Source organism: Rhineura floridana, chromosome 19, assembly GCF_030035675.1.
Source record: "Rhineura floridana isolate rRhiFlo1 chromosome 19, rRhiFlo1.hap2, whole genome shotgun sequence".
NCBI lineage: Eukaryota > Metazoa > Chordata > Lepidosauria > Squamata > Rhineuridae > Rhineura > Rhineura floridana.
The window spans coordinates 19,854,796-20,143,153 of NC_084498.1; the positions used below are offsets into that span (position 1 = coordinate 19,854,796).

Consider the following 288,358-nt stretch of genomic DNA (forward strand, 5'->3'; position numbering starts at 1 on the left):
TTTAAGACCCACTGCAAGATTTGTAAGGCCAGCTTCCCTCAAAAATGATGGGGAGGAAGAATTTGAGGGCTCTTCATCTAAAGGATGGGCTCAAAGATAGACCCAAAGTCCTTCCTATAGATAGGCTTGTAGGATATGGTAGGAACACATCCATCCTCCAGCTTTTTCTCTCAAGAAGGCAGAACAAAATGATTTTTAAAAAATAGTTCTGGTAACTTCATGCCTCCCGCTCTTGCCCCCCCCCTCAAATGATCTGAAAAAGGCACAGCCAGACTTTGGAATCCCTAACCCAGAGATTTCCCCCTTTCTCCTTCTCTGATAGTCTTCTGTTGTAAAGACAATCCTTTTTAGGAAGGCCTTTGGTGGTGGCTAGTTATTTTAGTGAACTTTGGTGGTCGTGTTTTTAGAGGTTGTTAAGCAGCTTTCCCTCCAGGCAGGCTCCTGGACCCTTGCAAGCTGTGACAGTCTGGTGAAGATGTTCTTACCATGGAGCTAGAAGCACAGGGGACACAATACTTGCCATTATGATGTTGTTGTCCAAGGCACAGGATTCAAGTAACGGGTTAGCAGCACCACGCCGCTTTCTTTTAGGATCTCTTCCACTTGATAAAGGCTTTAATTTTACCACATATTTTTGTTGCTAGGATGTGGGAGACAGAGATTCCCCCCCCCCCACTAGTTTGATCTGGCTTGAGCTGCCCTATGGCTGGGAGGGGAGCAGGAAGCTTGATGGGCTTTCAGGGTGGACAAGTTGAATGGCTGCTGCTATAGCAGGGCAGGGTTCGGGGGGGATGGATAATGAGGTCTGCAGGGATGTTACCCAGCAAGGCAAAACCGCAATGGGGGAGGGAGGTTAGTCATGTGGGTTGTCAGGGGGAAAGGGAACTATGGACATGTTTCATTGTTTGGGCTGTCCTTTCTTGGTGTATTACGTTCCAAAATGATACTATAAAGGGATTCAATCCTCTACTTGATAATTCGCAGTAATAGGGGCACTGCTGGTTGTGCCACTAGATTGTGTACTGGGGGTACTCACTGGCATGTGTTTCTCAGCTTGCTCTGTGGGCACTGTCACTGACACAATCCTAACATGGTGGGTGCTGACAATATTTCCATGGATGTTGAGAGGATGTTTGGTGTTACGGGATTTTCCAAGAGACGTTAGCCCGGGAGGAGAGGGAAAGAGTGCACAGGATATGGTGGCTGTTCCACCAGCATGAAAGCAGCATATTTCCTTCTCCCTTAACATAAATGGAGCATAGGGTTATCTGGTACATGGCTTAAAACTGAACTTCACAGGTAGTGGACCATAGCATTTCCATGATGCAGAAAGAGAGAGCAGTAGTTTATTATTTAGCATAGAATGGATTTGGGTCGATTAAGAGATCAAATTTCAACTTGCGTCTTGAAAAACCCTAATAGATATCCTGCCATGTAATGTCTAACATGTAATGAGCAACTTTTTTTCAAATATGAGAACTTCCCCATTCATTCTATATACGCACAGTACTATCTTACTTTGGTAATTCAGGACCACAATTTAATGATTTCTTCACATTTGTTTTTACAAGAATCAGATGGCATATACTAACAGGACACTGAATTTAAAAAATTATATATGTTTACATCAACTGAAGACGAAATATAAACCTTTTCTACTTACAATCATTTTATACATATTATAATAAACGAATCACAAATCTGTCGCACAATATAAATGTTTAGTTGTTATAACGTAACAACATACAGAAAACCTTTATAAAATTCTGGTTTTGTTTTAGGTTTTAAAATTTACCATTAACTAAAATTAGCTGTGCAGGATGTCTGGGGTACATGACTAAGGCACCAACAGTACAAAGCAAATACAAAAGCAAAAGGATTTTCTTGGGAGTGCTCTACACTGAAATACCACAAGAAAAGGCAACAATAGTAAGTAAACCTGCTGCAGCCTTATAACCGTCTTTTCTGGGATCACAAGGTTAGTCCTATTGTTAAATTTCTTCCACTTCAGTTCTGATCACAGCACATGCTACAACACTGATTGCAAGGATGGACTTCACTAAAGTGCACTTTTCATTAGTGTCAAATCATTCAGCCAAAGCATAAACATATTTTAGACATGTCAAAAAGATTTCTTGGACTTAAACTGCAACATTTACAAAAATAGTTTCCCTTAAACTTGGGACTGGTTCAAAACATTACTTTATAAATATAGAAGTACTATGCAAAGGACTAAAATTAAAACCATGTGTATGTTTTCCCCCTATCTGAGCTACTTTAAACATTGATTTTTTAAGCATTGGGACTGTATACTGAACTTACAGAAACCAAGGTACTCTTTTAAGAATTTAAAATCCTCACTACAGCTTCTTGGCTGACATATTTCTGACAAGTTATGAACATATCACAGTACAGCACACAGTATACCCACGTTAGGCTCAGTGGTAGAAGCATAAGGTTTGCATGGCCCATAAGTCCAAGTTTCAATCCTGGCATCTCTAGTTTAAAAGGATCTCACATAGCAGAGCTGGGGAAGGCTCCCTGTTAAAGAACTTTGACAGCCACTGCCAGCTGGGGGAAAGGGGGACAACAATACTGTAATAGATGGACCAATGGTCTGACTCTGTATAAGGCAGCTTCATATTTAAATATTTTACAATGGAAATAAAATAGGTTCCCTTCAGTGACCAAAGTCCTTCTGCAGCTCTCAAATCTAACCTGTGTAATAATGTACTCTTGAAAGCATGCATTACAAGACTTTCCATGTCTGGCATACATATATGGCTTTAGGAAAAAAATAGGCATTGGAAAGCGAAGTTCAATCACTCACAGCCAGGAAACAGAAAGTCTTTGCATTACACCACTGGGAATTGCAGGGTCTTGTTAGATGAAGACTGGAATGTTTGGCAGCTCGCATGTGTTGTGGCCGATAGAGCTGAACAGAGAATGTGCACAAATTGATAGAATGAAATCTAGATTGCCTGATCAATATGCATAGTCTCCAAGTTAATATGAAGTCATCCAAATGATTTCGTATAGTGACCAGTAAATATGCACATTCTGCACTCAACTTGCATCAAACCCAAAATATGCATTCCTTATACCAAAGATGTCTGAATAAACTTCAATATAATTGCATACTATATTGGTAACATAACCTCAGGTTCTCTATCATTCTTACAGGAATTTCTAGAATAGTCATGCAGAAATAGGCAGGCAATAAAAATACACTGAAATAAGCATTTATCTGAAAAAAATATTTTCTGCTGAAAATCCTGTTATGCTCAAGGTGGAAACTCACGCCCCAAAACATTTGATGTCTGCAAATAGTGGTTTCAAGTCAATCTATTTTGTCAGACAGAAATAATGCCTCAAAGCACCTGATATTAGTGAACTGTGCCCACAGCTTCTTTTGTAGACTTGTAAATCACATTTATACTACAAAAGTTAAATCTCCAAAATGTAAGTGCAAAGAGCTGAATGAAAAGCTAACAAACCTCTTAATAAAACTGTGGTGTTATTTCACTAGAGTTTTTGTAACAGTCAAAACGTACCAGGTTAATTTAGCAACATCATGCAGGCAGAGCTGTAGCACAACTCAACTAGGTGCAGGCAATTTGTGAAGATATGAAGTGTAGAAAGACCAAAAAAAGTTTCCACAGAAGTAAAAGCAGTCAAGTGGAGAATTGTAATGAAGTTGACATCAGTTTTCCCAACTATGTTTCCAACTTGTAGTTTACACAGAAGTAGTACTATAAACCATAGGAGTTCATAATAAATGCCCCTTGAAGAACTTTTGTTTAGTAAGAGTTAGCCTACTTAAGCTAACTCCTAAAATATTTCTGAAGAAAAAGTTATCACTAAATTGTAGTCAATAGGGCCTTGGGACCATCATCCTATCTATGTTTATTTGGGAGTTAAATCCTACTGATCTCAGCAAATATGCATAATGATAAGGCTGCCAAGAGTCTAGGTTAATGGATTTCTAAATTATATTGAAGATAAAAACAGCCCTATCACCAGCAAGCATACTCAGATAACTACAGAAACCAGATTCCCATCTAAATGCTTTATCAAAGAGCGAATAAAATTATTTGAAAGGTTAATGCAAAGATACAAGATTAAAATGTATTTTTAATTACAAGTGCGTTTTTGTTCATATTAGTAAGCAATCTTCATAACAATCTATTCTTCACTGCTGCCAAAATACAACAGAGCAGAGAAATAAAGAGCTAAAGCAAAACTTTTTTCTAAGTTATTTGCTGGATAATTTAACACAAATCAGAGGTAACTTTTTTTGATTGTAGGCATGTGGCACTTAGACAATCATCTTTGCACAGAAAGCTTTTAACAGTCATGCGAGGGCACAGTAATTATCTTAAACAAGGCAAATTTCTCACCACAGAGCAGTGGGGAAAGTAAAGGAGGCACTACACTGGAACATAACACCTAGTAAACTTCACATTATACAGTTTCAGAAACAAATACTTGAAGTTATCATAAAAAAGGTAGAGTATTTGATGAAACATGATTCGGTGATAGCTTTGTTTGGTGGCCCTAAGTCAGCATTACCAAAAAAGTTGTTTAATTGTTTGACTGAGCAGCAGTTCAATGTCACAAATTCAGAGGATTTGAGAGCACATCACCACAGTGAAAGTTACAACAAAGTAAATACTACATTTCTCATTTAAAGAAGCAGTGTTCCTTTATCAGAACCCTCCACATAAATTCAAAGATTGTAAAGATACTTGAAGTGTTTTATTGGTATCCAATATGTAGACTGAGTTTACATATTCATATATCTCTATTAACCAATGCACGCCATATGGGTGCCTTTCAACAACAGGAAACTATTGAGTATGAGATTGTTACCCAAATTATTCTCTCACCACTGTGTCAGTTACTGAGCTGCTGCTTTCTGTTTGCACGGCTATCATCCTAAGAATACTTACTGATTCTGCTGAACTCACTTCTGATTGGGATTGCACTATGTATCTTGCAAATATGACAGGAGCTTTGAGAGTACCATCCAAATTTAAAATTGCAGAAGTACCTAGGACTGCTTAAAGAGGCAAGATAATGTATCTCCCAATCCTACCAAATTTGGCTAACAAAGCAAGATTTCTAGGTGACCTAACAAAATGCCCTGCATTAATTTATATATATAGAACAAGAAATTAGAACAAGTGTATAAACAAGATCCAATATTAATATGGCTATGCTGTCAATCTGTCCATCTGCATTTTGCATGTTATTAAACTACTACTGTTTAAAGATGTGCAAAAGAGTGGAGGATGCCACTGACTTAAAGTGCCCTAAACTGTAGCTTTTTCTTTAAAAAATAAAAAAATGCCACTAATAAAACCTAGAAAATAAAATAGCTCATGGTGTAAAAATATTTGTCTGCCATCTTCTTGGTTAAAACCAGAAATGAAACACTGCATCTTTCAAATCAGAAAGGAAACAGTATTGTCAGCAGTAAAGGTATATGGAAAGACAGTACTGCAAAAATGTCAGTCATGGACATGATAGGAATATCAATAACAATTTTTCGGGCATAAATAAAGAATCCATTGAAAGCATAAAAGCCAGGACTACCAGAAATGGCTCTCCTGAATGGCTTGGTTAGTGGATAAGCTGAAATAGGCAAAAGGCATGACCACAGATAAAGAACCAGAAAGATAACATCTATGTGGAGTATGCCCAGCCCTTGAACTCCTTTATCCTAGAACAAAAATACAAAGAGGAAACAAGTTTTAATGAATAACCTCATGCATATTTATTGATAGTAGAAAATATTAGAAATGACACCCCCATACAACTGCACCACTAAAAAAGCAAACCAAAATTCTTGAAACATATTCATCACCTGCCTTCACCCAAATACCCTGAAACATCTTTCATAACATCTTTAAGAAGGGTAAAGCAGGTAAATTATCCCAGCAGTACTCTACTAACATATCCAACTGAATCCATTATTTACTAATTAAGTGTAAATTATGCTTTACTAAATGTATCCAGAGCACACTTGACTAACATTTGTAGGAGATAGGCTACCACTAAGGTTCTTTAAAGGAAAAAAAGTTTTTAAAGATTTAAAGCTATCCAGTTTATAAATATCCGAGTGAAGATTGAACTGTTTTATCATCCTCTCTACACCCTAAATATGCTACTGTTCTAGTTAGTTAAATGCTTGTTAGGTATCCTTTAAATCTAGATGACATTCAGACATATGGAGAACCCTCTATCAAGGGATATTTTCTCAGTAGATAAAGAACAAACAACTATGCAGTGTCTAGTAATGTCATCAAACATCATAATTTGGAGACAAATCATAGTTCAGTGGCAAGAGTGAATGCTTTGCATTGCAGAAGGTCCCAGGTTCAATTCCCAGCAACTCCAGGTAAAGCTGGGAAAGACTCCAGTCTGAAACGCTGCAAAGCTGCTGCTAATCAGTGAAGACAATCCTAATGCTTTCTGTTCTACAAGTATTTTCTTTCTTAGATCAAACCGGCATGTTCTTGTATTTTTGATTTTGCAGTATGCATGTTTTTAACACAGTATATATTATGCATTTCAGCTGCTTCATATATGATTCTTTCTTCATGAGCAGAATCCTCTTTCAATGCAGAAAAGGAAAAAATATTCACAAGGCATTTTAGGAAAACCGTCATAGTCACTGGTATATTTGGATTATTTTTCCTTTTATTTGCTTATTTTAAACACAAAGACCATATGCAGGTCATTGAGCCATTTTCTAAATTACTTGTGAATACTTCCTTCAGATTACTGCTTTTGTTGGAACAAATGCAAAGGGTTTTATCCAAAAAAGCAGCAATTATCTTTAGAAAGATTTGCTGATTTTTTAAAAAAGAGTGAAATCCAGTAACTCAATATGTATCAAATAATTACTTCAGAAAAATATCATCATCTATTTTGTTTCTGTTGTTTTTTTGTCCTTGTTTTACACAGACTGTGAGACTTAATGTACCTGTATGTCATTTAGGATCTGTATCCTGGCTGGAATCTGGCAGTTTCCTCAAAAATCAGTTCTTTCAGTTTCTCTTTTGGCAAGTCATCCAGCTCCATGTCAAACTTGAAGGGTGCTTCAGCTATAGGCTTTAAAAATAAAACAAAATCCCTGAAACATGAAATCCCTTAGTAGCCCTGTTAACAAATTTGTTCTAAGAGATCATAGAATACCTGGAGGGAAATTATGAACAGGGCTATGGTTAGAGGTACTCTGTCACATGTTAACCATCTAAAACAAAGCAGCTGAACCCCACTCCCTTTACATAACATAAAGATTCTAGAGTTAAAAGTAAAACTTTTGGTCATAGAATGATATTCAAAAGAGTATACATTTGGTTAATGCAGAAGCAGCCATTCAGATATTGAAGGACCATTCCAAGACATCTTGTTGTCTCCTGTAAAAAAGACATCTTTCCATGTACAGAAGCCGACTGAACTGGCAACTGAATTTTATCACAATACTGGCAATGGGAGTATCCTCTACTGTGCCTGAGGGCTACAAACTAGTTATGGGAGCAGAACAGGTAACATAACACACATAGCTTTGACCTTCAGCAGAAGCTTACAGCTGGGGGAAGGGTTAAGAAGAAATGGGCAGGGGAGTGCCCCCAGTATCTGCTGACAGAGGTGTCTCATTCTGCCCAATGGTAGGGCCAGCCCACCCTTTGACATCTTTGCTTGGAAGTGAGCTCTACTGTATTCTCTGGGTGTGAGAGATATTGTGGCCTAATTCGTAATATTCATATACCACCCAATAACAACCAAATAAGACTGCAGTCCTGGTGCACATTTGCTTAGGAGTCGATCCCATTGTGTTTGGTGGGCTTGCCTCTGTATAAAGTTCAAATGGTGATAAAGATTTCAGTAATTATATGTAAGGAGATATGGTCTATAGCAGAACCTTGTCCTATATAAAACCACTAAGGAAACTGGAAACAAACCACTTTGAGGACCTCACCTGATAATCAAAGAGCAGAATCTAAATCTAAAAAATAAAATGCTGCATAGCAAAATTAATTTTAAAATAATTACTTTAGTAAGCAAACAGGAAGTAGAAGCCAACTGTATGTTACTTTTGATATTTTTGCCAGAAATTTCTCGCATGCAATACTCTGCTCAGATAAGGCCTGAAAGACATTGAAGTGTCTAACAAATGTGTCAAGTTAGAACAGATTGAAACTTCAGAAGTCATATTCCCACGCTGCAAATACAGTAAGTAATCAAAAATAACACTATGAGATTATGGTTCCTGTACAATGGGACTCAAGTGCATTGGTGCTTCCCAGCAAACACACAGCATGGACATATACATGGCTTTAAACAGTTGTATACATACATCTGGGGGCCCTGAGGGGGCATGAGTTCTCAATCATCTGTTCCAGCTGTGTTGATAGACACATGCCATGGGAAATGTTGGTGTAACCCCAAGTAGATGGAGCAAATGTGCTTGATACATAACATGTGACACTGCTCTCAAATATAATTTAAAACCTAAGGAATCTCATAGTCACATGACTATCTCATACTAACTGGTCTAGAAATATATTAATTTTATTTGCAATCTACTTGTTAGTCTCCCCCACTCCTCAAACAATTCAAAGTATCAGTTTAAAGAATGATTTCAAACAAATTAAAATAAAAAGGTCCCCATACCTCATCACTTGGATCATAATACTGCTCTAGATATGGATGGGCCAAAGCTTCTTCCACTTCAATTCTTTTATGAGGGTTGAAGGTCAACATTTTATCCAACAAATCAAGAGCTATAGAGAAGATTTTAGAATTAGTTTGTTGTAATGCATCCATTGTAATACAGTGCTCTTGCCTTCATGCACAGATCAGAATGGCATAAAGTTAATAAAGTTTATCCAGTGGATAAAGTTTATCCAGACATTATATCCTGTTTCAGAACACAGAAACTAGAAGGGGTTGGGAAGAAAAATAGAGTACAGGAAAACAAAACAAATCCTTCAGCCTCCCTAATTAATGCCAAGGCATCACTGAACGTCTTATGGGAGTTTGGATTGTGCTTAGTGCTCATTTAGTTTTCTGGTCCTAAGAAAATTATTAGCACGTGTGCTTGGCTTGGGTACACACCAGCCCCTCCTCTTCTGATCTTTCTTGATAGTGCCAGTGTGCGTGTGCGTCCCTCCCTCTGCCCCAGAGAAGGCAAAGATCACCATACATGTGGGAAGTATAGCATAGATGCATTGTGCACATGTTCAGAGTGCCAGTGTCCCATTTTCAAGCTTGGTTAATCTGCAGTCAAACAAAACAGACCTCTCTGTTCACTATCCCAAATCCAAAAAACATAAGGGCCAGCTAGGAAGACTTTGATGGGCATTTGGCCAAGTGACCACTAGGATGAGCTGCCAGGGCTTTCATGGTCCCATCTTCTCAGTGCCAATGGCCACCAGATGGTGAAAATAAGAAAAGGGCAGACAGGTGTGTTTATGTCTATACTGAGGGCGGGGGAGAAACACATACATGCAAGGGAGGGCATTACTCCAGCACAGCTTGGAGCAGTGAACGGGCTTTTTCGTACCACATTTGCAAAATATGTTTAAACTTTTCAATGTTTTGAGGAAGTAGGACATCAGTCACAGATAATAGTCAATAATAACACATATCAAGGGATCCATCAGTGGTTTCTAAATGCTGAATCAAAGTCAAATATGCTACTGAGGTTAACAATATATTTTGAGATGTTACACACTGTGACACAAAAATGAAGAAAATCAATACAAACAGGCAAAATAAGTTGTTAGCCATAGCTAATTGCATAATAGTTTTGTTTCACACATTAGGACCGCCAAACTCTACTATTGGTGTCCTCCAAAATATTTAGACTCTGGACAAACTGCAAAATAATTCTCAATTCACATTTCTACACTCTTTCATCATACCAAGTGAAAAACTAATCCCTTGCTGATTAACCCTTGAGTAAATGCTCTGTGACTGCTACCAAACTCAGCCCCAAGGAATATGAACTGGGAACAGAGATTAGCAAATTACAACTCTCTATTTTTTTTATTATTTAGAATACTAGTTAACAAAGAACTCCTTACAAGTTGCAGTGAATTTGAGATTGAACACAAATATGTTAGTTTATATAGTTATGTTCTGTGAAGTGAGGTTTAATGAAGAGAGAACAAGATTTCATAAGATTCCAGCCCTTGTTACATTTTACGGTCCCTAATCTTCTATCGCTATACTCCATTTGTTATCTCATCTTTCTAGGTTACCTTTGGGGTCAGCATTTGGAAACAGCCTATTCCATGGCACCTTGTTTTTGTATGGTAGAGAAAGCAAATAGTTTCTGGCTTTCAAATTGATTATACAGTTCAAGTCTTCTTGAGAAGGAGATCCAAGTATTCCTAAAATTCAATAATATAGAGAAAAGAGTATTATTGTGGGAACAAAGCAAGTGCATGCATTTGCTAAACATGATGATTAAGTTTTTTACATCTGTTATCATTTAGCGGATTGGGTGTACTAACAGATCCAGTTTCATCACAAAGTCCAAGTGTCATTTGTGGCACAGAACATCTTCCACCAATTACGGTGGTCAGGAATGTCTTTTACCTGGTAAGGCAGCTGTGGCCATTTCTGGACCAGAATAGCCTGACCACTGTTGCCCTGGTAACCTCCAGGCTGGATTACTGTCATGCGTTCTATGGGGGGCTGCCCTTGAGGTTGGTCTGGAAGCTGCAGCTTGTGCAAAATGCACAAGTGGCATGACTGCTCACTGGGGCAGAGTATCACCAACATGTCACCCCACTGCTGAAAGAACTGCACTGGCTGTCCATTAGCTACCGGACCAAGTTCAAAGTTCTAGATTTGGTATACAAAACCCTATGCAGCTTGGGACCAGGATACCTGAAATATCGTCTTATCTCTTATATATACCCAGTTGATCGCTGCGCTCTGCAGGTGAGGGCCTCTTGCAGATACCATCTTATCAGGATGTGTTCAGCACAACACAGGAAGCGGACCTTTAGTGTTGTGGCACCAACACTTTGAATTCCCTCTTCTTAAATATCAGACAGGCACCATCTCTCTTATCTTTTTGGCCCCTACTGAAGACCTTCCTCTTTCAACAAGCCTTTTAAGTAGAGATCGGAAAGTTGGACTTACCGTGAAGTGTCCTTCTGGTCAGTGGGTCGTGGAGCATACAGGAATGGGTTAACTCCTCCTGCAGGCAGGGTCAAACTGAAACAAAGTGTCAGTTGGCGGTCATCCATAAGGGGGAGGGAACCACCCTCTAACTGCTAGTCATGATAAAGCTGACTCGGTGAGGTTGACCACCTGTAAATCTTGAAAAAACTACGCAACATGCGAAACAGACAGTAAAAGACCGTGGAACATTAGGAGACAGTGCATGTTGTCATGGGAGGCCCTCTCTGCACTATCCAGGTTTCTGCACAAACGTGAATTGCCTATGGACCTCGGAGAGGAGATCCGTCCCACCCCTGGCCTAGCCACCCCTGCAGGGTGGGGCTGTTTGCTCCACTCCCCACTGACCAGAAGGACACTTCATGGTAAGTCCAACTTTCCGTTCTCAGTCAGTGGGTCGTGGAGCATACAGGAATGGGATGTACCAAAGTAGTGAACCCCACATTCCTGGGGGGGATGCAGGGCTAGGCCACTACTCTCTGAAGGACCCTCCTGCTGAAAGCTGCAACAGCGGAGGCGAACTTATCCACCTTATAATGCCTTATGAAGGTGGATGGCTGTGCCCATGTAGCTGCCTTACAGATCTCTTCCAGGGAAGCCTCCCTGTGGAGCGCAGCCGGGGCAGCTGCTCCCCAGACTGAGTGAGCAGTGATGTCACTGGGAGGAGACCTGTCGGTCGCCCGATAGGCCATAGCCACACACTCCTTTACCCATCTGCTGATCGTGGAACATGACAACTTCTGTCCCTGTGCCCCCTTTTTGAAGGAAACAAAGAGGGACTCCGTTCTCCGGATGGATTCAGTCCTGTCTAGATAGATCCTGAGGATCCGCTTGACGTCTAGTTTATGCCATTCCTTTTCTCTGGGATGAACAGGGTGTGGACAGAAGTTGAGCAAGGAAATCTCCTGCCTTCTATGAAACACAGAATTCACCTTAGGAAAAAAGGTGGGATCTGGGCGAAGCACCACTCTGTCTTTGTGAAACGTGCAAAGCTCCTCCTGGGCTGATAGAGCTCCGATCTACCCGTCGGGCAGACGTCACAGCCACCAAGAACACTGTCTTAAGGGTGAGCAGCTTGACAGACGAAGTACGAACTGGTTCAAATGGTGGAGAGCAGAGAGCTCTAAGGACCAATGGCAGGTCCCAAGAGGGAAACCTATGCAGAGTGGGGGGAGAAAGTGCCGACGCTCCCCTCAAAAAATGTTTTACTCTGGGGTGAGATGATAAAGGGCCACCCCCTGGTTGGGAGAACACGGTACTGAGCGCCACCGCCTGGCGTTTCAGCGTGCTAGCGGCCAACCCCTGATCCAGACTCTCTTGTAAGGAATCTAGGATAATCCCAAGGTGGCATTCACTGTGCAATAGTTGCTTATGTCTGCGCCACCGATTGAAAGACCTCCATGTGGTCTCATAGATTCTCTGCGTGGAGGGCCTGTGTGAGACCAGAATGGTGAGGTGCGTGTTTGCGGCGCAGAAGCAGCAGGGGGCTCTCCAAGTCAGGCAAGGCCTGTACTATCCCGACCCCCCTTGGAAAGGGACTGAAAATATTCACCAGCACCGTGAGGCGACGGAAGGACCTGGGAGCCCTCCCGGCTACTTCCCACATCTGCACGCGAACGTCTGCTGCCCTGAGACCAAGGAGGAGCCTGGGACGGCTCCCGGCTACCTCCGGCCTCTGAGGGAAGGCGAAGGGCTGGCGTGTGCGATCCACCACCGCCCGAGGCAAAGGAGGGGCCTGGGACGGTTCCCGGCTACCTCCAGCCTCTGAGTGTGTCGTCCACCGCTTCCACTGTCCCTCTCTGTTTGGATGACGACGGAGGGTCTTGGGACAGATCCCAGCTACCTCCTTCTCCTCTAAGAAGCAATGGAGAGCCTCAAGGACTCTCAGTGAACTTCCTCCTCAAATTAAGAGAAGGAAAAAACTTTTCTCCTCCCCCCGTCTGACTAAACACTGACAGTCGGGGTAAGTAATAGAGAAAAAATTTTAGAAGAAGAAAAAAGAACTCTTTAGAACAACACTTTGTCACCCCCGCGGCCCTGAAGGACACGGGAGCATACAGGATGACTCTGTTAACTTGCCAGAGGCAGAGTCAAGACTGGCAGTTAGAGGGTGGTTCCCTCCCCCTTACGGATGACCGCCAACTGACACTTTGTTTCAGTTTGACCTTGCCTGCAGCAGGAGTTAACCCATTCCTGTATGCTCCACAACCCACTACCCGAGAACTTATTCCAGTCTGTGTCTGAGCTGGAATTGCTTTTTAATATGTTTATAAAGTTGTTTTTTAAAGTTGTTTTTAAGATGTTTTGTTTTAATGTGTTTTTCAAGATGTTTTAATATGTTTTAAAGTCTTTTGTTTTTAAAATGTTTTAAAGTGCGTTCAGGGTTTTTGTTTGCCGCCCTGAGCTCCTACTGGGAGGAATGGCAGGATATAAAATAAATAAATAAATAAGTAAACTATTTCACCAGCTGATGCCCTTCCTGGAGACAGGCTAGCCACAGTTATCAATGCTCTGGTTACTTCCAGATTTAACTGCACCATGTGTTGCACATAGGACTGCCTTTGGAAATTGCTGTTAGTAATCTAGAAGTTATATTTTCAACTGGGAGTGATACTAAAGGGAAAGGTAGAAATTTGCTAATATCAAGCCAAATTTAATAAATAAATGAGATTTCATTTTATGAGTAAATGAATAACCATATCTCCATTCCAACACTTACATTTCACATTCAACTTTTAATAGCTTTATCTGCTCTTCCCCTGTTGCCCCCCCACCTCAAGTCAGCCTCATCTAGCCCCTTCCTTGCTTGATGTTGCAGAAAAATGAAAGCCTTAAGATCAAATTAAGTAAATTAAAAATTCATTAGAATTCTTCCCAAGGAATACAAAAAATGAATGTATCTATGAAGAGTACTTGAGTGTTTCTACTACCGTTATATGACATTTAATTGCACAATTTTTACTGTACAGTTTTTCTATAGGAAAACAAAAATTAGACAGTACCTAGGTCTATACAGATGCCAACCACTTATGAAAATAATTATTGGCCATTGTGGAGTGACAAATGCCCTTGTGAGGATGAGCTATTACCATTAATGAGCTTTTGATGTTTTAGTAGTGCAGGTACAGATTCAAACAAAAGGACCATATGCATGCCATTCTCATCTGCTCCACCTCTCTTAGAGTTCTGGTGAACCCAGTTCATCTGCCCCAGCTTAACAAAATACTAACTTTGAAGAGATGTTTAATTTGCAAATTGCCATGAAGAAGTACACAAAAAGAGTATTCTGGAGGGATAGGGTTGGATCAAAACTTAGTCATGAGCAGACCCATTGAAATCAATAGGACTTGTTAGCCATGATAGAATTAAGTCCCGTTGATTTCAATAAGTCTACTCTGAGTAAGTCTGGCTTGAATCCATGGTTCTTGCTCTGACTGCCAGGGATCACCGGGATATGTATTTTTCACTCCTGTTATCTATGATCCTTCGTGTTCTGAAATGGGGAGAATCTTATGTGCCTAAGAATGTGCACCTACTGAGAATAAATCCCATTTAAAAAGTGGAACTTATGTCTGAGTAAACATGTGCATGGTAAAGATTTAAGGGTGGTCATCATTTGATAAAGAACTTGCTAATGCCATTCCCACCAGCTTCTTATTTCTGCCACCTCCATCTTAAGCAGGCCAATAACGCATTTATTTTATGGCTGGTAAATATTTTTATTTTATTTTCAAGGCTACTTTAACCCACTTTGATTGCAATGAGAAAATTAAACTGCAGCTTAACTCCTTCCCATAGAAATTCCTGAGACATAAAAAACCTATCGTGGCTAGATGGTATCCTTTATAACAGTTGACAATTTAGTGTTGTCACTTCTTGGTATGTAATTATCTGGTAATGTATAAATCTATCTCAAACTAGTTAACAGCAGATTTGTATCAAAGGATGATAATGAAAATGAAAGTTGCTTGTTTCAGTGGACCTTACACCAGAGAGAGTTCTGATGGATTGCACCCTTGTCTGCTGGAGGAGTGCAGAGTGCTGCAGAGCAGGAGAAGTGAACACAGGAGAGAGGGTCGGCATGAGTTTCAAATAAAAATATGAATAGATGGCCACAGCTGGTACTATCAATCAAATCAGCAGTCTGGAGAGAAATGGCAATTAGTAGACAAAAGGAGCATTTGCCTATAGTTATATATAGAAACCTTACCAAGGATATGGTTCAGCTGATCAAGATAGTGTTTTCCTGGAAAGATGGGTCTGTTTGATAGCATCTCTGCCAAAATACAGCCTACAGACCAGATATCAATAGATTTAGTATAACCCTGCAAGTAGGAAGGAGAAATTACTTGTTAATGGAATTTGCTACATTGTTAAACATACTACAGTTTAAGACTGCTGAAATATGGTAATTTTGAAATACAGAATTCCAATCCTAGCACTTGAGATGAATCAGAACTTTATACAGTATAACTGTTCTTGAACAAAGCAAGCATTATGCCTTATAAACATGAAAGGGAAGCAAAAAGTTTCAGAGAACACCTACAGAACAACCTAGGCACGTTTACTCAAAAATCAGTCATTTTTGGCGTGAACTGACGGGAGGGTGGTGATGTCTGGACCCTCTGCTAGTGTCCCTGCTAAGTGCTTGGACTTCTTGAGTCTTACGAGGCGCTGACTGAGATAATCTGCCATCTGCTATAGTGCGTGCTGGTAACGCTGTCTCATGAACGGCCGAGATGCCTACAGAAGGCTCGGGCTCTTTACTCTGAGGCGAGATGTCACTAGCTGCCATTGCTCACTCTCCTGCGCTCTCTCACACATGGAAGACTTGCTGGGGTGCAGAGGGAGCCTCTTTACAGAGGAGCTCACATGCACACACACCTTGCTGGGGTGGGTGTAATGGGTGGCTCTGATTTGGCTAGGCTATGCCCTTGAGACAAGCCCCTATTTCCTGCTCCGACCGGCTCGAGCAGAGAAGGAACAAAAGGGGGGGGGGAGAACCAGAACAGACGGAACAACTTCCGAGACACTGATGAACTTTAAAAAAAAAAAAAAAAGGTACTGACAATGACAAACACACTTACCAAATGGGAAACCAAAGAGAGGGGAAAAGAACAGAGTAAAGATCAAAAGGTAAGATTAACTAAGAATGGAGAGAGAAGGAAATTCAACTGCCTAGGACGATGAGGCAGGAAAAGACTGGGGAGGTCACATGTGTGAGCTGACCTACTCCCAGCAATTCCGCTGTTTTTCCTGCCTATGGATGCTAGGTGGAGCCCATAACCCACTTGATGGACTATCATCCAGGGAGAATTTCCAGGAGCCAGTGAGATGGGAAACCCAAGCACATCAGTAAAAGGGGCTGTTCAGTACAACCACTTGTATTTGATCAAAAAGGACTGCAACACAGAATACACAAAATATCTCAACCATCACATGAAGCACTCTTTCACATAGCAGTTACCTTAGAATTCAACATAATTTCAGGAGCTCTGTACCAACGCGTGGCAACATATTCTGTTAGGAATCCAGTATGATCATGATCTGGATCTGCAACGCGAGCCAATCCAAAGTCACAGACCTAACAAAAAATAAAACAAAAATGTAGGAGGAGGAACAGCTTTGTCTTATTTTCAGTCACATCAATATTGCTAACCAACAACCCTCTCAGATTTGCAAGTTTAACTGTATACATTGGTTTTCTGTTTTAGAATCTGTAGAATGGCTGCCCAATGACAATAAGCACAAACATTTACAGGTTCCATTCTAACATCTGAACAAAAAGTGAGCAAAACTTCAATCTATGCATAGACAACTTTTTGTGTGTGTGTTTAAAGCCTCACTTGCCAGATACCACAATGTGGCAAAATGGCGCACAGGCCTTGCTAAGAGTCTTGGCTACAGTGTAGTTCTGGGGGTGTCTTTCTTGGCACAGAAATTCGTTTATTTAAAATACAGACATGGATAATCTATGCCCCAGTGTGGGGAAAAAGGATTTATGGTTCTACGATTGAAAGGCACTTGACTTGCAAAAAAAAAAGATACTAACCTTGAGATCACAAGTGGTGTTTAGCAGCAAGTTGGAAGGTTTGAGGTCACGATGCAGCACATTGGCTGAATGGATATATTTTAATCCTCTCAGGATCTGGTAAAGGAAATAACAGATGTGGTCGTTGCTGAGATGTTGAGTCTTTAAGAGCTTGTAAAGGTCTGTCTCCATTAGATCTTGCACAATGTATCTGTATGTCATATTAAGGCAAACAAACCAACATTTTACTCCAGATGCTGGAGTTGCTCAGCAACCAAGTTCCTTAAGAGTTCATTTCTACATTTGTAAGAGAAATCCAAGCAACATTGCTGGACAGTCTATCAATAAAGTATATCATCCATAGCTAATGTCATAGTAGTCCGAATTAAAAGTAACCCTAGATTATATCATTTTCATGGTACGACTGCTTAGCTATTGAGAACGGCATGATTCCATAGCCTATTAAAATTTGCTAAGTAGCCAGACTCTTGGGAGAACTCTTACGGCTGTCTCAAACAATTCTCTCCAGCATGACAGACATGTGTAACCTTTCTTCCTCCCTCTAGGATGCACACTTTAACATGATGAGGGGGTTTGAGAGTGTTGAAGAAGCTGAGAGCAATGCCGCAGGAGTATAGAACAAGAGGCTACACTCCTAGCCAGAGCTTGGAAAAGTTACTTTTTTAAACTACAACTCCCATCAGCCCCAGCCACCTTGGCCACTGGATTGGGCTGATGGGAGCTGTAGTTCAAAAAAGTAACTTTTCCAAGCTCTGCTCCTAGCAGGGTTACCCAAGGCGGAATGGTCAAAAATGAGACACCAGACTAAGATGCATCCAGACTCAGAGGAAGGCAATGATAAACCACCTCTGAATACCTCTTACCATGAAAACCCTATGAACAGACTATCACTAGAAACTAAAATGATGAAATTGAGGTTATACTTTGGACACATAATGAGAAGACATGATTCACTAGAAAAGACAATAATGCTGGGAAAAAACAGAAGGGAGTGGAAAAAGAGGAAGACCAAACAAGAGATGGATTGATTCCGTAAAGAAAGCCACAGACACGAACTTACAAGATCTGAATAGGGTGGTTCATAACAGATGCTGCTGGAGGTCGCTGATTCATAGGGTCACCATAAGTTGTAATCAACTGTAAGGCACACACACACAACCTTTTCTCATGTTATATTACAGTGGGGAGGAATCTGCAGCCGCTTGCCTAATTCCATGCAGCCCTGCAGATACTGTGGGCCCACTCTTACTCTCTGAGCCACCCTCTGAGAATCACTTCATGTACTGCATTGTGCGCATGTGAGCAAGGCAGAGAATGAGAAGTGGCTGTTAAATAGCGAGCCCTGGAAACAAACAAACAAAAAGGCTTGCAGTGAACTGTGGGGTGGGCCCAGAAGGGGAAAAGCCGGATATGGGTAGAACAAATGGAGCAATGGAAGAGGAGGCGGCCTCTGCAAGTTATCAGTTCTAACCAGCATTAATGGAGGGGGGCCAAAACAGACAAGAGATGGAGGGAGGGAAGTATGGAGCTATAGAGGTGCAGCGGTACAGAAAAAGAGAGATGGCATGTCACAAAAAGTGAGCTATGCAATGCTACTAACTCAGCCCACTTTTAGCTCTGGCCTCACCCACTGCTGCCATACAGCCCTTTCCCCAGCAGATTATCCATGAGGGAAGGCAGTCCTCAATAGAAAAAGATTCTGGTAAATTAAATACAAGACAGACTTTGGCTTAGTCCAACTAATAAGAGAACAAGCATCACTGGGTGACTAAATCAAGGAAATAAAGTCTTTAATGTATAGTTTAGGATAATGCCAAGATAAACAATCAACATTAGTTCAACACAGTCCAGAAAGCTGAAACAATGAGAGCACAAGGACATATATCTTTAAAGGATACACATCTTTCATTTGTTCAATTGTTGGAGCTCTGATAATGTCATTGATCCCAATAATATTTTCATGCTTGAAGCGCAATAGGATTTTGATCTCTCTCAGAGTTCTCTGGCAGTAAGTCTGGTGTTCAAAAGGACTGATTTTCTTTATGGCCACCCGAACTTTGTTGACATTGTCATAAGCAGAACTGAAAGAGGAATTGTCATTATTATTTTTTTAAGTCCATCATCTACAGAATAAGATTCAGGAAGCCTAGAGCTGACACCGCCTTTTTACATTTGCGATAATATGCATTTTGTTATTGGAAAAAATACTAATGAAGTTTCAGCACTGTAAGATTTTACTTTGTATTGATGGCTACAAGAAGCTTACACTGCACCACAAGTGCTGCAAGTTAGCAGCAATATAGTAGATATAGCTTTAACCAGTACGTCAGAGAACATCATTTAAGACATAGAAGCTTGCATTGCATTAGCTGCAAGTCCCATTAAATAACTTTGAACTCAGATATATTGCCAAAGATATTCTCTATTCCCATAAACCTACTGAATCAACTTTTCCATTGTCTTAGCAAAGCGCTGCTATCACTGAATACTATCATTAAAGAAGATGGGACAATCTACGAAACTAAAAATAGTACACATGACAAACATGTTGACTTTTTTCAGTAGGTTTAGATATATCAGTCCAGCCCTATAAATGCTTTGATTGTTGTCCAGGTAACAATTAGTCACATCCTGTTTTAACTCTTTCAAAGATATTTATGTGAAAAGCTGTAGTCTGGAAATTTGTCAAAATATTCACAAGATTTAATTAAAAGTCTCCTCTGAATATAAGCAAGACAACTGGCATTTGCTTGGCAGTCAGTTTTCCACTTTCAAAAATGTCAAATTTCATCCCAGATTTCAGACCTAATTAAAGTGCCGATATCTGCTCTAATCAGGAAGAATCATGTCTGTGAGAGAAACGCAGCCAAATGAACTGCAGGAATTAAAATAGTCTTATGTCTGAGATTGCCAATACCACCAAACCTTATTACAGATAGTGCTGTCCTCTGGTGTGACCAGGGAGAAATAAGGTTCTTCAAAAGATGTTGTTGACATTGCTTTTTAATGTTTTTAAACCTTTTTAATATATATATATATATATATATATGTGTGTGTGTGTGTGTGTGTGTGTGTGTGTGTGTTTTTAACCTTTTTTTAAAAAGATGTCTTGGAAGCTTTTAAAAAAATGTTTTTAAAGATGTTTTGTTTTAATGTATTGTAATGTCTGTTTTTAAGATGTTTTAAAGTGTTTTTAGTGCTTTTGTTTGTTGCCCTGGGCTCCTGCTGGGACGAAGGGCGGGATATAAACCAAATAATAAATAAATAAGGTGTGGTCAGTGGGTTTTCAGATACTTGCATGCTGTCCCCTGCCCTGGCCGCCCTTTCATCCTTGATATCAAGGTTCATGCACTGTGCCCAAAAGCCTGGTGGTGGTGTTAGCAAACACAAAGTCTGTTCATATGAACAGATTGATCTGACATCCATTACCAAGATCTGGGTGGGGAAGCTTGGCAGCTGGACCTGACACAGCTTTGGCTGCCTGAGTACATCACCAACCCAGACTAAAGGGTGTTTTTTTTTGGGGGGGGGGGGCTGCCATAGTTTACAGAAGCTCATTCTCTCACACCAGGAAACCTGTCCACTTAGGAGCTAGCCTGGCAAGAGGCTGGGGTGCTTTTGGTTTACTGCTTACCTTGCTCCCCAAAAGCCTCCCTGAGAAAGATAGTTTCCAGTGTTATGTTGGAAGAACCCAGGACTGTGATCCTGGGTGACCTCAACATCCATTACAAGCTGCATCAGCGCCAGCATGAGATCTTGTGACCTCCATGGCAACCATGGGTCTATCCCAGATAGTCACCAGCCCAATGCACAGAGTGGGTTGTAAACCCATTGTCATGGTCAGAACACTTTCTGTGAAGCTTGGAATTTTGGCTGTAGATGAGGAACTGATTTGAATAGTCCTCTGCCGGAGACTAATGGAACTTGGCAGATTCCTCAGTGCTTGGGGGGGGGGGGTTTCCCAGTGGATAGGGCTGACGATCCTGTTGAGGCCCTGTTCTCGTTGTGGGATGAGGACTGTTGACAGGATTGCTCTTGAGGATCCTGTGCGATGCTGCAGGGCCCACACTGTGCCTTGGTTTACTGAGGAGTTGTGGGCAATGAAGCAGGCAAGGAGACGACTGGAGCACAGATGGCAGAAAGCTCACTCCGAAACTGACCAAACACTTGTTGGGCCACACAGTTCTGCCTACCAAGTCCCAGTCAAGGCAGCAAAGAATTTATTTTGCTCGAAGCACTGACTCCTCTATGTGCCATCCAAAAGGGTTATTTTGGGTGGTCTGGAGGCTAACCATACCAGAAGTGGTATTTATTTATTTATTTAATTAATTAATTACGCTTTTAAACCGCCCTATAGCAGCAAGCTCTCAGGGCGGTGTACAGCAAGATAAAACCACATTTAAAAACGAACAAGTGTGGAGTACAACATACAATATAAAACATATTTAAAAACAAAATGAAATACAAATAGAATAAAAATACAATTACAGTTAAATTTAAAATAAAATAAAATTTAAGCTTAAAATGCCTGGGCGAAGAGGTAGGTTTTTACCTGGCGCCGAAAAGATAACAAGGAAGGCGCCAGGCGTATCTCATCTGGGAGGGCATTCCATAATTCGGGGGCTCAAGATAACCTCAAGACTTGATCACTGCAATGTGCTTCTATTTGGGGCTACCCTAGTGCCTGGTCCAGAAGCTCCAGCTGGTGCAAAATGCTGTGGCTAGACATTTGATGGGAACAGACTACCGCTAGCAACTCTGGTGCTTAAAAGCTTGCAGTGGCTGCCCATATGTTATCAGGCCAGGTTCAACGTTCCTGTTTAACAGCTTGGGTCCAGGATATCTTAAGGACTGCCTGATCCCTTATCCGAGCCCAAATGAGATATTTGGGGAGTCTCTGTTGGTGGTCTCTCATGGCTCAGATGCATGGCTTATAATGACCATGCATTCTGTGTAGTGGGCCCAAGCCTGTGGAATTCCCTCTCAACTAAATAGGTACACTCCTTGTTGAACTTCAGGCACATGACCAAGACTTTCTTGTTCCAGCAAGCATTTTAAGGTAGTATTTGGTTTTATGATTTTTATTTTGTTTCATTTTATGTATGGCTTTTTTAAATGTATACTGCTTAAAAATGTGAATGATTTAAGTAGTATCTAAATGTCTTAAATAAATAAAAAAATCATAATGCACGGTTTCACTTTGAAATCTAGCTGTTGCGTTCTGAGCTAACTGTAGTATCAGAACTGCTTCCAAAAGCAGTCCATGTGAAGCTCATTGTCAATATTATTTATTAAATGTATGTCCCATCCTTCCTCCCAGAAGGAGCCTAGGACAGCAAACAAAAACACTAAAAACACTCTAAAACATCTTAAACACAATAGATTTTAAAATGTAATAAAATAAAACAGCTTTAAAAATATCTTAAACAGCAATACAGACACAGACTGGGATAAGGTCTCTACTTAAAAGGCTTGCTGTGAAAGAGGAAGGTCTTCCGTAGGTACTGAAAAGATAACATAGATGGTTCCTGTCTAATATTTAAGGGGAGGGAATTCCAAAATGTCAGTGCTACAACACTAAAAGTCCGCTTCTTAAGTTGTGCAGAAAGGACCTCCTGATAAGATGGTATCGGCAGGAGGTCCTCACCTGCAAAGCGCAGTGATCTATTGGATATATAATATACCTGTATATATAATCACAGTAGTTTATACAAATAACTTAACATGTCAATAGCACCTGCATTCAAGTTAATTTATGCAGTTAGTTCTTCATGCATTGAAACTGGAAGGATGAAATATCTTGGCCTAAGTAGTGTCATATATGAATGCACTGCTTAATGGCAAGTGATTTCTAAGCACTTGGAAGAGCAGTACATCTTGATACTAGTTTTTCTGTGGGCTCTGTCCCTAAGTACATGGGCACAGCCCCTTTACTGCTAGGCTATGCCCCCCCAGTTGCACTGAAGTGGATTCCATGCTGCAGCCTGGGGTTCTAGAAGGATTCCAACTGTTGACAACTTAAAAACCACTGATTTTAAGTCTAACTACTCTGAGCTGTGGGGAGGGACAGAGTGTGAGAAGCAACCAACTTTATTATTGGAGAAAAGCTCATGAGCAAAAAGCTAGAAGGGAGGTGGCAGAAGTTCAGGCTTTAGCAGAGCAAAGATAAAGAAGCATCTAGGATTCATTAGAGTGAACTTCAGAAGGTGCAAGAAGGTGTTTGGTTAAGCAGATAACAGAGAAAAAATAGAACATTAATTTAAGATGGGCAAAGTTAGCCAAGTCTTGATGCTAAGCAGCCAAGAATGATCTGAGCTATCAAATAAAAGGAGTAAGCCAGAACAGGGGATTAGTGGGGCAAATAAGTTTAGAAATGAGAATAGGGAGGAGCTGAAGGTAGATATTTAGACCATACTGAGCTAGATGGACCAATAACTTGACTCACTGTAATGTAACTTATGTTCTAAGGTTACAGAGTTTAAGGTGTAGGCAGAAGCAACAGGGGAGAGAACACTTTCAAGATGACCATGGCTATCTCTGAGTTCAGATCACAGAAACAGCAAGGCACAGAAGAGGAAAGGAAGTGAGTGGTAATGCTAAAAGACAAGGTTATGGTAAGACAGAATTCTGCAGCAAAAGGGACAGACAGAAGTTCTTAGAAAATAAGATCAAGTGTGTGGTTGTAGCACAGAAATCAGTGTAGAAGAGAAAGAGGAAAGCAGCTGGGTCAGAGAGGGTATTAGCATGAATGCTGAATTGTCAAGAAGCAAGGCAAAAAAATCATCAGAGGGTGAAAGCCATATGAGATCTGGCATGAAAGCTGAAAGGAGGTAGAGTGAGAAAATGACAACACACCACAGCAACCCAGAAATGCAAAGGAAATACAGAGAATGAATTTGGAAGGTTGAGAAGCCGAGAGAAGAGTGAGCAACCAGAAGCTGAAATGGCAGGATTTTGCAAAGTCAATTCTGCTATCATATCAGCCAAGGCAGGGTGAGTGGGAGAAGAAACTTCAAAAGATGAAAACAGCACTAGTGATAGTGTTAGGGAGGAGGAGGAAGATTTTGGTGAGGGTAAGGAGCTAGACAGCAAGACAGTAATGTTGCTAATGACAACGATCCACAGGGAAAGCGCACCTAGAATATTTCAACTTCAAATCATTTTTGTTATGGGGGTTTACTGGTTAAAGCAAATTGCAAAGAAAGCCCAACACTCTGATCCTAAACATGTATACATGGAACATAAGTATCTTCCAACAATGTTTTTGATTTAGAGTCTGTGTGCACATGCTTTGGATATCTTTAAATTTAATCTGCTAGACATTTCCACTTCTGTAACCTTTACAGCAATCTCATTACCACTGAACCAATTTTCTTCAACCTTGGGTCCTCAAATGTTGCTGAACTACAGTTCCCATCATCCTTGACCAATGGCTAAGCTGGCTGGATGATAGAAGCTGTAGTCCAAAAACATCTGGGAACCCAAGGTTCAAGAACATTAAGAAAAGCCTTAAGTATGGCTTAATGTAAGTACTCATGTTAGTGTCAGTTACTGACAGCAGTTGAATGGCTTATGCCTATACTTTAGTTTTTAAACTAAACTACAGACCATCTTCTGTATTTCCCATCAGTTGAGTACATTCACCTATACACAATTTTTACAGAGATAACCCATTTGGCTTTTTATTACTTCAGTAAACATTCATCAAATATACAAGAAATATTTCAACAAAATGCATTCAATATGATTTAAATCAGTGTTATTTATCAGTTGATAAAGGTTAGCAAGTGTGCAATTGTTAATTTTTTTTAAAAAAATCCCCAATCTGGCTGGAATGTAAGCATTTAAATTCTTTGTCAATTGACTAGTCAAGAAACAGACAAGTATTTTTTTTTTTAAAAAGAACACAAAGTATTACAAGAATTATACATTGAGAACCCACCCAAATCTAGTCCCACCCAGAAACTTTACAGAGCATATGCCAGGTCACACAGAAGTCTCTCCTCCCAACATGAAATGCAACTGTCGCAGTGGTAGTCCTAACTGCTGGACATCTGTGCCCCGTATAGGTCTGACACATTTTGTTGACAAGAAGTCACCCCAGCACCATGTAATGTTCCTTTCCAGGGGGAAAACAGTTTTCTAAAAAGGACCTGATGCAAAGTGCTGCTGAGTATGCATTGTGAACAGAATTATTCCTTACATGTCTATCTGGATTGACCCACAGACACTACACTGTCTGAAAAGTGGCTTATTCAAACAGACATTTGAATAAGCGAAAGAAACGACAACTCTGGGCTGGCTGGTCTGCACAACACCTGGAAGACCAAAGCAGTGCCAGTCACCTCTTGTTAAGGAACAGAGCTATGTGGAGCAGAAGTCTGAAACTCAGCACAAGGCCTTCATAAAACACACATGTGCACTGTACTGCACGTGTACTATACTGCCAATGCAGTCACTGTACCCATGTGAAGTTCCATCTGGCTAGTGGCCTTAAACCTGTGCCACCATGATGTGTTCGCTTTCTCCTGAGTTTCTAGTCAATGATTCATGCAATAATTGCAATTGGGAGACGCTAACCTACACAGAAAAACTAGAGGGCAGAAGTTAGCTGAGGAAAGCTCTAAAGCAGGGGTTGCCTAATCATAAATGGGTTAGAGAGAAGTGTGTATATGTGAGAGATGCACTTGGACTCTTGCGGATAATATCTGATGTCAATTTTTGTTGTTGCAATTTTAAATATTTATTAATTTTCACCGATACCTGCTTCATTGAAAATGCCCGTTCACTTGCAAACTTGACATGAAGCTGCACTGAAGTATATAAAATGTAAACACATTTGAATTACTTTAACAGTAAGTAAGCACACTAAAATTGATTCATAATTTAGCAGTTACTACACGCAGTTCAAGCAAAAATGCAGTTGTATTAGCAATTAGTTCTGATATTTTTATGCACAATGAGACCTTGCCTACATAAGCATCACTACCTTCTCATCCTTCGTTATTCTAGATATGCTTTAGCTTGTCCCATTACAACATAGGGATATTCAAATGTGGTATATTCAATTATTCTGGCAATTTCACAAATACCACCACCTAGTTCTTGTAAACGAAGAGTTATTTTGCACGTTACAATACATTTACACAGCAAAAATGGGAAATGCCAGTGATGGAGAGCAAGTATTAATCAAACAGCAATACAGCTTAGAAATTACTACCTTGCACCTTACAGCCACAGCTTCTCATAGCCACGTTTTGACAGGTATATGAGAATATAAACTAGCCACCAATACACTTGCAAGAACAGATCGTTTTCTTCATACGTTGCCTGACTGCGATAATGGACTGGATGAGAGCTAATAAACTGAAACTCAATCCAGACAAGACTGAGACACTATTGGTGAGCTCTTTCCCTGCCCAGATGGTGGATGTTCAGCCTGTTCTAGATGGGGTTACACTCCCCTTGAAGGAACAGGTTCGTAGTTTGGGGGTCCTTTTTGACCCTTCCTTGTCGCTTGAGGCTCAAGTGGCCTCGGTGGCGCGGAATGCGTTTTACCATCTTCGCTTAGTAGCCCAACTACACCCCTATCTGGACAGTGACGATCTCGCCTCTGTTGTTCACGCTCTGGTAACTTCTAGATTGGACTACTGTAATGCGCTCTACGTAGGGCTGCCCTTGAAGACCGTTCAAACTTCAGCTAGTGCAAAATGCGGCAGCCAGGTTGTTGACGGGGACCCATTGGTCCGCGCATATAACACCTGTCCTGGCCCGTTTGCACTGGCTACCTATTCGTTTCCGAGCCAGATTCAAGGTGCTGGTTTTGACCTATAAAGCCTTACACGGTGTGGGACCGCAATATCTGATGGAACGCCTCTCCCGCTATGAACCTACCCGTTCACTTCGTTCAGTATCTAAGGCCTTCCTCCGGGTACCAACCCATCAGGATGCCCGGAGGATTGTTATTAGATCCAGGGCCTTTTCTGTGGTGGCCCCCGAACTATGGAACAGCTTACCTGAGGAGATACGCCTGGCACCTACGGTACTTTCTTTTAGGCGCCAGGTTAAGACCTGGTTATACTCCCAGGCATTTTAACGTTTATGTTTTATATTTAATGTTTTTATTCTACTTTGTTGTGATTTTGTATATTTTATTGTAACTTTGTATTTTAACTCTGCTGTCCACCGCCCAGAGAGCTATTCGTTATGGGCGGTCTATAAATAAAATAAATAAATAAATAAATAATACACCCTATATGATAGTGCCAACTAAATGCAACACTTGATGGTATTTGGTCCACCATTTCCTTCCAGTTTTTTTATCTTACTTCCCCTTTCCTTGCGTCAACATCTTTTCTTGTTCATGACAGCATACAGTTAGTGGCAATGCACCACTAGTAATTAATGTTAATTAAATCCGACGATCTCTTTCTTTCTTCCCTATAAGCAAATAATAAAGTGGGAAAAGAGACATCTCCTTGCTTCCACTCTTGGCCTTTTTTTCAGCAATAAGAGATCGTACCCTTCTGAAGTCATTCCACCTCTCTCCCAGAAAGCTCTCACACAACATACACAATCATGGCAAACATATTAACTAATTCACAACACACAAACACTGTCCCCTTGACCTCATGTTCACAATAATATGGTTACTGAACTTCTGGATTAGCATTTTATATTTATGTTTATATTGGTTTGTTTAAGTGTTACGTTGCCTAGAGTGCTGTTAGTTGAGAAAGAACTCATGAATATTAAAAACTAAATAAGTAGCACAAAGATAACTTCCACTTTGCACAGCAGCAAATACTGATTAAATAACCAGGCAAAGAAGAGATGATGACAAAGACGTACAGTCCTTTCAAGTTCCTTTATACAAGGGAGCATATTTAGGATGTGTGTTATTATCACATTGCTTACTTGGGGGCAAAATTCTATTGAAGTCACTGAGATTTACTTCCAACTAAACTTGAATAGGCCTGAGTTGAAAGGCTGCAAATCCTAAAAGCACACTTACCTGTGAGCAGGATTCATCTACTTATGACTATCCCACTCCCAACAAGTATAGTCTCCATAAGCAGCTCGCCACAGTTAAAATACAATACACCAATACTGGTGGCAGGTGCTGTACAATAGGATTTCAGAATAAAGGGGCAGTGCAGATGGGCTGCAATCGGTCATCTTTACAAGCAACAGAGGCCTTTGAAAAAGTAGGAGGCAGGACAAAAAGGAAAGTGAGAAGAAAATAAATTAATTAACAGGTCTAACTGGCAGGTCAGTGTGCATATATTTTTATTCTTCTGGATTACACTGCAAGCTGTCTTCAGTGCCATATACTGAATCAGAAAAACAGAACAGGAATAGGTCATAAATAAGGCTGTAATCCTCTTTTTCCATATCACAGTGGGGGCTTACTTCCGAGTAAAACGCACGCAGAATGGCACTGCAGATGTTGGACTTTGCGACCTCCTATGCGCGCTTAAACAGAAAAAACAGCGCCTTCTCCGTTGCAGCGCGGGCGCACAGCGCCCTGCCATAGCAGGCTTACTGTGGGACTGGATCCAACTAAGGCTGCAATCCAGTACATGTCTACACAGAAGTAAGGTCCATTGGGTTCAATGGGACTTACTCCCAAGTAAAGTAAGTGTGCATTGGATTGCAGCCTTAGTCCTACTCAGAGTATGATCTACTGAAATCATTGGCCCTAAATTAGCCATGTCCATTAATTTCAATGGGTCTACTCTAGGCTACTATCGGATATATAACCCTGTGCTTATGACATTTTTTAAAAAATAAATGCTGAGGAGAGACGAGGTTCGCTGGGAAAGCGGCATATTAAAACAAACACCAGAAGCAGCAGTAGCCAGAGGGGAAAGGAGGAAAAAGGATTGGAAAGGAGAGACGGAACGGGGGTGCCTTCTTACCAGACCATCCCGTAAGCCCCCTCCCCGATATAGGAGAGGTTGGTGTAGCGAGGCCCCACGTCGAAAACTTGCCCTCGCACCATCTCCGGGCCACCGGCTGGGTTGGCACAGCTGCCCGCCGCTGCCCCCGACACCGCCGCCATGTTGTTGTCCGTGAGGGGAGGAGAGGAAAGAGGGGGCGAAGAAAGGAAAAAGGAAGGGAGAGAAGGAGAGACGACAGAGGCTGGACTCCGCCCTCCCCAGCCCCGCTCCGACCGTGTGCGGAGACAGAGGACCGGCCCGTCGCTACCACACGAACCGCCAGCCGCTCTCTGAGGGAAATGGGGCGTGGCCTAGTGCGCGCGCGCCTCATAAATAAATAAGCACGGGAGGGTGGCCTGAGAAGTGGGCGGGGCCTGCTCAATAACCGTTGTGAGCCTCGCGGCAAAGGTGGGGCGTGGCTACAGCGGGGGGAGCGCTTCGCGCCTGGAGGGCGGGGCGAAAGGGAAAGGATGACGAGCAAGGCCAAATGGGAGGGGGTTTCTCTCGCGCCTGGGGACAAGAACGGAGATGAACGGGGGTAGGAGCAGCAGCAGCTAAAGGGGCGTGGCCTCTGCTAGGGACTTCAAAGGGACAAGCGGCTTGGAAGCGAGGGAAAGGCGTGGCCTCTGCGAAGATGGTGGTGGCAGCGGTGGGCGGGGCGTGGAGGCGCGAAGGAGCGTGGCTTCTGAGGGGACTGCGGTAACTTCAGAGCCGCAGAGGACGGCGGAGGAGGAAAGAAGCGGAGGGTCACGTGGTTGTACCTGAGCCCCTTTTTAAATGGCTCCGTACTGTTTCAGGGTGGAGTGGGCTACTGCCCCAAGGCGGCTACAATCTTAGGCGTAGCTCCCTAAGAGTGTAAATTACATTGCATTAGAACTTGCTTCTGAGTAAACTGAGAGGGAAAGATGCATTTGTCACCCACTGTTTTGAATTAAAGCTTATGTTGCCTAAAACCCATAGGGCGATGTACACCTAACGCTTTTCTTCACAGGTTTTCCTCAGAAGAGGGTGGGTCAAGGGATTTGACACGGGTTTGCTCTGCACGTGCGTGCGTGCGAGAGAAGGGAGGGTGGAATAACTGGATTTTAAAAAAGGCAACCACATAGCCTTTGTCTAAACCACTGGTTCCCAACCTTTAAAAAAACTTTTTTAAAAAAGTGTTAATCGTATAACATCTTATCTTATCGTTACTGTTTTCAGATTTTTAATGCCTATTATATTTGTATGCCTATTTTGTACGTCGCCCAGAGTGGCTGGATAGCCAGCCAGATGGGCGACTAAGAAATTCAATAAATAAGAAAATCAATCAATCAATCATCAAATAAAGAACAATAAATAATTAACAAATCATATCCCCCCATGATCAACTGCATGCATCGATCTTTTTATAGATGAAGAAAAACAGTCTCAAAATATATTAAGAAAATATGATTAACCTTGTCTAGACAGCTTTACGTAAAGAGAAAAACAATTTTACTGCTTATCCCATAAACGTAAGAATGTACTGGATAAATGTATCTTGTGCCTACTAGTACTGAACCCCCCCCCAATCTGAAAATTTGATCTCCTTGGTGGACCACTTAGCCATTTTTCTGTCTGATGCAGCAATTGCAACCAGAGCTTGGAAAAGTTACTCTTTTGAACTACAACTCCCCATCAGCTCCAGCCAGCATGGCCACTGGATTGTGCTGATGGAATTGTAGTTCAAAAAAGTAACTTTTCCAAGCTCCGATTGCAATGCACTGATCTAGGTGCTGTATGATTATTATTTTTTTGCCACCCTGGGCTCCTTCTAGGAATCAGGGTGGGATATAAATTTAATTAATTAAACAAAGAAATAATTTTTCATTCCTTATTTCTCATTTTGTATTTTATTGCCCGCTCAAAGGAGTGCAGTCTTTAGTCCAAACCTAAGGACAATGTAGCCTCCTCTGTCCCTTCCTTCACTGGTTCCCAAGTGAGAGGGTTGTTGTACTTTGCATGCACTTTCATTACTCTGGCATCAAAACTGAACTATCCATGCCACAGAAAACCATGATGAATTTATCAGTTGTGAATTTTGGATTTAACTTTTGACCAGCTTTCTTTATTACCATTTTTATCCTGTCGTTCCTCCCAAAGCCCAGGGCGGCAAACACATCTGTGATGAAACAATGCCATTTGCAATAAAATAAAAAAAATTCAGAAGCAATGGGTTGTATGCCATGGTAGTTCTACTGAGGAGACGCACTGGAATTAATGGACATGACTAACACAGGCCCTTTACATTTCAATGGGCATTCCCCAAGTAGGATTTGGTTGGATACAACCTATTTAAAAGCACCTGAAAACAAACACAATAAAGCATTAAAATGAATTTAAAAACAGCTGTAACCAATTCATGTCTGGATAGGCCTGATGAAACAGGCGTCTAAAATAGGGCAGCGAAGGGTGCCTGCCTAATGTCAATAGGCAGGGAGTTCCAGAGAGTAGATGCTGCCACACTAAAGGCAGTTATAAGACTGCAACTTCTGTCCATCGAAGTGATTGAATAGGCACCTATGGGGGAAGGAGATGCCTAAGTAAACTGGTCCGAAGGTGTTGAGGGCTTTGTATACCAACAGAAATATCTTGAACTTTGTGCAGACTGGTAGCAAACTGGTAGGCAGTGCACATCTTTGAGCACAAGGGTGACATACTGACAGACTCAGTCTTGTTAGCAATTGCACTGATTTTATGTTGTGAACTGCTTTAAGAGGGCTGCTTGGGCCCCGAAAAATGATTTTAACAAAGATATTAAATTAATAAAATTAACATAAATAAAACGGAGTTTAAAATACAAGCTACTGGTAGTCAGATATAAGCTAGTTTATAAATCGATCCTTCCCAAGCACCTGTTTGCTATGACACGGATGCAGCAGAACAGCATGAAACAGTTCTTTTTTCTCATCAGTGATTTCTTTTTTTAAATTTGGTCAGGAACATGAAAGGTGGGGGGAGAGATCACAGATGACAATGTTACTTGGTACAAAAATATTTTTCATCTACTTATTACATAATCCGAGCAGCTTTCACGATGAGGGGGAGGACCAGATGGCAAAAGCTGCGGTCCTGTTCATTGTTAAGCCCTTGTGAGCCCTACAAAAGCAAATAGGACTTATGCACATCTAAGGACCTGCAAGACAGCAGTCACAGTCTTCGTGGGATTTTATTTACATTTATGGACCACCTCATCTGGAAAACTCCAGGCTACATAAGCAACACCCTCCACCCCCAAGCAAAACATAAGAGCCCTGCTGGGTCAGGCCAAAGGCCCATCTAGTCCAGTGTCCTGGGTTGTATCCAGCATACTCTGTCCACCAGCACAAAGGCTCTTGCGCTAGCAGATGGGTGAGGTTTAATGTTGTGCAACAGAGGAATCCAACACAACAGTCGCACGAGCAGAAACTCATCATACAACAGATTGTGCCATTTATTGCACAGCAAAGTTTCCAGCAACCTGCTGGTGCCTTCTCTTGCGTAACAACATTCTGCTGGTGCACTAGAACAAGTATACTGCTAAGAGATTTTAATGGGAGCGCTACATTGGCTAACAACCCCTTGTTCTCACAGTGGCCAACCAAATGTGTCTGGAAAGCCCATATGCAGGCCACGAATGCAAGAACACTCTCCCCACTTGTGATTCAGAGGCATACTGCTTCCAGCAAGTGGAGGCAGAATGTAGCCATCATGGCTAGTAGTTACTGATATCCTCCATCAATTTGTCTAATCCTCTTTTAAAGCCACCCATCACTACCTCTTGTAAGAGCAAGTTCCATAGACTTAACCATGCTCTGCGTGAAGAAGTGTCTCCTTTTGTCTGTCCTGAAGCTTCCAACATGCAGCTTAATTGGATTACCCCGAGTTCTAGGACTTTGAGGAGGAAAAAATACCTTCTTCTATATACCATGCATCATTTTTATACATTTCATCTAACGCATTAACATTTGCCAGTAATTTTCTGACTTAAGTCATAATGGCTAACACGGTTCTGAAAGGTGCAAGGTTTGGACCTTGACACATCGACGGAGGGCAGAAGTTCTATAACTGAGGGATAGCTGTGTGGTGTAGTGGTTAAGGTGTTGGACTACGACCTGGGAGACCAGGGTTCAAATCCCCACATAGCCATGAAGCTCACTGGGTGACCTTGGGCCAGTCACTGCCTCTCAGTCTCATGAAAACCCTATTCATAGGGTCGCCATAAGTCGGAATTGACTTGAAGGCAGTACTTTTACATTTTTAGCTACTGAGAATCCTTGTCTCTTTATCTGCTCGATGGTCTGAACCTAACAGCAGATGAAGGTTCAGGACAGACAAGGGGAAGGACTTCTCCACCCAGTGCATAGTTGAACAATGAAATTTGCTCCCACAACATGTGAGGGCCAACGACTCAGGTGGCTTTAACAGTAGATTAGGCAAATTCATGGAGAATAAGGCTATCAATGGCTATCAGTAGGGATGGAAATATCTGTCAATTTCAGTTCTCTTGGCTTCTCATTTTTCCAATCATAAATGCAGTTTTGCAGCAACTTGCACTTAAAAAAAAAAGTTCACGAAAATTCTTCAGTGTTGTAGTGCTGGTTTTTGTATGCAGTTTTGACTAATGTACACAGAAATTCTGCAGTTTTAGGGATGGAAAGATCTGTCAATTTCAGCTCTCACTGTTTCTCATTGTTCCAGTCTCAAATTCATTTCTCCATATTCCTGCAGCAATTTATGATTTTTTAAAAAATTCCTCATGGAAAATTTCCAGCATATTTGTGCCAATTTCTCCTAATAAACACATTTTTGTAGGCAGTTTCAACAAAACACATTTTTACAAGCAATTCCACCTAATATAATGCAATTTTGTATGTTATTTTCACTCATATATTCATTTTTATGCACACATTCCCCTAATATATGTGTTTTTGTACACATTGGTTGGCTGAAGACTGCATTGCTTTTATGGATTACAGTCCTCTTCATCAGATGCATGAAATATCCTCGACAGACAGACATGTACATATGAAAGGAATTAAAAGCAGAGGTACAAGGCCATGAAATAGAAGAGGAGGTACCTCTTTGGGGAAGGGCCTTAGCTCAGGGATAGAGCTCTGCATGCAGAAGGTCCCAGGTTCAATCCCTGGCATCTCCAGGTAGGGCTGGGAAAGATTCCCTTGGAAGTCACTGCCAGTCAGTGTAGACGATACTGAGCTAGATGAACCAATGGCCTGACTCAGTATATGTCAGCTTCCTATGTACCTCGGTCATTTCTATGGAAAGCTCAGTGTCAATACAGCTGCCACGTGCATCTGCAGTAGTAAGATGGCAGAAGACTAATTTGTGTTTTTTTCTTATTGACAAAAAAGTGTAGAAACCAAGTACAATACTTTCTTTAAACACACACGTAAGATTTCAATTTCCACAGCATCAGAGTCCATCATCTTCATTTGTAAAGCACTTGGAACTTGTCAACAATCTTCTCTTCCAGCCTCTAACCATTTCATCTCACTTTACACATCCTGACTGTTTTGCAAATTCCAGTGGTCTATAATATAGCAGTTATAAAGAAAACATGCCTGATTTTTCTAATGTGCCTGACAAGTCTTGCATTTGGGTTGATCATGGTTACCCCATTCGTATCTTTGTACATCCCTGTAAGAAGGTCCAGTAATAACACAGACATTTATCAGAGGATATGAATTATCTTGCTTTGACTGGATTAAAGTTTTGGACATTTGACAGAAAGGCCTTTTATTTTTCTGAAAGAGAAATAAGGTTGCTTACTGCCCATTCTGCTTTGATAATCTCTACCTTGTGTTTTTCCCCTTCAAAGCACCATTCTTTCAGGTCATATCAGTAACTGTCTCTCCGTGAGCAAGATCACTTGCGCAATGGTTCAGTACTTAACACTTACGAAAACAAATCAGGGAGAAGATAGTCTCTTGTTTGGAACTTAAAGCGGTCTTTCTTCTCAGTGGCTTTGGAGGAAAAATACTAGCAGCAATTCTAGACTTTGAACAGTAGTTCAAAGTGGTGTCACTGTGTTTCTTCTACAATAATACTTTTTTTGAGCCAGTTTATGGATAGCACTGCATGGGTAAAGCAAACAGGTTAAATTGTTTTTGCAAATAAATCATCTGCTGTGATGTATGATGGCAGTTTCAACTGTGTTTGGTTTCTTCACCTTGTGCCAAAAGATCTCTGCGAACCTTAAAACAGGCACAGATGGGTATATAAGCACCTTTGTTGCTGCATTGGGTGCTATGGATATTACTAAATCTCTCTTATTGTAACAGTGTCTGTGAGTGGAACAGCATGTGAATGGTAGATCTAGATAAAAAAAACCCAACAAGCTTAAGCGTGCTGTCTAGTCAAGGCTAGAGATGGGGGAGAAATTCGATTCAGTTCACATCTAAAGCCGAATTTATCAAATTTGCACTTTCTGAAACAATCTTTAGAACTGAAACGCAGCAATCCTTCAAAATGTGCACTTATGCAAATTTTGTGATGCAGTTCTCCAGCCACACAATGTTGACCAAAAATGTGTATGTTAGTGGGAAATGTGCCCAAAGATGAATACATTAGTGAAAAACACAAAAATGCAATACATTAGGAGAAACAGCTTGCAAAAATGTGTACATTAGTGAAAACTGCATACAAAAATTCACACTACAATGCTGAGGAATTTTCATTAGGATTAAAAAAACACAAGTTCCTGCAGAACTGAATTTAAGACTGAGCTGAAATTAACAGATCTATCCATCCCTATTCTAGGCCACAGTGCCCTCCAGCTATTGCTGGACTACGACTCCCATTATCCCTGCCTATTGGCCATGCTGTCTGGGCATGATGGGAGTTGGACTCCAATATCACCTGGGAACCCAAGGTTAGTTCTATGGCTTGATCTTCATATGCAGCGGAGGTCATAGAGGTGACTGTACCAAATCAGACTGCAAACTCTGCGAATAGAAAGCCAGTACAGCAGGTAAAGGGCTGGACTAGAACTCCATCTGCCTCTTGGTTGCTAGTCTTTGCTTGACAAATTCACCCTGCCCTGCCAAAGGGGAACATTAAAAAGAAATAATCATTGGTGCTATCCAAATGCCTGGGAAAACAAAAACGCCTTCACCTGCCACCCAAATGATGATGAAGTTGGAGCCAGGCGGGCCTCCCAGGGGATGGACTCAGAGGCAGTTTGAGGAGGAGCCGTGTGACCGTTGTCCCCAGCTGAGCCAATGGAGGGAGACTAGCTGTTGCCTCGCTCTCTGTTCTCGGCCGGTGGGATGGCAGAGGATGGAATGTTTTGCAAAAACCCCTGTACAACATCGCACCTTCTTTTAGGGGAGATCTACTGCATCTGGCACATTTAGTTTCGAGCACGAAAATGCTGAGCTGATAGCATGGAAAAAACAACCCTCTACGTGGGGCTACCTGTGAAGACGGTTCGGAAACTTCAGCTAGTGCAAAATGCTGCGGCCAGAGTTCTCACTGGGACAAAGAAATTTGACCATATAACACCTGTCCTGGCGCAGCTGCACTGGCTACCGATATGTTTCCGGGCCAGATTCAAAGTGTTGGTTCTTACCTATAAAGCCCTAAACGGCATCGGACCGCAATACCTGGTGGAACGCCTCTCTCGCTATGTACCTACCCGTTCACTACGCTCGACATCGAAGGCCCTTCTCCGGGTCCCAACTCATAAAGAGGCCCGGAGATCAACAACTAGATCTAGGGCCTTCTCGGTGGTGGCCCCCGAACTATGGAATGCCCTCCCAGACGAGATACGCCTGGCGCCTTCTTTGTTATCTTTTCGGCGCCAGGTAAAAACCTACCTTTTCGCCCAGGCTTTTTAAACATTTTAAATTTAATTTTAAACCTAATATGGATTTTAATTTATAAACTCATGGCAATTCTATTTCGGATTTTTATCATGTTATATTTTTCACACTTGCTCATATTTTAATTGTGATTTTATTTGTTGTACACCACCCTGAGAGCTTTCTGCTATAGGGCGGTCCAGAAATGTAATTAAATAAATAAATAAATAAACCCCACAACTCCTATGCAATTGTTTCTCTATGGTAAACTGTACTTCAAAATATGAGAGTTCCATCCTTTCCAGAATCATCATCAGATTACTGTGCAGTGGCTTAATTCTCTCTCTCCTCCCACCACTCACTTTCTCTCTCCCGCCAAAAAATATCTTATTGGAAAACAAAGTAGCTGCAATCCAGTTGTGTGGTAGCAACAGCACAAATCCTCTTTCCCAAAGTTGTTGTTATTGCCAGGGCTGTGGAGTCGGTATGCCAAACCTTCGACTCCGACTCCAACTACTTCATAAATGGAAAATGTATATTAACTAGTAATAACAAATTTACTGTAGTAAAATGGTAGCACAAGGCATTTCATCACCACCACGTGAATGATCAGGCTAGATTGACAGAACATGGGGGGAATGGACTGCCTTCAAGTTGATTCCGACTTATGGCGACCCTATGAATAGGGTTTTCATGGTAATCGGTATTCAGAGGGGGTTTACCATTGCCTTCCTCTGAGGCTAAGAGGCAGTGACTGGCCCAAGGTCACCCAGTGAGCTTTATGGCTGTGTGGGGATTCAAACTCTGGTCTCTCAGGTCGTAGTCCAACACCTTAACCACTACACCACACTGGCTCTCTGATAGAACATAAGATATATTTATTTGATTAAAATTTTTGAACAAGAAAACTTTCCTAAATTCCTATGAAAGTTTTTATTTTGAAGCCGGAGTCGGTACATTTCTACCGACTCCGACTCCACCCAAAATTGCTTCCGACTCCACAGCCCTGGTTATTGCTTTGATAGTTTGGCAAGGAGGAAAGGCTGATAAGGTGGCAACTGGAGAGGGAAAAATCTGAAGTAAACATGCATCTGGGGTTCATGAATTTGGAAATAGCAGTTGTCATATTTTAAATTATTAGTTATTATTATTATTTATTAAATTTATATCCCATCCTTCCTCCCAGACGGCGCAAGGGCAGTAAACAAAACACTAAAAACACTCTAAAACATCTTAAAAACAGACTTTAAAATATGTTCATATATATATTAGTATATAAAATATATTAAAACTCACATTCCAGCCGTGTAAATGAAGCACAGAAAACTACAGTGAAATATTTTAGTTGTTTATTAACACTCCAAGCCATCACTTCCTACAGCCAGTGATTTCCCCCTATGTTCTCAACGTTTCCTTCCTTATACGCAAATACTGGGGAAAATTTTATATATTCTCTCTTTCACACACACACCCTATCAACCTCATGCGAAATAAATAACAGGAAATATTGCAGAATGTACACAAGCACCATTAGGAATATCGATGTGCATAAAGAAGATACAATCACAATAAGTCTATAATCATGATTAACAACAGGGTAACAGTTCATGCACATACCAAAACTTTGGGGCGGGGGTGGTGGTGGAGGAAATCCCTGGCTAAAGCACCAGAGCAACAGGTTATAAAAGCCCAGCGTACTTCAGTCTTGTTATGTGCAGACTGCCTTTACAATATAAATAGGATTACATTTAAAAATGACACACAGATAACATAATCACCACTGGGTTTCTTTTCAAGGTTGATTAGACAACAGGGCCGAACGAGGGAATGTTGCCAAGATAAAGCAGCAGTTAAGTACTCTGAAAGAAATTAATACTGACAACTTGGGGAAAAGAAATTTCAACAGGAGTGGTTACAGAAGGGAAGCATTACTGGCTGTACTTCTGTAGTTATATAACATGACAAATGCAGGAGAAATGGCTCGGTGGAAAGCATGTTGCATTATTCATTGCAGCAATTTGATTGCCTCCAGTTTGGCTGAAGCCTGGATGGCCAACTGGCTACCCAGAGAGAGAGAGCTCTTTATATATTTTATGCAATCCACATGCTGCAAAATGCAGACTTGTGTTGTCTGAGGATCTGCTCTTTTAAAAAAATAAAAATGTAGTTTCTAGTTCTCATTATTAAAAAGAGTTAATGTTATTATTAAAGATGGGCAGTCAAGTGTATTTCAACGGATTAATGCTTCCAAGGGTTAAGACATGTTGCTTTTGTACCCTGCATGATTCCCTATCTACTTCATGGCTCCTGGTCCCTCAATCCTACTGATCTGTGCACTGCAATTTAAAGAATGCAAGTGAGCATTTATTCAGAGTTGCAGAATTTTAAGTGATATGGCATACAGAGGGTAGGTGAAAAATACTTTTCACCTTGCAGGAGGTGGCACTATCCACAGTGCTCTGCAGTAGGAAGGCTTAAGAACATCTACTTGCCAAACCAATGTGCTTGGTGATTTAAGACTTGAAGGCCCCTGTGCCAAGGAGCTTACAGTCTAAAATTCAACAGGGGAAGACAACAGAAGAAGGGGCAGGAAACAGAGGAAGAATATGCCTTTTTAAATTGTTACATCCTGAGGCTTACATTAGTTATATTACGACATGAGAACGAAAAGGCGTCAAAGAGTTCACAGAAAAAGCAGGTCTTGAGAAGGGATCTGAAGCAAAGGTTTCCTTGTGGCAGACTTTTTCCAGCCTGCATCAAGCCCGTGGAGGGCCAATGCAGTGGGGCTGATTTGTGGAAATGCCCTCTCTTTCACAAGGCTCTTCCTTCTCCCACAGGAAATCTGGTGTTAGTGGCTTGGCGTCACCTTGTAGTGCTGAATGGGCTTGCGTGTTCCAATGAACCCTGTGAGCGATGCTGTCGGGAGTCATGTACTCCCAGCAGGGTCACCCATGGGGGTAAGATCAAGGGAGAGGAACCAGACCCTCCCAATTTTGTATAATAATAATAATTATTATTATAATCTGCAAATCTGATAAGCATTCCCTGCACCTCCTCATCCAAGTCATTAATTAAAATGTTAAGAGCACTAGGCCCAGGACTAAGCCCTGCTCGTTCCCCCCCCCCAGTTTGAGAAACAGCCATTGATAAGCACTCTTTGATCCAACTGTGGATCTACCTGATCGTTGTTCCATCCAGCCCACATTTAGCTAGTTTGTTAATCAGAATTTCATGGGGCATTTTGTCAAACGTTTTGCTGAAGTTGAGATATATTATGTCCACAGCATTCCCATAGTCTACCAGGGAGGTTACCCAATCAAAAAATGAGATAAGATTAGTCTGGCAGGATTTGTTCTTGATAAATTCACTTTGCTGGTCTACGACCGAAATAAATAAATTCATTCATGCTGGCTTCTAGTAATCACTGCATTGTTTTCAGGTCCATCTAGCTCAGTGTTATTCACACTACCTCAGTATTGTTTACACTGATTGGCAGTGGTTCTTTGGGTTTTTAGGCAGGAGTTTCTCCCAGCCCTACCTGGAGATGCCGGGGATTGAACCTGGGACCTCCTGCATGCAAAGCAGATGCTCTACCCCTGACTTAGGGCCCTTCCCCACAGAAACTAGTGTGTAGAAACTTAGCCAACTGCACAACAGTAAAATTTACACTCGTTGCTCCACTCACACACAGGCATATGGCCCTCAGAAGTCTGCCCAGAAAGGAATGTGGCCCTCAGACTGAAAAAGGCTTCCCATCTTTTCTGAAGAACTGGGCTTTAAGCAGGATAATTATGGGTAAGCCATTCCCTGCCACCCAGCATCTAGCAAAGTGAGGTTTTCAGAACAGCGCCCATCTCGCCCCAAACATGACCACTTTGGCTACTTCATGAGCTCATTCTTGTCTAAGAAAAAACCGCATTCTCTAATGAAGTAAAAGCAGTTACTGCCAGAACATAAAGAGCAAAGCCCATTTCAAGCAACGGTAACTTTCTTTCTGCAAGTTTTAGAGCTTTTACGATAAAGTTTCTAATTGCTTTGGGAGCACATAAAAAAAAGCGAACAAGCTGGAGTGGGGGGGGAAGCAATGTATCAGCCCACTCTCGAGTTCCACTAAGTGTCAACTATTAAAGCCACTACTGTGATTAACACTATTCAGCTGTCAAATCTGCCAAAACAACCTAGTTATTCACCCTATCAGATACAGTCTGAGGTATCAAGCCATCAGCAGCCTTCAGGAAATTTACTTACAGCAGCAGGTGTTTGTGTGGCAGTACTTGCATGTGCAGAAATGGTTATTTTCTTCTTCTGTTGGCTTGTTTTCTTGCATGTTTTATTTGGGGAATGCCCTAGGATTTACACATCCTGGGCTGCTGACTGTTTGAAGAACCCCCCTACCCGACCTGCCTGGAGAAATCCATTTGCTACTTCTCTCTGCCAGCCACCCTACATCATCCAATCAGCAGCGGCTAGTGGTGACCATTGGGACTTGGCGGGGCAGAAGGCAGGGAGCCCAACAGCAGGTGGAGCCAGAACCAATGACAGGCAGAGCCAATGCATTCTAAATGTGTCCCCATCCTCTTCCCTACTGAGTTCTGCAATAGCAACACTGAGGGTAAGGAGGAGGAAGGTGATAGCTAGTGCCACCACCTCCTGGACTGGTTGGAAGTAGGAAGGAAGGTGCAGACTGAGGGTGGTGGGGCAATGCCCCATTCGCCCTAATAGACTAGCCTTCGCTGCATCCAATCTCTCTTCACAGTATGCTAACTGTATTTGTCAGATGCACCTTCTAAGCATGGATTTCTCCAGTGCTTCACATCCCTCTGTAAGAAGCAAGATATATGTAGCTCTATTTTCCAGCCCACCTCGTTTCAAATAATAGGCAATAATAATTCTTAAATGCTTTGCTATTTTTCCCTTTCACTCCATCACCACTATTAGAGGGTGGATTTACTTAAAAAATCCCCCTCCTCCATTGTTCTAAAAATTGTTCTGCACGTTCTCTTGCTCTCACTGCAAAGGTTCTGCAAAACACTGCATGTCAAACAGATTAACACACTGTGACAGGAAGCCTTTTTCCCCTTTACTAGTTTATTGTCTGGTAAAGGTAGTTCTCTCTCTCTCTCTCATATATATATATACAGATTCCCTCCTCCTGTTTATTTCTGTGGAGGAAATATTATCAAGCCAGATATGGCTTGATAATATTTCCTCCACAGAAATAAACAGGAGGAGGGAATCTGTAAGTGGCTGGGAATCTTTCAGATACACAGAAGTTTTGTCATTCAATTTCAGTGGAAACACTGTTTGCCACTTTTAAAGGAAGTCAATCCTATCTTGTGCCTGACCATTTTTTGAAGTTGAGGATTTAAATTAAAAAAAGAATGCACTTTGGTGCAGAGTTCTATCAAGTAACTTCTTAAAAAACAGATTCTAAACAAAAAGAACCCAAACGTTTTAACTAACAAGGTAATAGTGGTTCTGCACCATACTTTCACCCCATAACAATATCTGCCTCTGGAATGGCAGGGAGAGCGCAGACGCACGTGCATGTGTCTGTAAGGTAGCATGCTCAGAGATTGGGGAAGTATGTGTTTGTTCTTGGCTGCAACTTGTGGTTAGTGAGGAGGAGAAAGTTCAGTGTGGCGCGGGAGCAAAATGGACTAGAGAGGAATGAAGTAGCTCTAAGCTCCTCTCCAGGAGCCCAAACATTTGTGTGGTCCTGCCAAGTCAGTGGTGGGGAACCTCTGGCCCATGAGCCAAATTTGGCCTGGCAAGGGTCGCAATTTGGCCTGCGAGTCCGTTTTCCCAAAACCACATCCACCTGCCCCACACCTGATGTCCGAGAGGTGGCTGGATCGGCTGTGCGACTGACTTTCCCATGCAGAAAACAGCCTTGCCAACCCTTTGCCAGTATGGCTTACTGTGTGGTTGGTGCAAAAATCACAGAGGCATTGTCCAAGAGACTTTATGGTAAGATATTTCAAATACTGCAAGTTCCTTCCTCCCGACACACACACCCTTTCAAAAGCCATCAATCAGCCTCATTGATTTGCAGTGTTTATGGTTAACTGGCAAGCTTCCCAAATCCCTTCAGAAACCTAATGCTCTATTGGCTGGCTACTATTCAAGCACAAATGACACAGAGAAGTTTCTGCCCCTAACGCATGCTCTTTCATATGATTTTTTGAAACAGTGATTCAAAACATAGAACACACATTTAATCCAAGAGGCACAATGCACACACTGGAACAAGGCAAGATCAAGCCTGGGCCTACTGGTCACCACCAGCCACCAAGTGGTTTTCTATGTTAAATAACACTGGCATTAACAATATGCAGTGCAACCTTCAGATCCCAAACTCAGTCTCAAAGTACACGTGACAGTGGCAGCCTTGTTTGTTTACAATCTAAGTCAGCCTCAGTCACATATGTGGGGTGGTGGTGGTAGTGGAGGGGTGTATTTTAAGAGCAAAGGGGATCCGCAGATGAGGGACATGGAACACAAAACACAGAAAGCTACTTTATACTGAGTCAGACCATTGGTCCATCTGGCTCAGTATTGTCCACACTGATTCGCAGCAGCTCTCCAGGGTTTTGGGCAGGAATCTCTCCCAGCCCTATCTAGAGATGCCAGGGATTGAACCTGGGGCCTTCTGCATGCAAGGCAGATGCTCTGCCTCTGAGATACTTTTCTTCCACCTGTGCTCATTTCTGGAATCAGAGTGGGATGTGAGGAAAAAGGAATTTGGGAGATGGGCTATGGGAGGGGGTTCAATCTATGTTCCCTTTTGCTCTTAAAAAAAGGTTGACCTTTTGGAATAGAGCCACATTTAAACAAATGAACGGGTCTGCAGGGATCATGTGTGGCTTGAGTCTCAAGCAGCTGTTCTTTGTTTGATAGTATCTTGATAAAGGCACAGCTGATCATTTCATATGGCTTAAAACACACCTTTTTTTGAACACTTTTAAAACAGCATGTCCCACCCCAAATTAGAATGAAGTGTTCCTGAACACACCGATTTCTGTATACATCAAAAAAACCTATGTACTTTACAAGTGTTTAAATGAATGTAATAGATCACTTCTTTAAAAATAATATAAAAACACTCACTCCACAGAGTATGAAAAAGCAGCCCTTTCCATCTTTGTCAGAATGGCATATGGCACTTGAGTGTGGACAGTTTCAAATACCAGTGGCAAATATAATCACTATACATATCTAAATCCTAATTTAAATAAAGCTTCAAACATTTCCAAAAACAGAAGCCAACAACAGAATATAATAATAATAAAATACTTAATTCCATATATATTCACCATGAGAGAAACATAGAATATTCAAACCAGTCCATTGTTCCTAACACCAAGACATGGTTTGTTTAGCTTAGCTGTGGTTTGTTAACCCACCCCAGCCAACTACTATGGTTTGTTTGTCACCACCAAACCAAAATATGAAACTATGGTTTGAAGTAGGGTTACAAACCTTGGCTTCTGCTAACCATAGTTTCTCACTATGCTTGAACCCACTACCCTGGCTTAATCCTGGTTTATTTCAACACCCCTCCCCATATGGGATGTGAGGCAAGAGCAGTTAGAAACAAAATCAACATTAGAACAAACAAGCCATGCTCGTCAGTGAGACTTATCACCTGGTTTCTTCCAACAAGGCATGGATAAAACAAGCCACTGTTTAGCAATACACATGAACATGGCCAATGTCTTTTCAACCTGGATGACACAATTATCTTATACATAGTACTGAATAAGCCCCTGTAGAATGAAATAGTAAAGCCATGAAACCACTCAATGCTGTCCCCTTGCATGCTCCCTGAATGGATGAGGCTCATGCAAGAGTTATGTTTGTGAGCTGGCTGCAACCCTTCACATTTAAATTGCCTCCATGAAGCTAATGGTGTTTACAAGTAATGGCATGTTCCTGTAGAAATTTTCTGTGCTGTTAGTTTGCTACCTTAGCAGATTAGTTTTTTGGAAATAGATTTTTCATTTCAGCATCTAATCTTTCTTTTCTCTTAAGTCGCATTGACATGTTAATGGCATTCCTTATTAGTATTTTCTGTAGTATATAATGGAGAAGGGGCCTCAGGTCTTATGCAAGACAAGACTGTAATGTTCCAATATCAGATACTTCATTTAATACTGAGTCTGTCCACAGCAGTTCACTCATCTGGTGATGGTGTGGTAGCTTATTCACACTTATCATTAAGTAATATCTAAATGCAGCCCTCTTTAAATGCTGTTTAGAATTACTCCGGAGAGTTCCAAGTATTGATCTTTAACTTTCATATTCTTTACCATCTCCCCAAGAGACAGGGATATGAATGGGCAGGCTTAAAACTGCTTCCAAAAAGTAAACCCACAATTGCTAGACTTTCGGCCTAGTTTTTACCAAAGCAGTAAACATGTGTCTGAGTTGTTCATTGCAGACTTTAGGTGGGGACTTGCATGATTAAAGTCTCCTCTGTTAAAATCCCTCCACACAGAAAACTAACATGTCAGAGACCTGGTTCACGCTCAACATTAAATCATAGTTTAAAAATAAACAAACTATGGTTTCTTTACAGTGCATGAGCCTTTATTTCTTTTCCCACTCCTGACTATGCAATGCACCAGAGGAAACAAGCCTGAAGCCACCTTGTGATGTGTGAATCCAGGCTTGTGGCTTGTTTCCTCCAAACAAACCATGAGCAGTGAGTCAGCATTGGTTCTTGTCTGGCCACTCATGAACCACATCACAACAAGGCAGACTCTGGTTTGTTTCCTTCTCTGCACAGCACAGTCAGGAGCCAGGGAGGAGCAATGCACTCACGCATGTTGAATAGGAATGTCGGAGAATTCAACCAGAAATGGAAATGGGACAGGAAATTGCCACAATTTGCATGTTTGTCCGAGGTCAGGAATGGAAACCATGCAAGCAAGTAAGAGCTGTATTCATGACTGTTGTTTTTTTTAGATCTGCAAATGTTATATAAATAATTGTGGGTTTTCTTCATTGTTGTTGATGTTTCCCTTCCATTGACATGAATTACGTAATTAATTATAGTTTAGGACGCTGCTGATAGCAAGACGACTAATATAGGTTTTGTCAGAAGATGGCCTATATTGGAATGGAAACAGTGCTGACTGCGATGAAAAAAGAATGGGACAGAAATTGCTGCCTCCTTACAGCTGTACTGTTAAGCCATAGCTTAGTGATCAAAGGCAGCCAGAGAGAAGTTAGAACCCTTCTGTCAGATATAATTTGTCTGCATCAGAAAAGGGCTGGGTTGTTGTTTTTTTGCATGGAGGGACATTCAGTTATGTGATCCCTAAACCTGGAATCTAAACAATCTAGACACAGGTCTGAGTTAAGGAAGAATCTATGGGTTGTATCCAGTGGCAGTCACACTCAGAGTAGACCCATTTAAATTAATAGGCATGACTAACTTAGGTCCATTAATTTCCATGAATCTTCTCCAAGCAGAATTTAGTTGGATAAAACCCTAGGCTTTGAATTTTTTCTGGCATTCTGCCCACCACACAATAACTTTTGTTTTCCAGTGGTAAAAGAAGTTTTGTGTTTTTTAAAGCTTGCTTACATTTGGATGTTGTGCTTTAAACAGATTCGATAGTCCCCCTTTTGACTGCCATTTCAATTGTTCATTTCAGAGCTGAAAAAGTTAAAGAGAGGATTTGTTGCACAGTCGTCAGCAGAGCAGCTTTGGGGGTCTCTGAGGCAGTCAGACATGACATCTTTGGGCTCCCTTAGAAACACCACCAGGACAGTGATGTTGTCAGTGGATCCACTTTCCTTTGCTGCAGCCACCAGCCTCTCTGCAGTCTTAAGTCCCTCCCCTTTGTTTTGCATTAAGTGCTCGAGAACATGGTCCACCACCTCAAAAGGTTGGATAGCATCGAAGAATCCATCACAGGCTAGGAGCACGTAATCTTCAGCACCGGTCAGTTCAAATGAAGCACTATCTGCACAGCCAGAGATATAAGGCTTTTGAAGAAGGTCACCTAAAAAAAGGAAGCAAGAGAAAAGTGAGGCAGATATTCATACCTGATACAAATTCCCACCTACCCCCATCCCTTTCCTTGATTTAAGGTGAAGCTCTAAACCAGGGGTGGGAGACCTACAAGTGGCCCTTGGCTGCTCTCCTGGTGACCTGCCAAGTCCGACCCATTTGTACTCACAGCCCAGCTGATCAGCTATCAGATGAGCAGAGGGGAAAAGACAGCTCTTCCACCACTGCTAACAACAGTACAGGGACAGTGATTTTGTGTACATTAGGAGCACCGGGTGAGGTGGGGAGGGGGTTTAATCTCTCCCCACCACCAGCAGCATCTCTGATCCTATTTAGATCACTGCCCTGATCTTTTGTATTTTTAATGGGAAGATAGACACCTGAGAATGACTCTCCCCATGTGACACTCTCCCTTCAGCCTACCAAACAGCTAGCACAAGATGCACACTCTCTCCCAGCTAGGATGGTAAGAAGTCTTCTCTTCTCTGTCCTGGTAGAGAAACACTTTTGAAAACAAGTACTGGGCTAACTATCACAAGCACAATTCCTGCTTTCAAAAGGGCTCCCCCTCTGCCCCTAATGCTAGAGTGGAGCACAGTCTGCTCTTGTCACTGTCGCAGCAGGGAAACGTCGTTGAAAGCAAGGATTCAGTTGGCTATCACAAATGCAATCCCAGCTTTCAAAAGGGCTTGGAAAGCCGGTGTGGCGTAGCAGCCTTTCCAAACCTTTAGGTCCCCAGATGGTGCTGAACTACCCCAGCCAGCATGGCAGATGGTCAGGAATTATGGGAACTATAGTCCAGCAACATCTGGGGACCCAACAGATGGGAAAGGCTGGTGCTTAAGAGAATTGGACTGGAACCTGGGAAGCCAAGGTTCCAATCCCCGTTTGGCCATGAAGCTCACTGGGTGACCTTGGGCCAATCACTGCCTCTCAGCCTACCTCACAGGGCTGTTGTGAGGATAAAACCATCTTGTATGCCACCTTGAGCTCTTTGGAGGAAAGGTGGGATATAAATGTAGTAGTAACAACAACAACAATGCAAGAACCAACATGATTCCTACTTTCAAAAGGTAGGGTGTGTGCACATCTGAGCATGGTGCACGCGAAAGAGAGAGCACATGCAAGCAACCAGGCCATGTCACTGGCACTCACCCACCATTAGGGATGGCTCTCAAGAGCAGAAGGATTGCTCGAAAGAGGCCTTTCAAAGATCTCTTTGGAGGCAGAAGGTGAACTGGGGCTACAGAGCTAGCACTGAAAGTCTTTTATGAATATGCGATGACATCCACCCCGCTGAAAAAATCTTGATCTTCTTGAAGTTTTTTTTTTTTTTTAAGTTTCCCTTGAAATTCTTCATGTTTTGCCTGAGCAGGAACCTGCAGATTTTGCTTTGGCCAACCTTTGTTTTTAATGTGTAACTTCTTTTAGGAGAAGCTTCGAGCGAGTTCCTGCAATGAGGCACAGGTCAGCAGTCTCCTAGCTGATCTGGTGGGGGGTGGACAGGGGAGGAGGCATATAGGGAAAAGACAACCAACAGTTTTGTGCTGTTTTCTTTAAATATTTGTTGTTGTCATTGTTTTTAAACAGAGGCCCCAGACGCCTCTGAAGGAAAAAAAGCCTGTTGTCTTGTGTCAGGCAGTAAGACAGATGGGAACTTCTGACCAATCCCCAGTCTATCAGGAAGAGACTTCATGCCCCGCTTTCCCAGTTCCAAAGGCAGGACCTAGCCCAATGTCAAATGCCCTCCTATCTACAAAGGCAGGACCATAGTTTGTGCTAACTATAGTTTAGAATCCCAGCCGTTGCCTCAAGCTTCCAAAGATACAACAGGCAAACCACGGATTAGAGCTGCTTGTCTTGAATTTGCTTCCCCTCCTCTCTCTCAGCATGCCGCTTCATAGGTTCCTAAGTTCTTTCCTGTCTCCATGGTGCAGCAGGCTTCGGAGGCAGAATAACAGCAGTAACTATGCAGTCTTAATTCGGAAATCGCACCAAGCCAAGCTCAGCACAAACCATAGTTTGCAAACCCGTATCAAGCCGCAGGTTCCAATTTGGGTATACTGGTTTTCAGTGCAGGCATCACACTGAACCACTATAAGCTTTCTTGGCCGTGGCTTGGCAAGGTGCCTGAACTGAGCCCCTCCAGCTCATTATTTGCTTTCCCAATGCACTTCTCAATGCAATGATATGAAGGATCCAGCAAAAGGTTCTTCCTCTTCACACACAGTTGGGGGTATGAAAACTCTGAGCACTGCTTTGCCGTAAACAGCATCTCATGTAAGAACTGGAATACTGGCAAGGAAGTAGACTTATGCCAGTGAACTACTGATGGAATGAATACACTCACGTACATACAGAATGATCTTAAATGTTAAAGCTTATTATTTTGCCTTTCTGTCCCTGCCCCCCACAAAAGGTTAAACACATAAAATATACAGTCAACCACTTGTAAAAGCAGTTCATCAAAACTAAAGACACAGCCTACAATTAAAGACTTTAAAAAAAAAAAAAGCAGTCCTGTCCCAAGGCTTAGAGAAAGAAGTGTCAGCAGCATGACAAAAAGCTCAGTGTGGTATAGTGGTTATCGCGTCAGACTAAGACCTGGGAGACCAGGGTTCAAATCCCTAATAAGTCATGAAGGGCTGTTGAGAGGATAAAATGGGGCGAGGTGGAGAACCATGAATGCTACCTTGAGCTCCTTGGAGGGAAGGTGGGATAGAAATGCAGTTGTAATGTAGTAAACCTGGTGGGTCATTTTGGGACACTGCTGCAAAATTGTGGCACCACCATCTCGCATAACATCCAATCTTACCTCCAAGAGCACAGGGCAGGGCATTTTCAGATGACCCAGATGAGGAAATAAGCAAGACAACTAATATTTATCAAGAACTGGCCTATGATATATTTCATACCACCTTTTGGCCCTAACAAGGCCCCACAAAGCATTTTACCAAAAGAAGGGGGGGAAATGATCAAAAATCTATTCAAAGAGTAACAGAATTAACATAAAACATTCAAAGCCAAGAGAAGCAAAAATATTCATTGTCAAATAAAAGCCATTATTAAATAAAAGGCAGAATAAAAATGTTTGTGCTGCCTGGCTGGCTAATCTAACCCTTCTAAGGAAGAAATGTAATACTTAGAGTGCTAAGAACATAAGAACATAAGAAGAGCCTGCTGGATCAGGCCAGTGGCCCATCTAGTCCAGCATCCTGTTCTCACAGTGGCCAACCAGGTGCCTGGGGGAAGCCCGCAAGCAGGACCCGAGTGCAAGAACACTCTCCCCTCCTGAGGCTTCCAGCAACTGGTTTTCAGAAGCATGCTGCCTCTGACTAGGGTGGCACAGCACAGCCATCATGGCTAGTAGCCATTGATAGCCCTGTCCTCCATGAATTTGTCTCATCTTCTTTTAAAGCCATCCAAGCTGGTGGCCATTACTGCATCTTGTGGGAGCAAATTCCATAGTTTAACTATGTGCTGAGTAAAGAAGTACTTCCTTTTGTCTGTCCTGAATCTTCCAACATTCAGCTTCTTTGAATGTCCACGACTTCTAGTATTATGAGAGAGGGAGAAGAACTTTTCTCTATCCACTTTCTCAAGGCCATGCATAATTTTATACACTTCTATCATGTCTCCTCTGACCCGCCTTTTCTCTAAACTAAAAAGCCCCAAATGCTGCAACCTTTCCTCGTAAGGGAGTCGCTCCATCCCCTTGATCATTCTGGTTGCCCTCTTCTGAACCTTTTCCAACTCTATAATATACTTTTTGAGATGAGGCGACCATAACTGTACACAGTATTCCAAATGCGGCCGCACCATAGATTTATACAACGGCATTATGATATCGGCTGTTTTATTTTCAATACCTTTCCTAATTATTGCTAGCATGGAATTTGCCTTTTTCACAGCTGCTGCACACTGGGTCGACATTTTCATCGTGCTGTCCACTACAACCCCCAGGTCTCTCTCCTGGTCGGTCACCGCCAGTTCAGACCCCATGAGCGTATGTGTGAAATTAAGATTTTTTGCTCCAATATGCATAATTTTACACTTGTTTATATTGAATTGCATTTGCCATTTTTCCGCCCATTCACTCAGTTTGGAGAGGTCTTTTTGGAGCTCTTCGCAATCCCTTTTTGTTTTAACAACCCTGAACAATTTAGTGTCGTCAGCAAACTTGGCCACTTCACTGCTCACTCCTAATTCTAGGTCATTAATGAACAAGTTGAAAAGTACAGGTCCCAATACCGATCCTTGAGGGACTCCACTTTCTACAGCCCTCCATTGGGAGAACTGTCCGTTTATTCCTACTCTCTGCTTTCTGCTTCTTAACCAATTCCTTATCCACAAGAGGACCTCTCCTCTTATTCCATGACTGCTAAGCTTCCTCAGAAGCCTTTGGTGAGGTACCTTGTCAAACGCTTTTTGAAAGTCTAAGTACACTATGTCCACTGGATCACCTCTATCTATATGCTTGTTGACACTCTCAAAGAATTCTAATAGGTTACTCAGACAGGACTTTCCCTTGCAGAAGCCATGCTGGCTCTGCTTCAGCAAGGCTTGTTCTTCTATGTGCTTGGTTAATCTAGCTTTAATCATACTTTCTACCAGTTTTCCAGGGACAGAAGTTAAGCTAACTGGCCTGTAATTTCCGGGATCCCCTCTGGATCCCTTTTTGAAGATTGGTGTTACATTGGCCACTTTCCAGTCCTCAGGCACGGAGGAGGACCCGAGGGACAAGTTACATATTTTAGTTAGCAGATCAGCAATTTCACCTTTGAGTTCTTTGAGAACTCTCGGGTGGATGCCATCCGGGCCCGGTGATTTGTCAGTTTTTATATTGTCCATTAAGCTTAGAACTTCCTCTCTCGTTACCACTATTTGTCTTAGTTCCTCAGAATCCCTTCCTGCAAATGTTAGTTCAGGTTCAGGGATCTGCCCTATATCTTCCACTGTGAAGACAGATGCAAAGAATTCATTTAGCTTCTCTGCAATCTCCTTATCGTTCTTTAGTACACCTTTGACTCCCTTATCATCCAAGGGTCCAATTGTCTCCCTAGATGGTCTCCTGCTTTGAATGTATTATAGAATTTTTTGTTGTTGGTTTTTATGTTCTTAGCAATGTGCTCCTCAAATTCTTTTTTAGCATCCCTTATTGTCTTCTTGCATTTCTTTTGCCAGAGTTTGTGTTCTTTTTTATTTTCTTCATTCAGACAAGACTTCCATTTTCTGAAGGAAGACTTTTTACCTCTAAGAGCTTCCTTGACTTTGCTCGTTAACCATGCTGGCATCTTCTTGGCCTTGGCGGTACCTTTTCTGATCTGCGGTATGCACTCCAGTTGAGCTTCTAATAGAGTGTTTTTAAACAACTTCCAAGCATTTTTGAGTGATGTGAGCCTCTGGACTTTGTTTTTCAGCTTTCTTTTTACCAATCCCCTCATTTTTGTGAAGTTTCCTCTTTTGAAGTCAAATGTGACCGTGTTGGATTTTCTTGGCAATTGGCCAGTTACATGTATGTTTAATTTAATAGCACTGTGGTCACTGTTCCCAATCGGTTCAACAACACTTACATCTTGCACCAGGTCCCGGTCCCCACTGAGGATTAAGTCCAGGGTTGCCGTCCCTCTGGTCGGTTCCATGACCAACTGATCTAGGGAATAGTCATTTAGAATATCTAGAAACTTTGCTTCTTTGTCATGACTGGAACACATATGCAGCCAGTCTATGTCCGGGTAGTTGAAGTCACCCATTACTACCACATTTCCTAGTTTGGATGCTTCCTCAATTTCATATCTCATCTCAAGGTCTCCCTGAGCATTTTGATCAGGGGGACGATAGATCGTTCCCAGTATTAAGTCCCTCCTGGGGCACGGTATCACCACCCACAACGATTCTGTGGAGGAGTCTGCCTCTTTTGGGGTTTCGAGCTTGCTGGATTCAATGCCTTCTTTCACGTATAGAGCGACTCCGCCACCAATATGTCCTTCCCTGTCCTTCCGATATAGTTTATATCCAGGGATAACCGTATCCCACTGGTTTTCTCCATTCCACCAGGTCTCGGTTATGCTCACTATATCAATGCTCTTCTCTAAGACCAAGCACTCCAGTTCTCCCATCTTGGTTCGGAGGCTCCTAGCATTAGCGTACAGGCACTTGTAAGCAGTGTCTCTCTTCAAGTGTCTTTGGCACTTGTGGTTAGGCCTGTGGTAATTTTGCTCTTCTGAATTTATATCCTGTGCCCCTGCTCTCACAATGCCTACTTCTAGGCCTACCCCTTTTAAAATTTCATCATTTCTTTGGTTTTTATCCCAGGGGGAAGGTTTATTGCGAACCGGACCTTTCTCAGCTCCTGTCGGGTTTCCCCCCTCAGTCAGTTTAAAAGCTGCTCTGCTACCTTTTTAATTTTAAGTGCCAGCAGTCTGGTTCCATTCTGGTTCAAGTGGAGCCCGCCCCTTTTGTACAGGCCCGGCTTGTCCCAAAATGTTCCCCAGTGCCTAACAAATCCGAACCCTTCCACCCGACACCATCGTCTCATCCACGCATTGAGACACTGAGTGCTGCCACAAAAAAGGCTCTGTCTCACATTCCCACCAACCAAACGTCTTTGGTGATGGGGCATACAACAGGGCTTAGAAGATGATCTCAACCTATGGGCATAATGGAGGAGACAGCCTTTCAGATATCTTGACTGTAGGCCATTTAGGGCTTCATAGGTAAGCACCAGCATCTTGCATTGGGCCCAGAAACAAGTAAGAAGACAATGTAATTGATAAAAAGACTGGTGTAATATGCTCTTTAAAATGTACACTGGAAAGCAATCTGGTTTTTGCACTGGATTGTAGAATCCAAACACTCTTCAAAAGCGGCCTCATGTGGAGTATGTTGGAGTAATCTGAGAGGTGACCAAGGTATGTATTCCTGTGGTAATAATGGATAACAACAGACCTCAATAGAGGTATATAGCCAATTATAAATACAGGACAAGAAAAGGGCTGAAAAGTGAATGTTGCAGACAGGATGACATAGTGCTCTCTGGCAGTCCATCTCCTGTCAGTTGGACTGCAGCAGGCTTACCCAGTGGGTGAGTGGCGGCGGCGGCAGCAGCAGCGGCGGCAGCAGCAGCAAACTCTGCTCAGTACGGGGTGACTATGAGCTGCCATTTAAAATTTCCCACAATGCTTTGGAGCAATGCTACATTGGTGGCATTGCGGGGAGTCAAAACAGCATCTTGCTGATTGCCTTTAAACGGTGGGTCCAGGGTAAGTGTCAGCTCTGGGCCCTGTTTGGGTGCTGGAGTCGAGGATGATGGTACTGGGATGCAGATGACGGATGGAAACCACCGAGTATAGCTACTATGCAATGGCTACTCATTTCAGTGGAGCTTTTGTCTTTTCCTGCTTTACTTCACAGCAAGGCCTCAGAGCAAGTCATTTCCTTCTGTTGTCCTAAACAAGGACCTACTCATCAATTATCACACAACTATCACACAGAACAGCAAAACGTTAATGAATTTAATAGGAAAACCAAAGCATCATGAAAACATAACAGGGACCAGGAGAGATGTGAAGAAGTTCTTTCTCCTTTTTGAACCTACCAATAGAACCTCTTTCACTATTGACTTTCAGGAGGAATTTGAAAACATTCCTGTTTATCCAGGCATTTGATGGCTGAAGGGGATTGTTCCTGGCAACCTGGAGGTAACTGGATGGAAAAATGTTTTTAACTGTAATTGTGTTTTTGAAATTTAGAATGCTTTTTGTTCTGTTGTTAAACTGTTGTTGATGTGTTTTTTTGCCCTAGGATGCTTTGGGAGGAAGGGTAAGATACAAATTATATATACCCACACTTATATACTGAAATCAATGGGTGAGGCCTTGCTCTGTGTGTTACCCACCTAGGGTGAAGTGGGACAAGAAGGGGACATTTTCAAGTAGTGGTACCCAGGCTTCATAATCAATTGCCCTGGGGAATATGCCTGGTCCCTTCTCTGCTTATTTTTATTCCTTTATAGAAACATTTATTACTGTTGGTGGGGAACCATTTCTCTATCACAGGCCATTGGCCCATGGGGTGGATGGGGATCAGATGTGGACCTCATAGTCAACTTGATTTGTGCTTTAAAAAGTGTACCCCCTCAAGAGAGAAGCTGACCAGTGCTGAGCAGCTCTCCGCCTGAGGAATGTTCTGAAGATGGGGATCGGGCTGGCTGAAAGCTGATCTCATCCAAATTTTCAAAACCATCCCTGCTTTCCAGTCCAAATAGGCTGCCAAGGCAGCTCACAGTCATAAACCAATGTATTCCGTTTACAATATAATAATATTTTTAGGTACCAAGTTGAGATGTTGCAATGGCTAGATGCTCTTGGTGGCAGTATCTATTTTTTTAAAGGTTTTATTTTTGCTTCTACTGATATGTTACTTTGTACTTCACACTCTTACATATACTGAGTACTCACTTATGAAAAGGAAGGTGGGCTAAACATGCTTGCAACACATAAACAAAAGATTTCATATACCGATTATGTATTCAAATGGCTTATATACCCATTTGAAAAATATTCAGACGAACAATTTTCAGTTGGGATGAAGAGGGAAAACTGTTAGCGACAGCTTGATAGCAACATACATTTGGGTCATCTTGGGTGGCACAACTATAATATAAAAATAGTATTACAGATGCTTCAAGGAAGAAGCTGAAAGAGCGGTATTCTTCAGTGCGCACTGTCAGGTCTGTGTTGCTATGGCAATGTACCACACAGAACAATTATTAATGTAGGTGCAATCACGGCAGCAACCGAGTCCAAGGTTATCAAATGCTGCACCATCTGTTGGCAGGGATAAACAAATGGCCTTTTGCATTTAGGATTTGGCTGTTTTTTGTCTCATGCATTAGGGATTTCCACAAAAGCCATTCAACACCAAACAACTATTTTTCTAGATACAGAGATATAAACAGGCTAATTGTGAAGTTTCTCATTGTCAATGCAGTGATTTGAAGTAAGTTCCCGTCTGATCAGAAACCCAAAGTTGTGAATGGTGGTAGAACAAACAGCTGCCTCTCACCCCACTTACATGCTGGCAATATTTTATTAGAGTTAAATATGTTAAGTGAACATATCAGCACTAACGATCTTTGAGAACTTTGCTTACCAACAGCTCTGGAAACCGCCAAGGTTCCATTGACACGCCAGCAGTCCATGTAGGTTACGCAGCCTCCTAAGGCTTCTATGCGTTGTCTCTCATCCTACAGAAACAAAAAAAGCCTCACTAAGCCTTTGTTGTGGAAAGCGCAAGAACCACAGATGGTTCCTTGCAAGTGAAAGTGTCTCTTTGTTTTCTCCCTCCTGAAACAGCCCCATACAGCGTAGGGAGGAGGGTTTTTTTAATGTCATGGTGCACATCTCACTGATTTCTCCTGTTACGAGACACTTTCTTAACTTGGACACACTCGGTTTCAGTGTGGTGTGAAACCTCAGAATCCAGAGATCTGCAGAAAGGCAATACTACTATCACATTAGATGAAGAACTTGCTCTGCCCCTGTGTGTGTAGCTTAAGAGTCTCTAACAGACCATCTCCTGTTTTTACATGTGAATAAGGCAATTATGTGGCTCTTTTCCAATCTCCCTGTCCCTGGAGTCTATAGCTATGGGTGTGACAGGCACAGGCAGCACAGAACCAGCCAGTGAGAGAAAAACTGCACCCAGCCTAGGGATGTAAGGGGGCAGTGATTTCCTCCCTGTCCTGTGTTAGTTGCAGCATCTGCTGTTTTTGTTCCACAACAGTTTGGCTTCTGCTAAAACCTATGATATTCATCTCGCTATTTGCTACGGTCGAAGCTAACGTAATTAATTAGGGAAACGATTTCAGTGCATTTCAATGGAAGGGAAACGTCAAAAACAATGCAGAAAATAATGTCATTATTTACATAACATTTGAGGACTAAAAAAAAAAAAAGCAAATACTGCTCTTACTTGCTTGTCCTATTTCCATTCTTGACCTCAGACAAACATGCAAATTGTGCCAATTTCCACACCCATCTCTGTTTCCAATGAAATTCTCCAACATCCCTAACTCAGCTTAATAGTATTTCCACTTAAGGTCCTATTGTCATACTCAACAGCTGTCCAGATACTTGTTTAGCATTTCCCTCCTCTTACTCCTAGCAATAGCAATATTTGTACAAAGTTTGTACTTCACCTCTTTTCTTACTTGTATGCTACATACCAACCTTACCTCCAAGACACTTCCTATAAAGGTTGAGCAGATCCATTTCCTCTCATCCTTGGCCTTGATTCACCATTAAACTACAGGAGGAGGAGGAGGAGGAATTCCTCACAATTTTCCTCTCCCCCCCCCCTTCAACTGACACCCACAATATTCCATAGCTCAACTGCTCTCAATATTATACAGGCCCTAGAAGCTAACAAGTTCTTATCAGACTACTTTTTGGTGGCCTGTAAGCATCTTTTTCATTTAATCTGAGAACCAATATGCTTCTGCATACTTTAGTAGTCCCTCCGAGTATGTAGACCACTTTTTCTTACTCTTGGGTGGCTCTGATCCGCTTACGAACTAACAGGCATGGGGCCACCCACATTCAGGTTTAGAGGGTAAAAAAAAATAAGAGGCCTAGAGCTTTGTGGGAAAAACTTAACAGAGCAGTAGTTACCTCTCTCTCTGGTTTGTGAGGTTCCATCAGGGTTACAGCTTTTCCTCGCTGGACCAGCATTACCTGCGAATCCCCAAGCCAAGCTATATATAACTTGCTTCCAACAATCAAGGCAGAAACACCTGTGCTACCACTGCGCAGCTTCTGCAGAGTTTAAAAAGGGGGGGGGGGAGAGAAGTGTTAGAAAGCGTCTTTTAAAGGATGAAACATAACTGTAGGGATAATTGGTGCTCATTATTTAACGATGCAGCAATCTGGTGTGAAAGATATTCTGCTAGATATGTGAAAAGCATTAGAGTGAATTCACGCCAGCCATTTGTTGTTGTTGTTGTGACGAGTTCTATCTACGTGTTCAAAACATGTCAAGAATTAAAACACAACTAGTTACTGTGTACGTGGATGACTCCGGGTGACTTCTTCTGGTATAATGGGGGCGTATTGTATACTCCGGAGGACTTCTCCTAGCGGTTTCATGTAGCTGTTAACAAGCACAGGGAGACAGAATAGAAATCCGAGACACTCCATAGGACAATAGCCGGGGGGGGGGGACAGGAATCCCACAGTACCACCTTCTGAGATGGGTTATCCAAGGAGGACTGGGGCCACCGTAATACCGTGCCATTCAGTCCCAACTTAGGAACACTCAGACTATTGGTTCATCTAGTTCAGTATTGTCTACACTGACTAGCAGTGGCTCTCCAGGGTTTCAGGCAGAAGTCTCTCCCAGTTTTAACTGGGGATTGAACCTGGGACCTTCTACATGCAAGACAGATGCTCTACCACTGAACTTCAGCCCTTCCCTAACCCAGACGACTGATCGAGAAGGATACCGTGGTCAATAATATCAAAAGCTGCCAAGAGGTCCAAGAGTACCACCTACCCATTCTTCCAGCGACCAAGGCTGCTTCTGTGCCAAAACTGGGCCAAAAGCCAGAGTGGAAAGGATCCAAATAATCTGTATAATCCAACACTGCCTATGTGTTCAAAAACTATTCAACCGAAGAAGCCCTAGAGGCCTTGGTTTGTTGTTATTCAATATAGTTTTGGCAGTAATACCCTTTTCAATATTTCTGAAAAGTGCTTTCAAACATCCATTACAATTAACCACTGCAGTGGTCGAAGCAAGAGGGTACAATCAGATACAGAGATCAACAGCATAAGGTCTAGCACTTGCATCAATGTAAATGGCAAGCATTAAATATTAAAACAAACAAAAGGGTTTGTAGTAGCCAGGGGGTTATGATTCAGGTAGCTTAATACGTTTCAAGTTATTTAATATTTTATAAAGTATTAATATAATACTTTTATATTCCCAGTGAACAGAAAAATTCAAGAATCACGCTACAAGGGAAAAAAGCCATCCTTAAGAAAACGGCAAATATAACTTTTTGTTAAGGACCATTTCAGATGAAGACCCTTTCCCTTGGGGAGTAACATTAATGGGAATTGAAGAGGGAGGGACAGAACTGGCACCACACAGATGTTCTCAGAGGGAATTCTAAGCATAGGGGGAACAAAGGAGAACGGGGAGCGTAACTGTGCAGAACAGGAGCTGTTTGGTGGCTAAACATGGTAGTGTTAGAGGACAGTCTGACAGTCATGGGCAGGCATACAACCCACACATGCGCACACTATACAGATTATACTGTTTTAACTTAGTTGATCTATTTGAATTTTGTTTTAACCAGCCCTGTGACCTTATGGTGAAGGGCAGGTAAGAAATAAATAATCCATTAAGTTCCATGATTGCCCACCTTTGCCTCTAAACGGATGAATTAAAGTTCTGGATTATGCTCCTACATTCTATAAAATGCTCTGTTTAGCTGCAAAAGCCCAATATGGCTTAATGTTTATAGATGCAAAACACTGATAAATGTGAACCAAACAACATGTAAATACAAAGCAGATACATGAAAAGTGAAACAGAACTGCAAAGTGTATCAGTAACGAGCTCTCCAGGATTGCTAGCTCGTTTTGCACATTCTCAGCAGCTTTCAAACATGCATTCTAACTGGTCCAGGGGTTACTTTGACTGGTGGATTATAGCAATTGGAGAGATTAACTATCCTACTGCAACTAACCACACTGATTTGATTTAATCCACCAAGGAGCAGAGCAGAATATCCTCTGCATTAAAATGAAATTGAGGCACTGAGGGATTGATAGCTGCCATTTGATAAATTCCCTGTACTTGACATCCTCCAGTGTTTGACAAAGTGCAAAACAAGTTAGCATCTTGGAGAACCCATTACTGATATAGTTCGGAGTTCTGTTTCACTGTTCATTTATCTGTTTTGTATTTACTTAACGTTTATCGTAAACAGTTAGCATACACGCTTGTTCAGAACATATATGAATTACATCACTGGAAAATTGATTTAAGTAATTTTTTTAAATCACAATATTTAAATCAGTTTGATTTAAATCAGTCCATTCCAAGATTATTTTCAAACAGTTGGCCAAACTACATCACCTTGCTAGCTACCTTACTACACTGTATTAGCTGCCTTGCTTACTATTTTCCTATGCTACCACCCAAACAAGAATAACCATTCTGCTAATCCAGTGTTCTTCAACCTTGGGTCCCCCGATGTGGTTGGACTACAACTCCCATCATCCCTGACCATTGGCTAAGTTGGCTGTGGATGATGGAAGTTGTAGTCCATGAACATCTGGGGACTTAAGGTTGAAGAACACTGGAACTCTGTGCTAGTCCCTTGGGTTTCTAATCTACCTGAATAAGAGAGAAGGAATCAGCTATAGCAGCCCAATCCCAGAAGCAGTTTGCCCTAGTTTTTGGTCTATGTTAGGGCTGGGGAACCTGCAGCCCTCCAGATGTTGCTGAACTACAATGCCCATCATACCTGATCACTGCCAATTCTGGCTGGGGCTGATGGGAGTTGTAATTCAGCAATATGTGGAGGGCTGCAGGTTCCCTATCCCAGAAATATAGGGATATAGGAAGCTGCCTGACACCGAGTTCAGACCATTGGTCCATCTATTGTAACTCATCACTCCCCAGATCCTTGCATGACTGGCAGTGAAGAGAAAAGAAACTAGATGAACCTACTGGGCTTAAAACGTATGTCTATCCCTTCTGGAAAGATCCAGATATTGATCAACACTGGCCTAAATTAAATATTTCATTTCCTCAGATTTGTGGACAAGGATTCTCAGGCTCAAGTCTATTAAGTGAAGCAATAAATTATTTATTTGGGATTCTCTGTGATCTAATAGACCTTAAGATGCTACAGAGAAGTCAATTATCTGGAGAACACATTTCTCAGCACTCAGCTTCCCTGCACCCCCACATCCCCGGCAGGCCAACAATTTACCAGCACTGCAGTCCTGGCCTCTCCTCACTCACCTCCCTTCTGGCTTTCGAAAGGAACATTTCATCTGTTTTCTGGAAAGAGTCTCTCAAGGCCTCCATTGGGTTCTTCAGAAGTTCTTTGTGATGTGCCACATTTACATGCAAATGAGTAGCCGCATAGTCAGCTGCATCAATTCCACCATGACCATCAAACACAGCAAAGTATGCTCTGTCCACATCATCCTTTTGGTGGAAACATGTAAAGAGATGACAAAGAAGCTCAGGCTTTATTATGTGCAAAAGCATCTGCAACTGTGAATGTACCAGAATGGCCCTACTATCTTGCAGAAGGGCAGAAGAGCTGCAACAAGACGATGCACCCACTTGATCAGTTCTCAGTTACTCTTACCCAGAGTTACCTTCATATCTCTAAGCAGTTTTTCCATCCCACCCCAAACTACAATAGCTTAGAAAACCAGAGTCTTAAAACACAACCATAAAAAACCCAGCCCCAAGCAGGGATAATAACCAGATTATTACCTTTATTATGTTAGAACACATTTTGCTAATTTTGCAATTTGTGTGCTCAGCCTATGCCTATTCTACAGCAAATTTCTCAAAGAACATAGCACAAACTCTGCCATGAATAATCCTTACCCAACCACTAGCAATAGGGATGGAGAACTCCAACTCCCATCAGCCCCAGCCAGCATGGCCAATGGCCAGGGATGATAGGAGTAGCAGTCCAACAACATCTGGAGGGCCACAGGTTTTCCATATCCCTGCTGCAGCAGAATTTGCCTGTTCTGCTCCCCTCTACACCTTCCAACCAAGAAAGTAATCACAAAGTTGGTCCCAGGCTACGGTCTGAAGGCACATGAGACCACCACTTTGCTGAAGCTAAACAGGTCGAAGTCTGGTCAGTGCCTGGATAGGAGACTACTTGGGAACCACATGTATGCCACCTTGGGTTCTATGATGAAAGAAAGGAAGGGTGCAAGTGTAATAAAGAAAGAAAGACTGTCCCAAAGCCCTGCCCTGATGGCACCACTGTTCTCTCATTTGAGCCGCGGAAATGTACCGTCATGCCAAACAGCTGATTAAATTCTGGGAGGGAAACGTGTCTGTCCTCCTTTTTTGCACTGTGCATTTGATTTAAAAAGGGAGTGGCTTAGCAAGGAAGGACCAGAGCTGAAAGCAGAGAACTTTTCTTTATTTATTATTTCAATTTATATACCGCCCTTAGCAGAATAGCTCTCAGGGCAGTGAACAAACAAGATAAAATACAATATATCATCTGCCAGTTTGAAACTGTAACATGGCCAGCAGGAAGGGAAATTCGCCTTCACAGATGAATGATTTCCTTCCTTGTGTGAATACTTAAAATTCTCTTGGAGGGGGATGGTGGCTTCTGTAGGTAGGGATGGGCAAATCTGCCCATTCTGTTTCCTCTCCGTCTCTCATTTTTCCAATCTTAAGTTCAGTTCTCCACATTTCCACATCAGTCTGTGGTTGGTTGGTTTTTTAAAAAAAAGAAATCCTCATGAAAATCACTCATTAGGAGAAATCATGAAAATGTCTCCCAATATACAAATCTTTGCAAACAACTATCCCCATATTGCACATTTTTACATGTTATCAAAGGCATTGCACAATTCAGAGGAGAGTGAATTTTCTAAGGATGGTTGAGTTTCGTCCTTGTCTTGTTTCGAAATATGTGACTTGGGTAGGTTGGCCTTTAAAGGTCTACTGAACCAAATTTCTCCCCGCTCTCTATCTGTAGGCTCCTGTTCTCTCACAAAGTAGTGCAGTGAAAGCTAAGATTCTAGATGTAATGGCCTTATGGGGGCACCACCTTTAGGTGGCAAGATGTATTAACTCACTTACTTCAAAATGTGGTAAGCCAGTCCTGTTGCGTTTGAGCACACAAAGACACACAGAGAGAGGGACAGAAAGAGAGACAGACACAGACACACACAGAGTTCATTCTGATGAGTGAAACCCTGGACTTCTGTCCCAAAGCCCTGCCCTGATGGCACCACTGTTCTCTCATTTGAGCCGCGGAAACGTACCGTCATGCCAAACAGCTGATTAAATTCTGGGAGGGAAACGTGTCTGTCCTCCATTTTCCGGCGGGTATTACGAGTTGCATGGATGGAAACTTGGAGGTAGCGCTCAAGAGGCTTCAGTGGTGGTAGCTGCTTCTGCCATTTGCAGCAAATATCCCAGAGTTTGTTAAAGAAACAATGCTGCAAAGGACCTCCATCCAGCACTGCCATTAAAAAAAAAAGAAGAAACAAAAATGATAGAAAAGTAATCTTTTGGGGGTTACGTTGCATCATTTACCTTTCTCCTTCCCACCATCTCTCCCACTGCTTGACTTTTTTCTCACCTGTTTATTTACCTAAGATGGTGTGGTGTAGTAGTAGTAGTAGTAGAAGAAGAAGTAATAAATAATAATAACAACAACAATAACTATTATTATTATTAACAACAACAAAGGACAGGTTGAGCATACATTATGACAATAAAGATGCAGAACCTACTTTTCATCTTCAACTCAACATGCAGGAAGGGTGGTAATTCAATAGGGGAAGGATGGTATTTCAGGGGCAGAGCATCTGCTTTGCATGCAGAAAGTCCCAGGTTCAATCCCTGGCATCTCCAGGTAGGGCTGGGAGAGACTCTTGCCTGAAACCCTGGAGAGCCACTGCCAGTCAGTGTTGACAATACTGAGGGAGATGGTCCAATGGTCTGACTCAGTTTAAGGCAGCTTCCTACATTTCCAAAAGCTAAACCCCGTGAACTGCTGTTTACCAGGGGTTGTATCCAGCTAGGTTCTACTCAGAGTAGACCCACTGAAATTAATGGATGTGACTCACCTAGGCCCATTAATGTCAATGGGTCTACTCTGAACAAAACTACCTATCCACACATACACACAGTCCACCAGCAGAGATGGAGCCCGGATGGAGAGAATGCTTTGCATAACCATGTAGCTAACAACGGTATCCTATGGCAACTGAGGCACAACCCATCAAAAGCTAAATATTTTAGGTAATTCCCCCTGGTTTTAATAAACAAGTATAAAGTCATGCTTGACTTGTACGGATTTGTTTTACTGTACATCACTTCAGGTATTTCACAGAAGTGACTGACATGCTCTATTAAAATGAAATCTACTTATTACTTATCTCCTACTGTAAATAGATTCTATTTCTGGAAAGGTGTTATGTGGCATAGCAAGTCAACATGAAATTTGCTTTTCTGCTGCTTATTTGTGCACAGTTCTCGGTGAGAACCACGGCTTTGTCGGTTGCGCTGACTCCTATACCGAGAGGGAGTATTTTGAAGATTTTCCACGTTAACGATGCAATTTTATGCACATTTATGTGAGAATATGCCACACTGAACTCAGTGGGGTTTTCTTTTGAGAATAAATATGCTTAGATTACATTGCATAACTGGAAAGCGAGAAATGCAGCAATGCGCACCTTACATAAAACCATATATTCACACTGACAGTAAATGGCAGTGCATTTTTTATGTGGTTCAGTCCTCGTGCAAGGAATATACTAATTCAGATTCATGTGGGGAACAATGTGTCTGAAATGGCCCTCACATGAAAATCATGGAATGCACCATATCAACAAGAAGGCTTGACAACTAGCCTTTTCTTTGGCACAAGCTCTGAGTTTCATCTGGGCACACAAACTTCTCACCATATGCAGTTGAGCTGCCACATGAGTAGGACCAGAGAACGTAATGGAAAACCCTTTTCTTGCAACAATATGCCATAATCGTTCGATCCAGCCCAACTCCCTGGTTGCCATAGTTCAGTGGTAGAGCATCAGCCTTGCACGCACAAAGTCCCTGGTTCAATCCCCAGCATCTCCAGGTAAAACTGGGGGAGACCCGTCGGAAACCCTGCCTGAAACCCTGGAGCCGCTGCCAGTCACTGTTGACAATACTAAACTAGATGGACCAATGGTCTGGCCCGGTATAAGGCAGCTTTCCATGTTCCAGATTGATCACACGTTTGTAAATATGCTCTGTTCAGTGACAGGCTTTGGGGGTGTGGATTTCAAAACTATTTCCAACTTTCTTTTAGTCTCGTCTTTGTCACTTGTTTGAGGATCCCCAACAGCTGTTTGTCAAATGTAAAAAAATGTATCTTGACAAAACAATCACACCTTCTTTTGGCTTGTATCCAAGGTAGTGCTAAGGAATCTGTTCCATTAGCGCAAGGATTTACGTTTGTTAAATGGAACTTGAACCGTTGGACATGGCCACGGTGACACATGCCTTAGTTACATCCCACTTAGATTACTGTAACGTGCTCTACGTGGGGCTGCCTCTGAAGACTGTTCGGAAACTTCAGCCGGTTCAACGTGCTGCAGCCAGGTTGTTAACTGGGGCTGGTTACAGGGACCATGCAACTCCCCTGTTGAAAAAGCTCCACTGGTTGCCAGTCTGTTTCCGAACGCAATTCAAAGTGCTGGTGATGACCTATAAAGCCCTATACGGCTTAGGTCCAGGCTATTTATCAGACCGTATCTCCCTGTATGAACCTGCCCGGGCCCTGAGATCTTCAGGAGAGGCCCTTCTCTCCATACCCACTTCCTCTCAAGTTCAACTGGTGGGGACACGGGATAGGGCCTTCTCGGTGGCGGCCCCTAGGCTGTGGAATTCTCTCCCTAGGGATATAAGAATGACCCCCTCCCTGCAGTCCTTCTGGTGTCAAGCAAAGACTTTCCTATTTCAACAAGCTTTTGGTACTGATGGATGCTAAAGTTAGGACTGCCGGGACCTGCACTGCTAATGCCAAATATCATTATTTTAAACTGGCTTTGATCCTCTTTTAGCTATCAGTTTGAATGGTTTTAATATTGGATATAGTTTAATTCTATTTTAATGTAGATTTTTTATGTTTTAATTATATGTGTTTTTATCTGGAAGCCGCCGCGAGTTCCAGTGTTGGAAGGATGGGAGGATATAAATAAATAAATAAATAAATAAATAAATAAATAATAACTTTCTCCTCCACTTCTGTTCTGGGTTTCCCCCCAACCCTTTGGAGCAGATTTGGGGTGGGCACCGGATGCATGCAGGAGGAGCAGACGTGGGGAACAAGTGCATGGGATACCCCTTATTTATAATCCATCCCTTTGAAGTTTCAACCAAATTCTCACTTTAATCTCTCAGGGCGGGGGGACTCTTATTTGCCAGCAGACATTCAATATTCAATTTTAGATGGAAGAAGTGGTGCATCCCACCTGACCACTGATATCTGCTTAACCATGGCTGCTCACAAATTGACATGCGGCACTGAGCCTTGGGAGCTAATTGGGTCAGCGCCCCAGAAACTGAACTCCTACCTCTCTAGCATCTCTTTTAAAAATAGAAGATTCTTCTCTGTGGGTCCTGTCAGATCCACCCCATTCAGGAGAGTCTGTCCAACTGTCACCTGCAGATGTGAGTATGATAGCCTAGTTAAGTCTGTAGGGCCAGTTTGCAATTAATATTTGACTGCTCAGGGAGATACAGTCCAAACCTCCGTGCTGGTGACTCACCACATGGAGTAGATATACAGAGAGACCAAAGTTCCTAATTCTAGCCTCAGTGGTTCCAGATACAAATCTAGGCAGAGGGGAAATAATAGGAGAGGGAAAGAGTGATTCTGCGGTCTGATCTTGAACCCTTAGGTTGGGTAACATTGCATATATATAGGACATAAGTTGGTCTATGTTGGTATAGATTTTTTTGTAACTTTCAAATATAATGTCCTTACATATAGTGTTGAATACGTCAAAGTCAGGATATTATGTAAATTCCATTTGTACTATACAGCCACAAGAGTGGCTATATACTATAGCCAGCATGGATTTTTTGCATTCCGCAATGTTACATTGAAAATACCCCCCATGCCATTCTGCTGCTTCCCATAAGCACATTTCAAAACAAAACTTTACAAAGCTTACAGTCCTGAACTCAGAAACGCTTGCTTAACAACCCTCTAAGTTTTCATGGTGATACACACAACAGTCAGAGAGAATCGAAAGTTCAAAGTGTAAAAGAAAAGAATTTAGTGAATTAGTGAATTTATTCTAGTGTGTCTAAAATTGTCATGTTTTCTTAAATAAACCTGTTGTGTTAATATTTTTACTCCTGGCCAAACACGGCTCCCACAGTGGCTATTTAATAGTCCTTTGTTGTTCCTGAGTTGACTAAATCTTTTTCCAACTCTCAAGCCTTGCTTTTAAGGACATGCTCTGTTTAATACAATACAAGGGAAGACAAAGGGCAACTACATTACTACATAGCAAGAGAAGTCAATAAACTCCTGTCACTTTCTGGATACACAGAGACCCCTCTTGCTCAGGTATAAAGAACAATGTGGAACAGTCGCAGAATATGCATTTTCAAGACCAGAGTGAAATCTGAAGGCATGGACATATTTGTGAGCATTAAAGTCAGAACCCAAGACATGGCGCAGAATAAGAAACTTTAACAAACAAAAAACACTAGCCTTTTTTAGGGATACCTGCCTACCTTGGGCGGTAAATTAAATTTAATGCCTTGGAGCACTGCTAAAAGACACAGTAAATTTAGTACGTTGCTCTCTATGCAGTTAAAGGACATGCAGTTTTCATAATCCCCAACAGATGGAGCCAACATACTACTTCACTTTGATTCAAAGAGAAATGTGACCCAACAGATTGCTGAAGAGGAGCTGAATTATATCTAGGATCTGGCAAGATCACTACATTATATATTACTTTTATATCCCATACTTTCCCAAGAAGCTCAGAGTGGTGCACATGGTCCCTCACTCCTTATTTTAAAATCACAGCAACCCTGTGGGGTAGACTAGTGTGAGAGATGATGAGGCTGAATTACTGTAATGTGCTCTATGTGGGGCTGCCATTAAGGTTGGTCCAGAAGCAGCAGCTGGTGCAAAATGCGGCAGCGAGACTGCTCACTGGGGCAGAGTATCACCAACATGTCACCCTGCTGCTGAAAGAATTGCACTGGTTACCTATCACCTACCGGGCTACGTTCAAGGTTCTAGTTTTGGTATACAAAGCCCCATACAGCTTGGGACCAAGATACCTGAAAGACTGTCTTCCCTCTTATATACCTAGTTGATCACTGTGATTTGCAGGTGAGGGCCTCCTGCAGATACCATCTTATCAGGAGGTCCGTTCTGCACAAGACAGGAAGCGGACCTTTAGTATAGTGGCACCTACCCTTTGGAATTCCCTCCCCTTAAATATTAGACAGGCACCATGTCTGTTATTTTCTCGGTGCCTACTGAAGACCTTCCTCTTTCATTAAGCCTTTTAAGTAGAGACCTTATCCCAATCTGCATCTGTGTTGGAATTGCTTTTTAGTATGTTTTTAAAGCTTTTTTTTAAAGAGATGTTTTTAAAGCTTTTAAAAAAATGTTTTTAAAGATGTTTTGTTTTAATATGTTTTTAAGGATGTTTTGTCTATTTTAAAATCTGTTTTTATGATGTTGTAAAGTGTTTTTAGTGTTTTTGTTTGCCACCCTGGGCTCCTACGCCTACAGGGAGGAAGGGCGGGATATACGTTTAATAAATAAATAATAAATAAAATAAATAGTAAACTTTGTGGCTAAGTGGGGATTTGAACCCAGATAACCCCAAACCTAGTCCTCTGTATGTTTTAACCACTATACCATGCTGTCTCTCTGCATATAATAGCAACACAATAATACCTCAAAAACAATTTAAAATGCAAGCAACGATAAAATCAAACTGAAAACCATCAGCAGGTTTTTGGATTGATGCTAGAGGAGCGAGGTGTGAGTAACAGTGGCAAGTCAGAGAAAAGAAAGTTCAGAGTGAGAGAAAACCAGAGCAGGATCTAGAATTTTCAGCCAAGGAAGGTGTTGTATGCATTAAGGGAGGGAAGGGGAAGTCTGACTTGGAGATGCCTCCATCATTAAAGAACACACCCCAGGTTTGATGCTTTGCACCTTTAACAAACAGGTGTGGACAAATAAGACTCTGCAGTCCAATGTGAGAGCTGTGGTGCCCCTCTAGGAACAGAGGAGGATTCTGCTCCTAGATTGCTTTCCCCATCTGAGGCCCTTGTTACTCCACAAGACCTTTGTGCCTCTTCTTTAGGCAGAGGTCTTCCTAGGCCCCTTTGCCAATGGGCCACTTCTTCCTGTACAGCTCAGGAAAGATTCCGCTGGAGCCACTGTCCCACTCCTTGATTCAGCTCCTTCACCTCCCTGCTTCTCCTGGGGCTTCTTAGGTTCCTCCACTTTCCTGGCATGTCCCCCTGACACCTTCCCCACGTTTGGGCCCTTCTTGTGCGGGTTGGGACCTTCCTGCTGCTGATCAACCCGCTCAGGCACTCATTGTTCTGGGTGCTGTCTGCCATAGGCTGGCCACCCTCTCAAATGGCAAATACCCAACCCACCCATATTAGTGGAAGATTTTTGCAAGAACCCTGCAAAGACTGCAGAAATTCTCAACCAACCTTTGCTGGAGGATGAACACCCAGCGGCGGCAGAGAGAGCTGGGGTCATGTGCAGTTGTAGTTCAACCCTCCTGCTCAACCAGGAAGCTCTTTGGGCAATTTCATTATCTCACAGGGTTGTTCTGAGGATAAAATATGATTCAGGGCACAGGGGGAGGAGGAATGAACCATATACGTGCCTTGAGCTCCTTGGGAGAAAAGGCGGGATATAAATGCTGAATGCCATAAAACAAGAACTGAAATGAACTTGAAAAGAGATTGAATAAGGGAGTACACAAAGAGGAGGAAGAAGGGGCAGGGATCAAAGGTGAAGCTAAGGCTTTGTGTTCCGTTCTCAGAACAGATGGCAATGTTGGAAACAGATACAAAGGGTAGGGACACTTTTACGGTTCTGCCAGTTCCAGTGCGTCTCCACCTCTTTTCTGAAAACGGGGGCAAACGACGCTGGTCAACTCCCACTCCCTTTTACTGCAAAACCTGGTGGGATCAGCTCAAGTGTGGTTAAAAAAAAAAGAAAGAATTCGCTACGAAGAGATTTCATCAACTCGTTCCCCCTCCAGGTATGGCCAACGGAAACACTTTGCTGTAGGCGACTAGTACGCTCACAGCCAAAGAGCAGTTGGAAAGAGGAAGGGTTAGATGGGAAAATGAGCGGCTCAATTACGACAGCACTGTGAATAATAATAGTAATTTAAAAAGAGGCGATGACTGCTTCAAGACAGTTTAGGCGTAAGCAGGCTTCTGTTTGCAAGACTGTCTTACCCTCATTGTTGTCGGTTTCATCCACCACCCACCACATTCTAGCGAAGAAAAGGAGGAAGGGCAATGGCGCTTTTTCATTCAAGCTTGCCTGACATAAAGCCACATCCTTCCTCATAGTAAGCAACACTCTGTTTAATCGCCCAAAACTACAATACCAGCTAGGAAGATAAAATCTTAAGGGTATATTACAGGAAATGTACCATTAACACAAATGTTTGTAACATTTTAGTTTGCCATGTGATTCTCAATTTTTCACTTAATGAACCACAAACTGCTGGCTTGGTTCCAAAAGTGCCTCTCCGCTCAGCTGCTTTCCGCTCACAGAAAGTCTGCAATTCAATTGTGCTTTGCATGGGGAAAGTCCCAGGTTGAATCCTTGACATCTCCAGGTAGGGCTAGGAAAGATCCCTGTCTGGAACCTTGGAGAGCCCCTGCCAATCAGTGTCAACAATGCTGAGCTTGATGGACCAATGGCCTGACTTAGGAGAAGGCAACTTCCAGTGTTTGTCCTAAGGGCTGTTTTACACCACCACTAGAGTACTGTGCATGAAAAGTGAAATTAAATCTAAAGAGGTTGCTCTGTTTGTGAAACAGTTTTTTGCACCTTTGCGCATAAGCAGAACTGATTACAGCACCGTGCTAACTCTAAAAACATTTGCCGAAGAGCATGACTGGCTTTCTCCCCTTCCATTTGTAAGGGTTTTTCTTAGAATCAGTCCTTACATTAAAAATATAAGCCTCTCTTTTTTCCCTCTCTCCAGGTACCTATTTAAACTTGTGCCTGGCAAGGGCACGAGCCAAGGGGCGAGAGCAAAAAACACCGTCATCACTCTTTGCGCATTATCCTCAGGATGATGGTATTACCCCATTGTTATGGGTGTTGTGTAGGGGTGGAGTGACTGTGGGTGCTCTCTGGTGAGAGGAGGGAGTTCCAGGGGTGGGGAGTGTGTAGTGTTGCCCTACCTTCTGGTGACAGCATAGGTTGGGGTGGTAGCTGTAGAAGTGAGAATAATGCTGTTACTTGCTCGTGTGTTTGGTGGATGAGGTTGTTTGTCTTTGTGATATATTCGTGTTTTAATATGTTAGTAGGGATTATGATTTAGTATGTTAGTTATTTTAGGTTATATAGATGTTTAAGATATTTTTAAATGCTTTGTATTGTCTTAAATGTGCAATTTGGTTTTTATAATGTTTAATGTTAATGTTTAAGATTATTTTTTTCTAATGTTTTGTATTGTTTTAAATGTGTAATTTTTTTTCACACAGCAAACTACTTACAGGGCTTGTTTTGAAGCATGAAGTGGTATACTAAATAAATAAATAAATAAAAGCCCAAAATGAATATTTAATGTGATGGGCGTGCTGTCCTCGACCACACATCTACAGACATACCATGGACCAGCTGTCTGAAGCTTGTGACCACTATTTGGGAACCCCTGCCCTAAGGTAATCTACCAGTGTCCTTCTCTGGGTGCCTCTTCCCTTTGAAGTCAACGACAGGCAAGACCTTTTTGGTTGTGGTGCTCCAATACTGTAATGCACTTGGGGTGCCAACACTGTTAGCTTTTAGGTCCCAGGATAAAGACGTGTCAATGGTGATGTTTGTGCCCATTGTAATTTTACCGGTATTTGTTAAACTATTGTAAACAACCTTGGAATCAATTTTGAAGGACAGTATATCATTTTTCAAAAATGAATTAAATCAGAAGTTCAGCAACAACTATCAAATAGTAACAAAGTTTAGTTCAGGCTCCAAATATTACAAATGTTTCTTTGGGAGGGGAAATATACTCACAGGGCGGCGGTACGTGGTCTCCAGCTTCCTCCCCTTCTATATTCTTTTTAAACTCACTAAGATCGGTCTGTAGCATATCACTGATGGCAGCACGAATCAGAGATGCTGCAAGAAGAGGTGGCGCATTCCTGATAAGAAAGAAAAGAAACTGAAAATGGCCTGCAGAGGAAAGTAACGGCAGTCTTTGGACAATTAAAGTCTAACTTTTGTATGTTTAAAATAGGGATGGGTGAGAAATTCAATTCAGTTCACATTTCAAGCCGAATCTTATCGAATTCACACTTTCCGATGCAATGTGAGAACTGAAACACACCCCTCCTTTGAAACTTGCACTAATTCAAGTTTTGCAATGCAGTTCACCAACTAAATATTTACAAAAACACAAATGTTAGGTGAAAGTGTGCATGAAAATGAATATATGAGTGAAGAACCACTTTAAGTTCCAAACAAAAGACTATCTTCACTCTGATTTGTTCTCAAAAGTGTTAAGTACTGAGCACAAGTGATCATGCTCACAGAGAGACAGTAATTGATATGACCTGAAAGGATGGTGCTTTGAAGGGGAAAAACACAAGGTAGGGATTATCAAAGCAGAATGGGCAGTAAGTGACCTTATTTCTCTTTCAGAAATATAAAAGGCCTTTCTGTCAAATGTTCAAAACTTTTAAAATAAAATCCAGTCAAAACAAGATAATTCATGTCCTCTGATACATGTCTGTGTTATTACTGGACCTTCTTACAGGGGTGAATGACTCTTGGGATCACACTCTCCCTTGCACATTGCAGTCTCCCTCCTGTTTTTGTCAGTGAACAATATTTTGTTGATGCATGCAAACCAGGCAAGCTTTGGTTTGTCAAAAAACCAGAACTGCAAGCTACACTATGAGTCTCCAAGCAAGGGTAGAATTTGGACTTCTTCTCCAAGCCAAAGAAATTGGCCATCACTGGAATATAGGATAAAAGACCCCAACAGCTTAGTAAAAACCAACACATCTGCCTAACATCAGGTAAAGAAAGTTTTCACTATGAACTGGTGGAGTTGTCTGTTTAAAAATGTCATGCACACCCTCATACGGCAATATTTAAGGTAGCTCTGCTCATTGTCAACAATAGTTAGCTTGTATTTCCCAATCTGGTTGTGCTTAGTTTGACAGGTGCTCTATCATCAGCTTTGAATTACTGGCATTTTGTCACTACTGAACATAATGTCTGTTAAAATTGAACTATCAGCACAATTCTAACCACGTCTACACAGAAGTAAGCCCTATTGAATTCAGTAAAAGAAGATTAGACAAATTCATGGAGGACAGGGCTATCAATGGCTACTAGCCATGATGGCTGTGCTCTGCCACCCTAGTCAGAGGCAGCATGCTTCTGAAAACCAGTTGCCGGAAGCCTCAGGAGGGGAGAGTGTTCTTGCACTCGGGTCCTGCTTGCGGGCTTCCCCCAGGCACCTGGTTGGCCACTGTGAGAACAGGATGCTGGACTAGATGGGCCACTGGCCTGATCCAGCAGGCTCTTCTTATGTTCTTATGTTCAGTGGGGCTTACTCCCAGGTAAGTGGTGTTAGGATTGTAGCCTAAGCTGTGGAAGTCAGCAATTTTAAAGCTGAAGGTGTTAAGAGAACTTCAGTCCCTGTCAGTGCCAGTAATGCAACTTTACTGAGACTCTAGAGAATAAGATCCAGGAACTATGCTATGTGTATACTTGTATGCACAGGCTTTTACTGAGCCAAACTTCCCGCCAGAATGCTATGAACAGCTCCATTGGGTTCAAATGCCACTCTGGCATGGAAAGCTTATCACGAACCCAGATAGCTGAGCCCTTCTATGCCAACATACATGCAGGAACTTGCTCATTAAGCAAATAACTTAAAACAGTGTTTCCCAAACTTTTTTTTCCCATGGACCACTTGAAAATTGGCAGACCACTTAATGATTTTTCTGCCTGTTTTAGCAATTATAATGGGCTGTGCTAGATGTTGTATGATTTTTAATTGTATTTTTATTGCTACTTTTATTTCTTAGATGTTGTAATGCAAAAACAATATTAGAAATAAAAGAGGCAATAAAAATACAATTAGAAATAAATATATTTAATACCATCTCTTGTCTTCAACCAGAAATCCACAGACATGCCATGGACCACTTGAATGAAGCTCGTGGACCACAATTTTCGAAGCCCTGATTTAAAGCACTCACAGAATCTCTTAAGAGTCAAGTAGACTGCAAATGCTGATCTGATCTCAACTCAGGGATATAGTACATAATGACACCTTCCACCTCTTACTCCCTGCAATCCTCTGCAAGGCAGAGGTTCTGACTGTGACAAATGTGCAGGAGTTCCTTAGCAACTGGGAAAGGGTTCTATCAAGGAACGGTAGAGATTTTGAGAACTATATGAACACACTCTTCTATGAACACTCTTATAAACACTGAGCTTTCACAATGAAACTTGCATATATATGTTTGTTTATATGTTTGGTTATTTATAAGGTTTCTTACTCGCCCTTCGCCATAAGGTCCCAGGGCATGTTACAGCAATATACAATGATATAAAAACAAATACAAGCATCACAATTATAAAACACATAAGCTTGTTCCAAATGGAACAGTATGTTGACAGCATTATTCTCCAATGTAAGTCCAGACACAAACCTGGACTTAACATGCATTTTGCAGGATAGGGAAGAGAGAGGCAATTTACAGTAAGATACCTGGAGTACTAGGGTTACAGAGAGGTTCCAAAGGCTCCCTGGAAAAGGTGGGTTTATTTATTTATAACAAATCTGAAAATAGTAACTAGAGGTGATGCTCATAGTACTGTACCCAAATGAAGTCACATGTTGATCAATAACAGAGGATTAGTATTAACTGATGCATATGGCCATACTACCCTAACTGGTCTCATCTCGGAAGCTAAGAAGGGTCAGGCTTGGTTAGTCTTGGATAGGAGACCGCCTGGGAATACCGGGTGCCGTAGGCTTAGAGGAAGGCAATGGTCAACCACCTCTGAATAGCTCTTACCATGAAAACCCTATGAATATATCCATAAAAGAGTCATAGGGTAGCCATAAGTCATAATCGACTTGAAGGCATATAACAAGAAGAAGTATTAACTGAGTAGACAGTGAAATCTGTTAGGAGCAGCTTTAAATTCAGAGATGTTTAAACACCACACATTTAAAGCACATTTTTCTGCCCCCAAAGAGAGCGCTGAATGCTAAAGAGCGCTGAGTATTGTAGCTCTGTGAGGGGTAAACTACAGTTTACATTTCTACAGAGAAATGTGCTTTAAATGTCTAGGGTACATGTAACCTTGCACATTTATTCCTCATGATTCTGGGGGCAGAGTTAGTTGGGGTTTTTTCCCCTCTTCAGCATCTGCAGAAAGTGACTATGAAAATTCAATACAAGAACACTGTCATTATTAAGTAAATATTGCCAGGCTTGTATAGTAAAGAGTAATTATATTTTGATAGATTTTAACTCCTTTTGGCTATGACAATAAAAAAAATGGGAACCAATCCCACACCAGAGCACTACAATTCATAACAACTTATTCTGTACATCTTTTTAGAGACAATTTATTTTAGTATTCGCACAGATCAGATCCAGTTTACATATGAAGGACTTTTGCCCCTTCCATATATGCTGCAAGGGGGTTGTTTGCTGTTCTTAGCTAATTTGAGGCACTTCCTGTTGCTCTCTTCCTGTTATTCACTTGTTCTCAAAGCTTGTGTTCTGCATCGGAAAAAGGATGGCAGCAATAGCATCCTTCTTCCCCACCCAGAATTTCCTGCAAGACACAGTCTGCATCTTTTACCATGAGTAATACTTAGCTTTTCCTCAAAGGAAGCCAAGTGGAAACAATGTGAACAAAAAGAATCTGCCTAACATTAAGTCATGTTTTATTCTTAACAGGGCAATTGAGCTAGCCACAGTACAATTCCAAACGTGTGATACTGTGTTTGTGCACAGTTAACAGGGATGGAAAGATCTGTCCATTTGGCTTCTCTCCGTTTCTCATTTTTTTGCATCAGTTCTCCACATTTCTGCAGGAATTTGCAAATTTCATTTTTAAAAATTCTCATGAAAATTCTTCAGCATTTTAGTGGGAATTTCTCCTAATAAACACATTTTTTCTATGCAGTTTTGACTAATGTAAACATTTTTACAAGCAATTTCTCCTAATATAATGCTTTTTTTAAAACTAATGTATTCATTTTTATATATACTTCCTCCTAATCTATGCATTTTCATAAACATTATTTGGTTGAACTGCACTGCAAAATTCGGATTAGTGCAAATTTCAAAGGACGGCTGCGTTTCAGTTGTCATACTGTTTTGGAAAGTGTGAATTTGATAGATTTGGTTTGATATGCGATCTGAATTGACTTTCTACCCCATCCCTATTTAGTGTAACAGTGGATACAGTGTGTAATGGATGCATAGATAGCATTGTTGCACAAAAACAGACACTCTTGTGGTCACCATTTTCCTTTCTTTTCCATGTGGGGGAAGAGTACCAAGCAGCACTGGAAAGGAAGAATGCACAGATTTCAAAGAGCTAAATAAAAATTCTGGGGGATGGGGGAGAGAAGAGGGAAAACTATCATGTAATAGCTGGGCGTTGCTTGGGGAGATGGTAGCGAGTGTGGCTGCCTCACAGCACCAGCACCAGTCCCAAAGGAATAATGTTGAACTGAGGAAACCATGCCCTTCACACACACTTCAAGCAGCCTCACTGATGGGGCTGGAAGGATTTGCAGGGGCAGCCATCATATGTCTCTGTGCTTTCAGAAAGCAATCTGCTATTTACTAGTGAAAAATAAAGAAAAAAAGGCCACCAGAATAACATAACATACCCTCCATCTGGGCAGCCTTGGTGTTTAAAGCAGTAGCCTGATAGCCATAGGTGAGAAGGAATTCCGTGCAGGTGAGCAAGCAGGCTGGCCAGACAAAGGCTGGAATGCCCCTTCCCTCCTCTGTGCCTGATATAGAAAAGCAAGAGGCTGCTGCAGGAAGGATGGAACTCTTCACCACTGCTCTGCTGGCCTCCAGCAGGCTAGTAACTTTATTTTACAAGTCTGGGCTAGGGTTGCATGGTATGTTTTTCCCCCCCAGTCACACAAAAAAAGAACCATCTTCATGATTTAATCTGAGCTGGGATTCATGAACAATGGGCCCTGATCCCAAGTCTTTTGTACCCATCCATTAGTAAGTTCTCTCATTAGCATATCTGGGTTGGCTAGACGACAAAGAACTCGTATGTTCAAAAGGAGTCTCTCTTTCACCACCTAGTAAACCTGCCAAACCTACAGGCATATAAGATTAGTAAAACATATTGCACAATCCAATGTATACTTACTCAGAAGTAAGCTTTCCCAAGTTCAATTCTGCTTACTATTAAGGAAGCACACACAGCATCGTTGGCTAGAAACTCTCGGTCCATATGTATGTAGAGCCAGGAAAGGGTAACCTGTGGTCCTCTGTTGGACGACACCTCTAATCAGCCCCAGCCAGTACAACCAACGGTCAGGGATGATGGGAGTTATAGCCCAACATCATCAGGAGGGTCACAGGTTCCCCACTGCCAAGATAAGCCTTGGGACAGGAGTTGCTGATGGGTTACAAAAATACCATATACTACTTAGTTGCCTGCCAATCTGTTGGTACTGGGGCAATATAAGGATGTGGGAAGGAAAGATTAATCTCTTTGCCAAAAATTCTCAATGAGAATTCCACAGGCGAGTCCCCTTTTGCAGAATATCCCTGTGCCCTGGAAACACCTAACAGTTCAGGTCTACTTGTAATATGTCAAAGCAAATCTGGTCAAGCCATTACACTTATTGTTTCTAACCCAGCGGCAAGATTTGTCTCCAGCGACTGCAGAATATTTTACTCAATTACATAAATGTCTTATTCATAGAAACAGTGAAAGTATGAAGTCTCAAAGTGCCAAGTTTTGCTGGGTGGAAAAGTAGGACACTCCCCACCCCCCCACCAAGAATTCTTGCCGTCAAACAAAGAATAATAAAGTTGGAAGAGGCTTGACAGTTTTGGAGTCTCAAGGATTTAAATATCTCTGAGATGCAAGGAGGCTCTCCAACAAGCTCTAGCTGCAGGGCAGGAATGCAAAATATGCCGCTACTGAAATGTTAGGCTCCTTCTTGTGTTAACATCAAGAGTGTCAGGATGAAAGAGCTACAAACACAACACAACCCTTACAACTGCATGTGCTGTACTCTGGGGGGAACAGCTTGTTTATTTAATTTCGAGATGTCATCCACACTTTCTTGTTTGCCCCTCCAAGTCAGGGATCCACACATTTTGGTAGATCTTGGTGGGCATCCAAAAAAGAAATGTGTTTTGGTAGAGCCATGCCCCTCCCCCAAGGAGCAGATGGTCATCTTGCCCCTGACTTCATGATGCTGCACCTCCAAGCTACATCTCAAGGTCAGGCAAAACATTCCTGCTCCCCTGTCCAGACTTTGGAAATCAGGGCTGTGGAGTCTGAGTCAGAAGCAATTTTGGGTGGAGTCGGAAGCAATTTTGAGTCGGAGTCAGTAGAAATGTACAGACTCCGGCTTCAAAATAAAATTAATATTTTAATATTAATATTTTAACATAAACCAATATACATTTGCCATTTATGAAGGAGTAGGAGTCAGAGTCGAACAGTAGAAAAATAGAGGAGTCGGAGTCGAAGGGTTGACGTACCGACTCCACAGCCCTGGTGGAAATTCAGAGAGGCTTGTTGTGACTCTGCTCTTGTCATATCTCTTGAAGTACTTGGCAAGCGCAGAACTAAAACAGATCCCAGGCTTCCTCCAAAGGATCATCCCTCGTCAGAAATGGTCTAAGCACTCACCATGATGAGTTTCGCTATGAGGCTATAGGAGAGGAAGACATGGAACAGCAGGAACTCTCCATCACACTTTGCAGAAACACTACCAACTGTTGCTTCCTCCTTTCCTTGAATTCTTTCCATTCCAGCTCGGGTTGTTACGAGAATCTTCGAATTAAGAACAAGTGCCTGAGTTTGCTCTTTTCCTCTCCCATTCCAATCCTTTTTTCCTTCTAAATCATATTCTGTAGACTGTAAGCCTCAAGGCAGGGACTGTCTTACTGTTAATATTTCAAGCATTCTGTGAGTCTAAGTAAAACACATTTTAAAAGCACAGTCCAGCAACATTTTGTCTACTACTGAGTAACAAGTTCATTGAAGCAGACACACCAGCAGAAGCTGAACCACAAAAATGCCAATTCAGAACCGCTGTACAGATGTCATTAGAGACATCATATCATAGCACAGTTGCAGCAAAATACATCCAAGGTAGAATCATGGCAGTACTGAGGATGGCTATTCAAACATTAATTGAACCAGCTAGTAATAATAATGATAGTCACGAAATTGCAACATGTTCACCTATCAGCATGGTTTAACCTTAGAAAATTATTACTGTAAGCACAGAGTGACAATTCATTACTGGGGAGCTTCATAAAGACAAAATAGGAAGCATTCCTTAGTGGACAGAGGTTACTTTGATTTTAAACTTGAATTTGGTAGGTAAATAGTTTCAAATCCAAGCTACCCTTGTGTTCAGTAGAACTTAATGATGATTAACTAGCCTTAGTTGAAAAATTGGCATTTTCAAAGAAGCATGTAAATCACAGACTACCACAAACCAACCTTAATTTTAAATGAAAACATTCTTCATCAAAGCGCATCACAACCCTTGAACACATTAAACTGAGCCACTCTGCATTCCTTCATTATTAGGTGAACAGATATTTTACCCTACATTCTATTTCTAACCCCAGAAAGAACTAGGATATTATTTATTTAACATTAGAAACTTATAGGAACACAGATTCATAGACTGTATTCACGGTTCCCAGATTGCAAATATGATGTGGACCTGTTTAGGATTATTTTTAAATCATTCGCTGCTGGCAAATATTATTGAAGGTTCTGAATGAAGTAACTAATATCAAACATAAAAAAATAAGCCCTGAATTCTAAATCTGCTGTTACAAAAAAAACCCTGGAAAGGCTGAATGAATGTTAGTATTTCAGATTAGCAAACACTGATGCTCCAAAAGCTTGATATGATTTTTCAGCCTTGTCTACTGTCCCTTCCCTAGGTTTACGCAATGAAACTTCACCTGGATAATTATGTGTGCTTGAGAAGAGTCTCGCTGCATTGATGGAAAAACATGGAAGAGACTAGCCTATCCAATTCTAGAGTTTCAGCTCCATTTACAAAAGACTTTGGGGTCCCTGTTCCACCACACACAGGAACTCGAATGTTGAACTTCCTATCCCTTGCATTCCCCAAAGAAAAAAAATAGCTGTATGCAGCTGATTCAGGAAGTGCCTTTGTGCCTTAGCGGAAGCAAATTTAATTTCCTCCCTCTCTTCACTTCATTGATCTCTGGCTGCTCTGACAGTACAAAGAAAGCCTTTCACTTGGGAGAGTTTTGAAGACCTACATTTAACCCATAATAGCAGACAATAAGCATTACTTTAAAACAGCATATGGGATATGGTAGATACATTATATAAAACTGTGAAAGAGAAGCTGTCCTAGCCGCTAAGCACTTCCACTCAGAGGAGCATCAAAATATCTACCATATCACATGTGAAAGAACTAGGATGGAAAGACATTAATAGATTTAACCAAAATCAAGGTTTATGCATTCCCCCCCTGAAAACTGTGTTTGTTAAAAATATAAATATTTCATCTCCAAAGACGCCAGGACAAGATACAGAACTTGAGAACAACCGAAATAATGAAATCAACAGTAAATAATTAGTACACCATTGAACACAAATAAAAGCAGCTAGAAACAGCAGAGCAGGCTGAAAAATAGCTGATTAATTCTGACTGAGGAGAAGAGCATTTGTGCAATCTGGTGAGTATTCTAGAAAAAAAGCCGATGTTTATAAGCCATCAGGCTTTTATTTATCATAATTTGTTAAATTGCAATCTATCGGGATTGGGATGTTGCTTTGCCTCTCCTATCTTGAGATGTTGTGCTGCCTCTTCTGCCACACTAGCTCTGCAAAGGGAGTTCTCCCAATGCTCTTTGGGTTAGGGTCTTCCTCCCTTACATGGCAATATGATATATTATTTATTTATTTATTATTTGATTTATATCTCGCCCTTCCTCCCAGCAGGAGCCCAGGGCAGCAAATAACCGTACGTGTCTGAAACCTTCCCATTGCAGACAACAGCTCCACTGGCCCGGCCCAGGCCTCTCAAAGTCCAAATAAGTTTTGGCTCAGTGGATCTTCTGTAGTAGACACTCTGCCACATCTGCACAGTTCTTCCAGTATCGGTCCTTTCTACCCATTCCAGTTCTATCCAACTGAACATAAGCCAACTTGCCTAGCATTATTCTTTCTTTTTAAACTGGCCCATTATCTTCTCATTATGTCTGAAATAAATTGTTGGTGCATAGTGAATTAGTACCTAACAACACAAACAATCATGAGATTCCTCACAGTTGTAATGAGCCTTATAGGAAACTCATCTCAACCAGTATCTCAACATATTTTAGTACCTCTGGGACCAAATTTCATACCTTTATGAGAGAGATATAAAAACAACACTTTGCCATTTTCAGAGTAATACAGAGTTTGAAGTCAGTACCCCAAAAATTGTTGGGCGGGATACACCAGATTCCTGCTAAAGCAGCACACATGAATTTGGCTTGTGGTTTACCCAGTGATGTAGGTTTTCCTGAATGTTTTAAATTGGAAAGTTTTCTGGAAATTTCCTAGGCATATTAGGCTAATTTACAATTAGTAATTTGCACCAGAATTTTTTCAGTTTGTATTGGAAACGTTTCTTATGCCCTAAAGAGTGATCTAAATTTAGGATGTGTATTTTACTTGTATTTAATAAACCAAACAAAAAATGTCTAAACTGCCAAGCTTGTCCTCTATTTGCAATTGCCAATCTTTCATAGTTACTAATGAACTTATGAAAAGGAAGAACCAGATGCCTAATTCACTTAGCAACAAACATTTCCTCTCTTTAAATGCACAAACAGTATTTGTTCAAATTTTGTCTTGGCCGCCTCTGGCTCAAAGCAACACCTATGGGATACCCAGGCTTCCTCCTATTAGGGTAGTAGTAGCCTCAAACCTCCTTTGTTTCATAAAAAGAATTATTTTAGGATGCTCAGTCCATTTGCTGGCTTTGCCTGCACTATTAGTGGGCAATGCTCACTTCTGAAGGAAACCCATACTTGTTGAAACAGTCTCCAGTCGCTCCTCTGACATGTTTGTTCCAGCAAGTTCTAGTCATTTGCACCCATTTTTTAATACAATCTGTTCTCAACAGAACTAGATTTCTGGATAAAAATGGCAGCCATACACATTTTTATGTACCACCTACAACCATTTAGTCTCTTCTCCCCAATATGGGGAGTGGAATCAAGCTCCCCCCCCGCACAAACATTTATCTTACCCCATTCATCCTTAAATGGACGCTAGAACATATTGTTCTTTTATCAGGAAGTCCAAGCACTTCCGTTCCATCAGACACTGTGCAGCAGGCTGCTGATTTCTCCTCTTCACCCTCCTCAGCTACCGTTTGTAACTTTAACAGACTACACTACTTTCTGTACATGGATGAGCTAGTCCCATATTGTTTACTGAAAACTTTTCGTATCATACCACTCTACCTTTAAAAAGCGTCAAAACTAGTTAACAATCCATAAAAGACAAAATCAGTTCAACCTAAAAGCAACATGAAACCATCACCATGGCTATCAGATCAAAAATAACAGTATTCTTTATGGTTCCTGTCTCCATATTCAGGACCAGAGGTGCACTCAGGGGAGGGCAAAAGAGAAGAGCCACAAGCTCCTGAAAAGGCCAATGACACCCTGAGAGTTGCTGTTTTACTGTTTTACTGTTTTTCTGTACTTGTTTTAATATTTTCAACTTTGAGTGCATTAGTACAAATGCAGCCGATAAACACTGCAGATAACACTCCACAGCACATTATGTTACCGGCTAATATGTATGGTTTGTTTTTACGTACCCTGCTGTCAATGATTAAGCAGTATAGAAATGTCTTAAAAACATAAATCCCACCCTCCTCACACATTCATTCGTGACCCCCAGCCAATACACATACACTAATAAACTCACCCTCTCCATGCATGCTCCTATGACCCCAATCTACAGAGATATGCACTAATAACCCCACATGTGCACCTATGATCCAGTCACGCATTCAAATATACCCTCCCCACCAGGGCTGTGGAGTCGGTACGCCAGACCTTCGACTCCAACTCCTCTATTTTTCTACTGTCCGACTCCAACTCCTTCATAAATGGCAAGTGTATATTAACTAGTAATAACAAATTTACTGTAGTAAAATGGTATCACAAGGTCATCACCACCACGTGAATCCAGAGCTTGGAAAAGTTACTTTTTTGAACTACAACTCCCACGAGCCCAATCCCTGGGGCTGATGGGAGTTGTAGTTTACAAAAGTAACTTTTCCAAGCTCTGGATTCACATGGTGGTGATGAAATGCCTTGTGCTACCATTTTACTACAGTAAATTTGTTATTACTAGTTAATATACATTTGCCATTTATGAAGGAGTCGGAGTCGGAACATTTCTACCGACTCTGACTCCACCCAAAATTGCTCCCAACTCCGACTCCACAGCCCTACTCCCCACAGACACAGTCGTGACCCCAATCTATACATATATGCAGTAATAATCCCTCCTCCTTCCACATGCACTAATAACCCCAGATATGCATTATGACCCTACTCAAACATTCAGATATACTCTCCCCACACAGGCATTTGTGACCCCCTAATCTATACACACATGCGTTAATAATCCCATCCTCTTCCCACATACACTCATAACCCCATATATGCACCCTATAACCCCAATGCATTTAAATATATCCTCTCCTCACCTGCACTCTTGAATCATGAGCCCTAATCCATACACAGTCACAGACATTAATAACATCATTCTACCGCTCCCCACATGAGGTGTAGTGGTCGGACTGGGCCTTGGGAGACCAGGGTTCAAATATCCACTTGGCCATGAAGCCCACTGGGTGACTAGTCACTATATCTCTCCGCCTAACCTCCCCACAGGGTTGTTGTGAGGATAAAATTGGGATGGCGGAACAGCATGTTTGTACGCCACTTTGTGCTCCTTGGAGGAAAGGGGGGGGCATAAATGCAGCAATAAAATAAATGAATGAACAAACAAATAATAACCCTAAATGTGCATATGCCGCATACATGCACTCGTGACCCCTGACCCCTAATCTATAGACACACGAATCATCCCTCCCTCCTCCACATACGTCCCTATGACCGCATCCATACACGAATAGGCCCTCCCCATATATGTACTTCAGAGCTTGGAAAAGTAACTTTTCTGAACTACAACTCCCATCAGCCCAATCCAGTGGCTGTGCTGGCTGGAGGTGATGGGAGTTGTAGTTTAAAAAAGTAACATTGCCAAGCTCAGCTTATGATTGCTATTCTATAAATACATGCACTAATAACCCTACACATGCTCCTATGACTCCACCCATACATTCGCGCATTTAAAATTCCCATCGTGCTCTCACGTGCACTAATAACCCTATGCACCCAAACATATTCAAATATATACCCTCCCCGCACGTGCACATGGGACTCCTAATCCTTATACACACTAATCATCCCTCCCACCCACATACGCCCCTATAACTGCATCCATACGCTTGCCCTCAGAAGTCCACCCTTATTACTGTCATTATCATTGATAATAATAATAATAATAATTTACACTAATAAATAATGATCAAGAATATATTAACATATAATTGTTAATGTACTTAATAATAATAATAACCATCTGCCTCTCCATAATAATAATATTCTGCCCCACCTCCCAGGAGCATCTTTAAAACTTCTTAAGAACAAAACATCTTTAAAAATGATTCTTTTAAAACACATTTAAAAGAAAAAGAAGCCCAACTTAAAAGTAATTCCAACACCAATGCAGACTGGGATAAGGTGTCTACTGAAAAGACTTGTTGAAAGAGGAAGGTCTTCAATAGGCAGACAGAGCCCTTCCTGCAAAGGGGCTCGTCACCCACCTCACACATGCACTAATAACCCCACAATCTCACACACGTGCTAGTGTGTGACACCCACAAATACACACACACTCCTTGCCTATTCTGCCAAGCTCAGCCTGGGCTTCGTTCCCCAACTGCGAGCCCAGTGAGGGCCTCGGGGGGGCTCTCCGCCGCCACCCCCTTTTCTTCTCTTCCTCCCCGCGCCCCCTCAGCCCCCACCCGAGCCTCTCCTCCCTTCTGCGGCCTCTCTACCCGGCCGACCCCCCCTTCCCAGTCTTACCTGCTCCCCAAGAAGGTCCTGGCCAACTCGGCCAGCTCCGCCGGCGCTTCGGCCTGGCTGAGGGCGCCAAGCCGGCCCGGCGGGCCCCAAGGCACGGCATCGTCTGGGCCCAGCGGCCTCGGGAAGGCTCGCAGGAGGGTGCCCAAGAAGCCCCGCGCCGCCTCCGGGCAGGCCATGGCCCAGCACACACACACACACGCACCCGCCCGCTTCTCGTGGGCCGTCTGACTGAGGGAGGCGGGCTCCGTCACAGCCTGGCCTCCACCTTCCTCTTCCCGCCTCCCTCCTCCTGTCCCCCGAAGGGAAGCGAAGTCGCGCCCGCCCCGCTTGTAAACGGTTCCTGACAGGTCCGAGAGGGGGAGGGGAAAGGGGGGCAAAGACCCCTCACCTTTGAGCGGCGGAGGGGGGGGGTTGCTTAAAGGCCAAAAGAAAGTGAGGGGCTGCTGGGGCTCGACAACGTACAAGCTTGCCTAGGCGCAGTTTTCATACCTTTTGACTGGAAAAATCTCCTTTCCTACCGCCCCACCCCCCAATGTTAAAACATTTAACACATTTCCAGTGCAGTCCCATTGGATTTAACGAGGCTTACTCCCAGGTAAGTATTGGGTGGAGAGGTTATTTGTGGCGGCAGCTTCCCTGGAAGGGAGCCCCCCCCCCCCGTGTCAGATTTGAAAGATGTACACACACAGGGTTTGTATTCAGCTAAAGCCCTATTCAGAGTAGACCCACTGAAACGACTGAACCTAAGTCAGTCGTGTCTGTCAACTTCAACGGGTCTACTCTGAGTAGGGCTGGCATTGACTACTTCCCCTATGTAAAGAATGCACTAGCTCTCTGTAGTTGTGTGTGTTCATACAGGTGTATGTGTATACATGCCCAGACATACGCAATGTATAACACATTGAGTATTATGTTCAATGAACACATTATGCCTCTGATGTGGTTGGTTCCAATCCATGGAAGCTGCTGCCACAGTCATGTTGCAGCACAATCCTAGACATGGAGATCCAGTGTGGTATAGTGGTTAGAGTGAATGACTTAGGACTTGGGAAACCAGGGTTCAAATCCCCACTTGGCCATGAAGCTCGACTGAGTGACCTTGGGTCAGTTACTCTCTTTTAACCTAACAGGGTTGTTGTGAGGATATAATCGGGAGGGGGAGAACTATGGTTGTATGCCGAGGAAAGGTGGGATATAAATGTAACTAAAAAAAAAATACTCAGACCTAAGTAGTGCTAGCTGGTGTCCATTCGGACTGGTGGGGCGGATTGCAAGGAGCCCAGACTAGGTGGAGCCAGAGCCAACGACAGGCCAAGCAGACTCATTCTGGTTTTCTCCCCATCCTCCTCCCTACTGAGTTCTACAAGGGCAACACTGAGATTAGGAAGGAGGAAGCTGGTAACTAGTGCTACCACCCCCAGGACTGGTTGGAAGAAGGAAGGTAGGCAGGTGGCGGCTGGCTTAGGGCAGACAGGCTGGTGAGGCAGGACTCCATATGGCCAAACAGACCAGCCTCCAGTGGGCATAAGCTCAGTCAGGCTTACTCCCAGGTTACTAGTGAACTGCATCGCTGTACTGTGGATGGGGCAGCAGGTACAGTTCATTAGTAAACACTATTGGAAACAATGGGATTTTCTTCCACATAAACAAGATTGTACTTTTGGGCTGCAATCCAGTACAATCTCTACTCAGAAGCTCCGTAGGGATCTCCCAGGTAAGTGTATTGGATTGCAGCCTTAGTCTTTTAAAAGCATCAGACCTCTCTTCACCCCCCCTCCATTGTTAGCATTGCTCAAAAGGCTGCCTTTTTGTATTCCTCACGTCAGTTATATTAAAAATAAAAATATACAGGCTAGAAGCTTGCTTTGGATAAGTTATTCAGTAGAAAGGAAAATACATGCTGCACATAGACCAACATTTAAAAAACTTATTTATTCTATGGCAGAGCCCTGGCTCAGATTAAGCTGGAGCAACAGTAAGGATTTCTGCTGAATTGAGGCAGGGGGGAAAATAGGGATTCAGCCCCTGGGAGAAGTGAGGCTAGTAGCAGCATCCTTGCCATACAGCCTGATGATATGACTTGTGCACCTTTTCAGCACAATGCAAAATTCTACATTGAACAAGTGTTTACAAAAATTACAAGCAAGAGCAATGCCCGGAATGCTCCTGGCCTCACCCAGAGAGCATCTAGCAATTGTATTGCATTCCACCAATCACAGTGCGACATCCAAACACCCTCCAGCAAAAGCAGAGCATATCTTGGCATTGCTGTCAAAGTGCCACCAATCACGGCAGGGCATAATGATGGACCCTATCAGCCAGCCAATGAGAGAGCATAAATTCACAGGCAACAATAACAACTGCAGACAATATGCATTCCATCGCTGCAAGCTGTATCCAGCAAGAGGCATAGCAATGGTAAACAGCAACCTGTCCCTGCAGGTAGGGAATATGAAAGCTAAAAATCCACTCACTCCCCAAATATTACATATCCAAGGTTATATATCCAATACATGACACAAAAGGCACAGTTCAAGGAAAACAAGACAGAACACTACCAACTCACTTTTTGATGGTTTCCTGGGTAATGTCTCTCTGCAGCAGAAATGGAGAAACTGTGGCCCTCCAGATGTTTTATCAATTTCTTACCTGCCCTTCACCATGAGGTCCTAGGGTGGGTTACAAACACCTAAAACCATTACAATTCTAAAACATGTAAAACCATTCCACATGGAACAGACTTCCAACGCCCATTATCCCCAGCCATTGCCCATGCTTGCTGGAGCTGATGGCAATTGGGAGTCCAACATCTGGAGGGCCACAGGTTCTCCATCCCTGCTCTACAGAATCTCTGGAGCATTTTATTACTCAACAAATTATTTCAAACTAGTTACCATGTTTTTGTTTTTCAGCTTGAGTTCAAGAGGGGTGTGTGTGAGAGATTAAAGGTTCAGGTTCAGTTCTGGCTTGTTCTATGAACAAAATCCAGAAATTGTTTTGGATTGTGGTTCTGCTGAACTCCCCAAGTATAAAACCTGAAGATAATCTGTTTAATCTCGTTTAGGTTTAGAATGACTCCACTTCCTATCCAAAGGGCAGCCAATGTGGTGCTCTCTAAAAGTTGCTGAACTACAATTTATTTATTTATTAATTAAATTTATATACCGCCCCATAGCCGAAGCTCCCTGGGCGGTTCACAACAGTCAATATCAAAATACAATAAAAACACATATTTAAAACAATTCAAACAACATTAAAAATGGGCTTCCTTAAAATTTTTAAATTCCCATAATCCCTCACCATTGGCTGTGCTGATAAAAAACTGAAGTTGATCTTCATGAGTTTTGACACTAGCAGAAGGGACATTTGTTTGCTCAGGTGTTTGCTGGGTATTGATACTGAAGCCTATTGCCAATTATTATTTTATTGGTCATTGAGATTCTGAATATTTTTGTGTGTTTTATTCTAGATGTTGCATTTTAAAATTGTTCATGTATCCTAGCTCTGGGAATGTTTATACAATGAAGAGCAGATAACAAGTATTTTAAATAAATACAACCAAAGAAACATAAGAAGACTTCTGCTGGATCACACTAAAAGTCCATCTAGTTCTGCATTCGTTCCTACAGCGACAAACCAGATGCCTGCGTGAAGCTCACAAGCAGAACCTGAAGGGAATAGCCCTCAGAGGATTACTATTTCTGAACCTGGAGGCTGCACAGCCATCATGATTAATAGCCACTGATAGACTTCTCCATGAATTTGTCTCATCTCCTTGTAAAGCCACCCAAGCTAGTGGCCATCCACAAATCTTGTGGCACTGAGTTCTATAAATTACAGTGTGACGTTTTCCCCTTTTGTCTGTCTTCAATCTTCCATCAATCAGTTTCAATGGATAAGCCTTGTATTACAGAGGTAGAAAAACTCCCCTACCTGCTTCTCAAACCCTTGCACAAATTTTATTAACCTGTATCATATCTCCTTTCTTTTAAACTAAAAATCCCCCGTTGTAATTGTCTTTCCTTTTACAGGTCCAACACAAAGAAGGGATTTGCAGTGTTTAACGGTTAATAGAGACTAGGAAGATAAACTAACAAAGACACTGTATAGAGCTTTATTATTTAATAGGTATCATCTTAAGGTTATTATACAAAATAAGCAGCCAGAGCAGCCATTTTGTCTTTTGGTTTCTTTGGATTTGGCCTTCCTCCCAGCCTCCTGCCTTTTCCTCTTCCTCGGCCCTGCCTTTTCCCTTGTCCTCCACGGTGCATAGGATGCTTCATTGCTGCATGCTTTAGTTCAACCAGATCTTGGAAGACAGGGTCACAGAACACACAGCCAGAGTGCTGAGTCTCATTGCCAGGGAGGGGAGACTTGGCTTTATTAAAATCCACATCCACCAGTGCGGCATCACATGACTCGCAGGTCTCAGCTGACACGCGTACCTTGTGGGCGTTTTCAAAGAAGTGTACCACCACGTTGCATTTGTTGCAGGCCATCTTCCACTTGGGCCCAGAGGTCGGGTCAAGCACCAACACTCCATTCTCACACTCCACGCACTGTCCAATCCCAAGCATGTTCAGCGAGTGCTGGCATGTGGGGTGGGTGCACTCATTGCAGCCCATTCCTGAAGAAAAAGAAGCCACAAAGCATACCAGACTATGAGGGAAAGTTGCAAGTCACATTTTGGGCCCTTCTGTATGAGAGCAAGCAAATAACTGGATCTAGAGTTCTGGAAAACGACAACAGCTACTTGCCAACAAATTCTGCAATCTAACATTCCAGATCCCGTACTTGCAATAAATTATTGCAAGTTAGACAACTTTGAAAACTTACACATACTTTGCATCTTTATTCATTTGGTGTCTCTACTCTCATTGTACAATTTGGATTTCTTAATGGAATGGGAGTTGTGCCAATCGAGAAAATCCCACCCGCAGAATAAAGCACTGGAAATTTAATCAAAAAGCCCTCTCTTTATTAACTGGCTGCTTGGAAAAGGTCTTCTTTTACTTTTTTTCATGGCAGGGTCCTGTATCTTTAACAGCTACCTGGAAACCAGAAATTCAAACAGTGATGATCTTTCCACATTCATGCTGGGAAAAGCCCCACCTGCCAATTTTCTGCTTCTCTAGAAAAAAGGCTGTGCTTTTTTCAAACTAGACATTTGTCCTTTTACAATGAAAGCTGGGTTTTCAAGATGTTGCAGTAGCTCTCAGATTTTACACTACAGCAGGGGTGCAGAATCTTTACTTAGCCTGAGGGCCACATTCCCTTGTGGGCAAACCTACTGAGGGCCACATGCCAGTGGTGGCTGGAACCAGAGGCAAAAAGTGGGTGAAGCCATGGATGTGACTCCTACCGCTGCACAGTAGCTACACTCCAGCCACACACAAAAGACGTTTCTGTACACAGGCGCACTTCACTCACTCACTCCTAGGGAAGCAAGAGGCACCATCACAGTTAAGGACACACTCCAGCCAGGCAAGAGCACTCAAGGAAGATGCAGAGCAGGCAGATGGGGTTTGGCCTGGGGAGTCCTGATGCAAGATAGAGAGGCCTGGAGGGCCGTATTTGGTCCCTGGGCCTAAGGTTCCCCATTCCTACATTAGAGGGTATATTCTCTAGTTTGTGATGCACTTACAGCCACAAAAATTCCTAAAAGCCCTGTGTATGAGATTGAAACCAATCAGGATTGTTTTCAGGATTCTTCTACTGGGAGAAAAGAGAACAACAGTGGCCCCTTCTGCCCAGGAAAGAGAAAACAGGTCACGCTTTATAGATAGCAGAGTCCATCTAAGCTTTCACTTATTAACAGTGGAAGGTTTTATAAAAACTACAGGTTTCACTCATGTTCACTGCTTTAAGTGAAATTCTAACGTAGTGACACACTTGAAGCATCTATACATCCGCACGTCAGCAATCTATGTGCCCGTGTCTGACACATACCTCTGATGCACGTTTTAATCAGAGGAATGTGATTAAGTGAAAACTAGTCATCAGTTGTGATCTTATGGCTCAAGATATGGTTTTTCAAGTATGGTATCCCGAGTGGTCAGAATGACAACTGCAGCAGGTTTTGTTCTTAAAAACCTTGCTGCCCTGGGCTCCTACTGGGAGAAAGGGCAGGATATAAATCAAATAAATAAACAAACAAAATAAAAACACTGCAAGGGAGGTTACTAAAAAACATGTCACAAAAAGGACCAAGCCAATATGTATTTCACTGTGGGGGACCTAACCTTTTTTCATGTCCCTGAAAGGGGGGTGGTTGTAACAGTAAGGGCACAGCGGATAGCTCTTCCCTCTAGAGCCAGAGGACCACAGCACCAGTTCAAAGTCATCCAGGGGGCATCGCAGCTCTTTGTAGAGTTTGATGACACCATTCTGGGGAAGACTGTAGGTCTCATCGCAGTGGGAGCAGTGCAGACGGCTTGGCTTTGCCTAGAAGGAGTAACGGAAAACACTGTTAAGAAGGATGCCGACCCTTCCTTCCACCACCTTACGCAGAAGGCTTCTTCAGCTGGCAAGATGGAAAGCCTAAATCAAGTGTCCCTGACCTTGTTAGGATTCACCCGCTGTTAACAGAATCCTTTTATCAGGTATCTTATCTGGAACAGCCACTGAAGTGTCTGGAAACCTCAGCAGTTCCAGAAAGCAGCAGGTATGAACGTTATAATGGGAACCAGTTTTGGGGAGGTACATTACCATAGCTGCTCTGGATCCTGGTCCATTTCCAGGCATAGTTCGCAGTGCTGGTTATCACCTGTAAAGCCTCAAACAGCTTAAGACCCAGATACCCTAAAACAGCCTTTCCCAACCAGTGTGCCTCCAGATGTTGTTGGACCACAGCTCCCATCTTCCTGACCATTGGCAATGCTGGCTGAAGCTGATGGGAGTTGTGGTCCAACAACAACTGGAGGCACACTGGTTGGGAAAGGCTGCCCTAAAAGACCACCTTATCACATATGAGCCAGCCTACTCATGAAGAGATACCAGAGATGCTCTTTTCCGGGCCCCACTGGGTGTTGGTGGGATGTGTCTGGGCCTATGCTCCAGAGCTCCCTGCCTTAGGAAACTCATGTTGCCCCCTCTCCCTCATGGTCTTTGGCCATCTTGCAAAGACTTTTCCTTTTCTACTAGGCTTTTAAGTCTGCCAAGTTATTCTGCTGATCCCTTTGAAACTGATTTTTTGTTTATCTGCTGTACTCCTGCCTTTTAACTTGATTGTTAAGAGGTTGTTGTTGATTTTTAACATGTTGCAAGCCACCCTGGGTATATGGTCTTTTTAAAAAAAATAAAATGAAAAGGCGTGCCATAGATGATTTTAATAAATACACACACACCCTGAATCTGTTCCCTTGTATTAACATAAATTCTAGATCATCTTCACCTGAATATACTTCATAAAGCGATGGCATTTTCCACAGCGGGAGAGGGGCTTGCCTGTAGCAGCAAGTGGTGAAAAAGACACTTCCATCAATTCATCCATGCCTGCCAAAAAAGAACAAGCCAAAGAATGTGACTAAGCACTTTGTTTACTTCTTGATTTCAGTACCCAAGGCTAGGTAAGATTCAAGTGGAAAAAAGCCTTACCAGCAATTGAATCAACAAAGTAGTGAAACTTCCTTTTGAAGATATCCAGGGTGTGCTCTAGGACCTGGTGATAATTTGCTTTACCTTGAGCAATTAGGTTGAGCTGTTTCTCTACTGCACTGCGGATGGTAGGAAGCACAAGCTCTGCATCTAAGAGGAAAATCAGAGGCAGAACAGATATTAAAGTGGGAATATAATGGGCTCAATCCACCAGGATCTTCTTCACAGTGGTGTGGTCACATACAAAGGGATTCCTTAAACCACTTTTCCCCCCCAATATGGAGCACATCATGAATTTGCATGCCATCCTTGTGCAGGGGCCATGCCAATCTTCTCTGTATCATTCCAATTTTAGTATATGTGCTGCCGAAGCAAGCACTTAAACCACTTTTTTTAAAAAAAACACCCTACATCTCTCCTTCGGCTAGACTCTTTTCCCTACAGAAGCGAGGGTCTCCAGAGCTGTCCAAAAATGCACAGAAAACAGACACAAACCAACCTATTTTATAGTAGCCATGGACCAGAACTATGCCCAGGTTTGTAGGTTTCAGTCTGCGGCCACTCTCCACAGTGACGTAGTTGCGCTGGCAGATGTTGTTGATATGAACTGGAATGCTGGCATCCGTTCCTAGTAGTAATCACCATCATAATAATACTTAGCATTTATATAATGCTTTAAAAGAATTCAAAGTGGTTCATCTGCATTATCAGGCTATTGTTATTAATTTCATTTATGAATTACTTCCCATGAGGCATCCTGAAGCAATTTAAATATAATAACTATATATATAAAAACAGTTACATATATAAAAAGTTTAAACAATTGAATATATAAAAACAATTTTAAACACACACACACACACATATATACAGACACAGAGAGACAAACAGAGTTTAAACAACAGCAGCAGCAATTTAGGTCCAATAGATACCAACTAACAACCATCCTGTAAGGCAAATCAGTATTAGCATCCCCCATATTGCAGAGGAAGGACGATTGTTGATGAAGGAGTGTTGTTTGCCAGAGGCCACCTAGTGAGTTCACGCCAGAGGCAAAATTCAAACTGGGGACAGTGTAAATCTATAGATGTCTACTCAGAAGTCCCACTGAGTTCAGTGGGACTTACTCCCAGGTAAATGGGCATAGGATTGGAGATTTAGGAATGAAACTTAATGGATTTCATTGTGGACCAAATTACAATAGACGCAGCCCAAATACCTGGAAGAGAGTAAAATGAATTGAAGACTGGGATATAGTTGGAAAAAGGGCCGTGCTGGCCCTCACTCCAAGGCACTGGGATTATCAGAAGCAAGGACCATGTTTAGCCCCCATCCCAATGATGTCTCTGAGTGTACCCATTTACTTTTTTTGCATGGAAATGAATTATTTAAAATCACTTCCATGGGAAGAAGGGTGGCATTTCATAACAGCATGCAAAACCCGACCACTACCCCAGATACTGGATTGCCTAGATCAGAGGTGCAGGCAGAAATAGACTGGGATCTACTAGGTCTCCGGGTGATTTGCAGAAGATCAACAAGGATTTCTGACTTCCAATTATTTGTCCAATAGCAAGAACAGGAAGGCTCCCCCCACCCAGTTTCTAAATTAGGCTGCTGAAACCAAGAAAGCTTTAGGAAAACCAGGAGTTGATTGGTTTACGAAAGTACTGGGAAGTCAGAGCTGGTATTGAAAACAAATTCTTGGGCTGAATATATGCTCAGAGGCACAGTGTTCTTTCATTTTAAGTGTATGTCTGCCCTCTGAACCACTATTTTGCACATGGCTCTGGCTGATGCATCTTAGGATTTTAGTTGGTTTTTTTTTAAGTGTATTATGTGAGCATGAAGTTTGTTCAACTCTGTTCCAGTCTCAACTAATCGTGCAATGGACAGACACCTCTCTCTTTCTCTCTCCCTCCCCCTCCCTCCCTCTCTATCTCTCTCTCTCTCCCTCCCTCTCTTTCTCTCTCTCTCTCTCCCCCTCCCTCTCTTTCTCTCTCTCTCTCACACACACACACTACTACTACCACCACCGGTATTTTGCAAGTATTTGCCACCCTGGGCTCTTGCTGGGAAGAAGGGCGGGATATAAATCAAATAAATACATATTTCAAGTAATGTCAGAAGATCATTATTAGACGATTAAATTAAAATTGTTTCCCCCAGTTTCAGGTAATGTTAAAGAAGTTGCTTGCGAACGAGTTCCTACCAATGCCATGTTTTTCCATCAGAGTAATGAGCTCAGCTTCAGTCAAATAATCAGGAGGATTAGTTTGTTTTTCCAGCAGCTTTACTTCACTGATGGGGAAGGCAGCACCTCTCTCACAGTTGGGAAGACTCTCTTCTGGTGGAATGCTCTGCCAGGGCATAATCTCTGTGAAACCTGTAGTAGAGTTACAATTTTAAGTAAGCCAGTATTGTTGCTTTAAAACTTCCATATCTCAGCCCTCCTTTGGTTGGAGGTTAACTGGTTGGTGCTCATCTTCTGACACCCTACCATTAAGTCACTTTTGAAATCCCAGTGTATTTCACAATAGCCCCAATTCTGGGTAAGAAAATAGTTGTAAGTATTTACTATAGGATACAAATATACAGAGATGGTATCTGAAACTTGCAATGACCCCAGTGATTTTAAAAACAACTGCCCACCAACGATACCCGGGAATCTAACAAGACTCCATATTCCAGACTCAGGCACAGAAACTCTGTGCCAGGGATTCCCAAACTGTGGTGCAAAAGCTTCATTCAGGTGTTATGTGGTATGTCTAAAAAGACAATTAAAAATCATACCACATCTAGCTCAGTGCATTAGAACTGCTACAACAGGCAGAAAAAACATTAAGAAGTCCCCCAAGACCCTTAGCAATTTTCGAATGACCCATGGGTGAAAAGAGTTTGGGAAACACTCCTCTATGCAACAATAACACTGCAGCAAAAATAATTAAATGTATATATTGAGAGGTATATGTATATACCGACAGGCCTTTATAAGTGATTGTATTTAGCAAAATGCTAAGAGATCAAAATTATTTATATCCTTGAACTGAACGTAGTGTTTGTAGTTTGCTTCTTCCAAGGACCTCAGAGCAAGATACATCTTCCACTCTCTCAATGTTGTCTCTGTAACAATCCTGTAAGCAGCTCAGGGAACCTTACGTACATTCTACACCATTTGGGGGTCGGCAATACCCACAAGTGCATAGAAGTTTTAAAAATATGACTCAACTGAACGAACAAAGATGGAGAATGAGATAAGGCCAGTTTTTTGTTCCTCCTTACCTGGGGAAATAACAGTCTTTCCTATACAGGTAAAACGTTCAGGACCAATGCTGCAAGCAATGGTTGTTTGGAGGTATTTGCAGTCAGAACTGACAGTGGCAATAAAATGCCTAGTAATGTATTCATATAACCTCCATCCATCACCACCTGGAAATACAAAGAGTCAAGATTGCATACCACTTTTGAAGAACTGAGTAAAAGGACAAGTTTGTAAAATTATGTAGGAAAAAAGGGGGAAAACTAATTTATTCAAGCACAGTTCTTCAAAACTTTTTTTTTATTACTTACTAAATTTAATTCTGCCCTTCCTTCCAGTAGGAGCCCAGGGCAGCAAACAAAAACACTAAAAACACTCTAAAACATCATAAAAACAGACTTTAAGATATATTAAAAACAAAACATCTTTTTTAAAAAAGCTTTAAAAACATATTAAAAAGCCATTTTTAACACAGACGAAGACTGGGATAAGGTCTTTACTTAAAAGGCTTGTTGAATGAGGAAGGTCTTCAGTAGGTGCCGAAAAGATAACAGAGATGGCACCTGTAGGGGGAAGGAATTCCAAAGGGTAGGTGCCACTACATAAACAGTTCACTTCCTATGTTGTGTGTAACGAACTTCCTGGTACGACGGTATCTGCAGGAGGCCCTCATCTGCAGAGAGCATTGATCAACTGGGTATATAAGGGGTAAGACGGTCTTTCAGGTATCCTCGTCCCAAACTGTATAGGGCTTTGCACACCAGACATGACAACAGCAATAAGGAAAATACCAGGTTGTCATAATACTTCACAGAAGAATTTATTTTCCCCTGATGAAGGCTTGACTACACAGGCTGAAACGCGTTGGGCTTTGATATATTTTATACAGAAATTCATCTTTTTTTATATACAAGAAATTATTAGATGCCTTTGTGCACAGAATAAAGTCATATCTTTCCAGCATTCTGGTTTTTGACCTCCTTTTTATTTTTCCAGTGAATGCTTCACACTTTTTATCTTGTTATTTGCACACCAAAACCAGAACCTTGAACTTAGCGCAGCAGGTAATGGGCAGCCAGTGCAATTCTTTCTGCAGCGGGGTGACATTTTGGCGATACCCTGCCCCAGTCAGCAGTCTCACCACTGCATTTTGCACCAGCTGCAGCTCAAGGGCAGCCCCACATGGAGCACATTACAGTAATCCAGCCTGGAGCTTATAAGTGGATGGACAAATCCTAATGAGTTGTACCCAATGCTAGTTCTACTCTAAGCAGACTCATGTAAATTAATGCACATGACTAAGGTTCGTCTGAGTAGGTCTTAATTGGGTACAACCTTATACGTCTAGATCCATTCTGCACCTTCACAATGCAGGGCAGATGCTCTACCATTGAGCCACGGTCCATCCCCAATTGGCAAACACATTTACGTATAGTAGATATGATGCTGTTATTGGCAGAGGAGCAGTATACAGTACTGGCCTTAGACCGCTCTCCTTCTATCCTGTAGAGCAGAGGCTCCCAAACTGTGGTCCATGGACCACCAGCGGTCAGCAAGCTTCATGAAGGTGGGCTGCGGCATATCTGTATTAAATATTCACACCGACTTTTAACTGTATTCTTATTGGTTCTTTTATTTCTTATATTGCCTTTTACTGTCTTACAATTTGAATTCTTTCAATATACGAAACAAAAGAAGCAATACAAAGACAACTAAAAACCATACGGCGTCTAGCACGGCGCATTACAATTGCTACAACGGGCAGACAAATGATGAAGTGTTCCACCAAGACTCTCAGCAATTTTCAAGAGGTTCACAAGGGAAAAAAGTTTGGGAATCCCTGTTGTAGAGACGACTCATGCTGCTGCTGGATAAGGCCTCATGATACAAACCTCTCTACTGAAATCTACCTGACATAGGAAATTCCCAAACATTAATACCTATCATGATGCTTTGAGGCTGGCCCTCAGAGGATTCTTGTTTCTAAGGAAGAGTCAGCTTCCGTAAAAGCTCCCATGCTTAGCTGACTGTAAAGTACCAGTCTGATTGAGTCAAAACACCCACAGACTAAGTTTATTTTTCACTAGCAAGAGGGACCAGTAGCTCTGGCAGGAAGGAATACAAGCAAGACTGACTAGGACTGCTTAATCTCTACAAAACTGACTGCTCTTTTCAAATGGTACTATCTTAACTTTCAACTAAATTGCCTAGTCATAATAATGTAGACTTGCTTTCTTGGCACCAGACATGTTCATAAACTGCAAGGTCAGTAAACATACTTGAGAGATTGCTTAGCCGTATGAAGTAACCATAGTTGCTAATAAAAATACCTCCAACTCAACTTCACTGCATTGATGCAAGTCAAAGCCCCCCTCTGCACCCTAAAGATCTGCTTGTAGGCCCAGCCCTTTCCATGAGATCTATAAAACTGTAGCCAGTCCTTATGAGTTCAGAATTCTGAATCATCAGTCACCTAGTTCTGCTTCTGTGGCAGCTCTCATTGGTGTTATCGGGGGATGGTCACCTGCATCATGCCCTTTCCTTGGCCTGTTAATACCTTCCGACAGTAATGCTTTTACCTAGGAAGAAAGCAAAAGAAAGCATATGAAAGGTGCCAGCCGTGGATTCAGCTGAATGGGCACGATCCTGCTGAAGTCCAAGAATTTTCCACTGATTTCAATGGGAAGCATTTTAGCCTGTGCTTGAAAAAAACTCAAGTGAAATCAATGGTGCTTAGGAGAGCTGAACGTCGGCTGGATCATGGCCTATGTATTTCCCAGTGTTTGCATAGGAGTTTGCAAGATGTGCCATTTCGGCGCAATGACCTTTCCCACGTTGCTTTTCCAAATAAAAAGTTTACGTATAAAAATAGAGAATTTCATTTCGCACACTTACTGTTTCGGCCCAGTAAGGATTATTAGCCTGCTGTCGCAAAGAGCCCTTCAAATCGAAGTTTTCTGGATAATGGGTAGTTTCTGTTCGAGGGTAACTAATATAACCTTGAGTATAAAGCCGTTCAGCTATTTGCATAGTATGTTGTGGTCCCATTCCTAGAAATAAAATATGTACTTTTTTAAAAAAAATGTTAATTGTATTATTGGTTTAGTAACATTTTTTACATATAAAGTCACAAGACTTTTTCCAGATTTACCCTAATCTTTCCCACGATTAGGAACATAGAAAGCTGCCTCACGTCAGAATACCTGTCCATCTAGACAGTCTATTCTGACTCAAAGTGACTCTCCAAAGTCTCAGTTTGGCATCTCCAATTAAAAGGATCCAGTTGCAATGTGGCTTACTCTCAGGTAAGTGGATAGAGGTTTGCAGTTGGCCCTAAGATTTCTTCAACTGAATGACAGCCCTAGAAGAAATCTAAAGAAGCCAATGTAAGAGAAAAGGATTGGGAGATAACAAGAGAGGAGATATGCTATTCTGTATTGCTCTTTATTATGGTAAAGCTTCCCACACGCAGCAGGCGCATAAGCATAGAGGAAGATGGGAATAAAGATGGCAGGTGAGTAAGAGAGAGATGGAGAACTGTTTACAGCTTGACCCTTTACACTAAGTCGCATTAAGTTGAATGGGCCTCACTCATGTACAACTGCACAGCATCACACTCTCTCCCTCTGACCCTGCACTCTCTCTGGAACCATATAGGATACGTTATAAATCTAGCCAAAGGTAAACATAGCTGCCAAGGAAAAGTCTGGAAATTAAGGCGGTCTTGCTCACATATTGCGAATTATGTCTAGTGATCCTCTGCATGTTTTGCAAGGCGATCCCTTATTTTCAGAAGCAGCGGGGGTGGGGGTTGCATTGCTAACCTGGCTTCCTAACGCTGTGCACTGGTGCTAGTTGCGGAGAGGGAGAGGCAAGGCAGCAGGGAGCTCGTCATGGTGCAAGTGCAGTGTTGGGACATTGTATTGGCCCCACCGCTGCACCTGCCCCGTGCAGAGCTCCCTATTGCCTTGACCCTCCCGGTAACCAGCTGAGGTGCATGGTGTTGGGAAACCAGGCCAGCAACGCAGCACATGCACACACCTCGCCACTACTGCTTGTCTGCATATTCTGTAGGAACTATCCCTTATTTGAATTGGCAAAAAAAAGGTTTCCAAGGCACAGACTTGAGGCGACATCCAGGGCTGTGGAGTTGGAGTCGTGGAGTCGGAAGCAATTTTGGGTGGAGTCGGTAGAAATGTACCGACACCGACTTCAAAATAAAAACTTTCATAGAAATTTAGGAAAGTTTTCTTGTTCAGAAATTTTAATCAAATAAATATATTTTATGTTCTATCAATCTAGCCTGATGAAATGCCTTGTCCTACCATTTTACTACAGTAAATTTGTTATTACTAGTTAATATACATTTGCCATTTATGAAGGAGTCGGAGTCAGACAGTAGAAAAATAGAGGAGTCGGAGTCGAAGGTTTGGCGTACCGACTCCACAGCCCTGGTGACATCTATACTGTTGGGCCACATACTTACCCAATGCAGCACTGGCAACTCTTAACATCTCTACAGTATTGAGAGCCAGAGGTCTTTGCTTAGCTTTCTCCTTTTTACTCACAGACTCTATCTACAAAATAGAAAGACATCTCTTAATAAGGCCTAAGGGGAAGGTTGCCAGCCTCCCCTGACCTGGACTATACAAGAGGACAAGGAAGTTGGGAGATTTGAAGGTATTTCATGCTGCTCTTATACCAGCAGGCGGGGGTTTTTTTGCACACTTTCATTTTAATTCTGCTGTTCTGAATGTTTCCGACAATCTTACAATTTTTTTACAATACGATAATACTTCAACTATGGAATCCTCCAGGAACGAAGCTCCTTTTAACAAACGCTTTTTTAAAGGTAAAACTGATCAGCTTTGCTTTGCTATCGATAAACTTTCAATCCTGTGCCTTCGGTTTAAGGTAAAACTGACCAGCCTATGTCTTTGCTTTGCTATAGATAAACTTTCAAGCCTGTGTTTTTGCTTTAGGTGAAACTGATGAGACTGTGACTGCTTTGCTATCAATAAACTGATATGCCTTTGCTTTGCTAGGGTGAACCTGACAAGACTGTGTGTTTGCTTTGCATTAAATAGAGCTATTGCTTTCTCCCAGGGCTGGGGAGGGAAGGATCCAATACAATTCAGAAGGGGGAAGAGGTGGGTTCTGGGTAGGCGACCTTTAAAGCCCCTGTTGAAGCTGCCCCACCATCTGTGAGCGGGTGTAGGAACCTCTCCCTATTCTTTCCATGTTATTCCTACATCTGGTATCAAAGTTTCTGTTAAAGTAGTAATGTCCAGGAGTGTATCTACTTTGTTAACTGAGATATTACTGTAATGTGTTTTTAATTGATAACAATCATGTGTCTTTAACTAAGACATAGTTCTGTCGCTGCATGGCTGGTTTTATTGCCTGCTATATATTATTAGGTTGGTAAAATGTAACATTTAGTTTGTCAATTAAATGTTGATTTTATGTTACTGAAATGTAATTATATCTATGGGTGATTTGCTCTGAGCTTGCTCTGCAGGAGGAAAAACTGCTGTGATTTGTTTTTTAAATGTAAGTTTGTATACACCTACTGGGGACAGTCACAGCAATTTTATCCTGAAAGTCAAACGCAGCAGAAAGCAAATTAATAGCGTAATCCTATATACATCTACTTGAAAATGAGTCCCACTGAGTGCAATTGGAGTTATTCTCAGGGTAAAGGACTGCAAACTAAATGTCTTCGTCACTAATTCAGTACAGGAAGGAGGAAGCCAGCAACAACCCTTTTAGTTCCAACACTACAAAATATCATACAGCAACACTAAACAGCCAGGGATTGCCAAAGTGGTGCCTGTGGGTACCAGTGTGCCTGCCATTACCCTAGCGTGCCTTCACATGGTCTCACTGAATCTCCCCTGAAAAATCCCCAATGCATGAGAGACTGTTTGCTCTTCCTGCTCAGTTTCTGTTTGATGTTTGCATCGACTCAGACTCCCCTTCACTGAATGCACCCCCATAAACAATCCCGCATGTCACTGGATGCCAGGACTGGACACCGTCCTTCCCTTCCATTCTGAACAGGGGAGAGTTGCAAAGAGCTTATTTCAGTGAGCAAACCCAGTGGCCCCTGACAGACTGTGAGAGAAGATGTGTGGTACTATTTAAAATTAACACTGAAACAACTGGAGTTTTGAAACTGGAATTCAGCCTTACCTTTGCTTCCTTCGCTACTTTTGTTATGTTTAGGAACATTTGAGCAATCTCTCTGTCAAACACCCTCACTCTGTCCCACTCCAGAGTCAGACAACAATCTTTTTCATGGCTAACCTGGCAGGAGGGAAATATACAGAAAAGCCAAGATATCATCAATTCTTTGCCAGCAATAGCCTATCCTGTAACAGACATTGCTGGGAAGCCAAAATGAACCACTGAGAATGCTTGTTTTAAAATCCTGTTATTTATCAGCATGGCGTGACATGTCAAACACTCAAGACTTAACAGTAGTTAAATCAGTTTCTGAATGTGCACTTCAATGACCACCAAAGTGAAGATTCAACGTTTGCACTTCATGATGCAGCCAGTTTGAAACGAATGAGTTCAGTCATTCACCGCCTTTCATTCGCAATCGTATTTGCAACTAACTCAACGGCTCTGAGGCTTACTATTGTATTTCAAGATTCCAAATTTCTGCAAAATAGTAAGAATTGAGGAGGCATAGAACACTAAATAATTGCTGCAGTGGAAGCAAGAAGGCATCATAACTGCTTGCGTCTAGTTTCCATCCCAGTCTGCAGCCTTACTACTTGAAGGCATCCATCAAATAGCCTGTTAAAAGAGTCCCAGTCCATGGACATTCTGTATTGCTTTGTCCTTTGTCTATCCTTTTCCACTTCCACAGTGGCTATACTATGATACCCTTTAGCTGATCATCTTATATCTAACCAAAAGCAGATTCCATGAAAGACTATTCACTTTGAAGGCCTGGATCTAATTATGACTTTGCGCTAGCACAGTGATTCTCAAACGGTGCACCCAGGCACACTGGTGCACCCTAAGAGGTGGCTAGGTGTGCCTCAAATATTATGAAAGTATATTTTAAGAATGAGAAGAAACCGATTTGTATAGGGTAAGTAATAGTTTTCTATAGTTTATTTTTATTCATAGTTTAAAATATATTAAAAAAATTTTAATTTTGTACACGAAGTGCGCCAGAAAATCTTTATATGTTTTACAGTGCGCCGTGAACCAAAAAAGTTTGAGAACCACTACGCTAGCAGAAGAACTGTAAGGCAAGGCACCTGATTTTCACCAATCCCTCCTACCTAATGCACTTCCGCAAAAGTGTCTCCTAACGGTTGGGGGAACCACCTACAAGAGATATGGCATAGAAAGTTGCAATGGGTAGTGGTGATTGGTGAAAATGGAGTGCACTGCCTTGCATTGTTATTAATTATGATTATATTTATAACCCACCTTTCCTCCAAGGAGCTCAAAATGGCATACATGGTTCTCCCCTTCCTGATTTTATCCTGACAACAACCCTGAGAGGTAGGTCTGACACAGAGACTGTGACTGGCCCAAGGTCACCAGTGAGCTTCATGGCTGCACAGGGATTTAAACCTAGCAGAAGCGCTTCTTTTAATCATCATCATCAAGCCACCACTAGATAAAAGCCTCAAGATTATAACACATCCTGAAACTTGGACTAAACTTTTTTTTGCAGTTAATTTTAATTGTAAACCTTTTTGCAGTTAATAACTTATATTCAAGCAAATTCATGTTCAGTTGTTATCACACAATTAGATGTTCGGGTAAATTGGAATGATAAATATACTTAACCTTGGCTTGCAACACCCAGTAATTTTCAGGCTTGAAAGACTGGATTTTATCATGTCGCTCCACACAAAACCCTAGTGTTGGAGTTTGACAAGGCCCAAAGGAGATTAGTGAGCTGTCTAAATTGCCGTACTTCCCCTGGAAGTATTTTGTCTGAAACCTATCAGAAAAATAAATAAATGATGTTATTACAGTTTTCAGTGTTGATAATCAAGCCCACTTAATGGCAATGATATCTGCATATGCCTAACATGGGTTTCTAGGAGATTTGATTGTTAGATCATGCATTTCCATTATCTTATAGACAAAATTTACATTTTATCATTTTAAAGTGCCTTGCTTTAAAATTGACTTTTGTACTAGCCATTGTCTACACAAAAACCCAGTTTGCACATGATGCTATGCCAAACCATGGCTTAGCACAAGCATGCACGTTCCCAAACAAGAGATCGCAGCCACTACATTCCTCCCCGGGCCCTGGTGCCACCATGCTACCCAGGCTAAGTCACATTTTGGCTTAGTATGCTGTCTGAACCCAGGTACTTGATTTATCTCACTCCAAACAAATTAGGGAACCATGGTTTGTAACCAAGATGTGTTCTTTGTTTACAATTCACCGTTTATCTAGAGGAGACAAACCATGAGCATGAGTTCAGACAACACACTAAACCAAACCATGGTTAAGCCTCCGGTAGTATGACAACAGCAGGACGGGGGGGGGGGGGAGGAAGCGTGCAGCTGTGACCTCCTTTCCAGGACCCACAAGTTCACACCCCTGCATTAAGCCTTGGTTTGGCTCAGTATTACATGCAAGCTCAGTCAATAAACTGTACTGTGTGAGTATTTTCAAATAACTCAGTATGAAATAATCTTCCTTGTGCCTCTGGGATGGGGAAGCTGTGGCCTTCCAGATGCTGTCTGGATACCTTGTAAATGCACAGCCAATTCTCAGATCCAGCTCTTGACGGGCATCTACTGACAGAGCCTCATTGTGGTTAGGCTCTCCTAAGTGGTTCATGGCATTGCAGATGTCTGTGTCAGTAATAGAGCTGAATTTGGCTCTGTATACAGTCCTTTCACTGCCACGAAGCTTATTCATCACAGGAACAGTAGCATCCAGGACCTATAAGAAGAAACCAGAACATGTGCTTCTTAATTAAAGCAACAGACTGCAATTAAAACATATCCGCTATCAACTACCCACGAAAGTAACAGTCACAACTTACTAGGAACATTTACTCTACAACCACCATGGAAATTAATGGAAGTTGCTTAAAACTTGTGAATGTCTTGTTGATTTCAATGAAGCTAGTGGAAGAGAAGTTCCTGAGAGATTTGCATCCAGAAATCCATGTATTTGCTTTTCTGAAATATGAATAGATTTAGGCTCCATTTTTAAGATGCTGCTGTAGCATAACAGAAAGGTCTTTGGAAAAATTGGGAGGCCAGGTTGTAACAAGCAATGTGAGCATCTCAGTTCCCCATTTCTACAGCGTGAAGCCCAGAAGAAAGTCTGGTAGAATTCACACCACCACCTTGTCATATTTACCTGTTTTAACATGGGATTTAGCAAACTGTTTGCTAAACTGACATTTCTGGGTTGGAAAAATGCTTTGCCTGCTTATATCACTATGAACTAATGCAATATACTACCTGACAGACTGAGGAAATCAGGAAATCCCTGGATCAAATCTCACCTCTGCCACAAACTCACTCAAGTAACTTTTGACAAGGCAGTCTCAGCTTCCCCATCTGCAGTATGGGAATAATAATACTGACTTAAGGATTACAACAGAACAATGGCCCAATTTCCACATCACAGTAACCCATAGTGAATGGCTTAAAGTGGACACAGAGATTGCTTTCATTTAACTCTTCTCCTAGAATGAGCAGGAGCAACAAACCACGATCCCTGGATAAGTGGTGCGTGTGAAACGGGGATTGTGGTGTGTTTCACTCAAACCAACCATGACTGGCAAGCCTAGCACAAACCTTGGCTTAACATCGTGTTTTGTTTAGAGCAAAGCAAACCATAATCCCTGGTTCTGACGCAACATTACTGGTTTGCTGCTCATGCTAGGGGAGGTGGGAGTAAACTCCATGCCCACAGTAAACCATTAATTACGGTTTACTATGGTGTATGAAAATTGACAATGTAGAACAAGCACTTTGGATGTACAAAGCACTATGTAAATAGTAAGTTATCATAATCACCATCAAGAATTTTAAAACTTCCCTTGCAGGTTACTTTAATTCTCAGCAAGGGCAAGGGAGTGCAAAAATCAATTTGTACAATGTAATAAGCATCTTAAAAAGTACATCTTTCAAAACTATATGCTACTCTTCACCTACCTGGTGCCTCCAGATGTTTTGAACTACAACTCCCATCAGCCCTAGCCAGCACACTGATGGGAGTTGCCACTCAAAATATCTGGAGGACACCAGGTTGGCCAGACTCACACAGACAGTTAAGAAACGCATTTTCCATAATAGTCAGTTGGTGATCTGTCTTAAAATTTTGTGTGATGTTTTTATTGTATTATAATTGTTGTAAACCACTTTGTTATTTTTTATGAAACTTCCATATACAAATATCTTTAGAATAAATATGTTTTGTGGGCACAGAATTCACACCTTCACACTGATTCTACAATGATAATCAACAGAAATCCTCATCCTCACATACCTGCAGTTCAAGCAATAGAGAGCAAACAAAATATCTAAAATGTTGAGATCAACAAGCATAATTTCCAACTTGCATCAACACTAGAGGCATTCAAGAGGCAGCTGGACAGCCACCTGTTGAGTATGTTTAAAGATGGGTTCCTGCACTGAGCAGGAGGTTGGACTCGATGGCCTTATAGACCCCTTCCAACTCTACAATTCTGGCGATTCTACGAAAGCAGGCAACCGAGTTGTATGCAAGTGTATGTTCAGTGTTCATTGGAGCTTGCTCCCAGGCAAGAGTCCATAAAACTGCAGCCTTAACAAAACAATTCATGTTCTTCAAATGGTGTTCCATAAATGCTTACTTTACAGTAAAATACCAGAGATGGTCTACCACTAAGGAAGCCCTCTCCCACTTCCTTAAGAGCTTCTCCACTGGATTTGTGCAAGCCTTAATACAGCAGTCAACAATGTATGGCCTGCAGAGTATATATACAGCCTCAATGCTGTTGGCGTGTCTGCGTTGTTGCGTGAAACAGCATACATTACGTTGGAGTTAAGTTGAGCAAGAAACTTCTTCAGAGCATTAGAACATGTTAAGAGTCTTTATTAAGACATTAAGGCTTTTCAGCAGTTTCCCCCCCCCTCTAGCTCTACAGCACATCTCTCTCCAAAAGCAAAAGTAAGACAGCCTCTCAGTTCAGAGGCATGGTGCAGAAGGGCAGCCTCACAGATCAGAGGCATAAAGCAGAAGAACAGAAGTACCAACAACTGGCTGTTACAACTTTCCCAGCTGTTATCTCCCGTTACCATGACAACCTGTCTGACCTTCAAGTCTGCTCTCTCAGGCCAGACATGGCAGATAAAATTGCTTCTCAAAACACATGCTTGTAACTTTCCAGACCTGATGAAAACATCCTTAGGCAGTACGGCCTAATGCCAACAGACCCCCTTTTTCATCATGTCTGTAAATCTATTACAACAATAACACATTTCTACAATACATCTTGCAATACATTTCAGCACATTACATCATACATTTTCAGTTCAGTTCAGTACAGTTCAAAATTACATCTCAGTACAGTTCAAAACTTTATTCACTCAAACTTTGGTTGAACACATGTCAAATAAAGTGTCTCAGGATCCATGTCTACAACTTTATTCATTCCAGGACTTGTTATTAATCCCACGGTAAATCTGTCAGGCGGTTTGCCTAAATTCGCTCTTGTGGAGCGTCTTAAAGGAACCAGGGCTTCGGCTCTCTCTGCCCCCCCATTTGTGCTTGTGCTTGGCACCGCGTGCCCAGGATCTTCCATTTCCTCAGCTTTACGTTTCTTCGATCTGCGTTTCCCACAAATGAGCTCATTCAAAGCATCTCTGAGAGGTATTTGTGTACCTTCCACTTTAATGTTAGGATCTGGCTTAAATGTCTGTGATTGTGTTCGTGTTTGTGTGCCACCTGTTCCTGTAAGAATAACTGTCTGCCTTTGATCCCAAGGCTTCTCTGAGACTTTAATGCTTCTGCTCAGAATTAACTGCTGTGTTTCTGGACACCAAACTCTGTAATATGCATTCTGAAATCCCAAAACAAAACCTTGCTGTGCTCTGGGCGCAAGCTTGCCCCTCCTTTTTCCCTGTGGAATGTGGATCCAGCACCTTGCCCCGAATTTTTGAATGTGTTCTATTTTAGGCTTTCTGCCAGTAAGTTTCTCATAAGGAGACATTCCAATTGCACTGTGTAACACCCTGTTGTGAATGTAATTCGCATAAAGAATTGCTTCTGCACAGAAAGAATTCCCTAAACTGCAATTCAACAGCATGGCTCTCATTGCTTCCCCAAGCACCCTATTTTTTCTCTCAGCAGTTCCATTGGAAAACGGGCTAAATGGAGCAGTGAAATTCTGGTTTATTCCCTCACTCTCCAGAAAGTCACTTAACGCTTTGCTCGTAAATTCCCCACCTTGATCTGAGTGAATCGCTTTCACAGTGACGTCATGTTGAGTTTCGATTCTCTTAATGAACAGTTTCAGCTTCTGCTCAGCTTCACTTTTATGCTTTAACAGAAAAACATGACAAAATCTTGAAAAATCATCTACCAGTACCATGAAGAATTTCGCACCTCCTCGTGAAGCATTTATTGGCCCTGATAAATCAACATGAACTAGCTGGTAGGGAGCTGTTGTGGTTCTCTCAGCCTCCCGGTTTATTGGTGCAATAGTCATTTTAGCTTGATTACAAGAATCACAATCCATTATCTGTCCACAGTCTCTTAAACGCATGTTTTCACTGTGCAAAGGGGTTTTCTTTATCGTGTCAAGGTTTGCATGCCCCAGCCTTTGATGCCATTCATGAACGCAGCCCTGATGTACCTGTGCCTCAGCATTTAACACAGCACACCCTGCTTGACTGCTCTTTATTACAAACTGTGAATCATTAAGGCTTCCCTGCATGCACACTTTATCTCCCCTCATTATAAAACATTGGTCTTTGTGGAACAAAATTGAATAATTACAACTCACCAGTTTGCTCACTGACAAAATATTATGAGCCAATTCAGGAACAAATAAACAATCTGACATCATTCCAAGCTTGTCAAATTTCACCAGACCACGAGCTTTTACGGATTTCCGTGATCCATCTGCAAGTAAAACAAAGTCCTGCTCATCTGTAGACGTGTAAAACAGACTCCTGTCTTTGATTAATATATGGCTTGCTCCGCTGTCAAGAATAAAGTTAATTTGTTCCAAGTCTTTAGACTTCTGTTTACAAACAAAGTTCACACTTCCCTGCTTCAAGCCTCCGTCCCTGGAGTTTCGCTTGATTGCACAGTTTTTACGGAGATGCCCACGAGCCCCACTGGCAAAACAAGACTTCAGCCGCTGCTGCTCCCGCTTGTTTTCCTGTCTGCTTTCGACAGCCTGCTCCGGTTCGGCACTTTTCTCCTCCTTGCTTCTGACAGCCTCCATCAGCTCGGCTCTCTGCGCCTTCTGCCTCCGCTGCCATTCCTGGGACAAATCCTGCAACGCGTCCCACATCTGTTTAGCCGACGGCTCATCTCTCACACACATCAGTTGAGAATCCGATAGAGCCAAGATTATAAACGCCTGCGCCCTCTGGTCTCGATGCTTCCAGGCCGCGGTCGGTACCGCTGGGGTTTTTTCTTTAATCACTTCCCATAAATCCTCTTTTATCAGCAAAGCCCTCATCCTCGGCTTCCAGCTGCCATAATTCTTTTCATTAAGCCGTTCCATTGGCAAGCCTCCCCCAGACAGGTTTACAGCCATGTTGCTCACCTCCGTCTGGTTCAATCAATCAAGCTGCCCTCTCTGGAACTCCGTCTGCCGTTCAGACCAGCAACTTACTCCCGTGTAATGCGCTGTGGATCTGGGCCCATAACCCCTGTTGGCGTGTGTGCGTTGTTGCGTGAAACAGCATACATTACGTTGGAGTTAAGTTGAGCAAGAAACTTCTTCAGAGCATTAGAACATGTTAAGAGTCTTTATTAAGACATTAAGGCTTTTCAGCAGTTTCCCCCCCCCCAGCTCTACAGCACATCTCTCTCCAAAAGCAAAAGTAAGACAGCCTCTCAGTTCAGAGGCATAAAGCAGAAGAACAGAAGTACCAACAACTGGCTGTTACAACTTTCCCAGCTGTTATCTCTCGTTACCATGACAACCTGTCTGACCTTCAAGTCTGCTCTCTCAGGCCAGACATGGCAGATAAAACTGCTTCTCAAAACACATGCTTGTAACTTTCCAGACCTGATGAAAACATCCTTAGGCAGTACGGCCTAATGCCAACAAATGCATGGTCCCGCCAGCTATTGTCAAAATGATTGTTAAGTATGGCTGGAATGTCTAGGACAGTTAGAAGTTAAACACCTAGCCCTCAGGCTTGAATATCTAAATTTGAATACTTGGTGGCAATTCCATATATCCAGATAGTTCAAGAACTGATGTTTTTCATACTTGTGATTAAGGTCAAGAAAAATTATAGATGGGTATTATGGAACCAGCTTGTGCTCAACAGTTGCAACTTGGTGCACCCATAGTCAACAATGTGAAAATGAATATTAATGATATTATATGAATTCACAACAGACAAGTTACCTGCAAGTCTTCTGGATCACCAGACATGACTTTTTGAGCTTTTCTACAAACTACAACAGAAATTGTTTACATCCTTAGATACTAACTAAAACAGTGTAGTTAAACACTGAATATGAACTAGTCACAGGAATCATACCTCAAAGCAGATATTTTCACCTTCCTTGTCACAATCCAACCACAGAACAATATAGTCACAACCTCTCCCTTCCACCTAAAATAAAATAAAAGGCACAAGTTACAATAACTGTAAAGAAGATAGGTGAAAGCAACAATTTATTAAAGCGATGAACATATTTCTTAGTACTAGTTATAAGATATGCAATCAGTTTTTTGAATTATTTAATTTTTCAATAAAATAATATAGAAAAATTACTGAAACATTAAAAGAATCGTGCATGAAGCATTTCCTGGTCAAGTACCTCCACATGTTGGGGAAAATGCAAACACACTTCCCCACATTTTAAAAAGTATGCTGTAAGGCATGTAAAATGCTGGGAGAAATATGGTTTGGGTAAAATGCAGAGAGCAGCAGCAATAGAAAGCAGTAACAGCAATCTTCCATGCCTGGAGAGCCAGCATAGTGTAATACAGACCCGAGTTCAAATCACTGCCAAAGTAGGGAGCTTACAGGATAGCAAATCACTCTTTCACAACCTAATCTACAACAGGGGGCTGCTCTGGGGGTAAAACAGGATAATCCCTGTATGCTGTCCTGATGTCATTCAAGGAAGGGTAACATATAACAGGATGAATAAAGAAATATAAGATGATTTTGCTTGTTATTAGTGTGATACCAAAGCTTCCTGTGGCTGTTATGGGGGGTTCATTTTTAGTTTCTGTTTTATGGTATAATATATTTGTGTTTTTAACAGTTGCCTGGAGACCGCTGGATAAGAAGCGATTAACAAGTCTAATAAATAACAACAATAAAATAATTTGCATGGTTTAGAGACAAATTTAATACCTGTTTAAAAAAAACTCAGAAGAGCAAATACCTGTAAGAATTTCACCATGTTCAGTTTGGGATTAGCTTCTTTCTTTTCCGTAGGGGCCTTACTGAAAAGTTCAGCTGGGTCCACTTTATCCCAATTGTTGTATTTTCCTGAGAAGAGCAACAGAGTGAAATACAAACCTCATTATCTGAAGAAAACCATTGGTGTGAACACAGTAGCCTTCAAAGGCTTTAGTGATGTTCCACCTCAGAGCAGGGGTGGGTCACCTGCATCCCTCTAATTAATCTCAAGAGTCTTCTGCAAGAGATCAGTTCAGACTTTTGGTGAGAAGGAAAAAGAAAAAATATGGGAGTGGCCCCATGCACCACCAGCATGTGGCCCCTGAAAAGATTACTGCAAAGGAATGCAGCCCTCAGCAGAAAAAAGGTTCCCCACCAATGCCTTAGCGGATGATGCTTCTGTAGTTTATTTATTTATTTTTATTTATTACATTTGTATACCGCCCCATAGCCGAAGCTCTCTGGGCGGTTTACAACCATTAAAGTTCAGAATTACATGAAAATATTTCAGAGGTCCATGCCTATTCATCTGAAGAGTACAAGAGAAGTCAATCTCATGACCCGTCACACTCTCTGAAGCATATATAAGAGGTCCTAGCTAAGGTTGACATTTTCTACTTTTGTCTTCCAATATATGAGTTGATTCTTACATAATGGCCTGGTTTAGACATCCAGGCAAAACCACTGTCTTACTGTCGGAGTTGTGCCTCCATCTCTCACACACTCTCCTTCCCTTACATGATCCATTGCTTCCTGGTTAATAATAACTATAGCTTGTTGTAACATCTGAATTGGATAAACAGTGGTTACCGTAAACCTTATTTGCCTCCAAATCAGAAATAAATTTTAAAAAACAAGTTCAAACTTTAGTTTCTAATTATGGTTTGGAGGCAAACTATGATTTGTACTTCTTCAGTAATTAATTCATGCTTGTGAAACCACCTAAGGTTTTAACAAGCTAAACTCCAGATCGGCATTTGCATCCTGAACTCCAGTAGGAGGTTTCAGGAAGTATCAGGGTTCAGGTTGCTAAAAGTTTCAGTCAGTTCTGCTGCAATTCTTCCTCCACCCCATTTTGGCCTTAAATAACAACACCACCAAATAAGTGTCAAATAATCAATATATGATGCTATACCTATAAAATCCAGCGTCATCACATGACCACAGACAGATGTCATCTTGAAGCGTGCACTTTGTCCTAGGAATGAACCTGTGTACTCATGCACTGAACATGCCCCATTCAGTCCTTTGCGAGAGGACACGTTTCCTATAAGAAGACATACATAAGAAAAAAGAAAGAGCCCATAAGAGTTTGTAGTCATTGAAAATAAGAACACAAGGAAGAACCCTGCTAGATCAGGCCAAAGGCCCATCTATTCTAGCATCCTGTTTCCAGTGGAAAACCAGATGCCCAGGAGAAGCTCACAAGCAGGACCTGAGCGCAACAGTGTTCTCACTTCATAAGAAGAGCCTGCTGGATCAGGCCAGTGGCCCATCTAGTCCAGCATCCTGTTCTCAACCAGGCGCCTGGGGGAAGCCCACAAGCAGGACCTGAGTGCAAGAACACTTCCTGTGGTTTCCAGCAACACTGCATCCAAGAATGGAAGTACAACATAGCCATCAGAGTTACTAAAGCAGCAGAAAATGTTTCATCTCCCCCCCCCGAGATTAATCTTGTCCTGGGAAGAAAAGAGGGTAAGGATCATTTAAGAAAAATAAGTTTACTTTCAGTCATATTTGGACCATTTACTCACTACTGGTGGTGCACATACTTGGACTTAGTAAATTAAATGATCATCCAGAAATTAATTTGCTGTTTTAATACGGTGATCAATGATGTGGCAATCCAACTTAAACCATTCCTGGAGAAAGCCAATCCCCAGGATCCATTCCTGTCACATTTTAGACAGAACTGATATTGCTTTGGATGCTCTAATGGGTGATCTATGCAGAGATATATACAGCAGAAGGGCAACACTGCTAGATTCCTTACCCATTTAAAACAGTAGTGGGGAACCTGTGGCCCTCCAGATGTTGTTGGATTCCAACTCCCATCAGCACAGCCAGTGCTCAAGGATGATGGGAGTTTAGTCCATCAACATCTGGGGGCCACATGTTCCCAGCCTCTGGCCCAAGTCCAGTATCTTATTTCCAAGCAGGAAGCTCACTAGCAGGGCATTACATCCCTCCATTGCCACTTGTCTTCCTCCCCATCTCTGGCACTACGTTTCAGAGGAATACCACTTCTGAACCTGGTTGAATTTATAGCTATTATGTGTTCAATGGGACTTTTAAGAGTGAATGAGATTACAGCCCAAACTAAATTAAACACGACCACTGTATTCAGAAATATTGCCAAAGCAACAAGAATTTTAAAGACAACAAGTGTAGATTTGTCCCAACCTCTTGAAAGGATTTTGGCTATAGACTGAGCCAGAGAAGGCTTCTCTGCTACCATAAGAACAGTCTTCATCTTCACCGATAGTGAAAAAGGCTGCCAAGTCTTAAGAAAACTGTCTTGTTTCAACCTAAAGAGAAAACAAATTGTATTTATTACCTATTAGGATTGGTAGCATAAAGATTCAATATTTCCCTTCTCAATTTATTTATTTTGCAAGAACGTTGAAAATTATTTATTTATTACATTTATACCCTGCCTTTCTATCATCATAGAACCCAAGGAAGCTTACATGTCGTTCCCAGGCAGTCTCCCATCCAGACACTGACTAGGTCCAGATTGGCTTAGCTTCAGCAAGGTGGTGGCCTCATGTGCCTTCAAACCATAGCCTAGAACTATCACCCATCTTCACAAACCACAGTGCCTAGAAGCACAGTGATATTTATAGGTCTCTTCCAGCTAAATTTATGGAATTAACAGTGCAATCCTATACATGCAATCCTATATTTATATACTCTCACATAAATAGGTATAGTATTGCAACATAAATTTCAAAAAACAAGGGACAGCTAAATTCCATTTTATATAGGGCTTACTTAATTGGAGTTCTATAGTGCTGCCATACTCGAATTAAAAAAAAGCCAGAAGCAACAGATTCTCTCTGTGAAGCAAAGCAGCCAAGATTATTGGTGGAACACGCATTTTGCTCAACATGCAGTTTGAATAAAATATGCAAAAGCCAATATTGGCTTTGCAAACTCCTTAAAAAAACTCTCACAGATTAAACTTGAGTTCATTCTATGATGTTAAATATACTGGAATTTTTTGAGCATTAGCTATTCTATATCTTTAGTAAGACTGGGTACAGGAGAAGAATAGCAAAATAGACAGAGGAACACTGCAAAATGTTTGCAAAACATTTGCTAATATACCATTTTACCATTTTATTTACTATGTTTGTTGTGATTTTGTTCTTGTATTTCTTGTACTTAATTGTATATGCAATGTTTATAATAATAATAATAATAATAATAAACTTTATTTCTACCCCGCCCTTTTCCCAATAGGACTCAGAGCAGCTTACAACTAAAAACAACACCATTAAAACATACAGAGTATATTATTAAAAAAGAATTAAACTATGAGAAAAATTAAAACCATAAAATATAGGTTAAAAACAGCAGACAATTTAAAATAATAAAATCATATAATCACCAAACCTATGACACTTAATCCTGGTTGTTCTCTATCCCAAATGCCCGTTGAAATAAAACAGTCTTTACTTGTCGCCGGAAAGACGGCAAGGAGGGAGTTGATCGCACCTCACTCGGAAGGGAGTTCCACAGCCTAGGGGCGGCCAACGAAAAGGCCCTATCTCGTGTCCGCGTCATATGTGCTTGCGACGGTGTGGGGAACACAAGAAGGGCCTCACCTGAAGATCTCAAATCCTGGACAGGTTCATGTAGGGAGATACGCTCTGTCAAATAGTCTGGACCTGAGCCGTATAGGGCTTTGTAGGTCAAAACCAGCACTTTGAATTGTGACCAGAAACAGATTGGCAGCCAGTGGAGCTGTTGTAACAGGGGAGTTGTATGGTCCCTGTAACCAGCCCCGGTTAGCACTCTGGCTGCAGCTCTTTGTACCAATTTAAGTTTCCGAACAGTCTTCAAAGGCAGCCCCACGTAGAGCGCGTTACAGTAGTCTAAGCGGGATGTAACCAAGGCATACATCACCCTAGTCAGATTAGGTAGCTCCAGGAATGGGCGCAGCTGGTGCACCAGTTTTAATTGGGCAAATGCACTCCTGGATACAGCAGCAATCTGGGCCTCCAAATTCAAAGCTGAGTCCAGGAGTACACCCAAACTTCGAACCTGAGACTTCAGGGGGAGTGCGACCCCATCCAGCACCGGTTGAATCCCTATTCCCTGATCTGCCCTCTGACTGACCAGGAGTACCGCTGTTTTGTCAGGATTTAATCTCAACTTGTTTGCCCTCATCCAGTCCATCACTGATGCCAGACACTGGTTTAGGGCCTGTATGGCTTCCTTGGCTTCAGGTGGAAAAGAGAAATAGAGTTGAGTGTCATCAGCATACTGATGGCACCGAACCCCAAAACCCCAGACAACCTCTCCCAGCAGTTTCATGTAGATGTTGAATAACATGAGGGACAAAACGGAACCTTGAGGGACCCCATAGGACAATGGCCAAGGGGTCGAGCAGGAGTCCCCCAGTACCACCTTCTGGATTCGGTCCTCCAGGAAGGATTGGAGCCACTGTAACACAGTGCCCCCAAGTCCCATCTCGGCAAGGCGGCCCAGAAGGATACCATGATCGATGGTATCGAAAGCCGCTAAGAGGTCCAGTAGAACCAGCAGAGACACACTCCCCCTGTCCAGTTCTCTGCGTAGGTCATCCACCAAGGCGACCAAAGCCGTCTCTGTCCCATAGCCAGGCCTGAAACCAGATTGAAATGGATCCAGATAATCCATATCATCCAGGAATCTCTGGAGTTGGGCGAGTTTATACTATACATTGATACTAAAGAGGATGTTTTGTTCAGTGAATTGTATTTTATAGATTGTGGGGGGTTTGTATCTGCTGTTTTAAGATGTTTTGACTTACACTGTACACAGTTTAGAGTTTTATTTAAATATAAATGGTCTATAAATAAATAAATAAATTTGCAACCCTGAAATGATTTCAGGAACGCTCAAACTCAACTACAATACATGCAGTTATCCTCAAACTGAATGTGTGGGGGTCCGCCACATCCAGCTCCCCTCAGTCCGACATAAATAGGAGTTGGATTGTGCCCTTAGGCAATAATATTTTTAAAAATATCAATAACTCACAGGCATAATTAAAATCTGCTATTAATGCATCATTCCCCAAAGATAAATTCCAATATTGTATTTATTTCAATGAAAGTGTGGCTCCCCAATGCGTGTGCAAAAGGATTACATTCTCAGCTTTTAAATTTTTAATATATCCTGCGTTTAAAAAAAAACCTCCCAAGGCAGCTAACCATTTCCCCTCTACAATAAATCAAAATGCATTTTGACAAAACAGCAAAGATATGAGTTTGGCTAATTTGTACTACAGCCTCAGTGTAAAAAATATTTGATGTTTAATTTTAAAAAATTCAATTTCTCTTTTTTTGCAATCCTATGTATTTCTACTGCAATCCTATGCCCACTGAATACCATGGGACTCACTTGCAAATAAACTTGCACAGGATTGCACCGTAAGGCTGCAATCCTACACTCGCCCTGAAATTAAGCCCCACTCAGCTCATAGAACTTGCTTCTGAACAGGCATGAATGAGATTGCCCTGCAAATCTACTTATTGAAAACAAAAGGCAAGAGAGAAATATGTCCTTTAATCAATCCATGTATAGGTGCCTCCTTCCTCCCCCAAATATGTCAAAAACTGAGATTATGAGGAGAGCATAGGTAGGGCAACTCCACGAAGACTTGGCAACCCTCCTGTCCCCACTCTGGTGAGAACAGTGATGCCAAGCTCTGAGCGTTTATTTATTTACTTATTACATTTATACCCCACCTTTCTTTTTTCATGAAACCCAAGGGTTCGATTAACATTTTGGGCAGAAAATTAGATATATATGTATTTGTGTGTGTGTGTGTATGTATGTATGTGAATGTGCATATGTGCATACATATGCGTGTATACATATGCGTATATATATATATATATATATATATACACACACACACACACACACATATGCCTATGCACACAAGGCCTGCTCTTCTCTGATTTTAGTTTAACATTAAACATTCAGAAACCAACCAATCAATCAATCGCTTCCAGGACCACACAAACGAGGGGTTGTTGTGTTTCATGCTTGCTTGCTGGTTTGGCCTCCCTCGCCCGGGCAGCCTTTGGAAGGCCCGGCGTCGAAAGGAACTGCGGGGTGGGTGTGGGGGGGGAAGCGAGGCGCCAGAGGCCTAACCCCACACGACGAAGAAGGGCGCCCTCCCCAAACGCCCCTTCCCTTCCGCGCCCCTTCCTCTCGACTCACCCGGCGTGGCGGCCTCAGGAGGCGACGGAGGCGGCCCTTGCCGACGCTTCCGCTGCCGGGTCATGCTCGGGCTCAGGCGCAAAGAGAGGCAGCGGCCGCCGCTCCTGCAGCGCCGCCTCTCGGCCACTTCCTCCTCCCAGTCTAGAGGCGGAGATGGAGCCGCTCACACGTCCGGCATCCCGCCTTCTCCGCAGGCGTCTCTGTTGCCATAGAAACAGAAAGAAACGCCCTCCCTCTGTGCCTGCCTTTTCTTTTTCTTTTAAGATGAGCATTCTGGTTGGGGAGATGCGGGAGGACAGTCCCCCGTGTGGCGTGCTGGAGTTTGGTTGTTTTATTATTATTGTTGTTGCTGTTGTTTGTTGTTATGTAGTAATAGTAAAAGGTAAAGGTGTCCCCGCACTTGTAGTGCGAGTCGTTTCCGACTCTTAGGGCTTATCCAAACGGAGCGGGATAATCCACTGTTTCCTATTCGGGTTGTCAGCTGATAGTCCTCACTTTGCCTTTCCCCCCCCCCTGCTGTTTCCTATTGGAAAAAACGCTTTTTTTGTGGCACAGCGAGATTCCCGATTTCAAACAGCAAATTCCATTTTTGCCGGTATTGGAAGAAGCGGATTTAACCCGCGAAAATGCGTAACACCGCACGACGTCATTTGGACAACCGAAAAATAATAAACACGCATAGCGCGCGTGTCACACATTTTGCAGTCGTCTGGATGAGCTCAAAGGGTGACATCTTGCGACGTTTACTAGGCAGACCGTATATATGGGGTGGGATTGCCAGTTCCGTCCCCGGCCTTTATTTACTCCCAGCGTATGCCGGGTACTCATTTAACCGACCAGGGATGGATGGAAGGCTGAGTGGACCTCGACCCCTTTTACCGGAGATTCGACTTCCTCCTTCCGTTGGAATCGAATTCGGGCCGTGAGCAGAGCTTCGGCTGCGTTACCGCCGCTTACCACTCTACGCCACGGAGGGTCGTAGCAGTGGTAATAATGATGTGATAATAACAATAATAATAATGTGTTAATAATCATAATAATGTGTTGTAGTAGTACTGTTAATAATGTGCAGTAGGAGAAGAAATAATAATGATAATAATAATGCTTTAATCATAATAGTGTGTTAATAGTAATGTGTTGTAGGAGTGCTATTAATAATGTATAGTAGAAATAATAATGTGTTAATGATAATAATAATTAATGTGTTGCAGTAGTACTAACAAAATGATGAATAAATAAATACTATTAATAATGTGTAGTAGAAATAATAATAATAATAATGTGTTAATAATAATGTGTTGTAGTAGTAGAAATAATAATAATGTCTTAATAATAATATTAATAACATGTTGTAGTAGTAGTTGCAGTGGAAAAATAAATGTGTTGTAGTCAGTGGGTTTTTTTGTTAAAAAATGAGGTGCCACCGCTCGTATCTTGATAAAAGTGTGGTGAGTGCCAGCACAAAGTAGTCTGCATAGGACTACCCTTGGATGCAACCATTTATTTGTTTGTCATCATCCCGACTTTACTCCAAGAAGCTCAGCAGGGGATGTACATGGCTTGTTCCCATCCCCTGTTTAGTACTATCTGTTAAATTTTATTTATTAATAAACTGCATTTATTATTTGGGATGTGATAGGTAGAATATAAATGTAATAAAACAAAATAGATATTACATTTATATCCCACCTATCATATCCCAAATAATAAATAGTTTATTAATAAAGAAAATTTAATAAATAGAATGAATTGTGATTATTTTTTATGTGAACCATTTTATATTCACAGCAACCCTGTGAGGTAGAAACAATAATCATTTGGGACCATAAAGACTAACCAATGTATTATGGCCTAAGCTTTTGCAGACTACAGTCCTCTTCATCAGATGCATGAAGTGTTATCCTGAGTGGCATGGCGGAGGTGGGGGGAGGGGGGTCTTCAAAGAGTGAGATCAGAGAGAAATGAGGTGCAAAAAAGTACAGACAGTGATATGTATCTAATTAACAGTGGTAATTCAGAAAAGTTGGTGAAACTGAATTTACATTTTATCTGCATTCGGCCTGAATTTTTATTAACACAAAAGCTTACAGCAGCTCGAGCTGTGGGTGGGTGGTATGTCCAACTTGCGATAGGAACCAGGCCTTCTGACCTATGGTTCTGTATCATATGCAGGGTTGTAGCCCTAGGATGGGATGGGATAAGGCCATAGTTCAGTGGTTAGAGCATCTGCTCTGCATGCAGAAGGTCCCAGGTTCCATCCCCAGCATCTCTAGGAAGGGCTGAGAGCGGTCTGAAACCCTGGTCTGAAACCTGGAGAGCGGCTGCCAGTGAGATGATGCTTGTTCTGATAATTTGTCAGTACTTCAAGTAACGATACAGGCATACCCCGCTTAACGTCGCGTCACTTAACGCCGCCTTGCTGTAACGTACATGCTCCATACGCGACCATACCCTGCTTAACGGACGCGTGCTTTGCAATGACGGGCACTTAACGGCATGACGCCGCTGCCATCTAGTGGTGATTGCTGTGCAGTAAATGCATAGATAATTGCTTCCCTTTAAGTACATTTTCACTTTACATACACGCTCCGGTCCCTTTGCGTATGTTAAAGCGGGGTATGCCTGTATTATGTTTTGAATGATGCCCCACATTACCTTGTTTCACACTGTTTCTGAATAACAGAAAAGAGGCAACTTCAACAGGAAGGTTCAGGAAGCTAGGCGCCTGACATTCAAGCCTATACCTTAATGCAAAAATGAGTAGACGCACATGCTCCCCCAAATACAGAGGGCCTAAGAGGGGGTTGTAGTGGGAGAGAATCAATGCAGAACGGCCCAGTTGCAGCTAACCTAACTTGTTTACAATTAACTTTTTAAAAAATGTAAAAATAAACTACTAGTCCTCATCATATCTCCCAATGCCATTGCATTTACTGGCCAGACTACTGGAAGGTGAAACTAGACTTGCTGCTTACCAAGTAATTGGGTAGAATACTGCCTGCATACCTTTCTTTATATCCCCCCCCCCCAAAAAAACACCTAGCTTTGTTTTGATGAAAAGCTAAATGAGCAAAGGAGCCTGGAATCATCCTGAAGGTGCTGGCTCCCAGCAGCTTAGAAACATGGGAAGCTGCTGTATATTAGTCAGACCATTGGTCCATGTGCGCTATCGGCAGAAGTTAAACAATTTTATCTTATTCCAGTAGAGGGCAGTAGTACATTATGGCAAGGGTATGTAAGACAAACTATTAACTGCTTGTTCTGCAGGACTTGCAGAGTTAATGCCTAAGCGAGATGCAAGCATTGCTAGAGTTTTCCATGCTTGTGTCTGGTGCAGTTGCGCTGGAGTGTAGAAAGAAATGTTTTAATCCAGAAGTCTTTCTAGCAACCTCCTGCGGGAAGATTATAACAGTGAAGAGGCCAGGATGGCCACCCAACACCACCACTTTGATCCTAAATAACTTAGCTTCCAAGTAAACAAGTCCAGCAAATAAACAAATTCAGTATGAAAGCAGAAAGCCAGCATACACGTTGGGGCTATTTATATTTATAAATGAATACATAAAAATCCAGTGGATTGTAGAGTGTCACATGTGCAACGATAGCCTGATGTGAGCAATCGGCTCTTGGCTCTGAGAGAGCAAATTCATTCCCTTGAGGGCAAAGGTAGCTAGGATCATCAGGATCATAGACTGCATGCAAGAGGCTACAGCAGGGGTAGAGAACCCTTTCGCAGCCCAAGGCCCGCATTCCCTTTTAGGGATATGCCAATGGTGGGTGAGGCCAAAGTCCAAAGCGGGTGGAGCAATTACAGTAATGTAAATTTCACCTTTGTACAGCAGGCTAGTTTCTATAGACATTCTTCTCTCTTCTCCTTCCAGGCAAGGAAAAAGCATGATCCAAGTTCCCAGACACATTCCAGGCAGGCTAAAAACACTCAACAAGAGTCCAAAGCAGGGATGGTAAGAGGGAGGGATATAGCCTGGGGAGAGTCTTAAGGGCCAAACAGAGAGGCCTGGAGGGCTGCATTTGGCCTCTGGGCCTGAGGTTCCCCACCCCTGGGTTAAGGGCTGCATGTATACTGGGAAGACCTGGTGCTGTTGCACTTGTGAATCATTGTAAAATGCGATTGAAGGCTGCAAAACTGAGGGACATGCTAACACATGTGGTGGTCATGTGCTAAAAGGTAACAATGTTCTGGGATGCCATATTTCCTATACCAATGGCAGTGAGAATGACGGTGGCACATTACTAGAAGGGTTTCAAGGGTGTCGATTTGGAATATTGGTATGCCAAATTATGGCAAATTGCCTTCAACGAGAAGCTCACTCAAAAGCCTCACATATTAAAAGGAAACACCAGACACTTTCACTGAGACTTGTGTGTGCACCAACTAGTCAAGCAACAACAGGAAAGTTCAGGAAGGATATACATGTATTTGGACCATATGACTAGAAAAGGACTTATTTTTTTTCAGAAGCTGATGTGGTGCTTATCTCTGTTAAACTTACCTGGAAGATGTTTGGATTTTTTTTAAAAAATATACCCAATATGTCAACAAGGTCAATCATACCCTGCAGTTCTGTATGTTACTATATCTTTTTGTTTTTGATTGTGTTAACTTTTGAACATTTCAATACAGAATCAGTACAAAAAGATAAGTGAATATAGGTCTTCACAAGGTACCAAACGTTAGGCAACCTTACTGAGCCAAGGGCTTCACAGGACAAGCAAGGTGAAAAGCGTTAGAGATTACCAAGCTAACAGCCCGATCCTGTGCGTGGTTACTTGGAAGTAAGCCTGCTGTGTTCATGGGGAAACCTAATCCCAGTAACTACAGAGCCTCGAAGCCTTGGGGCCAATTTGCGCTCCCCAAGTGGCATGCTGAGAATGTGCCGCATGCCGAGATTTGTACACATCCATGTGACCTACATTCTCCGCATGCCAATTAGGTCAAGTGAATTGGCCTTAACTGCTTTATGGCCTTAACTGGTTTATGGGTGTTATGAGCTTTGGTTACCTGTACAGGAGAGAGAGGGAGAGTTTGGGAGAGTGTTTGCAGTGCTGGGGGCGGGAAGGAAACCGGCTCTGCAAATGCCCCACCTCAAAGCTTTCACAGTTGGGGGCAAGAAGCATGATCCCTTCTGCAAGTGGAGGTGCATTCATAAAACCGCAGGATAAGAAGATGAGGCAACGAGACAGACCCAGAGTCAGTGTTCATATTACTGGGGGGGGGAGGAGTACTGTTATTACTTATTAAACTTATACCCTGCCCTTCCTCCCAAAGGATCCCAGGGTGGCAAGCATAACAAAACAATTTAACAGCAACAAAAAGAAAAACATCCTAAAACACAGTTACAGTTCTACAAAGTTCTAAAACACCATTACAGTTGAAAAACTTGTAGAGGAGACCTTCATAAAATCCGCAGGCCCCTGTCCCTGTCTCCATCCCAATTCTAGCCAAATCCCAGCCTCTCCCTAGTCTTTTAAGAGGGCATTGCAAAAGGTACGGGAGGCAGACCTCTGCAACCTCTTCTGCAATTGGAACCTTAGGGGGCACAGCTCTGGCATCACCAGGCGGCATCACTGGGCAGCTGGCTGCCATGGTTCGGTGCCTGCCCTGGGCCACCCTTTAAAAAAAACAAAAAGCACCTGGGTCCAGGAGCTACCGTTTTCATTTCCCACAATGCCCCAGCTGTAGCATTGCTCCAGGGCATTATGGGAAATCAAAAAGGCAGCTGACTGGAGGACTGCCACAGGCCATTTTCACCAGATCAGCTTCCAGAGGTTCACTGGCATAGGAGGAGACCCACCAGTGAGCACTTTTCCAAGGGTTTCATCAAATCTGAAGCTGGGCCTGCCAGTTGGTGGCATTTGCTAGTGGTAATAACTATGATCCAGAGCTCAAACGGAGAGAGAAAGGCCTACTCATTTTAGCCTTATTATGGTCCCTGGTAGTCTTCTCAAAGCAGTAGGCCATCTCTGGCCTGCCTTGTAATTTGAGCATTGCTACAGTTGTTGTGCCTACAGCCATACTACCCTAAACACGCTCAATCTCATCTGATTTTGGAAGCTATGCAGGGTCAGGCCTTGGTTAGTACTTGGATGGGAGACTGCCTGGGAATAGCGGGTGCCGTACCCTTAGAGGAAGGCAATGGTCAACTACCTCGGAATACCTTTTACCATGAAAACCCTATGAATATATCCAAAAAAGATTCATAGGGTCGCCATAAATCGTAATTGACTCAAAGGCAAATAACAACAACAAACAGTTGGTGTATTTATGCTTACCAGCAGTGACTGGTGCCCATTGGGACTGGTGGGGCGGAAAGCAGGGAGGCCAGCGGTGGGCGTAGCCAGTGCCAATGACAAGCAGAGCCAACAAATTCTAATTTTGCTCCCATCTCCTCCCTGCTGAGTTCTGCAAGGGAACAACTGAGACTAAGGAGGAGGAAGCTGACAGCGCGGGCCACCCCGTTGACTGGATGTAAGTAAGAAGACAGGCAGGTGGGGGCTAGCTGAGGGCTAGCTGAGGGCAGACTGAGGTTGGTGGGGCACTGCCCCATTGGCCCTAATGGAACAGCCTTCACTGATGCTGACCTTATGACTTAAGACACACAGAGCCCAAATTACGTGTTACACACATAGGTGCATTTAAACCTTAACAAAAACTTCTTAGAGGGAAAAGCAGTTTCAGGAGTTTAACAACTTGTCTCCGCATGATATTCAGGATGCATTTACCCTTACAAATGGGTCTGGACTCCTGCAGTTAAAGGAATGATTGGAGAAGGTGTAACAGAAAAGAGAAAGCTGTGGTTACATTAAACACCCCCCTTCCTTATTGACAATCTTTCCCTTTTAAATTATTTGCCCTCCAAAAAGAATGAATGCATGTGTTTGGGTATAATGTGTCATGAGTAGGAATGCAGGGGGGGGGGAATGTTCTGATTAGGATTTTAATGTTCTGATTAGGATTTTAATGCAAACCAACCTATTCTGCACTTTCCGAAACTATAATGTTTTGATGTTTGCATGTTCTGCTTTGTACGTCGCTTAGAGTGGCTGACAATTCAGCCAGATAAGCGACTAATAAGTCGAATAAATAAAATATGCAATCCAAAATCCACAGCTGTCCTTTGAAAACCACACTTCTCTGAATGTTGTGATGCAGTTCTAACCAAATAATGTGTACAAAATGCATTACAACATCATCATCATCATCATCATCATCATTATTATTATTATTATTATTATTATTATTATTATTATTATTATTATTATTATTATTTACCCACCCTTTACCTTAAGGTCCTAGGGTGGCTTACAACAATATAAAATACATTAAAAACAGTTTAAAACAACTTAAGGGAAAGTGTCCATAAAACGCATAATACAAGGGGGGAGTTGCTTGCAAAAAAAAAATGTATAGTAGGAGAAATTCACACTAAAATTGTGATGAATTTTCATGAGGACTTTTTTTTACAAAATTGCAAACTGATGCGAAAATGTTTTTTCCTAAGACTAGAAGAATGAGAAACTGAGAAAAAAATAAAGTTGCCGGATCCGTCTATCCCTAGTCATCAATTTGTACAGTAGCAGGTTTTGCAATTCTCTACACACTTACTTTGGAGTAAGCCCCATTGAACTCAGAGGGGCTTACTTGTGAGTTAGGTCAGGGAAGAAATCTGATTTGGTTCACATTTAAAGCCTCTGAAACAATGTGAGAACTGACACACAGCCATTTTTTAAAGAATCACACTTACCCAAATTTTGCAATGCAGTTCTCCAACCAATGTTTACAAAAATGCATATATTGGGGGAAATGTGCATAAAAATGAAAACATTTGTGAAAATAACATACAAAAATGCAGTCTTTTAGGAGAAATTGCCTACAAAAGCGTGTTCAGTAAGACAAATTTGCACTAAAATGCGGAAGGATTTTCATTTGGAGTTTTTGCAGCAAATTGCTGCAGAAATGTGGAGAAAAAGAAAAAGGAAGAGAACTGAAATTGACAGATCTTTCCATCTCTGCCTCTGAGAAGAAAAGTCCAGGCTTGCGCTCTGAAAGAGCCGATCTCCTGAAAATTTGTCTCTATTTGTTTGACGTCTCCCATCAGTGTGGTCTGATAGCCACTGAATTGCCGAACCTTGCTCTGAGGAGGGGAGCAAAACAGAGATGAAAAGTGCAAGGGGGGAAAAGAGGGGAGGGTTTTCATTTACTTGTATTCGTTCAAGCTGCTTTAATGTCAATAGGAAATGTAGCTTCTATCCAGTAATTGGAGCTGACAGACATTTGCTTGCGCCCTGTCCTTGCGGTCCCCTCTGAATTGGGCTGGAGGCACGGTGTTCTCGACCTCAGGATCTTATCTTTGGGATTCCTTTCCTGAGGACATCTGTTGGAATCCATCTGGGGCCCTTCTTCAAAAGATCACCTTTGACCAATACTGCTTCATTTTAACTCCATTTATTTACATGCCAGTCTCTTTCTTCTTCTTTGGACTTTAGGGTGGATTGGATTTGAGTCTTTGCCATTGATTCATTTGCTCTGCCATTGATTGTCCCAACAACAAATAAGTGGGCTAACAAGTAGCGATACTACTAGTAGTTGTTCCTTCTTTATATTCCATCTTTTTTTACACTGTATACAAAATGGCGAAAATAAAATCAACATGGTATGAAATGCAGATGCTAGTGGCTTCCAGACAAATATGGTGTATGCACCATATTTAAAGCACATGGCTCCCCCCCCCCAAAAAAAGAATCCTGGGCACTGTAGTTTACCACCTCACAGAAAAGCAGTTCCCAGAACCCAGGATTCTTTGAGGGAAGTCAGGTGCTTTAAATGTATAGAGCTTGGAAAAGTTACTTTTTTGAACTACAACTCCCATCAGCCCCAGTCAGCATGGCCACTGGATTGGACTGATGGGAGTTGTAGTTCAAAAAAGTAACTTTTCCAAGCTCTGTTTTACTGAGCTTTCATCCTGGTCTGTATGCACAAAGTTTGCAGGGAAGTTAGATGACATTGGCTATTTATTGAGCATTCATTCTGATTTGTTTATGGAGAGGTTGCATGACTTTGCATCAATCGTTAGTCCACCCTGGCCAGTGCATTTCCCTGTCACTTTCCTTATCACAGACAGTCCTGTTTCAGAGGGAAGCAGGTTTGTAATAGCACTATCTTTCCTAGTATGTGACTCACAGGGTGACCTTGGGCCAGTCACTGCCTCTCAGCCTCAGAGGAAGGCAATGGTAAACCCCCTCTGAATAACGATTACCATGAAAACCCTATTCAGAGGGTCGCCATAAGTCGGACTAGACTGTAAAGCAGAACACATGGCTACCCAACTAAGAGCAAATTCTGAAAAGAGCTGCTTCTGCATTGGTGAACCCAGAAGATTAGCTCCACAAATGCCATTGAAATGCATAGGAGCTGCCAAAGATCAGGGAGAGCTCTGTGCATTTCAACGGGGATGCCATGGGATCGCTGCCCAATAGCTTGTTCCCTTCGTTGTGCAAAAAAAGTGATCACATGAAAAGGCCCTAAGCTCCTTTGGAAACCTGAGGGTGGCTCTCTGTAGTCACACTGGCCTGAATTCACGCCAAGAGAGATCCACGACTCTCCGTTGCATGGGCTAAAACTGATCCGCATGCACAGCACACAAAAATGGCAGAGACAATCTCCATCCACAACAAGCGTTCAGCACAGAAAACCAACAGAGGCTGGTTCGGTAGGGCAAATGGGGCACTGCCCCACCAACCTCGGCCCTCAGCCAGCTGCCACACCTGCCTGCCTTCTGACTTACAACTAGCCTATGGCTATCACTGGCTGTCATCTTTCTCCTCTTTTGTCTCAGTGTTGTCTCTGCAGAGCACAACAGGAAGAAGGATGGGGGCAAATCCGTTGGCTCCGCCTATTGTTGGCTCTGGCTCCACCTACTATTTGGGCTCCCTGCTTTCTGCCCCACCAGTCCCAATGGGCACCAGGCACTGCTGCAGGAAACTCCAGAAATTTGAAAAAGAAGCCATCAAAACAATAATTGGATAGTAACAGAGCAAAACCAGGGCTAAGAGGAACAGGACGATCATTCCCTAATATGTTATTTAAGGGTTTTTGCATTGTCCCAGTTAACCATCTGTTGCCGTCTGATTGGGAGCCCTTTTAAACGGGTCCTCATTTGATTTCACTACAGCCCTTGCATTGGACTGTTTCTTGTCGGTTTCCCTCTTTGTCTAGGGCAGCTGCCTATAAAACAATAAAAATGGCACTTAACCCCAGTAACCCTCTGACTGGGGTGCCATAGACAAAGGAAGTAACTTTCTCCTAAGGGTCAGATGAATTTTGGCCCCTTGTTTATGCCATTAGCTTAATTTTCTAAGAATGGAGCTGATCTCCTGTAATCTACCCTATCTTCTCTTAGCCTATGGTGCCTAGAAGATTAATTAAGTGAAACAAACAATAAATATTATTTGTGTAGAAGCATGTCAACTACGGATAAAATTTATTAAATTTATATGCTGCCCCTCCTCCCAGAAGGGCAAACAAAAACACTCTAAAGCATCTTAAAAACAGACTTTAAAATATATTAAAACAAAACATATTTTAAAACATCTGTTGTTGGTTTTTTTGTTTTTTGTTTTAAAAGCTTTAAAAACATCTTAAAAAGCAACTCGGACACAGACTGGGATAAGGTCTCTGCTTAAAAGGCTTGTTGAAAGAGGAAGGTCTTCAGTAGGTGCCAAAAAGATGGTGCCTGTCTAATATTTAAGGGGAGGGAATTCCAAAGTGTCAGTGCCACAACACTAAAGGTCCGTTTCCTATGTCGTGCAGAATAGACCTCCTGATAAGATTTTATCTGTGGGAGGCTCTCACCTGCAGAGCGCAATGACTGACTGGGTATTTAAGGGGTTAGATGATCTTTCAGGTTCCTGCACAGGGGCTCGCAATCTAAGGCAAGAAAGGGGCAACATGACAGAGGTGTATAAAATTATGCATGGTATGGAGAAAGTGGATCCCCCCCCCCAATAACACTAGAAGCTGTGGACATCCAGTGAAGCTGAATGTTGGAAGATTCAGGACAGACAAAAGAAAAGACTTCTTCACACAGAGCAGAGTTAAACTAGGGAATTCACTCCAAGAAGAAGTAATAATGTCAACCAACTTAGATGGCTTTAAAAGAAGGTTAGACAAATTCATGGAGGATAAGGCTATCAGTGGCTACTAACCCTGACGGCTATATTCAACCTCCGGTTGCTGGAAACCACAGGAGGGGAGAGTGCTCTTGTGTTGGGGTCCTGCTTGCATCTGGTTGGCCACAGTGAGATGGGGGATGGGGACAACCAGCAGGGCAATTTGTCCTGGAGGAGATGAGAGGGTAGACTGAGAGCTGGCCAAGAATCTAGTCAACTGGTGTCAGCTGGTGTACGGACCTTCAGTCCTGGGGCAGGAACATCTAGATTTGATGGCTCATCGGGATCATTGGCTCCTTTATCTCTCATCTGAGCAGACCAGGTCTGGGCAGGCTGCTTTGTTGTTGTTATGTGCCTTCAAATCTATTATGACTTATGGTTCAGCAACCTTCAGTAGCATCTGTTGCGAACCATCCTGTTCAGGTCTTGTATTTTCAGGTCTGTGGCTTCCTTTATGGCATCAATCCATCTCTTGTTTGGCCTTCCTCTTTTTCTACTTCCTTGTTTTTCCCAGCATTATTGTCTTTTCTCGTGAATCACGCCTTCTCATTATGTGTCCAAAGCATGACAACCTCAGTTTAATCATTTTAGCAATTAGTGATAGTTGTGGTTTAATTTGTTCTAACACCCAATTATTTGTCTTTTTCACAGTCCTATTCAGGTATTGTTGATGGGCAACTTCAAGGCTCCTGATCTCCCTTCTTAGAGTCCTTCACTTTTAAACTGAACTTGGACCACAAAGCCCTTCAAACAGATGACTTCTTCAAATAGAGGACTGTAAAGCAGAACACATGGCTACCCGACTGAGAGCAAATTCTGAAAAGAGCTGCTTCTGCATTGGTGAACCTTTGCAGGCATCCATGCTCAATATGCAGATGTCAAGGGTATGGGGTGGGCAGGGCACACTGTTGTGGTGGGGCCAGTAGGTCCCTTTCTGCCTTCATGCCTCTATGAATGGAAGCCCATTTGTTCATAGGACGAAGGCAGGGGTTGGGAACCTTTTTTTCAGCTTCTTGGAGTGTCACCAGTTTGTCTTCTGTGAAATGGATACTTTGTGGTGCTTGTCACAGTTTCTTAGATTTTCAAATGTGCCCCTGGGCCCAAAAAGATTGGGGATCCCTGATTCATGGCATTATTTTCTCAAGCATCATGCACAGCATTGTGAACTTCCCCATCAAATATAGCCCAATCTCTCAGCCAACTGTATCCTTAGGAAGATTTGGGACAAACATGAGTGTGGTTTTTAAGACTGGTTCTGCTGCTACCTCATAAGAACATAAGAACATAAGAAGAGCCTGCTGGATCAGGCCAGTGGCCCATCTAGTCCAGCATCCTGTTCTCACAGTGGCCAACCAGGTGCCTGGGGGAAGCCCGCAAGCAGGACCCGAGTGCAAGAACACTCGCCCCTCCTGAGGCTTCCGGCAACTGGTTTTCAGAAGCATGCTGCCTCTGACTAGGGTGGCAGAGCACAGCCATCATGGCTAGTAGCCATTGATAGCCCTGTCCTCCATGAATTTGTCTCATCTTCTTTTAAAGCCATCCAAGCTGGTGGCCATTACTGCATCTTGTGGGAGCAAATTCCATAGTTTAACTATGCGCTGAGTAAAGAAGTACTTCCTTTTGTCTGTCCTGAATCTTCCAACATTCAGCTTCTTTGAATGTCCACGAGTTCTAGTATTATGAGAGAGGGAGAAGAACTTTTCTCTATCCACTTTCTCAAGGCCATGCATAATTTTATACACTTCTATCATGTCTCCTCTGACCCGCCTTTTCTCTAAACTAAAAAGCCCCAAATGCTGCAACCTTTCCTCGTAAGGGAGTCGCTCCATCCCCTTGATCATTCTGGTTGCCCTCTTCTGAACCTTTTCCAACTCTATAATATCCTTTTTGAGATGAGGCGACCAGAACTGTACATAGTATTCCAAATGCGGCCGCACCATAGATTTATACAACGGCATTATGATATCGGCTGTTTTATTTTCAATACCTTTCCTAATTATCGCTAGCATGGAATTTGCCTTTTTCACAGCTGCCGCACACTGGGTTGACATTTTCATCGTGCTGTCCACTACAACCCCGAGGTCTCTCTCCTGGTCGGTCACCGCCAGTTCAGACCCCATGAGCGTATATGTGAAATTAAGATTTTTTGCTCCAATATGCATAATTTTACACTTGTTCATATTGAATTGCATTTGCCATTTTTCCGCCCATTCACTCAGTTTGGAGAGGTCTTTTTGGAGCTCTTCGCAATCCCTTTTTGTTTTAACAACCCTGAACAATTTAGTGTCATCAGCAAACTTGGCCACTTCACTGCTCACTCCTAATTCTAGGTCATTAATGAACAAGTTGAAAAGTACAGGTCCCAATACCGATCCTTGAGGGACTCCACTTTCTACAGCCCTCCATTGGGAGAACTGTCCGTTTATTCCTACTCTCTGCTTTCTGCTTCTTAACCAATTCCTTATCCACAAGAGGACCTCTCCTCTTATTCCATGACTGCTAAGCTTCCTCAGAAGCCTTTGGTGAGGTACCTTGTCAAACGCTTTTTGAAAGTCTAAGTACACTATGTCCACTGGATCACCTCTATCTATATGCTTGTTGACACTCTCAAAGAATTCTAATAGGTTACTCAGACAGGACTTTCCCTTGCAGAAGCCATGCTGGCTCTGCTTCAGCAAGGCTTGTTCTTCTATGTGCTTGGTTAATCTAGCTTTAATAATACTTTCTACCAGTTTTCCAGGGACAGAAATTAAGCTAACTGGCCTGTAATTTCCGGGATCCCCTCTGGATCCCTTTTTGAAGATTGGTGTTACATTTGCCACTTTCCAGTCCTCAGGCACGGAGGAGGACCCGAGGGACAAGTTACATATTTTAGTTAGCAGATCAGCAATTTCACCTTTGAGTTCTTTGAGAACTCTCGGGTGGATGCCATCCGGGCCCGGTGATTTGTCAGTTTTTATATTGTCCATTAAGCTTAGAACTTCCTCTCTCGTTACCACTATTTGTCTTAGTTCCTCAGAATCCCTTCCTGCAAATGTTAGTTCAGGTTCAGGGATCTGCCCTATATCTTCCACTGTGAAGACAGATGCAAAGAATTCATTTAGCTTCTCTGCAATCTCCTTATCGTTCTCTAGTACACCTTTGACTCCCTTATCATCCAAGTTCCATCTTGGAATTATATAGGGAAGAGCCATGGTTCAATGGTAGATAGGGAAAGGATCTGTTGCCTAGTGCCAGTTGGAAAGCATTCGTCGACTTAACAGGCTGGTATTGATTTCTTTCTTTGTCCGCTAGCCTCTGCTTTTAACAATCTGTTTCCCCTCGCAAAAAATATGGATATTAATGTCCATGAAATATCAATCACTTTAAAGGAAATATTGATAAATGAAAGGAAATATCAATAAAATTATAATTCTTAATATCATTATTTTAGAAGCTGACTTTTAAAAAAAATCTGTTTTCAAAAATAGCTGTGGAAAATAGCTACATAAAAATCTGATCCTTGATGACAGAGAATGAGCAAATTAATGGAAAATTGGGTAGCAAATCCACATTGGGTGGAATTCTAGCACACCCCTAGTGGTAGTGCATCAGCTCTGCATGCAGAAAATCCCAGATTCAATCCATAGCATCTCCAGCTAAGGCTGGAGAACCACCAATGGTCTGATTCAGTTCCTTTGTTCTCTGGACAATATCTAGAGGAGACCCAAGGAAACGTTAGGCCAGACAAAATGCAATGTCATCTCTTAGGGGACAGTCCTGGATATAAAGGTATATGATTTGTGGTGGCCCAAAGTGTATTTTGGGATGCATACCCCCAGTTCCTTATTGAACGGTAGGGACGTAGCTCAGTGGAAGAGCATCTGCTTTGCATGCAGAAAGTCCCAGATTCAATCCCCGGCACCTTTAGGTCGGGCTGGAAGACAGTCCTTTCTGAAACCCTTGAGAGCCCCTGCCAGTCAGTGTAGACAATACTGAGTTCATAGAATCATAGAATAGTAGAGTTGGAAGGGGCGTATAAGGCCATCAAGTCCAACCTGCTCAATGCAGGTATCCAAATCAAAGCATTCCCAACAGATGGCTGTCCAGCTGCCTCTTCAATGCCTCCAGTGTCGGAGAGCCCACTACCTCTCTAGGTCATTGATTCCATTGTCGTATGGCTCTAACAGTTAGGAAGTTTTTCCTGATGTCCAGTCAAAATCTGGCTTCCTGCAGCTTGAGCCCATTATTCTGTGTTCTGCACTCTGGGACGATGGAGAAGAGATCCCGGCCCTCCTCTGTGTGACAACCTTTCATGTACTTGAAGAGTGCTATCATATCTCCCCTCAGTCTTCCCTTCTCAAGGCTGAACGTACCCATTTCTTTCAGTCTCTCCTCATAGGGCTTTGTTTCCAGTCCCCTGATCATCCTTGTTGCCCTCCTCTGAACCTGTTAGATGGGACAATGGTCTGATGCAGTATGAGACAGTTTCCTGTCATTCTTATCTATTTATTATTTGATTTATATCATATTTTGTTTATATTATTTGATTTATATTATTTATATATATTTATATGTTAGCATCTGTTTGGATCCGTCTAGCTTTCTGCAAGAGATATTCTTTCTTTAAAGGTTGGTGATGAATCGGGGCACTTTTTAAGTCAAGGGTAAAGAATCTTTTTCAGACCAAGGACTGCATTCCCTCATAGGCATGTGGCTGCCTCTCCTGCATGCAGAAGATCCCCAGGAAAGCCACTCTCCCCAGCCCTCTCACGGGATCCCATGCCGCTTTCTTGCAATGGGAAGTTGGGAAGGCTTATATTTGTAACGCTTATTGAAACTGTTTGAAGGATGGAACCGCTGGAGTACAAACATATTGTTCCTTGTCAGCATTAATAGCTTTCCTCCTCAGGCCAGAAGTAGTCGTTTCACTGGTGGCTCCTCACTGCAATTTACTTTTTTCCTGTTTTGTTTTCAAGCACATCTGAAAAGGCAGCGGTGACATTAACAGTTATTGACAGCTGGGTCAGTCCAGCAGGAACACATCTGGAAGGAGGTTCAGAAGGGATGCGGAGAAAATGCAAAACCCAGGGCGTAATTGGTAGCACTCTGGGGCAGCTTTCATTCATCTCCAGGAGTTCCTAGCAGATTGTGCCTTCCCCGAAGTCCATCAGAAATGATAAAACTAATAGCCAAACAATGTGTTAACTTGGCAGCTGTGCTTTTAAGTACACTTAAAAAAAAGAAAATAACACAAATTTACAGCACAGGGCCCCCAGTCTGGATTTGGACTTTAGTGGGGAGGGCTCTAATTTTTTTACCCCCACTATGATCCCACTCTGCATCCCTCTCCCACAGCTGCAATTTGCATAGGAGAAAAGTTCCCATTGCAGTGAATAGGAGGTTCCCCCTCCAAATGCAAATTTATACATGTCTGGCCCACTAATCCAGGTCAGGACTATGGCAGGGGGTAAAGGGTTAACCCCCCCTATCTCCCCATGCTAGGGTCCTGATCCAGGTCTGGAGGCCTGTGCTGGCAATTTATGTAAACCCCCTCCTCTGTACTTAAAGACACAGCCAGTAGTATAGCGGCAAATTCAGAAGCGCAGGGCCACTTCATGATAGTCACAGCCAGCCTTTTTTGTTGCTGGGTTGAGAATGAGATCCTTGCTAATGCCTTCTCCCACAACAACAGACATCTCTAGGAACCAATCAGCATGAAAGGGGGGGTAGTGTTAGCTAGTGAAAAGAGTATTCTCAGTGGCTGACTCACCTCCTTTCACCCTGATCAGCTCCAATCAGCAGGAAAGGACAAGGAAGCATGTTAAGAAGACTCTTCTCAGTGACTAACACACTCCCCTTTCATGCTGATTGGCTTGTAGGATGCTGGAAACGTAGGGACCTTGCTGGAACCCTGCTCTCAAAAAAGTAGGGGGACTAAGACACCCCCCTGAGAACCTGGACGATTACACCCCTGGACACAGCTAACGTCATTTGGCCCTAAAATAGGTGAAATGAACTATTAATGGGATTGAGGATATGGAAAGTGTTGCTCAGACAGACTGGAACAACAAACGGCGGGTGACGCTGTATAACCGATGAACCGTACTATACTTTCGAGATGGTCCACCTGTTGCTTTCTTTTAAGAGGATTAGACAAATTAACTGAGGATAAAGCTATCAGTGGCTACTAGTAGTATGCCTCTGAAGACCAGTTGCTGGGAATCACAAGTGGAGAGAATGCATTCTGGTCCTGCTTGCAGGCTTCCCATGGGCATCTGCTTGGCCGCTGTGAGAACAGGATTCTGGACTAGATCAGCCTTTGGTCTGATCCAGCAGCCAGGCTCTTATGTTAAGCTTGTCTCGCCCCCTCCTTGACGGCTATCTCGTACATTGCGAAGATCTTCCTTTTCCTAAAAGCCATGTGGCCTACCAAATCGGTATTGTATTTATCACTTCCTCAGAATGAATTTGTCAATAAAACCAGAGCCTGCCCAGACATACATTTCAGTTACTTCTATTTCTTTTTTAAAAGAAGTTTTACTGATTTTCTCTGTAGTTTTAATGATAAATTACTTTGAAAGTTTATTTTTAATTGTTTTGCAGGTTTTAGCTATTATACACAGTTTAGAGAGCTCTTTGGTTAAGCACTTTAATCAATTTTTCTAAGTAGAAATACAAAATAATTATATGTGTTGTGATCCTGTCTCTGGATCTTCTTTAAATATGGCAGTAATTAGCATTTGACTCATGAAAGGGCCTACTTGGTGGTGGTTCTCTGTTTGTGGAAATCCCTCTGTGCTGAGGTGCATCAGTTGCCCTTATTATCCACTTTCAAGGGGAACTTTAAAACATTCCTGTTTTCCCAAGCATTTGATGCCTGAAAGAGACTGCTCCGGGCAACCTTGACATGTTTCGCTGTGAGGGTATGTGTCTGTCTTGCTTTTTGTTTTTTTAAAAAAATGTTCTTAATATTTTTAGATGGTTTTGATGGTTTTTAAATGTTTTTAAGGAACATTGTTTTTAATTGTACTGTTTTACCACTCTGCTGTTTGATGCTCTGCGCTCCTTTGAGAGGAAGAAATGAAATTAACTAATTAATGATTTGATTTTTAAAGTGTCAAGTTGCCTTCTGCATTTTATAAAGAGAAAAGTAGGACATAAATATGTTAGTAACTAAATAAGGGTCTGCTTAACTCTTATTTACCCACTGAAATGAATGGGGCTTAGCTGCAGTTTTTAAGGCAAATAGGGATCTGGTGAAACATGAACTAGGGCCCCTCCTCCTCCTCTTTCTTTCTCCAGAGTGGAGGAAGGGTTAACTGTGCCAGTGGAATCCGAATCCTGAAGGCATTCTCCGATACCTGGGGTACCTTCAGTTCCACAGCGTTGACCTCTGGCCCCTGAGGTTTATCAGCACATTCACTAATCAGGGGTGTTTAATGGAACAGCCACATGGATTCCTGGAATTCTTGAAACATTACAGCTCTGTCTGTTGGAAGAAGACTAAGCGTTTCTTGCTTTTGAACTCCCCTTTGCTTTGCAGCATCTTTAGAGGCTTTTGATAAATATTTGCTGGATGAGTCTTAGAGCTTCCAAAAGCCGTCATTCCAAAACAGTTTTATTTGTGAGCTTTCATCACCTAACTCAAACCTGGTTGGTATTTTTGTCTACTGGCAAGGAGGGGAGATGTTTGCCAAACGGAGATTTGGGCACACACACCCCTTACTTTTTATTTATACAATCCATTTATATAGCACTTTTTATGAATGATCACAAGACGGCTTACATTTAAACTATACAATAGACCAGGCATGGGGTACCCCCACCCAGTGGGCCAGGTCCCAGTTTGGCCCTCAAAGCCTTTTCCCCAAAACCACACCCACTTGCCCCACACCTTATGCCATATGTGTAGTCAGTTGTGGGGAAGGTAGAAAAGTATCTGGTGTGCGACCAAGTTCCCCCCCGCTGGGAACTTGATTGCACAGCCAATTCCTGCAGAAAGCAGTTTTGCAAGCCCTGTAATGCTGGCAATGACCCTCCGTGGCGCAGAGTGGTAAGCGGCGGTAATGCAGTCGAAGCTCTGCTCACGGCCAGAGTTCGATTCCAACGGAAAGAGGAAGTCGAATCTCCGGTAAAAGGGGTCGAGGTCCACTCAGCCTTCCATCCATCCGTGGTCTGTAAAATGAGTACCCGGCATATGCTGGGGGGTAAAGAAAGGCCGGGGAAGGAACTGGCAATCCCACCCCATATATACGGTCTGCCTAGTAAACGTCGCAAGACGGCAACCTAAGAGTTGGAAATGACTCGCACTATAAGTGCGGGGACACCTTTACCTTTTTTAATGCTGGCAAAGAACCTCGTGCGGTGGTTTTCCAAGTGCCCAACAACCAGCTAGCTTGTGAAGCGCTACACAAGGGACTTCAACAGGTTGGTGGGACAACCCCCTGTCAATTCTCCGACATCGTAATGACATTGTGATTGAAAAGTGGGTTATCCCACCCACCTGTCTAGGGATGTGCTAGAATGCTGCCCAAAATTTGGTACCCAATTTTCCATTAATTTGCTTATTCTCTATCAGGAAAGAGACCAAGATGGTGATCGGAGCAGTCACTGTTTTAATGAACTATTCTTTATTGTTATGGATTGGATTTTTATATAGCAGTTTTCCACGGCTATTTTTGGAAATGGATTTTTTGGGGAAGGAAATACGCCTCTAAAATATCGATATTAAGAACAATAATTTTATCAACATTTCCTTTCATTTTTCCACATTCCTTTCGAAATATCAATATTTCCTTTCAAAACATCGGTATTAACATTCATGTTTTTTGCAAGGGGAAAAACCAAAACCCAGATTGGTAAAAGCAGTGGCTAGCAGACAAAGAACGAACTGGAATCAGTAGCAGCCTGTTAGGTTGATGGAATGCTTTTGAACTGGCACCAGCCAAAATATCCTATCCCTACACCAGTCATTGTTGGCCTGTGGGGTTGGGGACAGATAACTATGTGGCCCACTGGGCCAATAAAGGTTCCCCACCACAGAAGAAGGAAAATACAAAATGCAAACTGCCTACAAAATACACCCATAATAACATCTAAACCTTAAGCAAGATTAAACATGGCCATAGATTAGCCTGTGACTCAGCAGACCTTTCAGGTTAACAAAACAACATGTCAGTTAGGTCTGAAGCCCTGGTTGAAGAGATATGTCATCAAAAGATGACAAAACTGAGAAACAGACAAAGACCGACAGACTTCTAGAGGCTGGGAGTTTCACACAGAGGACACCTTAACTGAGAAACCATAGCTAGAAAGAAGCACTCCTGGCCACAAAAGACACTTGGCCCTTTTGTTACAAAGATAGATTCAAGAGTGCCCTTAGACTTTGCAACTCCATTCAGAAGATGACATGTACCCATTTCCCAGACATGGGAACCAACTACCAACATAGCCTCCATCTTGTCAGGATTCCATTTCAGTTTATTGGCCATTGTTCAGCCCATTATCACCTCCAGTCACCAATTATTTTATTTTATTTATAATAGTATTTTTAATGGCCATTTCTCTCTCCCTCTCCTCTCTCAAATGGTGGTGTACAATAAAATCATTAAAACAACATAAAGTTATAAAATAATAAAAAAAATACAGAACAAATGACTAGACGTTTCAGACTGTGTACTCCAGTGTGGCACTGTGACGCCCTTCCCTGGCTCTCCCTGTCAGGTTCCTACCTGCTCGTGGTTACTGCCTGTCTCTAGGCACCACCAGGGACTCCACCAGTCCGGACTGTCCTTTTTTATGGTTTCCCTCTCCGCTCTAGCATAGATCTCAACAGATCCCCCTGCTAGGCAGCACTACCAGTCACGTCCTATAACCAGTATTCCCAGAGACTCTGCCTGAGTCTCCCTCAATTAGGTTACCTCTGTGACTGCGTGCTTAAGCTGTCCCAATCCCTTTGATTTACTCAGACTGCTTATGGTGTTATTCTCTTCACCGCTGCCACCATTTGTTTCCCTTCAGCCTTGGTATTTACCTTACCCTCCCTTCTGGTCTGTGAAACCCCAGCCAAGGATCAGGCCTTTGGTAAACCAAAAGTATTTATTGAATAACAAAGATAACAAGATTTCTTTAAAAGGCACTTAAGCATATGGTTACATCTATTCCTGAGGTACTGGTCTTAGTATTAATCCGAACTCCACCCTCTCCTCTCAAAACCCACCAAAACAACCCTCTCAAGTCCACCAACGTCCACACACGTCCACACCACATCCACCCAGATTTACCTGACATTCTTCCTTTTATACTGTCAGCCATTTTAAACATTCAGCCAATCATCCAGCATTCTATTGCCCATTCACTCCCCCTTCCTCATTCATTCTACTTACCATGTATCTCCTATACAACCAGCACTTACCCTGTTTACACTAATATAGGAACATCACAGGCACCTATGGACACAGTTGTGCCCTTGAGGTTTTCCCCTGGCACCTGTGAAGACTTTGAGGCTCCCCACTCACTGTCCTAATGGTCATGGGATGGCAAGCGTAGTTACCTTTTCCTCCCTTGAAAAGTACATAGACCTGAAGGAGGAAGTTGGAAGAGTGATGATCTTTCCCACTTCCTTTTTCAGCTCTATGTGCTTTCAACGCTCAAATTAATTCTACTGGATATGACTTTTACATAGATCTCTTGGAAAAACTAAGTTTGTGCTCAGCGGCGTCACTAGCAGGAGTGGGGGGGGGTGCGGACCTCCGGCGCGTGCCCTCCCAGGGGCATGGACAAGGTGGCTGGGCCTGCGTGTGCGCGCACGCGTGCACCCACACGCCCGCGCACTCAAGGCCAGCCACCCCCGTCCATGCCCCTGGGAGGGCGCGCCCCTAAGGGGCACCCAGCCAGAGAAGGCCTGGGAACGCCAGCGTGCCTCCCTCGCCCCGCTGACGCTGCTCCCAATCTCGCCCGCCCGCCTCCGAGGAGAGTGCAGCCTTGCCGGGCAACGGCGGGGGACAGGGCGGCTCTGGGTGTCACCCCCCTCAGGGTGTCACCCAGGTGCGGTCTGCACCCTCCGCACCCCGGTTGTGACACCCCTGTTTGTGCTTGTACATTTTCTTTCATTGTTTCTTGGGGGTGGGAGGGTTTGGTGGATGTGTCTATTATTATTATTATTATTATTATTAGAATTAGAATTATTAGAATTAGAATCAGAATTAGAATTTATTACCCAGCCTTCACCCAAAGGTTCCAGGGCGGGTTACAACAATTTTAAAACACATAATTAATAACAGTTAAAAACAACCCAAACAACATAACAGAAAATAGGGTGGGTCCTAAAAATAATAACATTTTTAAAAAAACACCCCCATACACTATGATGGTGCCATATGGAACCAGTAAATAAATATTATCTAGGTAGATCAAGAAGTTGCAGCCCTACTTTTTTTTTTAAGTGTATCATCAATGTGACAAAACACAACAGGGTCTCCTACCAACTCTCAGCACCCTTAATAAACGATAGTTCCCAGAATTCTTTGGGGGAAGCCATATCTGTTGAAAGTGGTATGATACTGATTTAAATGCATAACACAAATGGAGTCTGATTTGAAAAGGTCTTCTCCTGGGCCCATCACGTGAATCTTTTCTTCTTGGGGCTAACAATTCCCTTCAGTCTTTCCTTAATTCCACACATTTCACAGTGTTTGTTACTCTGCTCCAAATTCCTTGATGTCTGCATCTGACAGGGCAGGCAGAGCCCCCAGACTGTGGTGGGGAGAAGAAATTTGATTCAGTTCACATTTAAGGGCGATCCTACCTTATTCACCATTTCCAAAACAATACGCACACCAAAACGCAGCCATCTTTCAAGTTTGAGTTTGCGAATTTTGCAATGCAGCTCTCCAGCCAAGTAAGGTGTACAAAAATGCATATAGAAAGGGGAAGGGTGCATGAACATGCATATACTTGTGAAAATAGCACATAAAAATTAATTATATCAGGGTATTTGCTTTGCAAAATTGAGTATACCCTCTTCCTGTGAGACTACCGTTTGTTGTAACCGTTTTTTAATTTTAAATTTTAAATGGTTGTAACTTGCCCTGGGACCTGATGGTGAAGGGCAGGTAAATAAAAAAATAAGAATATATTAGAGGGAAATGTATGATTTGTGCTAAAATGTTGATGAATTTTCACGAGGACTTTCTTTTTTTAAGTAAAATTGCAAACTGATGTGGAAATGTGGAGAACTGAAGTTCACGTTGGAAAAATGAGAAACCAAAATTGGATTTGCTCATACCTACCCCAATCTGGGCTGTTAGAGTACTGGTAAAATTAGCAGAGTTTAGCTGAGTGTCATTTGCTTGGCATTCTATGCAGCGCAAGTGTGTGTGGTTCACCTGAGAGAAAGCAAGCTTTTACGCTTTCCTAAACCGATAATCAATCGCATTAACGCAAGTGGGCTTGGATGCAGTGTCATAGACTTTCCTGCAATAGGTGGTCTATGGGTGTTCCTCTGTCATATGCCAACCCTCTTGTCTCTTTCCCACCCAATAGCACTTCGACATACCTGCGTATGTGTGGGGATTTTTTTTAAAAAAGATATATATTTCTGTGCTGTTCCCACAAAGCACACGAAAGCAAACAGCAATTATGGACCAATCACTGAAAAGGGGTGGACTGAGGGGAGTAGCCAACACCCACACATATGGCTGCTAGATCATCGGGTTTTCCCAATAATCCAACCACAAACAGGACATGCGTAGATCTCGAGGCCACCAACCGAATATGGAAAACATGGATTTTGCGGTTAGGTATGGATGGGCCCTTAGTAAAATAAGAAAATACTACTTTATGAACAGAAATGCATACTTGAAAGGAAAAGCTATAGTTCTAAGTTGGAGGCGCAATGGCCAGGCTTGGTCATTTCTCCCATGGTAGAGGAGAGGGACAAAGGGAAGATATCTGCTCTCCCTCAGCTGATCTGCGAAGAAGGAGGAAGGAAAGGCAGGAAGTGAGGTCAGCTCCCTGAGAGTATCAGTTTACAATGGAAGGAAGACAGGTAGAGGAACATAGGTAAGGATAGGCAGTCTAGCCAGCTGGAGGACTCTCTCTCTATCTTCCCTTAGGTATGTAAACAGAACCAAATAGGAGTTGCTCTTGCCACACTTCCAACATGGGCAAGGGGCTTCATCTGCACCCTAACAAGTTCTGCTGCAAGTGGAACAAACTAGCCCTACGAACAGTCTAGTCTCCAGCAATACAGAGCCAGTTGTTGTTGTTATATGCCTTCGAGTCGATTACGACCTATGGCGACCCTATGAATCTTTTGGATGTATTCATAGGGTTTTCCTGCTAAGAGGTATTCAGAGGTGGTTGACCACTGCCTTCCTCTAAGCCTACGGCACCGGGTATTCCTAGGCGGTCTCCCATCCAAGTATGAACCAGGCCTGACCCTGCTTAACTTCCGAGATCAGACGAGATTGGGCATGTTCAGGGTAGTATGGCCGTATGCAAAAGAGCCAGAGAGCCCTGGAAATTTGACTCCTGGACTTGAAGTTCCGCATCCCTGCCCCACACCAAAGGCCCAATGATAATCACCCCCCCAAAATGACACATGCAACATTTGGGCTGGAGAAATTGGGATAATCCATCTGGCTACAGAGTGTTTCTTGTTCCATAAGTGGAACAGCAGATTTGCTATTCCGCTTGCAACTGAAAGCAAACCAGTAAGGATAAGATGTGGCTAAATTGAACCACCATAGGAATCACAATGTTGGGGTGGTGCCAAAGCAGTGGAGGCTGGTCCATGAGGGTAAATGGATTGCCACCCCACCAAACCGCAGTCTCCCTTAGCCAGTCCCCCTACTTGCCTCACTTCTTACTTACAACCAATCCGGAACACTGGCTGTCCGCTTCCTCCTCCTCAGTCTCAGTACTGCCACTGTAGAAGTCAGCAAGGAGGAGGATGGGGGCAATTGGCTCCGCCTGTCATTGGCTCTGGCTCCACCTACTGTTGGGCTCCCTGCCTTCCGCCCCACCAGTCCCAATGGGCACTAGCCACCAGTGGTGTCGAGGGTCCCTTACATGCACAGTTCGTTTTTTGACCAATAGCAGCAAAGATGAACTGCAGTGAAATCTGCCACATGTGATTGTCGCACAAATAATAATGGAGTGCTTTAGCTTGCTGTTTTACCTTTTTGTGGGTTTGATTTGAGGGGGTAAACGAATCTGTGCAGCAACATTAGCCCTTAACAAAATGAAGGCTTCCTTCAATTAACGTAATACAAATATTGATACTCCGGCTAATCCCGCTCTTATGACTCTCCCTTAGAATCAAAAGATTCATCCACTTTAAGAGGTTCTTACAGGGATTTTAGCAATAATTATAATGACTCCACATTATGTTATAATTACTGCTGTTCAGAGTCAAGCGGGTTTCCTCCCTGATCCTTCGCATGCGTATCTTGAAATACAAGGGCCAAATGATTTAAGCTAGCCTAATCCGCTCTCCTTACACCCTCTAGCAACAAAAACCAACTAATGGAAGCAACATGATTAACTATTATTGCAGTTTGCGGTTCCCAAACTGTGATCTGTGGACCAGCTGTGGTTCCAGGAGCCTCATTTAGGTGGTCCATGGCATGTCTACATTAAATAGCCAGATTGATTTTTGCTTGTCTTTTTATTGCTGCCTTTATTTCTTATATCATATCTTATGGTGTTACCATTTGAATTCTATGGAATTCAAATTGTAATTAAATTAAAATGCAATATAAGAGATCAAAGCAGCAATAACAATATAAGCAAAAATCATGCAGCCCAAGAGGCTAGCATAGCGCATTGCTTTAAATACGACAGGCAAAAAACTAAATTTAAAAATGAAATTAACTTAGAAAATTAAATGAAAACTCTAGCACAGTGCATTACAATTGCGACAACAGGCTGAAAAACCATGTAATGATCCACCAAGACCACCAGTGATTTCTCATGTGGTCGGCGAGGAAAAATCGTTTGGGAGACACCGCTATAGTGAAAAGAATGTTAGGCTTCCTGTGGTAAGGTCATCCTCTTCAGTGGATAAGGAAGCTATCCTGGGTTGCATTGCACCTCCCGCTCACTCCAAGAATGCAACAGCAAGACTGCTCACTGGGGCAGGGTATCACCAACATGTCACCCTGCTGCTGCTGAATGAATTGCACTGGTTACCTATTAGCTACCAGGCTAAGTTTAAGGTGCTGATTTTGGTGTACAAAGCCCTATACAGCTTGGGACCAGGATACCTGAAAGACAGTCTTACCCCTTATATACCCAGTCAATCACTGCGCTGTGCAAGTGAGGGCCTCCTGCAGATACCATCTTATCAGGAGGTCCTTCCCATGCAACATAGGAAGCGGACCTTTAGTGTAGTGGCACCTACCCTTTAGAATTCCTTCCCCTTAAATATTAAATAGGCGCCATCTCTGTTATCTTTTTGGCGCCTACTGAAGACCTTCCTTTTGCACCAAGTCTTTTAAGTAGAAACCTTATCCCAGTTTGTGACTGTGTTGTAATTGCTTTTGAATGCATTTTAAAACTTTATTTTAATTTAAGGGGTTTTTTTGTAAATGTCTTTAAAGGTGTTTTGTTTTAACATGTTTTTAAGGATGTTTTGCTTTAATATATTTTAAAGTCCGTTCTAATGATGTTTTAGAGTGTTTTTTAGTGCTTTCGTTTGCCGCCCTGGGCTCCTACTGGGAGGAAGGATGGGATATAAATCTAATAAATAAATAAACAAATAAGAGGTGGGGCTATGCAAATTAGACCTGTCCATTACATCCTGTAGGAGAGGGGTGGGGAACCTTTTTCTCAGCCCGGGGACCGCATTCCCTACTGGGCAAGCTTCCAAGGGCTACAGGGTCAGTGGCTGGCAGGGCCAGAGGCAAAAACAGACAGAGTACCAAATGTCCATTTTACCTTTGCACAGAAGGCTTGTTTCTACACCTACTCTTGCACCTGTCTCTGTCCTCCATCCAGAGAGGCAGGAGAGACATGATCCTCCTCCCTGCTGAGTTTTACAAGGGCAACATGGAGGTGCAGGAGGCTTGGACAGCTTGTAAGTAAGAAGGGGCTGGTGGAAGGCAAAGTGAGTTTGGTGGGGCAGTGTCACCATTTGCCCTCATGGACCAGCATCCAGGCTAGATTTTTAAAAGGTCAGAATGAGCTCTTTGAATTGGGCAATAATGTGCTTCTGATCCTTGGAGAGATCTCTCTTTCTGCAGCATGTGACACATCATACTGCAGCGGCAGGTAACAAAGCCCCCAGATGAAGCCTTCCCCCCCTTCCAAAGCATCCTTGAGAGGCAATGCCACAAACAGAAAATCCTACTCTTTGTTAGAGTTTTTTGGTAGATATGTATTGCAGCGGAGTACAAAAATAACTAAGACCAGTAGTTGAAAGAATAAAGGAACTTAAGGTTTATGACTACAAAGAGGTAACATCGTTCATGCTGAAGCAGCCTGCGGCTTCCACTCAGGGAGCCTTAACTGAGAACAAAGACAGGAAGAGAGGGGAGGAAGGGGAGGAGCAAAGGCTATGAAAAGCAACAAGCCCTTTAGAGGAGGAATTGGAAGAGGGAAGAATAGATTGCCTTTCTGTCTATCCTCCCCCCCCAGGTCAGGCTACTTGTAACATGCGTTGGTATTTTACTCCCAATATTCTGAACATTTTCTGTTTTGAAATCCTGTCAAATCAGTGGCAGCTGGTAACCACTAGGGATGGAAAGACCTGTCTGTTTTGGTTCTCTCAGTTTCTCATATTTCCAATGTTAAATTCAGTTCTCTACATTTCTACAGCGATCTGCGATTAAAAAAATATCCTCATAAAAATTCTCCAACATTTTAGTGCAAATTTCTCCAAATACACTTTTGTAGGCGGTTTTGACAAAGGTACACATTTTTGCAAGCCGTTTCTCATCATTTCACACCCTTTTGCCTGTTATTTTCACTCCTGTATTCATTTTTATGCACACTTTCCCCTAATATATGCATTTTTGTAAATATTGCTTAGTTGGCGAACGGCATCCCAAAATTCTAATGAATACGATTTCTGAAGGATGGCTGTAGATCGGTTCTCATATTGTTTCGGAAATTGCAAATTTGATAAATTCTGCTTGAAATGCGAACTGAATTGAAATTCTCACCCATCCCTAGTGACCACCACAACTGGTGGGGCAGTAGGTAACCTAGCTAACAGGAGGCAGAGCCGGGAGGGGTTACTGCAGGCAGAGTCAACTTATTCAGGTTTACTTCCCAGCTCCACCTTTAAAAATACACAGTGGACACTTCAGCAGTTCCAAGATAAAAGCATCAAAAGTGAATACCTAGACATGTCACATTTCTAAGAATCATCATCAAATACCGACATGCACCTGTAATTTTTTCTGGTCTGCTTGTACCAAGAGATGCAGATGGAAAAGAGTTTCTGAATGACAAGCGGTTTAGGGCCCATGAGACTGCTGGGCTATAGCTCTGGATTGTGGGGTGCAGCAAAAACAATGGTAGGGCTGCGCCCCACCTTGCCCCAGTGACCAGCCTCCACAGCTGTCAAATGCATCTTCATTTGTTACGTTTTGCTCCCTTAGGCTGGCTCTCCTAAAGGGCTATAAAAAGTAATTGTCCGTTTGTTAGTTTACCGCCATAAGCTGAAAGTGTTAATTCATGCGCAAGAAACTAGCGTGCTCTCAAGACTCCACTCTGAATGAAGTGGTGAAGCTTGTGTAGCAGGGGATGTTCTGACGGGGAGTCGGGGGGGGAATTGCCCTCTTGCTTCCAGGCATGGTGAAGGAAGCAGTGGGTCTAATAGCAATCTTAGCTTCTTGTTTTCAGATATCCTCTGCCAGGTCTTCTAATGGCTTCACGGATAATATCACAGAAGCACTGAACTGCAATTTCGCATTCCCATCATCTTTACCAGAGGTGGATAACCTCAGGCCCAGGCACCAAATGTGGCCTTCCAGCCCTTTCTACACGGCTGTCAAAACTCTCCCCAGGCCACACCCACTCTCCCCAGGCCACACCCCTCACGGGCTCTGCTTTGGACTCCAAGTGGTTTTTGCCCAGCTGGGACATGCCCCTGTACTCTGATAATACCTCTTGCTTTTCTGGAGGGAGGATAGAGAGAAGGGGGTGTGGAAACTAGCCTACTCTGCAAAGGCAAAATTGGCGTGTGCTGTGCACGGCTCACTTTTACCTCTGGCCGCACCCACCACTGCCAATGTGGCCTTCGGAAGCTTGCCCAGAAGTGAACATGGCCCTGGGGTTGAAAAAAAGGTTCCCCACTTCTGGTATGCATATATTGTGGGTGCAGTAACTAAATACTGCAATGATCAGGGCTACCCGAGGCATTTTGGTGCTTGAGGTAAAGGGCAGGGGTGTAGTCGTAAACCCCTTACTTTTTTGGGAGCAGGGTCTCTATGTCTCCAGCATCTTGTGAGCCAGTCAGCATGAAAGGGGAATTTGTGAGCCACCGAGAAGAGCCTTCTAACATGCTTCCTTGTCTTCTCCTGTCCTTGGAGCCAATTAGATAGAAAGGGGATGAGTCAGCCATGGAGAAGACTCATCTCAGTAGCAAACACTGTGCCTTCATTCTGATGGGCTCCTAGGGACGCCTGTTGTTGTGAGAGAAGGCATCAACAAGGATCTCATTCTCAACCCAACAGCAAAAAAAGGGGGAGAGTGTGTGGTTGTGACGAACATGAGATACAAGAAGAATTACTGAGAGATTGTTCTAAAGTGTTCCTAAAGATCTGGTGGGGGCCTGGGGCTCGAACACTTATAATGCAAGCCTATACTTGTCTGCTCAGAAGCAAGTCCTATTTAGTTCAGTGGTACATAGGCTACGTACACACCATGCATTTAAAACACATTTAAAACACACGCACCCCAAAGAATCCTGGGAACTGTAGTTTACCCCTCGTAGGGCTACAATTCCCAGCATACTTAACAAACTACAGTTCCCAGGATTCTTGGAAGGGGGGATATGCTTTAAATGTGATGTGTTAAGTAGTTTTACTCTCATGTAAATGTGCCCAGGGCAGCAGCCTCAGGCTGCATTCCTAACACCCATTTTACCTGGGAGTAAGCACCATTGAATTAAATTGGATTTGATGGAGAATTTTGTATTTCTCCATTGGGATCTTTTGCTGGGGGTCCTTGAATAAAATTTTTGAAGACACAGGCTTGCAGCAAAAAGGTCGGCCTTTATTGGATGACAGGTGTACACTTGGTCAGTCTCCCTCCTAGTGAGTGGAGAACTGCAACTTGGCACTGTTTGTCTGGGGGTTTTATACATTTCAGGACAAAGACTTCAGCATCTACCAATCAGGATTTAACACATCAGAATGACATAGACACGACAGTATTACACAGGCATGTATAAATAAAATTCCCCATCAGATTTACTTCTCAGTAGACATGGTTAGGATTGCAGCTTTAAACAGTGATCCTTGGGGTAAAAACAGGCTTCTTCAAAGTATATGTAGGGGGAAGCCATGACTGTTTAAAGTGGTATAATAGTGCTTTAAATGTATAGTGCGGATGGGTTCCTAGATTCACCAAAATTTCTGTTCTAAGTTCCTGTTGTGCTTTAAAGCTTTTTTTAAAAAAACAAAACCTTTTCTTTCAGGTCAGGCCTGGCATTGTGTCGCAAGGCTTGCTGTTTGCCGGAAAGAGAAACGTTTTTCAAAAAGTAAAACAAACAAGTCTTTTGGCACCTCAAAGACACACACTTTTATTATGGCATAAGCTCTCAGGGCCTCGAAAGCCCCCAAAATCTGATGCCACAAAACAATTTGTTTGTCTTGAAGGTGCCACAATTTGCTTGCTTTCGCTCCAAGAGACTAACCCGGCTACACCTCCAGAACAACAACAACAACAATGTCGCCCTAACAAGTTCAGTGATAGCCTGTCAAGAATTCAGCGCTAAACAATCTCATTCACAAAAGGGTTTTTATTAAAAAAAAACCCAAAAACCTGCACCGGTTTGTTTTATTTCCAAATGGTATCTCCAAGGTCTGCTTTATGGTAAACAGACCTCTTTGCCCCTAAATTGCCATTCCCTCCCCCCAATTTTCTCTCCCCCCTTCTCTCCAGCATAGCAGCCGATTGCTGCGGACCGGAGGTATGTTAGGAAATTCGATTCAAGAAATGAGACAACTAAAATCAGAGGTATTCATCCTGAAAGGGGCTTTGTTCCAAGCATAATTCTTGTGTGTTTAAGGACAGAGTAATAGATTTGGAAGGATAAGTCATATATCTTAGGATTTTCTCCCCTGCCCTTTGATTAATTCCAGTCTCTTCAGATCTCTGCCTGTTTCCCACAAACCTGGAATCTCAGGATTGTTTGATTAAGTCATGGTTACCATGACAATCGAAGTGCCTCTGGCCACAGTGACCTTTGACTGCATTCAATTCACCAAAAAGGAATGGACGGGCTATAGAAAAGCCTTCATCTCCTGGTCGACTGTGGGCTTCAAAATGGCTAAACCATGCATGGACTAAACAACTTAAAAACACTTAGAAGCCTTCAGACTCAATAAACGTGGAATATGGTAGCCGTGTTCTTGCTCACTGTTGTAATGTATCAAAAGATCAAGGCATTCTGTTGACATATATATATATAGGAATGGAAGGATCTGTCAATTTAGATTCTCAGTTTCTCCCAATCTTAAATTCAGTTTTCCACATCTGTGCTGCAATTTGAGAAATTTCCCCCCCAAAAATCCTCATGAAAATTCTCCAGCATTTTAGATTGAATTTCTCCTAATAAACACATATTTACATGCACCTTTGACTAATGTACACATTATTGCAAGCAATATCCGCTAATATAACACATTTTTGTATGTTATTTTCACCCATATATTCATTTTAGGCACATTTCCCCCTAATGCATTTTTGTAAACATTCTTTGGTTGGACTACTGCTTTGCAAAATTCAGATGTGCGAATTCAAAGAACAGCTCTGTTTCATTTCTCAGATTGTTTTGAACTGAATCAAATTTATACACGCACACTGTGCCCTATTCCATGGCAATTGTGTCTCCTGCTAGGTTATATTTAATTTTAAAAAATAAACTAAAATAAAAACACCCACCAGATTTTTAAGAGAATCTATTTAAAAACAATCTCAGCACCCAATAATGGTTGAGTTTGGGGTTGGTCCTAGAGATCATGATTCTTTTTCAAAACTGCTTTTGTTGTCAGCCAATGGTGAGGCAGTGCGGAAGGGGAAGATATTAAAAGTCGAACCCTAAGAGGAAAGGAAATGCTGAGAGGGGAACCTTATTTTGAAAGTAAACCTCATGCTATTTGTAAATGAGCTTGACAGAATTACAGTTGCTACATAAGGCAACTTGGGCACACAGTATTCTGAGGGTCTCTGTGCAGGCTATAGGTGCTGCCTTCCATCCACAGAATGTTTCTTACCATTTCTACATCCAGCAGAAAATTGTGGGATTCCATCCCCTCCCAATACAACTCCAGAATATTAGTTCACTCTTAGAATATTAGGTAGTTAGAATAAAGTATACTTTATTCTGCTTTATTCTAAGATACACAATCCATTCATCTCCCAAAGATGAAGTCAGTGAAGATGGTCAGGGGTATGAAAAACAAGTTCTGTGAGGCAATGCTTAGGACGGAAGGATCTGTCCATTTCCGTTCTCAGATTCTCAGTCTTAAATTCAGTTCTCCACATTTCTGCAGAATTGTTTTTAAAAGACAAAGAAAAATCCTCAGGAGAATTCCTCAGATTTTGTTGTGCGTTTCTCCTACTAAATACATTTTTGTGTGTGCTAATGTACACATTTTTGCAAGCAATTTCTCCTAACAATGCATTTTGGTATGTTATTTTCACTAATATCTTCATTTTTATGCACTTTCCCCTATCATATGTGTTTTTGTAAATGCTGTTTGGAGGACTGCACTGCAGAATTTGGATGTGCAAATTTCAAAGGATGGCTGTGTTTCAGAGAACTGCACTTCAAAATGCAGAGACGGGCATATTTTGAAAGATGGCTGCACTTTGGCTTGGTTCGTCTTGTTTCAGGAAGAGTGAATTCAGTAAATTCAACTTTAAATGTGAAATGAACTCAGTTCCTCCTCCATCCCTACTTCTGTCCAAATGGCAGGACCAATTGTGTAGTCATAGCCACACACATAGCCTTTTTTGCTCCTGGATTTAGAATGAGATCCTTGCTAATGCCTTCTCCCACAACAACAGACATCTCTAGGAGCCAATCATCATGAAAGGCGGGGCTGTTAGCTACTGAAAAGAGTCTTCTCAGTGGCTGACTCACCTGCTTTCACTCTGATGAGCTCCAATCAGCAAGAAAGGACAAGGAAGCATATTAGAAGACTCTTCCCAGTGACTAACACACTCCCCTTTCATGCTGACTGGCTTGTAGGATGCTGGAGACATAGGGACCCTGCTGGGACCCTGCTCTCAAAAAGGTAGGGGGACTAATACCCCCCGAGACCCTGTATGACTACAACCCTGGGCAGGACTAGATCTAATGGGCTTAAGTGACAAAGGGGTAACGCTCAGTTGAACATTAGCAGAAATGTCTTAATGGTAAGAGCAATTAGGCAATGGAAGCAAAGGGATCTCCCTGACTAGAGGCCATCAAGAAGAAGCAGGCAATGGCAGCTGGTAGCTCCATGTCAGTGGGGCAGTGGAATCCATTTCAGGTTTTAGTCTGAATTTGCAAGGTGCTGTCCAAGGTGCTCCTTCAAAGTTTGGACAAAGCTAGAGTGGATTCCATTTCCCCCCTGACATGGAGTCACCAGCCACCACTGGAAGCAGGACAGTCTCTATTGGAGGAAGCTCTAGTTCTTGTTTTCCTGCACCAAGCAGGGAATCAGATTGGGTGGCTTACAAGAACCTCTGCAACTTTGCAACAGAGATGGATGATTCTCTGTTGGTTTCTTTTGGTTTCTCATTTTTTCCTCAATCTTCAGTTCCACATTTCCACATCACTTTGCAAACATTTTTTAACGAGTCCTCATGAAAATTCACCAGCAAATTTATCTCAATGTACACGTGTTTGTTTGCATTTCAACCTGAATCTATCAAAGATCTACCAATCGGGTTTCAGGACTGGACATGGAACTGAAACAGCATTGGTCGCTCTGGTTGATGATATGAGGAGGGCATTAGATAGGGGAGAATTCACCTTTCTTGTCCTCCTCAATCTCTCAGCGGCTTTTGATACTGTCGACCACAGTATCCTTTTACATCGCCTGGAGGAATCGGGAATAGGAGGCACTGTACTACGGTGGTTCCATTCCTTTCTTTCCGACAGGCATCAACAGGTAGCATTGGGGGAAGAGGTTTCAGACCCTTGGCCTCTCAATTGTGGTGTGCCACAGGGCTCTGTCCTCTCTCCCATGCTATGTAATATCTATATGAAGCCGCTGGGGACAATCATCAGGAGATTTGGGCTGCAGTGTCACCAATATGCGGATGACACTCAGCTCTATCTCTCGTTTAAATCTTCACCAGAGTCTGCTGTGGAGACCATGTCCAAGTGCCTGGAATCCGTGAGTGGATGGATGGGAAGGAACAGGCTGAAGTTGAATCCTGATAAGACTGAGGTGCTACTCGTGGGAGACAAGGGAAGGTTGGGAGATGTTGACCTGGTGTTCGATGGGGTGAAATTGCCCCTGAAGGACCAGGTCCGCAGCCTTGGGGTTGTTCTTGATTCCAAGCTGTCCATGGAGGCTCAGATTTCGGCAGTGAGCCGGGCAGCTTGGTATCAATTGCACCTCATTCGTAGACTGCAGCCCTACCTTCCTGCTCATCAGCTCCCACTGGTGTTACATGCCCTGGTCACCTCTCGGTTGGATTACTGTAATGCGCTGTACGTGGGGTTACCCTTGAAAATGGTCCGGAAATTACAACTTATACAGAATGCTGCGGCTTGACTGCTTACAAACTGTCGCCGCCGGGAACACATCACCCCAGTGTTGTTCGACCTACACTGGCTTCCAGTTATTTTCCGGGCCCAATTCAAGGTGTTGGTATTAACCTTTAAATCCCTATACGGTCTCGGCCCAGTTTATCTGATGGAGCACCTCCAGCGCCACCAACCATGCCGCCCAACAAGATCAGCCACACAGGACCTTCTCTCAATCCCGCCAACTAAAACAGCTAGGTTGGCGGGGACAAGAGAGAGGGCATTTTCAGTGGCGGCCCCCACTCTCTGGAACTCCCTCCCGTATGACCTTCGACATGCCCCTTCCCTGAATGTATTCCGCCAAGCTTTGAAGACCTGGCTCTTCAGACAGGCCTTTGGGACTTACGGGGAGGGTTAAATTTTTACGACGAATAGCCTACTACTCTGTACTGGAACTGTTTTATTGTTTTATTGTTATATTGTATTTTATGATGTATTTTATTATGATGTAATGTATTGTTGTTAAATTGTACGTCGCCTAGAGTGGCCACTGGCCAGATAGGCGACCCACAAATTAAATTATTATTATTATTATTAAATCTGCACTTTCTGAAACAATGTGAACACCGAAACACAACCACCCTTCGAAATCTGCACTTATTGGAATTTTGCGATGCAGTTTGCCAACCCAACAATGTTTACAAAAATGCATATATGAGTGGAAAGTGTGCATTAAAAATTTAATATATGAGTAGGGAAAAAATGCAAAAATGCATTATATCACAAAAAATGGCTTGCAAAAATGTGTACGTTGGTTGAAACTGCCTATAAAAATGTGTTTACGAGGAGAAATTTGGACTAAAATGCTGGAGAACTTTCATTAGGATTTTTTTTAAAGGAAATTGATGCAGAAATGTGGAGAACTGAAATTAGAGTGGAAAAATAAGAAAAGGCGAGAACTGAAAGGCGGGTGAGAGGAGACATGATAGAAGTGTATAAAATTATGCATGGCATTGAGAAAGTGGATAGAGAAAAGTTCTTCTCCCTCTCTCATAATACTAGAACTCGTGGACATTCAAAGAAGCTGAATGTTGGAAGATTCAGGACAGACAAAAGGAAGTACTTCTTTACTCAGCGCATAGTTAAACTATGGAATTTGCTCCCACAAGACGCAGTAATGGCCACCAGCTTGGATGGCTTTAAAAGAAGATTAGACAAATTCATGGAGGACAGGGCTATCAATGGCTACTAGCCGTGATGGCTGTGCTCTGCCACCCTAGTCAGAGGCAGCATGCTTCTGAAGACCAGTTGCCGGAAGCCTCAGGAGGGGCGAGTGTTCTTGCACTCAGGTCCTGCTTGCGGGCTTCCCCCAGGCACCAGGTTGGCCACTGTGAGAACAGGATGCTGGACTAGATGGGCCACTGGCCTGATCCAGCAGGCTCTTCTTATGTTCTTATGTCCTTATGAAATTGACAGAGTTTTCCATCCCTAACGCTCTCTCTCTCCTGGTTCACTGGGCTTGCTTTTAAGAGCAGATTAACGTCTTCTTCTCTATTCCATGGGTCGTAAAAGAAAACTCCACAGAATTCAGAGTGCCACCCCTTCCATCCTTCCCACTCCCCGAATAGACATCACTGACGTATGAGATCATCAGCATGTTTACTCTCTATAGCAGAGGAGCTGGAAAACATTATTAGTATAGAATGAGGACACACACACACCCCATCTCCTTCAGACTCTCCCCCCTTTCCTTTTGATGCTGTTGAGTGTTTCCAGTTGCGCACATACAATCTGTAAACTCTTGATTTAAAAAAAAAATTCCATTTCAGTTTAGCCTTTCTTCTCCTGCTGCTGCTGCTGCTAAGATTTGCCTAGCCTATTAGCCCAGAATATGGGTGTTTATTAAATTCAGATATCTATTTATCTATTGCTCTGCCTTGATGCAATACCTAGACGTGTGCGTCCACAGAAGCAAGGCCTCAAGTATAATGTTCCATTAGAGTGAAATGTTTACATGAAGGAAACCAAGGACTTTAGCTATTACAAACCTGGAGACTGTCAGCTTAGTTACAAGGCTGTCACATACAGGGTGCGCTCAGCCTTATACTGAGTCCCGAGTTTGTGCAGTCTTAATATCTCTCTCCTAGGCAGTTGCGCAGAGCTTGTAGCATAGACAGGCTAGGATGGTGCAATCAGTTCCTAGTGGCCTTCAAGATTTTCGGCAGGCTGGAGAGGGTTCAGAGAAGAATTGCATTAAGGATAATCTTTTCAGGGCCTTTTCAGGTGCTGCTTCCCTCTGTGGAATATGCTCCTCAGGGAGGTCCACCTGGCACTTCCTTGACATCTTTTCGGTGCCATGTAAAGACTTACCACTTTCCCCAGGCATTTGATAGACTGAGATGGTATTGACTGTTATTAAAAAGCTGCCAGAACTTCCTGTGGCAGTATGTTTTATTTTTATAGTATGATATATATATATATATATATATTCTTTTAGCGTTGTGAGTTGCCTGGAGACCTTTTGGTAGCAAGTGAATAACAACCTGCCCTGTCCCCCCTTTTACCCCAAAGTGACTTTGGAAGCCTACACCTGTGTTGAAGGGGAGGAGTCCGCACCTCTGCTTACAAAGAGACTGTGTTGCATCCCTCCAAGATAACCCTCTGCTCAGAATAATGACGTTTTGTAGGAGATGTAGTGGATGGATTTTTTTAGGGGTTTGGGGGGGTAATTGTTACTACTTCTTTGTTTTTAAGGATTGTTTTATTATGTTCATAATATTGAAAAGTTGTTTTTGCTTGCTGTTATATTTGTTATGTTACTGTTTTATTTATTTTTTTGTTATTAGGAAATTGTTTTTGCAATTGTTTTTGAGATGTATTTCTGTTCACCTCGTTGTAAGCCGCCTTGAGCACAATTTTCTGTGGAAAGGCGGCATACAAATAAAATGATGAATGAATGAATGAATGACCTTAGTATTTTCACGTTCCTTACTAACTCCTTCCAGCACATTAGCCCTATCTGCACACTATACATTTAAAGCAGCATGATACCACTTTAAACTGTCATGGCTTCCCCCCAAAGAATCCTGGGAACTGGAGTTTGTAAAGGGTGCTAAGAGCCATGAAGAGACCCCTGTTCCCCCCACAGAACTACAATTCCCAGAGTGGTTTAACAGTCAATCTCTCTTCCCAGGGAAGCTGGGGAATTGGAGCTCTGTGAGGGGTATAGAGCTCTCCAACTTTCAGCGCCCTTCATAAACTATAATTCCCAGGATGCTGGGATGGAGCAGAGAACTATGACTATTAAAATGGTATGATACTGCTTTAAGTGTATAGTGCAGATGGGACCATACTGTGTCTAGAACTCAATATTCCTGAGAAGTCAGCTTAATTACTGTAATCTTAGAAAGTTTCATTATGGGGAATAAGAGGGAACAGGAAATTTAACTGATTACAGCTTCTTGTCCAGCAATGCTACCAGAATTCACCTGTTACGAAACACCAGGTTGTTTGCACTCTTGATGATACTCCCTTAAAGCTTCTGGAACATTGCAAAGACTTTTCAGTATATTGGAAAGGCCTTATACTCTAAGAGCCAACTTGGGACGGTTTCACGCATGGGGCGTTTTGCGTCAGTTTTGCAGATTAAAATGGTAGTGCTTCTGTCCCAATGTCTAAAATTCCTTTCACACTGCAGTACTAGTTGTGTTAAGGAACTGTGGCTTTTTTGGCTGATATACCAGCATTTCGCGCAACTCTCTTTCATGCTGCTGGAACGAACAGTACCTTGTTGTCGTCCCTTACCCATTATACACATGCGCACTGTAGTTCCTCCACAATTCATTGCCTGAGTTAGTGTCTGGACGCAGGGGTGCAGGAAAAGGAAGAAGGGGAATCTGCTACTCACGCCTACGAGGCGCTACCCATGGAATACCGGTACAATTTTCATCAGGCAAAATAAAATAAAATAAAATTGCCGCATGCCTGAAGGGTATTCCAGGATGCCTGCCACATGAGCGGCTTCAGCTAACGCAAAACTCTCACAATTTTCTGGGTTCCCAAGCTTGAAAATTGATTATTTATGGAATAATTTATCATGGAAATGAGCGCTGAACTTCCACTAGATTCCAGATCTCCGGAACTAGCTTTTATGTTGTGTGAAAGATCAAATGAAATGCGCAAATTACCGGGTAGGAAATGGTCGGAATAACAGAATAAAGTGTAGTGTGAAAAAAACCAGCCTTGTTCTCCAGATGTGAATCCGTATGTACCCAAAATTGCACATAAGAGAGAGGAGTCGGCAGGCTCAGGTAAACCCCAAGGTTTGCAGTAGTAGGTGAAAAAATCAGGGGAGAGGAGAGAAACAGCCTGGTGAGGACTGAGCATGCTCAGAGGCAGCAGAACAGATGAAGGGCTGTAGGTCAGCAGCAGAGCACCTCGAGGTAGGGCTGGAAAAAACTTCTGTCTGAAATTCTGGAGAGCCACTGCCAGTCAGAGTAGACAGTCCTGAGCTAGATGGACCAATGGTATGACTCAGTATAAAGCAGCTTCTTTTTAGGGGAAGGGCCTTAGCTGAATGGTGGAGCATCTGCTTTGGATGCAGAAGGCCCCAAGTTCAATCCCCAGGACCTCCAAGTGGGTACTGGGAATGTCCCCAGTCTGAAATCCTCGAGAGCCGCTGCCAGTCAGTGTAGATGATACTGATCTAGATGGATCTGACGTGGTATAAGGCGGCTTCCTTTGTTCCTAAATGATGGCTGTGGGGAGAAACCGGGAGGGGGGAAGAGAAGGAATAGAGTATCCTGGAAGAGGGTAAGTGTGGCTGAAACCCTGGAGTACTTTACACTGCAACATTATGTTGCAGATCCCACTCGGAGCTTTCTGCTTCTGTAGCAGCCTCACAAGAATCCTAGGTAAGGATGCATCAAAATGTGTTTTCCCCCCGTTTCCAAAAAGAGCATTTTTGATCCCCTCTATTCAGCACTGGTTAGGCCTCATCTTGAGTACTGCATTCAGTTCTTGTCTCTGCATTTCCAGAAGGATGCGGACAAACTGGAACGGGTTCAGAGGAGGGCAACAAGGATGATCAGGGGACTGGAAACAAAGCCCTATGAGGAGAGACTGAAAGAAATGGGTACGTTCAGCCTTGAGAAGGGAAGACTGAGGGGAGATATGATAGCACTCTTCAAGTAGTTGAAAGGTTGTCACGCCGAGGAGGGCCGGGATCTCTTCTCGATCATCCCAGAGCGCAGGACACGGAATAATGGGCTCAAATTGCAGGAAGCCAGATTTCCAGTAGACATCAGGAAAAACTTCCTAACTGTTAGATCCATACGACAATGGAACCAATTACCTAGAGATAGTGGGCTCTCTGACACTGGAGGCCTTCAAGAGGCAGCTGGACAGCCATCTGTCGGGAATGCTTTGATTTGGATTCCTGCATTGAGCAGGGGGTTGGACCTGATGTCTTTATAGGCCCCTTCCAACTACTATTCTATGATGGCTTTTTGTCTTATTTCGAAAGCCCACACCAGTTGTCAAATTATAGGCTGCTTGGTGTGGTTGGTGATGTCAGCACGTTCCCTGCTCTGCACTTTCTGTTGGCAGTGAGAGAAGAGACAGAGGCAGGAGAAGCTCAAAGGGTGGCAGCTGCAGAAAAGACATGGCATAAATAGGGCGCTCAGGCAGCAGGGGAAGGCCATAGCTCAGAGGAAGAGTGTCTGCTTTGCATGCAAAAGGTCCCAGGTTCAGTCTGGAACCCTGGAGAGCTGCTGCTTGTCAGTGTAGACAATACTGAGCTAGTTGGACCATTGGCCTGACTCAGAATCGGGGAGCTTTTCATTAGGGGAAGGGCTTCAGCTCTGTGGTAGAGCATCTGCTTGGCATGCAAAAGGTCCCAGAAAGTCCTTGGCATCTCCAGGTCAGGCTGGGAAGCACCCCATCTGAACCCCTGGAAAGCTGCTGCCAGTCTTTGTAGACAATACTGGACTAGATGGACCAATGATCTGACTCGGTAGAAGGCAGCTTCCTGTAGTCCTAGGCGGCACCATGAGTGCCCATTGGCCAGATGTGGCCACAGGACCGCAGGATCCTTGGGGCATTAGGGATACCTGAGGGTGTCATATGTTGCAATCCATTACCCCCTCCCTGGGAGCAAGTCTCACTGAACCCAATAGGACTTCTTTCAGAGTAGACGCACCCAATATTGCACTGTTAGTTGGTCAGGTAGCAGGTAGCCTAGAGTTCCAGGACCTCAGAGAGCTCCAAGCATACCACTTAACTCTGAAAAAGTTCTGGAGCTCAATTCCATCTTGGGCCAGACTTATCCCTCCCAGGTTCCTCCCCCTTTCCTGAAGCGTGGAGAGCCTTAAAGAGGCAGACGTCTGGCCTAGAGTAGGAACGGGCAGACTTCAGGGTCTAGAACCCTTAAGTCTACTAACCACGGCCAATTGCAAAAGGATGGCTGAGCCGGGTGGACGAATGCTAAGAAGTAAGGACAGGGTAAGTTCTGAGCACATGCACACCCCAGGAATGTTTGATTCCTGATACCAGAACTGAACTCAGAGGTCTTTCCACACAAAAATCCATCCCTTGTCTCTCCCCCCCCCCATGCTCTTTTTTAGCAGCCTACCTTAGGAGCTGAAAGCTTTTTAGCTGTTCTTAAGACAACTGGGAGAAACTGTTACTGCAAATCATCCAGAGATCTACCAGTAGATTTTATAGAATCATAGAATAGTAGAATTGGAAGGGGGCTATAAGGCCATCAAGTCCAGCCCTCTGCTTAATGCAGGAATCCAAGTTAAAGCATCGCCAACAGGTGGCTGTCCAGCTGCCTCTTGAAGGCCTCCAGTATTGGAGAGCCCACCACCTCCCTAGTTCATTGGTTCTATTGTTGCACTGCTATGACAGGAAGTTTTCCTGATGTTCAGCCAAAACCTGGCTTCCTGTAAGCCCATTGTTCCGTGACCTGCACGCTGGGATGACCGAGAAGAGATCCTGGCCCTCCTCTACGTGACAACCTTTCAAGAACTTGAAGAGTGCTCTCCTATCTCCCCTCAGTCTTCTCCAAGCTGAACATGCCCAGTTATTTCAATCTCTCCTCATAGGGCTTTGTTTCCAGTCCCCTGATCATTTTTGTTGCCCTCGCTGAACCTGTTCCAGTTTGTCCATATCCTTCTTAAAGTGTGGTATCCACAACTGGACGCAATACTCAAGTTGAGGCCTAACCAGTCCCAAATAAAGGGGATCCATTGTAATTTCCCTGTTGAGGTGAGGAACCTCAGGCTCCAGGGCCAAATGTGGCCCTCTGTGCTCTTTGTCTGGCCCTCAGAATGTTATCCAGGCCACACCTACTCTCTCCAGGCCACACCTCTCACTGGCTCTGCTTCACACCCAATTGTCTTTATCTGGCTAGAATGCGTGTTTGTCTTGAACCCTGATCATGCCTCTTGCTTCTCTGGATGGAGAGGGGTGTCTAAGTGTATGTAGAAACTATCCTGTTGTACAACGGTAACATTTACATTTATCGCTCCACCGACTTTTGCTTCTGGCCCCGCCCACCACTAGCAATGTGGCCCTTGGAAGGTTGCCCAGAAGGGGATGTGGCCCTCAGGTCGAAAAAGGCCTCCCATCCCTGGCTTAGAGCTTAACACTTTTAGTTAACTCCCCACCTCGCTCTGCCTATGTTAGTGAGTCGGTGGCAATGTTGAGATAGACAGTCCTTCAGGAGAATCTGGCTCTGAGGATTTTGTCTCTGCATTTGGGGATCTCCGGGTCAAAGACCTCGTAGCTAACAGGCTCCAGGTCAGTGTCGGGGTTGGGTTCTGTTCTTCTCTCCAGGCTAGTGATATTTGTGGGCTTACCGCATTTATAAGGGTGAGCTAGATGTAGACATCACCTGACCTCAAAGAAGGAAGCTTCCTAGGTATTTAACTGGGAAACACTGGCATCAAAACCATGCATGGGGGTACTACTGACCTAGATGGACCAATGGCCTAACTCGGGGTAAGGCCTCTGCCTGTGATCCCGTGAAAGTGAAAGTGCAAGAATCACATCAGAACAGGCCCCAAATGGTATCAACAAGTGGACAGAAATCAATGGAGTTAATGAGAGATGGTGAGTAACCCTAACCTAAAATCCCCATGGACATGTGGAACTGGTTGCCTGGATGCTTTTAATCCTTACCACAGCATTCTTCAAGATGGTGGACTGGACATGCTTAACAAAAGCTTTTTAACCTCCCCCTCTGCCATTGGACTCTAGTTGGATGCCTGTCATTATCAACTAAAGTTCAGGGCTTTCCCCTGTTCGTTTCTTTCATTCCCCTTAAAGATTACAACCCAGGCAAGTTTGCTGTTGCCCCTAAACGACGTTTCTCCAATTACAAGCTATTCTGACAATTATAGTGATTTAAAACCAAACTAATTGCAAAGTACTTTGATCAAGCTCGGTGCAACTTGTGGTTTGTAGACTGCAGCTAGTTGAAAGGAACCGTTAGAAACCCAATTTCCCTTTAATATAAATTTTAAGTTGATATATAAAGACATGATTCGCATCTTAAAATCCACTTCTTTAAAATATATGTCTCTGTATTGCCAGGGGTTTGATCATTCCTCCCTGAAATTAAAATTTCTTGCGGCACCGGCTTGAGCTGAAATGGACTTTCCTTACATTTTGATGTTGCTGGAAGAAAGTTTAAATTATGGACTTGCGGGTTTTGGGGGAGGAAGAGGAGGTGCCATTCTGCCATTTAGTTCACAAAGTTTAACTAGTGTAGATTGTCACTGCTGTTTTTGCATATTAAGCAGCATAGGACCCAAGTCCACAATTTAGGGAAGGAAGGAGATTTCAGTTTTGGTCCTCTCAGTTTCTCATTTTTCAATCTTAAATTCAGTTCTCCACATTTCTGCAGCAATTGGCACATTTCATTTCATTTTTTTTAAAAAAAACCTTATGAAACGTTTTCATCATTTTAGTGCGGATATCTCCAAATAAACTCATTTTTGTATGCAGTCTTGACTAATGTACACATTTTTGCAAGCAATTTCTCCTGATATAAAGCAAGTTTGTATGTTGTTTTTCACCCATGTGTTCATTTTAACGCAGACTTTTCCCTAACATATGCATTTTTGTAAACATTGTTTGCTTGGAGAACTGCGCTACAAAATTCAGGTAAGTGCAAATTTAACTGGCAAGGCAGGGCCAGTGGAATGTGTAGCCTGGGGAGAGTTCCGAGGGCCAGACAGAGAGATCTGGAGGGCTGCATTCAGCCCCCAGGATTCCCAGGATTCTTTGGGGGGTCATGTGCTTTAAATGTATGATGTGTACAAATCCCTAGGATTTTGATGTATTAGCTGCCGGCTCAGCAGGTATAAGAACCTATATTTTGGACTAAAGTATGTGCTGCATTTTCTATTATGTCTTTGTTAAACAGGAGGGATGGAACGATCTGTCAGTTTCCATTCTCTCAGTTTCTCATTTTTCTGATCTTAAATTCAGTTCTCCAAATTTCTGCAGCAATTTGCAAATTGTTTTTTTAATCCTCTTGAAAACCCTCCAGCATTTTAGTGAAACTTTCTCCTAAATAAACACCTTTTTTGTAGGCAGTTTTGATGCATGTACACATTTTTCAAGCAATTGTTATATAATGCATTTTGCATGTTATTTTCACTCATATTTCATTTCTGTGCACACTTTCTCCTAACATATGCAATTTTGTAACAGAACTGCATGGCAAAATCCAGATCGGTGCAAATTTCAAAGGACTGATGTGTTTCAATTCTCATATTGTTTTGGAAAGTGCTAAGTTTATAGATTCAGCTTTGAATGTGAACTTAATTGAAGTTCTCTCCCATTCCTAGTCCTCATAAAAGAGACTGCCGAAGGTGTATTGTGGATCGAACCACTGCACGTATTTGTGTTGCACCAATGTGAAATTAAAATATTGTATTTGTTCAAACAAAGCCACAGGATTCAATTTCTCATCATTTGTTCCCCTTCTTTCCAGTGAAATATTTCTTAATGGATTTTGTGCTTTAAAAAAATAAAATAATTACAAGGATTGTAGCTCAGTTTAGGATTTGGGGGGGTTGTTATGTTTTGTGGGGGAAATGTGCACAAATTTGTACGTGTTAGTGGAAATAAAATTTAAAAATGAATTACATTTGGGGAAATGGTTTGCAAAAATGCATCTATTAGGCAACATTAAGGATATATCCATATAAGACAAAATCTGTGTAAAAATGTGTTCAAATTTCTGTGCGGAAAGTGATCCAGAAATGGGGCAAATGGAACTTTAAAAATGACAAATTATTATTCAATTTGTCAGATTCATTCATCCCGTCCCACACCCATTCAGAAACCCCAATTGTCATATTCATTCCTTGCCCCATACCCCACCTAGGGATGGATGAATCTTTTGATTTGGGTTTCACTCAGGTTAACATTTTCCCGTTCTTAAGTTCAGTTCTCCACATTTATTCATCAGTTTGCTAAAAAAAAACCAAACCTTCACAAAAATTCATCAGTATTTTAGGATAAAATATACACATTTTTGCATGCCACTGTGCCTGATAATCAGTTTTGTACGCAATTTCCCCGAATAAAAGGCATTTCATATGTTATGTTCACTAACATATGCATTTTAAAAGCACACTTGCCCCTAACATACACACTTTTGTACAGCTGGTTGTGGAACTGCATCCCAAAATTTGGAGGCAAGTGCGAATTTCAGCGGATCGCTGTGTCTCAGTTTCGCATATCATTTCGTCAAGCGCAAATTGGGAGGTCCGGAATAAAATGGAGCCAAACCAAACCTCTCCCCTGTCTCTAATCCCACTGCATCAGCTAATTCCTAGAACCAGTCTGAGATCTGTTCCATCGTCATTCAGTGCCCCTTTGTGCCTTGGGAGTCAGCGTGCTTCTTTAAAGTTTTATTTCAGGTGTGAGTGGCTAGTTCAAAGGGAGGTGTACATGCTGGCCCCATCCAAGAGCAGGCGTCTCTATGCCTGGGAAACCTGAGCATTTCTGTCCTTGCTTATGAACCATGACATCTGTGCATTCCAGGGGTGCTGACCTGGAGGGTCAGAGGTCACGCCAAGGTCAAGCAGTTTCCTCTTTCACCACCAATAGAGACCTTGACGAGGAGTAAATTATGTTGCCGTTTAAGGAAATAATTTGAAACACTCTTGTAATTATAATAAATTTTGCTGTTTACATTTTAATCTTCAACCCTTTCACCCTCTGCGCTCTTTCCGTTCCAGAAAAAAAAGAAAGTGTGTGTGTGTGTGTGTGTGTGCATGTATCGAGGGAGGGGGCAATTATATATTTAACTGCAAAAATTTCTCTCCACAACGATGAGGCCAATAAAGAGCAGGACTATTCCTGTTGTAGGTCTTCGCTCTGTGGGGGTGTGATTTTTATAAATGGAAAGTCAACTTCAAGGGTTGTCAAATGTAATCCTTGCGAGCCTCCCGCAAGAACAAGTTAAGCTGGATGGAGGGGGGGGGATACAGTTTTTTTTAAAAAAACTACCCAAGGCTAACAAACAACCCGATCCAGGAGCAAAATTGTCCAACACACAGACACACACACAAACCATTGAAATGAAGAGCAACTCCTGGGCTTGTCTTGCACGGCCCCTGTTCATTTCAATGAGGATTGCGCAGAAGGATTTCTCGAAACGATTCTGCCCCAAAATCTAGATGGAAGTTCCCGGTTAGTTAACATTTACTCTGATACCCGCTCTAAGCACAGGAATTCATCCTTGGGTGCTCAGTTTATCAACCTAGTCCAGCAGCTCCATATGTACACAGGATTCTCCCCAAAGAACTGTGGACAGAAACAAAATGCCCCCCTAGCACTCTTCTGCAAACACTCCTGTAAAAGCTTGCACAAGAGTTCAGAGGAATCATAGGACGCTGCCTTATACTGAGTCAGACGGTTGGTTCATCTAGTTCTGTATATACTGGCTGGCAGCGGCTCTCCAGTATTTCAGACTGGGGGGGTGTCTCCCATCTCCATCTGGATATGCCGGGGATTGAACCAGAGACCTTCTGCATGCAAAGAAGATGCTCTACCACTGAGCGACAGAGGAGGGAGGTTCCCTATAGCACTTCCATTCTTGTTGTCACCCAAGAGATCGCATATGCTCTTGTTGCAAGCTCGAGGGCGGGGATCACCAGTGTGGCATCCACAAGCACCACTGTATCCGTCAGCACCAGCTACATCCGTCAGCACCAGCTATGACACCTACGAAAGGTCTCAGTAAATATCCCCTTAAAAGCCCATTACGCACGAGAGACTTTGCTCTTCCTGTTCAGTTCCTGTTTACAATGGCTCAACCTCTTCGACACTCAACATGCACCCTTAAACATGTCCCCATGTCCTTGGATGCCAAGATTGGACACCCATCCTCTCTTCTGTTCTGAGCAGAGCAGGAATGCAAATTGATTCTCTCTGTGAGCAAATCTAGCAATGGCTGGTGTAGGTGTCTTTGATACAGGGGAAGGCACGCTCACCATTTTGTGGCCCTGTCTCTTTTCTGCTCTTTCAGATGTGGTAGCCATTTTGTGTTATGCCACACCCCCAAGGCAGCCATTTTGTGACTGGCGCCCGTAGCACATCATCAACATTCCAAATATGCCCACTGGCCATAAAAGACTGCCAGTCCCTGCTCTGGGGCAAGGAGAAGAACTGATTGGAAATCCCATTGCTCGTTGCCAAGGCAGTGGCGGATGGTGCCCATTGGGACTAGTGAGACGGACCAGTGAGAGCAACATAATAAGTGGAAACAATTTGCTACTGGATCAGGTTCAAGGTGGGAATTCACAAAGCCTTAAACAACTTAGGCCCAAAGCACCTTAAGGACCACCTGACTCCTTAAGTTCCATCTTGATCACTGAGATCTTCTGATGGGGCACTGTTGGTGGTTCCCAAACCCCTGAGTTTCAGTTGGTCTCCAGCAGGGACCGAGCCTTTACTGTGGCAGGCCTTGCCTTATGAAACTTTCTACCCATAGAGGTTTGGTGGCAACCATCCCTCCTTTCAGGCGTCTCTTGAAAATGGAACTTTTTAGACAGGCTAGTGGTTAAGATGTTGCACTATGACCTGGGAGACAAGGGTTTGAATCCCCACACAGCCATGAAGCTCACTGGGTGACTTTGGGCCAGCCACTGCCTCTCAGCCTCAGAGGGAGGCAATGGTAAAACCCCCTCTGAATACTACTTACCCTATTCATAGGGTCACCATAAGTCGGGATTGACTTGAAGGCAGTCCATCATCATCACTGTAACATGAATTTCTCTCCAGCCAATGCAGTATTTATCAACGCTTTTATTATGGCTTTGATTGGTTTTTACATTTTATTGTGTATTTGTATGTTGTAAGCCACCTTGATGTATTTCTATGAAATTGAGGCTTATAAACACTTTAATAAATTAATAAACCAAAGCCACAGACAGGCAGAGCTCATTATCCTCTCTGCTGAACTCAGCAAGGCCAACACTTAAGCTAAGGAGAAACCTGACTGGAAGTACCACTCTTTGGACTGGCTGCAAACAAGAAGTAGGGATGGGTGAAAACTTCGACCCAGTTCACATTCCAAGCAGAATTTATCAAATTCGCAGTTTCTGAAACAATATGAGAGCCGAAACACAGCCATCCTTTGAAATTTACATTTATTAGAATTTTGGGATGCAGTTCGCCAACTAAGCAACGTTTACAAAAATGCATCTATTAGGGGAAAGCGTGCATAAAAATGAATACATGATGTGATGAGAAACGGCTTGCAAAAACGTGTACCTTTGTCAACGCTGCCTACAAAAATGTGTTTATTTGGAGAAATATGCACTAAAATGGTGGAGAATTTTCATGAGGATTTAAAAAAAAATTCGCAGATCGCTGTGGAAATGTAGAGAACTGAATTTATCGTTGGAAAAATGAGAATCTGAGAGAACCGAAACAAGACAGATCTTTCCATCCCTAGCAAGAAGCCAGTCAGGTGGAGGGCTGGCTGAAGGCAGACTGGGCTTGGTGGAGCACTGCCTCATTTTGCCCTGATGGGCCACCCTTCACTGCCTAGAGACGCATTGCATGAAACAACAGATAAATATAACAAACTAATATTTGACTGCAATCTCGCTTTTCTCGTGCCACCCACTGGCACGTCAAAAACTCTTCATTGAGCAAAGGACACTTTCCGGAACAGGAGACCCCAACCTATCTGAACCCAGAAGCCCATTTGGAAATCTAAGCAACTGGCTGTGTACACAGCATACATTTTAAAGCACATTGAAAGCAAATCAAATTCCAATTCAGTAAAATACAAGAGAAGAAAGAAGAGAAGCAACAGAAATAAATTTTAAAATCGGTATAAATGTTTAATGCAATGGCACATACTGTTGCCAACCACAAATCCACGGATATGCGCAGACCACTTGAATGAAGCTCACAGACCACTGGTGATCCATGGACTACAGTTTGGGAATCTCTGGTCTAGGCTCCATCTGCACTACACATTTAAAGGACCATCATACCACTTTAAACAGCCATGGCTTCCACCAAAGAATCTTGGGAACTGTAGTTTGTTAAGGGTGCTAAGAGTTATAAGGAGACCCCTTTTCCCATTACAGAGCTACAATTCTCTGAGTGGTTTAACAGTCGCTTTATCTTCTCAAGGAACTCTAGAACTTGTGATGGGAATAGAGGTCTCCTAACAGCCCTCAACAAACTACAGTTCCCAGGAATCTTTGGCGGGAGCCGTGGCTGTTTAAAGCAACATGATACTGCTTTGAATGCATAGTGTAGATGGGGCCCTACAACTTTTCCAGCTGCAGTGGAGCTAATAAACAGTACAATCTCACCATAACCATCATCCACTGTGATGATCCCATTGACTCTGCTCTGGCTGCAAAGAGGTGAGGATCTTCTAGAAGGGTTGTGAAAGTGCAGTCTAACTTCATGCACATCATGCTCAGTCATGGGTGGGACTTGAAGCGTGTAAAGAACAGCATGAACATTGTATGTGGGACCCAGGATGGAGCTCAAACACACTGGTTGTGCATGTCACCTGTCTAATCTGCATACCACCCAGAATTCTCTTGTTCTGAGATAATTCCTGAGGTTCTGTTTAACGGCACGTTTCTCCAAGGAGGATGTCCTGAAATCCGTCTCACTCATGCTAATGCGTCTATTTAGCCTTCGATGAAGGCTTATATATGTTTTTATTCTTCCAGGTATTTTGGTCAGCATGTTTTGTGGTGGCTGTTTTTTTTGGCACTCATTCTTATGTAGGTGAGATGGCTATTTTAAGGCAGGGAAGGGGAACCTATGGCCCTCCAGACGTTGCTGAACTACATTTCCCATCACCCCTGACCGTTGGCTAAAATGGCAATGACTCTCAGCTGCACCATCTGTCATGGATCTAGGTGAGATTCAAAGAACATTCAAATACAACCAATGGCTTACAAAGGAACGTATGTAGCAACCTTCTACCAGGTTAGTCTATCTGCCCTGGTATTGTCTACTCTGAATGGCAGCAGCTGTCTAGAACCTCAGACAGAGATCTATCCCATCACCTGCTCTTGGATCCTTTTAAATGGAGATTCAGGGATCAAAACCTGGGACCTTCCGCATCCAAAGCATGTGCTCTCTGTCCCCGAGCGATACTCCCTCCCCGAGATGTGCTTGTTTGACACAATTATAGTTGAACTGTATGTCAGGATTGTTAACCCGGGATTCCTATCCTGGGATAATGTATTTGCCTCTTTCAGTGGACCAGATCCTGATCTCCCTTACCCCTCGTGGGCCAGATTTGACAGGTAGATGGGGCTGCTCGCCTGTCAATCGCCTGAAGTGGCATTGACGGCAGGTGATGATCCTTGGGAGTTCAGAGAACCGTGCAGAGCTTGCAAAGAGCCCTGCATGTTGCTTTGATTCCAGCAGGCTTGAAGTCACCGTCTGTCAGCTGAAGGGCTGCTTTCTGCAGGGGCTGGCTGTGCAACCGAATCTCCCACAGGAACTCAGTTGCACAACAGACCCAGCCACATCCCTGCCTGCCCCACACTTGATGGCATACATGATCTCAGGTGCAGCTGGGCATGGCTTGGGTAAAAGATCCTCACAGGCCATGTGGGCCACAGGCCTCCCACCCTTGATCAGAGTGTCAGAGGTGGACCAAGGAGGCTGAATTTCATATCCCACCTAGGCACAAAAGTTAGTGGATGAACCTGGGCAAGTCAAAAGTCCGCACCATACATTTACAGCACATCCAGTGCAGATTTAAAGCATGTGACTTCCCCCAAAGAATCATGATTTAAGGGTGCTGGGAATGTTTAGCTGTGTGAAGGGGAAAATCACAGTTCCAAGGATTCTTTGAAGGGAAGTCGTGTGCTTTAAATGTGCATTGGATGGCTTTAAATGCATAGTGTAGATCTGCCAGTCTGACCTACCTCCCAAGGCTGTTGTGAGAATAAAAAAAATGCATGTCTTCCGTTCCGAACTCTTTGGAGGAAGACAGAGATGAAACGGATAAAAAATGTGTTAGATAAAAAAAAGTTAAAGCCCAGAATGAGCAACTTTGTGCTAACAACCTCCCCTGCCCCATTTAACTTTCTGGTTTGGCTTATCAGGAAGTTGGCTCACAAAATAGCAAAAGAATTCTCAGTGCTTCAAAGATTCTGATTTTAACAGGGATGATTTTTAACAGAAGATGCTTGATGGCAAGGAGAGCTACAATGAAATAGGAATCGGCTCTCCAGCCTTCTGTTTATTTTTTCAAAGGTCCTGCAGCCAATGAATGAAACAATCTTTGTTACCATCTGCTCTACTGAAGGGCACATTTCACGTGTCGGTCAGTTTTGGAACGTTAATGGGGAAATGCACATTACTAGCATAGCAGTGGAAGCATTTGTAAACACTGGCACCATCAAAGAAGGTTTGAAGCAGCAGAGGCTGTTTTCTTTCACCTTGCGAGTTCATGTCTGTAAATGACTAATTGTCCCAGGTTTTTATCTCCATAAGGTGCCGGGTGGCAGGAGATATTTACAAGAAAGGAAAGCAGGAAATAATTCATCTTGCAGCGGGGCTGGGAAGCTGAATTTAGTCAGCAGTGTTTGGAAACTTCAAGGGTCTTTAAAGATGACTCCATTTCTTTCACTAACAAAGGGCCTTGATTCTTAATATTTACACAACAATTTCTTTACCAGTGGTGGTGACTGGAGAGGGGGGAAGAGAGATTCAATTCAGTTCGCGTTTAAAGCTGAATTCATCAAATTAGCATTTTCTGAAACAACATGAGAATTGAAACACAGCCATCCTTCAAAATTTGCACTTATCTGAATTTTGCAGTATAGTTCTCCAACCAAACATGTTTACAAAAATCTATATATTAAGGGAGAAGTTGCTTCAAAATGAATATATGAGTGAAAGTAACTTACAAAATGCATTATGTTAGGTGAAATTCCCTGCAAAAATGTGCACATTAGTTAAAACTGCATATGTAAATGTGTTTATTAGAAATCCGCATTAAAGTGCTTTAGAATTTTCATGAGGATTCTTTTTTAAAAAGTGCAAATTTCTACAGAAATGGGGAGAACCAAATTTAAGATTGGAAAAATGAGATACTGAGAGAACAAACATTTAATTCCAAATGGTGACTAGAGATGCCTGGGGGGGGAAACAAAACAAAAATAGAAGAAATTCAGAAAAAAAATATGTCCTGAATTTTTCCATCTCCCCCCTTTTTGTAAAAATGGGGAACCCCCCCCGTTTTCCCAACTTTTTCCTGGTTTTTTGCCAGGCTTTCACATCGCTAGTGGTGACGCACGTACAGTTTGATCACAGACCATTTTAATACATAGTAGAATCTTAAATCCTGTTGAGTTCAGTGTACAGAACTGCAGTTCCCACTTCACCGTCCCTGTCTTATAATAAATAGTCCTGATCATTGTCGCGTTTCTTCATAGGAGTGATCCACTGAACCCTTTATTCATTTGGATTGCCCTCTTCCATCTCTATGACACTCTTTTTAAAATGTGGTGACTAGACTACTTGGGAGTAATAATCTTTGCCTAACCACTGGATCACAAGAAGAGGACTGTGCCCTAGAGAAAGCATTTGGGACACAACAATAGCACCTGTTTTACATAGGCATTCCATTGCTCTCTTGACCTGAACCCCCTCTTTTAATTGCTGCGTTGTTTTAAATGTTGTTTATGCTTTTTATTTTTTTTAATCTTTTGAGTCCTTTTAGTATTCGCTCCCCCATAGATCTATGCATATATATGTATGTATGTATGTATGTATATGCCTATTATATTTTATGTATTTTCATTTTACTTTATGTATTTTAATTTACTGTAATGTTTTGTTTTTATGGTGCATAATTTTATTGTGTGTGTGTGTGATTTTATTGTAAGCCGCCCTGAGTGCCCTATTGTAGGGTAGAAGGGCGGAATATAAATATTTTAAATAAATAAATTGATTGTTTATTATGCTCTCAGGGTGGTCACACATGCAAAACGTTTGGGGCAGTCATACCTCTTCATTTCTAATCAGTGCACATGCCATAACGTCCGGCTGAAATCCTGTATTCTGGGTTATTCTGGATGGAGCATGCTCACATTTTTCAGGATGGCTGAACTGCCGTGGGTCCAAAGGCGTACCATTCTGCCTTTGGTTTCAAATCAATGCCTGCAAACAAAGGAAGCTGTCTTAAGTCAGATTTAGGGATGGGAGGATCTGTCACTTTTGGTTCCCTCCATTCCTGATTTTTCCACTATTAAATTCAGTTCTCTACATTTCTGCAGCAATTTGTGATTTTTTAAAAAAAATTAAAATAATGAAAATTCTCTAACATTATTAATGCAAATTTCTCCTGATAACGCATTTTTGTACGCAGTTTTGACAAATGCACACACTTTTCCAAGCAGTTTCTGTCCAATATCATACATTTTGTATATTTTCACCTAACATGCATTTTCATGCACACTTTCCTCTAATATATGCATTTCTGTAAACACGGTTTGGCTCGAAAACTGCAAAATGCAGAAGAGAAATTTCTAAGGAAGGCCTGGTTTCGGTTCTCATATTGTTTCAGAAAGTGCAAATCTGATAAGATTTGGATTTAAATGCGAACCAAATTGAATTTCGTCCCTAGACAGATCATTTGCACACATGGCCTGGCATTGTCTACTCTGGGGCGGAGGAACTTGTACCAGCTTGAGGGTCACATTCCCTCATGGGCAACCTCCCAAGGGCGGGAGCAGTGGCAAAAGTGGGTGGAGTAGCAAATGTGACTCTTCTCTTTGTACAGGAAAAGTCAGAGGTTTCTACATATTCCCCTCCCCGCAATCCCTCTGTACAGGCCAGGAAGAAGCTTTGTCACCGTTTAAGGACAGATTCTAAGCCAGGCAAAAGAAGCCCTCCAGGAGAGTGCAAAGCAGGGTCATTGACAAGTGTGGCCTGGGGATAAGGGGTGTCAACTGTGAAGGGGCATGGCCTGGGAAGGGTGCTAAGGGCCAGACAGAGAAGTCTAGAGGGCCACCATTGACTCCTGGGACTGAGCTTCCCAATCCCTGGATTAGACAGTGAAATCTTCAGTTTCCGAAAACATGGTCCTTCTAAGTAAAACAGAGCTCATCATCAGAAGAGGTTTCTCCGGGTTCAGCTACTGAAAACAATTAGTTAATTGGGCTTCCAGAGGCTCATGAATGCATGATGACTAATAGAAAACATCACCTAGTTTTTAGAAACCAAAGAGGGATAATTTAGTGTCAGAAAGGATCAGTGTCCTGTGCTTCCCTCTTTCACCCTAGCTGTTACAGCATTTCAAACGCCGCTCAGAAATTCAACATTTTACAACCATTTTCCTCCTAATTGGTTGCAGATCATTTCTTTCTTTTAAACATAATAATGGCTCTGTTAAGGTGATTATGTTAGTGGTGGTGGTTTTGTTTTTGTTTTCAAAAGTTGCCTCTGACTCGTTTAATTTTTTTTAATGTATATATATATATTTTAAATCAACCCATTTCAGTGAGGGAAGGGACCTGGAAAAAGTCTCTTTTAAAAACAGGGTTCCTTATTTATATACAGGGGAATCAATCCCCTGATATTCTTGCTTCAAGCATGACCAAAAAAAATGTTGTGGAAGTTGTTTTTGAGATTGCATCTACTTTGGCACCAGCTATCTCAACATGTGTTTCATGAAAACATTAACACCAGAAGCGCAATCACCTGGGAAATCCTTTTTTGAAAAAAACCTGCATTTCCAGAAAACCTATTCAAATATAAATGAAAATTAATCAACTCTGCACCCATTAAGGAGAAGGACCGGAGCTCAGTGGCAGAGCATCTGCTTTGCGTGCAGGTTCAGTCTCCAATGGCATCTCCAGGTAGAGCTAGGAGACATCCTAGCATGCAAGTCAGATGCTCTGCCACTGAGCTATGGTCCTTCCTCACCAACTCTGCAATTCTATGCATTGATGTCTGATTTTAAACATTTCTACCCCACGTTTTAGGACGTTGTTATAGCAGTTTCTTGTCAACTGATGATACACAGCTCTTCTTCCATTACACCATCATTTATATGACATCTTCAAGCGTTACATCAGCAATGTAGGTAGATCTCTGCCTCAAGGAATTTACAATCTAAAACAGAGACCACAGGAAGGAAGTGGAGGGAGAGAGAAACACTGGACAGGAAGAAATGTAGAGAAATGCATTCATTTTGCTCCAGTTACACTTAGGAGTGAGGATCAAGAAGGAGTGTGAACTGACTCCACTGAGGAGTGTGTCTTTGAGATCAAGACTGTGTACACACCATACATTTAAAGCAAATTTAAAGTACACAGATTCCCTCAAAGAATCCTGGAAACTGTAGTTTACCTTCTCACAGAGCTAGCACCCTCAACAAACTACAGTTCTCAAGACTCTTTGAGAGAAGCCATATTAGAATTCTGTTGCAAGTTACTTGCACTTACGTTGTGCAATTCTGCACTCTTATTTGGAAGTAAATCAGATTTAATTCAGTGGAGTTTACTTCCAGGTAAATGGGGTTAGGATTGCAGCCTTACTTTGGATCAAATAGATGAGTTTTACTTGAATAATTCAAATAGAGCCATTGAGTCCCTAAAGATCCTTTGATATATGTGACTGTAAGCATCATTATACTCTGTGGGACTTACCTTTAAATATCTTTAGGACTGAGCTATTAACATATCTTTAGGATTAAGCTGTTTCCCACAGGAAGCACTGATGAAATGCTCATTGTTATTGCTTAATCTCTCCGCACCCCACATGACTGTTAGCTGGCCTCAGTGTCATGGGTCGGAAAATGGCACATAGTTGATCAGAGGTGGGCAACCTGTGGCCCTCCAGACATTGTTAGACTACAGCTCTCGTCAGCCCAGATTATTAGCCCTGCTGGCTGGGGCTGATGGGAGCTGAAATCCAGCAACGTCCCGAGAGCCATAGGCTTCCCATCTTTCTAACACAGAAAGATTAAGAGTTCTGGAGAGAAGCACAAATTGGCTTTAAGTATCAGTTGTGAAATCAGTCAGACTAGCGGGACCAGCAGCAAAATGTTGCAATGTGTAATGCTCCTGATCAGAGTTCCAGCCAACCGTACTCTTTCCCAGGATGTTCCGTTCCATCCCCTCCGTTTTCCGTTCACCTCTGACAGTCCACCAGCATTCTGTGGTCACTGGGCATGCTCAGTCCCCTTTGGGCTGTTTTGGCCCCTCCCCCTGGTCCCCCCTCCAAGGGTGGTGGTGGTGGGGTTGGAAGTCTGCAAACCTCAGGCTTCCCTCAAGCCTGCTGAGACCTCCCTCTTGTACATGGATGGGACTGTCTTGGCTACATGAAGATTCCACACTCCAAGAACGAGCTCACCATAAGGGTTAGAGAAGACATTTGATTCAGTTTTCATCTAAAGGCAAACCTACTTAATTTGCCCTTCCTGAAACAATATGCAAACTGAAATATAGCCAGCCTTCAACATTCACACTGCTCTGAATTTTGCGATTCAGTTCTCCAGAGAAGTAATGTGCACGAAAATGCATATAGTGGGGTAAAATGTGCATAATAATTCATATAATAGTGAAAATAACATCTTAAATGCTTTACATTTGGGAACAATTGCTTTGCAAGAAGAAGTATATTAGTCAAAATTGCATACAAATGTACGTATTAGGGGGATTTTGCTGATGACTTAAATTTTGTGTTTTTTTGGCAAATTAATGTGCAAATGTGGAGAGCTGAACTTAGCACTAGAAAAATTAGAAACCTTAATTGCTCTCCCTCAGGCAGCCAATGCTGACAGTAGAACCCTGCACATGTCTGTTCAGAAGTAAACCCCACTGAGTTCAAAGGGACATATCCCCAGATGCATCCATATAACAGAGGCAGCCAGATGCTGTTGAACCTCACCTCCCATCAGCCTCACCAGCCTGGCCAATGGTCAGGGAGAGTAAGAGCTATTGGTGAACCGCATTGCAAAATTTGAATCGGTGCATATTTCAAAGGATGGCCATGTTTCGATTCTCATAATGTTTCAGACAGTGCGAATTTGATAAGATTCGGCTTGAAATATCCCTATTATAGTGGAAGGTTTTTACTGTAGGAACAACGGATTTCACATTAATGAATTTTGCATTATGTTTATTAGTCAGTTGTTAATTCCCTTTGGTACTGAAGTTTTTATTGATAGGTGAGAATCACATATTTATTGTTAAACCATTTTTTTCATTTTTCTTGGTCAGTTTTGATATTGAGGCATCCATTATGATGTTATAGCTAGACATTTTGGGCTTCTTTTTGGAAGGCAAGGCAAGGTACAATCATTGCAACAAAATGAAGTTGTTTTGCAAGGAATCCTGACAACGATACTGCAAGGCGGGCAAGAATCATTAACCTCATATTACAGATGGGAGGCTAAGAGGTTGTGCCTTGCCTGAGGCCACCTACTTTGCCAACCTGGTGCCCTCTAGCATTCCAAACTACAACTCCCCTCAGCTTGTGCCATGTGCCTGTGCTCTGTTGGCTGGGGCTGATGAGAATTCTAATCCAAAACATCTGAAACACCAGCAGCACTGAGCTTGGAAACTAACTGCAAAGCCTTTTATCCCCAATTCCAGCTGCTACGCTGATCTTTGATAAATGTTCAGTGAACCAAACTAAGGGCTACATCTGTGCCATACATTTATGGCACTATGATACCACTTTAAACCGTCATGGCTTCCCCGAAAGAATCCTGGGAGTTGTAGTTTGTGAAGGGTGCTGAGTGTGGTTAGGAGACCCCTCTTCCCCACACAGAGCTACAATTCCCAGGGTGGTTTAACCCTCTTCCCAGGAAACTGAGAACTGTAGCTCTGTGAGGGGAACAGGGTCTCCTAAAAACGTTCAGCACCTTTATCAAACTCCAGCTCCCAGGATTCTCTGGGGGAAACTGTAAATATTAACAGTGCTATAATGGTGCTTTCAATGTTTGTTGCGGATAGGGCTTAACTGAGAGTCTACACTGTTTTTCCTGATCATTGTAGGCAACATGTTTTGACTATGTGAAACTGACATTGTGGACTGGCTAAGTTGCCTCACTCTCTCTGATCACATTATTTTACTGTCACTAGACAAGATGGGACATCATCTCTAAATGGTGGACTTGCCAGTAACCTTCGCTTTCTTTTGATAATTGATCTCTAACAGTGATGGGCAACTTGCGGTCCTCCAGACATGGTTCGACTACAATTCCTATCATCCTGACTGTTAGCCAAACTGGCTGAGGCTGCTGAGAGTTGGAGTCCAACAACATCAGGAGGGGTACAGGTTCCCCACTGCTGATCCATAATATAGGTTTCGACACCACATTATATTAAAACATGGCTTCTTTAGCCAACTTCTCCAGTCATCTAAATGCTTTTAGGCTGCAATCCTATGCTCACTTATCTGGGTGTAAATCTCACTGAACTGCTGAGTAGACATGCATAGGATTGCACTATAAATTTGGTCCCCCCAAAGTCAACAAATACATTTAATAATAATTGCCTTCCTATACTTAAATCACATGGGGTATAAAAACGATCTCCACTGTTCTAGAGTGTCGGCATCTCTTTATTTCCCAAGAAGTGGATTTTTTGAAGAACCAATTATTTTTCATTGGTATTTTGGTGCTGTCATCAAAGCTTGCATCAAAATTGCATGTAATACTTCCCCCCCAAATAGCTTTAAAAAAAAATATTATTAGATGGAAAGTCCTGACACTTGAGATGACTGTCAACTCCGAGCAACAAGAGCAAAAAAATCTAGTGAAAACGTTCCACACACTATATATGCACTATGTTAGGGCACAGTATAAAATGGATGTTGTCTAAACAGAGACATAGTCAAGGCACAAAGCATTGCAACCTTTTTTTCTACACCAGCTCCACTGGCATCAGTAGGAACTGCAAAATCAGAATGGCTCTTTATTTCAGTGGGACTTGCGATTAGAGATTGTGCCATAAGCAGTAAGATTTTGTTGGGCTACCTTTGGTTAATATGGGAGAAAGCAACCCTTCCATTCGACTCTTTGGGCAGAATGGAAAGGAAGTAGATTCTACACCTTTCTCATTTCATCTGGTGAAACGTTCTTTGAAAAATTGAAAGCTTGCATCCTCCTCTGTCACTCTATTTCTTGGGAAACTACCAAAGCGTCTGCTTTGCATGCAGAAGGTCCCAGGTGCAATCCCTGGCATCCCCAGGTACGGACGGGGGAGAAAATCAATTCAGCTGCATTTAAAGGTGAACCTACCTAATCTGAACTTTCCAAAACAATGTGCAAACTGAAACACAGCTCAGCTTTCAAAATTTGCCCTTCTCTGCATTTTGCAACGGCATTCTCCCATCAAGTGATGAGCGTAAACATGCGCAGAGTGGTAAGCGGCGGTAACGCAGCCGAAAGCTTTGCTCACGGCTGGAGTTCGATTCCAACAGAAGGAGGAAGTCGAATCTCCGGTAAAAGGGGTCGAGGTCCACACAGCCTTCCATCCATCCGTGGTCAGTAAAATGAGTACCCGGCATATGCTGGGGGGTAAAGAAAGACCGGGGAAGGAACTGGCAATCCCACCCCATATATACGGTCTGCCTAGTAAACGTCGCAAGACGGCACCCTAAGAGTTGGAAATGTCTCGCACTACAAGTGCGGGGACACCTTTACCTTTTATTAGGGTAAAGTGGGCATGAAAATGCATCTATTAGTGAAAATAACATTCAATATTAAGGGACGTTACTTTGCAAGAAAGTTAATATAGACAAAATTACATACACAAATGTATATTTTAGATGAAATTCACCCTCAAATGCCAATGAATTTTAATGTGGACTTAAAAAAAAAAGGAAACTGGAAAGTGTTTAGTACTGGATTTTTTGGAGTAAATTTGGAGTAAATTTTTGAATTTTCTGGAGAAACCAGAATTGACAACTTTGCTCATCGCTGTCTCTAGATAGGGCTGGGAAAGATTCCTGTCTGAAACCTGGAGAGCCACTGCCAGTCAGCGTAGATAATACTGAGTCAATATAAAGCAGCCTTCTGCATTCCCATGCATCTTTGCATTTTCTCAGCTTGAGGATCATCCTGGCAAGCACAGTCTACTAAAGTGATCTTATTTCCTACAAAGGTACAGCTTAAGGGCTGCTCATGGTATGTGGATAGGGGGCACAGCTCAACGGCAGAGAGCACGCGTTTTATATGCACAAGGTCCCAGGTTCAATCCCTCGTATCTGCAGTTAAAAGCTTGCAGATGACGAGGAAGACCTTTCGCTTCCCAAGAGCCTGGGAAGCCACTGCCAGTCAGAGTAGATAATATTGGTCTTGAGGGACAAATTGTCTGACCTGGCATGAAGCAGATTTCAGTATCACAGGATTTTAAAAATGTATGTATTGTTACAGATCATGTCTGTAGCACTTGCAGGTGCTCAAACCTCTTTTTATCGGGTTCATTCTTATAGTAACCAGGAATGCCCAAGTTGAAGCCTAACACTCAAGTCACTCTGGGTACCCAACTCCACTTGCCTTCCTCTTGACCTAAAAACTACCACTTCTTGCTTGTCACTCTTCAAGAAGCAACTGGCAAGATCAATTCTCAACATCACCCTTAACAGCAACTACCCAGAATTTTAGAGAATCTTCTCTGCTTTTTGATAACTATTCCTGTTATAACGAAACCTTTGATAATCTTCTTACATGACCATTTCTTAGACCAGGTGTGTGTAAATTATCCTGAAGGTGTTGCCTAACTAATTTCTATGTTTTTCTTTCTAAAGTTTAGACTGAGAAAATCAAATGCAGATGCCGCCCTGAGCTCCTACTGGGAGGAAGGGTGGGATATAAATATAATTATTAATAACAACAATAAACCCCAGCAGATATTTAGATGCCCACACAGGATAAAAGCAAATCAAAAATTTTTTAAGTGCCTTCAGGTGGACTTAATTGACTCCACCACCATCAATAGAAAATCATGATCTGTGGATGGGATCCTAAGCACACACTTGAAATAAATGAGATTTACTCTTCCATGTAAATGGTTTTTTTAAAAAAAGGATTGTCCCTGAATAGCCCCATAGTTTTCCGCTCCAAGGGGACTGCACTTTAGGGAATGATCCAGTCAAACAAATGTAATCCTTAAGTAATCATTTTTGAAGACGCTTTTGCATGACTATTATAAATCGATCAATGTTAACAGCTTGAGTGCCACAATCAACCTCCTCCCCCAACATTGATAGGAAAAAGCAGCTCCCCTTTTTTATATATATGTATGAAAAAGAGGAGTTTCCAGGAAGTCTTATCCGTATGTGTTCTGTTTCCCTAAAACCGCAAACCCAACAGCTGAGGGCTTGTGATGACGTAGTAGTTCTCGGGTGGGTTAAAACAGGTGTGTTGCTTAGCTAGGGAACTGCTGGATTCATGTTTCCAGATATTGACTGGTAGCAATACATAATAACATTTAAAAAAGAAATCCATAAATAATACATACCGTTTTTACCCAGGAAGAGGTCTTTGAATTATTCCACAATGTCAATTTGTTGAAAGTTATTTGTTAGCAGATTGACAGAACATGCCATTTCTGATAGCATCCAAGGTATTAATTAGAAAGTGTCTGTAACTTAAGAGCACCATTTCCCCCCAAGATTGCCTTCTTTTTAAAAATACATTTGCTTTTATCTTACCTTTCAACTGATAGAAAGGATTGTTTAAATGGTTTCAGCATCCATCATTGCAAATAATTAAACCTATCCACAAAAATGCAAAAAAGTGATGGAACTACTGAGAAACACTTATTCCAAACATAATTGGTAACCTTTAATTGATTTATCCCATAAGCATTCAGTAGGAAAAAAATTCTTTAAGAGAATTCAGGAATGAATGCTTGAGTTTTTTTAAGATGAGTTAGTGCAGTCATTAGAAAACGTTTGAAATTCATTCCCAATATTTGGGGGCAATGGAATCTTACTTCTACAGTTGAGTAATGTAGACTTAAAATGTCCATTAAGAAAAAGGGAGATTCCTTACAGAATCATAGATTCTGCCCAGGTGGGCATGCTTAGTCCTATTAAATGGATTGCAGGCATAGGATGCAAGATCTCAACCCTATTGATTATCAGGTTTATGAATGAAATTCTCTTTTCCTTTTAACAGCCTGCAGTTGAGGACTGACATTTTCCTTGAGTGGGTGGTAAATTGGCCTAATGTTTGTGAAGATTTGGACATATCAAACAGAAATCAAAAGAAACAAGTGAATACATAACAGTTGTAATTTCCCAATAAGGAATAATATTATTATATTAGTCTTGTTTAAAAGATTTGTATACAATCCTTCAGCAGCACTTTCAGGGCAGTTTACAAAAACAAATGCATTCCATATTAATTGAACTGCTGTGCAATTAACTGAAACATTTAATTGAACTGTGCTTTTGGTGCCCTAGGTGGTTGTAGAGTTATCTGCATTTAGAAAAATAAATCTCCCTATAAAAAAGGAAAGGAACAGTTGCGTTCTTAGAAATGGTAGCATTATAAATGTGCCATTTTATTAGTAAAGTCAAAATGTAAAATTTTCCAGGTAATTCTTTCATTTAGTGCATAAACTGATGGAGATCCCATAGGGGGGGAAATGTGATTTTCCCAAGGAACTTTGAGATACTAATTTTTGGCTTATAAGTGGGTTCTACCCAGACATAAATCCATCAAAATTCCCTGCTGATTTTTCTTCTGAACCTCTCAGAATTATAGCCACACAGACAATTGTGCCAGATGATTCAAGCAGTTATCTTCTCTCCCCCCCCCCAACCTCATTGCAAGTTGTACCAAGGGTCAAACAGATAGGTCATCTCAAACATTTTGGAGAAAAATATGTTAAGGCTTCCAAACAACTGCATTTGGGGAAATTTAGATGAATGTAAGATTTCTCTTCTATGGGATTCTCTTCATTTTAAGAAGACTACCTACAAATTCTTGATAAATAAGGATTCCACAGGCAAAAACATAAATCTGATCCTTTTCTTTTTTTAATTGTGATAAAATCTTTTACAAATTGCCTGTTTTGAGACAAAGAACAAGAGTGTAGTGAATTAACACGAAAACAATTATTCAAAACCTGAAGTGGTCACGGTTTCAGATATTTTATATATACATATATATACATATATATATATACATATATATACATATATATATATACATATATATATATATATATGTAGTTTTTCTCTTAGCAGAAACTTAAATGTATAATGTTTGAAAGCTGACCATAAGAAACATAAATATCACAGATGTGATATAAGGCTGCAAAGGAGTGTTTCCTTTTTCATTTCAGAAAGGCATTTAATTTGTCATTTTTTCTGAAATCGTTTTAAATAAATAAGAGCAAAACAATCATAAATCAGAGTTGAAAATAAATTGTTTTAAAAGGCTTGTTACATTTAAAAATCTGCTCAGGGGGGTGGAAAAAAGAAGCTTTAAAAAATATTATTGAACTTCCCCAGGTTACAACTGTTACAAAGCAATTGCCACAACATAAAAATGAATGCGAATCATTTTTTTTTAAAGGGCCAATATTAATCTGCTTTCAGAAAAGAAATCACAGTAAACTCCTAAAGCTCTTTTAGGTTTGATCTAAAAGACAATATCCTACATGAAATTAAGATAATGCAAATAGAGATATATTTTATTAAATAAAAATAGTGCTACACGTGACCTTTAAAAAGCAGTGAAATAATTTGCAGCATATTTAAAAGAACACATTTTAAAACAACGTTTCTGAATAAGGAAAAAAACACAATGTTATGTGCCAGTTATACAGGAAGCAAAACAAGAGTTTTCTTCCATTTGCAGCAAATGCTTTTCTTTGCAAAGTCAATATGAAATTTAAGACAATACTTTTGAGTTTTTTTCTTTCTTTTTTTTTAAAAAACCCTCCCATATTATTGATAAAAGGCTTTCTGAGCATCCTGCATTTTTTGTTTTCTTGTAACAAACTGGAAAACAGAACTCCGTGGAAACAATCCCTTGCAAAGATCATTGAGATAAGCTTGTGCTCTAATAAAGAATCTAGCTAATTCATTTTTGCATGTCAAAGCAGCACAATATTTCTATTAAGTCACCTCCCTTCCCTTCTTAAAATGTGCCTTGGTTTCTCTTAGAAGGCAAGTCAGCTGTAATTACTTACAGGTGAGTTATTCCATCCTAATGAAATAGCTCTATGAAACCAATGTTATGAATTGAAAGTTAGATGCCAGAAAGGAATTGATTTATTCGTCCTCCTCCCCCCATCTTAAACATTTAACAACCACTCCCCCTTTCCTCAATAGAAAAGAAATTAAGATATAGCGGGGTGTTTGTGTTAACATAAAGTCTACTCGAAAGCTGGATGAGTATCATTTAAGCAAGGACACACACACAAAGAAAAAACGATTGGGAAGAGTTAAAATAATAATTAAAAAAGCTTTCAAGTTGCAAAATAGGACCCCTTTTCTTGTCAAAGCTCTACCTTGTCCAGAATTTGCTAGCTATTTTTTGATGCTTACCTTTTTTAAACAAGTAGAAAGGTTAATTTAGTTTTTTTTTAAGTTTTAGTTGGCTCCTCCCACTATATTTCTTCATCCCCCCCCCATTTCTTTTTAACTATTTAAACACTGGGATGGAGTGTACCAAAACCCATGCCTTTTCTAACACGCTGCATCAGAGATGTGAAAAGCTTGTTGTTTTGAAAGGGGATTTGTTGACCTAACGACAGTCTTCTCTTCAACCGCTGGCTGCAAACGCTTCTTCCAAATGAACGCACAATCCCAGCAGCTGTAAAAATAAGTGTTGGAGGATTGGTTTTTGTTTTGTTTTGTTTTGAAGTTTGGCGAAAGTAACATTACCCTTTTGTTTAGTCAACACTTGAAGGCTTAAATTCTGTGCTGTGTTGCACAATATCCCAGGCTTGTGTTTTTGAGGGGGGGGAGGAGGAGAGAGTGGGGGGACCGAAAGGAAAAGGAGGTTTTTGTTGTGTTGTGTGTCTGTTTTGTAACTTCTGTGCAGAGTCTCTGCCTATTGATTTTCCAGCACATGAAAGGGATTTTTTTTTTAAAGGCCTTCCCTGTACAGGAAAAGGTGATGCCCACCCACTCGGAAGGAATGCAGCGCAATGCAATGTGTGCAATTAGAAGCCAGGGTTTTTTTAAAAAAAACATCAGGGCAAGGGGGTTCCCCACCTCCCACAAGCAAGGCATCTATTAAAACTCTCAAAAGCCATCAATACTAATCAATGAGGCCAGTGGCTATTAACCATTTCACTGCCCGGCACCCCTTCCATTGCTAGGTTTCCTCTGCCTGACACACACAGAGTCACACACAAAACACACACCCTGTCTCTCTCTCACACACAAACGTCTCTCTCTCAAACATGCAACAGTCTCTCCCTCTCTCTCACATACACATAGTCTATTACACAAACAACAGTTTTCTCACACACACCCACGCACACCCACATTCCACAGTCTCTCTCTCACACACACAATACACACCCCGTCTCTCTCTCACATGCACAACAACCCCATCTCTCTCTCTCTCTCTCTTTGACACACACAGGATTATCTCTCTCTCACACACAACACACATCCCATCTCTCTGTCTCTCTCGCACACAGTCTCTCTTTCTTACACACAACCCCCAGTCTCTCACACACACTCACAGTCTCTCTCTCTCACACACACACTCACAGTCTCTCACACACACACTCACAGTCTCTCACACACAACACACACCAGTCTCTCTCTCTCTCTCACACACACAGTCTTTCTTACACACACACAACCCCAGTCTCTCTCTCTCACACACAATACACACCTCATATCTCTTTATCACACAAACACATTCTCTCTCTCTCTCTCACTCACACACACACACACTTACACACTTTCATTGCACAGAGCAAACCTACCCCTAAAACTTTCTTCGTGTTCTCCCCCCCCCATGGGGCATAAACACCAGGAGCCTCATGAAATGCCATTAAGCCCTTCAAAAGGGCTGGTTAGAATTGGTCCCCAGCTGAAAAAGGCAACTGCGGTTGATCTCTTGATAGTAACAAAAAGGAGAAAGTAACTGTGTGTGGGGGGGGAGGGGTGTTAGGGAGAGTCAGGGGCTGCCATTTGAAATTCAGAAAGGGCAGCACTGAAGGAGTTAATCGATGCCAGGGCTGAATGCAGAAGCAAGTGAAGGGAGTTCCCCCCCCAAAGGTTGGGGGTGTTTAAACTGCAGGAAACCCCGGCCTCCCCACTTTGGCAAAAGGGGAAGAGTGAAGTGGAAAGGAGTGGACATTGGGCTCCTGGCCTACGGGGACGGGGCGCAGAGAGGAAGGTTGGTCAAGGTTCGCGATGTTAAAAATTAAAGGCATCATTCCTAGCAATCATCTCAGGCAGAGGCCTGGGCCGCTTGCTCGGGGGCTCACCCCTTGGCCTTCCTCGCACTGAGGAGGCTCCAAACTTGTGGTTCCTGTTGTGTCATTGCTATTAAAAAAAGAGTTACTGGCTCTGGTTTGTTCACTGGAGAAATGCCCCCACTCCAGATGGGCTTCAGAAAGCGATTTGAGAGGCATCCTTTACAAACGCCTTCCTTCTCGGCATCCCCAGGGGTGGGAAACGGAGGGAAGGCGTAAGGGAGTTGGACTGAAACGGGACTTTTCTTTTGGCATTCATTGTGCTGTTGCTCCACTGACTAAAAACCTCATTCCTTCTTTCCACTCTCTCTCCTCCCCCCCCTCAATTTATACATTTCAACTGGGCTCGTCTCCTGCCCTGCCTACTTCTCTCATTCAGACGTTCAGCTGCATCCCACAAGATCGTGCCCAGAACGGAACACCGTTCCGTGGAGACGTTTAGCCCTGGGGCTTCTCTGAAGTCACTTGCACTGGGTGAGTTAAAAGTGATCTTTTCTGAACATTATTGGTTGTAGCAAATATTGATGGGAAACTCATCTTGCACACTTGAGGCTGCCCCCGTATCACTTGCTCTGCTTGACAGTCACTATCTGCTGAAGGAACTCTCAGATCAGTCTCTAATCAGGAAAGGGTTTACTAAGAAAACGAATAATTCTTCAGCCCATTATAGGAGTTCATGGTATAACCAAGGACATGTTTAAGGCACACTTAGCAAACTTAAATGCAGGTTTGGGGACAGTTTTTTTAAAAAATACAATGGCCCCCAGCCTTGTGATGGTGATGATGGTACGAATTTTTTAACTCCCCCTAACATGCTGCGGTTACTGTTGCTACATAGTACTAGAATCACAGAAATTGAGAATATTGTGAACTGTCAGCAACATGTGTACAAAGTATTTCTTCCCCCCCCCCATACATACAAATTTGAAGACAGGCCATTCAAAAAAACCACGTGCCACAATCCTGAAAGCAAAAGGGAGGGTCGCGAAGATTAAGGCTGCAATCCAGTACATGTCTACTCAGAAGAAAGCTCCATTGGGGTCAGTGGGACTTACTCCCAGGTAAGTGTGTATTGGATTGCAGCCTAAAATATATCCCTTGATGGCCTGAGAATTGCTTAAGTTGAGAACGAATTTGGAAGATGACAACCGTACTTTAGAGAGGGGGGAATTTAACCAAACCTGCCAAATTTTAAATATTTAGTTAGACCTTCTAGATCACAGTCTTGTATATTACACACTGCTTCTAATTTTAAACGTTGGCAGAAGGTTCTCCTCTTAGCTTTTGCTTGCAGAATCAATCAGCCCCCCCCCACTTCATTCTCTTTTGCTGTCTTCCCCTTCAATATAATAACACTGCTTTTCGTCTGGCATTTAACATTGTGCTCAGAAGCGCTGGCAATGAGTCAGGCAATGAGAAAATGCAATGCAATGCCACTTCCCCCCCCACCAGATTTTGGCAGTTTAATTCACAATCCACTCCAAACACTTTCCCCCCCACTTTGCTCACCAATCTCCATTCCGAGTCTACCACCCATTCAGAATTTTTATTTTTGCATGTTCTATGGTGGATAGAATGAGAATGTGTTGACACCACTTTTTTCCTCTGGGCATTTTCTTTCCAACTCCTGGGGGTACTTTGGGGGACGCTGTACAGCATGCCCAGGACTGTGCCCCCGCCCAGTGCTAATGGATAGAATTAGAAACAACTGGATGGTCTTTTAAGGAAGCGATGAAAATAATGGGTACAAGATATTTATATGGCAGGGGTCTCATGACAAAATAAGCCATGCTTGCCTGCCCTAGATTGAATAGTCAGAAGGCCTTGCACTGAAGCTGATAGAGGAAAGCAAAGATCTGGAAACTCCACCCCTATGATATCACACGGAAAGACCCTATGCTGGAGTGTGGAGGGGGTGGTGATGGAAGGGGCAGGAAACCAGTCTACATTTTCTGGAACAAAAAACCCAGTGTGATGTCCTCCCATAGCATGGATAGATACACAATTGAAAACCTGTGGATCTTTTTTTTTTTAATCAAGATTGTATTCTAACAGTTTTAACGATATCATCTCTCCAAACACAATGCAAAAGGGAAAAAAAAGAGGGGGGGGAGAAGGAAATATTTGAGCCCTCCTGCCTCTGATCTTCTCTTGTAACATCAGATCTACAACCGAAGAGAAAACTTGTTGTCAATTTGAATATCTCTTCAAATGGGAGCGGTGTGTGTATGTGAATAGAAAAGTGAGAAACTGAAGGGTGGGTTTATTTGGGTCCAGCACATCCAGAAATTCTCCTGCGCAAACCCCCTTTAGGTTTATGCAAAAGAAATTCCTAGTGGAGTTCCCCCTTTTGTTAAAGGATGAAAGGATTCCACAGTCTGATTTTTTTTTTTTTTTGCATGAAAGAATATATAAGATTTTTGCTGCAAATGGGATGTGAAAAGCAGGCTCCCCCCCACACCTCACCTTACATTCAACATTTAATTTTAGAAATGGAAACCATCATTTTTTACGTGTCATTTATCTGTAAAATAAGTATGTTAACAGTGCAATCTCATGCACAGTATTGAACTAACAGTGCAATCCTGTGCGTTCTTACTCAGAAGTGAAGTTACTGTTATGTCTAGTGGGGCTTCTTCCCTTGTGTGTGTAAAAAAGTCACAATCCTGGATCCTCCCCCCCCCCGAAATGCTGCACAGAGAGAAGCAGCCTAAGAACGGGTGAATTAAAAATCGGGACAGACTGACTTACAATTAGAGCCTGGACATACTTTGTCAGAGTTATTGGATATTTATAAAGAGGAAAAACGCAAAGCCTGACAGGCCTCCCCATGACAGGGATTCAGAGAAAATTGTGAGGTTGCTGACGTTGCCTACCAGGAGCAGGCTGCAATCCCAAACCCACTTACCTGGGAGTCAGCCCCATTGCATTCAATGGGACTGAAATGTCGAGGATTGCTTTGTTTCTGAGAAATAAAGAGAAGGCAACAAACCTTACCTGTTGCACGGTGACTGTTAAAAGTTGTGTGTCTTGTTTGGTTAAACTTTGTGGCATGCATGGATCAATCCCTCTCCCCCCCCCATAACCCTCCCCTACCAGTAAAGTGACATCGGTCTCCTCCCCCTCCCAATAGTCAAGTGATATGATTCCTAACTGTGGCTATCTACTGCAGGCTAAGGACCACACTAGTTTCTCCTTTCTCTCTCGCCTCTTTTCAAATGTCTGCCATTTTAGATCAGAAACATTTCCTAACAGACAGAAGAATCCTTCTTGAATTTCCCCGCCTGCCCCCGCCCTTTTGAATTCACGCCCTGCCTTACATCAAACGTTTTATATATATATATATATATATATTGGTGATTAACTGCACAATCAGGTCCCTGCAGATCAGGGAGTAAAATGTAGGAGAGAAAAGCAACCTCTTTTCCAGGGAACAATACCATTATTTCAGCTCCATTGGACAGGAATGCAAGATTTCACAGCCCAGTGACCCTCATCATTCCCTTCTCCAAAAAAGAGAAGGGGCAAAATCCCGCCAGAAACTCACTGCTTCAATATCTCTCCCCGCCCATTCCAACTCCAAAACTCACAATTTTGTTTCACAGAGTGATTTCTTCACCTTTATTTCCATTTACAAAAGCAATCCAAACCTCCAAAGTGCAGAGCTGAACGGCTGTTTTCTTCTAAAATCCTGTTTTTGGAAAGGGTCTCTTTCTTGTTTGCCCAGGAAACATCATCTAGTTTTGTGCAAAAGAAGAAAGATTTAGGATCAGATTTAACCGCAGCCATTAGAGGGACAAACTAGACTTCCATGTGCTAATGCAGAAAATAAACTCAGCTGAAAGAACTTTTTTTTGAAAAAAAAAGTTTCTCTTTGTTCCGCTTCCCAATATGCAACATGTTTTGTTTTGCAACAAGAATGGTTTGAAAGAAAGAAAAATGCATTTCTGGAAATCAGTGGGTTTTTAAAAAAAATATTTTGCACACTGTTTTCTGTGCATTCCTGCTTCTGAACCAAGTGAAATTGGATTGAAACCTTGGGGAAACTGTACAGCCACGTGGTAGTTTTGTTTTCCACGCTGGAAATAACCCTTTCAACAAGAACAAGAAAAGTCAACAAACTTTGGGATTCTGTTACTCTACCAGTTTTTCCTTTTGTCTTGCTTTCTAAAAAGCAGCCATTCCATCAGAAAAGGAAGGGCGATAGTGAGACCTGATCCAAATAACCTAAACTTTTAATATAATATTTTTTGCTTTCAGTCATGCTTCATTATCAGTTTTTTTTAAAATGAATGTGAATGTTGGAAGTAGCATTGAAAAGATAGGAAGACAGAGTAAAGTTGCAATCGAAACGAATTTGGTCTTATTAGATTCTACATGTGTGAAGCAAAACAGACCAGCGACTGTTCTGTACGTCTCGGTTGGAAGAGAGAAAAATGCATTGGTTTTCTTTTAGAGTCTCAAAATTAAAGCCAACGATGCTAAAAGCTTAGCAATTTCTTTATTAACCATGTCGAATCTCTCTGAAGTTTGCCTTCTGCTACTGGGGGTGTGGGTGGGTGGAAATCACTTGGAAAAACAGTTACAATCTGTTGGCAAAGAAAAAAAACACCCCCCGACCACACCTCTTAGCTAAAAGCCGCTTGGAATTAAATGGCCCTCTAAACATCCAAACAGGATAGGGAGGGAAACCTAGAAAATAATATTTGTTCAAGTTTTTCTCTCTGTTCGCCTTTGATTTATCTGAGGACCCCCTTAGTTGAACCGCGCGCGCACACACACACACACACACACACGCAAATCAATGAAAATCTAGTTGAAGAAAAGGCGGGCAAAAAAATATAAAAAAAAAGTACGGGGGGAATTTGTGAATGGAAGAATGTGTTTGTGCATTCATTGTTAAAATAAAGAGTTGCTGTGACGCGACGCCCACGGCGCGCCAATCCAAGAGGAGATGAGATTTTTAAATATCCCCCGTGCCAGCCAATGGAAGCGCCGGTGGCAAAGACTAGCGCAAGGAAGGGCCAATGGAGAGGGAAGTATGCTAATGGAGAATTTAGGCAGGCAGGAGGTGAATGTCAACTAGTCAAAGATGGAGGCTGGAGCTGGGAGGCCATGAGGTTTGTACTGGAGGATTTCTCGCTCTCCCCCTCTCCTGTTTCTCTCTCCTTCTCTCCCCACCCTCCTTCCAATATCTAGCAATAGATCTATGGCGTGGAGAAAAAGCTGGGAGGCGCGCAAGGCAGGCAAGCAGCCATCCCCTTTTGCGCAAAAGCGCATGGAGTTGTTTTTTTAAAAAAAACCACCCAAAGGCGATCTGATGGGGGGCGGGTGGGAAAAGAGCTGGGAGCCAAGTGCCCCTGCTTGCCTCTTCTTTGGCCAACTTTTGCCCACCCCCTCCTCCTTTCTTTCCACCCCGCCTCCCTTCTCTCCACCAGCCCGGTGCGGAGGATTTGCCCCGCTCTTCATTCATAAAATCGAGAGGAGGGGAAATCTGGCTCGCTCTCAATCCCCCTAGCTCTCTGCATTTTCCTTTCTTTCTCTCTTTATGGAGCTGTTTTGTGAGTAGCATCCGGGTGACTTGGCGGAAATGGCGGGAGCTCAAGGCGAAAAAAGGGGGGTGTAGTTGGGTGGGAAGGAGCGATTGCAAAAGGGGGGGATTTCATCCAGGGTGTTTTTTTAAATAAAACACTCGGGGGGAGGGGAGATTGGGGTCTGCGTGTGAGTGAGTAACTCTCTGGTGTGGCCCGGCAGCCAGAGCTCGCTTGCTCGGGGGTGTGTGTGTGTGGACGCTTGAACACGCTGGGCCAGAAGGCGGGGGGAGAAAAGAGGCGAGGGAGGGTCTGCGCGCGGTGGGGAGAGGGGAGGGGGCAGAGAGGGAGGAGGCCGATGGATCCCACCGGGCAGGCTTTTTCCCCCCTCTTAAAAAAAGCATTTTAAATTTACGCTGGGGATCTTTTTGATCCCCGGTTTTCTTTTGGGGTTTTTTGCGTGTGTTTTCTTTTCTCTAAAGAGTGGGCGGGCGGGCGGGGAGAACCAAACAACCCACCACTCATCTTTAAAGAAAAGAAAATCTGGAAAGGGTTGGAAGACGCCCAGCAGAAGCGGAGAGAGTCCGGCCGTGTGGTCCGCGCTCCTTCTTTTTTCACCGTGAAAAAATCAAACTCATGTATTTACTTCTTCCTCCTCCCGTCTTCCAGATCTGAAATGTTGCTTTGCAAGGAGGTAGGTGTGGGGGTTGGTGGTGGTGGTGGACTGAAGTGTATTCTTTCTCTGTTTTCTTTTGCGGAGTCCTCTCTGAGTCTGCTTTGGGACTTTAAATTATAACTGGTTTTTTAAAATTATTATTCTCTTAAATCGGCTTTTTCTTAAGTTCCCCCCCTTTTTAATATCTGTGGGACGGGAGGAATTTCCACTCTAGATTCACCTTACACGATCAGCGAAAAACCGACCTTTCTTCTATCCTGTCTGTCTATTTATTTATTTTTTCTTTGACGTCTCAACTTGCCGGTTTCTGTGTCCCGACGAGGCTTTGCAATAACGTTAAGAAAAGGACAAGAAACAAGCAAACAAAAAAGTTGAGGCCGGACTTTTGCGGCCGGGCGCGGGTGTTGGAATGTGTCGGGACGTTCTATAGCTTCCTAGAAAAGAGAAAGGGCAGCAGAGGAAAACGTCTTTTGGAGGAGGAGGAAAAACCAGCAACAGCGGCGCGCGCCGCGGCTTAATTTACCGGTTGGCCCCGCCATGGGAAGAGTCAGGTCACCCCCCACCCACCCCGCAAAAAGTTTTGGAGATGCTTTGGAGCAAAGACAGCGGGATTGCCAGGATCGGGGCCCCGTCGCGCCTTTTCAATGAATTCCTCGATTTCAAAGCTCACCAGCGAAAGTGAAGTCGAGCTTCCAACTTGCAATGCCTTGAAAGGCTTGGCCCGGCGCCGGCTTGACTCCGCTTTTCCTTCCTTTGGCTCTTTAAACCGAGGTCAGCATTACTCAGAAATGGAAGGGGAATCGGGGAAGGAGAAGCCAGGATCTGTCCCCTCACCACCCCCAAGTACCCCAGCCCCCTAAATCCCCCAATATAGGATCGGGGTGGGGGGAGAGAAAGGATTTTGCGTTTGATCTCTTTCGCCAGCGTTGCCTTCCATTCGGATTTACCTACAACGCGATTTACGATTGTGATTATTACGGTTCATTAGTTTAAATGAAGTCCCCCCCCTGTTTTTTTTAGCCTGGGGAAGGAGTTCCTATTTGGAAAATCCTTTTTTAAAAAAGGGGGTAAAGAAGAAAACAAAGTAAACAAAGGAAGGCGCAGTGAGCGATTTGGATGGTGCCTTTAAAACTAGCTGCCTGTTTAAATCCATTTTTTTAAAAAATGCGTCGCGTAGAGCGCCGAGTTTTGGGTGGAAATCCGAAATTATGTGTTTTTTTCTTCTTTTGCCGGTGGGCTGACTGCACTTTGCCCCAATTCTGCGCAGCCCCCCCCCCCGTGTGTATATTGTCCAAGAAAAGCCTCACCCACCATCTCAAGTCCAGGGCTGTAGAAATTTGAACGCTTCCTCGAGTGGAAAATGCATTTTTCTTCTTTGCCTTCAGACCCCCCTCTTAAATTTCTACCTTCCATCTCCCCTCCACCCTCTGCAAGAGTTGTTTCAACTTTCCTTACCTCTGCAGAGATCTTTATGCTCCAAACAGGGAAAATAAATAAATTGCATTCCCTTAAGCAAGCAAGGAATCTGAATAGCTGTCTGGCTAATTTGCCTGCTGTTTAAACTTTGGCCTGCTGTTTAAACTTTGGGCTGGTAATTTAGAAAGCAAACTGTTAAAAAGTTTGGGACCACTTTACTAGAGTAGGGTTTTTTTTTTAAAAAAAAAAAACCCAGCAAAAATCACCCTGGCCCCCTTCCCTGTTCATGCCCCTTGCAGATACCTTGATCTGGTTGGAATTTTCTACACGAAGCTGTGAATGAGGCTGAAAGTTGGCTCCATTGATTTTTATTTAAATTGTTTTAACGTGTGTGTGTGTGTGTGTGTGTGAGAGAGAGTGAGAGTGAGTGAGTGAGAGTGAAGTCTCACTTGATCATTTTGACAGCGATTAAATTTTCTAAAAGGTTGTTCTAGGGTCTGCCCCACCTCCCAGGATAAAATGGTTTAGAAGAGAATGAGGCTCAAACTTTCTTTTTTAAAAGAAGCAATATTGTTTTGAACTGCTGATATACAGTTGCTAATAGTTGATTTCAACTACTTACTATTCTTAAGTGTTTCAACAGAGAAATAGATGTGTTAGCACAATTCAAGGGCATTTTTGCAATATATCGTAGTGTGTATAAGGCTTGCCATGTAATCCTGTACATGGCTGCTCGGAAGCAAGTCCCACTGTTTTCATTGCGGCTTACTCCCAGGTAAGCAGATATATGATTGCCGCCTTATTTGGTAAAAAAACAGAAAAGTGGTCACAATAATGTGTCCTTACTTAGTATTTATAAAAGACTCAGGCAGGAATCCAATACATGTCTACACAGAAGTAAGCACCATTGAGTTCAGTGGGACATACTTCCAGGAAAGTGTGTATTGGATTGCAGCCTCAGTCTGTACCTGCGCATGCCTGCCTGGAAGTAAATTCCACTGATATCAATGGGGCAGCTTCTTAGAGACTGAACAGATGAATTTGACAGTCAGGAAACATTACTGATTAAAATAGCCGTGGTTAAAAGTTCCTGGTTTATTCTGCTATGAGCATCTTTAACCTTAAAGTCTTAATGGCACAACACTTTTATGTTGCATCACTTTTACATTGCTGTCTCGAGAATGTTGGATGGGGAAAGTTTCTCATTATTCTTTTGATGCTGATCCCTTTTATTCCGTATATCGCAGTTTTAAGTAGATTAACACTTTTTTTAAAAAAAAAAAAAGAAGAAGAAGAAGCAAAAATGCGCTGATTTATATTCTGGAAAGTTTGCTGATCTTTTCAATAAAAATGTTGTAAACATAATGGGGAAAGATTGTCCAGTGCAGCCACGTGGTGAGAGTTAGAAATTGTTTGGCTGGAGGATGTTTATTGCTTGTTTTCTGTGGATCTGTTTTAAAGGAAAATCCCACCAGGAAAAAAAACAAACCCATCGAGAGAAGTCCCCCATGCCTAATTGGACGTCTTGCTGTCCAGAGTCCTTTTTCTGTTGTACTACTGGCAATTATGATTAGCAGTGCAATATTAAAAGGGCATTGGCTGGCAGATAACAGCCCTTCCCCCTCTCTTCAGAATGGCCAAACCAACTGTTGGGGCATCATGCTTTCTCCAGAGTATTTTATGCATATGTGTATGGGGGAAAATATAATAAGACTTCTTGCATGTAGGTATGTAAATGGGATGAGGACTAGGGTGTACATCCCCATTTTAAATGTCAGGCATTCTTTTTAGTATGCACTGGATTCCAAAGGGGAATTGAAATCTATGATGCTTGATCCTTTCCAACCTTGCCCACCCACCTCTAGGCCTTGATGTTGTATGCTTCTGTTAAAATGTGATAATGCTATAATGATGGCTCCTTTCCTATAATGGGCGTATTGATGCTTCAATAAATGTTACATCCGAAGATAGCCAACCACCTGCTTTTTATGTGGCTGAATTGAAATGCTGCTGTTTTGTGCTTTGATTTGCATGGTACTTGTTCCTTTTCTGTTTGTTTTACTTTCCAAATGTGTGTGGGTGCCCCCGTTGTTGTTGTCTTAAAAAATGATTCTGCATACACTCTTCCGAATGATTTTATCCTGTTTTTACAGGGTGACACACTCTTTACAATGCCACACATGAATCAATTGTTTTACTACTTTGCGTCCTAGACATGTATAGATAGATCTCTTCAGAGAAAAGCTGAGGATCCGGCAACATTGCTCATAGCACATTCAAAGTACTCTTTTGGGTTTTCTTAAATTGCACATGTTGCTGAATTAGCAAGGGCTCTGTGTGTGTGAGTGTGTGTGTGTGTGTGAGAGAGAGAAACTTCAGTACAAGCAGGTCATCTGAGAGAATTTTTGAGAAAAGACTGATGAATATAAATCAGTAGGGAATTGTTTACTATTTATTTGCAATAACGTTTGACTTCTTCAGTCCAAAATCCGTCTTTGCTATTTAACTGAAATATACATATTAGGTGAAGTATGAGATGTGAAGTTAAAAAGGGAATAATAACTTTTAATAACTCTTCCTTGTCACAACTTTCATTGCAATCTCGTGAATGTTTACTCAGAAACAAGTCCCACAGAATTCAAAGGGACTTCCTTCCAAAGACAGTGGATAGGATTGCCGTAATTGACATGATATAAAGTTAGGCATACCAGACAATTGCTGCTGGTACTTAGGAATTTGAAATAGGTTCCCCACACCATCCTTGTGTGTATATGTGCGATAGAAAAAAATGTATAAATATCTACACTGCGTATGTTGTAACTGAGCTCTGTTTCCCTGTAGTTCCTACAAAACAGAAGGCAGGGAATTAACCTGCTTTTTGTATATATGTTTGTGTCCTTGCTCTAACCTTGACTCATGATGATCTGAGATAAATTTGAAATCATTCTGATTTTGTTTTTATTGGGGATCACCAGTCATACCCTGTTATTGTGCAGTGACTATCTCTCGCTTTAACAAATCCTTGTTTAAAAAAGGAAGGGGGGGATCCAAGGGCCGCTGTATACAATGCCCCTGGTGGGCTGCTGGGACCGTTGGCTCTGACAGTGTTGCACTACTGTCTACGCAAATTAAGCAGTGCAATGATATTGTCAAAGCATTTGGTTCCAGCCCTCATACATCCTTGCTTATGATCAGCCCAGCGTTGCAGGCACTTACTGAATCCTATTTTAGCAAAGGCAAACATCCCTCATAACTTCTGAGGACTTTCTTCTTGTTTAAAAGCTCACTGTCGGTTACAACAGAACAAAGCAAGACACGAAAACCTGATCCAAAACGATAAAAGCACCCACAGTTTTCTCTTTTAAAGAAATGCATGCTAAGAGGATTAAATTATATGTGCCTATGATTTCTGATCCTTGCTGCTGGTGGTGGTAGTATGCAATTGTAGGTGGCCTCTCATTGGTGGTATTTGTGTGTCTTCAAGACAATGCAAATTTTAAGGTTTAATGCAGTGTAAAGTTCCAATTTCAGACCCAGCCCTTGACTTCGCTAGGTCTGTCTTGTCTTTCTCGCTTTTGTTCAAAGGATTCCAAGGAGATGTGGATGGTTATTGTGAAAAGGGTTGGGGGTTCCTTTTTGTAGGGAAAATAAAATCTATATTTCACAAGGGTCTTGATTCACTAGTGACTTGCTTTCCAAGTTCCATTTGAGTGGATTTTGACAGTTGATAGGCTATTTATGTTTTTAAAACAGGAATTCTCATTGAGGTCAAAGGGATCGAAAATGCTTCTTTGCTTAACAAAAACAAAAATAAAATCCATTCCATTAGTTGAAATGATATATACATAACAGCATCTACTGTGTGATTTTCAACTACAGTATCTGGGAGACATCATCTGATGCTGCAGGCTTATTAAGTGGGCAACACTGTATTAAAAATTGATCTCTTTTAAATAACAATTAAGTTGGAGATGGTCACTGAAATGGCTTCTATGGAAAGCAGATGTAGATTTATCTAGTTTTTTTAAAACGGCTAGTAGAGGGGAAAGGGGCATTGGAATGTTGGAAGAGGGACCCTTTTTTTAGAACTCAGACGTGTTATTTTGGAAGAGAAGAGGTGGAAAGATAAGCTGTAATGCTGAAAATCAGATATTTGTGAATTTGCCTTCTGGGCTGGAATGTGCATTAGCTGGAGATGAAGTCAGAGCATCCCTTTTCTAAACATTGTGCTCCATGTTTAACAGTGGCGAGGAACCTGTGGCCCTCCTGCTGTTGAAGAACTATATCTCCCATCATCCCTAGGGCCTAGGGGTATAGTCATCCGGAGTTGCAGGGGGTTGTAGACCCGGGACTTTTTTGGGAGCAGGGTCCCAGCAAGTTCTCTATGTGTGAGCTAATCAGCATGAAAAGGGAACATGTTAGCCACTGAAAAAAGTCCTTGTCCTTTCATGCTCATTGTAGCCAATCAGAGTGAAAGGAGGTGAGCCAGCCACTGAGAAGACTCTTCTCAGTAGCTAACACACACCCTCCCCTTTCATTGGCTTCTTGGGACCTCTTGTAGTGGAGTGTGGACATGTGAGATGACAGGGAGAGCAAGGGAAAAGGGGGCATGGCTATGAGGGGGTGTGGCGTGACTATCATGAAGGGACCCTGCACTTCTGATTTTGTCACTACACTACTTATCATCCCTGATCATTGGCCATGCTGGCTGGGGCTGATGGGACTTGTCGTCTTCCCTTTTCCCCCAGACATGTATCCTGAACATCAGTGGTGCTTGATTTTGAAAAATATTTGGGGAAACAGAAGGCATCAGATGTGGTGTATTTTATTGTATAAATACACACAAACTGTTGTCTCTCATTTTTATTATTCCAAGGGCTTGACAAAGACTGCAATCCAGTCCACACTGACCTGTGAGTAAGGCCCACTGAAGCCAGTAGGACTTACCTTCCAAGTAAACAGACATACACTTGAGCTGTAAGTGTTTTCAGATTTGCATGCGTGTTCATGCTTGGCAGGTCTGGGAATAATGGCTTGATTTGCACGTAAAGATTTTTCCTGCCGTCATACCAGTTTTGGATTGGCGGATGCTCTTGCTGCTGTTGCTGTGATTCCATTTATATCCCACTTTTCCTCCCCCTCCTGACCTTATCCTCACAACAGCCATGTGAGGTAGGTTGGCCTGAGAGACAGTGACTGGCCCAGGTCACCCAGTGAGCTTCATGGCTGAGCGGGGATTTGAACCCTGGTCGCCCAGGTCCCAGTCTGACACTCTAGCCACGACACCACACTGGCGTTAAGTTTTGCTTGGATTTTGGCACTTAAGAATTTCCAGCCGTTTTCCTCAGCACTCCCTCCAGCAGAGAATGCCTTTTTTTGCATTCCTTTTCTCTTGAGTCATTGCTTTGTTGCCATAGGTATGCTTCCCTCTGTCTCAACCCATAATCATACTTTGGAGCTAGAAGTTTTCAAGTGCTTTTGCGCAGGTCAGCCTCCCCGCCTCCCTGTACCTGGTGTCCTCTAGATCAGCGGTGAGGAACCAGCTGCCCTCGGACTACAACTCCCATCATCCCTGGCCATTGGCTATGTGGCTGGGGCAGAGAGGAGTTGTAGTCCAGCAACATCTGGAAGAGCACCAGGTGGGAAAGGCTGGTCAGTGGTGGCTGGTAGCTCCATGTCAGCGGGGCAGTGGAATCCACTCCGGGTTTTAGTCTGAACTTTCTAGGAGATGTCCACGGTGTGGGAATAGGATTCAGCACCTTGGAACCTCCTTGAAAGTTCAGACGACTAAAACCCAGAGTGGATACCACTGTGGCCGGTGCACACTGTCTCGATAATATTTACGCAGCATCCATGTAAAGCACATAGATGTCCGTCCTTCTTGCCTTTCTTCAAGGATATTGGGCTACTGTACATCCCCCCCCCTTTTTTTTATCCTCATAGCAACATTGCCAGGTAGGTGAGGCAAAGGCAAACCTTGTTAAATTTTGGTGTTTTGTTTATTTAAGAGAATGGTTTCAAATGAGTTCATTGCATGTTTTGAAGACTGCATATAACTGGCTAAATAAACAAAACGTAATCATGTGTTTGTGGTTAGATGCCATAAGAACCAAGAACTCTCAGCTGGGGGCGGGGGGAAACCTTTGGCCTGGGAGCCAACTGTGGCCCTCAAAGCATCTCTGGCCCTTCGCATTTCCCTTGGCTTCACTCCCCTTCCCTAGCCCTACTTTGAATTCTCCTTAAGCCCTGTTGCCTGGCTGGTTTGTGTCTTTGAGCTCTGGTGATGCCTCTGGATGGAGGACAGAGAGGGGTGTGTGAGAGAGTGTGTAGGAACTAGCCTTCCGTACACAGGTAAAAATGACACCAGATCTGCCCACTTTTGCTGCTGGGTCCGCCCCCCTTTGGCATGTGGCCCCCGTAAAGTTGCCCAGAAGGGAATGTGGCCCTTGGGGAACAAGGTTCCCCGCCCCTACTTTAGCTGCTGTGTGTTGCCAGGCCCTGTATTCAGCCTCCGTCTACTCCATGCCTCGGAGCACTTGTTGTCTCCTTTTAAGACGCCCGTGTTTTACTTGCTGATAGGGCATGTTCCACATACCTGAGCAGGCCTTACCTTTCCTCACAGTTGACAAACTGGTCTGGCTGAGTCACAATTCCTTCTGGGACAAGCCTTTTTTCCCTTTTGTTTGCTGGGCCCACTATACCAGTCAGTAGAGGAGCGAGCGAGTAGCTGAGCCAGCTTTGCTTAACATAAGCAGATATTTTATGCTGGTCACAGAATTGCTCTCTGCTAGCTCTAGATGAAGTGCCTCGGGTATATATACACACCTTGGAAGGCCCTGATAGATTAATATTGATTTGATCCATGCTGGAAGACGCTGGGATCGCACTTTTCTCCTCTTGCTTATGCAAATGGGAATGACCTCCATGTTAATAATAATAATAATAAACTTTAATAACAACCTTTTCCCAGTCTGCGTCTGTGCTGGAGTTGCTTTTTAAGATGTTTTTAACGTTTCTTAAAGACATTGTTCAGACGTTTTGTTTAAAGATGTTTTGTTTCAATAAGTTTTAAAGTCTTTTGTTTTTATTTATTTATTTATTGCATTTGTATACCGTCCCATAGCCGAAGCTGTCTGGGCGGTTTACAACAATTAAAAACATTAAAAACAAATACAGTAAAAGAAGCAATTAAAAACATTAAAAACAAATAAATTTAAGAACACATTTTTAAAAAGCAATTTAAGGAAGGGCGGGATATAATTTTAATAAATAAATAAATACATAAATGCTAGTTCCTCCCGCCTCATATTTATTTATTACACATCCTTGTCTGGTGGGAAGGCAGAAGCCACGTCCTAACCAGAGATGATTCCCAATGTTGTGTCTGGATAGAGACTTTTCTAGTCAAATTTAGAGGGAGATAAAAGCAAAAGGTTTGTGTGTGTGTGTGTGTGTGTGGTGTTTAGGATTAAGGGTAATATAGCATGCAAGACTTTGCAGGGATCCCAGTGTGTCTGTTTCTGAGTTGGTCTGTTCATTTTTAATTTTTTTTTTAAAGTGGAACAAAGTTCATCTGTTCTGTGTTGGGGCCAGGCTCAGTCACAGGAGAGTCTGTCCGCAGCAACCTTTTCCAACCTGGTGCCCCGCAGATGTTTTGGACTACAACTCCCAACAGCCCCATCCAGCAGGGCTGCATAGTTGGAAACATCTGGAGGGCACCAGGTTGGAAAAGACTGGAAAGCCTCCCTGCACAAATGCCGTGTGTGTGTGTGTGTGTGTGGTATGAGCTATTTCCTGCCTTTATAAAGGTGCAGTAGAGGTGCTTTTCATACTTTACCATGCATGCCTCTTACCCCCAGCCGCAATGATTCATTGAGACAGTACATTCCAAGTAGCTGCAGCTCTTGGGAGTGACTCTAAAAAAAAAATTGGTGTGTGTGTGGGGTTTTTTTTTTTTTTTAAAGGGAAAAATGCAGAAAAGAACCGGATCTGCTTTTGAGAGGGGTGTCTGTCGGGGGAGGAGAGGCTTCCTGAGACACTCGGAAGATGGAGGTTCAACATTCCAGAGGTGGCTTATTTCTGACCCTGGCTAGTCAGAGGAATTTAAGAGTGAAAAGGAGAAGGGGTGGGATTGTTGGGGAGGGGTGTTAGTGGATCCGAAAGCAAAGGTTCTTGCCCCCCCTCCCACTGTCTGAATTTACAGAGGAAACTCTGTATGTGTGTGCGCGCGCGTGTGCATGTGGGTCTCTGTAACATTCCAAGTTTTGTATCCAGTTGGGATGTGCACGGAAGAGCAGGGGGCCATGGAATGCACAGAATCAAATCCGCCTGAAGTGGGGAAGGGCGATGGGACGTCTTCCATCCTGTCGTTGCATAGACTTGTTAAAAGAACCCCCTCCTCATTTCCCCCCCCCCCGTTTGTTTGTTAAAAAGGAGCGTGCATCGGATATTAGGGGGTTGGCTGCTCTGCGCGCGTGCACGTGTGTGTGTGTAGATTTGACCTGTTTCCTTGCATATCCGGCTAAATGGAACGGTCAATGAAATCAGATGGGTTTCTTAAAAAAAAAAAGTTTTCAGGAGAGAAATGGGGTGGCGTTGGCCTTCTTCGCCATCATCTGCCTCCACCAAGGAGGACATTCAGAGCTTGGAAAAGTTACTTTTTTGAACTACAACTCCCATCAGCCCCAGCCAGCATGGCCACTGGATTGGGCTGATGGGAGTTGTAGTTCAAAAAAGTAACTTTTCCAAGCTCTGCATATTTTCTCCCTGAGTCATTGCAGTTACCAGATTCTTTCTTTAAAAAGCAAAAACAAAACACCAGTAGTTTTGGGAGACATTTGGGAAACGCTTTTGGCATCAAAGCCAGGAGGGGACCTGTTTTCCTTAAGATGGCGTTTCCATCCGGGAAAGAAAGGCGAGGGGCAGGGGAATGCAGGAAGCTGCTTTGTACTGAAGTCACACCGTTGGCTCATCTAGCTCAGTATCGTCTACACTGACTGGCAGCGGCTCTCCAGGATTTCAGGCAGGAATCTCGCCCAGCCCGACCCGGAGATGCCGTTGGGGTTGAACCTGGGACCTATTGCATGCAAAGCAGGTGGTCTGCCGCTGAGTTGGCCCTTATTCCCCCTTTTTTATTTTTTGAGGTACGAAATAGCATGACTGTGCGGTCACAATAATTGTTAATAAACAGCACTTCACGCCGATGGTGTGAGTGATGCGGAAGCAAATTCCATGGGGGCCGGTGGGATGTCATTCACTATGTTTTGAGGTTTCTGGGTGGGCTTCCAGCCCACCTTGGGGGCCGCTGAGGTGGCGTCTTCCTTGACTGCCTGCTGTATAGCTGGTATACTGAGTGAAATCTGCCATGGAAGGAGCGCAACCTTTTGCTACCTTTATCAACAGGTGATGCTTGCAAGAAGAGCTCTGTTCCATGTGCACATAGGAAGCTGCCTTTTGCTGAGTTGGACCATTGGTCCGTCTAGCTCAGTGCTGCCAACACTGAGTGGCAGCAGCTTTCCAGGCAAGATGCCGGTGATAGCAGCTGTAATGTGCAGTGTTAGATGCTGTGTGATTTTGGGAAGGAAGGGCAGGATATCGCTCCAATAAAAAAGTAAATGAATGTATTTTTGTTGCTGCTTTTACTTCTTCTGTTGCATTTTGCCGTGTTGCAATTTTCATTCCATGGAATTTGAATTGTAATACAGTAAAAGCAGCAATGAAAGTACAATTAAAAATCAATAGGGACTGCCTTGTACCAAGTCAGGCCATTGGTCCATCTAGCTCAGTACTGTCTACACTGACTGGCAGCGGCTGCCCAGGATTTCAGGCAGGGAGTCTCTCCCAGCCCTACCTAAAGATGCCGTGGATTGAACCTGAGGCCTTTGGCATGCAAAGCAGGTGGTCTGCTGCTATATAGTCCTTTCCAAAGTATTTCAAGACTTTGGCTTTACATGAGGTGAGAAGATCTGTGCCAGTGGTAGCCATGTGGTGCCCTCCAGATGTTGTTGCAGTACAACACCCATTGTCCCTGACCATTGGCCAAGTGTGTAGTTGTCTTAGACCCCTTACTTTTTTTGGAGCAGGGTCCCTATGTCTCCAGCACCCCACAGACCTATCAGCATGAAAGGGGGGGTATGTTAGCCACTGAGAAGATTCTTCTCAGTAGTTAACACTCCTGGGGACATCTGTTGCTGTGAGAGAAGGCATCAACAAGGATCTCATTCTCAGCCCAGCAGCAAAAAAAAGGGGGAGGGGCATGGCTGTATCTATAATGAAGGGACCCTGCACTTCTGAATTTGCCACTACACTACTGCCATTGGCCATGCCGGCTGGGGGTCATGGGAGCTGGGGCTCAACAACATCTGGAGGGTGCTGCATTGGCTACCCCTGCTTTATGTGGTGTTCTGCCACTTCCAGCTTGGAGTTGTTGGTTTTTAATGACAGTGCTGAAAAAATGACCCAAGTGTGTGGTTACCTAGAAACGTTATACTAGGAAACCACACCCCCTTTAGCCATGTGCAAAATATTTTTCATCAGTAGGAATAAGATCTTAATAGACAACACTAATTCAGGTGACAAGCTGTGAAAGTGTGCCGCATTTCCCCCGATTCTGAGCGAAATGTATGCTTGCACACAAGATTCTAAGAATTGCCGTGTAAACGCAGATTGACGCAGATTGAAAGTGTCCGTCGTTCAGCCTTCCCCAGTCTGCTTATCCTGGCTGGAATTGTAGTCGAAAACATCTGGTTGGCACCAGGTTGTGGAGAGCTGGCATAGTTTCCTGGGTGGCAGTGGCTAGGGAGTGATTAGAGTGGTATTCAGAGCTTGGAAAAGTTACTTTTTTGAACTACAACTCCCATTAGCCCAATCCAGTGGCCATGCTGGCTGGGGCTGATGGGAGTTGTAGTTTAAAAAAGTAACTTTTCCAAGCTCTGATCCATATACACTACAATCCTGAGATCCACCAGCCATAGCACAGTGCAAAATACGCACTTGGCATTCAAGAATTCTCAACCCCAGAACTAGTTTTGAGTGTCAGAACACAACAGAGCTCCCAGTCCTTCCTTCCACACGCAAATCTGGTTTCCACAAGCTTTATATATTTCAACAGTATAATTAAGGGTCTGTGTGTGGGAGGGGGGAATGGAGGGAGTCACTTTGTGGCTGCTGTTGTTAAAACAATTGAGAGCTGGGAATTTTTGCTGATCTGCTGCAGATCATTCATTCAGAGATCTACCAGCATTTCCACCGTCAGCCCACCTCAGTAGACTGTTCCTTAGAGGAAAGGCAGGATGTGTGTGTAATAAATGAAGAAAATGGCACACTTTAATCAAAGTACGTGAGTGGTAAGTAATGGTTAAAAGCTTTTGGAACAGCTAGCAGCTAAGGATCTTAAGGACTTCCCCTAACATATGGGGAGGGGGGTGTTTTCAGATTTCCCTTGGGTCTCATAATTAAGATCACTTGATACTGGTTAATTGCATTGTTATTATTATTATTAATTATTATTGTCATGATTTCCATTTCTTACCATAAGGTCCAGGGCGGGGTGCTGCAATTTAAAAATACAATACTGAAAACAGTTTAAAACAAATTATGCACATTTAGCAATCCTTTGGGTGGGCTGGTGTTTCTTTTCTTTTTAACATTAATGGTGTTTTTATATGATATTTATCTAAAGCTTCCAATAGTATTGTTCTCTGGATGGTTCTTACAGCATAAAACAATGAAATGGCCCTGAAAAACACAATATCCTAAAGCAACAATTTGCAGCTTTCAAAAGTACTAGCAGAGAGAAGAATAAGACATCCGTGGCTAGGAATCACAAGTGTGTGTGTGTGGGGGGGGAGCACATTGTTGCACTCAAGACCTGCTTGCTAACTTCCCATCAGCATCTGGTTGGCCACTGGGAGAACAGGATGCTTGGCTAGATGGACTACTGGCCTGATCCAGCAGCCTATCTCTTTTATGTTCTTAAAAGCAGATTGCTAAGAAACATAAAGGTACGTAAACTGTGGTTCAGAATACTAAAAACACTGATTTGTAAAAGGCCTGGAGGAATACAAGTCTTCGCTTAGGACTGAAGTGACCATAAAGAAGGCACTGGGTTGTTGTTGGATGCCAATCCCCATCAGCTTTAGCCAGCATGATGAGAGATGGAAGCCACATTCACACCATACATTTATTTCACTTTAAATAGGCATGGCTTCCCCCAAAAGATCCTGGGAAGTGTAGTTTGTGAAAGGTGCTGAGAGTTGTTGAGAGACACCCCCCTTCAACTCACAGAGCTACAATTCCCAGAATGGTTTAACAGTCAGTCCCTCTTTCCAAGGAACTCTGGGAATTGTAGCTCTGGAAGGGGAATCAGGGTCTCCTAACAACTCTCTGCACCCTTCATAAATGACACTTCCCAGGATTCTTTGAGGGAAGGCATGCCTGTTTAAAGTGGAATAAGAGTGGAATAACTATATGGTGTAAATGTGGTTGTAGTCCAGCAACTTCTGGATGGCCAGTGATGCTCATTCCAAGATGAAGCGGTCTACCCTTTTAAAAAACACACAGAGACCATCAATCCCCACAATTATATGCAAAAATCAAAGTGGTTAAAGGATGCTTAGGGTTGTCACCACCTAAGTCCTACTCAGGGTAGACCCATTGAAATTAATGGACCTAAATGAGGCATGCCCATTAACTTCAGTGGGTCTGTTCTGGAGAAGACTAGCATTGGGGACAACCCATTGAACCTAACTGTTAAGTTAGTCTTGTCCATTTATTTCAATGGGTCTACTCTGAGTGGAAGTAATGTTTGATTCCTTTTACACGTGGGGTGGCGATTTGCGGCAGAGGTAGCACTTGTGGATGCAAAACTTGGGGGCTGGTTGTTAGTACATCTGGATTTTTCCCCCAAGTGCGTGATCTTGTGAACTCTTCACAAGAGATGGAATAAACTCGGGGTTGATCTCGAGGCAATAGGAGTGGAGGTAGTGTCTTCTGCTCGTTTTGCCTTCATGTCTGACAGCTTACATAAACACTGGCCAGATCCATGCAGAGAAGCCAGACTGGCAGGGAGAGGTGTGTGTGTGTGTGTGTGTTTTAAAGTCAGAGCTGTTTAAGTAGCTGTGTCATTCCTTTTTAAAAACAGCAGCAAAAGGATTCATGGATGCAGATTTGGCTCTTGCTACCCTGCTGGTGAGAAGGAACGCGGGTGTTCAGTTGAAGCACAATGCTAAACGCTGTAGGGAAGAAATTTTAATGGGTTATGGTGTTCTCAGAGGGGAACCCCCTTGTAGTGGAAAAGGGGGAGGTACTGAAAAAGGTGTGTGTGGGGGGGGGAGAGTGCAATCCACATTCACCCCAAAGGACGGTGCCATCTGCTCAGGAAGGGAGATTTAGGAATCCTTCCTGACCGCATCTGAACAGGTTGGCTCTTGCAAGACTGAAAGAATCCTTGTTTTCTGGAAGGATTTGTACCAGCTTGCTAGATAACTTTAGAAGCCAAGGTTGGAATGCGAAAAATGTAGCGAATGCTTTTTTCTTTACTTTTTCCTTTTGGGAAGAAATAAAAGAAGAAAAAGAACGAAAAGGCGATATTCAAACATCTCATCAAAAGTAGTGGGAATAGGACTACTTTGCTCAAGTCAAATTCAATGGAGTGATGCTTTCTGCAGCAATATTGGCTTGTCTCTGGCAAGGGCAACTCTACCTCTCTTTGCCAGGAAGCACCCTGGCCCTCTCCATGATAGGTGTGGTTCCCAACGGGAACACAAATGGGAGTTTTCCTGTTGATTTGAAGAGGAGTGCAGATTGTGTGCAGTGTCAGCAGTGTTTTCAAATCCATTTTAACATACCTATGGATGCGAGGGCAGGACGCTTTAAATGAGTAATCAGTTAGATTAATCAATTAAAAAAACATTTAAACCGAGTAAAAAGATATCCCAGGAAGGCGAGGGATACTGTTAAAAAAAAGAGTAAACTATGTTTTTAATAATTCAAAGCTCAAGTTGTGAGCAAAATATTGGTGGTGTGATAAAGCTGCTTCAGCAGTAAAATAAAGTAGGAAAATTTTTTTCAGGTAATATTGATGAATAACATCTTTGCAGTAATCAAGGTGCCGAAGGAATTTTGGGGCAACCTCCTAATCTTGCTAATGAATGAGGAAAATAACCTTTTGCAGCAGACAAAAAGCCCCATGAAGATCTTTGTACACAAGTTTTCAGAACTGATAAAAAGTTTTTAAAAACGATTCTTTGCCAGTGGTTTAGCTCGGGGATGGCGAATCTGCAGCCCTCCAGATCTTGTTGGGCTGCAGTTCCCATCATTCCTGATCCTTGACTAGGCTGGTTGAGGCTGATGGGAGTTATAGTTCAGCAACATCTGGAGGACCACAGGTTTCCATTCCTGTTTTAATGGCTATTTAATTTAGAAACATGTTTAGTAACCAGTTATACATTGACATTTCTTTTAATTTTTTTTAATATGTGCTCTCATGTGTTATACTGGTTTATATCTTTGCTGCAGTGCTTGGAAAGTTCATTTTTAAAAAGATGCAATTTCTTGTTCCACTTCACCCGCTCCAAAAAGGATTAGTTCCAATTCAAGTTCACATGTTTGCCATCATTCTCGCAGGAAGGAATCCCTATTATAACATGACATTGCCTGCACACAAACTCTCTCTCTCTCGGTCAATGAATCAATCAATGGCCACATCTGTCCCTTACATTTCAAGCAGTAGAAGCCTTTCCCAACCTGGTGCTCTCTAGATGTTTTGGAATACAACCAGGGCTGGCACCAGCAGGCGGCCTGATGGGGCAGAGGCTGAGGACCCTGACTGCTCCCAAGGGGCCCCTGTCTAAATCTACAGGCTGGGGCTGGGAGGGTTTGTGTGTGTGTGTTGGTGCCTGAGGGCCCACCCTGACCTGACGCCAGCCCTGACTACAACTCCCATCAGCTCCAGCTAGCACTGAATTGATTGCTTCTCTGCATAGTTGCTTTGCTGCAGAGAGAGTACTTGGCTTGGGTTTAAATGCCTTGGGGAAAGTCACTTATCTTAGCCTTAGGCATGTCTATCTGATAAGGACCCTAAGAAGACAGAAATAGATTGTAAAGTGAAGATAAGGCCGAGAATGTGATCTTGCAAGTTCCTAGTTCAGATCTTACTTCATGCACTTGCTGGCCTACCATGCAGGCTTGTTGTAAGGATTACTGAAACGATTCTATGAGCGTTTCATATCCATGCTTCATGAGTTGTATGTAGTATTCGTATTGATGCACACTGTATACAGTAGGGCCTCGCTTTACGGCGTTCTGCTTTAAGGCGTTCCACTGATGCGGCGCCTTTCATTTTCAATTTTAAAGGGTTTCCCCCCCTTTTGCACCGTTTTCACATTATTTTTGCACGACGCGGCCCATTAAAGTCAATGGAGTTCCGCTTTACGGCGTTTTCCGCTTTATGGTGGGGGTCCGGAATGGTAACCCGCCATATAAGCGGGGCCCTACTGTATAAAGAATGCTATAGATGTGCAGTGCAGCTCTGTCTCCATTTGGAAGAAAGGCCCATTGTGTTCAATGGAGCTTGCTCCCAGGTAGATGGGTATACAGTTCTGACAACAAATACAAATTATTCATAAGATACAATTCACAAACATAAGATACAATAAAACAACACTGCTCATAACAAATTAACAAAATTAGAGGCAGCAAAAAACCTATAAGGCAGAGTGAGGCAACATAGCCTTTTAAAATACTTAGGCAATAGCTGTTTAAATCTTGCATCAAGAGTTTCAAATTATATATCAGAGGATTTTTTTTTTAAAAGGTTTGCAACCCACCAGTCTTGCAAAAAGGGGAAGCAACCCTTGTGGATACAAAGGGGGGGGGAAATGGGTACCAGTTGCTGAACACTGCAGGAGGGGAGAGTGTCCTTGCACCCAGGTCCTGCTTGTGGGCTTCCCATAGTCATCTGGTTGGCCACTGTGAGAACAGGATGGTGGACTAGATGGGCCACTGGCCTGATCCAGCAGGACCCTTCTTAAGTTTTTAACATCTGGAGGGCACCTTTTTTTTTTTTTTTTTGGAAAGGCGTGTTTTAGGATCACAAGACATAGGAATAAGTTAAAGCCCTTCTGTCAGTGTAGATTTTCCTTAGCAGTGTAGATTTTCAACCGGTCTTCATGACATTTGTGTCGCATCCCCAGCATCTATTTAAAGTGCACGGTTTCCTTCAAAGAATACTGGGAACTGTAGCTTGTTGAGAATACTGGGATCTGTAGCTTTCTGAGGGGTAAACAACAGTTCCCAGGGTTCTTTGGGGGAAGCCATGTGCTTTAAATAGATGCTGTGGATGTGAGCTTAGTTTTTGTTAAAAGTGATCAGAGAACAAACAAGGAGGGAGCAAGACTTCTAAACATACTCTAGACCAGCCAGTGTGCCTCCAGATGTTGTTGGACCACAACTCCCATCAGCCTCAGCCAGCATTGCCAATGGTCAGGAAAGATGGGGATTGTGGTCCAACAACATCTGGAGGCACACTGGTTGGGAAAGGCTGCTCTAGACTAAGGATGGACCTAGGTGCTGAACTACAACTCCCATCATCCCTAGCCTTTGGCCATGCTTGCTGGGGCTGTCCTAGGTGTAGAGCTTGGTAAGGAGCATCAATAGCATATATGTTATAAGAGGCCCTCGAAATGTTTATTTTAAAACAACTCCCATTTATGTCCCAGCAAAATAGTGTGTGACAAGCATTAGAACCCTAATCATCATCCCTGACCATTGGCCATACTGTCTGGGGTTGATGGGAGTTGATTGCCAACCCTTGATTGATTCATACTTCCATGGCTTCTGCTGCATGTAAAAGCTTTTGGGGGCCGGTGGACTTCCAAGTTTACTACTCCATAGGTTAGAGTGTCAAACTAGGACTGGTGAGACGTGGGTTCAAATCCCCATTTAACCATGAAGCTCACTGGGTGGCCAGCCATTTTTTGTCAACCTAGCCTACCTCAAAGAGTTGTTCTGAGGCTAAAACAGGCATTGCGGGGGGGGGGACCATGAATGCCACTGCAAGATCTTTGGATGGGAGGAAAGGTGGGACATAATGTAATAAAATAAATTGTGCTTTCAGTGTCTGAATCTTTGAACCCTCCCAAAAGCTTTTAATGATTAAAGCATTACTGAGATGCCTGAGAAGATCTAGGTGAGAAGCAGCAGAGTTAGGACCGTAAGAGGTTGCCTTACACACAGAACCGGGGCAACAGTCCATCTTGCTCAGTATTGTCTAAACACTGACTGGCAGCGGCTTGCCAGGCAGAAGCTTTCCCCAGCCCTACCTGCAAATGCCGGGATTTGAACCTGTGACCTTTTGAACACAGGACACAGGAAGCTGCCTCATAGCGAGTCGGATCCTTGGTCTATCTAGCTCAGCAGTGTCTACACTGACTGGCAGCGGCTTGTCAGGCAGGAGCTTTCCCCAGCCCTACCTGCAAATGCCGGGATTTGAACCTGGGACCTTTCTGCATGCAAGGCAGATGCTCAGCCGCTGAGCTACAGCCAAAGCAGAGTCTGCGGAACTCAAATTGTAATGCAATATATAAAAAATAAAAGAAGCGACAAACACATCATTACAAATCACACAGCATCTCACACCGAGCATCACAACTGCCACAGCAGGCAGAAAAACCATGAAATGGTTTGCCAAGGCCTTCAACAGTTTTCACGTGGTCCATGGGAGAAAAGGTTTGGCCACCGCTGCCCTAGGGCAGTCATCATCATCAATATTTATTATTATAATTTTGAATGGTGACCTGCCCTTCATCACAACCATTTAAAATGCAACGTTTGGAAGAGCTTAAAACAAATTGCATTTGCAAGGAGGTGGGGGGCTGTCCCCAAAAATATACAACTTGAGTGTCTGAAGGCCAAGATGAAGAGGCGCAGAGAGCCTTGCTATGGGCGGTATAAAAATTGAATAAAATAAAAAAAATAAACTCTTAGGGTCATCGTGGAGCATGACATTAGCCACATAGTTGTCACTGGCATGCAAGATTTTTAAAAACAAATAGGCAGCCAGGGATTGGATGGGGTGAGCAGGATTGGACCGTGGCATGGGCAGAAGGGGAAGGTTAACTTTTTGCCCTCAGATTGGAAATCACACAAACACAGCTACTATTTCAAATGGGAGGAGAGCTTGTTTCAATCGTAATTCTCTCTGAGAGAGCAGCGGGATGTGTTTCTGCATGTGATTGTGTCATCCAATTTTGTGGGGCAAAAAACCTATCCCAAAGCAGTTTTCATTCTGCGGTTTACACATAAAGAGACCCACAGGGCAGTCTTTCTAGGACATTGTCACCAGTTGTTGCCTGTACAATATCCCCAAATTTCAGCAGTTACCCATTAGCTTATTCCTTCTGGAAACAAAAAAGCCACCTGTCCCAGAAATGCATTGGGGTGTGTTTACTACCCTGGCCAATGTCAGTGAGTTGGGGTAGTAAAACCACTCCATTGTTTCTTCACAGAACAAACAGCAACAGAGTCAAATGCCCAGAAACATTCTTCCTCCTCTGAACAGGTGTTTTCAGGCTCTGGGTGTTTGGTTATTATCAAGCACACTTCTGATGCCACAGACACAAATGTTATATGGGGTCAAGTTGTCTGCCCACCATAAATTGGAAATCTCATTGGGGTAGAAAATACACCTCAGAAACATGTGGTTGCCCCCACCCTTGACACTGGATGACAGTTTTGAAGGGTCTGCAACTGTGTCTGGCCCCAACCACTTTTAGAATGTAGCCTTGACCAATTTTGACCGGAACAACACGGCCCTCAGAAGGTTTCCTGCCTCTAGTTTGGCCCTTAAGTCAAGTTACATCGTATGACTGTAAACTGCAGTCCCATGCACGCTTACCAGGGAATAAGACCTCTTAAAATCATCTTCTGAACATAGGATTGTTGGTCAATAAATCAATTTATTGATGGCTGCATAAAGGTGCAGATGAGGGGGGAAATTGGTCCTGGTGGGGAGAAACATACTTCATCTTGTTTGGGGGTGTATCACAGCAGGCTTCATCTTAGAAAAAGACCCTTCTTTCTCATACAGAAGGGAGTCTCTCTTCTACAAGATTGCCCCTGCTGCCTGCTGCTTTTATACGTCGTAGGTGGGAAACCTCCAGCCCTCCAGATATTGTTTGATTGTAATGCACAGCGGCACCACCCAGTATGCCTGTCATGATGACTGGTGGTTTTGACAACAAGTGGAATGGAGGTTTTGGTGCAGTCCCGCCTCTGGTACAGTCCGTTGCTGTTGTTATATGCCTTCAAGTTGATTATGACTTATGGCAACCGTATAAATCTGTTGTGGATATACTCATAGGGTTTTCATGGTAAGGTATTCAGAGGTGGTTGACCATTGCCTTCCTCTAAGGGTACGGTACCTGGTATTCCCAGGCAGTCTCCCATCCAAGTACTAACCAGGTTTGAGCCTGCTTAGCTTATGAGGTCAGGTGTGTTCAGGGTAGTATGGCTGTAGGGTACAGTTCTTTTATTCCTGACTATTGGACATGCTGGCTGGAGCTGGTGGAAGCTGGCGTCTAGCGATGTCCGGAAGGTCACAAGTTCCCCATTCCTGGAAGAGAAGCTCCAGAGCAGACTAAACCTGTTGATTCAAAACTAATTGCTCCCTAACCGCTAAGAGTAGCAGGAAGCAGAGAGTATGAATAAATGCACAGTTCTCCCAACGGAGGGCTGTAGAAAGTGGAGTCCCAAGGATCAGTATTGGGACCTGTGCTTTTTAACCTGTTCATAAATGATCTACAGTTAGGGGCGAACAGTGAAGTGGCCAAGTTTGCTGATGATACTAAATTGTTCAGGGTTGTTAAAGTGGGATTGCGAAGAGCTCCAAAGAGCTGCGTTCTCCCATGATAGTCAGGTGGTTCTGAAAACCGGTTGCCGGAAGCTGCAAGAGGGGCGTGTGCTCTTGCACTCAGGTCCTGCTTGCGGGCTTCCCCCAGGCACCTGGTTGGCTACTGTGAGAACAGGATGCTGGACTCGATGGGCCACTGGCCTCATCCAGCAGGGCCCTGCTGATGTTCTTAATAATAAACAGATCATCCTAGCCTCAAATATCAAGCAAGAGGCTTAATCTTGTCCATTTGTCCTTAACGAATGAGTTTTTAGAAATAGGCTAGAGGTGATTTTATACAAGAGGACTCAGAGTTCCTTCACACTGTTATGGGGAGGAACATCCAAGTCCTTGTCAAGAATCCGCCTCCTACCAGCACCAGGGAAGCACCAGGTTTGAGAAGCCACTGGCAAAATGTCCTCCAGCGGTCCCCTTCCTGCGTTGGTGGTCCACCACCAGGGGTCTTACATACTGCTGACTGTGACCAGACACGGGTGCTGTGTTCTGCAGTGGCTGATTACAAATCACTGCAATTTAATTTCCCACAATGCACCTAAAGCATAATTCTGCTCCCAGGGCATTGTGGGAAATTTCAATGGCAGACACCAAGGGAGGCATTCTTGGTATAATGGGGGGGGGGAGATTCACAGACCCAGCTATGTGGCCTTGCCGAGGGCTAGCATCAGCTGGAGTGATCCCAGTTGCAGATAAAAGCCTACATGGTCTTCCTCATGACCAGTTGGAATTGGGAATTGAAGCCCAGGGTGGAAGGGGCGGTATTTTCCTGAAAGCGTATAGAGCATCTACCATTGGTAAAGTCCCGTTCGTATAATTTTGGGCTCCCAGTACAGCTGCTTTGTTGATATATAAATACCGGGAAGCAACAGGCAAGATTAATTATTCTGTTATTTTCTTATTTCTATGCCCTCAGCATTCTGTAAGTCTGGAAACTCATAGGTCTTTGTGTGGTCCTTTTTAAAAAAAATAAAAATATTTTCTTTTTATTCACAAACTTGTTAACTGCATACCTAAGGTGTCCTCTGAGTAACACAGAAGCCATCTCCTGATTTTGGGGTGGCCCCACTTCACTTCCAACATAATAGGCTCTCTACCTCCTGTATGAAGGAATGATGACGGATTGATGCACTCCTAACAACATGCAATTTGAGATCAAATGTGCTCCGGGGCAGAAAACTTTAAGATATTCACACATGCTGCCAGCACCTTTTGAGCACCTGACACTATTTGTATGCATGTGTGAATGCTGTGAATCTGGGATGGAAATGAATTGTTTTAAAATGAATGCCTCACTAGCAACATGTTTTAGTATTTGACTTATGGATGTAGGAAATTTTTAAGAACTGCTTTTGGTGTCATGTGTGAAAATGCTCCAGCATCCCATTCCACATGTTTCCTTAGAAGTAACCCTTGCTGAGCTGCAAAGGGCTTCCTCTCGTGTAAGCATGCATAGGACTGCAGCTTTAACTTCTGCTTTAGGAGAGGTGGGATTCCATTTTTGCTGAGCCCTCAACATACATTGGGTCACCTTGGCCTTGCTACCCCTGTCTGCCTTTGTTCTCTTTCCTTAAGCTGGGAATGGTTGCAACCTACCTCGCAGGGTGGTTGTGAGGAGGGATAACAGGCACAAAGCCCCGTTTATGAGAGAGTCCTCTTGAAATGATTGGTAAGGACTTCTAAAATGAAAGGAAACACTGAAGAGATTAGTTTGTACTTCTGATATAAAGGGTGCATGATCGATCTTCTAACCCCCCCCCCCCAATCCCTTTGCAATGTTTACAAATATGTTATGAAACTACTCAAGTTACCAGATGCAGGAAGGAACATCCCATTTGAAAACCTTGAGGATAAGACCCTATCAATATTGCCTCTGCTTTTGTCTTGGATCCTAGTAGTGCAATATTGCTTATAGGGTCTTTTCCTTGGGGGGGTACTCTCCGAGGGAACAAATAAATAAATAAAAACTGAGCAAAAGAAACGTACACAGAAAAGGGTCGGGCTGGTTAAATGAAGACAATGCTCTTGTGATCGATAAAGGGTGGCATGAAAAATTATTTGGCATCAGATAATACTTCTTGGTGGGGCACATCAAGCTCTTAATAGGACAAGCTATCTCACTGTCTTTTTTAAAATAGGCTCGACCATGTGCACCCAAATCTTAAACATCTTTACTCAGAAAGATGCATTACTGAGTTCGCTAAGACTTATTCCCATGTTATGAGTGTGGTGAACTGCAGGTATTGAAAGAGGGGTGGGAATAACAAGGAACGGGACGTATTTCTGAACAATGGCCATGTTCACATGTGACGATAAGCCAGACTTTCTGGCTTGTTGTGGTTTACTGAGGAGTAGCAGCATGCTGGTGAATGCTGCCTAATCACTCCTGTTTGGGCCTGTTCCAGAATGTGAGTGGGACAGCCAGAGTGGTGTAGCGGTTGGAGTGTTGAACTAGGACCTGGGAGACCAGGGTTCAAATCCTCACTCAACCATGAAGGTCCCACTGGGTGACCTTGGGCAAGTCACTGCCTTTCAGCCTAACCTACCTCACAGTGTTGTTATGGGGATTAAATGAGGAGGGGGAGAACCTGAAAAGGTGGGATAGAAATGAATCAAACACACCAGGAAGCCTTAGAAATTGACAGGTTTGTCAATTTCGGTTTGTCCTTTTTCCAGTCTTAAACTAGTTTCTCCATCTTTCCACCGCAGTCTATATATAAAGTCCTCATGGAAATTATATAAACAGTCCTCATGAAAATTCATTAGCATTTCAGCAGTTCTAATATGCACATTTTAAATCAAGTTTTGAATGATGCGTACACATTTCGGCAAGTAATTTCCCCTAATAGAATGTACTTTCTCTGCATATTTTCACTGCTATATGCCTTATGCGCACTGCCTCTGAATAGTCACGTTTGTACACCTTGTTTGGTTGGAGAACTGCATAGTAAAATTTGGAAAAGTGCAAATTTCCAAGGATAACTGCATTTTGGATGACATATTGGTCTGGGAAGTGTGAATGTGGTAGGATCGCATTAAAAAGCAAACTGAACTGAATTCTCCCTCGTTTCTCCTCTTGGCTTTCGGTTACGTCAAAACCAAGGATCGTGGTTTGTTGCCCCCTAACAAGCCACAACCACTAGTCAACCGGAAACCATGGTTTGACATTAGCTTGCTGACCGTGGCTTGTTAAGAGAGCAACAAACCCTGGGTTGGACATCACGAGAAGCCAAGGCTTCTTCCTGTTTTGTTTACTCCACTCGTGTCAGGGGCGGAGCGACGCTGGAGCAGTCAGCCAGCATGCATCGACACGCTGTTTGTTCACGGCAAACCACAATAAGCCCGAAAGTCCGATTTATCGTTATGTGGGAATGTGGCCAGTGTAAAAATACCAATAAAAAGTCTCTCGGCTCCCACAGCTAACTTCATCTGATAAGCAAATGTCGTTTCACCCAGTAAAAACTCAGAAGCGTTACATAGCTCTGCAGTCTCTTTTACTTAAAACATTTTTTTTTAAAAAAAACACAGCCTGCATAACTAAATGCAAATGCCTGTTGCAGGCAGCCTGATCCAGTCACTTGAAGCCTGGTAGCATGGGTTTCCCCAGCCGATGGAACGAGGGCTCTGTATGATCAATAAAAGCTTCTCTTCCCCCCCTCCTCCCGAGCTCAGTTCGAAGGTATGTGGGAAAACAGTGGGTGAAGCCTGTTCAGTCCCTTTCCTCCCTCTTCCTTTGTATACTATCAGTCAAAGTAGAAGTGGGATTGACAGAGGGCCTGAAAAGGGCAGAGTGGGTGGCCTACTGTTCATCAGGTGGTCTCCCTGCACTCTCTTGGGACCTTTTGAGGCCCAGGGAAAAGGGCAACGGAGAGAGGGAGGGGGCAGACTTCAGACCGGATTGGAAAAACAGCAGAGCGGCAGAACTCTGGCCCCAAAAGGGGAAAAGGGGGTGGCGGTGGTAAGGGGGTGGCGGTGGTAAGGGGGTGGTGGTTGGGTGAGGAGTTGGGTGGCGGGGGAGAGAGCGAGAGAGCGCTAATCAATTCCCAGTAGCAACCAGTCCTGCGAGGGCCGGGGCACAATAGCAGCCTCCTTGGAGCCATTCTCTGATCAAGGCTGGAACGTTCTGTATCTCAGGCCTTGTGGCTTGCTGCCGACGGCAGGGTCTTTGAACGCTGGTGTTAAACAATTCCAGTGTTCTGTAGCGAGGGGGTTCCCTGTGCATTCTGTCTACGGGCAGCCCCCCACCCTCCTCCGCCCACTCCCCCAAGCTCCCCACCTCTCTTTTACTGTTTCTCGGCCCGGCAACCTGCCACAGTAGCCCTCCCCCTGCCCCAGGGCACAATAATATATTGTAAACACACATTGGAAGAGGAGCGGGATTGGATTCCTGAGATGTTTTTATAATTTCGGGGAGGAGGAAGGACTTGTGTTACCCAACAAGTATGCACCTTCAGCTTTTTTGCAGCAAGGTCTCTCTTTTTGTGCTTGAGCAAATGATTTTTTTTAAAAAAAGCTGGAAGAATTCAAGGGTCATTACAAAGAAACAACTCTCTGATTCGTGTACTCTTATTGGGTGTGTGACAGGGCATGGTTTAGGGGGCTTGGGAGCTGCAAGGGAGGGGGAAACTCAAAGAGTATGCTACGGGGTAGTCTGCTACTCTTTCCCTGTTGCACTACTGTCCAACTTTACAGCTAGCAGTGCAATAATGAAAGGGCATCAGCCACCCTCGCAGAGCTGCATTGAGAAGGCAGAAACATAGGGCTAAGGGGCTGGTTGGCCCATTCAAGATCATTTTTCTGGCCAAGGCCCCTCCCTGCCACTTCGAAAGCAACCTCTCTGCATTTGGCAACTTCCGATAGTTTCTTGGTACCAGGTGAGTTGCGGTTGTGTGCCTAGGTGGCCAGGAGTGCAGCTGGTCTCATGGTGAAAGTAGCAAGCTCCTTGAGTTGCATACTTTTGCACCAGTAGCCAGCAACCAACTGGGCTGAAGGGTCAGTCTGTTTTCTTTGTCTGCTGACTTCCATGCAAATCCAAGAGAGGCTTTGGTTGCTGGTTATTTTGTGGATGCAGTTAACAGACTATGCAACGCCGTCTGTCAATGTTTGTCCTTTTATCTTGACCAGCGGTTTCAACAATGGCTGTGTACACACCATACAGTTGCAACACATTTAAAGCACATTTTCCCCCTCCCAAAAAATCCAGGGAACTATAGTGTACCTTTCACAGGCGTACAGTTCCCAGCACCTTTAAAAAAACTACAGTTCCCAGGATTTTTGGGGAGAGGAGGAAATGTGCTTTAGATCTATGGTGTGCAAACAGCTGATGAATGAACAGAGCTTTTGATAGTGCTATTCCTTAGGGCAGCCTTTCCAAACCTTTGGATCCCCAGATGTTGCTGGACTAGTTTTCATAATTCTTGACCATTGGCCACACTGGTTGGGGCTGATGGCAGTTGTAGTCCAGAAACATCTGGGGACCCAAAGGTTGGCAGATGTTGCTTTAGGGCATGTGGGTGGTGAACCTATGCCCTTCCAGATGCTACCGGACTCCCAACTCCCATCATACCTGACCACCTGCCATACTCACTGGGGGCTGATGGGAGTTTGAAGTCCAACAATATCTAGAGGGCCCTAATCCCGGCTTTACAGCTCCCTAACTGCTTACCACTGTTTCCTTGTATGTTGGTTTAAGAATAATGAAAGAAGAAGGTTGCAATTCTAATCCCACTTAATTTGGGGAAAGTTATATTGAATTCAGTAGGACAGAGGTGACATGGTTAGAATTGCACCATGAGAGTTATGCCAGAGCTTCTGCTGCAGTTCACATTGTAGGACAAAGGGGGCTTTCCTCTAGTCCAGCCTTTCCCAACCGGTGTGCCTCCAGATGTTGTTGGACCACAACTCCCATCAGCCTCAGCTATTGGCAATGCTGGCTGAGGCTGATGGGAGTTGTGGTCCAACAACATCTGGAGGCACACTGGTTGGGAAAGGCTGCTCTAGTCTCTTGTAAGCATATGCATGGACATGGGAAGCTGTCTTCTACCAGATCTGACCACTGGTCCATCTAGCCAAGTCGTTTCTACTCTTAAGTGACAGCAGCTGTCGAAGGTTTCTCCAGAGAGAAAAGACTTCCCCATTACCTGCTTCCTGTTCCTTTTTTTAAAATTGGAGATGTCAGGGATTGAACCTGGAGTTGGAAATGTTGGGATACAACTTATCTTGCTGGGGGTTTGCATGGGGAAAAGTAGATAAAGAGGGGAACCTCCAAGCTTCCTAAACTGTCTCACTATCCTTTGATGTCTGAGCAGACCTTCCCGTGCTAGACTGATATTGTTAGGGTTGCTGACCTATTTTCCTACTCCTCCTTTCTTCTTCATCCCACCTTGGGAGCAGAGACATCTTTCATTTTTTTCTCTCTCCTGCAGAGATGAAAGAGCCATCATGGCTCTTTGCATCTCCAACTTTAGTTAGCTAGAACTAAGATCTTTCCTAACAGCATGTATGTCCTCCAATAAATGTAAGATTTCTTGTTTTGTGAAACCCAGAGTCTCACTGTAATTATATCCAGGGTAAAGTGGGCTCCTTCAGCCAGGATTCACACACAGCTCAGCTAGTACTGGCATTTTGCTATTCTGCTAACAGGTTTTGGGCCCAGGCACAGAGTTGATGTACAGTGAATCCAGAGAAGTTTGAGCACCTTCCCATAGAATCACACACAACCAAGAGACCAGGCTGAGAAATAAGGAAAGAAATAAACAGGATGGCTGAGATCTTGAAGCTGCCAATGACCAGACTGATGGAGAACAACTATTCTCTTTGGGCTTTTCAAATGGTGTCCCATGTGAGACAAGAAAAGGTGTTACAACGGGGATCCAACAGCAACAAATGCTGGCCAGGAAGTGAGATATGCCTGGGAGGAAAAGGATGAAACACCAAGCTATCTTGTCATCTCCTCAGTAAGTGATGACCAAATTGCCTTTATCCAAGCCTGCAAGTCGGCCAAAGAAATGTGGGAGAGCCTGAAGGAAGGGCATGAAAGAAAAGGATGGGGACATGTAATGTACAGAAGCATCTTCAGCTCAAAAGATGAACGAAGGGATATCATTCCAAGGTCATTTAAACCATTACTTGGAACTAATTCAAAGCTTGAATGAAGCAGGAGAAGAACTGAAAGAAACTCTAAAGGTGGACGTTTTTCATGAGCTCTCTTCCAAAATCCCTAGAAACATTTATTTTGAGTGCTATAACAGCAAAAGAAAACCTTGAACGAGATAGTGGGGGTTGTGAGAGCAGAGACTTTTAGGACAAAAGCAGGAAGGAGTGATCAGCCAAAATGCTAATGTCTACCTTAGCCCCAGGGCCAATCCAAACAAATGCAAATCAAGCTACTTCCAAGAACAAAACCAAGAGAGCAAGCTGAGAGGCAGGGGATGCTTTTGTGCAGAGCTAAACATCATTTGAAAAGGGACTGCTCCCAAAACAAGATCACTGGGAAATCTGATTGTAAAGAGAAAGCAAATCTTATGACTTTGCAATTAATGTCTGGGAAAGGGACTGAGAATAATTGTTTATGTTGTCTTGGGGGCAGCAAAGCATATGACCCCAAACTGAATTCTTCACATACCTGGAGAAAAATACAGGAAGTGTGTGGCTAGTGGGCAATAGACCGCTGAAATTGCAGGCATAGGCAACGGGATGTTGCTCTGTGAAACATCAGGTGGTACTAAAGAGATAATGCTAAAGGATCTCTATATACCAGAAATGGCAAGTGGAATTTTATCTATATCCCATCCTTCCTCCCAGTAGGAGCCACCTATAGTCAAACGATTGACAAAGGCCGTCAGGTTGAATTCTCAAGAAATCAATGTGTAATATCGCGTGATGGTGAAGTGTATTGCACTGCTGCTCAAAGAGAAGGGATGTATGAACTACAGAGATGAAAAAGCAAACGTTGTGAAAGAGAAGGCACAAGGATATTTCAAAAGTGAATGGCCTCCAGAAAGGGAACCTAAGCAAGAGGCATGGAGGTTATGCCTTGCAAAGCAGAGAGCAGGGATGCATGCTGCATTAAGGCCAAGGGTATAAAACCCAGTTTTCAAAGCAAAGTGAAAGGAAAGCAAAGTGCCCTCTAGCGATAACGCATAGCAACATTTGTGGTGCAATGCCAAAGACTTCGCAAGGTGGAAACAGCTATTTTGTTACTTTCATTGATTTTTCAAGACATACAGTGACGTATTGTGGAAGTAAGTAACCAGGATGTAGAGGATTCTGGGTATCTGAAAAAATTGGTTCTGTCTGGGAATATCTGCAGAGGGTAAAAACTGCAGACTGTGGGGAAAAACTGATAGAACAGCTGGCTAAGCAAGCATGTCTTGAAGTATCTCATGTCCTTGAAGTCTCTTATTTACAACAGTATAAGCAGCTTCAAAGTGTTACACCATTAGTTAGCAAGTACTTCCTAGCAAATGTCCTAGCAATTTATAGATAATCAGGGTGTAGACAGACTAAAGGAATTTCCTTTGTATTACGCATGCTCCAAATGTTAGAGTTTCATCTCCTGACGTTTCTGTGCCATTTTCTAGAAAAACAGAGTCAGTTGCAGTTTTCTGCTTGGCTGTCCAGCACTGTATGCTTTGAATAAACTTGAAATTGGCTTCAGTTCAAATTGCCTCTGAGTGAATTCCTCCACAGAATTTGGTGTTAAGAAGTGGGATGTCTCCACACAGCCTGGACCATCATTGCAGCCCTGGCAGAGCCTCCGTCCTTCCCTAAAGCGCACAAACCATGGTAAGAGATCCATTTAAAATCTCATTTTGGGAAGTCACGGCAGCTCCCCGGGGCAGACGGTGGGACGGGACATGGTAAGAGACATCCTTGTGTTATTTAAGCAGATTTCAACCTTGTTTCTGTTCTGATCTGAAAAGTTTTTTTTTAATCTGAAGGATTTTTGGTCCCCCTGAGATTTTGAATGTATGTATGCGTGTACAAAAGAGTCTGAAAGGGCAGTGGTGTACATACGTTGCTGAAACAAGTTAGCAACATGGACATTGTATGTATGTGGGGCACGCTTTACAGGCTTGAGGACCTCAGAGAGTCCACCCAAGCCCCCCCCCCGTCAGCCATCCAGCTGCCCGGCATGAAGAGACTTTAGTCCTAACACGAAAGCTCTTGAGTGGTGAATGGCAAAGCGTTGTGTGTCAGCCTGTTGTCTTCTCAATATACCTTCTGTGGTGTAGCCCAGTGAGTTGTTCTCCTGATCATTGATAAGGGAAACAAACACCCTCAAAAAGCCAATCCTTGTCTCCCTTTGTGAATAATATCCACTCAGACGGCACGTAGTGTTTGGTCCCACTGTATCTCCGTTGCATGACTGAGGGTGTCAGATAAGACCTTGATCTCAGGCTACCCCTGTTGAAAGACCCTATCGGTATTGTCTTCCCAATTTTGTTATTTTGTTTGAAAAGACCTGTTGGCTGGAATTGGATATTCCAACTTGAATTCCCTCTGTTGTTGTTAGGGGCTGAAAATGGGTTTCAGCCAGTCAGTGGTGCCTCCTCCAAAAGGACTCTGGCTGCATACATGTACAATTATTATAGACCCGGGTCATGTAGGTATTTAGATAGGTGGGAGGGCTATACCTCCACCAAGCCTGATTTTAATTTTCCCCAGGAATGCACTTTTGATCTAGAGCACCTAAATTATTTATGCAGGCAACTGGAAAACAGCCACCCACGTCAAATGGATGTGTGGTACCAATGGAGCCAGGAAACCCTCAAGCAACCCAAAGAATTGCTTGTACGCTCCCACCAAGAGTGCCAGAACAAATTAAAACAGCAATTGAAAGACGTAAAAGAGAAATTGGCAGCAAAAGAAAAGGAGACAATTGGCTTGCCTTCTCCAAAATGTAATACTGAATTTGCCATGCGCTCAATTTACCCACCTTTACCAAATGAATAAGAGGATTTGTTAGACTGGTGTGTTCCCTCTGCTCCTTTACCCGACCCTCCAGCGCCTGCCTCAGCCCCAATACCCGGATCTCCTATCCCTGTGCCAGCTCCAGACTCCACTACTGATCCTATTACACCTCCTGAACATCAAAAATGGACTGTTACACAGGGAACCACCCCAACAGGCGCTAAATTCACGCTACTAGGAAGGCGGGCATGGACTGATAATTTACTTGGCCCCTCCAGAGCAAGAGCCAACTCTACCTACAATACTAATTTTCCATTGAGACAAATGCCTGATGGCAAGGGGGGGGATTCAAGAAGTGCACGCACCCTGGTCTGCAGCAGACCTTCATCGCATCTCTAAGACCATGCCTAAAATCAGAGAAGATTCCACATGGTTTTGAGAAGAATTAGAATTAATTTGTAGCTGTTATAGACCAACCTAGTCAGATGTAATTCAATTACTTTAAGGTGTAAGGCCCTGAGAGACTCTTAAGCGTCCCCTGCCTGAAGCCCATTGGCCACGGGATGCTGCACCAGACACTTCAGATGCTTATGCCCAAGCCTTAGACAATCTCGTTAAGGCTATAACTGTAGTTTGCCCACACAGAACAGATGGGTCTAAAATACAATCTTGCACACAGCAAGATGCTGAGAGTTCTAGAGACTTCCTTCAATGTTTGAGGGAAGTCTTTGAGTGACATTCAGGCATGGAAAAAACAGAAGAAACTACCCCACAAGCTATTGTTGCTGCCTTTGTCCAAGGCCTGCCGCCAAAACTCCATGACAGTATAGAAAATGGAGTTACCAGCTGGGAAAGTAAACCCATTGATGATATAGTCATTTTTGGGAAAAGAAAAAACAAACTATGAAATCAAAGGAGGAGTGTTTAATGGTACCCCAAGGTCAATTAATTAGACAACATCGCAACCCAAGGTGCCCTCAGAATAACTGTAATCAGACCAGACTGGATCAGCCATGTAGAAATTTGGGCCCAAATGATCAGTGTAATTATTGCAAGCAGTTAGGTCATTGGAAAACCAATTGCCCCTGAAGTCCACAGAAAGTTGTGAATTTGCCTAACTTTCAAGAACCTGCTGGCAATGGCTCAAGTGACAACCAATGACAATCTTCTGGGAAAGGCAAAGCACATCAATTTTTCTCTGTGCCTGTTGATTCTACTGGACCTTATATATCTTTGTCTCTTAATAATAAACCCGTCTCTTTCCTTATAGATACTGGAGCAACTCTATCCACCTTGACAGAACAGTCTGTGTCCTCCCCTCCTGTTCTTTCCGGGGAAACTGTGACAGCAGTGGGTATCTCAGGTACACCCATGGTTCACCCCGTCACGACCCACATGACTGTCTCTATTGGCCCTATCTCTGAGAATCATGCCTTTCTGGTCAGCTCTTCATACCCTGTCAACTTATTAGGAAGGGACTTGCTGTGCAAATTGGGACGTGTCATTTATTGTTCTCCAGATAGCATATATTTAGATGTAGATGAGTCTCGGGCCCCAACTTTCTTGGCTGCCCTCTTCTGCCCCCAGTGTTTCTCAAGAGTTGGACCACCTTCTATCCGCAGTTCCTTCCAACCTGTGAGCCGAACATGGTTCCGACATAGGTCAAATACAAAGTGCTGAACCCATCCACATTACGTTAAAGTCTCATCTCCCTCCACCCTGTGTGCCTCAGTATCCTATTTCTAAGGAAGCAGAATTGGGCATGAAACCTGTCATAACCCCTCTATTGGAACAGGGTATTCTAGTCCCAACTAGATCCCCATGTAACACGCCAATTTTGCCTGTAAAAAAGGCCAAACCTGGACCCAATGGTAAGCCTCAATTCAGATATGTCCAAGACCTCCATGCCATTAACCCATATGTGCAGCCAGTGTGTCCAGTGGTGCCCAATCTTGCTACGATTCTTTCTTCCATTCCACCTGATGCAACCCATTTTCCAGTGGTGTATCTCTGCTCTGCCTTTCTATTCCTATTCACCCTGATTCACAATACTTGTTTGCTTTGTGCCACCAGGGGGTGCAGCTAAATTGGACAAGATTACCTCAGGGGTACATAGTGTCACCCACTTTATTTTCTCAAATTCTGAAAGCTGATCTAGATTCTATCACTTTCCCCTGCAAGCCTGTGTTAATGTTGATTACCTTTTATGTTCCCTTTCTCTGTAGGAATGTCAAACTGATACTATACATCTGTTTCAGTGTTTGGCTTCACGTGGCCATAAGGTGTCTTGCACCAAATTGCAGTTTTGCCTGCCCCAGGTTAGTTATTTAGGCCATTTGATTTCTCAAGGCTAACAACTTATTTCTCCTGATCACGCTCAGAGTATCCTCCAGCTTCCACAGCCAACTATGAAGAAACAAGTGAGAGGCCTCCTTGGCACCACAGGTTATTGTAGACAATGGATCCTGAATTATGCTAGCATTACATCTCCTTTGCAGGCTCTCACTAAAGACTCTGTTCCTGAGCCTTTACCTTGGACTACGGATGAAGAGGATGCATTCATCCAGCTCAAACGAGCACTATCTGCTGCCCTAACTCTAAGACTGCCTGATCATACGAAGCCCTTTCTTCTACATTGTCATGAGTGCTCTAACTTTGCTCAAGATGTTCTTACACAGACCCATGGGAATAAGGCTTGCCCTGTGGCTTGTTACAATTTTCCCCTGGACAATGTGGCAGCTGGTCCCCCTCCGTGCCTTTGGTCAGTTCCTGCAGCTGCTGTTCTAGTGGAAAAGGCTGTGCCTTTAGTACTGGGCCACCCATTGACTGCTGTACCACGTGCAGTTTTAACTCTTTTGTTATGAGGAAAGACCCAGCACCTCTCTGCTTCACGTTTGGCTAAATGTGAGACCATTTTACTTGCCCCAGCAAATTTGTCTTTAACTCGTTGCAGCCCTCTTAATCCTGCCACTCTTTTACCCCTACAGGAAGATGGTGAACCCCATGATTGTGAGCAAATAGTGGACACTCTCACTACCCATAGACCTGATCTGGTTGAACAACACATTGCTAACTATGGTCTAGTTTTGTTCACAGATGGTTCCTGCCTCCAAGATGGTTCTGGTTCTGTAGTAGCAGGTTATGCTCTGTGCACACTCCATACTGTTCTTGAAGCACATTCTGTCCCCACTGTTGAATCTGTTCAGGTTACTGAACTTATAGCACTCACACGAGCATGCATCTTGGGGTCCAAACAAGCTGTTATTATTTACACTGATTCTAGGTGTGACTTTGGAGCATGTCATGATTTGGCCAAATCTTGAACAACAGAGGCTTTATGACCTCAGGCTCCCAGGTGAGCCACGCCCCATTACTAGCTGGTCTTTTGGATGCTGTTCAGGTTCTTTCTGCTATTGCTGTTGTTAAATGTGAAGCCCACACCAGTTCCACATCTGAAGTTACCCAAGGGAAAAACCGAACAGGTCGTGCTGCACGCCGAGCCACACTTGCTGGCCCACAGCCCCTGCTGATGTTTTCCAGGGTTCATTCCTTCCTGCTGCAGGTGCTGACTTACTCCATCAGTTGGCAATCTTGCAGGATTCTGCTCCACAATCAGAGATCCGCATGTGGCAACAAGCTGGTTGCTCCCTGTCTCCTGACTCCTGTTACTCTTCTGATGGCCGGGTGGCAGCTCCTTGTGAATTGTTGCCTCTTCTTGGTTGTGTGTCCCATGGTCAGGCACGAACGAGCAAAGGAGGGCTGATTGCAGCAATTAATCAGGAATGGTTTGCCCCAGGGTTCTTCTGGAGCACATGATTTTTGCTCTCGATGTTTGATATGTTTGCAACACCATATTGGTAAAGCTGAAAAAATCCATTTCCTCAACACATCAGAAGCCCTTCTGTCCTTTTGTTAGTGTTCAGATGGATTTTATAGAAATGCTTCAATGTGCAGGATTTAAGTCTGTGTTGGTTCTGATTGATATGTCCTCTGGATGGGTTGAAGCATACCCTGTAAGACATGCAGATGCAACCACAGTGGCAAAAAAAGCTGGTCTGAGACCTTATCACGCGATTTGGTCTTCCCCTTCTAAAAATGTACTGCCTTCAAGTCGATTCTGACTTATGGCAGCCCTATGAAGAGGGTTTTCATGAGGCTGAGAGGCAGTGACTGGCCCAAGGTCACCCAGTAAGCTTCATGGCTGTGCGGGGATTCGAACCCTGGTCTCCCTGGTCGTAGTCCAACACCTTAGCCACTACACCACACTGGCTAGACAGTAAATGTGGATCCCATTTCACTGGACAAGTGTTTAAAACTGTGTAAGATGTTAGGGATCTAACAACATCGTCACTGTGCTTATCATCCGCAGTCGAGTGGTGGGTAGAACGTAAGAACTCAGATTTGAAGAGTAAGCTAAGATCTGTCAAGAAACTGGCCTCAATTAGCCAGATGCCCTGCCACTTGCCCTTCTCCACATTAGAAATACAGCTAACCACAAACATGGATTGTCTCCACATGAGATCTTGATGGCACGGCCCATGAGCATGCCATATTCACCGCCCCCTCATTCTCACCCTTTCATTCTACAGTTATGGGATGAGGCGTTGTTGAAATACTGCTGTGTGTTGGTTAATGCTGTCAGAACATTGCATTCACAGGTTAAAGAGGCCCTCCCAGAGCCCTTTACCGAGCCCGATCATTCGATTCAGCCTGGTGACTATGTGGTGGTCAAGGTGTTCCGCAGAAAGACTTGCCTGGAACCGAGGTGGCAAGGTCCCTACCTGGTGATGTTGACAGCCCATTCTGCTATTAAACTGAAGGGAGCAGTCAACTGGATGCATGTGTCGCAGTGTAAAAAGGTTGGAGCTGAGCTGAACCCAGACGCCTTGCCATTGGAACCACTTCAGAAGCACAAGAAGACAGAGACTGCTTCTGTACCCAGTGCAAACAAGGAAAGGTCGTCTTATGATCTGAGACCTGGGAAAGTGGCAACCACTCCTGAGTCCTAACAGTCCAATACTAGTACCTGGGGTACGGATTGGCAGACTGATAGGAGGCAGTAGCCACGGGCCATAATAAAGCCTTTATAAAGTCCAGTTGTAAGCCTAGCGCTGACAGGTGAAGAGGAACATATGGCTTGCTATCCATTCGAGTTACCTGTGTCAGCGCCGACATCAGAGACGACAGAACTTGTTACTTTGCCAAGTGGGATCTGACCTCTCACAGCCTACAGACTTTTATTCATTGCTTCTGCTCAGCAGCCTATATTTCTTTTTTCTTCTGCTTTTGATCTTAGTGCTGTTTCTGATAGAAGAATATCTGGTATAAAATGTTGCGAAATTTTTATATGCTTCATTTGTGCATATTTACTCAAGGAGATTGGCACACAAATTCATTAATATCTTTGGGAAACAAGGTGTCACAGAATGAAAAGTTGACAGATTGTTGGATATGTGCACATACACCCTCACATGCTGATCAAGGTTTCCCTATTATTGCAAAGCCTTTCTCAGTAGATAAATGGTCTGCTATTTATACCCTTTATAAAGATCTCTGGACGCTCCTGAGGCATAAAAATAAGGCCCGTGATCCAAGTAAAGACTTGATGAAACTTCTGATTGTGAGACACCCTATACATAAATATGAACAGGCACCCTTTTGCTTTAAACGACCACTAACACCTAATTCATATTTTATAGGGAATTATCCCTTATGTCAGGTAACATTGGACATCAAGCAGAACCACTTCTGGGATGAGATCAAGAATCTCACCAAAGAATGGAAGGCTACAAATTGTTCACATAAGAACGGTTGGGAAGTGCATTACACAAACATAAAATATAACCTTACTATGTTGGATGGAGGTCCAGCCCTGTCTAGAAATACAAATTGCACCTATTGGCTAATGTAAACATCCCCTGGCTATCAACTGTGGTTTAGTAATATGTGTGGATTGAATCCAACCCAAGGAAAGGGTTCAAAAATATACTGGAAATCATGTGGCAATGGAACTCAGTTTGTATATCCTACTTGGGGTCGCCCAGGGTATTATTGGTTATGCGGAAAACATGCATATAAAACATTACCACACGACTGGGCAGGCACCGGCACAATTGGACAGATCATTCCAGGATGGAGTATTTATAATTATATCCTGATCAAGAGAACAAGACAGGATGTGGGACGAGAGGTGGGGACTCATATTGGGTAAGGCATCATAAGAACCTTGTCCATCTAGCTGAGTATTGTGACCGGCAGCGGCTCTCCCAAGATTTCAGGCAGGAGTCTCACCCAGATCTATCTGGAGGTGGCATTGGAGACTGAACCTCGGACCTTCTGCATTCAAAGCAGATGCTCTACCACTGAGCTGCGGCCTTCCCCTTATTCCTTTTTAATCAGATGTATGAGCCTTTAAGAAGCTGGGATCTTCCAAAAAAGGGTCCATAGGGCTCTTTCTTATATCCTTAGCAAGTTCTCATAACAGAGTATGAAGCTGGGACTCTATACTTCCCATACGAGATCACAGCTTCCTACTTTTCTGTTAAACAAGAATCACGGACCTAGTGTAGCATCTCCACTCAAGCACGTACAGGAAAAAGAATGGTGGAAAGATCCATCGGCAAGTAGGACGAAGGTAGCTTGACACTAAAGCTGTGTTAAGTGCTCAGTCTAGAGTATGAGCGTCGAGTGGGGATAAAGCAATCCCTTCCCAGTTTCGCTTTATTCGGATGCTATCTGCGAGAGTCATTTTCACATACATGTGAGATCCATATATTTGAAATTCCCAAGCCTGGAGTGTTAAATCTCTCTTTTGCATTTCCTGCAACTGGAATTAACTTTTTTTTTAAAAAAAAAAACCCACCACAAAATCCTTTGGCTAAAATATACATTTGATTGCCAGGGCTGTGTGTTTGTGTCTTCTGCATTCATCTTGCATTAACCAGTTTTTACATACACTCACAAAAGAGTCCAGGATGGTGTAAAGGTGCTTCCAATGTTGTATGAAAACAGTCTTGAGGCATCATCTCTTGAAAACTGGTCAAAAATGTAGGGTTGGGGGGGGAAATTGATTCAGTTTGCATTTAAATGTGAACCTACCTAATTTGCACTTTCCAAAAAAAATACTTGAACCGGAACACACCCATCCTTTGAAATTCGCATCTTTCTGAATTTTGCAATGCAGTTCTTCCGCCAAGTAATATGTACAAAACTGCATACATTAGGGTAAAGTATGCATAAAAAAGCATATATACATGAAAATAACATACGAAAATGCATTTGTACATTAGGGGAAATTGCTTTGCAAAAATGTGTACGTTTGGCAGAACTGCATGCAAAAACGGGTATGTTAGGAGAAATTCATGCTAAAATGCTGGTGAATTTTCATGAGGATTTTTTTTTTTATTGCAAACTGATGTGGACGTGTATGATTGGGAAAGGGGAAACTGGAAGAAGCCGAACCGACAAATTCGCCCATCCTTCTCAAATGTGAAACCAGCTCTCTCTCAATTTGGCCCGTAATGCGGATGTCAAGTCCATGCCGGCTGCAAGTTGCGTCTCTGGCCTTCCCTTACGTTAACGACATTCACATCTGGCAGAGGAAGCAGCGGGAAAGATGCCTGGGCGGGAGTCCTGCCGGGCGGGATGGCCATTTACAAAATGGCTGCTGGAGCAACGTGCGGGTGGGCATGGCTTTTTCAGGATGCTCCTTTCTCTGTAGTTCCCTCCCCCCACTTTCCTTAAATATTTCCATTTTCCTTGCTCAAGACCTGGAATCTCCCATGTGTCAGTTCTGGCTGGAATGAGCTGGGGGGTTGGGTGGGGGGGTTGAGGCCTGCCTAGGCCCCCCTGCTTTTATTTTTCTTTGCTAATCTTCTGTGTATCTGGCCAGTGGGGGCCTCGACAGCTGTGGGCAGCGGCAGGGCCTTTGAAGAACCTGGAGGTCGTGACCTCAAGGCCTCCTTCCTCTCCGTGTCCCAGGAGGTCTCCAGTCAATCAGGGGGATGGGGAGGTGAAAAGGGCTGGGAGGGGAGGCAGGGCGGGGGTGGGTGGCTGGTTTGATGCTCTTTAGCCATTTGTCAAGTCGCTGAATGAAACAGGAAAGGACAAATGTAAGGAGGGGAGGAGGCTGAGGTGGAAAGAAGGATTACTTCCACTTTGCTGGCTTGCCGAGCCCCTCTTGCGCTGGGGGGAGGGGGAGAGGAGGAGGATTTTTTTAAAGGCCCACAATTAAAAGGCCCTTTCTCCCCATGGCGAGAAAAGAACTGCTGGGTGGGTGGGTGGGTTGTGGGTGTGTTTTTAAGGACGCACATGGCAAAGCGATATTCACAAATAGGTGAGAAGTCAGAAAGTCTTTTGCAATTGATGTTGGGTTTCATGCGCTCCAGAGAGTCAATGTGTGTGTGTGTGGGGAGGACAGAGAAGAGAGACTGGAATGGGCCGGAGTGCATGTGTGTAAGTATCGATTGCATCTGACATAATCAAATTGCGACTGCTTTCTTGGGAAGAAGGACACGCTCAAGAATTGGCAAAGGTGACTCAGCTTGAGGAACCCCAGAACTTTTTTCTTTTTAGGGTATTCCATACAAATTAATCCAGAAGTGCCAAAGAGAGGGGGGAAAGCACAAAACCCTGGTTGAGTCAGTGGTCCAGGTTTTCAAAGATCCAAGCCTGGAGGTGGTTCAGAATGATCAGTTTGTGCCTTGTTGTCTTAAGAATGGGTGGGGGGGGAGGAGAAATTCAATTCAGTTCTCATTTAAAGGCAGACCTAGCTAATCTGCACATTTTGAAACAACGCACAGACTGAAAAATAGCCATCATTCCAAGTTTGCACATGCAATGCAGTTCGCCAGCGGAGAAATGGGTATAAAAATGTGTCTACTAGGCTAAAATGTATAAAAAAACACATATTTTTGAGGGAATAATGTTCAAAAGTGCATTATATTAGGCTTTGCAAAAATGTATATATTAAGCAAAATTGCTTTGCAGAAATGTGTATGTTAGAAGCAATTCACACTAAAACACTGATGAATTTTCGTGAAGGCTTTTGAACCTGGGCTCCTACTGGGAGGAAGGATGAGATATAAATCTAATAAAATAAATAAATAAACTGATATGGAAATGCTAAGAAATGAATTTCAGACGGGGAAAAGGATGAACGCAGAGAAACCAAAATGGACAGATTTCACTCTTTCCTTTTTGAGAACGAGATGCCCCCAGAGGGTAGACCTAAACATACCTACGATTGCTCTAATCCCTTTCGAATTTGGAAAAAAGAAACAAGGATGTTTATATCTCTGCTTCGTCTCCTTCACAAATGTGCCGATGAGAAGTGGGGACAGATACCTGGAACCAGGGTGGGTGGGCAGTGATCAAGAGGGAGGGTTACCCGTTCCCAGAACGGGGATTATGGTTGAAAGAGACTTTGATGGCCTGGAGAAAGTGGACGGAAAAAACCTCTTCTGCCTCGCTCATACCACGAGAACTTTTGGACGTTCAATGAAGCTGAATGTTGGAAGATTCTGAACAGACAAAAGAAAGTCCTTCTTCACATAGAGCATAGTTAATCTACGGAATTTGCTTCAATGGGAGGCAGTGATGGCCATCAACTTGGATGGCTTTAAAAGACGATTAGACAAATTCATGAAGGAGAAGGCGATTAGTGGCTACTAGCCATGATGGCTGTGCTCTGCCACTATAGTCAGAGGTAGTATGCTTCTGAAAAGCAGTTGCCTGAAGCTGCAGGAGAGGAGAGAGCTCTTAGAATCATAGAATAGTAGAGCTGGAAGGGGCCTATAAGGCCATCAAGTCCAACCCCCTGCTCAGTGCAGGAATCCAAATCAAAGCATTCCCGACAGATGGCTGTCCAGCTGCCTCTTCAATGCCTCCAGTGTTACCTCTCTAGGTAATTGGTTCCATTGTCGTATGGCTCTAACAGTTAGGAAGTTTTTCCTGATGTCCAGTCGAAATCTGGCTTCCTGCAACTTGAGCCCATTATTCTGTGTGCTGCACTCTGGGACGACCGAGAAGAGATCCCGGCCCTCCTCTGTATGACAATCGTTCAACCTCTTGCACTCAAGTCCTGCTTGTGGGCTTCCCATGGGCATCTAGATGGCCACTGTGAATACAGGAAGTTGGACCACATGGGCCATTGGCCCGATCCAGCAGACTCTTGTAATGTTAGCCTTGAATTTGTCTGATCACCTTTCTAAATGTCCCTTATTCTAAACCTGATCTGAGTCATGTTAGGAGCGCGCACAGACTGCAGTGCAGTCCGAAAGACACAGCTTCCACTGAATTCACTTTTCAGTCATGGCTGAGGAACCTTTTTCAACCTGAGGGCCGCATGTTCTCTCAAGCCTCCTTCTGGAGACCACATGCCAATGACCTGAGGCAGAAGTGGGCAAGAAGAGCAAAGGATGTGGCTTACCTATGTACAGTAAGCTGAGTTCCAGCCACGCGAATGACAGAGATTTCTACATATCCGTAGCCACCAAGGGTGTACTCGTCCAGGGTCTCAGGGGTCTTAGACCTCTTATGTTTTTGGGAGCCAGATCCAGCACAGCCCATACATCTCCAGTGTCCTATGAGCCAATCAGCATGAAAGGGGAGTGAGTTAGCCACTGAGAAGAGTCTTACTTGCTTTGTCATTTCCTGAAGATTGGAGCCAATGAGAACAACAGGAGTTCCTATTAGTTCCTACTTCATAAAGCCAAGCTGTGGAGAGTGAGAATTCTGCAACTGCAGGAGAAGAAACAGTGAATCCTGATGATACCATCCCATCTACACCATCAAGCAGTTTAATAGCAGCAGGAGATAAATGTGTAGACACTGAATCCAATAATTCCCAGCCCTACCTGGAGCTATCCAGGGACTGAACCTTCTGCATGCAAGGCAGATCCTGAACTACAGGACTGCCACAGGAAATGGACTACTAAAGGTTATTACCCCCAAGCCTAGCACTGGCCTTGCACCTCCTGTACGACCCCAAAACATGCATAATGATGATTTTGGTTTCATTTCTGCAAATGCACATCTGGAGAGCTGGACCTCCTTTCTGGCTTGCTTTGTTGGCTGGTCGTGCTGGGAGCCAGCACAGTTCTGGCCATTCTTCCGCTTCAGGTTGGTGACGGCAGTGTCTGATTCCTAGAAATCATGAAGCCTGCCAGACTCCTTCCCGTTTGCATCGATTGATCTGGCCCCACACCTGGGGTGGGAGTGAACTCTGCCAGCAGACTTGTCTCTGGATGTTTTTACAAGTGATGCTCTGAGCCCCATTTAGTCTTCAACGGGTCACTTCTGAATGCCATTAATGCATCTGCTACCACTTGGAGAAGCACAGAAAATTATAATACCCTGGTAGACCCAGCTTCTAGAATTACATCAATGTGTGCGTGTGTTGCGTGTGTGACCTTTGAAACTAACCATCAGAACAGCAGACCAGAAAGCCCAGCACTAAAAAAAACAGCTGACTAAGACAGCGCAAAGGCAAGGAAATCGAACAGCCAAACATTTCATTGAACAGCCAAACTTTTCAGCCATGCAATCGTTTATGTAATATCATTTAGGGTTTAAAAGAAGTTGCATCATGCATTGCAGATCCTGCACTGATTAGAAGGATCCCTTCCACTTCTGGGAGTCTATGAAAGCATGTTTGCAAATGGGTTCTTGCAGTGTGTTCCTAGTACGCTCTGTGAGTGCTTTTGTTCAGCCTGGAACAGGAGCTTTGTAGGAACTTGTAGGCAAGGTGGGGGAGGGTCGGTGAGGTGCTGAGAAGGATGGAAGGGAAAAATGTGGGGAAATTGCATACATAAACGTTTATATTAGGAGAAATTTGCTTTTTCAATTGTGGCCCCCACCCTGTGGAACTCCCTCCCAAATGATCTCCACCATGCCCCTTCTATAATGAGTTTCCGCCGAGCCTTGAAGACCTGGCTCTTTAGGCAAGCTTTTGGGGTGGGCTAGGGTTTACTACTTTTGCTTCAGATTTGTAATGTTTAATGTATTTGTACCTTTTATTTTGTACGTTGCCCAGAGTGGCTGGATAACCAGCCAGATGGGTAACTAATAAATTTAATAAAATAATAATAATAATAATAATAATAATAATAATAATAATAATAATAATAATAATAAAACACTGCTGAATTTTCATAAGGACTTTTTAAAAATAATTCTATGAACCGATGTGGAAATGCGGAGATCTGAACTTAAGAGTGGAAAAATGAGTAACTGAGAGAACCCAGAATTGAGAGACGCCCATTCCTTGTAGGGGGGCGTTAGCTACCCCCAGTTACTTATGTTGTCATTACCTATGCTGTCAGGCCGCAGCTCACTGGCAGAGTACACGATGCATGCAGAAGGTCCCAGGCTCAGTCACCAGCATCTCCAGGCAGGGCTGGAAAAGCCTCCCCTCTGAAACCCTGGAAAGCTGCTGCCAGTCAGTGTAGACCGGGGGCATGGAGCCTTTTTCAGCCCTACGGCTGCATCTCTTTATTGGGAAGCTTCCATGAGCCACATGCAATGGGGACTGGCGGCTCCAATGTCAGCGGGGCAGCAAATCCACTCCAGGCTTTAGACCACATTTCCAAGGAGCTGTCCAAGGTGTCTTTCAGCACCGTAGATGTCGCCTTGAAAGTCTGGACGAAAAGCCGGAGAGGGTTCACTGCCCCACTGACATCGGAGTCGCCGGTCTCCACTGGCCACCCATCAGTGGGTGGGGCCAGGGCAAAAATGGGTGGGGGCAGAAGTGGAAGTGGCAGGAGACATTCCAGCTAGGCAGGAGCATTTGAGGCAGGTGTGTAGGAGGGCTGTTGAGGGGGTGTGGCTTGGGAAGGAGGTGTGGTCCAGGGACAATCCCATGCTGGATAGCAAGTCTCTCTGGTGTAGACCAGAAGTTCCCAAACTGTGGTCCATCAGCTTCACTCAGGTGGTCCAGAGCAAGTCCGCATTAAATATTCCCATTGGTCTTTAAGCGCCATTTTATTGCTTCTTTTCCTTCTCATTTGAATATGAATTCTATGGAATGCAAGTTGAAATACCATAAAATGCAAAGAAAGAAAAGAACAGGCACCAATACAAGGGAAGACCATACGGCAGCTAGCACAGCGCCTTGTAATTGCCGCAGCAGGCAGAAAAATCACGACATTGTCCGTTGAGACCATCAGCTATTTTCAAACTTTGGGCGCCGCTGCCATAGATAACACAGATGCCCGGGTTAGGCAGTATGAGCCAGGTGCTCTGACTCCGTGGAAGGAGCATCTTACATCCCTAACCACATTGAACAGCAGGTTTTATCCAGTGGTGTAGTTGTCCAGGGTCTCAGGGGGTCTTAGACCCCATACCTTTTTGGGAGCAGGGTCCCAGCAAGGTCCCTACGTCTCCAGCATCTTGCGAGTCAATCAGCATGAAAGGGGAGTGTGTTAGCCAACAAGAAGAGCCTTCTAACATGCTTCCTTGTCATTTCCTGCTGATTGGAGCTGATCAGAGTGAAAGGAGGTGAGATCAGCCACTGAGAAGACTCTTTCCAGTAACTAACACTCTCACCTTTCAGGCTGAAAGGGACATCTGTTGTTGTGAGAGAAGGCATGAACAAAGATCTCATTCTCAACCCCGCAGTGAAAAAAGACAGAGAGGGGTGGCTATGACAATCATGAAGGGACCCTGCACTTCTGAATTTGCCACTACACTACTGGTTTTATCACTGCCTTTTGAAAAACTTTAACACCCAGCTCCAGAAGTTCTGGCATCCCTTAACGGGCAACTAAAGGCAGCAGGTTGGCACAGTTTTTAGGTGGGGGCATTAGCCGTGCTGGCTGCTCAGGATGTCAGGAGGAAGAAGGGGGGGACCCCAAGATGCCAAAAAAGGAGAATTGCTTGATTAAGAAATCCAAATCGGTTTATTAAGAAGAGGAAAGAAGCCCAACACGTTTCGGCCACTCTGGACTTGGCCTTCATTAGGGGCTAAAAATTAAAACATACAATGATCCATTTAGTAATTTGTTCATATCATCTCATATCACACAATGTAATACCAAATGACATGTGGGGAAAAACAAACAATATACTCACATACTGATTTTTTGGCATCTTGGGGTCCCCCCCTTCTTCCTCCTGCGGTCTTGGATGCCACCCACTTTTGCTGTTTGCTCTCAGGATGTGCCAAAAGCAGCGCTACTTCAGTTGAATTGGGAGTTAAAGCAATGCACAGTCCGGAAAAAGCAACCAAACCAATATTATTTGACACAACGAACTGCCGAACACCAGCAGGATCAATCCTCTTATCAAGTAGACAGAGGCTTTGTATTCAAAAGCCTAGCTACAGAAACAGATGTGTGTGGAAAAGCAGAGAATTGTTACATTTTAGTGTCTTGCTTTTGGGGTGGTGGTGTATGCCTTATTTTGTTTTCATGTGTCGTCATTTATTCATTTTGTTAAGGTTAGGGTTCTCAAAAGCTGGAAGTGGGCCCCGGGGCCTCTCAGGGCTTTTGAAAGGACCTGCTGGGGTATGAGCCTTTCCCATGCTTGCACACACACATGCACACCAGTCGTTGTCAGTCACCTCTGCCTTTATTAATGTTTATTATGTAACTCTAATGATGAATCAGAGCCCGTGTTTGTTTGCTTTCCTGTTCCCATGCCATCCTTCCTACCTTTTGTATCTTGTCTGTTAAAGATTGTGAGCCTGGTGGCAGAGACAGTGTTTTAAAAATTGTTCTGTACCTAGAGAATTTCAGGTCTGTTATACATACAAAAATATTTCCCTCTTCACCACCTTTATTATTGTTTCTAAACAAAATTATTTTTGTTTAGACAATTTTAAAATAAATTAAAAAAATATCCAACAGCTCTGGGCAAGTTTTTTTTTTTTTTTGTCATCTAGTTCTGGTTTAGATTTCCTCCGTGGCTCAGAGTGGTAGGTGGTGGTAACGCAGCCGAAGCTCTGCTCACGGCTGGAGTTCGATTCCAACGGAAGGAGGAAGTCGAATCTTCGGTAAAAGGGGTCGAGGTCCACTCAGCCTTCCATCCATCCGTGGTCGGTAAAATGAGTACCTGGCATATGCTGGGGGGTAAAGAAAGGCCGGGGAAGGAACTGGCAATCTCACCCCATATATACGGTCTGCCTAGTAAACGTCGCAAGACGGCACCCTAAGAGTCGGAAACGACTCGCACTATAAGTGCGGGGACACCTTTACTTTAGTTCTGGTTTATGCATTTTAACAGGTGTATTACATTTTATATTTGGTGATTCCTGAGCTGTTTTGTTTTTTTAAATACTGTATTCCTCTAGGAGCTTTCTAACTGTGCTCTGAAACATCCTTATCTCACCTCTTACACACACAATTTATCTTCCCTTTTTGTCATTGTTGGAGTTCCACTGGTGAGTTTTTGTTTTTTTCTAGCTAGGTTGAAGAATTGAATTGTGCTTTTCCGATTTTGAATGCTGTCATTCGAGTGTCGCTGGTTATCTTCATGAAATACATTGTTAGGAAATGAATGTTGTATTAAATCTTCAGTCTGTCTGTTCTGTGTCCATTTGTTTTGACAACTTCTTAATTTTTTAACATTTTGTTAAGAAACTTAAAGAACGGTTGTATCTTTATTAGCTGTGAACCCATTGTGGATGCAGTAACTGAAGGAATATACAATAATCAAATTTCCAAATCTTTTGTGGTCTGTTTCTGTGCACTTTTACCCAGAAGCCACATTTGAATTCCATGGGGCTTCCTTCCAAAGGAGCATATACTTGATTACAGCCTCGTGCATCTAATGTGCACTGGCAAAGGATTAAAATGAAATGACTTTTCAGCAAACCAGACTACTCCGGGTTTTGGCTGAAGGCTTTTTGTTTTGGTTGGGACTGGTTCTAGGAAATGGCCTGATGCATGGTTTGAAAGACTGGCTCCCAACATTTTGAACTTTGCTTTTAAACAGCTGCGTTTGGCGATGGCTTCTGGCAGTTAGAAGGTGACGAGAGAGAGAGGCAGCCAGATGTATTCCAGGAGTCTCAGTCCCTTTGGCAGAAGCCAAGGCAAAGGAAGTGAATGCTGCTGTAAGGCCCTTCCTTCCCTGCCCAATATGAATTTGCAAGCAATCCAAGAGAGCACTGCTGAAATGCAGATGGGGGCAGGGGGGGTTGCCAAATCTGCAACATTCTCATGAATGTCCCGCACAGAACAACACAAGCAAGCTTTTTATGGTTCACCGAGGTAGGGGATTATGTCAAATCACTCACATGCCAGAGGAGGCATAAAGGAAATAGAGTAGTGCCAACTAGCGACCACAGTGGAAACTGCGTAGAACTGCTGTTGGGATACGTTACATTTTGCCCAGAGCTGGATTTGTGATCAAACAATTGGTTTCCAGGTACTGACGCGAAGTTCAGAATGTTAAAGTAGAAACAGAAAGGAATTTCTCACTCAAATGTGCCTTCTGGCCAATTAATTTCAAGCTTCATATATGAATTCCCAGAGTCTGGAGGATGTTTTCACAGGTGACGCTAAGCAAAACTAGGGGCAGGAGAGGAATTCGATTCAGGTCACTTTTAAAGGTCAGCCTACCTAATTTGCACTTTCCAAAACAATACACAAACCAAAACAGAGCTACCCTTCGAAATGCATCCTTCTCCAAATTTCGCAATGCTGTTCTCCAGCCAGGTAATGTGTTCAAAACTCCATATACCAGGGTAAAGTTTGCATAAAGATGCAAATATTAGTGAAAGTAAGGCAAATATTAGTGAAAATAATATAGTGAAAATAAAATGCACTATGTCAGGGAACCCTTTCTAGGATGCACACCTTAACGTGGTGAGAGGGTGTTGAAGAACTTGAGAGCAATGTCAGGAGTCTGGACCAAGAGACTCCCAATCAGAAAGGGTGTGAGACCGTTAATCTATATGCAGAACCTATCATACAGAAAGAGGGACTGGACCAAGATGAAGGAGGTGCAAAAATTGGAGGGAGAAATATCAATAATTTAAGATATGCAGACGATACCATACTACTAGCAGAAGCCACTCATGATTTGCAACGAATGCTGATGAAAGTTAAAGAGGAAAGCACAAAAGCAGGACTACAGCTGAACGTCAACAAGACTAAAGTAATGACAACAAAAGGTTTATGTAATTTTAAAGTTGACAATGAGGACATTGAACTTGTCAAGGATTATCAATACCTTGGCACAGTCATTAACCAAAATGGAGGCAATAGTCAAGAAATCAGAAGGCAGCTAGGACTGGAGAGGGCAGCTATGAGAGAACTAGAAAAAGTCCTCAAATGCAAAGATGTATCACTGAACACTAAAGTCAGGATCATTCAGACCATGGTATTCCCCGATCTCTATGTATGGATGTGAAAAAAGCTGATCAGAGAAAAATCAACTCATTTGAAATGTGGTGTTGGAGGAGAGCTTTGCAGATACCATGGACCGTGAAAAAGACAAATAATTGGGTGTGAGAACAAATTAAACCAAAACTATCACTAGAAGCTAAAATGATGAAACTGAGGTTATCATTCTTTGGACACATCATGAGAAGACATGATAGACTAAAAAAGACAATAATGCTGGGAAAAATAGAAGGGAGTAGAAAAAGAGGAAGGCCAAACAAGAGATGGATTGATTCCATAAAGGAAGCCACAGACCTGAACTTACAAGGTATGAACAGGGTGGTTCACAACAGATGCTATTGGAGGTCGCTGATTCATAGGGTCGCCATAAGTCATAGTCGACTTGAAGGCACATAACAACAACGTCAGGGAAAATTGCTTTGCAAAAATGAGCGTATTAGGCAAAATTGCATAAAAACGTGTAGTATAGGAGAAATTCACACTAAATGCTGACACCTCATAACTTTTTTTAAAATCACAAATTGATGTGGAAATGTGAAGAACTGAACTTAACGTTGGAAAAATGGGAAACAGAAAAACTGAAATTGACAGATTCACCCATCCCCAAGCAGACCTTTTGAACCAGAAAGCATAATTTTGGTGGCTGTGTTCACACGTAACAATAACAATAACAATTGTCTCAGAGTCTGCATTTTTTCTTCTGCATTTATGCACTTTACCATTGTGGGATAGAAAGCAGAAGAGAACCAATCTGAAATCAAATGTCAGTTTTCTATGTTAAAATTACAGGCAGACAGGCACGGGGGAGTACAGGCATTTCCTTTGAAGACTGCCTTGTATGGCAAAAGGCCTGAGATGTTTGATCCTTGGCATCACCAGTGAAAGAATCCCAGCAAGGCTAGGAAAGATCTTGGCTTGAGCCCTTAGAGACCTGCTGCTAGGCATTCATTGGTAAGCAGACTTCGGGATCAACTTGATTTTTCGGAAGGAAGGGTCGGATACAAATTGAATGAATGAATAATCAGAGCCAGTGCAAAGTGGGAACTGGGAGGGTATAGGAGCCAATTACCTATTGCACCCCATGAGCTATATACATTGCACATACAAATACAAATCTGCACCTGAAGTATTGCTCCCCCTGGTTTGAGAAGGATTCATTGATAAGCACTCTTTGAGTACAATTCTGTACCCAACTGTGGATCCACCTGATAGTTATAAAGGTCCTAAACTTTTAAGAGTCCAGTGATTTAAAAACAAAACAAAACCAGGCAGCGTCTATTTGCGGGCTCATACTCTAATAGACACAATACAAAAGTAAAATGGCATGGGGAAGGAATGGAGGAGAGAACCCCAATTCAGGCACTACTTTTTCAAAAAGCTACAAAATTACATTAAGGTCTGGGGCTGGTACAGAAAGAACAGTTCTGATAATGTTAAAACACTGATGGCATGGTGTGACTATGACAGATGCCCTTCAAGTGGATCAATCCTGTACAGGGTCTTGATCTGGTAGTCTGCAGAATTCAAGGTGTGCATTCTGGTTGTCTGAATGATCTGCAGAGAGATCACTAACAGTAGTCATAAGAACACAAGAACATAAGTAGAGCCTTGCTGGATCAGGGAAAGGCCCATCTAGTCCAGCATCCTGTTCTCACAGTGGCCAACCAGATGCCATTGGAAAGTCCATAAGCAGGACCTAATAAGAACATAAGAACATAAGAAGAGCCTGCTGGATCAGGCCAGTGGCCCATCTAGTCCAGCATCCTGTCCTCACAGTGGCCAACCAGGTGCCTGGGGGAAGCCCACAAGCAGGACCCGAGTGCAAGAACACTCTCCCCTCCTGAGGCTTCCGGCAACTGGTTTTCAGAAGCATGCTGCCTCTGACTAGGGTGGCAGAGCACAGCCATCATGGCTAGTAGCCATTGATAGCCCTGTCCTCCATGAACTTGTCTAATCTTCTTTTAAAGCCATCCAAGCTGGTGGCCATTACTGTGTCTTGTGGGAGCAAATTCCATAGTTTAATTATGCGCTGAGTAAAGAAGTACTTCCTTTTGTCTGTCCTGAATCTTCCAACATTCAGCTTCTTTGAATGTCCACGAGTTCTAGTATTATGAGAGAGGGAGAAAAACTTTTCTCTATCCACTTTCTCAGTGCCATGCATAATTTTATACACTTCTGTCATGTCACCTCTGACCCACCTTTTCTCTAACTAAAAAGCCCCAAATGCTGCAACCTTTCCTCGTAAGGGAGTCGCTCCATCCCCTTGATCATTCTGGTTGCCCTCTTCTGAACCTTTTCCAACTCTATAATATCCTTTTTAATATCCTTTGTTTTAGTCAACAAAGCCTCCTTGCACCAAAGGCCAGAGAAGGTCAGGTGATACTTCCTGTCCTGTATAAAAGTTTCCACCTAACCTAACTGAGCAACTAGGACAGTGGTCTTCTACTGTTTTAGATCTGAGACCCACCCAAACATGCATTTACGTGCCCCCTTAATTCTTTAACATATTTGTGTGGTAGTAGCACTCCCGATCCAATCTACCTTACAACAAGTTGTGGCCCAGTTGTAGGTCCTAACCCACCACGCTGAAGACAAATGAATCAAGAGGCTTATTTTTCTTTGAGGCAGCCTGCCTTCACTTTTCCTCCTCTCTGACTTTGTTTCACCCACCTTCCACTGCACAGGAGCCTGATCCAACATCCTGCAGATTGCCTGTTGATGATCTTGTTGAACCAAAGGCTGGATTCTTGGATAGGACATTTCACAGGATTGTTTGCAAACACACTGAAGCTTGAAATCTCCCAATCCACCCAGTAATATGTGACAAAAGCTCAAAAAAATGGATTAGTGCAAACAAACACGTGTACCAACTGTCTTTTTTTAATAGAGAGGTTTCATCACTGGATGAAAGAAAGTTAATTCATCAAATGAGTTCTAAATGGATTGTGCAGATCTGATACTGATTAAATGTATATATGACAATAGTTTAGATTGAACAAGGATGAGGAACTGCAGTCCTCCAGATGTTGTTGGACTCCAACTCCCATCAGCCTCAGATAGCATGGTCAGAAATCAGGGATGATGGTAGTCCAACAACATCTAGAGGGCCACAGGATTGTTCCCTATTCTTGGTTTAGAAGAGAAAAAAATTCCTTTATTTTTAAATGGTGCATGTATAAGCTGCAGCAGATACTGTCATTGAAGAAATAGCCCCTTTTGAATGCCTCTTGTGGAACGGTGCCTGTAACAGTCAATTGTAGTATGTACATATATTAAAAATAATAAACCCTTTTTAAAAGTGTGTTGCCCAGTTAATCAACTGGAAACCCTTTTAAATTTATTAAAAAGGCATCCCTGATTAATCTGATTCCTTAAAAGTTGCAACCCTGTTTTTACAAAATAAATACATTATGCATACCTTTCTGCTTGTTCAAGTGTCAGTCTGTTCGGTCCAAAATCTGCACAGTGAGGCAATATCTTTAAGACTAACTGAAAATATCATGGAACAGTCAGCAAGCTTCTAAGATCTCCAGAACTCTTCTTCAGGGAGGGAATGGTGTAGCTCAGTGTTCTTCAACCTTGGATCCCCAGATGTTTGTGGACTACAAGTCCCATCATCCCTGTCTTTTGACCATGCTGTATAGGAATGATGGGAGTTGTAGTCCAACAGCATCTAGGGACCCAAAGTGGTGTAGCTGATCCCCAAATCTGCTGTTTGTAACAAACTTGAGAGGGAATGCAGGACTTCTGCAGACAGATGGGGCTCTTGAGATACAAGACAGATTGCTACATGGAACCAGTGCTACTGAGACAATCAAGGCTGGTGCCAGGCATGACTGGGCCCTTGGGCACCAGCCTGCCTTGGGCCCATGGCACTGTAGCCCAACACCCCCTGATACAGATGGCACAGGACTAATAAGCCTGCCCGCATGCCTCACCTACTTCTTGTGTTGTGTGAATGATGTGCACGCATAGAGTGCATGCCTGTCATCAACCAAGATGACAGCAGGGGCATCGGCCCCTTAGGGGAGCACTGATGGGAGAGGTAGGTGGGGCATTCGTGTGGGCTTATTGAAGCCTGTGCTGTCTGAAATTAAGGGGGTGCCTGGGAGCTCCTTCTCACAATCCACAGCAGGTCGGGTTGCAGGACCCGACACTGCAGCGGATCATGGAACGGGAGCACCACCCCTGCACCCTCAGGAAGGCCCCCCTCTGGTGCCAGCCCTGGAGACAATGACAGCAACATAAAGAGATGCTTCTCCACTTTGGAAATATAACATCTTGTAGTGACTGGGCTTTGGTGTAATCCTGTAAGGCTGAATCTACATTGTGTGCATGACACCCCAGTAGATTCCCTTCCTCCATTATGACTGGGATTTTACCCTCTACCATGATCACGTTCCGAGTTTCTCAAATCCCATACCATACCACAGGGAAATGTGATGATGTCACACCACGGGGCAAGTGATCTCAAACGTTGCCAGGGAGATGGGAAATCTAGTTCATTGTCATAAAGTTCAGAGTACAAGACTTGAGGAATTACTGGAGCATCTGCAGGTATGGAACTCTCTTTGTGTGGGATTTGATTGTTGGTGTTGTTAGGTCCTTGGCGATCAAAGTTGTAGCGATGGCCACTAAGAGGATTAGACAAATTCATGGAGGGTAAGGCTGTCGATGGCTGCTAGCCGCAACATCTATATTCTACCTGCGCTGTCAGAAGCAGCATGCCTGTGAATACCAATTGCTGGGAATCTCAAATGGGGAGAATCCTTGTTGCACTCATGTTCCTGCTTGCAGACTTCCCATTGGGGCATCTGGTTCGCCACTGTGAGAAGAGGATGCTGGACTAGATGGGCCGTTGGCCTGATTCAGCAGGCTTTTTGTATGTTCTTATGACTGGATTAAACGGTGAAATAATAAAAAAAATAATGAAGAGGGAGGGAGAAACACACAGCCCTCACAGTTCTAGGAGAGGATGAACGGTAGAGCCAGTCAGGCCATTTTATAAGAGCATCAGTCAGAAAACCCTGGAAGCCTTTGCACCTGACAGCATTTGCTGGCTAATTCTGCAGCTGCTAGTAAGGAACCCGACCAAAAATCCTCGGCAAATACGCCAGCCCAGTAAACCAGACACCAAGCAAGACGCTGCCGCCGCCGTTGTAAAGAGGCTCTGCAGTCCAGCTGTTAAACGTGCTCCAGCCCGCGGCTGCAGCTGTTGATTTCATTGCTGAAGGAGAACAGTTTCCGCTAAGCTAACATGGCCAGAAACGGGCCAAGCCAGCAGCAGCATCGCAGGCAAGGGAACATTTAGATTTTTAAAAACTCCTTTTGAATAGATGACTGGAATAGGAAAAATTTCTTCGCCATCCCTCACGCTGACTGACTGTTCAGTCGCTTCTGCATATGCAGCTCCAGCTGCTTTTCCTGTACTTTATTGGATCAGGGCGAAAATGCATCTCCAGCTGGGGTCACAGTCATGCATAAGAACCATTGGCCCAGCTGCAGGTAGAAATGTTTTTGTTTGTGTGTTTAAACACATACATCTCTCTCTCTCGCTTGCTCTCTGGATTGCAGTGACTATTTTTAAATATAATTATTATTGATCAGAGAGTGTTTATCAAAGCAGTGGAGTATGTTAACAGACCAATCAATCAATCAATCAGTATTATCTGGAGTGGCCCGGTCTGCTGATATTAGTTTCTCTTGCAGCAAAGCTCAAAAGCAGAAATACAGGGAGTCCTGGTTGAAGAGTTAACTGAAGCACGGAGAAGCTATTATATGAGGGCTAATGCCAGGAAGCAGCAAACTGAAAGGGTGTGCTTGCAATAATCCCCTCTCCGTTCAGCTGGATTCTAAGTGGGAACACAGAAAGCAGTTCAAATCTTTCTCAGAATTAAAAACTCAGAATAATGGTTACATCAGGATATTACAGGAGACATCTCTTCATAGGTTTCATGAGGGGCCAACAGACCAGTAAGTAAAAACACCTACAAATATGTTGCTAACTGGGAATTTTATTCGAAACCTCTCCCCACCACTGCTGGTCGCACCAAAACAGTGCATCAAAATAGGGAATAAACAATATTCTAACAAAATAGAGTGAAATTCTCTGGTGTTGTATGACATTAAGAAGAAAAATCCATGCTAAGGTAGAAGACTGACTGACGGAGAGTGCTCTTGCTCTCAGGTCCTGGTTGTGGGCTTCCCATGGGCATCTGGCTGGCCACTATAAGAACAGGATGCTGCACTTGATGGGCCACTGGCCTGATCCAGCAGGCTCTTCTTATGTAGGATAGATGTATCTTTAGAAGGAAAACTAGATCTAGCCTTAAAATAATCCCATCCATGAAAGGTAGAGGCTGACTCGAGTGGTCACAAAACCCCTCTTGATCCCATTGGAACACACTTTTTATCCGGTCTCTTTCTCCACCTAGCCTAGTATTGTTTGTTCTGACTGGCAGTAGTTTGTCAGGATCTCCAGCAGAGGTCTTTCCCCATTATCTGTTACCTGATCTTTTTAAACTGCAGATACCAAGGACTGAACCTGGGACCTTCTACATACAAAGCAGGCCCTGTACCACCAATCTATGGTCCCCCTCCCTATAGATTCTAGCTGCAGTGACTGTGACCTTTACCTGTTGGTGAGACTTACCTTTCTGTTGTCCTTTGGTGTCTGGTATTGGACTTCTTTTTGTTGGGGAGAATGCAACCCATTCACCCCTTTCCAGAGCGGTTACCTCAGTGGTCCTTTGATGGCTGGGCTGCAGGACTGTCAGCTTAGATGGAAAACCTTTCCAGATGAAAGCCCTCCTGGAGTGAGGGCCCCATGAACCTAGCTACCTTAGCAGATGTTGGGGGCTACTAAGCCCTCCTGAGCGGTGAGCTTGTCAGTACGGCCCTCTAAAGATCCTTCGCAACAGGAAGCTCTGTTGGATTACTTGAATGACGGAGCCTACTAGCAAGAAAATTCTGGAAGGAAAAATGCTTCTGCTTCTTACTATGACATAGTAGTAAAGAGGAATGGAGAGACCTTTCAGAAACTTTTTGAGTGGTGCCAGCATAAAGGGGCAGAGGGGAACTGGTGTTGCTAAGCACATTGCACCAATCCTGCTCTCTGCCAAAAGATAGGAAAAATCCAAGGCTGGAAAAGTCCTCAGCCCTCTGTCACAGGAACCCAAGCATTCCCATTCCCGACTGCTTTTTCACACTACACAAGACATCTAGAGTGTGCCATGCCATCAGCACTCCTTAAGCTGCTTCCATTTTACTCAGGAACACCTGGTGGAACACACATGCCCTGCAATCTACACATGCTCTGTCATCCAGAGCCCTTCTGGAAGTGTGGTGCTAACTCTCAATAGGTCCTCCAGCCTCTTGCCATCCTATCCAAATGGGTGCTGCTCTCAGCATCCATCCAGGCTCTTGCATGTGCTGCCCTTCACGGCTTCTGTTACCCCTGTCAAGCACACACCATAAGCAGCGCATTCATTCTACCCAGTGAGGTTTTGTACCTTCTGAAAATAATGGCCATGACCAAAGTGCAGCCAGATGACTCGGCTCACATATAAAAGAAAAGGGACACTGTTAAGGTGGCAGGATAACCTAGGCCATGCCCCTGGTGACCCACCCACTATCCAGACTAGTTGCGTTTCTTGGTCATGTACAGCATGGTAGAATGCAAGGATCCGGCTTTTTAGAAACATCCATCAGTTAATGTAATGCAATTGGACTTTGGAGATAGGGAAGCCACTGGGCTCCAGACTGTGTATGTACTTATACATTATGCATATCTTTCCTTTATCTAGACTCCAACTTAATGCACATGTACAAAATGGGAGTGGAGAGGTACCAGCTACAAAATGAAACTGCCCAAAGGTGTACAAAGAAGTGTATGTAATGCATTATATGAAATGTCTATAGCAGCTTTTAGAATGGTCTACTATGTAGCAAGTCATCCCTCCCCCTCACTACTGAAATGTCACTACTTATTCCAAAATACTCAACTCCACCTTTCCCAAGAGATACGAATGAACTCCAGCAGCAACTGACACACAATGGTAATGAAAAAGAATGGGACTGAACTACAGATACTTTGGCTGGATTGTAAAATATTTTACCTACTAAACCTTTTATCTCTTCCTAGACTTACACTACACACACACACGCCTTTCTGTTGTTGCTAAAAACAAGGTTTCAAGACAGACATTTTTAATGAATTAAAACTTTAAAACTTGAGAAAGAATTACAAAATTTAAGTTTTATTGCACTTTGGATTAGATTGTTTACACTGCAATTCACCGTTTTCTTAGTTAAGGAAAAGGAACAAATGAGATAAGAAAAGGAAATGACTTTTGAAAATGAATGGTAGCCCAACAGTCAATCTAACTTCTTGTCAGTCTGAATTTATTTATTTATTTCCCTGGAGTGCAGTTACTCATGAAAACATTGACCTGCAAATGTATCCCAATGCCAACGTCTTAAAGAAGATGGTGATTAAGAGTGGTATTTACAGAAAGGAACCAGCTCATATACTTTGGTGAATTCTACATAAAAAGTCCATCACACATTCAGAGCTCATCGTGCTTTGTAGAGTCCAAGCTGGGCTTAATGAAAACACCTTCCATTGCCTTCCAGTAGTTGTGATGATTAGGAGAATGTATGCCATGAACTTCCCGTTGGCCCCTGATTGGGTGACCGTACTGTTCGCCTGTGACTGAAAGGAACACATCTGTTCCTATGTGCTTGAAACGCACTGCGTCGTCCCGCTCCCAGTATGTCCCGCTGCACTGCACTGTCCACACATCTAAGTCATCTCCTTCTCCATCATCACCAAAGGCGCTTACTTCCTATTAGGCCCAGAGGGGGGGAAAAGAGACCATTTTAAATATATACATTTACAGAAACATCAAGCCAGGAGAATGGCAATAGCAAGTACTAGCAGCCAAAAGTGATTGAAACAGGCAATGTGGAAAAAGAAGATCCGTATCAGTGAGCAGCTAATGATCCAATAATATGCTCCAAAAAAACAAAACAACCGTCAAAGCTAATAATGTGAAGCCCACAGCTAGAATCTTGCACCTGCCTTGGGCCTAGTAGGTAGCTTTAGACAAGCCTCTCTCCCTCAGTCTGCTCACTATAACATGGGGATAATAATACTGACCTATTAGTTAGTACTAGTATTTACCCTGGCATTCAAGTGTTAAGGAATTTGTTTGGTAGGACCCACCTCTTTTGCTTAATATATACTCCTCTGTTTTTGTTTGGAACTATTTTATTTGTTTGAAATGTAATAATAAATAAAATAAATATAAACTTTTCTACTTATTTTATTTGTTTTTATTCCTGTATGATTACATTGTTGCAACTTACAGTAAAGGGCAGATAAGAAATCTTATTTTCTATTACTGAATTAGTATCTATGAACCATTTTGAATACTTTAAATCACAGTATAAGTACTAAATGATACTATAATTAAACATGTTACATGTACTAATAGTCTTGAGTGGGGGCTTTCTATTGGCATCTGGTTGGCCACCGTGAGAACAGGATGTTGGACTAGATGAGCCATTGGCCTGATCCAGCAGGCCCTTCTTATGTTCTTATCTACTAGATTCATGGAAGATGTACGGTACTCCAGAGCTGCCACTCAGATTTTCTGTCTGCTCTACATGTTCCAGAGCAACGGTTTATGTCAACATCAACTACTATGGAAGAGGATTGCAAAGTGCAGACTGGGATAAGGTTACCTTCTGTTCTGTATCTATGAAACAATATACAGTATAAATTAGGGACATGTTACCATGTCTGTGAATACTGCCTAAATCACAGCTTTCTGCATAGTTAAAAAGTGCTCTCCAAATCACCCCTCTGACAAATCACTTTCTTTTCTGCATTAAGAGAGAGAGGCAGGTAAGAGATGATATGGGACAGAGAACGCACAAGAGCTATGAAATTCTGCAATGGGACTTCTGAGTACATATGCACAGAATTGCACTAGACATCTGTATGATCAAATTGCACACTTCATATAAAAAAAGCACACTTAACATTTGAACCTGTTTCTAAACACATAGATATTTCATGTCTTTGTAACCCTCCAATTCAAGAGTCAACTAATGTCTTAAAACACAAAATGTGAAGAACAAACTCTGCTTTTACCTGATTGTTGGAGAGTGGTGATGGGAAGTGGTGGGTGTGCAAGTTTTTCCCTGTATTAACATGGGTAAGGCGTACTGCTTGCCCACACTTTATAGGCACTCCTCGGTAGCAGGACCCATCAGTTTTGCCTCTGATCCGCCAATAGCTGTTAGCATCATCAGAAGCTTCAACTCCAGTCACTGACTGTTGACCACTTCCTGTTAACAAAACAATCACTATATAGCCTTTGTATGCAGATTCAGGAACAGTAAGTAGACTTGCCTCGAAACTGGGCCAAGTAAGGCTGCTCCACCTGCTTGTTCTTTCTTTTTCAAGAATACGCCTCTCTTTGAAAAACAAACATTCCCCTTCTCCTTAGAGATCTGTGAGGCCCCTTCTATTTTTGTCTTAGCGTGCCTTTGGTTTGCAAGGGGTATTTTTCCTGCTGTAATTGGATTTTAATCTGCTGATTTGGATTTGGCTTTATCTGCTACCATTTCTATTTTTTATTATTATTGCATATGTTTTCCTTATTTTATTGTTTTTAAGTCACTTTGTGCATCCACAGGAAGAAAAGCAGAATAAAAATAATAAATCTAATTATTTTTTCTAAACTTCTTAAGTCCAACTGGAGTAATTAACCATGGCAGCAAAATTGAATTTCCATGTACAGAAATTTTGTATTTACTGTTAGCTACCTTGAAGCTTCAATAATAATGCAGGATATAAATGTAGAAAATAATACAGAAGCAGTCTATACCAGGTGCTGAATACAAACAACATGTGTGCATGCACAAACAAAGGGGCCATTACTGCTGGTCAATTCCCTTTAGTAACATCTGGATGGGCACTGTTGGAAACTAGATGGTTCCTCAGGCCTCATCCAGCAGGGCTCTTACATATTTGTAAAGGATTAGATAAATTGATGGTGCCTATCAAAAGCAATTATGTCCTATTAACAACTAACCACGATAGCTTAAAATAGAATACTCATGATCAGAGGCCTTTTATCTTATGCTTGTCCACTACTTCTAGAAAAACTCTCAAATCTGATCCAGCAAGTAACTTCTTATATTCTTTAATTATTTATTATTTATTTATTTAAAACATTTCTAACCCGCTCTATTTTCCTGGGAAACTCAGAGCGGCGAACAATCTGACAATAAAAAGACATAGAAAAATAAAACACAATGCAATTTACAATCTCTATAAATAATTAGTATACTATAAATTACAATCAATAAACTTATATTTAGTATAAAAAACAATCAAGTTAAAAAATCTTATTCCGTATTCAATTTAAACACAACCCGAAATAAAAACGTCTTAACCAGGCGGCGAAATGCAAAAAGCGAAGAGGCAGATCAAATCTCCAAAGGTAAAGCATTCCAGAGACTAGGGGCGATAACAGAGAAAGCCCTATCTCTGGTCCTAGATAAACGAACTTCTGTAGCAGAGGGGATCCCAAGAAGGAAGTCATCAGATGACCTCAAGGGATGGGGAGGTTCATAAAAGGACAACCGATCGGACAAATAGACAGGGCCCAAGCCGTGGAGGGCTTTAAAGGACAACACCAGCACCTTGAATTGGGTCCGGAAGCAGATTGGTAACCAGTGAAGCTGTTGTAACCGGGGGGATGTATGGGCACGAAGGCCAGCCCCGGTCAGCATCCTAGCTGCTGCACGTTGCACCAGTTTAAGCTTCCGAACTGTCTTCAAGGGCAGCCCAACGTAGAGTGTGTTGCAGTAGTCCAACCAGGATGTAACTAAGGCATGTGTTACTTTCATCAAGTCAGACATCTCTAGAAATGGGCGCAGCTGGCGGACCAGTCTTAACTGGGCGAAAGCACTCCTGGATACAGCCGGATTTATAAAAGATCACAGTATATAAATTCTTTGTGAGCAAACCTAGTAACAGCTATTAACCACGTCAGCTAAGAATAGAACCTACATGTTCAGAAGCAGCCTCTCTCTGATGATCAAACACTGGAGACAAATGGGGGAGTGGCTGTCTTCCTGCCCTGCTTGGAAGCTTTCTAAAGTCACCTGGAAGGCCACTGTTAAAACAGGATGCTGGACTAGATGAACTGATTCGACAGGACTCTTTGTATGTTCTCTCTCTATATACTTATATATAGAGAGATAAATTCATGGTGGGTAGGTCAGTTAGCAGATATTAGCTATGACAGGCAAAAATGGAATCTCCCTGTAGCAGTGATCGATCACTGAAACAAGCAACAGGAGACATCCATCGCTTTCTTGTCCTGCCTGTTGATAAGCTTCAACCAGACACATCTGACTGGAACCAGTGTAGGAAACTGGGGTATCAGATCTAGCAGGTCTCTTCTTATGCACTTTATAAAAGATACTCTGGGATGCCTATTCAGCTGTTAACCATGAAAGCCTCTCCCACCTTGCAAACTCCAGCAACTGCCAGAAGCCTGTGTGTATGCCCAGGTGCTGATTCTGCTCAAGACACTGGTTTTGAACACAGTAGCACCCGCCCTCCCAGTCTCATCTCTATTCATTGTCCTCCCCTCCCCTTCTTCTGTTCCCTATGGAATGGCCACTTCTCATTCACCATGTCCCTGTACCTTATTACAGCTCAAGATAAAGGGTATATAATTGAAATTATCACATTTTCTTCCTTCACTAAGCCATGCCTTCATTTTCCCCATTCCTTTCCCATTTCCCTGTGCCTACTTCAGACTGCATGCCCCTTGGGGCAGTGACCTGCCATACCTGTTCTTTTGTAAAGTGCTGTGTACACACACAACAATGCCTAGATTTGCTTTTTCCTCCACCCTCCCAGCCCCTTTTCCTTTTGAGTCGTGTCTTTCAAGATTTTAAGCCTGAGGGGGCAGGGACTGTCTTATAAATGACATTTACTAAGCCACTCTGGGAGCCTTCTTAGGCTGAAGAGGAGGAGAATAATAATAATCATTAATAAGAAGATGAAGAAATGAGAAAAAGTATGGCAAGGCCTCATCTTGAGTACTGTGTCCAGTTCTGGTCACCACACTTTAAGAAGGATGCAGACAAACTGGAGCAGGTTCAGAGGAGGGCACAACGAGGATGATCAAGGGAGTGGAAACAAAGCCTATGAGGAGAGACTGAAAGAACGGGCATGTTTCACCTTGAAAAGACTGAGGAGAGACAGGATAGCAGTCTTCATGTACTGGGAAGGTTGTCACACAGAGGAGGGCTGGGATCTTTTCTCCATCGTCCCAGAGTGCAGGACACGGAATAATGGGCTCAAGTGACAGGAAGCCAGATTTCGACTGAACATCAGGAAAAACTTCCTAACTGGAGAATGGTACAACAATGAAACCAATGACCTAGGGAGGTGGTGGGCTCTCCAACACTGGAGGCATTAAAGAGGTAGCTGACGGCCACCTTGTCAGGTATGCTTTAATTTAGATTCCTGCATTGAGCAAGGAGTTGGACTCAATGGCCTTATAGGCCCTTTCCAACTCTATGACTCCATGATTCTAAGAATGGAACTTCCATGTTCAGAATAGTCTCTCTCTCATCTATATGAAGCCCTTGGGAGTGGTCATCAGGAGATTTGGGGCAAGGTGTCAGCAGTACGCTGACGATACCCAGCTCTATTTCTCTGTAACATCTGAATCAGGAGAGGCCGTGCAAGCCCTGGCCCATTGCCTGGACTCGGTGGTGGGCTGGATGAGGGCCAATAAACTAAGTCTGAATCCTAGCAAGACGGAGGCACTGTGGAGTGGTGGTTCCCAAGTTCAGATAACTGGTTAGTTGCCTGCTTTGAATAGGGTTGTACTCCCTCTGAAAGAGCAGGTTTGTAGTCTGGGGGTGCTCCTGGATCTATCTTTGTTGCTGGAGGCCCAGGTGACCTCCGTGGCAAGGAGTGCCTTTTACCAGCTTCGGCTGGTAAGACAGCTGTGGTCGTTTCTGGACCAGGACAGCCAGACCACTGTTGTCCATGCACTAGTAACCTCCAGGCTGGATTACTGTAATGCGCTCTATGTGGGGCTGCCCTTGAGGTTGGTCTGGAAACTACAGCTGGTGCAAAACATGGCAGCAAGACTGCTTACTGGGGCAGGGTATCGCCAACATATCACCCCACTGCTGAAAGAATTGCACTGGCTGCCCATTTGCTACCGGGCCAAGTTCAAGGTTCTAGTCTTGGTGTACAAAGCCCTTTACAGCTCAGGACCAGGATACCTTAAATTTATTTATTTATTTTATTATTTATTTGTTAAATTTTTATACCGCCCCACTAGCATAGCTCTCTTCTTGTAAGTCCTTCTTATCCCTTATATACCCAGTTGATCACTGCACTGCGCAGGTGGACCTCCTGCAGATACCATCTTATTGGAAGGTCCGTTCCGCACAACATAGGAAATGGACCTTTATTGTGGCACCATCTCTATCTTTTTGGCCTCTACTGAAGACCTTCCTCTTTCACCAAGCCTTTTATGTAGAGACATTATCCCAGTCTGTGTCTGAACTGCTTTTTAATATGTTTTTAAAGCTTTTTAAAAAAATGCTTTTAAAGATATTTTGTTTTAATATATTTTTAAGGATGTTTTGTTGTAACATATTTTAAAGTCTGTTTTTTATGATGTTTTAGAGTGTTTTTGTTTGCCGCCCTGGGTCCCTACTGGGAGGAAGAGCGGGATATAAATCTAATAAACACATAAATAAATCCCCCCCTCAGGCCTAGAGGGATTTCGCTTCCTCCCCCTCAGCCGCCTGCCCGCTCGCTCGCTCTCCCCGCCCTGTCCTCGCTTCTGGGCTCTCCTCAAGCCTTCTCCTCACCGGATCCGTACTTGACCTCGTGCGAGTGCAGCCGGACGTTATGCCGGGTGTTGAGCAGCTTCAGCACCGAGCCGCAAGTGACAGCGCCCGCCTCGGCTTCCCTTGCCAGGCCCGAGCCGCACAGCAGCAAGAAGAGCGACAGCGACGGCAGTTGTCGGCGAGGGAAAACCACGAGCGGGAATCCACCGAGGCCGCCCGGTCGCCGCATCTCCTCAGCACGGCGGCGGAGGTGGCCGCAGCGACGACGAGGAGGAGGAACTATCGCCTCGGAGGCCGTTTCCGCCACCGGCGCTCGGGACGAGCCAATCAGCGGCTGCCAGCACCGCCCACGCGCTGCCTGTCCTGCCGCCGGCTCGGAAGGGCAACGAAGGAGGAGCTCATTGGCTCGCGGCGCGCGGCCCAGCGGCCAATCGGATGTGGCGGCGTGGCGCCATGCGTCTTCCTCCCTTTCACTCCCTCCTGAGAAAGGGGAGGGGCCGAAGTGGAAAGGGGGGGAGGGGCCGAGCCCGTCAATCGCCATGCAGGGTGAACCGGCGGATGAATGACTGCGGAGACCCAGGTCGTTCGAGCCCCGTCTTCTCTACTTGGACTGTCAAGCATCCGAGTCAAAAATTGCAGGTTATTCCCCGTTTTTGGGAGGAGGCTATTCTTTTGGGAGAAACACTTTGCCCATGTTCAAAGATTAGGTCATTTCGCCCTTTCCTTTGGAAAAAATGTTCCCCTGGGAGCAAAGGCTCCCATGGTAAGATATCAGGTCAGATTTTTTTTGTTTCCTTTAGAAAAGTGTTCTCTTGGGAGCAAAGGCACTCTGCCCATGCTCAGAGATCAGGTCAGGTTTCTTGGTTCCTTCAGGAAAGTGTTCTCTTGGAAGGAAAGGCACTCTGTCCCTGCTCAGAGATTAGGTCATTCTTCCTGGCTGGAAAGACACTTTTGTTTATTCATTTATTTATAAAAATGTCATATAATCATATAATGTCAGGGCAGTGTACAACGTTAAAACATAAAACACCCCTTTAAAAAAAATAAAAAATACAGAAAATAATTAATAATTAAGGTGACTGATTAAAAAGTAAACAGTTGCAAAGGCCTGTCGGCATAAATGTTAGCATTGCAGCTGAATGCTGGCAGAAGCTGAAGGGTCACAGGATCCCTGTTGAAGGAGCACACTTTACTGTGCTCAGCGTTAATCATGCTGAGACTCTGGCTTTAAGAACACAATAAACTGGTATTAACGGAAATAGATGTTGGATAGGAAAGTTCCCTAGTTCTGGCTAGCTAAGGTGGAGATGCAACACAGCATGCTTGTTCCTGCATCCCAGGAGAAGAGAGAGCCCGATGGGCCTCCTCTCTAAGACAGGAGTGGAAGATGAGAAGTAGGGAGTGAGGTCAGCAACCCTAAGAGTATCAGTCTAGCACTGGAAGGTAGATCAACACAGATTAGAAAGGAAAGGGCAGTCTAGGAAGCATGGAGGTTCCTCTTGCTGTCTACTTTTCCACATGCAGACAAAACAGACTTCAGTGCAAACTGAGTTGCACCCCAACAGTTCCAAGAATGAAAAGGTCTTCAAGAGGCACCTAAACGTTACAAGCGTACCAATTTTTTTTTTTGAAAGATTGACAATCCTGTATGCAATTTACTTGGGAGTCTTTTTTTTTTTTTAATGACCCACACAGATAACATTACTGTACAACAGTAGTCTTCATCCTTTTCAGACCTGGAACCCACTTTTAACCCAAACATGTAGTTGGGGATCTGTATCTTAATGTTTTACCATATATTGGTATGGTGTTAGTGCTGCTGTTGTGACCCACCTTAGATTAGGCTGTGTCCGGCGACGGTGCAAACAGAGTTCAAAGACACCAGGTAAAACACATGAGGGCGAGAAGCACGGCCAGTGGAGGGTGTGACTGATGAGGAGGTGAGGCCTAGGCAGAGTCTTGCAGGCCAGACAGAACCCCGGATGTGGCCACCACCATCAGTACCCCGCATCCCTGAAGTACAGCATTATGTGTGGGGATGACCTGCGTTTGATTCCAAACATTCTGTTACTTTGAGTTTAATTTATCTGAGCACATGCAGAGTGTCTTTTCTCTGAGGTTGTGAAATTCCCTCCTTACAGAGGCGTGCCTGGCACCTTCATTAAATGGTTTTCGTCAGATACTGAAGACGCACCTCTTTCCCCTGGCCTTTGACACCTCAGTTGCATATTTTCAGGACCCACCCTATCCCTGTGACTGTAACTTGTTTTCAACTGTTTTTAACACTGAATTTGAAATTGCTGTAACCTGCTCTGGGACCTTAAGGTGAAGGGTGGGTAAGAAACGGAAATTATTATTATTATTATTATTAGTTGTTGTTGTTGTTGTTGTTGTTAACAAAAATACTACTACTCATAACAATAACAACAATACTACTACTACTACTACTACTAGATTTCCTGCCTGCCTGGAAAGACCATCAATGACCAAGCAAAAAACCACACAGAGCAAAGGAAGAAAAGGGAAGCAATCTAATCTGGTACAGTCTGACACTTCACATAATGCATTTGTATTTTGTGAGAAACTGACTGCTCCTTTTAGGGACGACGATGGCTCACGCTGTTTTTCTGAAACGGGCCAAAACAGATGTCACGGGATGCCAGCTTAGCCATAGAAAATCAATCCTATAGGGCTTTAGCTGGCACCTGTTTATCTTTCTGGGAGGTCATCAACCCCCCCCCCAAGTTTTTGGTAAGTTTGCAGCGTGCTTCTTACAATGCTTTTTGGACATCTTTAAAAACAACAACAACAACATACAAACCAAACCAAACGACAAACTGTAATTGCCGTTAGAATAGTTGCTGCCAAAGAACTTAGTTGGCGCTGACATATTCTCTGCCTTTTCTTTTCTTTCTCTCCTAAAGCTTTCACGAGAGTGGCCATTCATGGCCACGTTCCCACAGCGGCGGATGTTGCTCCTTCCCCTGCGGACCCACAGATCAAGATGGGGAGCGGTACTCCCGGTCCTGCTGATGGAGGGAAGAAGGATCAGAGACGTGTGGTTCGATCAAAGGAGAATTTTACAATCGTTTCTTTCTTTTTTTGCAAACTTGAACAAAAGACCGTTTCGTGGAACTACAGCAGAACTGGTTTGAATGGCCGGAGCTTCTTCCCCAGTAGGTTTGAAGTAATAAACAAAGACCTTTTGTCTTGAATAGCTACAGCGATCCCACTCCCCAGGCCTTAGAGAGCAGGTCAGAGGTCAAACATTCACTCCCTGGCAGCGCTGTCCCCTGCTGCTATTGATTTTGCCCACCTCTAAAAAGCAAAAAGGCCATCGATGTCCAAAGCAAGAATGAGGAACCTCAGGCCAGGGGCCAAATGCATGGGGCCCTGGGGACTCTCCCTAAGTCACACCTCCATCTGAGCAGCACCCTTCCCCAAACTTGCTTTGCACCTTCTTTGAGCATTTTCACCTGGCTGGGATGTATCCAGCTAAGCTCTACTCAGAGCAGAGCCTCTGAAACTAGTGAACCTAAATGACACATGTCCATCAATTTCAACGGGTCGACTCTGAATGAATGAATGAATGAATGAAACTTTATTTTTACCCCGACCTTTTTCCAAACTGGAACTCACGGCGGCTTACAAATAAAACTACATGTAGTTAAAAGCATACAAAAACATACAATTAAAATACAATTAAACCATACGCAACCTTAAAACCATGAAACAGGCACTTAAAATACTAAAAAACAATGTAAAATAATACAAATAATAGCATAAGACAATAAAACAAACCTTGTACTCCGAGTTGGAATTGCATTGGGTACGCCCCCTTGAACTCTAATTGTGCTTCTAGCTTAAACCATCAAAATGTATTTTAAGGTCTTTTTATGATGTTTTAAAGTGTTTTTAGTGTTTTTGTTTGCCGCCCTGGGCTCCTGCTGGAAGGAAGGGCGGGGTATAAATAAAATAATAAATAAATAATAAAAACAGACCTTAAAATACATTAAAACAAAACAACTTTAAAAACATTTTTTTAAAAAAGCTTTAAAGACATCTTTAAAAAAAGAGTTAAAAACTTTTTTTTAAAAGGTTTTTTTAAAAAAAAACATATTAAAAAACAATTCCAACACAGACGCAGACTGGGATAGGTCTCAACTTAAAAGGCTTGTTGAAAGAGGGAAGTCTCCAAAAGGCACTGAAAAAATAACAGAGATGGCGACCAATTATATACATGTAATCTCATCACACCAATTATATACATGTAAAAATACAAAAAACAGACAAATATATCAGATGACTAAAAATGCCTAAAATATCAGCATTACAAATATATATATATAGAATTATATCAAAATGTCAGCTGATGTAGCCAGCGTTTACATGGCAAACATAAACGGTTACGTTCTAGACAAAACAACCATCTTGTGTGTAGAAATGATCCTACTGTTCGAAGGTAAAATTCACATGTGTTACCCTGCCCACGTTTGCCTCAGGCCCTGCCCACCACTGGCATGTGGCCCCCAGAAAGCTGCCCAGAAGGGAATGTGGCTCTTGGGTTAAAAAAGGTTCCCTGCTCCTTCTCTAAAGCATTCAACTGTTTAGATGTTGCAGGGAGCAGAAAGTCATACCCGGAGTTCTTTGCATACTACCACTCCTTGGATCCATGTTGGTGCCTGCTTGGATGTTCAAGGTGATAAAAGGCGGTTTTGCCTTGCTATAGCGTTGTCTCCCAGTATACCACTTTGACTTTCCCTTCATGGAGGTGAACATAGGAAGCTGCCTCTTGCTAGATGTTCCTGGACTGTGACTCCCATCATCCCTGACAATTGGCCAAGTTGAATGGGGATGACGGGAGTTGCACTCCAGCAACACCTTCCTCTAAAGATGAAGAACGCCGTCCTAATCTGATTGATCAGTGGCTCACCTGGGTCTCTCCGGCAGAGGTTTTTCACATCACCTGCTCAACCTAATCCTTCTAACTGGAGAAGTCAGGGCTTGGACCTGGGGCCTTCTGTATCTACTATGTATTTTGGAAAGTTGGCTGTTTGCTCTCTATTTGGACTCCTCTTAAGATAGCGTAGCTAAATTTTGCACTGGGGTTCTCCCACGCCCCCCCCCCCGGAAGCGAGAACAGCCAAAACATTAATGGGCTTTCACCATTAGGACCAAAGGACCATTATTTTTAAGTGCCTTTGGAAGCTGACTCTCTTTTTCTCTTGTTATATGCCTTCAAGTCGATTACGACTTATAACGACCCTATCAATCTTTTTTGGATATATTCATAGGGTTTTCATGGTAAGGTATTCAGAGGTGGTTTACCATTGCCTTCCTCTAAGCCTACAGCACCTGGTATTCCCAGGCGGTCTCCCATCCAAGTACTAGCCAGGCCTGACCGTGTTTAGCTTCCGAAATCGGGCATGTTCAGGGTAGTATGGCTGTAGCCCTTTTTCTCTTACTTGGCTCTTAAATGGAAGGGAATTGTTATGAATTGTTATGTTTTATATTTATTTGATATTTTGTTGATTTTGTTATTACTGTTTTCTTTAAATGAAAACTGCTTTGGGGTCTGCATTGACGTAAAGCAGTATATAAGAACTTTAAATAGATAAAAAATGAATTAAAAAAAAGGGGTAGACCAAAGAGCAGGTTTGGATTGTTTGGATACAATTGGACACCCTTTTGAATCAAGATGGCAGATGGAATCTTTCTCAGTTGCCCTAATTTTAACCACATTTTGCATGATGGTACCTGAGATCAAGGAGCAGTTTTGCCCCATAAAACATAGTGAAGCCATTGAGAACCAAGCTAGCCTGATCTTCCTGAGTTCACTCTGCTTTTACTCTTGGGCCTTCTAGAACAGAGTAGCCAATGTGGTGCCCTCTAGATGTTGTTGAACTCCAAGTCCCATCAGCTCCAGCCAGCACGATGAATGGTCAGGGATCATGGGAGAAGAAGCCCAATAAGACATATGGAAGGTACCATGTTGGCTGTCGCTGTTCTAGAGTTTGATAGAATCCTAGAAACTGGCTCCTATATTGCAGTTGTAGGTCTGGTCAGTGCCTGGATGGGAGACTGCCTGGGAATCATATGTAAGCTGCCTTGGGTTTCATGAAAAAAGAAAGGCGGGGTACAAATGTAATAAATGAATAAATAAATATTGCAACTGGCTCCTATATTGCTGCCCTGAGCTCCTGCTGGGAGGAAGAGCAGGGTATAAATCAAATAATAAACAAACAAATAATAAAATTAATTACTTTGGACATTGTGGGTTGACTCCAACAAAGTGGATGGAATGTATGGAATTTCTACCAAAGGCAAGTATATAATGGGTGGCACCTGTAGATCTTCCGCTCAGTGGTGGATTGGTAGGGCACAAGGCCGGGAGACCAAATGTGAGTGGAGCCAAAGCCAATGACAGGCAGAGCTAGCTGATTCTAGCTTTGTGCCCGTCCTCTTCCCTACGGAGTTCTACAAGGGGCAACACTGAGACTTAGGAGGAGGAGGAAGCTGGCAGGCAGGGCCGCCCCCCGGGCTGGTTGTAAATAAGAAGGCAGGGCAGATGGGGTAGTGGTGATGGTGGTGGCGGCTGAGGTCAGACTGAGGTTGGTGGGGCAGTACCCCATGTGCCTGAATGGGCCAGCCTCCACTGCTTTAGGTTCTGCCCCATTCTGACATATCAGAGGGGCACAATTGCAACTCTACCACAATGGAAATTAGAGCAGGCTGTAAATAAATAAACAAAAATCTGGAAATATTCCCCTTCATCCTGTTTGAGACCTACCAAAAGGCATCTTGGATTCAGTGGGTGAGCATTTCTATAAATGACAGGACACGATAGTATACAAATCTATATACTTTACTGCTATTATACCAGCTTAGTTTGAGATTTTAGGCAGAAGAGTCTTGCTGCCCTCCATATTCAAGCTAGACTTTCGAGACGACAAGACTTTCTTCAAGAGTTCTCCAGACACCTGACCCGAAGATTCCACTTCAGGCAAAAGAGTCCCAGATCCTCTGTTGTTATCCGGAGCTATGCTTAATTTTTGAGACAATGATTGCTTTGGGGACACGTTAGGCGGTGATGGGCCTTCGGAATCTTGAGGAGTGTCTATGATTTTTGTCGGGCTGTCTTCAGAAGCAACAGATATCTTTGGGCTGTCCAAGGCAGAGGTGACAGAATCCTTAGATGTTATTGGTTGGACTAGATGGTTCTCGCCATCTACAGAGATCTCGTCGGTTTCATCCTCTCTGGGAAATTGTGGAGGAACTATCTCGAAAATATCTGGAGCTTGATCATCCTCTTGCTCGGTAGTGGAGTCTGCTCGCCGCATTTTGCTCGATGCAGCGTCATGCTCTACAGGGGACTTCATGAGCACGACTTTGCCTGTGGGCATTTCAGATTTAAAAAGGACACTCTTCTTCTCCCCTGATTTCTTCTGCTTGTCCGCAGCTTTCTTTTTCTTCTCCTTGCCTTTCTTTTTGTCCCCTGCTTTGTGTTTTGGGGTCTTGGGCTTAGGCGGGCGCAGCGTGTAGATCTCATTGTAGACTGTCGACCAGTCGATTTGAGAGGAGAGGCGTATCCCGCTGTCCTTAACTCTCTTGTAGCCAAACATGATCTCCAGGAGGACCTTCGTCACGGGAACCGATATGAATCCCAGCTTCTCAGAGAGAAGTGTTTCGTAGTTGTACTTGTATAAGATTAGCTTGGCGGCGTTTTCAATCAGAAAATCGATGATGGATTGCTTGGGGATAGGCCGGCCCTGCAGCCGGGCACGCTTGATGTCTTTGGGACTAATGATATGCCTTGAAACAACAGGCTGTGAATGGTAGAAAGAGAAGTTAACGAGAATTAAAAGAGCTACTTCACAATGCCACTGAAAACAAAGCTTAGAAATTGAAATACATAAATCAATAAATGAGGCTTAGTTAATAATCTACTGCTGGGATGGGGAACCGCAGGCCGCATGTGGCCCTCCAGGCTTCCCTCTCTGGCCCTTGGAGCTTTCCCGAGACCACATCTGGTACTGGCCCTGTTTTGCACTCCGAGTGTTTTTGCCTAACTGAAATGTGAACATGCCTCTTGCTTGTCTGGATGGAGGATGGAGAGGGGCGTATGAGTGTGTAGAAACTAGCCTACCTGTGCAAAGGTAAAATTTATATTTGGTGCTTGGCCCCTCACTTGTGGAGTACCACAGGGTTCTATCCTCTCTCCCATGCTATTTAACATCTATGTAAAACCGCTGGGAGCTATCATCAGGGGTTTTGGGCTGCGGTGTCACCAATATGCTGATGACACGCAGCTCTATCTCTCCTTTAAATCTTCACCGGAGTTGGCCGTAGAGACCTTGTCCAAGTGCCTGGAATCCGTGAGTGGGTGGATGAGAAGAAACAGGCTGAAGCTCAATCCTGATAAGACCGAGGTGCTACTTGTGGGTGACAGGTGAAGGTTGGGTGTTGCTGACCTGAATCTTAATGGGGTAAAATTGCCCCTGAAGGATCAGGTCCGCAGCCTCGGGGTTGTTCTTGATTCCAAGCTGTCCATGGAGGCTCAGATTTCGGCAGTGAGCCGGGCAGCTTGGTATCAACTACACCGCATACGGAGGTTGCAACCCTACCTTCCTATTCATCAGCTCCCACTGGTGGTACATGCCCTGGTCACCTCTCGATTAGACTACTGCAATGCGCTCTACGTGGGGTTACCCTTGAAAACGGTCCGGAAACTACAACTGGTGCAGAATGCGGCGGCACGCCTGCTTACAAACAGCCGCCGCCGTGATCACATCACGCCGGTGTTATTTCATCTACATTGGCTTCCAGTTGTTTTCCGGGCCCAATTCAAGGTGTTGGTCTTAACCTTTAAATCCCTATACGGTCTCGGCCCAGTTTACCTGAAGGAGCACCTCCAGTACCACCAACTAAGCCACCTGACCAGATCAGCCACACAGGGCCTTCTCTCCATCCCACCAACGAAAACAGCTAGGTTGGTGGGGACTAGAGAGAGGGCATTTTCAGTGGCGGCCCCCACTCTCTGGAACTCCCTCCCGTTCGATCTTCGCCATGCCCCTTCCCTAGATACATTTCGCCGAGCCTTAAAAACATGGCTCTTTGGAGAGGCCTTTGGGGTCCCCGGGGTGGGCTAATTTCTTTATATTGTTTTAAAATTGTCTATTGATGGCCCTGTACTGCCGCTTTTTAAAATGGTTATTGTTGACTGCATTGTATTTTATTATGTATTGTATTATTATGTATTGTTGAATTTAATGTTGTACGTCGCCTAGAGTGGTTTCGGCCAGATAGGCGACACAAAAATTAAATTTATTATTATTATTATTATTTTGCCTCTGGCCCCACCCACCACCTTGGATAGCTCCTTGAAAGTTTGGACAAAAACCCAGAGCGGATTCTGCTGCCCCACTGACATGCAGCCACCAACCACCACCACCATCACCCTGATGCCTAAGTGGGCCACCGCCTCCGTCTTACTAGAAATTCAGCACCCCAAATACCTGTTTGGCGGACTCAGCTACTGCCTGGGCGGAGTCTTGCTTTTTCTGTTTTGGTTTCGGAAGTGGGGGTGGGACATATTTTGGTTTGGGCGGGGGCTCGTCGGGTGGTGCCCGCGGCTTTGACTTTGGCAGCGGAGGCGGCACATATTTGGGCTTGCGCTGAGACTCCTCCGACACCATAGATTTCCGCTTGCTTTTGGGAAGGGGCGGGGGGGTATATTTTGGCTTAGCCTTCTCTTCTGTCACCGGAGACTCTCCCTTCGCTTTCTTTTTCTTTTTCCCCTTTTTCTTCTTCTTCTTCTTCTTCCCCCCGTCTGCCGACTTCCCGTCTTCGGATTTGGAGTCGCCCTCATCCGACGATTCTTCCACGCTCCCGGAAGCTGCTGAGCCGCTCTTCATCTCCTCTTCTTCCTCGCTGCCTCCCTTTGAAGAGTCCCACAGCATCAAAAATTGGCCTTGGTCGTCGAAAAGGTTCACGGTGGGGATTCCATCTGTCACAGTCGCCTCCAGGACTTTGAGGACAGCTTGGTTTATAATATCTTGGAGAGCGGCAAGGATTTTGTTTTCTTCTAAGAAGTCTAGGGCTTGGAAAGGCTGAGTTCCTGGATAATACAAGGGTATACTGCTGGGCGTGGGGCGTTTTAGAACATTGGTGATCTCCTTCTGGAGGGATTCTATCGAGAGTGACTGTCTTGGGATCTCTTTTCTAAATTTTGCAAAATAATCTTTTTTGGGTGGCCGTATCTTAGGGAAAGACTCTGCCAATTTGGCCCAAATGTGGAAGTGTTCTTGCCGGAAATAATAATTGTCCCCTGATCGTTCTGAAAATGTCTGGAAGCGAGTGAAGGAAAAAGTAAGAAAGAGAAAGAAAATATTATGAAAGCATCGTAACAGATAACAAGGTTTGGAGATGCTAGCTGGGAAAGGACTGATCCCATTTCATCATTGTCAGATAAGACAACAGAAGATGTTAAATGGGAACAGAAGGAGGTGCCATATACTTTTGGTTCATCGAAATCGTGATTGTTGGTACTGGTTGGCAGTGTCTCTCCACGGTTTCAGACAGGGGTCTGAAGAAGGCAGGGGTTGAACCTAGGACCTTCTGCGCGCTATAATATGTGCTCTTCCACTGAGCTGCCAAAGGTTTGGCCAGCCTTCCTGTCCTGGCGAGGACTTGTTTAGGATTTGAACCCAGGATCTCTTGCACCCTAAGTGTGACTCTTGCCTCTAGATCAAGGGGGAGGCAACCTGGTGCCTTCCACATGTTGTTAGACTTAAACTTCCATCATCCCTGACCATGCTGGCTATGGCTGGTGGGAGTTGAACAACATCTGGAGGGCAACCCCACGGTCCAGACTTGCAGATCAGACAGCTGACAAACCAAGACCAACCAATCTGAATCCCTGGGCCATTTCCACATTCTCCTGTGGAAAGGATGCCCTTATCTTTTGACAATCTGAGCCAGTTCCAGACTCTTTGCCCTCCTCCTCCTCCTATTTCACATCAGACCATCACAAACAAGGGGGCATGCACAAAAATAGGAAAAGGAAAGGAAGGAAGGGTTTATTGATATATGGTAATTTCTTCACACAAGCAAGCAGTCCTATAATAACTGCTGTTCTGGAAGAGTGTGAATCTCATGATAAATAAATATGATGGAATAACTACAGTAGGGCCCCGCTTTACAGCGATTCGCTAATACAGCGATCTCAATTAGACTAAAGCCCCACTCATACAGCGCTTGTTCCACTTTTATGGCAGTTTTCGGGCATTGCACACCATTCTATTCAATGGGTTCCACTTTACAGCGGTTTTCGCTTTACAGCAGGGGTCCGGAACGTAACCCGCTGTATGAGTGGGGCCCTACTGTACCATATCTCCCACTTCCACGGGCCCTTCCCGACATCCTTTCTATTGCACATTCATGATGGTTTGTGCTTGTGATGCTATCAGGGCAGTCACATGTGATTCTGATACTGTTTGCGCAAACATTTTGGGGCCGATACACTGCTTCACTTCCAATCAGCACATAACCTGTAACTTCCTGCTGGGATCCTCCTACTGGGAGGAAGGGCGGGATACAAACCTAATCAAGAAATAATACGAAATAAATCCCAGAACCAGAAATGTTCTGGCTTATTTTTGTCCCGCTTTTGTTGCCCTATAGCCCCTCCAGACAGTAATAATGTGGTAGCTTTGGGAAGCGTCGCAGAATAAACTACAGCAGAAGCAATCCACCACCAATGCACTATTATTTTGTCAAGAAGATGTTGCAGTACAGCTGCAATAAAGACGTTGCAGTACATTTGCAATAAAACACCAGCCTGGAGGGGGCCACACACTTTTTCTGTGCATCCAGGTGTGATGTGGGTAATCCTATCCCTACGGAATGGAGACAGGAGCGTGGAACGCTATTGCAGAACGAAGGAAGAACTTTTAATGAAGAAGCAGGCATCATTCATTCCTTGCTGAAGAATGAACTCTATAGTATTTGGCTCATGATATACTTCAAGCACAGAGGGCAGTTGTTTTTCATCTGTCGTTAGTGATGTCACAGGTGCTATCCAATAGGTTCCTGTGACATACAGTCATATTCTAGGCAACCCTCCAAATTGCCACGCCCCCACTAGCTTGGGAAGAATCACATTTCCTCTAGAAATAGTGGTCTGAGCCCTAGGAACATGCACAACTAAGACAACAGTAGGATATTGGAGGCGAGTAGATAAAAGCCTCTGTGCAGGAACTCATCCGGACTGGATTCAGCAAATGATCATGAATGGAGCCGCTGGTGCGCTATTGATCAGTTATCTGAAAAGGCCTAGAAAATGGTTGGGGGGCACCACATGAGAAAGGTTTTCAGCCACCAGAGGCATGGCTGAAAAAGAGAACCACAGAAACAGTGAAGGGAGGCTACATTTGATGCTGGGTTCTGTGGAGAAACAGCAATGAGTTATGCATGGGCTACCAGATGATGGCCCCTATGCGTATATTATTGAATTACTGGAGATGGTCTCCCGCTTCCCAACCCCGCCCCCCCTCCACACACAGCAGGCTTTTCAGTAGCAGATCCAGACATTTTGTGCAGATGTTTATTTCCATGGATGGATTACATTGGCTGGATCAGAGCAAATAAATCTCAACACAACTTGGGAGGTCCGATCCGGCCAGAAAGTCCTTGAAATACCTCTGCATGGAATCCTCCAGAAACTTCCTCCGTGGGCTTCCTCTCTAGCTTGGGGAGCCTGGCGGCATATTTATCCAAGAGGCACATTTTGCCTTCCGGTTTTAGCTGCCTTCTGCTCTGGAGACGCGTCTCCCAGTCATCTTCAGAGCTGGACGTATTGGTGGTGGTCTGGCGCCTAGACCGGGAGCTGTAGGAAAATGACCACGATCCGCTTTCAAGGCTCGAGGCGGAATCTTCCTGGACGTCAAATATATGCTCTCCATCCTCTGTCGTCACCTGTCGCAGTTTCTGGACGGCGTCCTCGACGATGTTCTGAAGGCTGTCTAGGACCTCCTCATCCGCTAAGAAATCCACAAACTCTGAGAATTCATTTGCAAGGTGGCTGCTTTCTCGGGTGCTCTCCGCTCGCTGTTTGCGTTTCCCTTTGCTTGACCTGGTGAAAGCGCTGTATGCAGAAGCAGTGGAGGCGGTGAATTGATCCCGGAACTGACAGCGGGAAGGTGGCCTGAGGAGGCTTCCCCAGTCGCAGGCATCTTGTCTCTGGCTGGTGTCCAGGTGCCTCAGCTGCAAACAAGCAAAGAAGCAAAACAAGTAAAATATGATCGTTGTTCTTATTTATTAGAGCCTTTTCTCCCCAAGAAATGAACTCAAAGTGAATTGCAAACTTTAGGGATGTATCATTAACAACAGAATTGGGTCTGAGGTTATTTGGACTTTTGTTTTAAAAATGCACTTAGCACCAGGAATGTAGGCAGCGGTATAGAGTAGGGGGAAACACTGGGGAGTGTAGCTCCGGAACCTTTTCTAGAACAGGAGTCATGCCATCATTTGCCAGAGTGCCAGGGTAACTGATGGGCCTCTGGTAGGTGAATGAAGCCATAATGAGGCTTTCAAACTTGCTTGTTACAGATTTATTTATTTATTACATTTATACCCCGCCTTTCTTTTCATGACAGAATCCCAAGGCGGCTTACATATGGCTCTCAGGTGGTCTCCCATCCAGGCACTGACCAGACCTGACCCTGCTTAGCTTCAGGAGGGTGCTGGCCTCATGTGCCTTCAGACCATAGCCTGAGACCTGAGGTTTGTATAGTGGGAGTTGGAAAGAGTGAAGGAAATAATTGAGCAGAGGCTGGATACTGCTTTCCTTTTCATTGATGGGGTCTCTACTTCATGCTAGCAACATAAAAGGTAACACTTCATTTTTTTAAAGACTGCTTGCATTTTTCATTAAAAGTGAAAGGTTATGTTTCAGCTGAGTGAAGATCTTTTGTTACAGCTCAGTGGGTTTTACAAGTTGAACCTATGTAGTCAGAAGCAAACACAAATGGAGCTTAGTCCCAGGCGAGGATGGATGAATCTGTCAGTTTTGTTTCTCGTAGGTTTCTCAATCTTAAATTCAATTCTCTACATTTCCACAGCAACTTGCAATTTTAAAAAATCCTCATGAAACCTCACCAGCGTTTTAGTATGAATTTCTCCTAATAAACACATTTTAAGGCAATTTTGGCTAATACACATATTTTGGAGCAATTTCCCCCAATCTAATGCATTTTTGTATGTTGCTGTCACAAATAGGTGCATTCTGTACATGTTGTTTGGTTGGAGCATGTATTGCAAAATTTGGAGACGTGCAAAATTCGGATACTTGAATTTCGGTTCACAGATTGGTTTGAGACGTGTGAGTTAGGTACTATAGTTTCTCATTAAAATGTAAACAAAACTGAATTTCCCCTTTGTCCCTAGTCCCAGGAAAATGCATGAAGAGCTCAGGCACTTTAACTTTTCCCACCACTGCAACATTCTAGAGATTACCCTAAAGTGATTCAATCCCTGCCCTCACAGTCTAAATTAAAGAAATCTTGCAGTTCAATCCTGATTGATTGATTGATTTTTATTTAGGGTCATAGACCAAACTGAACATATACAAATACACAAATGCACAACAATACTTAAAAGAAGCATTAAAAATATCCACTCAAGATTCTACAACAAAGGCTCTTGCCATATATGGAGTGAGAAATGCCAGACGTCCAAGCTGGATTTAGAAAGGGAAGAGGTACCAGAGATCATATCGCAATATTTAAATTTAGTTGTCATCATCTAAACCAGTGGCAATCACATATAGCTTGTGGCAGAATGTACCCTAAGTTAATTGTGAAATCTGTGAAATAGTACAGAAATTCCTGGACTAAACATGTGCTCAGAGGTGCCCTGTTCCTTAATTCTAAGCACATCAGCTCACCTGAGCCACTGTTTTGGACCTGGCTGTGCTGGCTTCACTTTGGGATTCTATTTTTTTTTTTAATAAAAGTGATTCTGCAAGCCTCAAGCCTGTATACCTTTCTTGAGGGTGACCTGGCCAAAGTGCTGTCTGGAGGGCTCCTCTCTGTCACTGGGCCCTGATGGTCTTAACTGGCATCAGCAGGTCACATCAGCAGCACTCAAACCGGTTTCCAGGTTGCTGCCTCTAGCTGTCATTTTAGGTTTTCCCCAATACGGCATTGCCTCTGGGACATTAGGGAGAATTAAAATGGTAGTGCTAGGCTGGATTTAAAAAAGGAGGGTGGAGCCCAGAGCAGACATAGTGGATGCTGGGGCCTTGGGAGCTGCCTGAGGTTCACAGCTGCTGGTGCCAGCCCTGGCCTGGCTGAAGGGATCTTTTAGGATTACCGGAAGAAGGCAGTTTCTCCAGATGACTGGATGTTGTAGTGGCAAATCATATTTTCTTTTCATGGTAGAGGTTTGAGCAGATTCCAATGGGCACTTCAAACCACCACTTGGGTGACTTCCCTTCCTTGGAAGGGATACCCGAGGACAATAATTCCCTCTCCCACCCCCGTCCTTACCTGAGGTCCCCTGAGGCTCTCATCGTCTGCCAGATAGCCAGAGTATCTGCGACTCACCATGGTGCTGAAAGGACAGCGCCTGCCCCCCTCCTCCTTTTCACGTCTTCTTTCTCCTCTTTCTGCACACACACACACACACAAATATGATTTTATTTTATTTCACAAAAACAGGAGTCAAAAGTGTCTATGGGGAGGGCAGGAATACATAGCACCAGCCACATCGTCACTGGACAGTGTTTTCTTCAGAAATGTTTCGATTAACTTCCTGATACAAGATCTAGGCAGTTGGTGCGCACACACATCAGTATTATCACAGTGAAAGGAAGACAGAAAAGTTTGATTGCAAATACAACAAAAAGCATATGAGAAAACGTCACAGAAGTTATGGGAGTTGGGACCAAAAAAGCAAAAAATTGGACTTCCTGTGTGGCAGAGGGCTTTTTTACGGCATATCAATCAATCAAAATGTATATACACAGACACAATGAGAGAGAGAGCTATTTTGGTAAAAAAAATGAGATGCTGATCTTGATGAAAGTACTGTGAGTGCTAACATTATATATATATATATATATATTGTGTTGGCACTCAGTACTTTTATCAAGATCGGCATCTCATTTATATATATACATACATACACACACACATATATATATATATATATATATACACATAATTTATATATATATATATTCTATATATATATATATATGGGCTCCTGCTGGGAGGAAGAGCGGGATATAAATCAAATAAACAATAATGTATCGCCAACTCAAAAATATCATGGTAGTATACAATACAATCACTGAAACATTACAAAATCACGCACACACAAAAACAGAACAAATGACCAAGACAGAATCATATTAATTCCTCCACAAATGCTGGGCGAAAATATTGTTTTCAGGAGGTGACGGACTATCAGGTGCCTCTCTGATTTGAATAAGACTAGTGCTCCAAATTACTCGGGCCACTATGCTGAAAAGCCTTGCTTCGCTTGGTTTCAGGAGGGCTTTTAGAAACCGTGAAAGTTGAGGCCATGAGGATTCTCCATCTCAGTGCATATGTTTTGACAGCCAAACTCTTCCATATCCAAATAAGTACAGAAGCTACTCCCATACTTGATGTGTGGTCTTAACAACAACTCACCGTTGTGTTCATTAAGGGTGGAAAATCCCAGGTTATGAGAGGCTGGATTTGTGTTTTCTGTTACTCGCCAAATGTCTCTGTGAGGATCCTACTCAGCAGGCTCTGTAGAATCTAGGGTTTTGCCAATGTGAGAGAGAAAGAATCTTGCCTCAAATGTTCAAACAGAAGCCAAAGAACGACCTGCAACTCACCAAGAATCCTCCTCTGCCATTGTTAGGTCAGCAGTTCCGTTTGTTTGTCCCTGTGATTCCATTCATTTGCATAGAATATTCCTATCCTGCCATAGCTGTCTTCAGCTCATGCGAGGGTGCGGAACATTTTTCAGCCCGAGGGCCACATCCCCTTCTGGTCAACGTTCCAGGGGCCACATGCCAAGGGTGGGCGTGGCCAGAGGCAAAAGTGGGCAGAGCAATGCATGCCAATTTTACCTTTGAACGGTAGGCTACTTTCTACACACTCTCGCACATCCTTCTCTATCCTCCATCCGGACAGTTTTATGGCTGTTGTGAGAAACACTTCTTAACGCTAACATAGGCTTCTAAGCCTAAGACTGCAACTCCCATCATCCCTGACTAGGGCATGCTGACTGGGGTTGATGGGTGTTGGGAGTCCAAAAAACCCACAACAACCCCTAGAGGGCCTTTGTTTTAAGTTCTCTTGCTTGTCCGGATGAAGATTGGAGAGGAGGGTGCAAGTTTGTGTAGAAACTATTATTTATTTCTTTATTATTTGATTTATATCCCGCCCTTGCTCCCAGCAGCAGGAGCCCAGGGTGGCAAAACTAGGCCACTGTGCAAAGGTAAAAGTGGCACCCATTGCTCTGCCCATTTTTGCCTCTGACCATGTGGCCCCCGGAAGGTTGACCAGAAGGGGATGCAGCCCCCAAGCTGAAAAAGGGGTTCCCACGCCTAGTAAAAACTTTCATGCACTGCAGTTCATCTCTCTCTCTCTCTCTCTCTCTCTCTCTCTCTCTCACTCACTCACTCACTCACTCTCACTTACACACACACACACACAAATACATTTTCTGCACATTCTGGACACTACCAAGTAGAGAAACCTGAATTTCCTGTCTGTCCTAATACACAATAACTACCTGCAAAGCAACCCCACAGGAAGAATGCTGCTTGGCTGCATACTTCTTTGTGAATGCTCCAAAGATCTTTCTCTTACGAAACAGAAGCCTGGGATGGGTCGGTGGGTGTTGACAAAAGGATCCTTGTCTTCTGCATTTCAGCCTGCCCAGGACAACATTCCAACAGATGAGAAGAATGGCAGATCCTGACCAGTGCTGGGAACCTGGGTAGGTGGGTTGGAGGGAGCCTCTTCTTCACCCAGCACCACCTGATGGCTCAATTATGGGGAAGGGCCGTAGCTCAGCGGCAGAGCATCTGCTCTGCATGCGGAAGGTGCCAGGTTCAATTCCCGATAGCATCTCCAGGCAGGGTTAGGAGAAGACTCCTATCTGGAACCCTGGAGAGCCAAAGCTAGTCGGTGCAGACAGTCCTGGAACAACGTTCTGACTCGCTGCAAGGCAGCTGCCCAGGTTCCTAATGTCATGAGGATATCATAATTAAGTGAGCCGTACTGGATCAAACCAAAAGCCAATCTATTTTGGCACTCTGTGTCTAACAGTCGCCAATCGGAAATTTGGAGTTGTAAGTAGGCTGGCCATGCATCCTGATTTAGGGGCAACAGTCCTCTATTTGAAGGGCTGCTAGAGGACAATCCTCTAACTCAGCCTTTCCCAACCAGTGTGCCTCCACATGTTGTTGGACTACAACTCCCATCAGCCTCAGCCAACATTGCCAATGGTCAGGAAAGATGGGAATTGTGGTCCAACAACATCTGCTCTCTCTCTCTCTTTTAGTAAACATTATGTATTTGAGCTGCAATCCTGAACACTCTTGTTAGGGACTGAACACCCCTGAACACAGTAACCGTGTTTGGAATTGTGCTGCTGAACTTTCAAAAAGCCTCCAGAAAGGAGGACGGCTGCTCTTACGGATCAATAACTATATAATAGCAGAGAGCCCCCTAGAGGCCCTAAGCTGACAGATGGGACCTGAGAGCTGTTCTCTTCTCCACTGCTGCCACCTAGAGGTAGACATGAGAGCTGCATAGCTGGGAGTTGAAGTAAGTCCATAGAGACCAAGGTTCAAATCCCCACTCAGCCATGAAGCTCACTGGGTGACCTTGGGCCAGCCACACTATCTCTTAGCCTAACCTTCCTCACAGGGTTGTTGTGACATGGCCACCTCTTCTCTCTCTCTGTCTCCTCACCCTCCCTAGCCAACAAGCTGCCAGAATAGGGATAGATCCCTCTTGCCAGAAGTCTGGACTGATCGCTTGCAGAGGACTTTTTCAAATTAAGTCAAGGGCCACATAAAAGTAAACTGAGGGCCATATGTGGCCGTAGGGCCATGGGTTATCCACCCCCACTCTATGGAGGCCCGACGGCACCCAACGATGCTTACACAGCCTAAACTCAGCTCTTGGTGTCTTGTTGTTCTTAGGTCACTTCCACACGACCCATGCATTGAGCGTCCATCCTGGTTTGTTGGCACAAAGTTTGTGGGAAGGTTAAGCGACATGGCTATTTACTGAGGATACATTCTGTCTGTTTGCAAGGAGGTTAGATGGTGTAGTGCCAAGCAAGTGTTATGCAATACATTCCAGTGTATTTCTGGTCACTTTCCTTATCACAAAAAAATTGAACAGGTTTTTTTTTGGGGGGGGGGAGGTTTGGAAGTGGGTTTGTTTGGGTGTTAACAGAGCAACCTGAATTTGTTGGTATATGATTGACTCCCACCCTACAGGCCGTCTTCAGTGTTAAGGTCAGCAGAGGAGGTCCTTTTGGTTACTCCACCACCCTCAGAAGCTCGGGGGGTGATGGTGGCTTGGGGGAGGGCATTCTCTGTGGCAGCCCTATACGTTGTGGAACTCCCAACAGAGGTGTGTCTGGCACCTTATTAATCAATCAATCAATTAGATCTATATCCCACCCTTCCTCCCAGGACTCCTTCACTATACAGTTTTTGTGGAATGCCGAAGGCATACCTCCTTCCCCGGCCTTTGACAATGGAGATGTATATTTGTAGGATCTACTCTATTCTTGCGATTGTAATTTCTTTGAAACTGTTCTCAGTGTTGTATTTGAAATCAGGGGTTCCCAAACTGTGGTCTGCAATCTTTATCCAGGTGGTCCCCAGTAGTAAAAATACAATTAAAAATCACACAGCATCTAGCCAGAGCTTGGCAAAGTTACTTTCTTTAAACTACAACTCCCATCAGCCCCAGCCAGCATGGCCACTGGAGTGGGCTGATGGGAGTTGTTGTCCAAAAAAGTAACTTTTCCAAGCTCGGCATCTAGCACAGCGTATTATACTGTTGTTATTGTTATTATTAATTGCATTTATATCCTGCCCTTTCTCCTGAAGGAGCCCAGGGTGGCAAACATATCAGCAAAAACCAATGAACGATAAGAAAAAAGCAGTCTAAAACAGTTAAAAACATTCCAAAACAGAGCTACAGTGAAAAACATTTTAAAACACAGTGCAGTGAAAAACAGTCTTTCATCAGTAATTTTCGCCAGGAACAGTCCTCTTCAGCCATCAAATGCCTGGGAAAACAGGAAAAACCATTAAGTGGTCCACCAAAACCATCAGCAGTTTTCAAGTGGTCTGGAGGAGGAATGCAACAGGGCTGGCTTAGCACATTTTCAAGGGAATGAATACACATTCCTATCAGCAGAGGAATGCCCTTTTGGTAGTTCTGCCACCTTGAGAATCGATATGTGTGTGTGTGGCAGCCCATTAAGTCTAGCATCTAAAAGTACCTGACTGCATCACTGGGGGTGGGAAAATGAATGCCCATCCCCTAGTCTGTTTAGTTCCCATGGAGACGTCTCTCCAGAACATCATGCGTTATCAACACTATTTAAGTCAAAAGGAATGGATTTAGGGCAAGAATAGGAAACTTGTGGATCTCCCGAAGTTGTGTGATTCCTAACATGCACTTCAGGCCAATGGCCAGGGATGATAGGAGCTGTAGTCCAGCAGCCATCTGAAGGGCTGCAAGTTCTCGCCCCGCCTCAGGGCAACTCGCACTAAGAGCAGATCAAATGAACAAGAAATACAACAATTCAATGCCTATTGGAAACGAGGACAAATAATCATAAAAAGTACAAGAAAAAAATCAATCCACTCAGTATTGTGTAAAGCAATCCAAAGAAGGTAACCTAATTTGACAGCTTAAACGAAACAACATGGATGAAAGCAGAACAAGGTAACGTAATTAAATCACTGAAACTAAACAGAAGGCAAAACAACTGTAACAGCCCAGTTTGGAAGCAGTCAGAGATGAATCCCTGGAATTAACAAATTCCAGAAAAAGGTAGTGCCACATTTGGATCAAAATGTTATCTTCCCCTCAAAAAACAAACAAACCCTAGAATGGGGGTGGGGAACTGGCCGCCCGCCAGATGTTGCTGGCCTCCAACTCCCATCAGCCCCAGCCTGCATGGCCAACGACCAGGGATGATGTGAGTTGGAGTTCAACAACATCTGGAGGGCCACAGGTTGCCCACCACTGAACTAGAAATAACATTTCATCTGATCTGAGAAATTGATTTCTCGATGGCAGCGGCTGAGGGGAGGTCAGAGAATTTAGGATGGTAGTGCTGTAGGGCAATCTGGACTATTCACTGTCTTTCGGCCTAAACTACCTCACAGGGTTGTTATGAGGAACGGAGGTGGGGTAAAACCAACTTAGGACACTATGTCAGACCGTTGGCCTACTTAGCTCAGTAATACCTACACTGACTGGCAGTGGCTCTCCAGGATTTCAGACAGGGTTCTCTTCCGGCCCTGCCTGGGGATGCCAGGGATTGAACCTGGAATCCTTTGCATGCAAAGGTCCACCACTGAGCTACAGCCCTTCTCTGAATAAGAAGCACCTTTTGCCAAGTCAGGTCTTTGGTCCATCTAGTTCAGTATTACCTACACTCAGGAGTGTAGTGACAAATTCAGAAGTGCAGGGTCCCTTCATGGATCAACAGTCATGCCATGCCCCCTCGCAGCCACACCCTCTCGCTTCCTTTCTGTCATCTCCACACTCCTCAATCCTTCCTCCCCTGCGTCTTCACCGGCAACAAGAGAAGTCCTTAGGGAATCAGTATGAAATGGGAGTGTATTAGCTACTGAGAAGAGTCTTCTCAGTGGCTGACTCGCCTCCTTTCAACCTAACCAGCAGGAAAGGACAAGGAAGCATGTTAGAGGATTCTTCTCAGTGGCCAACACACTCCCCTTTCCTGCTGATTAGCTCTTAGGACGCTGGAAACCTAGGGACCCTGCTTCCAAAAAAGTAAGGGGCCTACACCCCTACGACTACACTGATTGGCAGCAGTTCAGTGTCTCTCCCAGCCCTACCTGGAGAAGCTGGACGTCGAACCTGGGACCCTCAGAACACAAAGCAGATGCTCTGCCAGGGAGCTACGGCTTTTCCCCCAACCACACGATGGTCGCCAGCATGTACTGCCAGGAGGAAGGGAGGGATAATAATGTAACAAACCAACAACCTTCTGTAAATATCCTCCTTAAAACCCAAAGTGTTCCCCGTGGCGCCATCAGGGGGCGCCCGCGTCCCACACTCCGATCAAGCCTCTTCTCTCCCCCCCACCCCCGGTTGCAGAGAGAGTCGCTCCTGGAAGCGTGTCATGGATGCTCCTGCTGCTGCAGTGGCTGCAATTGTCTCAGATTCACCATGGGTGAGTGCGGGAGCGATCTCGTCTCCCCTTCGCTCGGGACGCGGGTGGCGACGGCGCCCAGAGCTTTGCAGCGCCCGGAGGCGGCTGGGTGCATCGGATCTCCAGACAGAGGCAGTCCATCGGGCCCTTCCTCCCGGAATCGCGCCGGCCTCCCTTGATAAGAAACAGACTTTGCACCCTTGTCAGTCTTGCCAGGCTGGGGAAGAGGGGAGAGGCAGGGACCGAGCCGGTTGCCCTTTCTGCCCAGATCCGCGGCTTGCGGGGTGGGCGGCGGGGAGAGGGGAAGAGAGCGAGGCGGCAGTCCTGGGCACAAGGCGCATTGCAGCCCCCGCGAGCCCCTTCTGAGCAAACAGCGCGTTAGGGATGGAAAGATCTGCCCTTTTCAGTTCTGTCAGTTTCTCATTTTTCCCATCGTAAATTCAGTTCTCCACATTTCTGCAGCAAAATAATAATAATAATAATAATAATAATAATAATATGAAAATTATCCAGCATTTTAGTGCCAGTTTCTCCTAATAAGCACACTTTTGTAGGCAGTTTGGACTAATGTACAGTTTTTGTTTATTTGCGAGATTCAGATCGAAATACGAACTGAATTTCATTTCTCCCCCATCCCTAACACGTACATAGGAGTGCCCGGTTTGTTAGGCTGCAACTAGTGTGCACGGCGTCTACGGCCATACTGCCCTGAACACACCCGATCTCGGAAGCTAGGCAGGGTCAGGCCTGGTTCGTACTTGGATGCAAGACCGCCTGGGAATATCAGTGCCGTAGGCTTAGAGGAAGGCAATCGTCAACCACCTCGGAATACCTCTTACCATGAAACCCTATGGATATATTGAAAACATTCACAGGGTTGCCATAAGTCGTAATCGACTTGAAGGCATATAACTAAGAGTGTGCATACCACACTGTCCTGGCCCATGCCCTGCACCAACCTTACTTCACACCCTCCTCAAGTGGTTTTGCCTGGCTGGCATGCTGCCCTTGAGCTCCGAATATACCTCCCGCTTGCCAGAATGGAGGACAGAGAGAGGTATGTGTGTGTGTATAGAAACTAGCATACTGTGAAAAGCTAAAGTTTGCATGCATTGCTCCACCCAATTTTGCCTCTGGCCCTGCCCACAATTGGCATGTGGCCCCCCGGAAGGTTGCGTAGAAGGAAATGTGGCCCTTGGGCTGAAAAGCAATCTCTTCCCCTGGTCTTCACTGAGCAACCGTGGTTCTCCAGGGTTTTAGGCCGGGATCTTTTCCAGCCTTACTTGGAGATGCCAGGGATTGGAACTGGGGGCCACATGCCAACAGTGGTGAGGGCCAGAGGCAAAAGTAGGCCGAGCAAATGTTGTGATTCTTACCTTTGTATGGTAGGCGACATTCTAGGCATGCAAAAACCAGTTTTCTGCTCGCTTTCTCTCTCTCTCTCTCACTTACACACACACACACACACACACACACACACACGCCTCTCTATCCTCTGTCCAGACTTCAAAGGCACACTTCCAGCCAGGCAAAAGCACTGGGTGCAGAGCAGGGACAGCGAAGGTTGTGGCATGGGGAGAGAAGGTGCTGCCTGGAGAGGAGTCTGGCCTGCAGATAGTCCTGAGGGCCGGATAGAGAGGCCTGAAGGGCCGTGGTTGGTCCCTGGGCCTCAAGTTCTCCAACCCTGCTTTAGGCCTTTAAAGATAATCGCCTTGAATTGTGCCCGGAAACAAACAGAGCCATAAAATGACACCAAGCCATTCTGTAAGTCAGAGAGGCAAAGTTGCTTAAGGGGAGGTACAAGGGAGCCTTTCAGATGTTAGAACCTAAGGCAGCTTCAGCCTCCGTGCATTCTGGTTTTGGGGACAAGGAGGGCAGAGTTCTTCTCTGGGCCAAATCCACTAGCCTCACGTTAGTTGCTAATGCAGGAGAAACCGGGACGTGCCGTTCAAGAAGAGGCCTGGCTATGGGGCAGGACCCGTTTGCCCGCTCCGGTCAAATCCAGTGAGGTAAGAGCAATCAGCCTGGAATCGGCACACGCGGAATGGAGGACTGTGCTTAACTTAGAAACGTACTATAGTCAGAAGTCCAACATTGCTGGCTTCCAGGCACCCTGTTTGTTTATTTGTGGGGAGGCTGTACAATGTGGCCTGGAGATAGTCTCAAGGGCCGGATAGAGAGACCTGAAGGGCTGTATTTGGCCCCCGGGCCTGAGATTCCCCACCCCCTATTTTATTTGTTTACTGAGCATTCATTTGGATTCATTTGCAGGAAGGTTATACAATGTCATCTCCAGCAGTTGTTAATCCCACAATTTCCAGCGGATTTTCCCTGTGCCTTTCCTTTGACGTCATTCAGCAGGGCTCGTTTCATGAGAACTAAGCGGTCAATTGGACACTTACGAGAAGTCTGTAAGCAGTTTCTGGGTTGCAACTTGCAGGCACTTTTCACCTGCATCTCAGGAACTGGAGGCTGTGTTTTTAGTTTGGGAGAACAATTTGGAAACCCAGTTTGGAAAAGCAGACCTGAATCCAGACAGGACTGTATGTACAGCAACTGCCTTTTCATTCATTTCCTTCCCACCCACCTCTGGGTCAAATTTGACAGGACTTTTGCTAGAATATTTATTTTCTTTTACCACATTTATACCCCACCTTTCCTCCAAGGACCCCTCATTTTAATCTTCACAACAACCCTGTAAGGTAGGCTAGGGTGAGAGAGAGAGAAAGAGATATCATGGTTCTCCCCTCATTTTAATCTTCACAATAGCCCTGTAAGGTAGGCTAGGCTGAGAGAGAGAAGGAGGGAGGATGGCCAAAGGTCACCCAGTGAGCTCTGTGGCTTAATGGAGAATTAAGCCTGAGTCTCCTCAGTCCTAGTCAGGCACTGCTATACCATATGATGTTCCTGTATTAATGTATATATGGTAAGTGCTGTTTGTATAGAAGATACATGGTAAGTGGAATGAAAGAGGAGGGGGGAGTAAATGAGCAGTAGAATGCTGGATGATTGGCTGAGTGTTTGGATGGCTGAGAGTATAAATGGAAGGATGATGAATCTGGGTGGACGTGAGTGGGTTGTTTGAGAGGTGTTTGGTGGACGTGAGTGGGTTGTTTTGGTGGAGTTTGGAGGTGGGTGTGAGTTGGTGTATGTCAGGAGAGTGTGGAGAAAGAGGGAGGTGGAGTTCAGATTAGTAATAAGTCAAATATCACAGTAATAGATGAAACCATAAGCTTGTAGATCATTATCAAAGTTATCTTGTTATTAATGTTATTTAATAAATACTATTTTGGTTTACCGAAGGCCTGATCCTTGGCTGGGGCTTCACAGACCAGAAGGGAGGGTAAGGTAATAACCAAAGCTGAAGGGAAACAGTAACAAATGGTGGCAGCGGTGAAGAGGAGAAGATAACATTATAAGTATCCAGAGCAACCCCGAGTTATGAGTTATCTGCATTGATACAAGGGGGTTGGGAACAGCATAGGCACGCAGTCACAAATGTAACCGGATAGTGAGACTCAGGCAAGGTCTCTGGGAACATTGGTTGTAGAATGTGACTGGTGGTGCTGCCTAGCAGGGGGATCTATTGAGATCTGTGCTAGAGCGGAGAGAGAAACCATAAAAAAGAACAGTCCGGACTGGTGGAGTCCCTGGTGGTGCCTAGTGAAAGGCAGTAGCCACGAGCAGGTAGGAACCTGACAGGGAAGAGCCAGGGAAGGGCGTCACAGGTGACCATTTGTTACTGTTTCCCTTCAGCCTTGGTTATTACCTTACCCTCCCTTCTGATCTGTGAATCCCCAGCCAAGGATCAGGCCTTCGGTAAACCAAAATAGTATTTATTAAATAACATTAATAATTTATTTATTTTATTATATTATTATTTCAATTTATATACCGCCCTTAGCAAAATAGCTCTCAGGGCGGTGAACAAACGAGATAAAATACAATATATCATAATAAAAATACAAAAACATATACGAACAAACAACAAAAAACACAACAAAAACAAAATAAATACTACAAAAATTAAAAATACAGATTAAAAGATTAAAAAGTTAAGAAGATTAAACAAGATACTTTGATAATGATCTACAAGCTTATGGTTTCATCTATTACTGTGATATTTGACTTATTACTAATCCGAACTCCACCTCCCTCTTTCTCCACTCTCCTGACATACACCAACTCACACCCACCTCCAAACTCCACCAAAACAACCCACTCACGTCCACCAAACACCTCTCAAACAACCCACTCACGTCCACCCAGATTCATCATCCTTCCATTTATACTCTCAGCCATCCAAACACTCAGCCAATCATCCAGCATTCTACTGCTCATTTACTCCCCCCTCCTCTTTCATTCCACTTACCACATATCTTCTATACAAACAGCACTTACCATATATACATTAATACAGGAACATCACATTTCCCCCCCCTTACACTTCCACTTACCCCCTCTCTAATATCCACCAACTTCACCATTGGTTCCCTGTATCCGACGAAGCAGGCATTAAGTTAGGGTATAATGCCATAATCCATTGGCAGAGCTTTAGGAACATATGAATGCCTTATAGTGAGCCAGTATTGTCTACACTGACTGGCAGCAGTTCTCCAGGAATGCAGAGAGGGTTTTCTCCTATCCCTACCTGAAGAGGCTGGGGATTGAACCCAGGACCTTTGGCATACAAGGCAGATGCTGTTCCACTGAGCTACAGCCCTTCCATTTTGCAGAGCCACTGCCGCCCCTGCAGCCAAACATGGCGGAAGGTACGGGTGGCAGAGTGATCGATACCAGCCCGCGATGACAATGAGGCCAGCTTGGGATCCAGCAAATCCCGGGTCGGCTCAGCCGCACCCTTGGAATGTCCCTTTTCAGTGGCCAGTGGGAGGCTGGGACATCGAGGGGAGCTGGGTAGAGGGTCACCTCCACCTAATCCCATCAACCCCAAATAAACCAGGGATGATGGGAGTCGTCGTGCAGCAACATCTGGAGGGCCAAAGGTTCGCCACACTTGTCCTAATCCAAGGTGTAAGGGGGGGGGTTGGGTTTGGATTGCTCTGCCCCTTACCAATGTGTTAGTTTTTAGGGTGGCACAGAATTCTTTGTTTGTTTTTGCCGCAGTGCTTTGCATCCAATTGCAGGGAGTTTTAAACCCATTGACCTTGTTTAATCTGGAGGGAGGGGGGAAACTAGGTGAGTCTAATCCTGTTGAGTAATTTGACATGTGAATCCACCCTTCCTTCCCTGAAAAGCAAAATAAACTCGCTTTGAGCACCTCCCAAGAGAATGGGCAGAGCCAGGCTAGGTGAGACTAGCACTTATGGAATGCGGGGAAACTGACATTGCGACAGCTGCCAGCCAGTGATGACTCATGATCTGATTCATTCCTCATCTGACCTTGTCACTTCCTGTAACTTTCAGAACATGAGGACTCTGGCGAGCTGGTGGGTTTGGTGGTGGTGTTTTGCTGAAGCCTTCCTTTTGATTCTTGATTTTCCCCTCCTCTTAGGGCTGACCCCTAAGGATGCCCAAAGCCAGGGTGAAGCTCATAGTCACCGGAGATGACTTTGGCTACTGCCCAAGAAGAAACCAAGGCATTGTGGAGTGTTTTCTCACCGGCGCGGTGTCCAATGTTTCCCTGCTGGTCAATGGGAGTGCCGTGTCTGATGCCGTACAACTTGCGAACAGGTGAGAGGACCCTTGTTTTAGTCTCCGCCTTTGTTTAGTAAAGCCCATCCGCAGATGAAATCAGGAAGGAACGTAGAAAGCTTCCTTATACTGAGTCAGACCATTGGCCCATGTAGCTCAGTACGGTCCACACTGACTGGCAGTAGGCTTCTGAGGTCTCAGGCAGGAGTCCCTCCCAGTTTGTTTATTTATTAAATTTATATCCCACCCTTCCTCCCATAAGGAGCCCGGGGCGGCAAACAAAAACACTAAAAGCACTTTGAAAATGGAAACGGACTGTCTTCAAGTCGATTCCGACTTATGGCGACCCTATGAATAGGGTTTTCATGGTAAGCAGTATTCAGAGGGAGTTTACCATTGCCTCCCTCTGAGGCTGAGAGGCAGTGACTGGCCCAAGGTCACCCAGGGAGCTTCATGGCTGTGTGGGGATTCGAACCCTGGTCTCCCAGGTCGTAGTCCGGTACCTTAACCACTACACCACCCTTAAAAACATTTAAAACACTTTAAAAACACTTTAAAACATTGTAAAAACAGACTTTAAAACATATCACAACAAAACATCTTTAAAAACATATTGGAACAAAACATTTAAAAAAACATATTAAAACAAAACATCTTTAAGAAACAGCTTTAAAAACATCTGAAAAAGCAATTCCAGCACAGAAACAGACTGGGATAATGTCTCTACTTAAAAGGCTTTTTGAAACAGGCAGGTCTTCAGCAGGCACCGAAAAGATAGCAGAGATGGCGCCTGTCTAATATTTAAGGGGAGGGAATTCCAAAAGGTAGGTGCCACTACACTAAAGGCCTGTTTCCTATCATGTTCAGAACGGACCTCCTGATAAGATGGTGTCCTCATCTGTAGAGCGCAGCAAACGACTTGGGGATGCCAAGGATTGAACCTGGGACCTTCTGCGTGCAAAGCAGATGCTCAACCGCTGAGCTACAGCCCTTCTCCTGATAAGAAGCTGCCTTCTACCGAGTCAGACCATCTGGCTCAGCACTGTCTGCACTGACTGGCAGTAGCTGCCCAGGGTGTCAGGCAAGGTTATCTCCCAGCCCTACCTGGAGATGCCAGGAGTTGAACCTGGGACCTTCTGCATGCAAGGCAGACACTCTGCCACTGAGCTACGGCCCCGTGGCTCCTCCATGCCCCCGTCTAAGGAAGTGGAGCGAGGATGGTGATTTTAAAAGCTTCCCACCATTAGGAAAATCTTTTCTGCATCCAAATAAGAGCCGCTGAATACGTCCTCTCTGGGCTTTCAGGCAGGAGTCTCTACCACTGAGCTACGGCCCTTCCTGTTAAGAAGTTGCCTTCTGCCAAATCGGACCTTTGGTCCATCTCAGTGATTCTCTGGAGTTTCAGACAGAGAATCTCCTAACAGGAGATGCTGGGGGTTGAACCTGGAAAGCTCAGCAGCAGGTCACATGCTCTCCGAGAAGGACCCAGCAGCTTCAGTCCCCCGACATCTCCAGTTAAAAGGCTCTTGGAGTTAGCAAGCTTCGGAGAGAGTTCTGCTCAAGACCACTTGAACATGGGAGGGAGGCTGCCTTATACAAAGTCAGAACAGATGAATCTGTCTGACTCGGTATTGTGCACATCAGGGATGGAGGACATCTGTGGGTTGCCAGATGCCGTTGGACTACAACTCCCATCATCCCTGACCACTGGCCATTCTGTCTGGGGCTGATGCGAGATGTAGTCCAGCAACACCGAGAGAGCCTCAGGTTCCCTATCCCTGCCCAGAAGATCTAATGAAACAGGAATGTCTTAATCTGGTCCTTTTCTAAAGACCAGGAGCAAGCCGGAAGTGTGGGCCTCAAAGAAGATTCTTTTTTAAAAAAAGCAGGTGCCACAACAGTAGAGGCTCTGCACTTTTTGATAGCCTTATAATTTAATATTCCTTTAAAAGTATTTTTGCCCTGTTTTTCTACCAAAAAAGGCTTTAGGAGCAGCTTAATGACAATAAGTAATAAAGGAAGTCTCTGCCTGACAGCCTGAAAGGCATGACACAAAAGGAAAAGGGATTGCGAGCGAGGAGGAAATAAGGAAGATATCAATATTAATATTGATATTTTTGTGGGGAAAAACACAGATCGGTATTTATAGCAAATAATGATCCCTGACGAAGCGGTACCGGAAGGAAATTCGACGGAGTGAAAATCAAACCGGCACCAAACTGCAGATCCCATCTCTAGTCCCATCTACACCCCACTCCCTTGTTGATTCTCCTTGTAATTTACAAGTAGCGTGTGAAATCGACAGCATTCATTTTTTTACAGATGCTCCAAAGTAGAAAGAACAAAATTAACTCGAAAGCGCCCACCAGGCAGCCTCCCTCCCTCCCTATCTGAAAATTCCAGGTTTTCCTTTTTTGTAAATATAGATCCTCCATGGCGCAGAGTGGTGAGCGGCGGTAATGCAGCCGAAGCTCTGCTCATGGCCAGAGTTCGATTCCAACGGAAGGAGGAAGTCGAATCTCCGGTAACAGGGGTCGAGGTCCACTCAGCCTTCCATCCATGAAGTATGAATGAGTACCCGGCATACGCTGGGGGGTAAAGAAAGGCCGGGGATGGAACTGGCAAACCCACCCCATATATACGGTCTGCCTTGTAAATGTCGCAAGATTGTCACCCTAAGAGTCGGAAACGACTCGCACTATAAGTGCGGGGACACCTTTACCTTTAAATATAGAAGACACCTGGCCCCGTTTCTGATTACATGCCCTGCTGAATGTAGCCAAATCCACCATGTGACTTGAGTCTGAAATGGCTTCTTTAAATCCAGGTCAGAGCATTTACAGTGGCAGCAGCTTCAATACACACTCTGAGCAGTTTTGGAAGGCTGTTTTTTGGAGCCCTCTCACCACCTCTCTTACCTCCTCTTAGTTGGGAATCTAATGCAGAGAGATGAGAACGTATTTAAATCCTACCTTGGAAACTTAATTAGTTTCTACAGGAGTAATTAACAGTTCCTGCTCGCACTTATGTATGGGAGTTACCTCATTTAATGCAAGATTAACTTTCTACGTCAGCATCGTATATAGCCTCGGTGTGCAAGCTCAGATCTGGGTCAGCCTTTTTTGCTTGCTCCGATGATAAATATAGTCGTTGATAGCCAACATCGCAATCCATTTCACCATCTCTGCTGACTAAAAGGATTGTCCTTATGTGGGCGTTTTGGTGTTATAAATATTCCTGGGTTATAGACGACTTATTGAAGGTTTCTTCATCCACATATTACGCAAATTAGAAACATGGGCTGGTTTGAATTAAAATTCCGGCTGAGAAGTAGGTGAATTTGTGCAAACGGATGGTCTTTTTTGATAATGCTCTTCATCTTGAGCTCTCCTTTAACACAGGAGTGGCTAACTCCCATTTCGGGGGCTTGACTGGGTCCTCAAGCAAATCTAGCCCCCTCCCCAAGACCTCACTAATATTGGCTGTAGTAGAAAAATAAAATAGACCAGTGGTTCCCAAACTCTCTCCCATCCCGCTGGACCACTTGGAAATTGCTGAGGGTCTTGGCGGACCGCTTAATTATTTTTCTGCCTGTTGTAGTAATTGTAATGCACTGTGCTAGATGCTGCATGATTTCAAATTGCATTTGTATTGCTTCTTGTGTTTCTGATAGATTGTATTATACTGTATTATCGTTTGAATTCTATACAATATATCAGAAATAAAAGCAATCAAAAATTAAAAATCACCGTATCTAAAGTGAGGGATGTGCCACAAATCCACAGGCATGCCACAGACCACCTGAATGAAGCTCATGGACCACTGGTGGTCTGCAGACCACGGTTTGGGAGCTCCTGAACTAGACCAGGGGTCGCCTACCTTTTTGCGCACGCAGGCACATTTGCAAACCAGAGAAACTGTTATGATCAGCACGCAGACACAAAAACCCTACAAGCTACTCTATTGGCTAATATAGAATGATTCTTTCAAGCCTCATTTCAGGAAGGGTGGGGGAAGGGACCTTGAAAGTGTCTGGAAAATCCTCCATGGGTATATGCTTGCCCACTGGTACCACGTTGGTGATTCCCAAACTAGAGTGCTGCGATATGCAAAGCGCAGCACCCTGGTGGAAATGCAGATTCTCCCAATTCCCACTTATCAGATTTATCAGCTGCGTGCTGGCCCTGAATAAGGACAGGTCTGGGAAACAACAGTCGTATTTGTATGCTATTTCTATTCCCTCTTGCAGGGATACTTAGGAACAGACGTACATCCGTGCTGAAAGACACAACGTGAGACGCCTTCCTCTAAATTGGGCGGGGAACATTTGGCTCCCCAGAGGTTGCTGAACTACAACTCCCATCAACCCTCAGCAAGCACGGCCAACGGCCAGGAGTTGTAGTCCAGTCCTCCGGATGGCCACAGATTTCTCCACCTCCGCTCTGAATCCATAGATTTGTGGGAATGTTGGTGTTAGCGAACGTCAGACATTAACTGGTGCTTTAAACTATTAATTCTCTAGGCATCGCATCCCAATAGGACTCCACGCCAACCTTTCTGAGGGCTCTCCGGTTTGCCCGGCGCTGAAAGGGAAGTCCACGTTGCTCAGCGACAAAGGCTTTTTCCACGGAAAGATGGGGATCCGTGCAGCGCTAGCTGATCGTCTCCTTAACATGTCAGAGGTGGGTGGAAGAAGCACATACCTGGCTTGCTCGCTTGCCCTTTCAGGATTGCCGGCGGGAGATGCCATGTGGAGTTTATTCACTTAGGTCAGGTGTGGTTTGTCTCTCCAGAAGATGCTGACCTACAACTCCCATCAGCCCCCGCCAGCACGGCCAATAGCCAAGGATGATGGGAGCTGTAGTTCACCAGTATCTGGGGAGCCAAAGGCTCTTAGGTACAACCCTTCAAGTAAGGCCTCATCTGAAATATACAATTAAAGTTGTATCATGCCATTGTAAACCGTCATGGCTTCCCTGCAAAGAATCCTGGGAACTCTAGTTTGTTATGGCTCCTGAGAGTTGTTAGGAGACCCCTCTTCCCCCCCCCACAAAGTGTCAATTCCTAGAGTGGCTTAACAGTCAGTCCCTCTTTCCCAGGAAACTCTGG

At 43.4% G+C, this 288,358-nt stretch overlaps 7 protein-coding genes, 1 non-coding gene and 2 pseudogenes across 12 annotated transcripts in view; 2 read left to right on the top strand and 8 right to left on the bottom strand.

Annotated features, from left to right (window-relative positions):
* Nucleotides 1–1,518: 1,518 nt before the first annotated feature.
* MAPK1 (mitogen-activated protein kinase 1) lies at nucleotides 1,519–29,526 on the bottom strand. The gene is made up of 9 exons (XM_061602392.1): nucleotides 29,182–29,526; nucleotides 19,159–19,341; nucleotides 17,261–17,450; nucleotides 16,676–16,792; nucleotides 15,419–15,533; nucleotides 10,278–10,409; nucleotides 8,686–8,795; nucleotides 6,992–7,119; nucleotides 1,519–5,725 (listed from the first exon to the last, which is right to left on the bottom strand). Exons 1-8 carry the CDS (start codon nucleotides 29,322–29,324, stop codon nucleotides 7,003–7,005), a joined length of 1,107 nt encoding a protein of 368 aa, XP_061458376.1. The 5' UTR covers nucleotides 29,325–29,526; the 3' UTR covers nucleotides 1,519–5,725; nucleotides 6,992–7,002.
* A 12,693-nt stretch (nucleotides 29,527–42,219) lies between these two features.
* Nucleotides 42,220–85,844, bottom strand: PPM1F (protein phosphatase, Mg2+/Mn2+ dependent 1F). 2 transcript variants are annotated; one of them, XM_061602775.1, is made up of 7 exons: nucleotides 85,513–85,844; nucleotides 72,104–72,231; nucleotides 63,105–63,304; nucleotides 61,087–61,275; nucleotides 57,720–57,863; nucleotides 56,200–56,293; nucleotides 42,220–47,038 (listed from the first exon to the last, which is right to left on the bottom strand). In XM_061602775.1, exons 1-7 carry the CDS (start codon nucleotides 85,686–85,688, stop codon nucleotides 46,671–46,673), a joined length of 1,299 nt encoding a protein of 432 aa, XP_061458759.1. In that variant the 5' UTR covers nucleotides 85,689–85,844; the 3' UTR covers nucleotides 42,220–46,670. The 2 variants fall into 2 exon arrangements, with proteins under 2 accessions (XP_061458759.1, XP_061458760.1); XM_061602776.1 differs by lacking the exon at nucleotides 85,513–85,844 and adding an exon at nucleotides 78,977–79,176.
* Nucleotides 85,845–89,610: 3,766 nt separating this feature from the next.
* TOP3B (DNA topoisomerase III beta) lies at nucleotides 89,611–118,547 on the bottom strand. 2 transcript variants are annotated; one of them, XM_061602829.1, is made up of 18 exons: nucleotides 118,415–118,547; nucleotides 114,377–114,501; nucleotides 113,109–113,240; nucleotides 111,957–112,063; nucleotides 111,098–111,172; nucleotides 105,112–105,308; nucleotides 104,189–104,345; nucleotides 102,563–102,676; nucleotides 100,854–100,944; nucleotides 99,263–99,417; nucleotides 98,841–98,946; nucleotides 96,391–96,537; nucleotides 95,321–95,494; nucleotides 93,608–93,736; nucleotides 93,109–93,258; nucleotides 92,906–93,006; nucleotides 91,755–91,956; nucleotides 89,611–90,139 (listed from the first exon to the last, which is right to left on the bottom strand). In XM_061602829.1, exons 2-18 carry the CDS (start codon nucleotides 114,444–114,446, stop codon nucleotides 89,658–89,660), a joined length of 2,589 nt encoding a protein of 862 aa, XP_061458813.1. In that variant the 5' UTR covers nucleotides 114,447–114,501; nucleotides 118,415–118,547; the 3' UTR covers nucleotides 89,611–89,657. The 2 variants fall into 2 exon arrangements, with proteins under 2 accessions (XP_061458813.1, XP_061458812.1); XM_061602828.1 differs by lacking the exon at nucleotides 118,415–118,547 and adding an exon at nucleotides 118,183–118,406.
* On the bottom strand, nucleotides 93,381–93,487 carry LOC133373578 (U6 spliceosomal RNA). The gene has a single exon (XR_009759707.1). It is a non-coding gene; the product is annotated as a U6 spliceosomal RNA (small nuclear RNA).
* A 24,418-nt stretch (nucleotides 118,548–142,965) lies between the features above and the next one.
* Nucleotides 142,966–143,084, bottom strand: LOC133373585 (5S ribosomal RNA; annotated as a pseudogene).
* A 42,122-nt stretch (nucleotides 143,085–185,206) lies between these two features.
* Nucleotides 185,207–228,240, top strand: LOC133373457 (uncharacterized). The gene is made up of 5 exons (XM_061603237.1): nucleotides 185,207–185,376; nucleotides 185,835–185,929; nucleotides 224,167–224,246; nucleotides 225,122–225,214; nucleotides 227,555–228,240. Exons 1-5 carry the CDS (start codon nucleotides 185,207–185,209, stop codon nucleotides 227,903–227,905), a joined length of 789 nt encoding a protein of 262 aa, XP_061459221.1. The 3' UTR covers nucleotides 227,906–228,240.
* Nucleotides 228,241–248,478: 20,238 nt separating this feature from the next.
* On the bottom strand, nucleotides 248,479–255,545 carry SDF2L1 (stromal cell derived factor 2 like 1). Its single transcript, XM_061602590.1, has 3 exons — nucleotides 255,173–255,545; nucleotides 250,401–250,597; nucleotides 248,479–249,087 (listed from the first exon to the last, which is right to left on the bottom strand). Exons 1-3 carry the CDS (start codon nucleotides 255,378–255,380, stop codon nucleotides 248,809–248,811), a joined length of 684 nt encoding a protein of 227 aa, XP_061458574.1. The 5' UTR covers nucleotides 255,381–255,545; the 3' UTR covers nucleotides 248,479–248,808.
* A 4,949-nt stretch (nucleotides 255,546–260,494) lies between these two features.
* LOC133373616 (5S ribosomal RNA) lies at nucleotides 260,495–260,603 on the bottom strand (annotated as a pseudogene).
* Nucleotides 260,604–262,035: 1,432 nt separating this feature from the next.
* CCDC116 (coiled-coil domain containing 116) lies at nucleotides 262,036–278,042 on the bottom strand. Of its 2 annotated transcripts, XM_061602994.1 has the most exons (6): nucleotides 277,611–278,042; nucleotides 277,278–277,382; nucleotides 270,700–270,818; nucleotides 267,851–268,414; nucleotides 264,667–265,497; nucleotides 262,036–262,977 (listed from the first exon to the last, which is right to left on the bottom strand). In XM_061602994.1, exons 3-6 carry the CDS (start codon nucleotides 270,757–270,759, stop codon nucleotides 262,036–262,038), a joined length of 2,397 nt encoding a protein of 798 aa, XP_061458978.1. In that variant the 5' UTR covers nucleotides 270,760–270,818; nucleotides 277,278–277,382; nucleotides 277,611–278,042. The 2 variants fall into 2 exon arrangements, with proteins under 2 accessions (XP_061458978.1, XP_061458979.1); XM_061602995.1 differs by lacking the exons at nucleotides 277,278–277,382; nucleotides 277,611–278,042 and adding an exon at nucleotides 271,849–271,913.
* Nucleotides 277,514–288,358, top strand: part of YDJC (YdjC chitooligosaccharide deacetylase homolog) — a 16,881-nt gene continuing 6,036 nt past the window's right edge. The window contains exons 1-3 of one of the 2 annotated variants that reach the window (XM_061602996.1): nucleotides 277,514–277,615; nucleotides 283,110–283,288; nucleotides 287,772–287,931. In XM_061602996.1, the coding sequence (XP_061458980.1) occupies nucleotides 283,125–283,288; nucleotides 287,772–287,931 (324 nt within the window). In that variant the 5' untranslated portion in view covers nucleotides 277,514–277,615; nucleotides 283,110–283,124. Of the gene's footprint in view, nucleotides 277,616–278,147; nucleotides 279,604–283,109; nucleotides 283,289–287,771; nucleotides 287,932–288,358 lie in introns of those variants that run through there. The other variant, XM_061602997.1, reaches the window with a different exon arrangement.

What these genes read in the sequence shown, in the direction of transcription:
- MAPK1 (XM_061602392.1), bottom strand. Translation starts at nt 29,324, where the DNA reads ATGGCGGCGGTGTCGGGGGCAGCGGCGGGCAGCTGTGCCAACCCAGCC. An exon ending in GGGGCTTACGGGATGGTCTG is followed by an intron (nt 19,342 to 29,181) that starts GTAAGAAGGCAC and finishes TTCCTCTTTCAG; the next exon opens with TTCTGCTTATGACAATGTCA. An exon ending in TCAGCTGAACCATATCCTTG is followed by an intron (nt 10,410 to 15,418) that starts GTAAGGTTTCTA and finishes ATTGAATTTTAG; the next exon opens with GAATACTTGGATCTCCTTCT.
- PPM1F (XM_061602775.1), bottom strand. Translation starts at nt 85,688, where the DNA reads ATGGCCTGCCCGGAGGCGGCGCGGGGCTTCTTGGGCACCCTCCTGCGA. An exon ending in AGGACCTTCTTGGGGAGCAG is followed by an intron (nt 72,232 to 85,512) that starts GTAAGACTGGGA and finishes CTTTCTTATCAG; the next exon opens with GAATGCGCCACCTCTTCTTG. An exon ending in AGACCACGTACCGCCGCCCT is followed by an intron (nt 63,305 to 72,103) that starts GTGAGTATATTT and finishes TTTTAATGGCAG; the next exon opens with TGCTGGATGGAGGTCCTTTG.
- TOP3B (XM_061602828.1), bottom strand. Translation starts at nt 118,235, where the DNA reads ATGAAACACAACAACCCCTCGTTTGTGTGGTCCTGGAAGCGATTGATT. An exon ending in AAGTAGCGAAGGAAGCAAAG is followed by an intron (nt 100,945 to 102,562) that starts GTAAGGCTGAAT and finishes TCTATTTTGTAG; the next exon opens with ATAGAGTCTGTGAGTAAAAA. An exon ending in GCTTTATGAAGTATATTCAG is followed by an intron (nt 91,957 to 92,905) that starts GTGAAGATGATC and finishes TACTCCTTCTAG; the next exon opens with GCAAAGCCAAGCCGTCTGCA.
- LOC133373457 (XM_061603237.1), top strand. Translation starts at nt 185,207, where the DNA reads ATGCCAGGGCTGAATGCAGAAGCAAGTGAAGGGAGTTCCCCCCCCAAA. An exon ending in GACGGGGCGCAGAGAGGAAG is followed by an intron (nt 185,377 to 185,834) that starts GTTGGTCAAGGT and finishes TCTCTCATTCAG; the next exon opens with ACGTTCAGCTGCATCCCACA. An exon ending in TGCAGTTTTGCCTGCCCCAG is followed by an intron (nt 225,215 to 227,554) that starts GTTAGTTATTTA and finishes TTGCATTCACAG; the next exon opens with GTTAAAGAGGCCCTCCCAGA.
- SDF2L1 (XM_061602590.1), bottom strand. Translation starts at nt 255,380, where the DNA reads ATGCGGCGACCGGGCGGCCTCGGTGGATTCCCGCTCGTGGTTTTCCCT. An exon ending in CGAGGTCAAGTACGGATCCG is followed by an intron (nt 250,598 to 255,172) that starts GTGAGGAGAAGG and finishes TTTTGTTAACAG; the next exon opens with GAAGTGGTCAACAGTCAGTG. An exon ending in CACCACTCTCCAACAATCAG is followed by an intron (nt 249,088 to 250,400) that starts GTAAAAGCAGAG and finishes TGGGCCTAATAG; the next exon opens with GAAGTAAGCGCCTTTGGTGA.
- CCDC116 (XM_061602994.1), bottom strand. Translation starts at nt 270,759, where the DNA reads ATGGTGAGTCGCAGATACTCTGGCTATCTGGCAGACGATGAGAGCCTC. An exon ending in AGAGCCTCAGGGGACCTCAG is followed by an intron (nt 268,415 to 270,699) that starts GTAAGGACGGGG and finishes GCTTGTTTGCAG; the next exon opens with CTGAGGCACCTGGACACCAG. An exon ending in CTGGAGGATTCCATGCAGAG is followed by an intron (nt 265,498 to 267,850) that starts GTATTTCAAGGA and finishes ACTCGCTTCCAG; the next exon opens with ACATTTTCAGAACGATCAGG.